We start from the raw sequence: 224,914 nt of genomic DNA, 5'->3' as shown, positions 1-224,914 counted from the left end.
CCATTAGCTTCACCAAACCCATCAAAGGGGTCCATAACACAAAAAAGGTCAAGAATTCCTGGACAAGACCATCTTTAATTTTACCAATCTAATGGGTATGAAGTACAACCTTAGAATTACTTTAATTTGCATTTCTCTGATTAGTGATTTAGCCATTTTTTTATTTGACTATAGATAGTTTAGATTTCTTCTCTGAACACTGTTTATTCAGGTCCTTTGAGCATTTATCAATTGGGGAATGGCTACAGAGCATTTTAAAAAAGCTCTCTGCTTACCACGGGTCTGTAAGGTAGGTACCATTTCTATTTTCCACATAAGGAAGTTGTGGCTCAGAGAGGACAAGTGACTTGTCCACGATCACCCAGCTTCTGTCAGGGGCAAGACTCAGGGGATTTAAACTCGGAACATCTTTGGCTCTAAGAAAAGTGCCATGTTAGAGCACCAGGAGCCCTCTCCAAGGCCTTGGGTTTGAATTCCAGTTGTGCCGATACTACCTCATGCCAACCATTAGCTTTCTAATTTGTATGTTTAGAAAAGTGCTAACATAAATGAGCTCTAAGCTTTCTCTTCCAGCTTTAAATCCTGTGGTTTTTTTCTACAATACCAAGAAAAAGATACAAGGGGGACAAAAGTCTCACCTATGATTTTAATACTGTCCCCAAGTGAAGGCTAACATCCCACAGACCCATGTAGGTGGTGAAATGAGGCACTTGCAGTTCAAGAGACAAAGTACCTAAAGTACTTTGTCAACCTTAAAATGCTGTGTAGATGTCAGCTGCTATTATTAACTGTGGGACAGATGGAAGGCATATATTCAAGGAGTACTGAGCCATAGCCTGAAGCAAGGCAGCTAATAGCTAGCATTTACATAGGCTTTAAGGTTCACAAGGCACTCCACAAATCTTAATATCCTTTGATTTTCATCACAACGCAGATGAGTAAACTGAGGCAGCTAAAGGTTTAAGTGACTTGCCCAGGGTCACACAGCTAACAAGTACATGAGGCCACATTCAAGTCTTCCTCATTCCAGGTCCCGTGTTCAGTCCACTGGGCTACCTAGATGTCTGGGTCAGGACATATAATGGAAAATGAGCCAGTTTGGAGTCAGGAAACTCTCCTGGCTCTGCTCTTTACTACCTGGGTGACCTTAGGCAAGTTGCTTTGCCAGTCCAGACCTTGGCCTTCTCTGCAAAATAAGGATGTTGGACGAGCTCAGTTTCTTACCCTGGGATCCGAGGGGTCTATAGATAAGATTGTAGGGCGGGGTTCATGAACTTGGATGGGAAAATAACTTCATTTTTACTGTCCTCTAAATGAAATGTAGCATTTCCTTCCTTCCTTGTGGTAGGGTCCATTAGCTTCATTAGACCCATCAAAGGGTTCCATAACACAAACGGTCAAGAACTGGACAAGACCATCTTTACATTCTTGATTTTAAGGTGGTGTTGTGTTGTTGTTGTGGTGTTTGACTTTGTTCCAGAAGAGAACCATGCCATCAAGATGATGACATGACTTGCAGTTGACTTAGATTTGAGTGAGGGAGGGCTGTGCAAGATCACCAACCTCACTCTCTTTTCCAGAGTCATCGGGGTCCAGTGGCCTGACATTCATGAGGACCACTGGAGATGGCCCAGGATGCCATAGGAGACCCTAGCCCTTTTGAGCTATGACCTTTCCGGGTTCTCACTTTGAGTTAGGTAACACCCATTCAGTGGAAAGGTCTCTTTAAGAAGTGAGTCAAGGAATGGCCCTAATTTAATATCTCCAGAAGTCTCTCTTTGTGAGAATGCACATTTGACTTTTGCGCTGTAAGGAAGGCCTTCGAGGAGCTCCTCACCAATTCCCATTAACACTCTGAGTTTGTCAAATTAGCTGATATCTTTGAAAGAAGAGAAACAGTCTGGCACATGAGGTGTGAGGAGAGGAAAAAGAAGAAGCTGGAGAGACGTGGAGTAGGCATCTGACTGAGAATACAAGTAAAGGAAGGGGATAAGCACTTATTAAGCACTTTACTTATGCCAGGCATTGAGCTAAGCACTTTGCAAACATCTCCTTTTATCCTCACATCAACCCTCAGGGTAGATGCTGTTATCCCCATTTTATACCCGAAGACATTGAGGCAGACAGGGGCTGTGTCGTTAGCTAGGAAGTGTCTGCAGCTTGATTTTGACTCAGGTTAGGCTTTTTATCCATGGCACCACCAAGCAGCCTCTACCTGACTGGACGTGTGTTCCAAGCTTTGCTTAATGAGAGCAATGACTAAGGTGTTGGAAGTTAAGGGCACAGAGAGGAGGGCAGAGCTCTATGCCCGAGGTTAGCCCCAGAGCATTTGCCCATTAAAGAACACAGCTAAAAACTCATTCTTTTATTCTGACTACAAAGTGTCTTAGGTGTGTATTTTAAAAACCACCTGAGGTTTATTCTTTCATTTACCAAACTGCATTAAGTCCCCGTGATGTCAGGCATTATGCCGGGCATGAGATAAAAAGACAAAGAAGAAACTGTCCCAGTCCCTAAGTTGGCTTTCTCTTGCATTTAGAAAATGAAATGTAAAGCACACACGCCATAGTTTCTGAAGGGAGGACACTGGCAAGTGAGGGGCTCAGGATAGCGTTCCTGTACTTGAGTTCAGAGGTGGCTGATGTGGGGCTCTCAGAGGCAGCCAAGAGGAGGAAATGCATTCCAGGCAAGGGGACAGCCAGTTCAAAAGGAGAGAGGAAGGAGAGTTTCTATCTTGTTTTAGGAACAAAAGGCAGGCCAGCTTAACTAGAATGTGGAAAATGAGAAGAGTAGTAAAGAAGAATAATCCTGGGAAGAGCTGGAGTCAGGCTGTGAAGGGCTTGAAAGATCACACAGAGGAGCTTGTAGTTTATTCTTGAGGTAAGAGCTGGGGTTATCCAACAGGGGAGTGACATGGGCTGAATGGAGTTTTCTCAATGTCCCTTTGGCAGCTGTGTTGGGGATAGGCTGGGTTGGAGATGTTCTTGAGGCAAAGATGAGGAGGCTGCTGTAATAGTCCAGGCAAGGGGTGGTGAGGGCTTGAGCAAGGAGTGTATATGAGTGGAGAGAAGGGGACAATTATGAAATGCCGAGAAGGATGCAATGGAAAGAAGATGGAGAGGACATATTCTGGAGGTAAAATTGACAGTTGATTGAATGTGAGGGTGGGAGAAAAGAGTGGAGGATGTCTGAGTTTGTGAACCTGAGTGATGGATGTAACAAATGGGGAATTCAAGAAATGGGGCAAAGAAAGTGACTTCTGTTTGGGACATCCTGAGCCTATGAGAAATCTAGTTCTAAAAGTCCAAAAGGCAATTGGAGATTAGGAACCAGAGCTCAGGAGACTCTGAGGCTGGATGTATAGATCTGGGAGTTATTTTCATAGAACCCATGAAAGTTGATGAGATCTTTAAAAGAGTGAGAATAAATAAAGAAGAAAGGATAGTTTAGGACGAAGCCCTGGGGTATACTCACATTTAGGATGATTCAATCAAGAAGACTTGAAGAGAGACCAGACAGCCAGGTACAGGGCCAGGAGAAAGCATTGTCATAAAAACCCAAGGAGGAGTGTCCAGCAAGACGTGAAGCTGTGTCACATGCTGTGGATGGTCATGAAAGATAAGGACTGAGAAAAGGTCAACGGATTTGGTAATTAACAGATCACTGGTAACTTTTATAGAGAACACTACTGGTTGAGCAACGAGGTCAGAATCTCTACACTAGTTTTTCCAGCTACACTGGTACATTCCATAATCATCACTAGCAGAAACATCATCATTTTAAAAAAATTGGTCATAAGGGAATTCATTTGTAATTACTGGAACCCCCACGTGCTGTTGAGAACTTTCAGTATGATCTCCTATTCAGAAACATCAAAAGACCAAAGATTACACATATTCATAGTTTTGAGAAAAATGTATAACTCCTTACATTTGTGTTGTGCTTTTAACACTTTTTTTTCATCAGTACCAAGTCACTTTATTGGGATGTAAATGGTGGTAGTTTTTTGGTACAGATTATGAAAAGGTCAGATAACCAAAATATGCATGCACTGAAAGACAGTAGGAGTCACGCCCACAGTTCCCAGGTGTGGGGGAAGCCAAGTGTGGCTTAGCTCTCGTTGTCACTGTCTCCAAGGGTGTGCTTGTCAAAAAGATATTCCGCCATGCCAGAATCCGGGGCCCCCATTTTGCGCAGGTTGGTTACGTGATCACCCAGTTGTTTGATGGACTTTACCTGTTCGTCCAGGTAGTGGGTTTCGATGAAATCACATAAATGGGGGTCATTCTTGTCAGTTGCCAGCTTGTGCAGTTCCAGTAACGACTGATTGACATTTTTTTCCAGGTGCAGAGCGCACTCCATTGCATTCAGCCCACTCTCCCAGTCATCTCGGTCGGGTTTCTTGATGTCCTGCAGGAAGATGCGGCTGCCGCGCTGGTTCTGGAGCTTCATCAGCTTCTCAGCGTGCTCCCTCTCCTCGTGGGACTGGAGGAGGAAGTACTTGGCGAAGTTCTTCAGCGCTACGTCATCTCGGTCAAAGTAGTGCGACATGGACAGGTAGACGTAGGAGGCGTAGAGCTCCAGGTTGATCTGGCGGTTGATGGCGGCCTCCGAGTCCTGGTGGTAGTTCTGCCGCACCTGAGAGGGGGACGAGGTGGTCATGGCGGCGGCGGAGGCTGGGCTGGGGCGGCTGCTGCGCGAACGGGAGGACGGACGAGGTGTTGGTTAGTGGAGGTGAAGGTGGACAGGTGGCTAAGGGCGGCTCCGGCCGGGAATCGAGCGGCGGGTTCCGTTCAAGCACTGTTGAAGCAGGAAACCGCAGCGAGTCCCCTTCCCTGCGCTTCTGGCCTGCTTTTAACATTTTCAAGGTGGTTTCCTAGCTCTTCTCTCATTTGATAACCATAACTCTAGGAGACATGGACAAGTATAATTATCTACATAATATAATTAGGAACTTAGATTTATACAACGCTTTAGGGCTCACAAAGAATGTGCTTATTTGAGCCACACAATAGTCCTGTTAGTATCTCTGTTTTCCATACAATGAAACTGACGCCCTGAGCGGAAAGTGACTTGTCTAAGATCACACACTCACTCCCAGGACAGTGCTCCTCAATAAGACAGTACACTGTCCGCTAGGACAGTGCTAACTTCCATTTCATTTTTATTGACTTGGCTTTTCTCTCCTTCCCTGCCTCCGCCCTTCTAGACTCATCCTTCCAGTGCTCCCCCTGGGTAGTAATAGATCCTGTTCAATGTCAGTTCTGTAATTAATCTATTTAACTTTTCAGGCTCAGGACAATGGATTCTTTTAGTGCAAAGTTCCCTATCTTTCTATTTCATTTATATCCCTTCAGTGTCATTTCCTCAATTCCAAAAGCACTCAAACAAGGATGCAATTCAATTAATCCCTTAAGAAAACCAGTGAATTAGAAGCAAAATGAGATATGTATGACTAAAACCCATTATACATAAATGGGTAATCCAGTTGTCTGGGAGTATGCCCAGACTACCCATGTCTTCATTCCTCTCCAGGATGCACTTGACTTTTCTCCCGGACCTTCTCTCTAAAATGCCCCAGAAACCTACCTCACCAGCTTGTGAGGATCAAATTAGATATTTATAAAGTGTTTAGCACAGTGCCTGGTACAGAGTAGGAACGTCACAAACACTTATTCCATCCCTGTACTCTGGAAACTCCCTCTGAGACCTCTAACTTCACCCACCTGAAGGACCCCCAACCTCTGCAGCCTCTCCCTCAGATCGGCTGGCTCCTCTCACAACCTCCCTTTGAAAGAGAAAGCCTAGGCCAGTCAAGTCTTCGTTCCTCTTCAAGCTGTGCTCCTGACACCTTCATCCCTTTCCTCCTCCTTCCCTTTCAGCTCCCTTTTATATGCTGCCTTTCTCTTGTAAGCTCCTCGAAGACAGGAAATATTTTTCTTTCTGCCTGTATTTGTATCCCCAGTATTTAGCACAGTGCCTGGCATACAGTAAGCTTACAGACTTGACTAGACCTTAAGTGGCCCTAAAGACAAGGTGCAAAAATAACTGTTGAACAACAGATACTTTGGCTCCTTTGCTCTGCTGACTTCTGTGGTCATTAACCTTAAACACAACAGTATTTTGTTTTATGTCTCTCTAATGAACTCACAGCATTAGGAGTACTTAAGTGGTACAGTGGAGAGAGTGCAAGATGACTCATCTTCCTGAGTTCAAACATGCCTTCTGGTACTTACTAGCTGTATGACTCCAGGTATGTCACTTGACCCAGTTTGCCTCAGTTTCCTCATCTGTAAATGAGCTGGAGAAGGAAATAACAAACCACTCCAGTATCTTTGCCAAGAAAACCCCAAATGGGGGCACAAAGAGCCAGCTACAACTGAACAGCAACAATGCGTTCACAATGCAATTTGGTGGATTAAAACTATATGCATTGATGCCTTGTCTCCCATTAGACCATAAGTTCCTGAGGGCTGGTAGTGTGGCAGAATGTATAGAGTGCCATTATTTTGTTTTTATTTGTCCTTCATTCTTCAAGAAGACCAACGACTTCACAGGGTGGTGCACTGACTCATTTTTGAATTGGATCTGAGGCAGAGTTGCACAAAGTCCTCAGTCTCACTCTCTCTTCCAGTCATCCAAGTCCAGAGGCAAGACAAAGGTCAGGATGAGTGGTGTTGGCCCAGGGTGCAGTGGATGACCTTGGAATCTTCCATATCTGACCAAGCTTTAAGTGTTCCACAGTGCCTGCTTCAGTTGCCTTGGTGGCTAAGGCCAATGGAACAAATTGTTCTCATCTGCCCATTCCACTGGGGGATGTCTTTACATGCTTGAGGTAGACACCCCCCTAACTCACCAACACATTTGTGGTCTGTCAGTTACTGTCAACCTGTTGTGCATGGGACAGCTTCTTGGAGCCACAGGAGAGGGTTGAGAGTCAGGTGGATAACAAAGGTGGATGAGCAGCACTGAAAAGGGTTCAGTAAAGTGCCAGTCCTCCTTGAACATCTCTACACCCTGATATTCTGCTGTACATTAAGGCAGAAAGCCCTGGGTTCAAATCCTATCTCCATCACTTAGTGACTGTGTGACCACAGTCTTCCTCCATAAAATGGGAATAATGGTATCTGTAGCAGTTACAGCCTCACAGGGTTGTTGTAGGCTCAAATGATATAATAAATGTAAAGGATTATAAACCTTAAAAAGCTATGTAAAACATTTATATTTTTCTAAACTTTGTACCTCACCCCAGTGCTCAGTACATAGGTTGTATTCAATAAATGTGTCGTATTAACAAAGGACACAAGAAAACATTTAAACTCCTTGTTCCACTCTCAAAGATCCTACAGTGATGTGTATTAATAATGTATTTAGAAATGTCATGTAGATTCCAAAACAAATGATGGCTCAGGTGTCCGGATGACTGAGCAAGCACCCATGGTACTACAACACCTACTCATGTTACCCCATACTTGCAACCCCAGTGTTACACTGACCATGGGGAAATGCTGAGGCTCTATAAGTACAATATTAAGTGCCATAGTTCAATGCTTTTTCATTCTTACAGGGTGATTTCATGGAAAGTCGACTGCTTCCTAAATGATTTTTAAACAGCATTTCTTTTCATCTCTTCATTTGATTAAAAGAGTTGTGAGGAATTCAGTCAAACCCCACCCCTTTCTCCCACATATTATTTACAGAGCATATTTCTGATTTCAGACTACACATAAACACTGATTAGAAGCCAAAAGAAACAGCACACATTTCTTACCAGTTCAGTCTTACTAAGCACTTAGAATTTTCAGAATATTGCTTAAAAGGCCTTTTTAAATGGTAGCAATATAGCCAGGTATCTTTGATTTATAACAGGGGATTCTTAACCTGTTTTGTGTCATGGACCCCTTGGGCAGGAAGTCTGGGGTAGCTTATGACCTCTGTATCATGTTTTTAAATGCATAAAATACAGTGAATTACAAAGGAAACTAATCATATTGAATATATTTTTATATATTCAATATATATAATATACATTCAATTCAATAATATGCAATAACATATTCAATTATAAATATATTCTATATATTTCTATAACATATATTAACTATATGTTATCAAATATATATATATATAATTTCATAGTTCGGGTTAAGAACTCTTGACTATAGTAAGCAGAAGTGCTTTCAAAATTTAAAGGTAGACTGAGATGATCAGGGTCCCCTGCTGAATCTTTAATACCCATATTTTTGTCATGTTTTATTATGTACAAATAAAAAAATATAAGTATTGCTGTGAAACTTTAGATACTAATTAATGACTTGCACAGGAGTGGTATAAAAAGCATCATTAAAGGCATGCATGTCTAAAAAAGGTGGTCAGAGAATATGAAAACAGGTGGATTGCTTGAAGGCTACATTTGCTCTTCTCAAGAAAATTAAACAGCCATACAGAGTAAGGCCTTCAGTGGATTAAGCAGTTTCTCTATAGAAAATCATGAAGGAGAGAGAATGACACAGAACAAGGTGGTAAGACTGTGATCTGAACAATGGAGTATTTAAACTGATGAGGACAACAGATTCTTCCAAGTAGCAGGTAGGATGTGGGAGAGGCTTCTCACAGGTCCTTGTTGAGCAAGCCAAAAGGCTAGGCAGTTATTTTGTCACTGTATGGAAGGTAATTCTGCATGGTCATCATAGGGTCCTTGGTTTGGGAGAGGGAGGAAAAAAGGGGGATGTATTCCTACAATTTGGATTGGATAATTTTGGCAATTAAAATCAATTGACAACATTCAGTTAGTGAGATAGCCAAATGGGGTGTCTTTTTTTTGAAGTGTGAAAAGAGGCAAAGGATGGATCCATGTGAAAAGGCCCTCTTTAATTTGAATTTTGCCGCTAGGTGGCACAGCATAGTGCTGCAAATAGTCAGGAAGACCCGAGTTCAAATCTAGCTTCAACCATTTCTAAGCTATGCCTCCTTGGGTAAATTACTTAATTTGTCTGCCTCAGTTTCATCATTTGTAAAATGTGGATTGTAATAGCACTTCTCAGGGTTATGATAAAACAAAATATTTGTAAAGCACTTTGCAAACCTTGTAATGCTATATAAATGCCAGCTATCATCATCATCATTACTGCTGCTATGACATGCTATTGTGTCTGAGTCTTAGAAACAGAAAATCTGGGTTCAAGTACTAACTTTGACATCTGTGGCTATGGGGAAATCAGTAAATAAGAATTTATTAGGAGCCGACTATGTGTCAAGTACTGGAGAAAAACCCTGGTTAAGTCCAATTGTCTGAGGCTGCTTCTGTCTCAGTAAAAAGAACACAGTGAAGACTGCATTACTTATTCTTATCAGGATGTTGTGAGGAAAGTGCTTTTTGTAAAGTAACACAGGAATGTGAACTATTATTTGGCGGCACTAGTGACCTTACTCAGGTTCTGGCTAGAAATTTTGTCAGAGGACCTGGATTCAAGTCTCATCTCTAACTCTTACCTTAGACAGGTCAAAAACACCCTGTGTCTGTTTTGGGGTTGGACTGTGTGGCTTCTAAGGTTGCTTCCTGACCAGAATCTTTGATCCTATGACATATTAGCAGAAGCTGATTTATCCCTTTTAGAAACTGGTCACCCCATAAATTATCTGACTGGCATATAATATCCTGTATCTCTACCCGAAGTACATGCAATTATTACAGTAATTTTTATCATTCTTCCAAAGTTGTGGTCTATTCTGAAAACAGCCCTCCCTCCCTCAAATTCAAGTCAGCTGCGAGTCATGTCATCCTTCCCTGATGTCATGGTCCTCTTCAAGAACAAAGGATAAACACAACCTATTCTCAAAAAAGACCAGGACAGTGTAAAACCAAGAGACTATTAGAACTGGAAGGAATCCGAGAAATCAGAGTTCAAAAGAAAGTGAGACACGTAGAAATAACACAATAAACACAACTGTTTGCCTCAGTTTTCTCAGCTATAAAATAGGACAAAAGTGGTTAACTCCCTACCAAGGCTGTCATGAGGATCAAATGAGGTAATATTTTCAAAGTGCTCAGCACAGTGTGTGGCTCATAATTGGCATTTAACAAATGCTCTTCTTCCTTCCTAAGATAGTGGTTTCCAAATTTGATTGAACAACACCTTTCCTTTGTAAAAAAAATCATACTGCTTTCCATTTTTCATGAAATAATCCATGTGATTTTTTAATTAGCTGGCATGCTGCAAAAAATAATTTACTACAATATCACCAACATAAACATCAAACACAATACTGTTAAAATAATGATAAATTCTTTTATAATTTTCATATTTATAAATGATACAAGTAGAAAGCATAATGATAACAGTTTTAATGTGTTGGTTGGACTGGTTTTTCAGCACCAAGTTTCTCAAAATCTGTTTTTTTTCAACCTTTAATCAAGATCGGTTTTATAACAGACAGAAGAAAACTGCTTCCCACAAATGGGGAACTATATGGTTATAAAATTTGTATTATTTGATAAACACAGTACTTTTTAATCATTCACAATGATATTCAGCTTCAAATACTTGTTTCAACGTACATAAAACAAATTTATGAACTGTTCACATTCTGATGAAATAAGGCCTGGGATACTGTCTATGGCAAATGTGTTCTTTATTCATTCATATTTTGAAATATTTTGATGTTTAAAGTAAGAATTGCTTCTGTGATTGGTCAGGTGACTAAATAATAAAGTTTTTACTTTAAGCTTTTTCATATGTAGGGCAGCTACTTTAAAAATTAGGAAATCCCTAAAATATTATTTTGCTATTCAAAGCTATAATTTTTCTTAAATGCAATTTTTCTTTCTTTATCAGACTATGAATGTGAGGTTCTATGATTTAGAGGACACAGTTTAAAAAAAGTCACCTCCCTAAATTCACAACTTTCAGGAGGAAATTTACTATACAATAAATTTGTTTCATCTTTATTATTAACGCTAAGAAAAATGTCAATTTATATTAGCTCAAACATTCTTTGAAGCACTTTGGTATAACAAAACCAGCACATTTCCAAATAACATAGAGATCTTTTGTGCTCTGTCTCAATGCTGTCACATCATTTTTTAAAGGTTTTTTTTTTAAGACTTTTTTTTAATGAAAATTGATTATTCTCACAAAACCTGACAAACTAAGTAGCTAAAAAAAATCTGTCAACTATATTGAACGCTTCTCTTAATGTGGCAGTTATCAACAGAACATCATTTGCAACATTTCACACTCATGTTATTAAATAAACATCTTTAACTCTATCTGTTACTTCATCTACTTGCAACGTAAAATAGGATCTTAGTTTCTCAATCAGCTGATTGCCAAGGTCTTCAGACAGAAGTAATTCTGTTCCCACCACATCACCTCCAAGTTCCATTTGAAGCTGTTTGGCACAGGAGTTGCTAAGTATTGTTTTGACCATATTAGTGGCTGTAGGTGAGTGATAAAGAATCTTCTGTTGTACAGGACTTGGTAATCCTGTAAGTGACCCTATGTGATGGGCACTTAAGCAGTGCAGTGGGTAGAGCACTGGGTATGGATCAGGAAGACCTAAGTTCAAATTTGGCCTCAGACACTTAATAGCAGCGTGAGCCTGGGAAAGTCATTTAACTGTTTGCTGCAGTTTCTTCATCTGTAAAATGAGCTGGAGAAGGTTGCCAAGAAAACCCCAAATGGGATCAGGAAGAGTTGGATATGACTGAACAACAAACTTTATATGACATAAACAAATTCTTTTTATGCTGAGAGCAAGGCTACTGAAAAACTATCTTGCTATTTATTAAAAAAATCAAATTTTCTCTGTAAAAATTAGTTTTTTGGGGGGCCATTCATCACATAAACTTTTAATATGTTAGTTCAATTGATTAGGTTTCATGTCATTAACAGCTAAAGCATGCATACAAAGTAAACAGGTTTTTTTCCTTCCACCAGTAACAGTCTTTGCAAATGCCAGTGATAAATATGGTGGATTATGTTCTAGATGTCTGCGTTTTACTTTGTGTTGATGTGTTTAAACTACTTATATTATCTTTTATTAGTTTTAGATTTCCTCTTCAAGTCAATTATATCCTTAGGTACCATGAAGACATGTGACTTCATTTAAAATAAGAGATAAGAATTTAAGACAAAGTTAAATGTAATTGTTGAGAATTTCAAACCATTACCTATAGCTCTTCTTGAAGCCACTTTTATCTCATACTTACTGACATGATATTTTAGATTACTTAACTCTGAGCTGACACAAGTCAAGTCCGAATGAATCAAGCAAGCGGTGACAGGATAAGTCTGATTGGATCAGTCTCAGTCAAATGAAGGTGTGGGTGTTGGCATGTGCCAGTATATAGCACAGATTCGATTTGGCATCATTTTCCCATAAATGTGTACACCTCTGTACAACATCCCACTCCAGTGTTAGCATTAGTCTCACTCCTGTTGTCTCGATTAGTATTTTATTTTCATTTAATGAGTCCCCAAACCTTGGACAGCACTTCCTACCCTTCCTTCTTCCTCACTGTGCCAGAACTGGTCATTTGGAAGCCTCTGCCCTAAGGTCCTAAAGCTAGCAGGGGAGTTGACTTTCTCATTTATTTGTGTTTTAGAATCTAGTTTCAAGTGTGGTCGGTCATTTTTAAGGGCACAGTCCTACATACTGGCATCACAACAGCCCATCAAAGGATCATAAATTGATAGCAGGAAGAAACCTTAGAAGCCATGAAATCCATCTCCTTCATTATACAGATGAGAAAACAGGCTTAGAGATTAAGTGACTGGCCCCAGGGCACTTCAGTAGTAAATGTCTGAGGCAAGATTTGAGCCCAGGTGTTCCTGACGACAAGCTTCCCACAGTGCTCTCCCAACAAAGTGCCAGTTGTGGAGGTAGGGCGGCCGAGAACTTTCTTTTCCAGATATTGTGAGTCAGGGGCTCCTCTGCTCGTGCCGGGAAGATGATGAATGGGGACAACAAAGGCTTCTTGCTGAACCCTGCTCTTGTTCTACAAAGCCACACACTTCTGAGGTGCTCAATAAATACTGAACACATTCTTAACTTTGCAAAAAATGACCTGCAAAGACTTAGGAGGGATCTTTAATCTACAGGGACTCTTCATAGCACTTCTGCGTGTGTACCTAATGAAGTTATGTATTTTACATAAAATCTCCCAGTAGACGATAAACCGTATGAAGGCAGGAACAGGGGCACATCTAAACTTTGTATTCCCTCATTATTTGAAAACATTGAGGTATTTAAAATATGTTGAATTATCTTTGCCTTCTCATTGCCTTGTACACAGTAGACACAACACTTATTGTTCAGCTGAATCGGTCTGCATGTTGACTTCTATTGTCTTGGTATACTTCACCTTTCCATTTGCTGATTATAGCTTATGGAACTTCAGTTTAATTAAAACGGATGTCAAAGAAAAAAAAATGAAGTGGAATTTTAAGTTGCAAGATAACATTTTAAACAAGAAAATCACTTAAGAGTAGATTGTGTAGGAGATGCCCATCAATTGGGGAATAGCTGAACAAGTCTGGCGTATATATGAATGTAATGGAAAACTATTGTGCTATAAGAAACAATGAGCAGGTGGACTTCAGAAAAACCTAGAAAGACTTATGTGAACTGATGCGAGGGAGGTGAGCAGAAGCAGAACATTATACAATTACAGCTACACTGTGTGATGACTGACTTTGATAGACTTGGCTCTTCTCAGCAATGCAGGTTCTAAGACAATTCCACAAGGCCCATGATGGAAAATGTCACCCACATCCAGAGAAATAATGGAGTCTAAATGCAGATTGAAGCATACTATTCGCTCTCTTTCTTGTTTTATTTCTTCTTTCTTGTGGCTCATTCCATTGATTATAATTCTTTGTAACATGACTAAAGTTAAAATATGTTTAATGTGAATCTAGAGCCTGTATCAGATTGCATGCTGTCTTTGGCAGGGGAGAAGGAAGGACGGGGGAGAAAATTTGGACCCCAAAAGCTTGTGGAACTGAATGTTGTAAACTAAAAACAATAAAAAAAAAAAAAGAGGAGACTATGGAGCTCTATATTCCCCATTCAACATTACTAAACGCTGTAGGTATCTCAAACTTAGCATTTCCAAAATGTCACTCATTGTTTTTTTCTAAACTTCCCTATTACTAATGAGGAGTCCATCATTTTCCTCGTCAGCTGGGCTCACAATACCATCACACCTGGATGCCTTACCCTCATACCCCACATATCCAATCAAATACAGGGTGTCCCCAAAGTCTGTGTAGTTTGAAACTTCAACAGTTGAAAAGCTATTGCTTTTAATATCTTAAAACATCCTGTATTGTTTCTATCACTACCACATCTCTCAAAAGCCCTTCCTTTCTATTCATACCTTTCCAGAGGCTCAGGTCCTCTCATACCTGGAATGATCTCCCTTTTCATCTCTGCTGACCAAAATTCCAGGCCTCTTTTAAGACACAGCTCAAGAGCCTGATCCTCCCAGCTGCTTGGGTACTTCCTCCAAAAACTATGCTGTATTCATTTTTAATACATTTCACATGTACTTGTGTATTCTCTTATTGGCCAGAAGAATGGTGGGAAGTATAGTTTCTGAGCTGGAAGCAAGGGCTGAAAGATCACTGGAGGCAGAAGCCTTAAAGGACAAGGGAAGACCAGGAACTTCTGTTTTATTTTCTTTGGAGAGGACAGAGGGATAAGGGAGTTGTGTACTAGGCATGAACTGATGACATGGAAGGATGCTTTTGTCCCAATCTGAATGTAAACATGAGGAGCTGGAGACTTATTAGTTCATGGACTCACTTGCTCTTCTTGGACTCGCTTGGACTCACTACTGCACAGTGGGCCATGATGATGCCATACCATCTCTGCCCTACCTGGTATGACTCCCAGCAGGAGTTTCCTACATGATCTGAACCCTAATTGTCTGGTGTGCACTTTTATAAGGAGTTTTGCCTCCAGATAAGCTGGTTTTTGTTGCATTCTCTTGCAAGGGAGAGAAGGTCAAAAGGGAATCTTGAGACCATTACCTTATACTTAGCCAAGCCTGTAATAAGCTTTTTTCTGACTGCACACAAAAGGGCCTCGCTTAAATATATTCATGTTGCTTCCCTGCTAGAATGTAAGCTTCTTGTGGGCAGAGAGCGTTTTGCTTTTATCTTTGTATTCATAGTGCTTAGCATAGTACAATGCTGGACAACTACTATGGTCATAATAAATGCTAATTTATGGAGCATTACACTATAGTGGATAACGATAAAGGAAGAAAGAAACTCTCCAGAGGAGGCAGAAGTTACATCTAATAACGGGCATCAGTAAAGTCTACATGGAGTAGGTACTATTTGTGTGGGCCTGTAAATAGTGGGTACAATTTTGACAGATAAAGCATAGATAAGGCATTACAGGTAAGAAAATAGCATGAACAGTAGTGTAGAGGCAGGAAAACACAGCATATGTTTTGAAGAAGAGAAAGTCATCCATTTTACTACAGGGAAGGAAATGCTTAAGGGAGTGGGATAAAATAAAGTTGGAAAGATAGGCTGAGGCTTTTGAGTGCCAGAATAATGCATCTGAACTTCATTCTATGGGCAATGGGGAAGAAATACTTGAGCAAGAGGGATGATTATGGCTTTGTCTTTTCTTTTAGAAGATACGTAGTGTGTGAATGACGGACTGGAAAAGAGATGAACTGGAAGTGGGAAGGTTAGGGAGCTACTGTGATTGTCCAGGGGAGTAGAAAAGGCAGACACAAACGAGGGGGTGACGCTGATGGGAATGGACAAGGAAGATACAAAGGGTTCAGAAATGGAAGAGAACATAAAAATCATCAAATCTTCAGCTCCCTCATTTTACATGAGTAAACTGGTTCAAAAGGGTGAAGAGCCTTGTCTCAGGTCACACAGGTGAGCAAACAGTGAAGGCTGGACACCAGCATAGGTTTTCAGACCACAAGTTCAGCACTCTTTTTACTACATCACATTTTTAGGTGGATGAGGACTGAGAAAGTATCACGGGACTAGACAGCCACTAGTGACTCTTGAGATAGTAATCTATGGTGAAGAAAGCAGCCACTTCAAGGGATTAAGGAGAAGCAAATGGAGAAGAAAGAGTGGTACAGACTAAATGATTCTTTTAAATTTGGAGGTAAAGAGAAGGAGAGAGGGAGGTTGCTTAATAAATCAGCTTGACTTTATCATACTCGTGTATACGGCTCTTGAAAAAAATCTAATAGAGACCAAATGGTTATAGCACCAACTTTTGAGACTTCATTAATACCCTTACCTAGCACTCTGTATCTCTCATGTACTTATTATTTTGTATGACAGTTATTAGTGTCTGTGTCCTATCCCATTACCGTACTTTGAGCTCTGTCTTATCTAATCTTAACACATCTTTGTTGAACCGAATCAGTGAGCACTGGTGGAAAGCCCACAAAAAGCAATTTGTTTTGTGGCTCTTGCCAATGTCTAGGTTTAGCTTCATCTCCATGGGGATAGCATGCTACTGTCTCAGAGGAGTCATTCTTCCAAATTTAGGTGTGATAGGAATTTGAGTAGAGCTGAAAAGAATCAGACACACAGATTTTTAGCATTCCCTCCCCAGAATATCCATGAAAAATCTATTTTATTGCATTATTAGGATTATATGAACAATTCTTTAACTATTTAGGACAGAATAAGCTGACCAGGTATTCTGAAATACAATGGCCCAGAATGAACATAGTCAAGCTACAGTTGTAACATTTACCAGGTTTTCCTATAACGCTCTGTTTTTTTACAATCAAAAAAGAACTATGTGCAAAAATTATTTACCTTCATTTTTTGTTTAGTAGAAAGGTGATTACAACTATGAATTACAATTTCACAAGAACCAATTTAATCCTAGTTTACACAAGGCCTAGTATAGGGACAGATGTCTGATATAGCATTTAGAAGTGGCAGGCATCTATCAGGGGTTACATGGTAAGCAGAAAATACAATAAGGGCTTTCTTACATACCAGTCACCTTTGGGCAGTGGTTTGATGGTTAAGAAAAAAACCCATCCTAACACTGAATCTTTCACAGGTAGAGGGTATGTATTTTTTCCTTCTGTTTCATTTTCCCTTTCAGACAGAGGCTTGTTCTGCATCCTTGTCCAACAAGATTTTGTAGGAGGTTTTTTGTGTGTAAATGTATGAAGACTTCCCTCCAAGTCTTAATTTCTTCTTCTCTGTACATTTCAAACTTCATGGTAAGAATTTTCACTAGTATCTAAAAAATTCACATTGGCCTGTTCTTTCATGCATGAGTTTTATATACAATACTATTTTAGAGTTATGCTATAAAAGACATGAATGAGAAAACCTTGGAAAAGGGATAACATCTTTGATATTGTCAACTCCCAAGATGCACTGTAGATACCGTTCAAATCCCATTCCAAAACCTCCATGTGGCACAGAACCAAACCGACGAAGATCCAAATACCTGTTTTTGAAACAACAGAGAATTATCATCTATAAATGCTTCATAACATCAGCTGTTATGATTTAGCACTTCATGTTTTGAAGAATTTGTTGTAATCATCTGTTATTCTTCATACTATTGTGGTAGAATAGGTTTTCTCCCCCCCAAACAGACAGATGGAGGAAACAGAGGCTGCCCAGACAAACACCAGCAGATCTTTCTGCCCACCATCCAAGCTTTTATGCTGGCCACTCTTTTTCATTCTAAGCTATTTACACACCAGAATTTTATGGCAGGAGATGCAAAGATTTTCAAATTACTTTTCTTTCAAATTAATTCCCTTATTAGACTTGGGAATACTAGTAATAATATTCTTTTCATCTCCAGGGTCACATAGTTCAATGCTGAAATGAGCACAAGAGTTTGGCTCATATACTGCATCAGGTTTATATTATATTTTAAAAAGGCAATGAATCCTGCAGGGCTGTGGAGAGATCACCTCTCAGTACCATCTCACAATTCTCTGCTCAAAAGTGTAATGTAAGCAAAGAATCACTTTTGGAAACTGGCAGGCAGTCTGTGAAACCGTTGGCTATGAAAGCAGAGAATACTTCTCCATAGGAGAATACCCAGTATAAAATGCAGCTCTGGCTTTGTCCTAGGGTCTGCTCCCAGCTACTCTATGGGATTCACTGAACATGTGAGTAGGGTAATGGTATAAAGTGCAGAGGGGAGACGTTCTTTTCTTATGAAAACCCTGAGAATCCAAAGCCTCACTAGATAGCTTACTCTCTAGTACACAAACCATAGAATAGGAATAATTAATCTGGTTTTTTAAAAAGAGAACTCCTCTAAAGTTCTAATCTGATGCATTACCATGAAGTAGAGGTAATCTTGGGTTTTCAAAGGCTATGCCAGTGGAGTTACAAGCTTTGCTAAGTCCTATCAAGCTTAAAGACCTGGTGATGAACTGATCATCTGCCTAAGGCCCAGCCTAGTCATAGCCATTCAAAAAGAGTCATTGTGAGAGGTGGCCACCAAGTGAAAATATTTTCTGGCCACAACTCATCAATCAAAGTAGAGTACTACAGTTTATAGCAGATGAAGTTTTTATCTGTGAAGGGAGTACCCAAACCAAAGCAATCATAGGTCCCTGAAGCACTGCAGTATGGTAGGGGCTAAGAAGACAACATGCACAATACAAAGAGGAAATTTTGACAAAAAATATAGGGTAAAATATTGAGTAACGCAACTTTTGGCACTAATAAGCAAAACCAAAGGTTATGCAGCTCATTTAGTCACAAGAGTTAGTAGTCATTAGTTCCTTCAGGGTGAGGACTAAGTCTTATTCTTCTTATTTCTTCTTGACAACTCTCATAGGAGTAACTAATAAAAATGAAAGTGATTGGTTAAAAATGATTTCAGTTAAAGCACACCTTCTCCTGTTCTGCTAACAAATGGTATAAGAGAAAAATGGAGAGTGCCACAGTAGTAGTATCAGTGATGCAATTAGGTAGTTTAGTTTAACTATCTTGGAGGTATAATTCATTGTGAAGCATTTATTGTGTCGAATGAAAATGAACCTTTAAAAAAGAAGGCATTTTGTCCTCATATTCAGTGTTAAGCTCAAGCTCAATTTTGGTTGAACATAAGGACAAACTTTCTCACAATCAGAGCTGTACCAAAATGGGATGTGCTACATTGTGCAGGAATGAGTTCTTCAAGCAGATGCACACATACGAGCATTTGTCAGAAAGACTATGGAAGGGATTCTTGTTCAAGTACAGGCTTCTGAGGTCCCTTAATGCTACAATTTTATGTAGCATTACAATTTTTATAACTAAGCAAGGACATTTTTGGGTGGGAATAAAATTTTTGAAATAGTAACAATGACTCACAAATGAAATGAGAAGCTAGTCTAGGTAATACCAGTAAAAATTGGATGTCCATTTACTAAGGTAAGATCTAAACAGTTCAGCCACCTCTCCCCTGCAACCTAATTTGTTCATTTAAAAATTCTTTCCTCATGTTGAGCCCAAGGGCAATGAGCTATGTGGTGATTGAACTGACGTCAAGCTCAATAAGCCAGGATGACAGAACATATTCTGGCTTAGTGAATTAAACGAAATGAATTACAAACAACATACATTAAGCACCCACTCACAAACAGTTGGCTAGAAGATGTGAGATGGCCATCTAAGATTTGAGCTTGGTAGAATGTAGAAGCAGCTTCTACTGTCTAATGCTCCCACCTTGCCTTAGCTTTACATGACTCCAACTGTCACCTTCCCAGGGGGCTAAAACATGCCAAACATTCTACACAAATGCCGATGTAGGAAGGAGATTTTGGTTTTCCTTGCCTCTGACAAATGGAAAATACATTTCTGAGACAAAACAAAAGCTGTTTTATGAATTTATAGCTGACTGCTAGTTGTCGCATTCTTTTCCAGGGTAGCCAGATTACAGAAGTGATGCTATGAAATTTGTGGAACTAATCACAAATTTCATTTGCATATGGCAGGCCTAAGAATGGGGAAGTGAGAAAATTCTTAGACACCTGGACTGGCTACTCCTGTTTTGGTGGAGCAACAGCTAAACTAAAATCTTGTCAGAAGACACTTAACAATCAAATAACAAATGCTGATACTTGGAAGTAACAGTGGCTTGGAATTTCAATTAAGAATGTAAAATCATCTAAATGATCAAAATAGCTTAGGAAAATGGTAAACTTACTCAACCAGTAATGCAAATTGTCTTATATTAGAACTTTATCTATGAATATTTAAGGTCTTTATAGATAATAAATACCATGACAAGAAGGAAACTAGCTTCCTTAAAGGGGAACAATATGCATGACAGAAGACAATGAACAGAATGAGTATTATGCAAGGTGGGGGTGGAGTAGTATGCTGGAAATAATGCTATATTTTAATTCAGGAGATTTAGATTCTACACTGGGGTCTGTTACTGACTACCTGTGAGACCCTGAGCAAGACACTTAAACCTTCCTCAGTTTCATTTTCCTAATTTGTAAAATGAGGTTAAAGGGGATAAACTAGATGATCAATCTCTAATGTCCTACAATTCCATGGCTACAGCGCAGAGGCGGTTAAAGTACAGTCACGATGCAGAATTCCACCCCAATTCAGGTTTACTCCCATCTCCAGAACTTTGCTCTTCCCTGGATAAAGGGTAGCAACATCATTTGTTCCTGTCCTTTCATGCACAGGGACATCTGGGGGATACAGGAGATTGTTGATGAAATACATCAACTTCTGAAAAAATTATATTATATAAGTTTACAAAGAACAGTTTGCACTTATCTACATTATTTTAAGGGGAAAACTGTTATACCAAATTCAGAACTAGGGAGAAGGAAATATTTTTCTGAGGTACCTGAGCGCTCTAGAATTAATTACTTCAAACCCAAACTTGGAAAAATTAACTCCTGATACCTATAATCAGTGAAAAATAACTTCCAAAGTTTTCATTCATTCAAAAAACAAGACTGAGCACTCCCAGCTGGGGCTGGGGGCAAGATACAAAGTTTAGATCAAACAAGGTCTCTGACCTCATGTAGCTTACAATCCAGCTAGACATTAACATAGATAATTATAATGAACAATATTACATAACAACATTTGAGAGATGTTGGGTCAGAACCTGCCTTTGACTGTGTGGGTATTTAGTACATGAACTCAAGACCTCCTCAACTTGAAGCTACCAGAAGATGGAGAAAAAGTCAAGGATTGTCCAGGCCACTGCTAACCTCATCCTTGGGCTTAGTTGGGCAAGCATTTAAAAAGTAAAGAGGAGGGAAGATAGTCTAGGCAAAGGTTATGTTTTGGAGGCAAGATGGCAGAGTAGAAAGATGCACATACACTAGCTCTTACCCCACAGCCCATAAAATATCTGTAAAGAAGAACTCTCAACAAATTCTAGAGCAGCAGAAACCACAGAACAACGGAGTGGAGGAGATTTCTAGCCCACAGTGACCTGAAAGACCGATGGGAAAGGTGTGTCAAGCACTGGACAGGGAGCAGAGCCCAGCCCCGCCTTGGCCACATGACACCAAAAGGAGCAGATCTGAGCAGGCTTCAGGGACAGAATCCCCAGCTGCAGCGCAGATCCCTCTACCCACAGGCACCAAAGGTCAGTGAGAGGGTCTTTTCAGCTGGCTGAGAAGGGAGCAGGGTGTCCCCATACCTCAGGCCTCCTCAGGTGGCAGCAGTAGAGGCAGCAGCAGACAGGGCTCCCAAAGCAGGCCATAGCCTGCAACCATTGTTGAAGGTCAAATTGTAAACCCCCTGAGGGAACTGAGCCCTGTGTGGTGGCCCTGCCCCCTCCTCAGCAGCTGATGTTAATCTCACACTGAATAGCAGCCCTGCCCCTGCCTAAAGCTCCTGAGGCTTTGGAGCAGCTCATCTGAATCTCAGCCCCCAGTGCTGGCTTGGTGGAACTGGAGGTCAGATGGTTGTGGAGAGGAAACTCAGAAGTCAAGTAACTGGCTGGGAAAATGCCCAAAAAAGGGAAAAAAAAATAAGACCACAGAAGGTTACTTTCTTGGTGAACAGGTGTCTCCTCCCATCCTTTCTGATGAGGAGGAACAAGGCATACTGTCAGAGGAAGTCAAGGCCCCTGCCTCCAAAGGGAACTTAAACTGGGCTCCGGTAATAGAAGAGCTTGGAAAGTGAGTTAGCAGCTTACTAAAGGAGAACCAAAAAATATGCTGAGGAAAATAACAGCTGTAAAAAGAGGCTAACTCAACTGGAAAAAGAGGTCCAAAAAGCCAATGAGGAGAAGGAGGCATTAAAAAGCAGAATTAGCCAAATGGAGGAGAAGGTTCAAAAACTCACTGAACAAAATAATTTGTTGAAAGAGAGAACTGAGTTCAGGGAAATGAATGACTATGAGTTAAAGCAAGCAGTTAGTAAACAAAACCAATAATCTGAAAAAATAGAAGATAATGTGAAATATCTCACTGGAAAAACAACTGACCTGGAAAACAGATCCAGGAGAAACAATTTAAAAATTATGGGACTACCTGAAAGCCATGATCAAAAAAAGAACCCAGACATTATCTTCCATGAAATTATCAAGGAAAACTGCCCTAATGTTCTAGAATCAGGGCAAAATGGAAAGAATTCACTGATCACCTCCTGAAAGAGATCCAAAAAGAGAAACTCCTAGGAATATTGTGGCCAAATTTCAGAGTTCCCAGATCAAGGAGAAAATACTGCAAGCAGCTAGAAAGAAACAATTTGAGTATTATGGAAATACAATCAGGATAACATAGGATCTGGCAGCTTCAACATTAAGGGATTGAAGGGCTTGGAATGGGATATTTCAGAGGTCAAAGGAACTGGAATTGAAACCAAGAATCACCTACTCAGCAAATCTGAGTATAATACTTCCAGGGAATAAATGGCCATTCAATGATATAGAGGACTTTGAATCATTCATATTGAGGAAAAGACCCAGATCTGTATAGAAAATCTGACTTCCTAAGACAAGAATGAAGAGAAGCATGAAAAGGTAAACAGGAAAGAAAAATCATAAAAGAATCTCTAAAGCTGAACTGTTTATATTACTACATGGAAAGAAAGTATTTATAACTCTTGAATCTTTTCTCAGTATTTGGGTAGATGGAGAGACTGTACATACACACACATACACATATATAGATAGAGGGTGTGTTGAATCAGAAGAGATGATATCCACACAAAAAAATAAAAATTAAGGGGTGAAGGAGGAAAATACTGGGAGGAGAAAGGGAGAAAAGGAATGGGGCAGGCTATAACTCATAAAAGAGATAAGAAAAATCTTTTTCAATGGAGGAGAAAAGGGAGAAGGGGAGAGGGGAAAAATGAAGCTACTCTTTCCACATGTGGCTGAAGGAGGGAATAACATGTTCACTAAATCTGATATGAAAATTTATATCACACCACAGGAAAGTAGGAGAGGAAGTGATAAGTGGGGTGAGGGGAATGTTAGAAAGGAGCGTAAATGGGAGAAGGGAGTCACTAGAAACACTTTCAAGAAGGTACAAGGTCAATTGTGGGGGAAAAAATAAGGAGGGCTAGAGTAGGACAGAGGGCAATATAATTAGTATTACACAACATGATTATTATGGAAGTCTTTTGCAAAACAACATATATTTAGTCTGTATTGAATTGCTTGCCTTCTCAGTGGGGCTGAGGAGAGAGAGGGGGAGGGAGAGAAATTGGAATTCAAAGTATTAGCAACGCATGTTGAGAATTTTTTTTGCATAAAATCGGGAAATAAGAAATACAGGGAATGGGGTATAGAAATTTATCTTGCCCTACAAGAAAAGAGAGATGGGGATAAGGGAAGGGTGGGGGTATGATAGAAGGGAGGGTACATTGAGGGAAGGAGTAATCAGAATGCAAGGTATTAGGAAACTGGGGGAGGGGAGTGATGGGGAGAAAAATTGGACATGTTACAAAGTGAGGTAAATGAGTATTTATTTAATTTAACCATTATTTATTTAGTTATTTATTGTTTAACTTTTAATTAATTAATATTTAACTAATAGTTAATTAGTATTAAAACAACTGACTGAATTAATCACTGAGAATAAATCAATGACATCTTTAGTGTGGCGAAAAGAATTTTAGTCTAAATTTCCTAGAGGAATGTAACCTCAGGTAAAATTTGGCATTGATGGAAAAGTTATGGTTTTAATGGTAAATTTGATTTTATGATTGCTATTTAATCAGGAACTAGAACATGAATAGAAAGACATGTAAGCCACTTAAGACTTGCCTCAAAAGATATTCCTTAGCCAAAATGAAATTATAATCATATCTGAAACCTGGTTATAGGAATTTGCCATTTTTAGATGATATGGGACTATTAAGTGACTGTTATTCTGAGTCTAACTCCAGGTATGGATAGCAAGAAAGGCAGTCTGAGCCTCCAATCCATGATGCCAGTAAGCCTGTGAGATGTTGGTATCAATTGCAAAAGGTGATTTTATAGGAAGGGTGGAAGAACGGCTGTTCAGCCTGGGCTGAGGTAGGATTCTCCTGACTCAGTTTCCCCACTGACACCTGGCCCACTTTCAGCCTGATTGAAAGCAAGTTGACAATCTACTCCTGCCTGGAATTGACAGGAAGTTGGGGAGATATTGTTTTCCTGCAATGTCCCTATTCTTAGCAGCAATTTCCTATAGTCAAAAGGTTTGTAAGCTTATTACCAGATCCATTAAATTATAGATTGTTGGTAGGGGAATATCTGAGGTTAAGTCTAAAATTAAGCTATTAGGCTTAGGACTTTAGACCAACAACAATAAGTTAGGGTCCTTTAATTCTTAGTAATACTGTAGAGACAATTAGGTCAAGGGTTTGTGAAGTTAGCAACATAAATATTATTTGTGTCTCAGTTGGTTAATGTTTAAAAAAAAAATTGTTTTGTGGTCCATATTGTAAATGCTTTAAAAAAGAAGTATCACCTGACCAAAAGTTTGAATTGTTTTATCTGTTATAAACTGTGTTAAAAATGAAAAATAAAATAAAAAAAAAGTTCTGTTTTGAACAAATGCAAGAAGGTGGGAAAACAGTGTTATGTTTGAAAAATAAAAAATAGCTCAGCTGGTTGAAGGAGAGTAGTGTATGGGAAAAGAGAAATATGAAGTAAAGCACGCAGGATGGGGTGGTGAATTACAGAAGCCCTGTATTTCAAGTAGGTAATCAGGAACCACTGAAAGCAGTCACATTCTTACCATTGGTAGGTATCTGTCAGTCCTAGTCTGTAAAAAAAAAAAAAAAAAAAAAAAAAGAAAATGATCAGTTCATTAACCAACTATTTATCAAGCTTTCTCTATACTCCATTGCAGTCCAATGGAGAATGTATAATGAAATGCTATCCTTAACAGAGTGCTGAGTGGAAGAGTGTTGGACCCAGGATTACAGGAAGCCAAGTTCCAAATACTGTACTCCAATCTTTAGGTAAGCAGGAGTGTGAATAGGTCATGTGATCCTGCTAGAGCCTTAGTTTTCCTCCTTTGTAGAATATGGATGATACCTGTGGCATGTAACTTCCCTGGGCCAAATGTACATCAAGTACTTTGTAGACCTTAAAATGAGCTATTATTATTATTAAATACTATGACCCTCAAAGGGCTTGCAATTTAGGTAGGGAGAAGCTTAACTAACTAACCACATGTGCCAGTGGTCCAAGGTGTTATTATAGGTCAGGAAATGTGGTAACATCCTCCAAGGATGGTGGGTACTTATCTAGGAAACAAGTAAGAAGGGCAATGCAATTTTTGGATGAGTGCACAGGGTCAGGGAAAAAAAGGAACAGACAAAAAAGACCAGCATTAAACACTCAACCCAACTTCCTGAACACTAAGTCCCTGTTGGCAACAGGCATAAGTCATTACAGCTGCTTTCAGAAGATGCAATGAACTATTACTTTCTGGATCTAAGAATGTCTGGTCAGGTTTGAAGTCCCGAATTATGCAGGGAAATGAAGAAAATCTCTTTTCAAAGTTGAATAGGCCTTATGTATCTGAACTGTTCAGGAACAGAAGCAATTTATTTATGTATATAGATAAATTGAAGACATATGCCTCAGGCAGAAGGGAGAGATATCATGCATCAGAAGTTGGTTCTCTCTAAATGCATAAAATCCCTTTTTCCTGATGGAGAGACTCCATTACACACCAGTGAGAAGGTCACTTTACCCTACAAAATGTCTGGTAAAAGATAACTTCTGAGGACTCTTCTATCTCTAAATTTATGACTTTATGATCCAGTGTTACTTTGCTGGGAATTATTGCTATCCTCATAAACACAAAACATCTAGTTCTGTGAATGAGGATCATTTCCATTTCACAGCATAATTTTCTGTGAAGTATGCATGCTTCATGTATACATGAGACCAATTTTACAACTGGCACAGAGAGCGTAAGGAATAGTGGATGGAGGATAGGCTGGTTTTTTTAGTTAAGAAGACCTGAGTGCAAATCCTGTTTCTGATATATATATTAGCTGTATGACCATGGTCAAATGACTTTAGCCTCTCACTTTCTCAGACAATTCTCTAAAGACTAAAATTTTTAAAGGCAGCTAGATAGGGCAATGAATAGAGTACAAGACTTGGAAGCAGAAAAACCTTAATTCAAATTCTGCTTCAGATACTCCCAAGCTATGTAACCTGGGCAAGTCACTTAACCTCTCTCAGCCTTAGATTTCTCATCTTTAAAATGAGGAAGGTAATAGCATTTACCCTACAATGGTGTTGTGAGGATCACAAGAGTTGACATATGTAAAACACATTGTAAACCTTAAAAACCTCTATAAATGCCAGAGGATTTTAACAAGTTACAGAACAGTTAGTTGTTTAGCTGTATGAGTAGGGGGAATTTCTACACAGGAAGTTCTTTACACTGATGAAATAACAAATCTAGGCAAAACAAAAAAATAAAGACGACCAGATGCTTTGAACCTAGCCACAGTAACACATAATAATTCTTGTAGGAATAATTATATGAATCTAAAATTTAAAATATTATGAGATCAACACTATATAAATAGCATCAAATAATGAGGTTTTTAAAAGTATCATCATTAGTAACTATTAGCATGATATACATCTATTGCATTTATATGATCATGATATAAATAAATCATATCCAACACTTTAATAAACAGATACAACAATGGAAAAGAAAAGTCATAACCGTATTAGGAAGGGATAGATACACAGAAAAACTTTACACTTTTATGATTTAACACATGGCACATATTCAATTTTAGGACACAAAACAGGAGAAATATAAAAATTCAACCTCATTATGAAAAGTAAGATGGGACATTATCAGATAATAGGTAAAAATGTATGCTTTCCTTCATCATATCATTAAGAAAGGTCTCCTGAAGGAGAGAGGTGATCAAAGAAAACAGACCAATTAATTTTTCAACAGATGAAGTTTCTTGCTGTGATAGTGAATATATATTTTAAGAGGTCATTCAGTTCTCAAACCCATTCATTATTTTACCTGTCCTATTCCTATAAAGAATCTAGTCTTCACATGTAATGGTTTATCTTATTACAAAATCAAAAAAAGTCAGATGAAGAAACCAAGGCCCTGGGATAATCAAGTTACTTGCTTAAGGTCATACACCTGCTAAGTGGCAGAGCCATCCACAACTTAAAATCATGTCTTCTTGACTCAAATTCTGGGGATTTTGCCACCAAGCTACAAAGTCCTTGTGAAATTTCCCCTAAGACTCTGTCACAATTACTGTCTTCAACTTATTTTGTATAAGGCCTCCATTAAAATCCTCCTTTGATCCCTCAGCTAAGGTGATCCTGCATTCTTGAAAGCTATTCCAAAGAAGTGCACACTGTACTGGGTCCTAAAAATCTGGAAAAGCTTACAGCATTAATCTGATGATGTACTGAATGTCTGCTTGTCTTGGCTAACTGCAGAGAGGTTCATCAATAGAATGCTGGCTATCAAGGGATGAATATTTTTGGCTCAAAAAGACTTACAGTGTCAGAAGGTCTGCCATCAGTATTGATGGAAAGAGTACTCAAACCACTGAAAGAAGAGATATTTGAAAATAGTGGAAGAACTTCAACTATGTGGATTATCAAAAAAGGGCTTCCTCTAAATCTATTTTTCTTCTTTCTATTTCCTAACCTAATAGACTAGTTAGAAGTCAATGGTATCACACAAGTAAAAGACAAATCACTGTTTTCTAATAAACCAACAATGGTCATTTCAAATATAGATTGAGATTTCATACTTTCATACTGACAAAGATGACCAAAAAAAAGGAAAATGAAGATTGTTGGAAGAGATATGAGAGGATGCTTTTGGTAGAGCTGTGAATTGGTCTAGCCATTCTGTCCACCAAAAAACCAGTAACAGCTCAACAGTGCTAAGCACTGTGCTAAGTGTTGAGGACAAAGAAAGACAAAGCAATCTCTGCCTTGAAGAAGCTATGTTCTATTGGAAGAGATAATATACAAATAAAATACTGTACACAGTATATAACACAAGATAGTTAAAAAAGAGATGGAAAGTGCTTTCATAGAGGAAGGCTCTAGCACCTGTAGAACTGAAGGGTGGTAGTGCCTCCTGAAGAAAGTGAGCTTTGAGATGAGTGTTTTAAAGGAATCTAGAGAAGCCATGAGGCAGGGCAGAGCCAAGATGGAGGACTAGAAAGACACACTTATGTAGGGTCCTCCCCACAGCCCATAAAATACCTGTAGAGAGGGACTCTCAACAAATTCTGGAGCAGCAGAAGTGAAGAACAACAGCGTGGAGATTTCCAGCCCATGGTGACCTGAAAGGCCCACGGAAACATCAGCTGCGCCAGTCGCAGAGCTGAGCACAGAGCCCAGCCCAGCCTTGGCCTCTGGGAGGAGGACACCTCGGGGGCGGAATCTCCAGTCGCAGTAGTGGGGCCTCAGATCCCTCGGCCCACACATGCCAAAGGTCAGTGATGGGGTTTAATCAGCAGGCCAGGAAGGGAGAAGGGCTTTCCCATAGCTCCAGCAGCAGGCAGCAGCCACAGAGCCTGCACGAAAGCTCCATTGTTGGAGCGTAAATACCCCTGGGGGCATTGAAGAGCTGAGTCTTGCCTCAGCTCTGGGTGGAGGCACTGGCCAAGCTGGTCTTTGTCTCACACTGAATGGCGGCCCTGCCCATCCAGCTAATCTGAAAATCAGCTGTCAGTGCTGACTTGGGAACTGGAGGCCAAGTGGCTGTGGAGAGGTATCTGCTAAGATTCTGGGCATAAAAATCCCTCTCTGCATCCAGACCAGTACACACTTGATTGTGCCACCTTGGAAGAACTGAGATCTCACAGATTCCCAGAGTATACCCTACTCTTGACAAAGGACCCAAAAGTCAAGTAACTGGCTGGGAAAATGCCCAAAAAAGGGAAAATAAATAAGACTACAGAAGGTTACTTTCTTGGTGAACAGATACCTCCTCCCATCCTTTCAGATGAAGAAGAACAATGCTTACCATCAGGGAGAGACATCAAAGTCAAGGCTTCTGTATTGCAAACATCCAAAATAAATATTCAATGGGCTCAGACCATGGAAGAGCTCAAAAAGGATTTTGAAAATTACGTTAGAGAGGTGGAGGAAAAACTGGGAAGAGAAATGAGAGAGTTGCAAGAAAAGCATGAAAAGCAGGTCAACACCTTGCTAAAGGAGACCCAAAAAAATGCTGAAGAAAATAACACCTTGAAAAATAGGCTAACTCAATTGGAAAAAGAGGTTCAAAAAGCCAATGAGGAGAAGAATGCTTTCAAAAGCAGAATTAGCCAAATGGAAAAGGAGATTCAAAAGCTCACTGAAGAAAATAGTTCTTTCAAAATTAGAATGGAACAGATGGAGGCTAATGACTTTTTGAGAAACCAAGAAATCACAAAACAAAACCAAAAGAATGAAAAAATGGAAGATAATGTGAAATATCTCATTGGAAAAACAACTGACCTGGAAAATAGATCCAGGAGAGACAATTTAAAAATTATGGGCCTACCTGAAAGCCATGATCAAAAAAAGAGCCTACACATCATCTTTCATGAAATTATCAAGGAAAACTGCCCTGATATTCTAGAACCAGAAGGCAAAATAAATATTGAAAGAATCCACCGATCACCACCTGGAAAAGATCCAAAAAGAGAAACTCCTAGGAATATTGTGGCCAAATTCCAGAATTCCCAGGTCAAGGAGAAAATACTGCAAGCAGCTAGAAAGAAACAATTCAAGTACTGTGGAAATACAATCAGTATAACACAAGATCTAGCAGCTTCTACATTAAGGGATCGAAGGGCATGGAATAGGATATTCCAGAAGTCAAAGGAATTAGGACTAAAACCAAGAATCACCTACCCAGCAAAACTGAGTATAATACTTCAGGGGAAAAATTGGTCTTTCAATGAGATAGAGGACTTTCAAGCATTCTTGATGAAAAGACCAGAGCTGAAAAGAAAATTTGACTTTCAAACACAAGAATGAAGAGAAGCATGAAAAGGTAAACAGCAAAGAGAAGTCATAAGGGACTTACTAAAGTTGAACTGTTTACATTCCTACATGGAAAGACAATATTAGTAACTCTTGAAACTATTCAGTATCTGGGTAGTTGGTGGGATTACACACACACACACACACACAGACAGAGAGCACAGAGTGAATTGAATAGGATGGGATCATATCTTTAAAAAAATGAAATTAAGCGGTGAGAGAGAAATATATGGGAGGAGAAAGGGAGAAATGAAATGGGGCAAATTATTTCTCATAAAAGAGGCAAGCAAAAGACTTTTCAGTGGAGGGAGAAGTCATGAGGCAGAAATGAGTAAAGGTGAGCTTCCAATCATGAGGGACAAGTCAGGACAAAGGTGGGTAAACAACAGATCAGGACAGTGTCAGGTGTGAGGAATACTAAGGCCAATGTTGTTATTTGTCTTTCTTTTGAAAAGGACCAGAGATATCATGGGATAATGTTTTGACTTGCACATGAACTGGATTTAAGTGAGGCAGAGTTGCAGAAAGTTATCAGCCTCATTCTCTTCCAGTCATCGAAGTCCAGTGACAAGACAAAAGTCAGGATATTTGCAGTGGATGACCTTGGTGTCTTTGATGTTTGACCAAACTCCAAGCACTCCACAGCACCTGGTTCAGCTGCCTTCACGGCCCTTGAAACAAATTGTTCTCATTTGTTCATCCTCTTAGTATTAGCATGCTTGGGCAAAATAACTCCTAATGATTGCTTTAGTTTCATCTTCATTGGTGGTACAGTAACTTTTTATTTTTTATACTGGTGATTTGGTTTTCTTCCTTTATTAAAAATCAAACTGACCAATAGCTATCTATTTTGATTTTTTTTCATAACACCAGCTTCTAATTTTATTTATTAGTTTAGTGGCTTTTTAAAAAACTTTCAATTTTATTAATCTGTTTTGATTTTCATGATTTCTACTTTTAGTGTTTAAGAGACTATTTTAAATTTTCTTTTTTTTTTTTGTTGCATATTCAATTCACCGATCCACACTTTCTCTCTTTTACTAACGTAAATATTTACAGATATAAATTTCCCCAAAATTACTGCTTTGGCTAAATCCCACAAATTTTTGTATGTTATCTCATTTCTGTTACTATCTTTAAAGAAATTACTGGTTGTTTCTATGCTTTGTCCTTTGATCCACTCATTCTTTAGGATTAGTTAATTTCCAATGAATTTTTAATCTTTGCTTCTAAGACCCTTTATTGAATGCAATTTTTATTACATTATGATCCAAAAAGGGTACATTTAATATTTCTGCTTTTCTCCATTTATTTGTGATGTTTTTATGCCCTAAGACATGGTCAATTTCTGTGAAAATGCTATGTACAGCTGAGAAAAAGGTAGTGAAAAGGCAAGTGTAGCAATCATTTCAGAAAAAGCAAAAGCAAAAATAAACCTAATTGAAAGAGATACTCATTCAGATAGATTGATAATTCAATTTTCTCCAGATGCCTGGCATATCTAACTTTTCTAAAATTCTATTTATCTTCTTAATTTATGGTTAGATTTATCAAATTCTGAGAGGGGTAAACTGAAGTCTCCCATTAGTACAGTTTTACTGTAATTCATTTAACTTTTCCTTTAAGAATCTGGACACTTTGCAATTTGGTATATTTATGTTCAGATGGCACAGTGGATAGAGTGCTGGGTCTGGAGTCAAGAAGACCTATGTTCAAATCTGGCCTCAGGCACTTACTAGCTGTGTGACCTTGGGCAAGTCATTTAATCCTGTTTGCTTCAGTTTCCTCATCTAAAAAATGAGGTGGAAAAGAAAATGGCAAACTACTCTTGTATCTTTGCCAAGAAAACCCCAAAGCGGAGTCATGAAAAGTCAGATACAACTAAACACAACAGCACTTATTTTACTGTAGCAAAAGATAGTTTATTTCATGACGTCTTTTAATTATTTGTTTTTGCTTTTGTTCTATTTGAGACTAAGATTGCTACCCTTGTCTTTTTCACTTTGGCTTCTGCTTCAGCCCCTTATTTTAATTCTATGTGTGTGTCTCTGTTTTAAGTCTGTTTCTTGCAAACAACATACTGTTGGAATCTGGTTTCCAATTCATTCTGCTATCTGCTTCTGTTTTATGGGCAAGTTAATTCCATTCACATTCAGTTATGGTTGCTAACTATATATTTCCCTCCATCCTACTGTCTTTTCTTTAACCTTTTCTCTCTCTGCTTTATCCTGTCCCCTCTTAAACGTCTATTCTGTTTCTGACCATTGCCTTACTTAATCTGTTCCACTTCTTATCACACCTTTCCCCTTTCTCTTAGACCCTTCCCCCACTCTTCAATGTTGAGTAAGATGGATTTCTATACCCAATAGTGCCTACATATTTATGTATACACATAACACACATGTAATATGTGTGCAAATATTTCTACATGTATGCCTATATACATGTACATAAGACACAAATGACACATACTTCCCTCTCTAAACTAGTTCAGAGGAGAGTGGGGTTCAAGTATTGCCCCACTTTCCCTATTTTCACCTCCACTGAAAAAGCTCTTCCTTTATGTGAGATAATTTCCTCCATTCTTCCTCTTTCTTACCCCTTTCACCAGTACATCTCCCTTTCATAGTCTTCCAATTTTTGTGTATGTATTTGTGTGATCATCCCAATATAATAGACCTATTGTCTCTGTCTGGATAGATTACTCTGAAGATGATAAAATTCTTGGGGATTACATGTAGTATCTTCCCAGCTGGTAATACGAACAGTGTAACCTTATTAAATTATTATTTTCTTCAGTGAAGTTTTCTACTTTTTTCCCATTTGGCCAATTCTGCTTTTGAAGGAGTTACATTCTTCAGCATTTTTTTGGGGGGGGGGCAGCTTTTTAACCAAGATGTAAATTCTCTTTTAGTATTTCTACTTCATTGCCCTCATTTCTTTTCCCAATACTGCCATTATTTGATTTTTTTCTTTAAAATTTTTTTTAATATTCCTATTTTTTTGTTTTAGTCCCTCCTTCAGTCATTAAGAAGGCAAGGATTATGATACTCATTAAATACGTGAAATCATGTAAAACATATTTCTATATTCGCCATGTTGTAAAACAACTCTCCCACCCAAAGTAAGAAAAATAAAGTGACCAAAAATATGCTTCAATCTGCATCCTGAGTTAATTAGCTTTCACTCTGCAAATGGATAGCTATTTGATTAAAAAAATGTTTTTAGCTGTTACAAAAAAATGTCTTAGGTATTTGAGAAACTCTTGCTGGGCCTGTGTCCAAATCAGCATTCTTCTTTGAGGATGTTCATGTCTTTGTCTTCTGACTATGTGGCTTGAGCTTCTGTCACTGCAGTAGTTTTTTATGGTCAAGTTCTTTTCTTTTCTTTCCTTTTTGCTCACTTTTCCAGCCTATTTCTTGACTTTGAACTTTATGTTAGAGTTGGGCTCTGCTCACTAAAGGTCCCAAGCTTCAAACTTTTTCAGTCCTCTATTTTCATAGCTACTTTTGAGGGGGGGGTCTGTAAATTTTCAGTATTTTCAAGGTTATATGATCCTGGGAGAAGGTATAGTCACTTTCTTAGTAGTCAGTACTCTGGTCCTTCCACAAGTGGAATCCTTGCTCTCTGGAGACCACAACTCCTCTCTTCACTGGAACTATGACCTATGCCCAGGTAGAGACCCTGTTTTCTTTTCAACCAACTGTAAGTTTTTCTCTCTACTCTGGAATGGAGACCCAGAACTAAGGGTCCTTTTAATAGTGTCTTCTAAATTCTGAGAGAAATTGACATAGTTTATAGTCCTCTCTCTCTCAAAACTGGGACATCTGCCTAATTTGAAATTTTTGTTTGTTCACTTTTGCAGTACTTTTCCCAATCACCAATGTTTCAATCATCAAGTAGCTTAGTAAACATATAAAGCAGTCTGTTTAGTATGATGGGATATAGTTTGTTTGGGTATGGTCACCTGACCTCAGGGAAATCTAAGCTTTTTCCTAACATATCCTGACTTATTCTGGGTTTCCACTCTTTTTAAATCATTATTATTCTATTTTTGCCATAGAGAAAAGAATAGAAAAATAAGGTTTTAGCCTTTTCATCATTGTCAATTATTACAATCCTTTTCACTCTGAATAATCTATCACTTCTTTAGTCTTTTTCTTGTCCTCAAAAAAGCTTAAAAAGCCCTATTTGTTGCCTTTAGTATATATTGCCAGTCTCAGTGCATTTTGGTATTGTTCTTAGAGAAATGAGCAACTTTTAAAAAAATCCATCTTTATTTCTATTTTCAAATATGTATTTTAAAAAATCTGAGTTTGTAGATGAGTTCTTTGTGCAACCAGCCATATGATTCCCAAGTGACTGGACTATAAAAACTATTGATTTTAGTACCTCTTTGACGGTTATTCTTTAAAATTAAAATTACAGTTAAAAATCATACAAATTATCATAAAAAAATCACACATTCCTTGAAAAGAATGGTTGATTTGGAGGCAGTAGGTTCCATTTCCTAGTTATTCTCTCTTTTCTGGGTTACTGTGACACTGAGTGCTTCTGGTTCTTTTCCTAAATGTCTGGTCATTGCTTTTCAACCTCCTTTGAAGGATCATCATTTTATGACCACTAACTATGGCTTTCTTCCATAAGAGGACTCCAGTTTTTAAATCAAAGCTTACCACTTTTTCTTCTAAAGTATTCATTCTATTTTTTTCCTCCACACCTTTTATTTCACTGTTTCCTTTCTACTAAGCAATTGCGGAGTGCTTGTGGAAAATCCATTTTTTCCTTTGAATCTGCTTACCAAAATCATGGAGTTATTTTCTCCTTTTCAGGAACCTCTAAGTTCGCAGTAGTTTTTGCAGGTGTTTTCTTTGATATGCTCACCTTTCCAGTTATGGCAGCACAGGTTTGTCCTTTGCTGTGCTTTTTTTTTGGTGAGGGGGCACGGGAGTGAAGGAAATCCGTCCTGCTTTGTCTCACCCTGATTCCCACATGTTCTTTTGCTGACCCTCTAGGGTTTGAGATCCACTGGGTCTTTGGGCTTTAGAATGATGGCTCTTTGACCTTGGAGCCTACAGGCTGAGGCTGATCTAGTTTGTCTTCGTCTGAGTATTACGGAACTGCAATGGGCAGCACATTGCTGGTCACTGTTTTGTTATCTTGTCTGTCTGTCTTGAAAAATCAACATGAGGTGGTAGGAAGAATAATGAACTTGAAATGCAAAGACCTTGGTTTGAGTCTCAGCTCTAACACCCACACGTGTGTATATGCATGAGTGTGTATACATATTTATACACACACACACATTGAAATGATGTCCTTCCTACAGTAAATAGTAATCTGTTTCCCTATTGCTCACAAAGAATGGTCCTAATTCCATACTTTATGGACAAGCAGAACAAGTTCAATCCTGTTATATAACAAACTTTAAATACCTGACAATAGCTCTCATATGCTCTTTCCCTCTATGCTGAATATGCTCAGTCTTTTAAACAGGCAGCAACACTAATGGAGAGTAGATCTCAAAGAGAATAAGAAAAGACTTACAGAATTTTACTTAGGATTAGAATTCATAGACTTAGAGTTGGAAAGAACCTTAAGATCATCTAGTTTGACTGTCTTATTTCTCAGAGGAGGAAATCGAGACCCAGAGAGAGACTTACTTATGGGTAAGGCCACAATGATACCAAGTGGTAAAGCCAAGACTCAAGGCCAGGTCCGGTGACTCGAAACGAGATTCTCTACCTTTTTTTGTCTCATGGACCCCATTACCAGTCTCCTGAAACTTATGGGCCACTTTTCAGAATTATGTAAGCATTAAATTTCTGTTAAAGGTTACTGAAAACAAAGATGCAAAATTTTTCCCTTTCAAGTTCAGAGACTCTTTGGGAGTCATGGACCCCAGGTTAAACTCCTGCTCTAAATCTAATGCTGTTTCTATTAACTACTTCATGTTCCAAGCTGTGACTCAGAAAAAGTTTTAGCAACACATGACATCACATCTCAATTCTTTCTTCATGTTGGTACAGTGTTGAAGTAATTATAATTAGTGGATAAAACAAGAAGGATATAAGGAAGAAAAAATTGCAGAAAGGAACAATGCAATATTTTTTAAAAATGGAAAAACTATTCAAGAATAGGGTACAGTCTCTTTAGGCATATAGGGAAAATATGCAAATTATATACAAATCACAGGCAAACACACTTGTATTAAGAACCAGATGTGGCCCTTGAGGAAAATCTTGATTAACACTACTTGATGGAATATGTGGTATAGCTAACACTAACTATCCTCTAAGCTAGATCCTGATTCTTGGGCTATATTTTTATTTTCTCCTATTTCTGACAAGTCAAGGTAAAAGGGTTTTCCATACCTTGCTAACCGTTGCTGTAGTAAATGGAAACGTTCCTCTCTCAGGCTTCCTCCAAAGAGTTCTCCAACTCCAGGCACTAAAAGATCAACAGCAGCAACCTGAGAAGGGGAAGAAAGCCACCAATGATATCAAACTATAATTATGAATTCTGGTTACTGTCAACCTGCAGGACTGTGAGTCTGCTTGATTACTTACTATGGACTTATTCACTCTAAGAACCTACAATCCTGAACAAGCAAGAAGTACTTCAGTTTCAAGGCATTTTAAAATTTGTTATAAGGATAGGAAGACATTCTAAAACTAACTTTAAAAACACTTTCAAAGTTAATGAATGATTATGTACAACAAAGAGTAAATCCAGAGTCCATAAAACAATGGTTTGGTACCATGTTTTTTTGTTTTCATAAAAGCTACAGAATGTCAGAGCTGGGGAAAATCTTAGAAATCAGATACACCAATGCTCTCATTTTACAGATAAAATGAAGCCTAAAGAGGTTAAGTAAGCAATTTGCCTAAGGTAAGGAAGCTAGTAACAGAACCAGGAAAAATTAGGGCAGTGAATAAAAAACGCACAAGATTATAGTGAGAGCTTGTAGAACTGAATCTCAATCTCATATTTGCTATCTGAAGAGGCTTGTGCAAGAGACAACTTCTCACTGTTTCAGTTTCCTTTTCTGTATGAGGACTTAGAGATGATATCTCCCTCCAGCTCTAAGTCTGTGACCCTATGATCTAAAGGCCATTGTTTTCTCCGCAGTGTTCATCCTCATCATTGACAGTCACTGTGGTTTGTAAACAACTATAAGGAAGAGAAGTGTTACAATAACAGAAATGAAATATCTTTTAGCTGTATAGACTGAAGACTGCAATTAAAAAACAACACATTCCTCTTGGCAAAGCAGTCATTCAGACAAAAGCTTCAAGTTTATTTAAGGGAGTTAAAAAACCCCCACTAGAAATGAAGAGGATAATGAAGAATTTTTACCGCCAGAGATGCTTGTTTTGATCACTTTAAAACTGAGTTCAATTGCCATGATGTTAAAATTACTGGAGAGGCAGCCAGTGCAGATGAGGACATGGCAGCTAAATATCCTTATGTTTTGAAGAAAAGAGCTGAAGAAGGTAGTTACACTGATCAACAAATTTTTAATGGAGATAGATCAGACTTACTCTGGAAGAGGATGCCTTTCAGAGCTTAAATTTGTCAGAAAGGAAAAAGGCACTTTCTGTGGAAGAGAAGATGTAGAAAAATGCACTCACTGAATGGGAAATGATTGAATAAACTGTGATGCATGAATGTAAAGGAGTATTATAGTAAGGTAATAAATGAAAAAATCAGCTGAACATGGGAAGAGTTACATGAACTGATATGGATGGAAAAAAGCAAAACGTAATACAAAACAGCTATAAAACGAAAATGAAATAGCACTAAAAGAAGGTCAAAGTAATTTTCATGACTACTCTTGTATCTAAAGCACACATTATAAAACATACCTCCTCTTGGAAGGGGGGTGTGTGGAGTGGGATGGGGAAGTCTTGTAGGGACAGAATGTTGTATACATTCTAAGACATGTTCACTGTACTGGTTGTCTTTGTTTATTTATTCATTACAAGAGTTCAGTACTTAGGAGGTTGGAGGAATATACTTGTACAGGACTGTGATGTCCTGTACATCACAAGCAAATTCAAAGCTTGAACAAATAACAACATACCAGATGATAGGAACAAAGCTTAGGAGCTTACTAATTCCATCACTGTACGAGTTCTCAAATGGATCCTTAAATAAACGAATAATAAATATTCCAAAACTTAAATGGATCTGTGATCTTTTCCATGTGATCAGTCCTTCCAATGATGCGAACTGCAACCCATTCATGCTTATCAATCCTGTCATGAACTTAAAGTTTGCCAAAAGGGTCCAAACAATTATTTGATAACATTTATTACAATTTAGTGTTTATGATGTTATTACATAAAGCCTATTCATATCCACTATGCACCTATCCAATGCCCTTTGGGTAGCCTTAAATTTTAATTTTTCAGAGATTTTAGTATTCCAAGATTCACAGTAACAATATATCACATAGAATAACACCAGAATACTGGAATTTTAAAGATGAGCCTTTCAGGAAAAAATTTAAATCATTAAAAGAAATCTGTAATTTCCCAAAGGCAATTCAGTATTCTCTTTTTCCTCCTGTTCAATTCTGGACTGAAGTTATTTTTCCACTTGCTGTATGCCCGAGAAATATATACTACTGAAGAGCTAAAAGTTGTCCATCTAACTTCAAAGATAATCTAGACAACAGGTATCTACTTCAGAGGTTAATAACTTCCATTTTTGGTCAAATCCTTTTGTACAAGCCTGCAAGCTAAGAACGTTTTTATATGTTTAAATAGAGTTTTATTGTATTTAAAATTGTAAAGGACACTCTTAGATAGTTGGCCGTAGAAGAGCAAATGGCTGGATTTGGTTGTATTTTTGCTGAACTCCTGATGTATTTGCCTTCTCCTGTATAGATAATTAGGTCGAGCTCCTTGGAATGATTATGGATCTCCCATTAAGGAGTCTTTGAAGTATTCTGAGACTCGATGAAATCAGCACATCAATCACATATAGAGGCACTTAGAGGATCCCACTATCTATCTGGAATCCCTCTTTGAGTTGTACTCAAGTGTTTGATGATCTTTAGAGAGTGGAGAGGTGAGCCTCTATTACCCTATTTACATCTCATCTGATATTAATAATTACTGACCAAGGTTCTCTCAGCTTTTATGTCTTTTAAAAGAATCTAGTATAATTTTGACATATTTGGGAGATGAGGCACCTGAAGCAGGCACTGCAGAATGCTTAAGAGCTTGGTTAGACATAGAAGATGCCAAGGTCATCCACTGTATACCAAGCCATCACCAGTCATCTTGACTTTGTCTTGCCACTGGACTACAATGACTCTGGAAGACAGAGTGAGACTGATGACTTAGCAGAACCCTGCCTCACTTAACTCCAATTTATGTGTGAATCAAGACATCACCCATACCATTTACCACTTCTACTGACTTCAAAGTCCTGTGGCAACAGGCAAGTGATGAAGTAGCAGATGCAGATAACTGGGAGCTACAGTCACAACCCTGCACACAGGCAGCCCAGGTTATAGGGTCATTTTCTCACTGAACTGAAGCAAGAGAGAGATTCACCAGGCCTTTGGATGTCTGACCAGCCTTTTGGCATGACCACAGTGCTCATCTCCTGGTGTAAAGCTAGAAAAGGTGCCCTGAAAACTGCTTCACTCAACCCTGGACTGCTTACAATGGCAGGTGGGGATCCCACCTTGCAGTCAAAACACACACACAAAAAATGTACAAAAACTTTTGCAGATGAATCCCCTCACCATTGGTATACGGAATGTGCACATGCTTATGGACAACAAGAAATGCAGTAGTCCAGAAAGACAAATAACCCTTGTTGCAAAAGAACTCAGCAGGTGTCCAAAAGCAGCCCTGAGTGAAACAAGGCTAACAAATGAAGACCAGCTTACTGAAGCTGGAGCTGGATATGTGTTTTTCTGGAGTGGCCTTAGTGAAGCTGGTGAAGTTTTTTCAATCAAAACTAAACTAGTTAGCATGTTTATATACCTCCCCAATGGAGTGAATGACAGGTTTAAGATGACATGATTGCTACTTGCAGGAAAATGCCACACCACCACCATCATCAGTGCCTATGCTCCCACCATGACAAACCCTGATGAGCCTGGAGACTCTCTCATCATCAATGTGCCGAAAAAGGACAAGCTTATAGTTCTGGGTGATTTTAATATAAGAGTAGGCACAGACTACCAGACATGGCAGTGAGTTCTTGGGAGGAATGGAGTTGGAAACAGCAATAGCAATGGTCACTTACTACGAAGACTTGTGCTCCTCATGACTTTCTCATCACCAACACTGTCTTCCATTTCCCTAAATGCAACAAAACTTCTTGGTTGCATCCTTACAGCAAACACCGGCATTTAACAAACTATGTCATTGTAAGGAGAAATGACAGGATGTGGGAGTGATGAAGGCAATGTATAATGCAGAGTACTGGACTGATCACAGACTTAACCTATTCAAGCTAAACATTTGCATTCAACAAAAGTGATGCCCCAGTGCAAGATGACAACCAGAAAACTTAATTTCAATAGATTAGAGCTCTTCTTGCAAGTGGGAACATTTCACCGATTATTTGGAGGAAAAGCTGAGCCAACACCTGGTTGGCAAAAGTGGAGCAGAAAAGGAGTAGGCTTTCAGAGATTTGGTGTATAGTACTGCATCATCTGAGCCAGAACACTTACAAATGTCAAAACTGGTTCGACAAATGATGGGGAAATTCAGAAGCTGCTAAAGGAAAAAAAGAGAAATCCACAGGGTTTACCAGTTGGATAGTTCATCTGTCTCTAAGAATGCAGCACTTAATTCCATCAAGAGTAAAGTGCAAGGGAAGTTTAGAGAGATGGCTCAGTAAGAAGGTACGTCAAATTCAGTTTCACACTGACTGTAACAATCCAAAGTGCTTTTATGATATCCTGAAGGCTGTTTATGGACCAAAGACATTCTGGACAGATAGACAGAATGCTTCCATAGCGTTCTCAACAGACTGTCATCAATCAATGCTGAAGCCACTGACCATATACCTCAGGCTGAAGTCAATTCCTCTCTAGCCAAACTTCCTCAACAAGAGATTTTGAATGCCATTAGACTCCTCTCATGTGGCAAAGAGTCTGGTACTGATTTTATTCCAGCTGAGATTTATAAGGCAGGGGGTCCACCACTCATACTAAAGCCGATGGAAATTTTCCAGGTTACATGGCAAGAGGAAGCTATCCCCAAGTAGTTCAAAGATGCCTCCGCTATCTTTCTCTATAAAGATAAATGAAATAGATCATCTTGTGAAAATTATGAGGAGGGGGGAGTGTCTCTTTCTTAAGTCATTGCTGGCAAGATTCATTCTAGAGTCCTCCTTAATAGGCTAATCCTTCACATGGAAGATGGTCATCTACTTGAGAGCCATCAGTATGACTTCAGAAAGGATTGAGGAATGTTTGACATGGTGTTTACTACCTGACAACTTCAAGAGAAATGCCAGGAACAGAACAGAGGTCTGTATCCTTTTTAGTTGATCTAAGGCCCTTGATACTGTCAGTTGTGAGGGTCTGTGGAAGACCATGGCAAAATCTGATTGCCCAGAGTTTATCAGTATTGTACATCAATTTCATGATGGCATGGTTGCCCAAGTTCTAGATGATGAACAATGCTCTTGAATTTTCCCAGTCACCAACAGAATAAAGCAAGGTTACGTATTTTCTCTCATGCTTTTTAGCGTGATGTTTTCAGCAATGTTGTCAGATGCCTTCAATGAGGATGAAAACTGCATCAAGGTCAGCTACCACACTGACAATAAATTATTTAACTTGAAAGGGTTACAAGCCAAGACTAAAGTAGAAGGAGAATTGATACACAATTTTTTTTTGCTCACAGATAATTGTGCACTCAATGCAGCCTCTGGGACTGAGAAGCAGCAAAGTCTGGATTGATTCTCTGCTGCTTGAGCTAATTTTGGCCTAACAACAAACACCAAGGAAACACAGGTTTTCTACTAGCCAGCAACGCACCATCCATATGTGGAACCACAGGTTACAAGTGAATTATGAAATTTTGAATGCTGTGAATAAGTTCACTTACCTTAGCAATATACTTTCCAGGAATGCACACATAGTTGATGAGATCGACGCATGCATTGCCAGAGCTACCTAAGTGTTTGAGAGGCTCCAAAGGAAAGTGGGAGAGAAGAGATATTAAACTGCCTCGCAAACTGAAGTCTCATTGTTGTATGCCTGTGAAACCTGGAAAATATATGGGTGCCATACCAGGAAACTGAATTGTTTCTGTTTAAGTTGTCTTATGAAGATTCTGAAGATCACCTGGCAAAATAAGTTGCCAGACATTGACCGAGGTCCTTTCTTGAGCTAAACTGCCAAGGATTCAAATTCTACTTCTGAGAGCACAATTCTGATGGGCTGGCCACATTGCTTGAACGCCAAATGCACATCTATCTAAAAGATTTTTATAGAGAACTCACACGAGGAAAGCACTCACATGGCAATCAGAAGAAGTGATACAAGGACACTCTCAAGGTGTCTCTGAAGAATTTTGGAAGCCATTGTGTGACATGGGAGACATTGGCAAAAGGACTGTCCAGAATGGCAAGCCTGCATCAAAGAAGACACTGTGCTTTTGTCAATTAATATCACTATTTAAAATGGCTCCCATTTTATGTAGTGCTGAAGGGCTGTCTAGGGTTCCTTAGCAAAACAAGGCTGTGATGTGTCTTAATGGAGAAAGTACATGTATTAGATAAACTTTGTTCATGCATGAGTTATAGTGTTGTTGGTCGTGAGTTCAATGTTAATTAACAATATGGTACATGAAGAAAAAGGAAGAGGAAATTTGCTGATCTGCTCATGAGGATCCTCCAAAAGTGTTATAATAAATGCTGTGACCAGAGACTCACAGGAACCTAACCCTGTATTTCCCCTAGGAACAATAATTCAGTATTCACTAATTCAGTGTTTGTGGTAACTTTATAAAACATAAATACTATCATGAATGATGAGAATCATTTGATAAGATAGCTTTTCCCCACTTGGGTTCTTTTCGTTATGGCAACTGATTCATGCCAGTACAAAGTAACCATAACTGGCTCAAAAAAAAAAAGATGAGAAAATGCTCCCATCCGACACCCTTGCAGAGTGTTGAACACTGCACATGTTTTCAAACTTCTTCAAAATTTTGAACAGTTATCTGACTTTTTTCTTTTGTTCTCTTTTGTCATTAAAAAACTACTACTTGTTATATGGGATGGCTCTCTGGGAGGGGAAGAGGAATGGAAACTGGGGGAAACTCTGATGATGTTTAGAAAAATTCAAAAGATCAGTAAAAACATTTTTAAAAGGTGATATAATACATGGGGGAGAGAGAAAAGTGAAAGCTAATACTAGGGTTTTAGCTGAAAAGGGGGGTGGAAGAAGAAAAGAAGATACCCACATGGAGCCATGGCAGGGAAACTCCAATGAATCAGGAGTGAAGCCTGAAGAATAATGACAACATAACTGGCCTGGGCATTTTGCTGAAAGTGAAGGTTCTGAAAGGAACTAGACAGAGTAAGAAGCCACAGGGGCAAAGGTGTTCTTAATGTAAGAAGTCCAAGACTGGAATGAACATCTAGGATGAGGAGGTACGGTAGAGAAAGTCCTAAGAGTCAGAAGTGGACGCTAGAAATGACTGAAAGTAGAGGAGTTTAAAGAGAAAAGGTCAAGGATAAAGCAGTATAGCAAGTTGGCTAATCGGTTAAAACCACTACTTAAGTACTGAAATTGTTCCTCTCAGAAACACTTTAGAATGATATATGCTCCTAGTTAAAGGTTTACTAAACCTGAGGGCCTTGAAAGTCATAACTATCAACTGCATTTCTATAAATCCTGTGAAGATTCAAGGTGAATGAGAGGGGTTGGGACAAGAAATAAATACTTCTATAATTCCACCGTGGTTTTTTCTCTCATACAACAGAATTCTTAGAGATGAGAGACACAGCAAGGGCTAGAGACCATATTACTACCAACATCCTGAAAAATATTTCATAAAAGAAAGCTTTGGTGTGGCTATGTGGGTCATATGTCCATACTGATGCATCTGTTTTCAGTTTAGGTACGTGACTTACTAACATTTGTCTTTGAATTCTCTTCCTGCTAGGACAGATTAATCATAATTGTAAGGAAGGAATACAGTTTAACTGTGACCCTTTCCTGATAATAGTGAACTTATAGCAGGAATAGACAATCCAGGTTGACTAGTGTAATTTTCTGGACAAGTCAGTAAATGATCAAATGAATCTAGACAAGCCCTTAAAAATAAACAACTTCCCAAAAAACAAATGCACTTGCTCAAATCTGACATAGGAAGAACTGGCTGGAGAAGTCCCCATGCTTGCATTCTGGCAAAAGGAGACAAGTGTTTGCTGGCACCTCTTCATTTACTTTTAAAATAACTGCTATCTTGGCTGAAGCCACAAAGCTACAAGGGCATGTTAACTAGAAATAGCTTGCTTTGGTATCCAAGCAGAGCAATGCCAGTCTCTATTTATGAGACCCTTCCCCATAACTCCTACTCACGAAGTTCTAGTCAACTGCCTGAAAATAAAGTGCAGGCCTCAAGTCATGGAAACACATAGAGTGCAAGTCAAGAGCAAAGCCTGAAGCATGTATCTTTTTCTGTGCTGGCGTCAAAGACAAAGGGAAAAAAAGGATTCCTGCCAAGCCTCTTGACCCCACACAGCTGCTTCAGTACTCTTGATTACAGATGAAAAAAAAAAAAACTTCTTACCCATCTTCCTCCCTGCAGGCTGTCAGCAGTTACATCACCCACTCTTAGTAAAAGAGAAAAAAGCTTTGCTTTCCACAAATCATAGTTAATAGACTGCTGTATGTACCAGACATGGGATAATGGGATTACAGATTAAGATGATGACAAGTGCGAACAAAAAAAAGGGATGAACCCAAAAACTATTTCAGAGAAGGAAAGAATCAACAGGAATGATGACAGATGTATTTAAGGAGATGAAAGAGAGAGAGGAATGGATGAATCTAGATTTCAAACTCAATGACAAGAAGAGTCATGGTGTCATTAGTAAAAAACAATTTCCTGTTTTAAACCTTTGATTTTTTTACTGTAACTGTAACTAGAACCAGGTGATGCCTTCTGGAGCTTCTTAATTAGAGATCTCTTGCATTAGAACCAACCAGTCACAGAGGAAGGGTGGGTTTGGGAGAAGACATGGGGTGATGGTAAAACAAACTCATCTTAGCAATTACAACCTTCTCAGAACCTATGCTTATTTTTATAGGGAGAAGGCAGTAACCCCAATGTCCTGGCAAGAATTCAATGCTATTAACTGGTCAATTTTCAGTTTAGCTTACTCTCAAATCTGGCTCACACCTACTTCCAGATGAATCTATATTAAATTATCACCTTCACGTATGTCACACTTCTTCCCTTTCTCCTCCTCTCAAGTTAATACATAAATGACAATTTTCTACCGTATCACATCTTTCCACAGTCTTAAAACTAGAATGGGAAACAGTGATCTCTGCCCAAGTCTGAATCCATAATTTTACAAATGTGGTTTAAAATGAACTCCTCAATCAATCAGCAAACATTTCTAAGAGCCCATATCAGATATTCTGCCAGGGAAGGTAATACAAAGAAAGTAATGAAACACCCCTTGCCCTCAAGGAGCTCACAGTTTATTTGAGGAGCCTAGGAGCATATAAAGAAGTTTATACAAAATGCAATTTAAGAGGAAGCATTAAGTTAGAAGGAGCAGGAAAAAGTAGCCCCTGAACTTAGTTTTGAAGGAAACCAAAGATTATAAGGGGCCGAGAGGAGGAGGGACTATGTTTCAGGCCAGAGGAGAGCTTGTGCAAAGATAAGCAAAAAGGTGGCGGAAAGTTGTATATGACCAAAAGAAGACCAGATTGTACAGACTAAAGAGTACCTGACAGGTAATAATTATGTTAAGGCTGAAAAAAGAGGATAGATCCAGGTTGTGGAGGATTTTAAATGACAAAAAGGACCTACAGAGAATCACTCGAGTTTACTGAGTCAGTGAGTGAAACTGTCATAAATGCTTTAAGAAAACTGCTTTGGCAGTTGTGTGGAGGATGGATTAGAAGAGGGAGAGAATTGAGTAAGAGAGACCAATTGGGAGGTTACTGAAATAGTCCAGGTCAGAGGTTCTGAACTAGGGTGGTTTCTCTGCTAGTAAAGATAAAGGGATGTATGACATACAGGTTGTGGAAGGAGAATCAACAACACATGACAACTGACTGGGATGAAGGGGAGTGAGGAGAACTGAGTAACTTGCAGAATAGTGGTGCTCTTGATAGAAAAAGGGAAGTTTGGAGGAAGAATAATTTTGGGGAAGACTAATAAGTTCTGTTTTGGATCTGCTGAGTTTGAGATGCCTTGGAATATCCAGTTGGACCTGTCCAAGCCAGCTGCCCATGGTAGCTGATGAGCTCATCCTGCATATAAGACACCCTGTAAACTGGCTATATTTTAACCATTCCACCTTTCTCCAACTGCATATCTTAAGAATATGCAGCACTTTGCTTTTGCCTAATTTTTGTATTAACCACTGAACTTACTACGTTCATTTTCATCTCTGTGACTCATGTTCCCCTACTTCTCCTAATTTCTTCATCCCAGTCCAAATTCCACCTCGATTTCAAGGTCCAGTTCCTATTCCATTTCTTCCATGACACCCTCCCTAACTACTAAGGCCCCAAATGATTTTTCTCTAGTCTAACTTTCTTATAGGAAATCATTTCACTCATTCATTCAACAAGCATTTATTAATGTAAACCAATTATGTGTCAGGCACTGTACCAATTCCTGTAGAATCTACGTACGTCTTGTTTCTCTGATGAAACTGTAAAAGTCGTGGGGGTAGGAGTGTTTCTTTTGGATATCCTTAGTTCCTGTGCTAAGCACACAGAAATTACTCAAAGAGTAAAGTACTAGGAACTTCCAAACTCCCTCTTTCAAAGCATTTTTCCTATATTCTCCCAATTTCAGTAGATCACAAAATTTGTAGCCAGAAGAAACTTTAGGGACTTGGTGTGGTACAGTGAAAAGAACACTGGATCTAGGAGTCAGAGAAGCTGGATTCTAATCCTAGTTCTTTCATTTTCTGTGTGACTTTGGGCAGAACACTTGCTCTGCTGGCTCCCAGTTTCCTCATCTGTAGACTGAAGGAGATGGACTACATATTTTTAAATTCTATAATTACATGATTATGTAGCACTGTCTAGTCCTTTTATAAACGTATGAGTGTGCATAGATATAAAAATGAACTGTGATATAAGGAATAATGTGTTTAAACCCAAAGAAAAGTCAAGTCAAAAGACTGAGAAATTTGAAGTTAAAGACCACTTTCATCTTAGCATGGAGATGAGTGAGTTACAGGTTTTATGGAGGAAGTGGTACCAGAGTTGGGAATTGGAGGAAGGGACTTCAAAAGAAAGTTGGGGGTTGATATGGGGAATCCATTTTAGGCATAGGGGATGGCATGAGCAATGAAAAAACTGGAAGGGGAGCAATATGTGATAATGCTTGAAAAAGAGGATAGCAAGAATGATTATTTTCCATGGTGGGATTCAAGAGCCACTTATGCTGTATTTGGTATTTCTCATGTTACTCTTGTTCCATAGACAACTGAGCAGCACCTTAAGACAGTGAAGGATGTTATCCTTAAGAGACAGCTCTATGACTATAAAAGCAGGCCAGATGCTATAATACATATTTTTAAAATCTGTAATCACATGTTCAGTGAGTAAAGATTATTCAGAATAAGTCAGATTGGACATTTATTAGGATGCTTCCCTTTTCCTTCCCTAGGGAGGCCACCTGTGAAATGCACCTGTTTTACTTTTTTTTCTACACTGAACCACACCCATTACAGAAACTTCTTCAGCCTCACCCATGAACCTGTCAAACATAGTCATGCAAATGGAAACAACGCACAATTTAGCCACGTGGCCCTAAGCCTACTCATTCAGTGCTGAAAAGCTCAAATGAGAGGCAGAGGATTCAGTAGCTTTCAACCAGCCACTTTACAGAAGTGGGACTTGAGGAACTACAGAATTCAATAAACCTTGGCAGCCAGTGGAGTGAGACTATAGTTCAGTACTAATGTAACTGGCTTAAACAAATTTAATTGGTATGATTCCAACTCTGAAATACTATGTGCTAAAGGGCCATATGAAATGAACAAGTACAAGTACCCTGAAATCCCACTAACATCTCTGGGGTTCATACCATGAGTCCAACTTCTCAGGGGATTCTAAGTGGTCTTCTTGTACTCTTATTGTCATTCAAGACTTCTAATGAATTTAATGTTATAGTGCGTCATGATATACTACAACTCTATTTATATGTACACATTTTATTAAACTTAACCATGTAAAAATTCCCTTTTTCATCTCTTCTAGACAATTTCTTTTCCTTATCAAGTATTTGAAAAGGATCAGAATTTTTCCTATTCAGAACTCTGCTAAGCTTAGTTATGGGAGACTATGTATATACATATATTTTTTTATATATGTAAAAATGCATACATACGTGAAACCTTCGCATATACCTGAGAGTATAGGACCAAATTCTACAAAGTTTGATATAGACTCAGAGTTGTAGAAATTCAGAGAGGAAGAAAGACCATTTGAGGCTAGGTTACTCAAGGAAAGCTTCAAAGAAAGGTGGAATTTAAGTAGAAGACTTGAAGGAAATAAGAGATCTGGCTTGACAGAAAGAAGAAGGAAATGTATCCAAGTAAGGGAATTTCAAAGTACTGTGCAAAAGAAACAGGATCAGGGATCACAAGCATACAGTTTAGCTAGGTGATGCAGAAGATAGAGCACTGGGCCTAGAGTCAGGAAGACCTGAGTGCAAACCCAGCCCCAGACACTTACTAGCTTTGTGATCCTGGGCAAGTCAATTAACCTCTATTTGCCTTAGTTTCCTTACCTACAAATTGAGGATAATAATAGTACCACCTGCCCCCCAGGGTCATTGTAAGTATTAAATGAGATAATATTTGTGAAGCATTTAGTACAATTCCTGGAACATAGTTAAGTCCTATATAAATGTCAGCTGCTATTATTATTATTATTATGGCTTATTAAAGCTCTCTAAACCAGTATATGACATGAAGCCAGATCTCAATTATTTAGGATTTTATCTGTCCTCAATAAGGACTCCTTCCAGCTGCCAATATCTGGTTATACTTCACTATTCATTAGCAAATCTACTACGGTGAAGATAAAGAGAGAAGGTGAAACAAATCTATTTTGTAGTTCATTAGCTCTGAATGAGATTCCATGAATGACAATGGGGCAGGGGTGGGAGGAGAGGAAGCAAAACTAAAAATGAAAATCAAAGTTGGAATTACTATAGTTTTCATTTATCCATGTTCCATTATTACAAGTTAAGAATAGTAGACTATATATAAACAGAGAGACAGAGAGATCAACTATATCTGAGAAAAAAAGAGACGGAAATAGTGAGTGAGAGTGTGCGTGCATGTGTGTGTGTCTGAAAAAGTGAGCAGAGAGAGAAACAGAGAGAATATGTATGTGTTGGGAGGGAGAAGGTTATTTATTTTGACTGAGGACTCTTCATGAACAGAAAAAAATTCAATCACTGTTGATATAAATAAAAAACAAATTATAACTGGATGTAGAAAGAACACTGGACTTATAGTCAGAAGACCTGAGTTCAAATGCTGGCTTTGCTACTGACTGTGTAAGTTTGGACAACTCATTTAACTTCCCTGGGCCTCAAGTGTCCATATTAGTAAAAAAAGGAAATGGAGTAGACAGGCTATCTCTAAGGTTCTTTTCAACTCTGAACTGTGTGATCCTAATTACCTTTATTGAAAAAAGATAAATACCGATTTTGCATTTGCATTCAGATTTTACTTTTTAAAAATTAATAACAAGCAAGATTTTTTATATGAACATATACATATATGCATACACATACTGTATTTCCATGTTGTGGACAGTCAAGTGGGGAAGCCAAAGGTACCAAAGAAAGTGGAAGAAAGAGAATAAGGGAAAATAATGGACCAAAAAGAGGGAGTAAGACTGAAAGAAAGAAGAGACAGTGGAGACAGAAAAGAGAGGGAAGAGAACAAGGAATAAGAAAGACAGGAAAACCAGTATCTCTCTTACTGCCCTCGGAAACCTCTTCTACTGAACGACCCACGCTAACTTCCTCTGAGTTGTTTGCTCCATTATGTAGCCTTCCATCTTCCTTCCCTGCAGCCAGTCAGTACCTCTGTTTTACCCAGTCTCCACTACCTTTATTTCCCTCACCTCCATCCCACTTCTTTACTGTCCATCCTTCTTTCTAGTCAGCCTAAATCTTTTAACTAGAACTTGGCATGCTGGAACACTGCTCCCCTTTCACCCATAATTACAATAGAATACGGAGCTCCATACCTCTGCCCCAGTTCTCTTTCCTTCCATCTTACTAATATAATCTACCTTGTATGCAAAATGCTCCCTCTCTTATCATAATCCCTTGTGTAGAAGAGCTGAGGCAAGGACATGCCTTTGTATTATAATTTGATCTGTATTTCATCTTCACAGAATTATTTAATTTCAGAATTGGAAAGAATCTCTGGACCAGGGTTTGGCAAACTATGACCCAAGGGTCAGATCACAAACTAAGAATGTTTTTTGCGTTTTTTATGTAATTGTATTTATAAATACTGATGGTGGGCAAGATTTGGCTTAATAGTGGTAGGTAGTTTGCTAACCTTTGATCTAGATCAGAGGTGTCAAAACTCATGGCTTGCAAAACTCACAACTATAGCCTAAATCAGATTAAAATATAATTGGGAAATATATTACAAATAAAAATATAAAAAAATATAATTTGAGCTAATAGTAAGTTTATGATTTTCTAAGTCAATATGCTGCTAGTATGGATACATTTCTATCTGAACACCAGTAGCCTAGTACAACCTACACCTAAAAAAAAAATCATCAATATGAGTTGGAAGTTTACTTTCTCATTATGTTTGGGAGAAATTTTATTCATGGATCTTCAATAAGAGGTGACCAACAATATTTAGTTGATTTGCTTTCCAAAGGCTAGATGAGATTAATTCAAAGACAAGAACCTAGTGAACCTCAACTTCCTCATTTAGAAAATGAAGGATGAATTAATTATCTCTTAGGTTCCTTCCAATTCTGACATTCCATATTCTAAGGTTTCTTCCTGGACTGACATATATGTTTCCATTAAAATCCTGAGTGATAGGGATGTGAAATGTTATCTATACTATGTTTTATCTCACCGTATGCTGAGGTTCATCTTCATTATCCCGCATGTAGAAAGGCTTGAGATCAAAAGGATAGTTAATGACAAAGACTGGAATATTGCCACAGTACTCCACCAAGTACTTTTCATGTTCAGTTTGCAGATCAACACCCCACTGTAATGAATGAGAAAAAAAGTCACAGTGAGAAAGGAGGGGTTCCTGAAAACAAAAGGTCAGAATGTACTTTTCTAAACACAAGCAATCTGAAAAGAAGTACCATGCTAGGATCAAAGTGTGTTTAAGAATGAATTCTCTAAAATAGTTGCCAGCCCATGTTTAGTGCTTACATACCAGGTCATACTTCTACTCCTCTTTGGAGGATCTTGCCTAATAATCAGAAAGACTGTCTTGATATAAAACTTATATCTTTAAATTTTATATCCTATTACTCTGGTGGTTCTATTTACTTCTTGATTCCCTTTATGTTTTAGTGCTTCCATACTTTTAAACCTGACAAATCCTATCATAACTTTTTATTCACTTTTATATCAAATTAGACAATTTTTTAAAATTCTACTACTTCACTGCTTTATTTTTCCATCTTAAAGCAAGGTATGGCTACCAATGAAAGCAAATCTACCTAATTTTTAAAAAAATGTCACTAAGAGAATGACTCCAAGTTCCTTAAGGGAAGGGACTGTCTGTCTTTTTATTAACTGTACCCCTGGAGCTTAGCACAGTGCCTGGCACACAGTAGGCACCTAATAAATGTTGACTGGATTGGCTTGTGAGTTAAAGAGGACAAAAGACTAATCAGTCAACAAGCATTTCCGAGGTCCCTACTATGTGCCAGGTACTGTGCTAAGTGCTGAGGACATAAAGAGCGGCAAAAGCAGCCCCTGCCCTTAAGGAGCTTCCAACAATACCTTCACGGAGCACAGGAGTGGGACTGGATGGAACAGGAAATGATGAGCTGCTGGCTGGGACAGACCTCCCTGGAGGAGCGCTCTGGTGCCTGCCTGATCCAAATAGAGTGAGAGGGGGGGCCCCAGGGGCAGGGGAGGTACTAGTTTCAGAACTGATGGCATTTTGTAGGATGATGAGTTCCTGGAGAAAATGAAGTCCAGGAGAACAGCATGATGAAATGGTAACCTTGGGAAGATTAAGGAGTACGATTAGCTTTTTATTAGCATGAAAAGAATTACTCACCTTGGGGGTGAAGGTGAAATTCTGGGATGCCTTCTTTAAGATTTCCATGGCTTCTGTATAGGAAATTCTGGGGGAAAAGAATGAAAGCTGAGAAATGCTAAGAAGATGTGCCTGTCATTATTAACTATTCTATCTTATATAAAAGGCTCATTTTTAGTTTTTCCATCATGGATTGGTTGGTCATAAATTGCTATTTAGTAGAAGCTCAGTGTTGGTGAAGACCATAGAAGCAATTTAATAAAACCTTCCAGCCTATACGTAAATCCCTCCGGCAACATCTTTCTGTTTCTACTTGTTTTATTTTAATTATGCAATCTTTATATTCAGATCATATACACATTATGAATAAAGGGTATGATCTAAACCTAATTTCTGTCTGCCAGCTTTCCAGTTTTCCAAGCAATTCTTTTCAGCAGGGGAGTTCTTCCCCCAAGTAATTTCTATTCTTGGTTTTATTAAACACTGAAATATTGAGGTCAGTTGTTTTTGATTCTTCCTTTTCTGTTGATCTACTTTTCTGCTTTGTAACCAATATCAAATAGTTGTAAAAATTGATCTCAAGTCTATCTACATGTGGGATAACGAAGATGATTTTGACCAAAGGAAAGTTTTACATTAGCTCAAATTGTGCTTAATTTAATTTGAATAATAATTGGATTCCATTGATTAGAGAATGACTAAACAAGATGTGAACCAGGAAAATAATGACAACAACCTTATAAATGAAAAGCACAACTCAAAACAATTGAAACTGTACTGAAATTACAATGACTAAGCTTGACCTCAAAGAGAAGATATATCTCTTTTTTCTTTTCAGAGGTGGAAAACTATATGTATGGAACACTGCAAATAATGCTAGACTTGTCTGATGTGGCTAGTTTTTCTGAACTCTTTTTTGAAATTTTTTGCTGTTCTCTGGAAAGGAGAAGAAGAAGGGCTACATTGGGAATGTAGATGAGACAAAACTAAATATATTAATACAAATTTCTTTAAACACATAAAAATAAAATTTAAAAATAATTGAGTACATTAGGTAACTTGCTATTAATATCATATTAATCAAAATTAACTGATGTTCAGGTAAGTCAAAGGTCCTTAAAGGCTATTAACAAAAATGAAAGCTCTGCCAAGTCTTACTAAGTGGGAAAGGCTCCAGGGTAATAGCTTGGTATCAGAATATTTTATCCAGGGACTAAGGATAGCCAAGTTCTGAGAGGTTTATCACCAGACAGCCATTAGGTAATAAATTTCTTTGAACACAGCAACTCATAAATTATCAACTAAGGCACAAAAGAGCTGCTATCTCCATTGGTGGAAAGAGTGCACACAACTGAGCAGATCTCTAAACTATTAAGTCATTTAGATAATAAATTTAAAACATTTCCACTTACATTAAAAACTTATTTTTCAGCATTTGTTCAAGCTTGTCCTTGTTAATAAAAAAGAAAAATATAATTTCTGTTAATATAAAGTTGCTTAGTAGGAACCAAGTTTTAAATTTTTCCAAATAATATTTAAATGTTAAATACTGACTACCTTTTGACCAGGAGCTACGAATTTATGCAACAGTTCAACATCCTCTGGACAATTTGAGAGAACAGTCTCTGTTGTAACCTTGAAGAGTGTCTCCATAACCTACAAAGAAACATCATAGAACTGTCAGAAAAAGACTGATTAAATCAAACTCAAACAGATGCACATTAATAATAATCACACTTCTAATTTCTACAGTAATTTAAGATGGGCAAAGCTCCCTTTATAACAATCTGGAGAGACAGGTAGCATAAGTATTACTTTTCTCCATTTTATAAAGAAAATGAGGTTGAAAAAAGTGGAATAATTTTGCTCAAGGCCACATAGCTAGAAGGGTTTGATCCAAACCCATGCTCCATAATTCCAACATCAATGTCTTTTCTAGTAGAGTGAGTCTTTTATGCTGAAATATAATTTTATATCCTAGATACCAGCACTCCCAACTCTTATACTAGCTACATATATAATAAGGATCTCTAGCTCTAAACGAATTAGAGCAAATTAGCATTGCCTTGGAAACAATAAAAGTAAAATTGGTTTCAAATCCAGCTAACTGCATTCTCATGTAGTTTATATCTATCCCTATTTTCCAGAAGAGTGGGAGAGCCTTTAATATATATCTTACTAAAACCTAGGTAACCTTTTCTATGGATAAATGATAAATCACATTAGATAAAAATGACATCCATTTTTAGTCACAAACATGCTATTAAGTAGACTTATTCAATTGTATTCTGGGAATGTACTTTGATGGGTTTAGGTTGTACGTAGGACTTTTGTTTTCAGTTGCTTTAGTCATGTCTGACACTTTGTGACCCCATTTGGGGTTTTCTTGGAAAAGACAATGAAGCAGTTTGCCATTTCCTTCTTCAGCTCACTTTACAGATGAGGAAACTGAGGTAAACAGGGTTAAGTGACTTGCCCAGGGTCACAAAGCTAGTAATTGTCTAAGGCAGATTTGAACTCACAAAAAGGAGTCTGCCTGACTCCAGGTCCAGCATCTACTGCATCTATATCACCTAGCTGCCTGGTATTTAGCACTACTGGTAAGTAAAAACAAAATATCTCAATTAAAGAAAGTTCTTAAAACTCTGCCAAAAATAAAATTAACAACAAATTAAAAAGAAATTAACAGCAACGGAGTCCTGGCATGAGATGATGTGTGCCTATACCAGAGTGGTGGCAGTGCCAGAGGACAGAAGGGGGCATACAGAAGGGACATCATGGAGGCAGAATTGACAGGACTTGGCAGAAGAATGGATATGGGAGTAGGAGGGTGAAAGAGAGTCAGGAGATGAAGACGACACCTAGGTAGTTAATCTGGGTAAGTGGGAAGATGGTACTACCTTTGACAATTGTTGTATACAAAATCCAAACTTCAAAGAAAAAAATCCCCTTAATAAAAGGATTTGTTCTACAAAACTTGGCCTCAATCAAAAGACTGCACCTGAAGACCTAGAAGCTCACATGAGGCCTCAATGTTGCAGGTTACCTGTCCCTACTATATAGGGTCTGGAAAGTGGTAGAGAAATTCATACTTGATGTGGCAGGCATTAAAGCTCTTTAGAAAAGGGATCACATGATGGTATATAAAAACCCAAGAAGTACACAAAACGATTAGGAATTTTGGTCACAGCCGGTTTATTTGGCAGCATCCATATGAATTTCCAAATATGCTGATAATTTTCTCATGCTGCAATTCTTAGAAAATCTGTTTCCTCTTAAGAGTTTAAGCCTCCTTTGAGTAAAATATAATGACATGTTGGTGATATTTCTTCCCTCCAAGTTCATTACCAATTAAATACATAAAAGTTCAAATTAAATGATTAATAAATATTCCTTTTAAAGAATCATAAAACAACTACATGTTAAGAAACATTTTTTGTTCTAGTGCAGGGGTTCTTAACCTAGGGCCCATAAACTAAAAAAAAAAAGATTGATAACTATAACCCAATATAATTGATTTTCTTTGTAATCTTATATCTTTTATTTTATTTATTTAAGGTATTATTCTAAGAAGGGGCCCATGAACCCCTGTTCTAATGAGATACCGCTTTTGGTGTTTACATTTACTGTGCGAATAGTGCCAGGTACCTAGCATGCTACTTTAAGTGCTGATATCACAGAAATGTAATATTACTACACATATCTAGACATATAAAATTATGTGGTGGGGCAAAGGTAGTGAGAAAAAAGTGACATCATCTAAGATAGCGGAAGAGGCCTGTAACTTAAAAACACAGAGCATTTTTAACAATTCTATGAACTAGCAGTAAGTATAGGCGTGGAGGAGTACAGCTGGGATCAATAAGGTGAGATAAGCTTTGGAGGCTCCACTTTCATCCGCATTGGGAAGAAGAGATAATTAAACTAGTTTTGTACAACATTCAACATAAGCGATCAGTTGTCAAACTGGTCATCTTTTGTGAGGTTCAAATTGTAGCTGAGTGTGCAGGAGGGAACTGCCAGGGAAATTTCTGGGAACTGCCTGGGTTTGGCAGTCCGATTGTGCTGCATGAGAATGTAGATAATGAGTACAGCAAAGACAGCATCTGAGTGCTGATGACATGTCCTGAGAACATCACCTAGTCTGATCCTCTACAAATGAATTCAATCTCCTTTTAGCTTGAAAGCATGCTCGGCAGTCTGTGTTCCATGGGACAAAAGCAATGTCATAAAGGGAACTGCAACTAAGAACGAATACGGTTCAGAGAGTTCTTAACTCATGTTGTCTGCCACAGGGATTCTGACTGCAGTCAGGGCCAACCCCAAGTTAGAGTATGTGGGAGAAATTTAGTTCAATGATTTGACAACATTTATTAATTAATGACATTATTTATTAAGTATAACACACTGGGCTAGGAGCTGAGAGAGATACAAAGATCCCTAAAACATGGTCACTTATGTCTAGTCTAAGTCTGTGTGTGTGTGAGGGGAAAGTACAAGACTCGCATGAGTAACTATATTACGTATAAAATGTAACAAGATAAGTAAATATGGGAAGTAAAAACAAACAAGGTTGATATAAAAGGAATAAATGGAACGAAAGGAAGAGAAACAAGATGGAGTAGGGAGAAATTAAAGATGGGGTGGGCAGGTAAGGGAGGAAGTAGTTGATGACCAAAAATATGTAAACATAGCCTTCAGAAAAGCAGTTTAAATCTGCTAAATCATCACAATTTTAATCCTAATCTTTAACAGAACTTTATCTTGTACATACTAGTATGACTATTACCTCTGGAGATAATTCTTCCATAAATCCCTTCCATCCTTGATTATCCTCTCCAGTACTAAATGTATCTTTTCTCACTTCAAGCCTTCCTGCTACTCACATCCCCAAAACACAAGGATGAAGGCAAGCTTTTTGCCATTCAGGGCTACTTTTAGGTCTTTCCCCTACCATGTTCCCTCAGTAGTCCTCTCCTCCTTCGAGGTTCACTTCCCCTAGACCCATCACCCTGTTAAGATGCTGTTGATAGCTGTTGGTTCTCACGCCATTTTCTCTTCTTTTCAACAAGCTCAGTACTTCACAGTTTTCCTGCACTGTAATACTAGGGACTTCATTTTTCATGTTCACGTACCCTCAAATAACCTTGCTTTCTAGTTCAACTCTTGTGATCTGTACCTTCACTCAATCTCAACCACATACAGGGATGCTCACAGTCTCTGATCATCACCCACAAGTGTTTCACCTTTGCAAACATGACTGAAATTTATCTGACCATAATCTAGTGAGATTCTAGCTCTTCCTCTTCTGTGTTTCACCATTCTCAAACCTAGTCTCCATCCTCACCTTAACTTCCAGTCAATCCACCACCACTTGTTTTCCCAAGCCATCATCCTTATGCTCTGACATCACTTTTTTCCTTTCAAAATCTTGATTCTTAGGTTAATCAGTTCAACTTTATCCTAGTCTGGACCCCTGAATCCCTCACCTCATTTTCCTATCATTGCTTGTCCCTTTCCATAACCCAATTTTGGATTACTTACATCATTTGTCTTTGCTCCTGCTTGTGTGCTGCTGAACGATGCCAGAAGAAACGTTCAACTATGCACCTAGGCGCAACGCTACCTGTTAATTAACGTTATCCAGTCTCGCAACACCGCTCCCCTTGCCCCCCACTCCCCTCGTCCTTACTATTGCACGCAAACCCTTTTTTATTCTTCCTGGATGGATATTCTACATTCTATTCACACTCCCTATAGAAAGTGTTTCACACCCCTTCATCCCCTCCACAGCTGAGAATTTCACATTATACTTTACTGACCTATCAAGAGCTACCTCTCTGAATGCACACTTCAAGTCATCTCTCTGTTTTTCTCTACTCACTCCTTTGTTTCAGTCTCAATGGGAGGGGTGACTCTCACCCCTTCAAATTCTCAACGCTCTATTAGATCCCTTGAGCTCATGCCCTTCTATCTCCCTTGGCAGATTGTGCCTTCAACCATCTTTTTTTCTCTCCCTAACTTTCAGTCTCTATCCACTGGCTTCTTTCCCTGCTATTGACACATGTCCAGATCTCCTTCATTCTTTTTATTTTTTTTTATTTCACTTTTAACATTCATTTTCACAGAATTTTTGGGCTCCGAATTTTCTCCCCCCTTGTCCCCTCCCCCCACCCCAAAACACCGAGCATTCTAATTGCCCCCATCTCCACTCCGCTCTCTTCTCCATCATTCCTCTCTGCCCTTGTCTCCATCCTCTCCTCTGTCCTGTTGGGCCAAATAACTTTCTATACCCCTTTACCTGTATTTCTTATTTCCTAGCAGCAAGAACAGTACTTGACAGTTATTCCTAAAACTTTGAGTTGCAACTTCTTTCCCTCCCTCCCTCCCCTCTCCCTCCCTTTGGAAGGCAAGCAATTCAATATTGGCCAAATCTGTGTAGTTTTGCAAATGACTTCCATAATAGTCGTGTTATATAAGACTAACTATATTTCCCTCCATCCTATCCTGCTTCCAATTACTTCTAATCTCTCTTTTGATCCTGTCCCTCCCTGTGAGTGTCGACCTCAAATTGTACCCTCCTCCCCATGCCCTCCCTTCCATCGTCCCCCCCCACCCTGTTTATCCCTTTGTCCCCCACCTTCCTGTATTGTAAGATAGGTTTTCATACCAAAATGAGTGTGCATTTTATTCCTTCCTTTAGTGCAATGTGATGAGAGTAAACTTCATGTTTTTCTCTCACCTCCCCTCTTTTTCCCCAAACTAAAAAAAATCTTTTGCTTGCCTCTTTTATGAGAGATAATTTGCCCCATTCCATTTCTCCCTTTCTCCTCCCATATATTTCTCTCTCACTGCTTGATTTCATTTTTTTTAAAGATATGATCCCATCCTATTCAATTCACTCTGTGCACTCTGTCTCTATGAGTGTGTGCGTGTGCATGTGTGTGTGTGTAATCCCACCAACTACCCAGATACTGAATAGTTTCAAGAGTTACTAATATTGTCTTTCCATGTAGGGATGTAAACAGTTCAACTTTTATAAGACCCTTATGACTTCTCTTTGCTGTTTACCTTTTCATGCTTCTCTTCATTCTTGTGTTTGAAAGTCAAATTTTCTTTTCAGCTCTGGTCTTTTCATCAAGAATGCTTGAAAGTCCTCTATCTCATTGAAAGACCAATTTTTCCCCTGAAGTATTATACTCAGTTTTGCTGGGTAGGTGATTCTTGGTTTTAGTCCTAGTTCCTTTGACTTCTGGAATATCCTATTCCATGCCCTTCGATCCCTTAATGTAGAAGCTGCTAGATCTTGTGTTATACTAATTGTATTTCCACAGTACTTGAATTGTTTCTTTCTAGCTGCTTGCAATATTTTCTCCTTGACCTGGGAATTCTGGAATTTGGCCACAATATTCCTAGGAGTTTCTCTTTTTGGATCTTTTCCAGGTGGTGATCGGTGGATTCTTTCAATATTTATTTTGCCTTCTGGTTCTAGAATATCAGGGCAGTTTTCCTTGATAATTTCATGAAAGATGATGTGTAGGCTCTTTTTTTGATCATGGCTTTCAGGTAGGCCCATAATTTTTAAATTGTCTCTCCTGGATCTATTTTCCAGGTCAGTTGTTTTTCCAATGAGATATTTCACATTATCTTCCATTTTTTCATTCTTTTGGTTTTGTTTTGTGATTTCTTGGTTTCTCAAAAAGTCATTAGCCTCCATCTGTTCCATTCTAATTTTGAAAGAACTATTTTCTTCAGTGAGCTTTTGAATCTCCTTTTCCATTTGGCTAATTCTGCTTTTGAAAGCATTCTTCTCCTCATTGGCTTCTTGAACCTCCTTTGCCAATTGAGTTAGCCTATTTTTCAGGGTGTTATTTTCTTCCGCATTTTTTCGGGTCTCCTTTAGCAGGGTACTGATTTGTTGTTCATACTTTGCTTGCAAGTCTTTTATTGCTCTTCCCAGCTTTTCCTCCACCTCTCTAACATGATTTTGAAAATTTTTTGGGCTCTTTATGACCTTTTCCCAGAACTGATCCCATTGAGTGGGCTGGGATGTAGAAGCACTGACTTCCGTGTCTTCCCCTAATGGTGAGCACCGCTCTTCCTCATCAGAAGGGAGGGGAGGAGAAACCTGCTCACCAAGAAAGTAACCCTCTATAGTCTTGGTTTTTTTCCCTTTTCTGGGCATATTCCCAGCCAGTGACTTGAGCTGTGAATATTCTCCTCACACCCACCTCGCCTCCGGATCCTCCCAGCCAGTGCTTGGGGTCTGAGATTCAAATGCTGCTTCCCAGTCTCAGGGCTTTGGGCGGGGGCAGGGCTGCTATTCAGTGTGAGATTATGTTCAAGTGCTCAGGTGGGGGCAGGGCCGCCTCACGGGCTCAGTTCCCTCAGGGGGTTTATGCAGAGACCTTCAACAATGGATCCGGGCTCCTGCCTGCTTGGGGAGCCCCGGTCTGCTTCTGCCTCTGCTGTTGCCTCCCGAGGGGGCCTGAGTATGGGGGCACCCCACTCCCCTCTCGACCCACCAAAGAGACCTTCTCACCGACCCCCATCACCTGTGGGTGGAGGGACCCGCGTGGCCGCTGGAGATCCCACCCCTGAAGTCCGCTTGGATCTGCTCCTCTCGGTGCCGTGGCCATGGCAGGGCTGGGCTGGGCTCCGCGTCTGCAGCATGACGGACCTTTTGCGAGAGGTTTGCAGGTCCCTCTGGAACAGAAATCTTATCCGCTCCACTGTTCTCTCTCCTGCTCCCGAATTTATGGGTGGCTCTTTACTACAGATATTTCATGGGCTGTGGGTTCAGAGCTTGCGTATTTGTGCGTTTCTACTCCGCCATCTTGGCTCTGCCCCGATCCCCTTCATTCTTAAAAATTCTTCACCTGCCATTGCCATCCCCTCAAGCCATTTCTCTTCTCCTACTCACAGCCCAGGAAAAGCTGCCTGCATGCCTTTCTTTCACTTTGCTCCTACTCACTTCTCAGTCCCTTTCTTGGCTTCTGACAATGCCTCTCGGACAAAACTGCTCCCTTGAAGGTCCTGACTGATGTCTTTATTGATAAATGCAATGGTCTTTTCTCAATCCTTTTTTTTTTTTTTTGACCCCTCCACTGTAGAACACGTCCTCCTTCTGGGTACTGACATCCCTTGATTCTCCTGACACTGCTCTGTGGGGATTCTTTCCTTACGCCTTCACAATGTGGTTTCAGGTAGCCTCCCAGCCTTATTGACATTTTTCTCCTCCATGTACTCTAGATTTCTGCCAAACTGGGCTGCTTAATGTTCCTTATACTCAACACTCCATCTTCTGTCTCCATCCTTTTCCACAGGCTGTCCCTTGCCCAGAATGCCCTCCTTCACTTTATCTAACTCAAAAACAGTCCCTAACTTCCTTCAAAGCTCAGCTCAAATGAAACCTCCTAGAGGATTTTGATTTGATTTTTGATCACTCCAAACGCTAGTACCTTCCCTCCAGGAGTACTCTGTGTGTGTATACACATATACAGATATGTGTATATTTATATGTGTGTATGTATATATAGAAAGATAGTATTTGATTTTCTAGAGACGTGTTGGTTCCCCCTCTGATAGAATGTTTCTTGAGGGTAGGCTGAGGCTAATTTTGGTCTCTCTATCCCCTGAACCTAATATAGAGCCTGGCACATATTAGTTATTTAATAAATGCTTATTAAATGAAATGCATGAATTAATAAATACTCATGATACTTAACTTGATTCAAAGGGAGCTATACTATTAGCCACACAAAAAAGCGTATTAAAGGAAAACTTCTGAAATCTAAAAGCTATTGCTTTTCTGGGGAGCTTTCCCAAACTTGAAGGTTTTGTTAGAAATATCTTTCTCAAAGACTATTCAAAAAATATCCCAGGCAGCAGCTGAAGAGATTAGGTAACATTGTTTATACGAGTTATTTTGTCTTTCTAATGTAAAAGTCAAGAGACTTTTCCTAAAATGTGTGTAATTAGGGAGAATAGAAATTTCAGCACATTGATTAAGTGGCTATGGTGTTCAAAGACCAGTAAAGCACAGGAATATAACAAAGAATAAAGATGATTCTGTCCACGCGAGGGGAAATTTTGAAGGTGGAGAAGCTTCTGGTAGGTAAAGGGAAGACAGACAAAAGGGAAGAGTAGAATTTAAGGTGCCCATCTTTGTTGTGATTTTTTAAAACCCAAACTGCATTTATTTTATTATCAGCTATTAATGAAATGGAAAACAACTGCTAGATGGCAACTGCCCTCCTTATCATTCACCAATTATTTATTTTTGGTGGCGTATGTCCAAAAAAAAATGCAAGGAAAATATATTTCTGCCTAAGCTTTTCTGGCAATAATAATTTTTTTTGTTTGGTAATTTATTTGAATTATTCTGGTTTTCTCAAATATACGTTTAGACTAATTCACAATTACAGACTGAATGTTTGAAGGAAGCTTAGCCAGTCTATCCTAATGCAGGGATACCCTCCCAATACATTCCTGGAAGGTCTATAGAGGCTCTATTTCAACACGTAACAGTGTCAAGAAACTGTTTTAAAAAAAAAGTCTCTATGTATTTTGATGGCACCATTAAAAAACTTCCTTACATTATGGTATTCCACGATGCAAGCCAAGTCCTTTGCATCTATTCTTTCCAGTATTATTGGGAATGATTTCTTTCCCTATATTCTATGCCAGTCAAACTGGCCTTCTTTCTATTGTTCACACACATTTCCCACCTCTGTGCCATTGCACTGGCCATCCTCTATGTCTGAAAGGCACTACCTCCTCTTCTCTGCATTATACAATTGGTCCCTTTCTTCAAGATGTACTTCAAATACCATTTCCTAAATTAAACTTCCTTACCAAACTACCCTGTATATACCTTTTTTTAGTTATCCTTTTAATGTCTATGTGCTTGTCTCACCCATTAGAATGTAAATTCTTTGGGAAAAGGGACTATTTCATTCTTTGTATCTGCAGCTCCCACATGACAGTATTTGGAATCATAGCAGGAACTTAAATGCATGTTGAATAACTGATAATGGTTTTTCAGCTATGATCAACCCCTAAGTTTTCTATTCATCAGAATAAACAATCTCAGTTCCTCCAACCACTCCTCATAAGACAAAGTTTCAAGATCTTGCATATAGTCCTGTTCCAGATCCATTCCAGTTTGTCAATATTCCTATTAAAATGTAGCACCTGGAAATGAACATGCAAAAAAAGATAGCATTTACAGAATGCTTTAAGGTTTACAATACCAATATTACCTCATTTTATCCTCACAACAACCCTGAGAAGTAAGGGCTATTATTATCCCTATCTTACAGATGAGGAAACTGAGGCAAACAAAAGTTGAGAGACTTGTCCAGGGTTACAGCTATTAAGTTTGAGGCTGAATTTGAGCCAATCAACTAGCAATCAATCAATGCATTTACAGGTCACCTGAGAAAAATTTACTTTGTTGGTCTTGCTTTTGTTGATTTTGATTTGAACTTTGTTTTTTCTCTCTCTCTTTCACGTGGGGGTGTGTGTGTGTGTGTGTGCATGTCTCTGTGTGTAAAATATAGACTTGCCAGTCACAGAGTTAATGTCTGAGACTAGATTTGAACTAAGGTTTTCTTGACTCTATCCACTGAGCCAACTACCTGCCTATGCAGTACAATATAATCCCACAAAATTCTTCAATCTACAAAAATATCAGCAATTACAGGTAATTACAGGTGAAATTTTCTACAATTACATTAAACTTGAATTATCTGGATTTTTAAAATGTCCCTAATTTTTTAAAGTCCTGATCAATATCTCTCTGGTTTCAAGAGAAACATCCATTGGAACAGTTGAAACTAATATAAGCAAAGATGTTTCTGAAATAGGTGACATAATTAGGTAGCTCAGTGGATAGAGTGGGGGGGCCTTGGGTCAGGAAGACTTGAGTCCCAATCTTGCCTCAGACACTTATTTACTACCTGTGGCACCCTGGATGGGTCCCTTAACCTCTTTTTAACTTCTATTTCCTCAACCGTAAAATGGGGATGGATTATAATTGTACCTTCCTTTTAGGGTTGCTGGGAGGATCAAATGAAATATTATTTGTAAAATGCTTTGTAAACTTTATGTAAATGTTAGTTATTATCAAAGTGATACAAATTTTAATGTCATGAACAACTTATTTGCTGTTATTAAAAACAAATTATCTTGTTAAGAGGTTGAAAAACAATTACAAGTAGCAATTTTATCAATAACATAATTTTTCCCCCAGAAACTTTGAAATGGAAGTCAAGTCTATTCATCATGTTAAAATACTATTTTTACAAGTTACAAATATGAAAATTACAAAGGGCTTTATTATTAAATGTTATATAATTATTATATGCTTAAGATTTGTTTGTATGTGATAAGAACTATAATAAATTCTTAATTTTATTTGTATAGATTGTTTATGACGTGTACGACAGCTTTTATTTGGAGGGGAAGGAGTTGGAGTATTGTTAAAAATTTGGAAACCGCAGTCCTAAGACTTGAAGGAGTTGCAATCTTTATCAGTGAAGGAAACACTTGGCATGATAAAATTACAAACCTTTTAAAGAAATTGATGAATTTAATTTATAATGACCTATTCTTACACTGTGCTCCTAATGACTTCTTCAGTGCCTAGAACACTGTGTTTAATAAATGTCTATGTTTTTTATTTTTTCCCTTTTACTTTTTTCTTTACTTATTTTTTCCCCTCTTACTTTTTCCCTTTATTTGTACTTACAATCAGACAGTAAACTAAATATGAGTGTATAAACTGTCTGTTCAACAAAGTCTTGGGTATACACAAATAAAATGTGCACATACTATACAGAGTTAGGTAAAATTCAGATATACTTCATTTAACTGGCATGAGTACAGTTCAAACTTCATAAGTGTACTTTTTCTCCTTCCTATTAGAGTGTTAGGTCCTTAAATTCAGGCACTAAATTTATTTTTGATTGTTTTTGTAACTCTAGTGCACAGTGTCTGGCATATAGTAAGCACTTAAATGAAAGAATGGCAAGAAACATTTATTATATGACATAAGCAGTAAATGAAGCGATCTAGATAAATGAATTTTACATATCAACAAATCCTCAAGACTCACAGAATGTTAGTATTGGATGGTCTACATGGAAATCATCTGGTTCAAATCCATCATTTTATAAATGAAGAAAGGGAGGTCCAGATATTAACTGACTTGCTTAAGGTTATATAGCTAGCTAATAAAAAGAACTAAAACTTGAACTCAGGTAATTTGTTTATAAGTCCAGGGTTATTTTTTTTGTATCACATAATCTTGGGATTCAACATTAGAGAAAGCGTGATTCAACAATCTGCAATATAGAATCTGGAAATCCAGGGCCTGGATTAAAACCTTCTCTGCTATTTATTTCCAGTGTGACCAATATCAAGCCATTTTATTTCTATGCAGCTTAGTTTCCTCATCTCTAAAATAAAGAGAGCTGAACTCCATGCTCTCTTTCTAGCTCAAAAACCTACAAACCACATCTCAGCCAACACTACGCTACAACAAAACTGAAACATCAACACAGAATTACAGAAGCCTAGTGCTGAGAAAAGTCTCTAAGGTTATTTAATTTAGCCCCTACTTGGAGCATAAATTCCTTTTTAAGCTGGAGTTTGCTTATTTTAGCCATTAGTGGTAGAACTCTCTCGAAAACTTATTACAACATACTTTCACTCCCTTAATAGTGTTTGCCTTTTCTGTCTCATTCAGGTCCATCATTTTAGGCATTAATTATTACAATGTAATGACACTCTTAGCACTCTGATTGTCCTCTCACTGAGGCCAGTTTGGTCTGGTGGTGGGTACAGTATTACTTCTCTCTCCTCTCTCTGGCTGGCCTCTGTTCTCTGATGGGGTTTCCTGCAGGCTTTGTTCTCCCTGTTTCCCCTCAACCCTACTCATGTGCTGCCTAAACCTTCTGTTTATAGTCCATCACTCTCTGAGGCACTTGTTGGCACAGTGTGATAGAACACTGAGCTTGGAACCAGGAAGACCTAAGTTCAAATCCAGCCTCAGGAACTTACTAGCTGTGTAAACCATGGCAAGTTACTTAACCCATCTATGCCTCAGTTTCCTCCACTCTAAAATGGGGGTAATAATAGCACCTACTTCCCAAGGTTGTTGTGAAGATAAAATGAGGTAATATTTGTAAAGAGCATACAATGCCTGGCACATATTAGGTGCTTACTATTTTCTTTCCTCTTTCTCTTCCTTCCTCCTTACTGGTTTTAACTTGAACTGGTTTTAACTTGAACATAATTCCAGGGAAAATGAGATGCTTAGTTTCAATATAGAAACTAAACTAAATAAACTCCTTACCTAAGGAATTATATTTAACTTCTTTTTAATAAAGTGCATGTGATTCGTGACAACTCTTTTTTCGACTTGAGAAATGGCTGATGATGTTTTGAGGTGAGGATTCAAGTTACTGATTTGTTCATATTCCCAGCTCACTTAGTTCTTCAAAAGCATAATGTCTGAGTTTTAATAATTTGTGGTCTATGACCATTATTATAACTTAAATTAGTGCCATGACTTGAGACCTGGAAAGGCTAATATTTGCTAATAATCATTAGATATTAGCAAAATGGGCTTTAGGATTGTTAGCTCACAGGCTATTTGGCCTTTCTTTGCATTCCCAGCATTTAGCAAACAATACTTGGCACACAGTAGACACTTAATGTTTATTGACTCAAAGATTTTATGTAGTATATCATGACAAAGGGTTTCATGTCTTCCCAGTAGAAAATAAAGTCAGTTTTTATTTTATACCACCAACGCCTTGTACCTATTAAGCATTTGATAAGTGTTTATTGAATTGAATTATAAACAAAAAATGCAAAAGAAAATATCTTTCACAAATGACCCCAAATAAAAAGTACAAGTAAACATTAAGTAGGAGGAAAAAAAGAACTATAAGCAGGCAAGAGCTGCATAAATTATGAAGTAATCAAAAGAAAATCTTTGACGTTGAGCCTATCACTCTGAATTTTAACATAACAGAAAAACATAATTGAGAAGCCAAATGATCTATGGGAGGTCACCAATACTTTGAGTGGACCTGAAACAATAAATAAGGTTAAAATATGCTAGGGGAAGAAAAAGGATAGCTTAGAAAGAAACAGGTAGCTTAGAAAGACCTGCTGGTGCCAATATATTTTGATAATTTTGACAATTTTATCAAAGCAGACAATCTTGATCCATGAAATTGTTATATTGGCATTTCATGAGGAACAAATACTCTTTTGAAGTCTAAAAGAAAATGAATGGCTTTCCTAACTGTGACTTTCAGATTATGATCTATAATCATAAACAGAAAGATAAATGAGGGGCTAGCACAGCCTTCAAGATGATTTTAAAACAGACGGCTCAACAGTATTAAGTAGAAATACTCAACTGAAAGAAAACTCAGTTAAAAGCACCCTTTAGTGCAACATTACTATTAAACATTTAGCATAAATAAATGTTCACTGTGAGCCCAGTGTGGTGCACAGACCAGTGCAGCGCAGCAGGGACAGGCCCTGGAACAGGCTTATGGGTGCCACTGACAGTGGCTTGCAGACTGCTCAACCCACAAATGCCACAGACAGCTTCAAAGGTCAGTGAGAGGGCTCTTTCACCTGGGAGAGGGCAGCATGATCTTGACCTCCAGCAGCAGGGACCCATCTGCAGCTGCCATTGTTGGAGTCCTCTGCCTAGAGCCCCTGGGGGAATTGAGCAGTTGATCTGAATCTCAGCCCTGAACTGCAGCCCTGGGTGACCTCCTGATAAAGCCCTGGGGGAATTGAGTCAATGATCTGATTTTCAGCCTTGAGCTCCACCCAGGGATGAGGAGGAGCTCTGGCACTAGAGCTGGAGGCAGACATGGTGAGGGAATTCCAACTGCAGATTCTGGGCAGAAAAGCTTATGGTTGCTCCCAGATCAGTGTGCTGGCCCGGAGAGGAGTAAAATCCTCTTCCTTCATTGTGCCACCTTGGAGAAACTGAGAATATATAGGTACCCAGAGTATACCCTCCTCTTGACAAAGGACTCAAAAGTCAGGTAACTGGCTGGGAAAATGCCCAAAAAAGGGAGAAAAAAATAAGACTATAGAAGGTTACTTTCTAGGTGAACAGGTATTTTCTCCTAAACTTTTGGATGAGGAAGAACAAAGCACAATATCAGAGCAAGTCAAGGGTTCCATGACCAAAACCTTCAAAATAAATATGTAATGGTCTCAGGCCATGGAAGAGCTCAAAAAGGATTTTGAAAATCAAGTAAGAGAAGTGGAGGAAAAACTGGGAAGAGAAATGAGAGAGATGCAAGAAAATCATGAAAAGTAAGTCAACAGCTTGCTAAAGGAGACCCCCAAAAAATGCTGAAGAAAATAACACCTTTAAAAATAGGCTAACCCAATTGGCAAAAGAGGTCCAGAAAGCCAATGAGGAGAAGAATGCTTTAAAAAGTAGAATTAGTCAAATGGAAAAGGAGGTTCAAATGTTCACTGAAGAAAACAATTCTTTAAAAATTAGAATGGAGCAGATGGAAGCTACTGACTTTATGAGAAACCAAGAAATTACAAAACAAAACCAAAAGAATGAAAAAACAGAAAATAATGTGAAATATCTCACTGGAAAAACAACTGACCTGGAAAATAAATCCAGGGGAGACAATTTAAAAATTATGGGACTACCTGAAAGTCATGATCAAAAAAAGAGCCTAGACATCATCTTTCATGAAATTATTAAGGAAAACAGCCCATATATTCTAGAACCAGAGGGCAAAATAAATACTGAAAGAATCCATCTGTGGATGGATCCATCATCTTCTGAAAGAGATCCAAAAAGAGAAACTCCTAGGAATACTGTAGACAAATTCCAGAGTTCCCAGATCAAGGAGAAAATATTGCAAGCAGCTAGAAAGAAGCAATTCGAGTAATGTGGAAATACAATCAGGATAACACAGGATCTAGCAGCATTAAGGGATTGAAGGGCTTGGAATGATATTCCAGAAGTCAAAGGAACTAGGATTAAAACCAAGAATCACCTACCCAGCAAAACTGAGTAAAATACTTCAGGGGAATAAACAGTCATTCAATGAAATAGAGGACTTTCAAGCATTCTTAATGAAAAGGCCAGAACTGAACAGAAAATTTGACTTTCAAAAACAAGAATCAAGAGAAGAATGAAAAGGTAAACAGGAAAGAAATATCATAAAGGACTTTCTAAAGTTGAACTGTTTACATTCCTACACGGAAAGATAATATTTGTAACTCTTGAGACTTTTCTCAATATTTGGGTAGTTGGAGAGATTACACACACACACACACACACACACACACACAGACACACACACACACACACACACACACACAAACATGCAGACAGAGAGCACAAGGTTGAGTTGAATAAGGGATGACACCTAAAAAAATAAATAAAACTGAGGGGTGAGAGAGGAATATATTGGGAGGAGAAAGGGAGAAATGGAATAGGGTAAATTTTCACTCATAAAGGAGGCAAGAAAAAGCTTTTTCAGTGGAGAAGAAAAGGGAGGAGGTGAGAAGGGAAAAAGGGGAGCTTACTCTCTTCACATCTGGCTTAAGGAGGGAATGACAGGCTCACTCAGTTTGGTATGAAAGTATATCTTGCATTACAGAAGGGTAGGGGAGAAGGGAATAAGTCGGATGAGGGGGATGATTGAAGGGAGGGTAAAACGAGAGAAGGGAGAAATCAGAAGTAAACACTTTTGGGGAGGGACACGGTTAATGGAGAGAATAGAATAAATGGGGGGCAGGATAGCATGGAGGGAAATAGAGTTAGTCATATACAACATGACTATTATGGAAGTCTTTTGCAAAACTACACATATACAGCTTATATTGAATTGCTTGCCTTCCCAGTGGAGAGGGGTGGGGAGAGAGGAAGGGAGAGAAGTAGAAATTCAAAGTATTAGGAATGAATGTTGAGAACTGTTTTTGCATACAACTGGGAAATAAGAAATACAGGTAATGGGGTATAGAAATCTATCTTGCTCTACAAAAAAAGAGAGAAGAGAAGGCATAAGGGAAGGGAGGGATGTGTTAGAAGGGAGGGCATATTGAGGGAAGGGGTAATCAGAATGCAAGGCATTATGGGGTCGGGGGAAGGGAGAGATGGGGAGAAAATTTGGAACTCAAAATTTTGTGGAAATGAATGTTGAAAACTAAAAATAAATAAACAAAAAAATAAATGTTCATTGTGACAGTGATTTTACATGAGGGGTATAAATGAGAGAGAACTAAGAGAAATTGGAGGTTACATTTTTGCAACATATTTTGTTGTCTTTTGTCTTTAGGAAATGAAAAAAATCATACCTAAGTGGAGCAAAACACCTAAAAACTTGAGTATGTGACATTAAAACTAAAGTATTCATGTTTTAAAAATTCCTTAAGAAGGGGTATGTTGTTTTTCATCTTTTATCTCTACTAATGCTAAGTATAGGAATTCGTAGATAGACAATGCTTAATAAACATTTATTAAATTACCAAGTGATGCTATATGATTGCAAATCATGAATGACCACCATCTCAGAAGAATCAAAATGGCAGGTGACCCAAAAGAGGTAAATAGTTGTAACATATACCACCACTGATGATGTGTGAGATATGGCTGGATATAAATGACTGAAAAAGGGAGGCTGGTCACATATATTTCACATATATTTGTGAATTTTTTTGAAACAGTGAGGTTATATTACATTACATACATGTTTATGTAGATGCTTCCACTTTCTCTTCTCTCACTCTGTTCTTAACCCATTCAGCTTCCAACCTTATCATTCAACTGAAACTGCTCTCTCCAAAGTTGCTAATTGCCAAATCCAAGAGTCTTTTGAGACTGTGTCCTCAGTATGTGTCATGATGCCCTGGGACACAGTAGGTGCTTAATAAAGGGTTGCTGAATGATTGATTTTCTGGCTGGCATATCATGAGCTTACAGTCTAGTAAAGCCTCTACAATTTTTTTCAGGAAAACTTTTATATATGCCTCCTCCACCTTGTATTTGCATGAATATTCTCCTGGTGATGCTAGATGGGTGGTAATCATGGAACACTATAATATCAGAATAATCAAAATTCAAAATAATCTAAATGATACATGGTTGGTAGAAGTAGACTGCAACACACAATGAAGCTTTTAAGTAAGAAGTGCTATGAAAAGAAATATCAAGGACAAGTATATCTATAAAATGAATTCGATCATACACGTATCAAGGATGAAGGATAACAGGATAGTTCAAACTATGCATCCATATTCACAAAATATGAAAAGATCCAAATGAAGGCCTTCAGTTCATTCAGTGACAAATATGGAAGATTTATGGAAGGGTATGTACAAGAATCACACAGGACAAGGGGGTGGACCATAATTTGTAATGATGGAGTAGGTGACCATTTCAGGGAGATCACACAGTCACTGAAACCTAAAATACTTAATTTATCACAATTCAAATCTCATGAAAATTCTATGATGACCCCATAACCACCTTCTTTCTCTGTAACCAGCAAAATTATATAGATGACATTGAATGGTTAGAGGTATCAAAGACTTACAATGCTTTGAAAATATATAAGACTCCAGTACCTTACCTGCATAAGGTCTTGAAGGCTCTCAACAAAAGACATTTCTGCTTCCACCATATAAAACTCTGCCAGATGTCTGCGGCTCTGAGAATTCTCAGCTCGGAACGTTGGGCCAAAGGTAAACACTTGAGAGAAAGCTCTGCAATTAAAGATGAAGAGTGCAGAAATAAAAACTATGAACTGTTAAGAACTTACAGCCACCTGAGCTCTGCAGGAAAATAGGTTTCTGTTATTGTTTTGAGCTAGAACCCAGAGGTTCTAGTGGGTGGCTATCTTGCTATGACAGCTGACAACAAGGGAATAATAAAAACACTATATTTATAGAAAACATTCTATCTGAAAGGAACTCCCAAATATTTTATAAACCTGGCTTGCCAAGAAGAGAAAGACAACCTACTTAATAGTGCTGGTTATAATCAACGTGATGAGTAGCAGGCAACTTAGTTTCATAGCAGTCAAAAAACAAAGAAAAGAGACCATGATCAACAGGAAATTTCACAAAGAATTTGGTTTGGAAAATTTGAACGACAATCTGGAAAAGTTATTCTGTGGCTGATGAAGAGAGGGAAAAAGGAAGAACAGATAGGGGAAGAGAAGTTCAAAAGGCTCTTCAAGGCCATCTAAAACTTTAGTATTGTGGAAATACAATCAGGAGTTTGCAGCTTTTACACTAAGGGATTGAAGGGCTTAGAATATGATATTCCAGAGGTCAAAGGAGATAGGATTAAAACCAAGAATCATCTACCTAGCAAAACTGATTATAATACTTCAGGGGAAAAAATGGAATTTCAACAGGAAAATAGAGGGGAAGGGGGATGTGAGAAGCGTGGGTAATAGAAGGGAGGACAGACTGGAGGAAGGAGTGGATGGGGTGCATGTTGTCCTGGGGTGAGGGGTGAGGAGAGATGGGGAGAAAATTTTGAATTCAAATTCTTGTGGAAGTGAATGTTAAGAACTGAAAATAAATAAACTATGTATTAAAAAAATAAAGTATAAAAAATTCTGAATTGATATTGATTGATACTGATCTGTAATTCTCCTTTTGTGCTTTATCCTTTCTTGGTATTAGGCCTATATCTCATAAAAGGAATCTGGTAAGGTGTTTTCTTTCTTAATTTTTGAGATAATTTGTGTAGTATAGGTCCCAATTGTTTGTTAAAAGTTTGACAGAATTCTTATGTGAATTCATGAGGACCAGGAGTTTCTTCTTATTGTACTTGCTATTTTTTACAATTTAGCAGTTCCTTTACAGCTAGCTGTAGTTTTTTTTCTGAGATTGAATTAAGAGCTATGTTTGTTATTTGGGGTATACATACATACATACATACATATATATGTATATATATACACACACATACATATATATCTTTGGGGTATTTTATATTTTGAAGTTATTACTCTTTTGTATTTTCAATTTTGCTAGCATGTAAGTATACAATGTAGATTCTGATAATTCTTTTTATTTCTGCTAATTTTGCTGTAAGTTTACCATGTTCATTTTTTTCTTGATTTGATTTTCTGCACTATTTTTAATCAGAGTAGCTAAAGATTTATCAAATTTATTAGTTGTTCTTTTTTTTGGTGTCCACTTTATCTACTTCTCTAACACTTAATATAATTTTTTATGTGCTTATTTCAGAGCTGTTGGCTTTGCAATAAAAAATATGAATATTTTCATCAATCTTCTTTTTCGATTTTGTCAACATATGTATGTAAGGATCTGATTATTCCCTCATTTCCCAGGACTACTTCTGCTGCATCTCAGAAATTTTGGTATGGCTATGCTTTTCTTTTACATAATTACACAATAAATACATAATCCTAAATTCTATCATTTGTTCTTTGATCTCATTATTTAGGATTTTAATGCTAAATTTCCACTTGAACTTGTGTCTTTTGTTTGTTTCCTGAATTAATAATTATTTTATTGCATTATGGTCTGTAAACTACATAATTAATAATTGCTATTTATGTTTGCAATACTTCAATTTTTGTACATCATGTCATTTATAATTTTATTTAGAACAATTCATGTCTTTTAGCTCTGATTTCTCTAGTAATTTACTCAGTTCTGTATTTTCCCTTTTGTTTATGTCCCTGTTACACTTGTTCAAAACTGAGATACTGAAACCTCCTGCCACTACCATGTAGTTATCTGTAACTTTTTGTAGTTAATTTAATTTTTCCTTTGTGAATTCAGATACTAAGGCATTTGGTGCATATAAATTTAACACTGGTGCTGGTTTATTGCCTATGATTGCCTTCAGCATAATGTAGTTTCCTTATTTTTTTATGTTATGAATGTCTGTTTTTGCTTTGTCTAACAGCATGATTTCAACTCCTGACTTTTTTGGATTCACGTGGTGCATAATAAATTTTATCCTGTTCTCTCATTTTTACTGTGTACATCTTTGATTTTTTTTAGCTGTGCTTTTTGCAAGCAACAGATTATAAAGTTTTTGTTTAGGTATATAATCTATAACTTTTTCATTTTATTGAACTGTTTAATTTATATTTAGAGTTATGAGAGTTAGTTTTACATTATCCTCCATTTATTTGTAATATTTTCTTTTAAAAAAAAGTAGGATATTTTCCCTTCTTTCTCTGTAAACACAAGTACTTTGTCTTTTCAGCTATCTTAGCTTAATCTACTTTAAGGCAACCTTATTCCCAATTGCTCTTTACTCATTGTCTAGTGTTCAACCCTCCCCATTTGTTACCCTTTTCCCTAGTTTTGGAGTTTTTCTTAACTTAAAAATTCATTTTTTTCCTCAATTAAGTAGTCAATAAAATCTTCCTTTCAACTTGTTTTACTCATTAGTTATTTAAAATTTCATTTTTGGGGCCTTCATTATTTATTTTTCCTTTCAATCTATTCTAGACTTTTATTTCTTGATTCATGACTTTTACTTACTTGGTCCTTCTTTAGCTTCCATATTCCTTATAGCATAAATTTCTAAAGTACCTATTGTGGGTTGTGTCTTTTAAATAGTTTCTAACTTATTATTGCCTTGCAAATCATTCCTTCTGCCCTCTTCCCCCTTTCTCTGTTGTGCTTCCCTTTTGCCCAAGGTAGGAGTTTTTTTACGTCTCTGATCATGCAGTTCATTAACCTTCTTTCTCTCCAGTCATTTTTCTCCCTAACGCATTTCCCATGAAATCGTGCTTTGTCTATATCCTCCTGCTCTTCTGAGTGCAAGTTGTACTCAAGAGCTCTGATTCTGCCTTTCCTGAGGAAAGATGAGTAGCCTAAGCACCAAATCCCTAAAGAGTATACACATTTTAAAGTCCTAATCTACCTTAATAGAATATCTCTCTTCTACCATGGGACCATTTATCAGTGGTATCTCTTACCACCACCAAAACAAATTTGCCCATTTCTCACCCCCAGTTTCAACTTCTTGCTTTGCCTGCCTCCTTACTCACACAGACTCTCTTCTTTCTGAGAGACTACAGGAATGGTTTACCTGTTTTGGATTTCTGTTGTCTGAGGTACTAAAAATGCAAAAAGTTTGTGTAATCTGTTTTCTTTCTAGTGTGGGGAAACAAAGGAATTCTGTTTCCACAGGATTAAAGCTCCTCCCAGCTTTCAGTGACAGCAGAATGTAAGTCACAGGTGACTGGCTCTAAACAGAGAACAGAACCAGGCTTCTGATCAGGTAGTCAGAAACTTGTATACATGCTTAATGAACTGTTTGATGGGGAACCTGTCAGTAAGGAGAACATGAAGTGGGTGGTTCAGGAGGTTGCATCTAGGTAGCAATGGAGAGCAAGGGGGGAAATTCAAATTGGGAATGGCATAAAAAGTGCTGCATTTGTCTGAGCAAGTGTGGTCTCCATTCTGGAGGGATCCATTCACTAGGAATGTAGAATAATTGGCTAAAATAAAATAAGAACTTTCCTGGCTTCACAATGAGTAATGTTCTTTGTTTAGAGTGAAGATGTTTTTTTCACAATTTGGGGGCTCATCTGGGATCTAGCATCAGAAAAAAGGAACCTCACTCTGGAGAACAGGAGGTGCCCAATTTTGCTAAAGTTTGTGTTTTAAGTGCATATAATGTCAAATAATAGTTCTCTTAGTGTATAAACTGTTAGGTATTTTACTTGTTTAAGTTTCCAAGGTAAAGGAAAGCTGGATGAAATTGGTGAGCATAATGTTTTTTTAAAAATTTATTTGAAATGTAAAGGGGGGGAGGTGGTCAGAGTAAGGATTAGAAAAGAGAGCACAGTAACAACCACAGTGTACGAGGAATTTTTCTAGTAGACTTAGCCCTTCACAGCAATGTAAGGACCTAAAACATTCCCAATGAACTCGAGGCAAAATGCCTTCCACATCCAGAGAAAGAACTATGAAACTGCATCGCAGAATGAAGCAGAATATTTTCTCTTGTGTTACGTTTTGTTTTTTCTCATGGTTTCTTCCATTCATTTTAATTCTTCTACATGACATGACTAATGTGAAAATGTGTTTAATAAGAATGTATGTGTAGAATCCATATAAGATTGCATGCCACCTAGGGGAGGAAATGGTGAGGGAGGGGGAGAAAATTGCAGACTTATGGAAGTGATTGCAGAAAACTGAAAACAAATAAATTAATAAAAAAATGAAAAGAGTGAAAATATCTGAAAGGTACAACAGAAAAAAGGAATGACTGAGATGGGGTGGAGCAGCAGTAAGCTCATGTTCCCTTAGACCCATGAGCTTAGTCACTCCCTCCCCCATCCTACTTTTGAAGTGAAAATTTGTATCCTGATTTGATGACCAACAAAGTTATGGAAAGTTAAGAGGGACTACTGCCTATCTGTCTTTCAGGATGGATTGATCCATGGGAAGGTTTTATTAAATTTAATATTGGTGTTGACTATGGTAAAGATACTGGTTCAATCAATTATTAAACTCTAAAGGTCTCTGCTTGGAAGGGAAGCCAGTCAACCCTTGTCAGCTTTGATTCAAATTCCTCAGTTGTTTTTGTCTGGGCTAAAACCTTTAAGCTAATCTGATTAAAGCCTTTTGCAAACAACTCAGAAGAATGGGAGTAAGAGGTTGAAATACCTAAAGTATTTTGGTTTGTTTTTTTTTAGTCTGAAGTCTCAGAAAGGAGATGGAACACCAGCCTTTTTTTTTTAAGTAAGCAGGAAAAAGATTATGCAGAGTTGGGAATATACAGCCCTGTCTTTTAAAAGGCCAGGAGCATTGGGCTATACATACATACATACATATGCATATACACACGTGTATGTGTGTGTATGTATATGTAATTAAAATGTTTCAACATTATTATCTCTCTAATTTAAGGTAATTGTTTCATACTGCATAACTCTGAAATGGGTTTTAAATACCAAAAGTAAGAAGATCAATAATTTCTGGAAATGCAACTGATATCATCTGAAGTTATTATTTGTGTTATTACTTTATTTTTCAAAAGTATTTCTCAAGTTCTCTTTGAGGTAGAAATTGAGTTAAAGCAATTTTAAAATCTGGATTTTGTTGTATACAAATGAGTTTTTTAAAAGGAATGTGATAAAAACTTGCTAATTAGAAATGGTTATATTTGGTTATAAACATAATGATAATGCCACTGATGTTTGCTATAATGGCAGATTTTTCCATTTGAAATCTTGGCTATTACGAAAATGAATAGAGTGGTTTAAAATTGTAATTTATTCTCTGTGTAAGGTTTGAAAGTGCATTTACCTAAATTGGTAATGGGTTGTTTAAAAAGTAATTTCTTGGAGATTTTCAATTTGTTCTTTTTCGAGCATTTTCAGCTGCATGCCCAATTTATTGATCTCCTCTTTCTCTATTTTATTCAGGTAGGCATTCAAAGACAAAGCTTTCCCTAAGAACTGCTTTTGCAGTATCTCATAAGATTTGGTAGGTTGTCTTATTATTGAATGAAGTCGTTGATTGTTTCTATTATTTGCTGTTTAACCCACTCCTTCTTTAGGATTAGATTATTTAGTTTCCAATTAATTTTTGGTCTATCTTTCCATGGTCTTTTATTACATATAATTTTTATTGCATTAAGATCTGAAAAGGATGCACTGACTATCTCTGCCTTTCTGCACTGGAATGTGAGGTATTTATGCCCTAGGACATGATCAATTTTTGTAATATGTGCCATGTACCGCTGAGAAAAAGGTATATTCTTATCACCATTCAATTTTCTCCACAGATCTATCATATTTACCTTATCCAGAGTTTTATTCAACTCCTTAACTTCTTTCTTGTTTATTTTAAGGTAAGATTTATCAAGTTCAGAGAAGAGGAGGTTGAGGTCCCCCACTAGTATAATTTTGCTGTCTATTTCTTCCTGTAACTCCCTTAACTTCTCCTCTAAGAATCTGGTTGCTATACTACTTGAAGTATATGTGTTTAGTAATGATATTGCTTTGTTGTCTATTAGAAATACTGAAAACCAAAGGAGAGATTAATAAAATTGAAATTAAGAAAACTATCAAACTAATAAATAAAACTAAGAGTTGGTTTTATGAAAAAACCAATAAAATTGATAAAATTTTGGTCAATTTGATTAAAAAAAAGAAGAAAACCAAATTACCAATATCAAAAATGAAAGGGGTTAACTCACCTCCAATAAGGAGGAAATTAAAACAATAATTAGAAGTGACTTTGCCCAACTTTATGCCCATAAATTCAACAATTTAAATGAGATGGATGATTATTTTAAAAAATATAAATTGCCCAGATTAGCAGAAGAGGAAGCTGAATACTTAAATAACTGCATCTCAGAAAAAGAAATTAGACAAGTCATCAATGAACTCCCTACAAAAAAATCCCCAGGGCCAGATGGATTTACAAGTGAATTCTATCAAACATTTAAAGAACAGTTAATTCCAATACTATATAGACTATTTGGGAAAATCAGTGGAGTCCTCCCAAATTCTTTTTATGATACAAATATGGTTTTGATACCTAAACCAGGAAGAGACAAAACAGAGAAAGAAAATTATAGACCAATTTCTCTAATGAATATAGATGCAAAAATTTTAAATAAGATTTTAGCAAAAAGAATACAGCAACTTATCACGAGAAGAATCCATTTTGATCAGGCAGGATTCATATCAGGAATGCAGGGCTAGTTCAATATTAGGAAAACTATTAGCATTACTGATCATATTAACAACAAACCTAACAGAAACTACATGATTATCTCAATAGATGCAGAAGAAGAAGTTTTTGACAAAATACAACACCCATTCCTATTAAAAACACTGGAGAGCATAGGAATAAATGGAACTTTCCATAAAATAATAAGCAGTATCTACCTAAAGCCTTCAGCAAGCATTATATGCAATGAAGATAAGCTAGATGCATTTCCAATAAGATCAGGAGTGAAAAAAGGATGTCCATTATTACCACTATTATTCAATTTGGTACTAGAAATGTTATCTGGAGCAATAAGAGAAGAAAAAGAAATAGAAGGTATTAGAATAGGCAAAGAAGAAACTAAGTTATCACTCTTTGCAGAGGATATGATGATATACTTAGAGAATCCCAGAGATTCAGGTAAAAAACTACTTGAAATAATAACTTTGGCAAAGTTGCAGGTTACAAAATAAACCCACACAAATCTTCTGCATTTCTATATATTAGTAACAAAGCCCAACAGCAAGAGATAGAAAGAGAAATCCCATTTAAAGCTTGGGTAGACACCATAAAATATTTGGGAGTCTACCTGCCAAAATAAATCCAGGGACTATATGAACACAACTACAAGATACTTTTCGCCCAAATAAAATCAGATCTAAGTAAATGGAAAAACATCAGTTGCTCGTGGGTAGGCTAAGCCAATATAATAAAAATGACAATTCTACCTAAATTAATTTATTTATTTAGTGCCACACTAATCAAACTGTCAGATAATTATTTTCTAGAGCTGGAAAAAATAATATCAAAATTCAGCTGGAAGAACAAAAGGCCCAGAATATCAAGGGAACTAATGAAAAGAAATGCTAGGGAAGGTGGCCTAGCTCTACCAGATCTCAAATTGTATTACAAAGCAGCAATTATCAAAACCACTTGGTACTGGCTAAGAAACAGAAGGGTAGACCAGTGGAACAGGTTAGGTACTCAAGGCACATTAGTCAATGAATATAGCAATCTACTGTTTGATAAATCCAAGGACCCCAGCTTTTGGGATAAGAACTCATTATCTGACAAAAATCTTTGGGAAAACTGGATAACATTGTGGTGAAAACTAGGCATAGCCTAATGCCTGACACTGTACACAAGAATAAAGTCCAAATGGGTACATGATCTAGGTATAAAGATTGATACTATTAACAAATTAGTGGAGCAAGGAATAGTATAATTATCAGATTTATGGAGAAGGGAAGAATTTTTGACAAAACAAGATAGAAAGCATTATGAAGTGCAAAACGGGTAATTTTGATTACATTAAATTGAAAAGTTTTTGCACAACCAAACCCAATGCAAGATTAGGAGGGAAGTAGAAAACTGAGAAAGAATTTTTGCAATTAGTGACTGTGATAAAGGCCCCATTTCTAAAATATATACAGAACTGACAAAAGTACAAGAACACAAGTCATTCCCCAATTGATAAATGGTCAAAGAATATGAACAGGCAGTTTCAGAGGAAGAAATTAAAGCTATCTACAGACATATGAAAAAAATGCTCTAAATCACTTGTTTAGAGAGATGTAAATCAAAACAGCTCTGAGATACCATATCACACCTATCAGATTGGCTAACATGACAAAAGAGGAAGATGATAAATGCTGGAGCTGTGGGAGAGCTGTAACGCTAATTCAGCAATTTGGAACTATTCCCAAAGGGCTACAAAAATGTGTATACCCTTTGACCCAGCAATATTGCTTCTAGGACTGTATCTCCAAGAGATCATAAAAATGGGAAAGGGTCCCACATGTACAAAAATATTTACAGCAGCACTCTGTGGTGGCCAAAAACTGGAAATCAAGGGGATGTCCATCAACTGAGGAATGGCTGAATAAATTATGGTATATGAATGTAAAGGAAAACTATTGTGTTGTAAGAAATGATGAACAAGAAGGCTTCAGAGAGGCCTGGAAAGATTTATATGATCTGATGCTGAGTGAAAGGAGCAGAACTAGGAGAACTTTGTACACAGCAACAACCACAGTGTGTGAGAATTTTTTCTGGCAGACTTAGAACTTCATTGCAATGCAAGGACCTAAAAAATTCCCAATGATCCTTTAAGGCAAAATACCTTCCACACGCAGAGAAAGAACCATGGAATTCAATTGCAGAATATAGCAGATCATTTTCTTTTGTATTATGTTTTGGTTTGTTATATAATTTCTTCCATTTATTTTAATTCTTCTATGCAACATGACTATGGTGGAAAATGTATTTAATAGGAACAGATGTGCAGAACCTAAATAAAACTGTATGCCATTTAAGGGAGGGAAGGAGGAGGGATGGGGTAAGAAGGGGAAGAAAGGGGGGAAAAAAATCCAAGTTATATTGTAGTGATTGTAGAAAACTAAATGTTGCTAAGAATTATACTGTCAGAGAAAAATGATGAATAGGTTAAGAAGCTGTTAAGTCATTCTATTTGACCATATGCTATAATTTAAGGAATCATAAACTTCCAAGTTTTGTCTTTATTTAAAAGGAAGTTTTAGTTAAAATTATTTTACTACCACTTATGACATTTGTAAGATTGTTAACTAAGACACTGTAAGATCTCCTCTTGTAATTTTTGTCAATTATGTACAAAAGTTTTGTGACCAGAAAATTTGTGAATTTTGTGGTATTTAGGAATTAATAATATCAGGATAAATTGTAAGCTGTTTTTAAGGAGGGGAAATTACTTTTTACAAAGAAATGTTTTGTGAAATTTTTTGTCTGATTTTTAGAAGGCCTACCAAATTTCTATTTGTAAGCTAATTTGCTGTAAAAACTTAACAGAAGTTTATATTCAAGTCTACCATGAAATATTCTGAGTTTTGAGGGTGAAACTCTGATATCTGGGGAGTTCAGTTGGAGTGCAAAAAGTCACAGGGTTTTTCGATTTATCTCAGATTGGATTAAAAGAGAGAGCTTTACCCATCCCCACCTGGCAAGAGGGAAGGGAGAAAGGGGCAACAGCTACAGGGAAGGCCCCATGGGTCTCACCCTGGGTCCCTAAGGCTGGAAGATTGGAAGTGTTACTGAGGTGGCAATGGGGTCAGAAATCGGCTAGCTTCCAAACCTGGTTCATAAAGCCAACAAAAATGATCTCTGGTCATTAGCGTTTAGGACAAATTTAGAATTTAAGATATGAATCCTAGTAAAGTTTTAATTAATGAGACTTGTCATCTGATGTAAAAGCTTCTGGGACTATTAACAAATTATGTTCTAAGCTCAAGAATCCACCATCTGGGGGAGATACCATTAGCTACTCAGAGAGAACAGGTGGAGATTTGTATCTGAGAAAAAGCTGAAACGACAATCCTAGCCTCAGTCTGGGATGAGATCCTACTGGCTCAGTTTCCCCATTGTGTTCCTTTGAAAAGGAATGTTTCCCACCTGACTATTCCTGAGTCTGGCTATAATGTGGATGTGATCCTTTCTATTGTAGTTTTCTGTAATCAAAGCAAGTAGCCTGAAAAATGTGAGCGTAATGCAAGCATGTGAAATCTTGCTGTTTTCAATCTGAATGAGTAGCCACAGTCATTTGAAAGAACAAAGTCCCTGGAACAGAACATTCTTTCTGAAAAATATGGAAGTAATTAGATAAAGGAAAAGAAATATCCCATAAACTAAGGCTGGGATACATTTAAAGTTAAGACTAAATTGGAGACATCTTCAGTTTGAGGAAAAGAATTTCAGTGCAATTTTCTTACAGGGAGGTAGTAACCTGTGGAATACTTGAACAAAGTTTGGTACTATTGTGAAGTTATAGTACCTAAAGACCTAGAAAGTTTTATGGGGAGAAATGGTAAATTTGATATTATGTTTGTTATTTAATCAGGAACCAGAACAAGTGTAGAAATGCATGCAAGGCTCACTTTAAAAATGTCCCTTAACCAATGTGAGATTATAGTCATATCTGAAGCTGATGACTGGAGCTTGCTATTTAAGATTTTATGGGATGGTTAACTGACTTTTTCTGAGTTTGACTCTAGCTATGGATATCAAGAAAGGCTGTCTGAGCCACTGATCCATGATGCCACCAACCCTGTGAGGTGCAGGTATGAAATGCAGAGGGTGATCTCATGGGAAGGTTGGGAGAAAGACTATTCTGCCTGAGCTGAGGTAGGATTCTCCTGACTCGATTTCCCGACAGACATGTGAAAGACTTTAAGCCTGGCTCAATGCAACTGGCAGCCTACATGACTTCTACTTGAAATTGACATGAAGTTAGGGAAAGGTTTTCTTGCTTTTAGTTATGTCCCTACTCTCTTAATTGCAAATTTTAAAAATCAATGTTCATAATTCTTAATTCTCTTTTAAAACATTCAGAAATATTCTGCTATGATTCCATGCTGTCTTGGTATTCCACAAGGTGCTCTGCCTCATCAGATGCTAATTCACATTCTTTTGTCTTACAATATTTATTCAGGGATGATTAGACTTGTTTAGCTGTTCTGGAGTGCCCCTACCCACATTTCCAGTTTTCTTATACATTACTCTCCTCTGTACCGTGTATAGTTCAGCCATAATAGTTTATTTGTTGCTCTTCACATGATACCCCATTTTCCTATGTCTGTGCGTATTTTGTACTGGCTCTCCCAAATTTTGTTACCTAATCTCAACTGTGCCCTTACTCAACAAGTCAATACCGATTCAATAGTTCAATTTCCAGAGCAGCTGTTCTAAAACTTCTCATCTTTTCTCAAGCCTCTCATGACACATATTCCCCTTGATCTTTTCTACCAAACACACTATCTCTTTTTATTCATGAAGAACTCCCTCTTCTTGCCTCCTTAATATACACTGTTCAAACATCTTCTAGCACCATTTCCTCCTTCACTCCTACTCCTCTCTTGATGAGGAAGTGTCCCTTCTCGTCTAGGACTGCCCCTTTACACACATCCTGGATCAATCTAGTTCCACAATACCAACTGCCTTATGGACAGAATGAACTAGATGTCCCAAAGATATCAGCATAACCAAAACAGAATTTATCATGTTTTCCCCCAATCTACCCTTCTTCCCAAGTTTCCTATTATAATTCAGGTTACAACTATTCAGTCAGTTATTCAGGCTTACAACCTCAGTGTCATCCTCAAATCCCCTCTGGCACTCACCCCACCCCACTCAATCCACTATGAAATCTTACATTTCCTTCTCTCCACTCATACAACCACAATTCTAACTCAGGCACTCATCATCTTTCATCAAGATTATAATAACCTTATAACCAGCATTTAGCACAGTGCCGGACACATAGTAGGTATTTAATAAATGACTGACTAGTTATAACTGGTTGCCTTGCATTAATCCATCTTTCCACTCAGCTGTCAAAGTGATTTTTTTCTAAAGTGTAGGTATGATCATGTCACACATATATACACCTCCCACAATCAATCAGTTCTAGTGGTTCTCTATTCCTTTGGGATTAAGAATAAAGTCCTCCGTAAATAAAAAAATAAAATGCTAGCTATTATTATGTTTATTATGGCATTTAAAACTTCACAATCTGGTTCTTTTTCACCTTTCTAGCCTTCTCACACTTGATTGCCCTTTACAAGCTTTAAAATCCAGCTACATTGGTATTCTTCATAGTGATACTTTATAAATAACTACATAAATAAACATCAAAATGCAAGAAGTAATAAGGAAAACTGCTCAGAACATGAGAACACATAGATAAAGTGCCAATGAAAGGAATTTGCTGATAGCTTCTAGTGAAACAAAAACCAAACCAAAACAAACTATGCTTCCTAACTCCAGATTTTTGCACTGGTTGTTCCCCATGCCAGGTGTGCTTTTTCTTTACCTCTGCCTCTTTGTTTCTCCAGTTTCCCGAGACTCAGCTCAAATTCCACCTTTTTCCTAATCCCCCCAGCTGCTAATGCTCTCCCCTACAAGATTACTTTCTATTAATTCAATATATATCTTAGGTCTACCTACATATTTTCATTTCTGAATTATCCATTAGAAAGTGAGCTCCTAGAAAACAGGGACATTTAGCTTTTTTTTGTTATTCCCTATTCTTACCATCATGCCTGATGTTATGTAAGCAAGGATTTATAAATGTTTGCCCATTGTCTTTCCATCTGTTCTGCCATCTTTGTGACTTCCCAAACATTAACTTTCTAACAATAACATCCAGTCCCCTATACATGCTTTCATAGGACAGCTTCCTATTATGTCACATAGTAGGCACGTAAAATGTTTGATGATTATTTAATATCATTTAACAATACTTATCATAGTAATTTGTGTATGGATAGGCAAATACAGCTACTAAATAAATGTTGGTTAAATGAACACATTAAGCTAGGATTATGCCTTTTAGCCATATTACTGAGATAAATGTCATATTTTTAATGAATTCCAAATAATAGAATGCGTTTGCCTTATTCATTACACTTTCAGTGTTCACAGAACTGAAACATGACAGCAGTTAATTAGGTACTGCATAATTGTTAATGGTAATAAATGAACAGGATGGATCGCAATCCAGTCAAACTGATTTTCTTGCTATTTCAGACTCATAATACTCCATCTTCTGTCTCTATGCCTTGGTATAATCTGTCTCTCAAACCTGGAATACGTTTCCTCTTCACATCTGCCTCTGACAATCCCAAGTTTTCTTTTTTGTTTTTGTCATTTTCAGTTTCGTTGCTGTATTCTACTTTTATATTACATACATTTACAGATTACTGGTACTTCATGAATGGACTCTTGCAACAAGGTAAAACAGCAAAGTAAAACCAGTAACACAGTGAAAATGCACCTGTGGTATATACGGACAAACATCCCTATTTTTTTTCAAATAAACAGAAATCTATTTTTTCTCTCTCCCACTCCTCACATCATTGGAGAAAAAAAAGAAAAACAAATCTCTTGCACGGTCAAGCAAAAACAAATTCCTCAATGTCTATAAACAAAATTATTTTGTTGTTGCCGAGTTGTTTCAGTCATGTCCAACTCCTTGTAACCCCATTTGAGGTTTTCCTGGCAAAGATAATAAAGTGGTTTGCCATTCTTCTCTACCTCATTTTATAGATGAGGAAACTGAGGCAAATAGGGTTAGTGACTTGGCCAGTGTTGGAGGCTAGATTTGAACTCAGGATTCCAGGCCTGGCTTACTATGCACCATGCCACATAGCTGCTCCAAATACAAAAGATTTATGGTCTTATTCTACACCTTAAATCCATTACCTCTCTGTCATGGATAGCATATTTCAACAGCGGTCCTCTAAAATCATGAATGACCACTATATTAATCATAGTTTCTACAGTTTTCAAAGCTGTTTTTACAGTACTGTCATAACATAAATGATTTTCCTGGTTCTGTTCACTTCTTTCTTCATCAGTTTATAAAAGTCTTCAAAATTTTTCATTTTTATAATATTGACCTTTTAGTTCAAAATGTTCTTCTGGTTCTGCTTATTTTACTCTGCATTATTTCATAAAAGTCTATGTCTTTTTGAAATCATCTATTTCCTCATTTCCTACAGCACAATAATACAATAATATAACAATAATTAATTACATTAATATTAATCACATTAATATACCACAACTTATTTAGTCAATCTTCAAAAGGTGACCATCCTTTTAGTTTATACTTTTTTACACCACAAAAAGAGTTGCTCTAAATACCTTTATACACAAAGGACCCTTTCCTCTTTCTTTCATCTCTTTAGGTACAGCCTAACAATGGTATAGCTCAGTCAAAAGATACATTGTTTACTAATTTTTTTCCCATATAATTCCCAATCGCTTTCCAAGATGGTTGTACTCATTCACAGGTTCACCCACACTGCATATATATGCTTGTTTTTGCATTGTCTCCACAAGACTCACCATTTTCCTTTATCATCTTATCCGCTCCTTCTATACAAAGCATTTTCTGACCTCTCTTGTCAGCTGGTGACTTTTCCATACCACTCCTCCATTAGGTTGTATTTATTCTGCATATACTTATATATGTACATGTTTTATTTCCATAGAAGAACACAAGGTTCTTAGAGGCAGGAATTATTTAATTTTTCTTTTTGTATTCCCAGAACCTACCACAATGGCATTCTACATATATGTACATTTACGTGTGTGTGTGTATGTGTATTTGAATGTCAGTTCAAACTTTGAGGATTTTTAACTTTCCTTCATGATGGTGGCCTGAATTTTTTGGCCTGTTTACCACAACATTAAACATATGTGTTTTGTCTAGAACAAGCCAAATTATGTAGGAAGTTCTGCAAATATAGACCTAAAAAACAAACTATTACACAGGAGCCTAATTATTTATTAATTTAAAAAGAAAAATAACTACAGAAATAAAATAATAAAGTGATTATAACAGCAAATAGCAGATTTATGATTTTCCTTTCAAAAGGCAACTGTAGTTAAGAGGAAGCCTATATGAGTAATAATAATGACAGGTGACATTTATGTAGTTTTTAAAAGTATTCTATTTCATTTGACAATAATAATAATAACTATTATTATAGCAGCCAGAACTGACAGAGTACTTAGTACATGCAGGTAGTATTCAGTGTTTAAGAAATACTATCTCATGTAATTCTCAAAACAACCCTGGAGGTAGATACTGTCATTATTCCCATTTTTACAGATGAGGGAAACTAAAGCAAACAGAGGTGAAATGTTTGCCTAGTCACATGGCTAATTAAGTGCCTGTGGCTGGATTTGAACTCAGGTCTTCCTGACTCCAGGCCTAGTGCTGTATTTACTATACTACCCATATGCCATTTGAGAGAGGCAGTATATAGGGGAGCCAAGACAGAATAAAGGCAGGGACTCGCCTGAACTTTTCCCCAAACCCCTCTAAATATCTTTACAAAATGACTCTAAACAAATTCTAGAGCAGCAGAACCCACAAAAAGAAAGAGTGAAACAAATCTCCAGCCCAAGACAACTTTGGTCAGCAGTAGAGGTCTATTACACCTGGGTGGGAATGGAGTGCAGTTCAATGCAGGCTGTGCCAGCACAGCCCTGGCCCCAGCAAACCAGGAGCAGGCTTTGGGAGTCACTGAATCAGCAGCAGTAGTGGTTACGTCAGGAGATCTCAGTCCACAGACAGTAAGGGGATTTAACAACTGGTCAGAAGGAGATTTTACAGGGGTCTTTTTGCTAGCACTGGGGCAAGACTCTATTGCTTTGCCCATACTTGGATCCAGATCCCAGTCCTGGGTGGCAGTTCCAGGGTAAAGAGGAGCACTAAGCACAGCAAAGCTTGCAGCCAGAGAGGAGGTGGGACCCTCCTCACAGTTCCAGGGCAGAAAAGAATGCTTGTGGTTGCTCACAGACCATAGCACAGGCCAGGAGAGTAGTAAGCACCTCTCCTTAGATCATATCACCTTGGAAGAATAGAAAACTTACAGAATCCTAGAAGTATCTTTGAAAACAGCTGCACAAAAACCCTGAAGTTTAGGATAGTGTGCTATCCACCCTGGAAGCAGAGCTCTACTTCAACAAAGACTTAAAAGTCAACTAATAAACTGGAAAAATGAGCAAATAATGAAAAAAACTATGACTATTGAAAGTTTCTGTGGTGACAAGGAAGATCAACACACTCAGAAGAAGATAACAAAGTCAAAGCTCCTCCATCCAAAGCCTCCAAGAAAAATATGATGATCTCAGACCATGGAAGAGTTCAAAAATCAAGTAAGAGTGGTAGAGGAAAAACTGGGAAGAGAAATGAGAGTGATGCAAAAAAAATCATGAAAAACAAGTCAACAGCTTGGTAAAGGAGACCCCCCAAAATACTGAAGAAAATAATACCTTAAAAAAACAGAGTAGGCCAAATGGTCAAAGAGGTCCAAAAAGCCAATGAGGAGAAGAATGCCTTGAGAAGCAGAGCTGGCCAAATGGAAAAGGAGATCCAAAAGTCACTGAAGAAAATAATTCCTTAAAAATGAGAATGGAACAAATAGAAGCTAATAACTTTATGAGCAATCAAGAAACAATAAACCAAAACCAAATGAATGAAAAAAAAAACCAGAAGACAATGTGAAATATCTTACTGGAAAAACAACTAACCTGTAATATAGATCCGGGAGAGAGAATTTAAAAATCATTGGACTACCTGAAAATCATGATCAAAAACAAGAGAGGCAGTGTATCCCTATTTTACAGTCATAAATTATTTTAAAAAGCCTTGTTGGTCTCCTTCAAGTCCTCCCATTACAGTCTATACCCTCCACTCAACAATCAAATTTATTTTCCTAAAGCATAGGTCTATGTCACTCCTTTATTCAAGAAATTCCAGTGGCTCCCTATTACCTTCAGATCAAATGTAAAATCCTCTGTTTGGCATCTAAAGTCCATTCCATTACCTGGCCCCTGCACCTCTAATTCTTCCAGTCCTCTTACATCTTACTCTTCACCACTTTCTCTTCAGTCCAGTGACACTCACTGCCTTGTTTCTCACACAAAATACTCCTTTTCCCTACTCTATGCATTTTCATTGACCACCTCATCTCCTATGCCTGAAATACTCCTTATCTCTGCCTCCAGGCTTCCCTCACTTCATTTAAGTTCCAATTGAAGTTATCACATATAAGAAGCCTTTCCTGATGCCTCCCCCAACTCCCCTTACAGTGAGCCTTCCCTTTGTTGATTATCTCCAATTTAACATAAGTTTCTTTCTCTTATACACACACACGAGTATAATTTATACATACTTATTTGCATGTTGTCTCTCCCTTTAGACTGTGAACCTCTTGAGATCAGGAACTATCTTTTGCCTTTCTTTGTGCCTCTAGTACTTCACACAATGCCTACAAATTGTTTGTCCTTCATTTTGAAGAGGACCAATGACATCACGGTGTGATGTCTTGACTTGTATATGAATTTAAGTGAGGCAGTGCTGCACAAAGTTGTCAGCTTCCAGAGTTGTTAAAGTCCAGGGGCAACCCAAAAGTCAAGACAACTGATGATGGTCCAGAATGCAGTGGATGACGTTGGTGTCTTTGATGTCTGACCAAACTCTAAGTGCTCCACAGCTCCTCCTTCAGCTGCCTTCATGGTCACTGGAACAAGTTGTTCTCTTCTATCCATCTCTCTAGTCTTTGCATGCTTGGGGAAGACATCCTCCTAACTCACTAACAGGTTTGAGGCCTGTCAGTTACCCTCAACCCGGGTTAGCCTGTTTGCCAAGATAGTTTTACCAGAGTGTGGCTGCTGTGAATGTTACAGTTTCTTGGAGTCACAGGTAAGAGTTGTGTGAAAGGTGAACACCAGAATTGGATGAGCAGCCCTGAAAAGAATTCAGCAAGCACTCACAGAGATGCTAGTCTACCTTGAGCACGCACCTCATACACTCCTAACAAATAGTAAACATGAAATAAATGCTTGTGACTGTGGACTAAGGAAAATGGAGCTCAGAAAGGTAATATGATTTGCTTACAGTTATATAACTAGTGACAGAAGTATTTCCACTGTACAATGCTGTTTAGGAGCTGATGAGATCATCAAGTGAAATAATATAGAAGGAAAAGAGAAGAGAGCCCAGGACAGAGTGTTTGGAGACACCTAATGTGAATGAAGAGTCTAGCAAAGAAGACTAAGAAAAGTTCAGAAGAGGAACCAAGAGAAGGTAGTGTTAAAAAACAAAAACAACTAGGGAGACAAAGAGATAAAGAACAAAAAAGGAAAAGGACCTATATGTATAAAAATATTTATAGCAGCTCTTCTAGTAGTGGCAAAGGATTAGGAAATTGAATGGATTTCCATCATTTGGGGAAAGACTGAACAAGCTGTGGTACATGATGTGATGGAATGCTATTGTGCTATAAGAAATGATAAGCAGGATGTGCTCAGAAAAACTTGGGAAGCCTTGCATGAACTGATGAAACATGAAATGAGCAGAACCAGGAACAGAACCAGATTTTACAACAATGCTATACAATCATCAACTGTGAATGATTTAGATATTCTTAGCAATACAATGATTCAAGACAGTTACTAAGGACTTATGATGAAAAGTGTTATTCATCTTCAGAGAAAGAACTGATGCAGTATGGATGCAGATCAAAGCATCCTTTTTTTTAACTTTCCTTTTCTTCTTTTCAGTCTGTGTTTTCCTTCACAACATGACCAGTACAGAAGTATGTTTTGCATGACTGCACATACATAACCTAAATCAAATTGCTTGCTTTCTCAATGAGGGGACTGGGGAAGAAGGAAGAGAATTTGGAACTCAAAATTTAAGAAATGTTAAAAATGGTTTTTATGTGTAATTGAGGAAAAAATAAAATATTAAATATATTTTCGTTAAAACTAGGGAGAAAAGAGTATCAAGGAGAAGAAAATCAACTGTGTTAAAGGTTGCAGGCAAAGAGATAAAAAAGAATGAGAACTGAAAAAAGACCATTAGATTTGGCAATTAAGAAATCATTAATAAATGTAGAGAAAGCAATTTCACTTGAATGATGAAGTCAGTATTTAGAATGCAAAGAGCTAAAAGACAGGAAAGGAAGGAACCTATTGTAGATGACTTTCTTAAGGAGTTTAGGTACAAAAGGAGAGCTACAGAATGACAGTCAGTGGGATGGGTAAATCAAATGGGGGTTTTTTGAGGACAGAAGAGACATGTTTGTAAGTAGCTAGGAAGCAGCCAATAGACAAGGAGTGACTGAAGATTAGTGTGAGATTAGGAATGATAGAGAGGGTAATTTTCTGGAGAAGACGGAATATAATGGGATCACGTGTGCATGAAGAGGAGTTAGCCTTGATAAGGAGAAAGGCCCCTCTTCACATAAAACAAGGGTGAAGGAGAAAACAGTGTCAGAAAGCATCTGAGTAGTGCGAGATGAATAACGGGAGAAAAGAGAGCTTTCACTGAATGGCCTCCACCCACCTCTTTGGCACTGAACCCTTCTCTGTAATGAAGAAAGTATGGTAGGTGATGTAGTAGATAAAACATCAGACCTTAAGTTAGGAAGACCTGAATTCAAATTTGACCTTCAAATCTCATCCTACCCTTACTTGCTGTGACCATGGACAAGTCACAACCTCTTTCAGCCTCAGCATCCTTAACTGTAAAATGATGATAATAACAGCACCAATCTCTCAGGGTTGCTGTGAGGATCAAATGGGATACCAACCATATAAAGCACTTTACAAATGTATAATTCTTCAGAGTTTGGCTTATTTTGGCATTTTTTGATTTGGTACAACTCTAAACCAGTTTGTACAAAACTTCCCAAGTTCTTTTGAATTCCTTTTCATAATTTCTTAATGCACAGCAATATTCCAATCCATAAAACATAGTTTGTTTAGCCATTTCCCAATCAATGGGCACCTACTTTGTTTTCAATTTTTTATTACAAAAATGTAATGAATATTTTGGCATATGTGGCAGTCTTTTTTTGGGTCTTTAATGTCCTTGGGGTGTTTGCCCAAATGTTCAGCTCTGTCATTAAAACACACATATGTATACATTCTCATATGTACAATATTCAGAGTTTAAATTTTATTGAAATATTTTATTTTTATGTCATCTTTATTTCCAGATATGTCCCTTCCTCTCCTTTACCCAGTGAATCCTCCTTTATAATAAGCAATAAAAATGAAAGAGAAAAAAAAAGATATTTCAACAAAGTTAGCCAACATATTAACCATGTTTGATGGTATATGCAACATTTCACAATCACAGTCTCTCACTTTTGCACAGGAGGTCTGTGCATTTTCCAGGGAATAGATTGACTATTATGATTACATAGAGTTAAGTTTCTATTTTTGTTCTTTTCATTTAAATTCTAGTAGTTCTCATATGTAGTTTTCCTGGTTCTGCTTTTGGTCTGATCAACACTAGGCCTTACCATCTGCCTTCCCTCCATGCCCTCTAGAACCCTGCCGTTATCATCTGACCTACTGGACCTTACTATTCACCCTGCTAAAGTATTCTTAAGACTTCTGATCTTTCCATCTGCCCTGAAGCTGAACTTTATTCTATGTATTGTCTCTTGGTGCAAAGATAATCCTGTGAAGTTTCTCTTCTTATACTGCAGTGATCACATTTTAAGTTAGTTTCTTCTCATTCAATCTTCTACATATTCAACATCGAGCCATAAAGCTTTAGATAAATCAATCTCTAGCAAAAGATCTGAGTATAAACCTTTTCTAAAATAAGATATCAATGAAAATGTGTGAAAAGCCAATATAGTTATGGGAAAAGACTGGTACTCAGCATTTGAGCCAAATTATGGGAAAGCCAGGTGTAGGTACCCAGAGTAGGAGTCAGTATTCAAGATAATCAGACATTAACATTACATAACAACCAAAATATCTCTGAGTACATTTTGCCAAATCACAAGTGAAATTATGAAGATGGTTCCAGACAACCATTGTAATTTTTTCTTGTTTTATGGAACAAATGAATTGCTATAAGATGGTTTGGTTATTGGTCACTGATGGCCTGGTCATTTATTATTATTTTTCCTGGTGCTGAAAGCTAAGATCAAAAGATTATACATTGTAGAGAGTAAGAATATTTTTACTGTTCTGAAAAAACTGAATAGTTACACTCCATAGCAGAGATACAGAGGTTAAGGTTGCTCAGCAAATTAAAGTCAACTTTGACAGGAGCTAGTTTAAATGGCAGAATATCTCAAAAACTCAGCCCATACTTCAGGGTTACCAAATGTCACCTATATCCATTTTTCTATGTCATTTATACTGAATTTCATATTCAATAGACACTGTTCATACTTCACTGTTGTATCCAGCACCTAGCATGGTGACTTACAAAAAGTAGATTTTCAGTAAATGTCTGGTGGACTGAACTGCATATTATATGGAGAGTATTATACTGTTGGCTAAGGAAAATACATGACAAATAAGACAGGTACTTGCCTTCAAACTTGTAAACTAGTGTGGGAGATGAGATGTACGAAAAAAATAATTTTTTTACAAAATATATCAGGCCTAGAGAGCTGCAAAGTTTCATGAAGTTTCACAAGAAGGAAATACCATTTTCAGCTGAGTAAAATCAGGTAAGGCTTTATAGAGGAGATGGCATTTGAGCTGGATCTTGAAGAACAGGTAGGATTTCAATGGGGAATGAAGCACCCACAACATGGGGAAAGTTACAGGCAACGAAAAGAACAAATACAAAGTACATGACAGAGTTCCTGTACCTCCTGTACAGAGGTACAGGAAGCAATGTATAAGAAGGTTATAAAAGAAGCCCAGACCCAGAGTGTTGTCAGAGGTTTAATGGAAAGACTGCTGAGTTTGGAATCAGGATTTAAGTCCAGGCTCCATCACTTATTAGGTATGACTTTGAGGCCTCAGTTTCTCACCTGTAAAATAAGGAGTATGGATTAAGTGACCTCTATGATTTTTCTAGCTCTAAATCTATGATCCATTAATGTATGTAAATATGTAATAATGTATGTAAATTATGTACATATATAAAATAATGTCTAATGTATGCAAAATAATAAAATCTAAAATAATTATTATTGTGAAAGGTCTAAAATCCTAGGCTATGGAATTGGACTTTACTTAGTAGTCAAAAAAGACTTTAGTATCTTAAGCAATGGAGTAATTAATCATGCTTTTACCTAAGGCATAAAATAAATAAATCTGAAAGGCATATAAAGGATGGAGGTAAGATTGAACGCAGGGAAACCAACTGGGGGTTATGGCAACACCCCATACAAAAGGTAACTGACTTGTTCAGAAATGGTAATAGTAGGAATGGAAAGGAATAACTGAATTAAAATGAGATTGTGCAGATAAAATTCACCATAGTTGGTAGCTAACTATTTTGACAAGTAAGAGAAAGGAGGAATAAAAGATGACATTGAGGTTTTAGGCTTCAGTGACTAGAAAAATGGTGTCCAGGAGACAATGACAGAAAAGAGACAACAGGAGGAGGAGCAACTTTTTTTGGAGGAAAAGCAATATGCTCAGTTTTTTTTAGACATGTTGAGTCTGAGACACTCATGGGATACTCTAGGAGAAATACCAAATAATCAACTAGAAAGAGAGAGATGAGCTTAGGAGAGAGTTAAAAGATGATGTAAATGTTATAGTCAGCCACACATAAAGGTGATAGTGGAAGTAACAAAGATAGATGAAATCACCACAAGATGAGGTTTATAGAGAGAAGGGGACTATGTCTCCCCTGTACTACATAAGGGTGTGGGAGGAAGGAAATGGGGGCTCTTGGGGCAGGTAAGTGGGTCCGTGGATACAGCACTGGTCTTCAGAGCCAGGAGGACTTGAGTTCAAATCCAACCTTAGAAACTTGACACTTATTAGTTTTGTGGCCCTGGGCAAGTCAGACAAAGAAGAAGAAGGAAGAAGAAAAGGAAGAAGACTCCAAGGAGCAAGGAAAGGATTGGTTAAAAAGGTAGAATAACAAGAAGAGACTGAAGAGTATCAAAAAGTGGACATTCAATATCAATTACCACACAGAGCCTAAAGAATCATAGAAAGTAAAGCCTGGAAGGCAGCTTAGAGATAATTTAGTACAACCCTGTAACCTGAACAGGAATTCCTTCCACAAACAGTGATAGAGAACTCTTGAAGCAGCCCACTCCATTTCTGGACAGCTCTAATTCACAGGAAGCTTTTCCTTATATAAAGAAGTCAAAACCTGCCTTGGCAACCTGTACCCCAGGTATTCTCAGTGATGTTTTCTGGGGTCAAGTAAAACAAACCTAGTATGTCCTCCACATGACAGTCCTTCAAATATGTGTCTATACAACCAGCCCTAGCTTCTCCTGAGGCTCAGGCCCACATCATGGAGTGTCTGCCATCCCATACTCATCTCAAACCCCCCATATTCCACAACATAATTATCTCTCTTTCAAAGCCTATCCTTTTTTCCAACTTCCTTATTACTGTCTAGGTCACCACCTTCCTTTCAGTCACCCAAGTATCCTCATTTACTCACTTTCATTCATCTCACAAGTCTTGCCATTTCTACCTCCATAGCACCTTTTGTATCCAACCCCTTCTCTCTAACTCACAAAATCCCCACCATAGTTCAGGTTCTCACTACTACTTGCCTAGACTACTATAATAGCTTTACCTGTGAACCTCCCTGCATTAAGTCTCCTTAGTCCAGTCAATCCCTTACATAGCAGCCATAATGACCATTACACACAGCCCTAGCATGCCTCCACCTTAATAAACCCCAGTTGCTCCTTATAGCCACAATCAAATAGAACCTCTTCTGTTAAATACAGTTCTTTACAGGCTGGCCCTTTGCTACCTTTCCAGTCTCCTTACATATTATACCTTTCCATGCTCACTACAGTTCTGCCACACTGGCCTGTTCTTGTTCCTCACATTTAATGCTCCATCTCCCTGTGCCTTTGTACTGACTGTCCTCCATACTTAGCACGTATTTCCTCCTCACCTACAAATCTTGGAATACCTGGTTTTCCTTAAGATTTAGGTCAAATGCCTCCTACTAAATGAGGCCTTTAATGCTCTTTCCTCTCCTAACTATCCCTATGTTACTTCCTTTCTCTTAAGGTTACACAGAATCTTCTTTGCAGAGATGTAAGGTATGTCTTTTTTGTGTATGAACAGACTGGTTACTTCAAGGATCAGAAAGAGAATATTTAAGTAAGGAAAAGTGATAAAATAACCTGTGAAGAAACATAGGCTCTCCAGGATAAAATGGTTTCAGAAGGAGATTGTTCTGAGGATCAGAGATAGAAAATGCCTTTAGATGAATAGACTAAAAGGACCTGTTTGAAGGCAGAGCAATGACTGGGGTGGTGATGGCTGCAGGGCACTGTGCTCCATTAGTTCATTTGCATGTGACCATTTTTTATGAATAAAATAACTGTTTTGAGGCTATAGCAAGATTATATGATGACTGGTGGGTTTCAGGCCTGACAGGAAGGTGGATTTCTTGGGTGTTACCTCCAAAGCTAAAGATAAATACTTGGCCACAAGGACACTGATTCAAGGCATTAAAAGCTATAAAGACAGAAAGTAAGCCAGGCACAGGAATCACAAGAAACTGGGGACAGAAAGCACAGAGGGCATCCAGTTAAGGTGACTCTTTTGCTGCTTTGCTGGGAGCTCAATGTTTGGAAAAGAACTTTGCTGAATGGCCAGAAAGAGACTGGAGTAGCTGCTGTAAGTTCACTAGAAGAGAGCTGAATCACGATATTGTGTGAGGGGAAACCTTTCAAGGGTTCCAGCTTCCCTTCTATGGTCCTCGCTGGTCTGAGAGAAAGAAAGGGAGAAAGAAGGGCTTTGCATGTTTTGTAATGAACTGTTTTGTTATAAGAAGAGACATGAAGTTGGCTGGACAAAACAGAACAGTCCCCTGCTATCTGCAGATTTTCTTGTTACTTCAAGAATACATCACTTTTTATCAGAGCCCAATAACAGTGGGTGTAGAGAAAAGAACTTGTCATTGCTTTATCAGCTTGAGTAGAAGTGAAGGAGAGGTGAAGGAGGAGAATGGTGAAGCCCAGAAGTAGAACAGCCACCAGAGTGGTTTTATATGTTTGAGGTTGCTACTGAAGGGACCAGACGTCAACATCTACAACCCAGAGTTGAGAGCTGCCCTGAGCACACTTGTGTGACTCCCTGATGAGTTTCTGTAAGTGTGGGCCCACTCTTCCTCACCAATACACTGCATGCATTGTAGCAGAGTATGACCCAGGTTCACAGGGGCCATGATGTCTTGCTTTCTATTAAATTAATGTTCAGATTTTTATTGCTTTGTCTTAAAATACAGTAAATGCTTTATGTTTGGGATTCAATGGTGTTGTAACTGACTTCATGTAAATGGGAAGCCCATTGATGGCAGCTCAGCAACCACAGCAGAGAGTAATAGGCGTGTTCTCCCACACACCAGGGTGGTGATGGTCCTCTCTGGGAACCCCATGGCTGCCAGCGTGAGTGCCAGCTCTAAGTGTGCAAAAGTGGAGATTCTTGTCACATAGAAACTAACATACATGTTATTTTCCCCATCGGAATGTAAGCTCTTTGAGGAGGGTTGTTTCACTTTTGACTGAGTAACCTCAACACATGATAAGCTTTAATAAATGTTTTTTGGTTGAATGGTTCATCATTTCCCCTACAAAGTCACTTCTCAAAGCTAAACAGTTCTTTCAAACAATCTTTGTATGTATAATTTTTTAGTCTCCCCAATTCCAGTAGCCCTCCTTTAACATGTTTCAGCTTGTCAATGTTCTTACTAAAATGTGGTACTCAAAGGTGAACTCAATACTTCAGATAATGTCTGACCAGGACAAAGTACAATGGATCTATAACCTCCATTATCCTAAATATAGTTCTTTGATTAACACAGGTGAAGATCACCATTGCTTCTTTGGCTGACTTGTAATACAGACAATTTATATAGATTTACAGCCTGATTAAAACCCCTAGGCTTTTTTCCATATGAATTGGTATCTAGCTATGATTCCTCCATCCTACACAATGAACACACATTGTTATGTACAAGTTGCCATTCAATCAGGTAACGAAATACAACTAAAATTACATAGTAAATGTTGTATTTTCAGCTTGACAATTGCAATATTCTTTTCTTTGAACATTAATGTTTCAAGTCATGTTCCTCTAGAATCTCAACTTTAGAGCCTATTCCCAGGTGAAATCTAAGGCATCTTATTAAACGTTATTATCCTGGGGACTCTTTTGGCAACGATTTATCTATTTTTGAAGGGAAATTCAATTTCAATGATGAAATGTCTAGTGCCTCTATTTTTAGATTTTACCTTTATTTGTTACTTTTTAAAAAACATGCACACCAGAAAACCCAGCTTTTTAAATGCCTGAAAGAAATGCTTACTAAGTAGTAACTATCCCAGACAAGGATTGTCAGTTGATAAGCAACAGTACTTACTATTTGCCAGACAGTGTGCTAAGCCTGGGAATACAAACAGAAGCAGAAAGACAGTTCCTGCTCTCAAGGAGCTTCTATTCTAATGGGGAAAGAAAACACTTAAAGGGGGTTAGGAGTGGGAAGAAGATGAGAAGCAGTCCCGGGGTGTGGAGGTTTCAATGGCATGGTGGAGAAAGTCATGCAGCGATGAGCAAGCAATACAGCCTGAAGAACGATGAAGACGTATCTGGCTTCGGAGGACTCAGGCAGTCAGAAGGTAAGGCCTCAGGTGGGGAGGGTACTTCAGTGTGAGAAGTGAAACTGTTTACTACGTAAAACACAAGAGTTCCAAATCTTGCTCTGTACTTGGAAGCTTTTTAGTAAATACATATATCAGACTGAACACATTCTAACAGAGAGAAGTACACAAAGAATGTTTCAGGATTACTGCTCAGAGCAGAGATTGCAATTGGAGCTCTATTCCCCTGAGAAGTCTCCTGGAAAGACATCAAAGGAAAAGGCAATATAGTGTTTACCTCCACTTTGTCAATCGAGCAGAGATGTTTCAGAACTCCCAAAGACAAATTGAAGAAAGAAGTGAGAAAGATATGGAAGTGAGAGAGAAGGAAGGAGAATTACAGAAAGAGGAGGAATCAAGAAACCAGCCTAGAGATGATGAAGCCTCAACCTCAGGCTCCATGTTGATCGTAGGTGCCACCATGACAGTTCTACCCAGAGAACAGCGAGAGTGAACAGACTGCTGATGAAGAATTCACTCTGCTTTCTTGGTGCCCTCAGTTTCTCCCAGGACGCTAAGAAGACCTGGAAGATGCCCTTATGGGTGCTGAGTTCTGACCTGTCTACCAGAGTGACAGCACTGATGTTAGTGATGGTGATAATTCTGATGAAAGCAATGAAAAAGCATGACGGCAGCAGTGATCCCAGTGACAATCACAGCCATGATGATCATGCCAATGATGTCTACAGCAAAGACCATGTCAAAGTTCAAGAACAAGGAATGCACACTGGTGAGTTTCACCTTCACAACATGCAAGCTGAGTTAGAAGACACATACACAAATGCTATAGAGAGAAGTGGAAAAGCTGTGGAAGTGAAAGAGGAAGAGGAAAAGGAGCACAAAGAGAGTGAAACAAGAAGTCAATGGAAAGATCAGGAAGCTCCACTGCCAGGCTCCTCTTCAGGTGATGGTGACACTATGTCTACTTCAATTGCCCCAGAGAGCAATGAAAGTGAAGGGAGTTTTGATGAAGAATTATCTGTGGCTCCTTTGCCCCCCTCATTTGTCCCAGGACAATTAGATGATTCTGAAGATGACCTTATGCATCCCAGAATCCTACCTGGCTACCTGAAAAGGAACAAAGGGGAGTCATTCTTTGGATGTTTGGGGCCAGGAAAGTGTCCCAGCTGCTTTTTCCCTTTTGATCTTTCCCTTTGTAGGTTGAGCTGAGGGACTCCAAGTGCCACTTTCTAGTGCCAGTAGGAAACCCCAGACAGCCAATGTGCATTCAGACTCAAGAGCCTACCAGTGACCAGAGATGCTGCAAGGGAGTGATGGGGCATTTCCTCATATTCTCTCCCTCTTTCTTTCTGGCTTTTCTTTTTCTCCGGTGGCTAACAGGACATAAGGAAGTGGAATAGGGGTTAGTTCATTATTATTAGGGGCCTTCAAAATAGAAACTAGATGATAAAATGTCAGGAATGCTCTAGAAGGGATTCTTTTTCAGATTGGACTAGAGATGGAGATGCAAAGAGAGGATATTCCAGGCCTGGAGAAAGGAGATGGAGTGCTTGTGAAAAAGCAAGAGAAAGAAAGGTAGTCTGGATGAACTAGAGTGCTGGAAGGCAATGTACTAAGGCTGAAAGAGGCAGGTTGTCAAGGGCTTTAAATACCAAACAGAGAAATTTATATTTAATACTAGAGGCAATAATAATAGCTAGCATGTATACAATGTTTTAAGGTTTGCTATGTACTTTATAAATATTATTTCATTTTATCCTGATAACAACCTTGGGAGGTGGGTGCTATTATTACCCCTATTTTACAAATGAGGAAAATGAGGCAAAGACAGGTTAAATGATCTGCCCAGGGTCACGTAGCCACTAAGTGTCTAAGGTAGGATTTGAACTCATGTCTTTCCACTGTACCACTTAGCTACATGTGAATGATATGGTCAGACCTATACTTTAGGAAAATCTGTTTAGCAGCTGTATGGAGGATGTATTAGAGAAAGGACATCTCATTATCTGAAAATAGCTTCCTATCTTTCCACCCCTCCCTATTCCTAACCACAAGACCTAACCATACCTCCTCCTATTCACATCTTCATGGTTCGATTTCTCTCATTCTCTACAGAGAAAATAGAGGTCATAAGCCACGAGCTTATTTTTCTCCTCCTTTTTTGTCCATTGTCCAACCCCTTGACATAATACCTGATTTTTCCTTTCTCTTACTGATAAAAAGGTGGCCTTCCTCTCCAAGACCAACCTTTCTACTTGTATCCTTGATGCTGTCTACTCCCATTTTTTTTCTCAGATTGCTACCAAAATCATTTCCCCTTGCCCTCACACTAATCTTTAGTCTCCCTAGCTACTGGTTCCTTCTTCATTACCTAAAAGTCATTCCTGTCTTAAAAAATCTTTCCTAGACCCTATCATCCCCTCCAGGTATGGCCCTATTTCTATTCTTCTTTCATCATTTGATTTTCTAAACACTGGGCTATTTACTTGCCATCGGAAAAAAATTTAAAATTAAAGTGATCTCATGTCACCATAATCAGTTTATCTGCATATTCCTGCCAGATTTGTATAATTCAACAGCACTGTCCAATGGTAGGGTTTTTTTGAAAGTCCTTGTTTCTGCATCTGTGATAACAAGAGCCAAGAAATCCCAAGAGAATAGGGGCCTTATCTTAGCTCAGTCTTGTATTTCCTTCAACATGTAGCACAAAGCCTTGTGCAAAACCCAGCATAAGAGGTACTTAGACCTAGTTAAGCTGGCTCAATATGCTTGGAATATTTTCTATAAGGCAAATAATAAGTTGGAGATGCTCTGGGCACTATGGCTTCAATAAAATACAACTGAATTTTTCAAAGTGAGGTCACGTGCCCAGGAAGAAGGGAAACCCTGACTGGGAAAGAAAAGTAAAGAGAAGGAAGAATGTAGCTGAATTGCTACAAAATACCTGGAATTAAGAAGGAAAATACAGAAGAAAAAGAGATAAGTCGGAAGAAAAATAAAAATTACAACAGTATATTGGAAGAGTGGTTTTAGATGTGTTATATATATAAAAGCTACATACACGTGAATGTGTACATCTAAATTTATACCTATCTATATCTACGGTTTTCTTCTTCCACTAAAATCCTCTTTTCAAGAGTTCTCAAAGACCATGCCATGGAAAGTCTTACCATACTACAAAATCTTTGAGTACAAATCTGGAGATGAACTATGCTAAGTTCGGTGAATTGTAAAATGATCAATTCAGCTAAATGTGCAGATGTTTTTCATCAGGAGGCTGACTATAAACTCGTGAATCTGTTTACTTAGCCACAGAGGGATTGTAATCTCCCAATAGAGAGTAACAAACACTAATAAAATGATAGCTCTTCTTTAATATCAGACAATTATATGACATGGTGAGGCAAATGTAACCAATTGACTTTTTCACAGTGTATAAATATATGGAGAATTAAAACTTAAATGCTAACACATAAAAGACACCAAACTGATTTGCTTGTTTTCTTGTGTCATTTCAGTCATGTTCAACTCTTCATGTCTCCATTTGGGGTTTTCTTGGCAAAGATACAGGTTTCCCATTTCCTCCTCCAGCCAATTTGACAGACAGGAAAGGAGTGACAAACTAAGTTTTCCCTTAGGAAACTGAGGCAGAGTTCAAGTGACTTTCCTAAGGTCACACAGCTAGTGAGTTTCTGAGACCAGTTTTGAACTCAGGTCTTACTGACTCTAGACCTCATGCTCTATCCTCTGTGCCACCTAGCTGCCCCACCAAACTGTTATATTTGTCTAAATATAGATCATAGGTGTTTTAACTGCAAGTCCTTTTAGGCAACTGTGGATTGGAAGGAGGAAAAAGGAAGACAACATTTAACTGGCACAAAGTCTACAACTGTGTCTGATAGTATATGTACCACTTCTTACCCACAGTTCCCATATTTTGCAACAAAAGGAAGGCAGTGCATTTTTTCATAATATATGGTATAAAAATGCAATTGCTAATAAGCAAATAAATAGCAAGAATAGGAGGAATTCCAAGGAACAGGAAGACCTGTATGAACCAATGAAGGTTGAACAAGTATTGCATATTAATATAATGTCTCTATAGACATATAAAACAGCATTTTATGTGTTTTAAAAACTTTTACTATGTGATATGTCAATTATTGTATACAATTTGGCACAGAGGTCACAAAATCTAATGGTCCCTTCACTGTAAAATTTAATAGCTTTTCTCAATCCCCATGTGCAATTTTGATCTCTCTGTAGCATTCGATCCTGATGTCTTCCTCCTGGATACTCTCTCCTTTATGGATTTTCATGACACAGTTCTTTTGTGATCCTCCTGCTACTAGTCTAATGATCTTCTAAGTCTCTTTTGCTGTTTCATAATCTATAACACACCCCCTAGTTTGGGGACACTTCTCAATTGCCTTGAGCTGACTCTTCTTCATCTCTGTTTTATGTCTTTCTTCACTCTGATTCATAATCCACCCTACTGCCTAAGTGATTTCCCTAAAGAAGTCTGACCACATCACTCCACCCAACTCAATAAACTCCAGTGGCTCTACCTCTTGGAAAAAATATCATAACAACAATAATGGGCAGCATTTATGTAGCATTTTAAAGTTTACAAAACACTTTACAAATATTATCTCATTTTATCCTCCAAACAACCCTGGGAAGTAGGTGCTATTATTAACCCCATTTTACAGATTTTAACAAATTTACAAAAAATTGAGGCAGAGGTTAAGCAAATTTCCCAGGGTCCTATAACGAGTAAATTTCTTAGGCTACAATGGAACTCATATCTTCTTGACTCTAGGTCCAGAGCTCTATCCATTGTAACACACAGCTGATATTTAAAAGTTCACAATCTAGTCCCTTCTTACCTTTCAAATCCACTAGGTATATTATGTCCCTTCAAATACTTTACTAAACAGCTATAGCCACCTACTTGCTGTTCTCACACTGGACACTCCATCCCATTTCTATGCTGTGCCCTAGCTGTCCCACTTGCTGGAATCCCTAGCCCCATCTAAGACTCAGTTCAAGTACCATCTTCTGTGCATCGCCTTTCCTAGTTCCTCTACCTTCTAAAGTTTTATCTTCCAAGGTTTACCATGCAGTGTATATTTCTTGTATATATCTATGTCTATACACACACACGTACACATGTACGTATGTACGTATGCATATACACACACACGTTGCCCTGCCAGCAGAAGGTAAGCAAATCCAGGTAGAAACAATTTTTTGTTTCTGTTTACCCAAGGTTTAGCACATTGACTGCCATATAGGTAAGCACTTAATAAATACAGTCAATTCTTAACTTTCATGTGGATAACATTCCCCGGGAAACAGTGCAAAAGTAAAAAATGCAAATGTTGATACACTGAACCTATGGGAAATACAGCATTAGATTTTCACAAACAGCAGAAGTTGTAATCTTTCACTAGAAATTGCTGAAAATACACCTTTCTTCATACATTTCTTTATAACACAACATTAACTCTAACAATATGCACTTTTCCCAACACAGTGACCAGGAAATAATTTATAAAATGCAGTACACAAAATAAAATTGGTAATATGCAAAATATTTTTCTCACTAATAATTTCCTAGAATTCTGTGGCCTTTTATGCTAACAAGTCAATTTAAAAAACCACTAACTTAAAATAAATTTCATTTAAAAAAAATTTATTTAATATTTTATTCTTTCCCCAGGTACATGTAAAAACAATTTTAACATTCCTTTTTAAAACTGTGAGTTCCAAATTCTCTTGTTTCCTCCCTACCCCACCCCCACATTGAGAAAGTAAGAAATTCAATATAGGTTATACATGTATAGTCATGCAAATACTTCCACAATGGTCATGTTGTGAAAGAATAACTGTATTTCCCTCTATCTTATCCCCCCAACCTACCCCTATTTATTCTATTCTCTTTCACTATCCCTCCTCAAAAGCATTTGGCTTCTAACCACCCCCTCCCCCAACTTACCCTCCTTCTCTTATCTCCTCGCCCTCCCACTTTTCTGTAGGGTAAGACAGACTTCTATATCCAATTGAGTATGTATGTTACTCTCTCTTTGAGTCCATTCTAATGAGAGTAAGGTTTACTCACTCTCTCTTCCTCCTCCCCCTATTCTCTTCCACTGTAAAGGCTTTTTCTTGTCTCTTTTATGAGATAATTTACCCTACTCTCTCCCTTTCTACTTCTCCTGGTGCATTCCTCTCTCACTCCTTAATTTTATTTTTTAAGATATCATCCCTTCATATTCAATTCATACCTGTGCCCTCTGTCTATATATGTACCTTCTAACTACTGTAATAATGAGAAAGGTCTTATGAGCTACAAATATCATCTTTCCATGGAGGAATGTAAACAGTTTAACTTTAAAGTCCCTAACAACTTTACTTTCCTGTTTACCTTTTCATGTTTCCCTTGAGTCTTATATTTGAAAGTCAAAATTTCTATTTAACTCTGTCTTTTCTCAAGAATGCACAACATTCCTCTATCTTACTGAATATCCATTCCCCCCCTCATGGATTATAATCAGTTTTACTTGGTAGGTGATTCTTGGTTGTAATGCTAGCTCCTTTGCCCTCTGGAATATATTCTAAGCCCTCTAATCCTTTAATGCAGAAGATGCTAAATCATGTGTTATACTGATTGTGGCTCCATGATACTTGAATTGTTTCTTTCTGGCTGCTTGCAATATTTTCTCCTTGACCTGTGAACTCTGGAATTTGGCTATACTATTCCTGGTAATTTTCATTTTGGGATCTCTTTCAGAAGGTGATCGTTGGATTCTTTCCATTTCCATTTTACCCTCTGATTCTAGAATATTAGGGCAGTTTTCCTTGATATTTTCTTGAAAGATGACGTTTAGGCTCTTTTTTTGATCATGGCTTTCAGCTAGTCCAATAATTTTTAAGTTATCTCTCTTGGATCTATTTTCCAGGTCAATGGCTTTTCCAATAAAATACTTCACATTGTCTTCTATTTTTTCATTCTTTTGGTTCAGTTTTATGTTTTCTTGATTTCTCATACAGTCATTAGCTTCTGTTTGCTCCATTCTAATTTTTAAGGAATTATTTTCTTCAGTGAGCTTTTGGACCTCCTTTTCCACTTGACCAGTTCTGCTTCTTATAGCATTCTTCTCCTCATTGGCTTTTTGGATCTCTTTGACCATTTGGCCTAGTCTGTTTTTTAAGGTGTTATTTTCTTCAGTATTTTTGGGGGTCTTCTTTACCAAGTTGATGACTTGTTTTTCTTGCATCACTCTCATTTCTTTTCCTAGTTTTTCCTCTACCACTCTTATTTGATTTTCAAAATTCTTTCTGAGCTCTTCCATGGCCTGAGATCAACTCACATTTTTCTTGGAGGCTTTAGATGTAGGAGCTTTGACTTTGTTTTCTTCTTCTGAGTGTGTGTTTTTATCTTCCTTGTCACCATAGTAACTTTTCAGTAGTCAGAGTTTTTTCCACTGTTTGCTCATTTTTCCAGCTTATTAGCTGACTTTTAAGTCTTTGTTAAAATAGAGCTCTGCTTCCAGGGTGGAGGGAGCACTGTTCCAAGCTTCAAGGGTTGTGTGCAGCTGTTTTCAGAGATACTTCTAGAAACCTGTAAGTTTTCAATTCTTCCAAGGTGGTATGATCTAAGAGGAGGTGTTTACTCCTCTCTTGGCCTGTGCTCTGGTCTGTGAGCAACCACAAGCACTCTTCTCTGCCCTGGAACTGTAAGGAAGGTTCCCTCTCCACTACTGCCACAACTTTGTTCTGCCAGCGTTCCTCCTTGCCTCAGAACTACTACCTAGGACTGCAACCCAGATCCAAGTATGGGCAAAACAACAGAGTCCTGCTTCAGTGCTAGCAAAGAGACCGTGTAATCTCCTTCTGACCAGCTGTTAGATCCCCTTACTGTCTGTGGACTGAGAGCTCCTGAAGTAACCACTGCCACTATGATTCAATCACTCTCAAGGCCTGCTCCTGGTTTGCTGTAGCCGGGGCTGTGATGGGGAGGCCTGCGCTGAACTGTGCTCTTCTTTCACCCAGGTTGGACAGACCTTTCCTGCTGACCTTCTAAACTGTTTTTGGTGTCTGTGGGCTAAGAAATCTGGAAACTGCCACTGCCGCCTGTGATACAGTCCCCTGAAGCCTGATCTGGGTTTGCTGAGGCCCAGTCTACATTGGTAAGGTCATGTTGGACTGCACTCCTCTCTCAACCTGGTGCAACGGACCTTTCTTGTTGACCTTCCAGGTTGTCTTGGGCTGGAAATTCATTTTACTCTATCTTTTTGAGGGTTCTGCTGCTCTAGAATCTGTTTAGAATTATTTTTAAAAGGTATTTGGAGGGGCTTGAAGGAGAGCTCAGGAGAGTCCCTGCTTTTATTTTGTCATCTTGGCTCTGCCCTTTCATTTCTCACAACACATGAAATCTACAGTATCATAAAATATTATGTAGCAAATATAATTCTTAAAAGCAAAACATTTTTAACCTGAATCTTACTTTCCCCTGTGTCAGATGGCACTATACTGTATACTATGTAACATTGTAAACAGTAAAATATACTGTATAATTATACAGTAATATGTTGTAAACCCCTTGCCTTGGCCACCTTCTGAAATCCAAGGGAAAGTTGCTGGGATTTTAGTCACTGCTGTCAGAAGACACTGAGACCGGCGAGGCCTCAACATCACATCACCTTGGAGCCCAAAGGACTTGCACTGCACTTTGGGGGCATAATTGTAACAAGAAAGCTGAATTTGAAAGGCGAGCAATGAAAATATTCAATGGATGCATGGGGAGCTTTTTACAATGGCAGAGTGCAAAGATCAGTACAGTGCCTCCTGGGATATTAGCTATTTCACAAACTTGTGCTCATTCTGCCTCTCATTTCTTTCTCTACAGCACAGAGCTGGAAATGTGTGTGTTTATCAATGCAAAAGTAAAAATGAAGCTACTAATAAAATCATGCAAATATTTGAAGTCACAAAAGTTGAACCTCCAAAGGGTGAGGATTGACTGCACTTGTTGATTAACTCATCCTAAAATCAAAGCCCTGTGGAAGAATACATTTAAAACAATTAACAAATAACGAGTGCTGATTTTAATGTAGACTTCTGGAACTGCAAAATGACCAAGAACAGATCTGAAAAGCATCTACACAAAATAACATACAAACACTAAAAACAGGGACCATTAGTCAGGTATTGAAAGATTAAGAGCTCCTCATCAAAGACAGGCATTCTTAGAGCATATGATAAATACTTTAGGAACAAGGAGATATCACCTCACTTAGCAATATTGAAGGATGGTAATAGGTATACGCTATTGGATTTATCAAATGAAACAAAAGTGGTTTTCTTTCATATGGGGCCTATGAAATGGTTACTATTCAAAAATTAAATCAAAAGACCTGCCATGGGCAGTACCCACATAAACTCAGCCCACAATGTTAACAGAGAAGCAATGAATAAATAAATGGCTGTGTCATGAGGATTTCTTTATGGAAATGGAGGGGTTTATGGAGGATCAGATCATCACCACCAACATTACAGAAGTATTACCCTGAAGGAGTCTGGAATTGTGATCAATCTAGATTATTCAAGGAGATATTACAAACTTTAACACAGCAATACAGGCTATAAAATTCTGATACACATTGAATACCTTATAAGATGTGACAAATGGCTAGAGATATACATCATAATATCTTTCATGGACTAACAGATGACAAATTCCTATATTAAAAATAGACAACAAAATATCATCGTAAATCATATAAACCATATTAAAACCAGACTATTATCAAAGGTCAAAGCATTCATTACAACTGTCCCAACATAACATCAATCCATAAACATTAGAAGAATTATTTTAATATATGTTGTAATATCAAATTGTCAAAGCTATAGGAAATTAAAACCTTTTGAAATACAACAACCTAACAGAGGAGATTAAAAATCATGTGGGAACAATTGTCTTTTTGCTACTAGAGTTACAGCAGGAATGTTTTTAGCTCAATGAAAATCTACAGAGGATGACCTTACAGCCTACTATTTTTATTCAACTACCAAATACATTTTATTCACCACAGCAGTTGGCAGAACATTAAGTATAAAAGAACAACAGCAGAACAGCAATGTGTCCTGGGACTGTTTTGTCCTAACATCACAGAAAAGGATGAGACAAGATTATATGATAACAAAAAACAAAGGGATTGATGATACTATATTCCTCACGCCCCTTCTAACATCAAATCTATAATCCTCTGGCCACATAAAGATGGATATGTTAATCAATAAGCACGTATTACGCAGCTACTACTTTCCAGACACTGTCAGAGATGTGCTTATGGTTTCTGAACTACCAGGGTAAACAACATTTTAAGAGTTTAACCCCAATTGTGCTAAATCTCAAATCAGTTTATTAGCTGAAATGGAAGAAAACAAACTTGAAATGGTCCACGCAGTTTCAGAGATGCCACTGTTAGCTTAGCTATCCCAGGGAAGCCAAAGACAGATCTCATACATATCGAAATATTCATAGCAGCTAGGCACACTAGTACTGCCCTTCTACATAAACTTTTCTGATCTCCTAGCATCCAGTCCAGCACCCAGCCACCAGACAACCTTATGTTTATTTTGTAGACACTCACATCTACATGTATTGTCTCTTCCTAGGGGATGAAATTACTCCTTTAGGACAGGAACTGTTTCATTTTTATATTTGTATCCTGGCACAGTACAGATACTTAATAAAATGCTTGTCAACTGACTGATGAATGTAATGGAATGATGAATATGAGAAACTTAGAGAGAAATGGAACAGGGGATTATAGATGGAAGGGATCACAAAGACTTATCTAGTTCAACCTTATTTTACAGATAAGGAAACTGAAGCCAAGTAAATTAAATGATCTATCAAAGTAAGTTGGATTCACAGTGAAGTAATTAGTAGGAAATTAACAAGAAGTAAAAGGTATTAGCAAAGATATTTAAAAGAATAAAGGAAATAAATCTAAACTTCCAATTCTAACAGGGCATGCAGCAAATTGTAGCTTATAAAAAGAATTCAGAGCAAAGCAGTCTTCTTCAATGACAAAAACTGTTTTCTGCAAAAACAGAAAAGTAATATTCATAATTACTATAACAATGTAGGCCAGGGATAGGGATTATACCTGCAACTGCATTAGTAAAGGGGGATCTTGGACAAAGAAACTCCCTTAACTTAACTAATGCCGGTTGGTACCTTTTCTGCAACTCACAGCCCTTGAGTCTCACACAGTGCTAGGAAGCTAATGGACTCGCCACACACATCTGGTATACGTCAGAGGCAGAGCCCAGGTCTTCTTGGCTTAAATGCTGGTTCTCTTGCAGCCATAAGGCCCCTCACAAAATAAACAGAATAAAGAAGAAACCAAACTGGATAGTGCCTGGAGAAGAAATGGGAAAATGCACCTTTCCTCATTTGTGAGAGAAGTGGAGACTAAAAGCTGTGCAGGCCTGCATAAGCCTGAGTCGGACAGCCAATGCCTTGGCTGGTGTGACTGATCCACTCTTTTTCTTTTCGGGGTCTTTTAAAAATCTGCCACCTGCTGCTTGCTGGAGGAGAGGGGCAGAAAAGATTCAGAAATTAACATGACATAAAGGGTGTTAAGTAAACTTAAAAAAAAATAAAGGAAATAAATCTAAACTTCCAGTTCTAATAGCGCAGGTAGCAAAATGCAGCCTCACCTATTACAAGAATTTAGAGCAAAGCAGTCTTCTTCAATGACAAAAATTGTTTTCTCTTTAGGAAAACATTCTGTACAAGTCTTTCTCTAACAGTGCCTTTCTATTGACCATATGGGAACAATTCACTACCATACTTAAAAACTACTGATTTGGCAACCAGGAGGATGCCTAATTCTTTCAGAAAGCACTTGTCATTTACCAATTTTTGTTTACAGCCTGAACACACTGAAACTTTTTTTTTCTACATGAAAAAACATATTCAGCTTTAAAACTGGAGTCATGAAGTCATGGAACTACCACACATCACTGTAGGTAAATATAGCTTTTCTAAATCTAACTGACATTTACTTCATTTAAAATGTCTATTAAAATAAAATTGAAGAAAAGCAGAGAAAAAAGCTTAACAACTTGTTCTTGGAGATTAGATCATACACGGATCTGAAACATGATGTACTGTACACTAATAATCTAGGGCTTTGCAAATTAAATTGGGAACATCTGACTGACATTACTAAAAAAAGACTTCACATCTCTTGAAAAAATAAAAATTCTGTAATCCACCAATTTAGTTTTATGTCAAAGTGTCTTTGCACATTGTGTTCTCTTCTGTAGCTTCACTAAATTTTACTAAGAATACATTTCATGTGGTAAGGAAAGCTACCACACATGTTCTACAACTTTCTAAGAATCTCAAATGTTCGCTGAAACATATACACAATCCTCACAATGCCTCTGAGGAAGTATTGTCTTTGACAATAAAGGTATGAATGAATACTCAGAGATAAAGGACATTTTCATGACACATTCTACTAGTATCAGGAATCAAATTGATAAGAAAAAAATAATATAGAAACTTGGGGAATATGAATGATGCAGAGTGAGAAAACTATAACAGGGAAAAAATTGAAGGGTCACTTAATCTCATGTCCTGTGGCCCAAGATGGAGCTTTAAATAGCACATACTATTATGTCTCTTCTTTCCTGCTAGGTCTGACTAGGCAAGTCTCCTGGGGTAAGTAAGTTCTTTGAGGGAAGGGGATGTTTCTTTTTTGATATGTATCGCTAATATTTGGCACAATGCCTGGTATGTATCAGGTACTTAATAAATATTGTTGAATTATCCTGCTGGACTCCCTATTTCCAGTCTTTTCTGCTATTCAAAGTCTTTTACATTTTGACTCAAACCTATCATTCTGGGCTGATCACAAATTACTTCTTTGATATATGCTAGGTTCCAGATAAACTAGAATTTTTGATACACACCACACAAACCATTCCAACTCTTAGCATCATGCCTTTGTATTGGCTGTCTATCCCCCATTCCTGGAAAGCTTTTCTCACTTTTATCTCCCTTCAAGGCTCACCTCAAGTGCTACCTTCTACAAAGGCCTTTTAAAATTTCTCTAGTTATTAGATACACCTCATTCCCTCCCAAAAAGAACCTGGAATTTATTCTGTAAATCTCTCTAAGCTTACTTTTTTTCACCTGTAAAAATGGGGATATTATTTGTACTTGCTACATTAGACTATTATGAGGAAAATGCTTTGTAAACTTTATAAAACATTATATTAAGGTCAACTATTATTATGCTTCTTCACCCCAGTAGATGATATGCTCCTTTTTAATGGGAATAAGTGTTGTTCATTTTTGTATCTCCCCCAGTAAGTCTAGCATTTAAACATTTATTAAATATTGAAGAGTTGATATAGCCTTCCTGACTGCTTAAAAATACTCCACAAAAGCAAAATTTTTCACTGTCTAGAGGGTACTTACATATTCATTAATAAGCATTATCCCCAAGACACTACCTTCTAAGATCATCAAGAAGCAGCAAACTGAAAAAGTTTCTTTTATTTGTTACCATAGTTCATATATTTTTAAATGTCCTTAATATTCTTAATATTCAGCATTTGAAGAGACTTTTAAGGTCATCTAACCCAACCTGATAACTACTCAAGTCATTGCACATTTATTAAGCCCCTAAAAAAATAATAACAAAACAATCCCTGCTCTGTATCCTTCTATCAGGATACATTATGTTCACAGATAAGTTAAATACAAGATAATCAGAGGAAGGAGAGAGCACCAAAATTAAGTGCATCAGGGATGCTGCAATAGCAGTTAATTTAATTGGGTCTTGGAGGAGGTCAGAAATTTCAATCAATCAGTCAACATGCATTTATGAAGTGCTTACTTACTATGTGCCACACAGTATGTTAGGTAGAAAGACAAAAGTGAAACAGTTAATTGAAGGGATAATACACATCACACGTAATTTTATAGCATTCCATCTTTTGCCTTAAGGTGATAATGATCGAAATTTCCTGGAGTAAGGTTAATATAAGCTCTAGTATCTTACATTCTATCAGAGAGACTTCATATATACACAAGAGGCTAGAATTCATATCTCCTGACTGCTAAGTCCAATTTTCAATCTGATTAAAAAATATTTATTTTGCAACTAATATATAGGAAGCATTTATACCACATGTCCTTTCAGAATAGTAATTTTGTTTCATTTCTTCATGTACTTTATCCTTTTCCACTTAGTATTTGTCTATCTCTCTCACTCATGGGTTTAGACCCATTGGTCTTGTTATGTTTAAAAGAATATTAAAATATAAATACCATAAAAAATACATAATTTCCTTTGTATCAATCCCTCATCTTTATAGATGAGGTTTTAAAAAAAGTAATCACAAACTGTCTCTAGAGTACTACAGCTAAAAACCTAGATATTCAATTACACAGCTGAAATTATGGGGATGTGTGGCAATACAACTCATGGAAATAATATCTGGGGTTTTAGTCAGCCTACAAGCTAAATGTGAGTAATTTGGCAGCTAAAAATGCTAATGTGATCTTGGCTACACTGAGGAATGTATAGCATCCAGAATGAAAGAGGTAACAGTCTGACTCTCCTCTATCTTTATCAGACTATATCCAAAGTGTTGTGTTTAATTCTGAGGGTTATACTCTGAGACAAACAATGACAAACTAGACAGTGTTCAGTAAGATGTGGGGCAGTGAGAGAGCTCAAAGCCTTATCACAGATAAAAAACTTGGCGATGTTTAACTCACAATAAAGTGGGTACGGTGGGGGGGGGGGGCAAGGTAAAGGAAAGAGAAATGGGGAATAAACGATCTGTGAATTGTTTTCAATAATCTGAATAAGCGTCACATGGAAGAAAGATTGGATTTGTTGTTTCAGAATAAACAGAGAGGAATGAATGGAAGTTGCAGAGATAACAATTTAGCCTAAATATAAGAAATCCTAAGAATTAGAGTTTGTTCAAAAGTGAATATACTATATCAGGACAGAGGGGGGTTTCCCCTCACTAGAGGTCTTTAAGTGGAACCTGAAGATCATGATTTAGGATGTTTATAAAGAACATTCTTGTTTATATACATGCTGTACTAGATGTGATCTGCGGCCCTGTTTTTAAATCTAAAATTATGTGATTCTTAAAGCTGCAAATCAAGGAAATGCTTAAATTAATATGTTTTAACAGAAAAAAATTAGAATTCTCAGCTGAAACACATGATGAAAATACATCCCAATTTTGAAATTTAAGAGAAAATTATAAACCCCCAAAGTCTGATTCTAATATTCAGGGATGCCTAGAGAGAAAAAACAATCTTATCGCTCCCATCTGCACCACAATCAATAGCCACTAAAAGCAAACAAACTACAGAAAGTTCTGTACCCTGACATCACTTCAAGATGAAGCTGTGCTGAGACAGTCAAGAAGGCAGGAACATCAAAGAAATTCTTCCTCGGTTCTTTCACTTTGCTTGATGGCTGAAATTCAAGAACACAGAATACAGAAAACCATTAAAAGACCTAATTTGATTTTTATTTTAAATCACTTATCCACTGACAAACATTTTAAGATCATACAAATTTTTATTGAAGATCACAATCACCAATCACAGAGAATCTGGGTTAGAATCTATACTCTACTATCTGTGTGACTTTCAGCAAATCACTCAACTTCTCTGGGCCTCATTTTGGTCCTAGACAACCTTGAAGTCAATGCATATGAAGAAAACTTATGGAAGACTAAAAATCAAAGGAACTTAGTGTCACAAAATGTTAGCTTTAGAGGGAACTAAGGGATCATTCAAGCTTACTGCCTCATTTTACAGAAGAAAAAATGGAGCATTTTATAATGCAGCAATTTATTATTAAGTACTATAGTATCTTAGAGAAAGCAATAGATTTGAAGCTTCAATTCTACCATTTCTTGCAGGACTTTGGCTACGTCATTTACTGCTCTGGGCCTCAGTTTCCTCAACTGCAAAATAAGAGGGTCTTTTTCTACTTTAGATTCTATCAAAGTTGTTCCTCTCAAAATAAACAGAGAGAACATGCCTGCATCACAAAATATGTTTCTCACTCCAAAAACTGACTGAGAACAATTATTACCAAATGCTACAAATGTATGTATCATTTCAAGGATCTGAGATTCCATTTGTCTGGACAAACATATTCATATCCCAGTGTACATTATAAGTCTTCTGACAGTTAGCTACACTGATCTATGGACAAGAGAGAACTCAATGCTGGCTGATATGTAGAGCTGTAAAGTGGCAGGGCTTGCATAAGCTTGCCCATTCATATAGACTTCAAGAACCTAGGGCTCCCTTCATGCTAGGATGAGACATTGCATAGACCTAGGACGGACAAAAATATAAAAATGTGGGATGTTAGGAATTTTTTTTTTAACATTTTAAAGGAAATGGAAATTTTCCATTGTAAAATTGTGATTATCTTCCATGTGCACACACCTACTACTTATCTCTACATGAAGATATTTTAACGATATGTAGACTCAAGTAGCATGGAGAGGGAAGAAGGGAAAAAAGAGTGAAACAATTCAAACCATCCAATTACCCAAGAAGGCAGAATTTTTCAGAGTTAACAGAGCTGTGTATACTATTTCAAGGAGAAAGACAATAGAGAGAAAAGAATGAGAAAAATTCTCACCAAGATTCCCTCTCTACAATGGAAGAACTATATTATATGGCCCTAAGAACAAAGGTTGGTAGGCAAATTAGAAAGATATAAAATAGAGAAGGAAAACTACAGAACAATATAACTAATGAATATTGATACAAATATCCCAATAAACACCAAAGTAGAAATTGTAAACATCAGTGAAAAGTTTAACAAAAGGAAAACAAAGAATCCCAATGAATTGGTAAATAAAATTAAAATCTAGTTGAGTGAAAAAAAAAAAAGATAAACCAGGAGTCAGTCTGAGTAAAAAAAGAGCCAATTTCCAGTATCAAAAAGGAAAAATCAAAACATATGAAGAAACAAAGAAAATTATTAGAAATTATTTTTCCTACTTGTATGTCAACAAAACTAACAATTTAAATTAAGTAAATCAAAACTTACACAAATATGAAATACTCAGCTTATCAGAATAAGAAACAGGAAATTTAAATAATATAATATGAGAACAGGAAATTAATCATAAAAGAACTCTCAAAAATCAAAACTGCAGGATAAATTACATTTACAAGAGAAATCTATAAAACATTTAAAGAATAATTAATTTAAATATTACTTAAGTTGTTTCCAAAAATAATTTTAAAAGGGGAGGAAGAACCCATAAAATTGCTCCTATGACAAAGTATGGTCTTGATGTCAAACCAGCAAAAGACAAAACAGAGAAAACTAAGACCAATATTTCTAATGAAAAATATTAGCAAAGAGACTCCAGCAACATGTCAAAAAGATTGGACACTATGATCAGGAAGGCTTTATATTAAGACTATAAAGTTGTTACAACATTAGAAGAGCTACAAAATAAAAGACAAGGTAAACATTAATTTAAAAAACCCAAATCACATGACTATATCAATGTTTCTGACAAAAAATACACCCCCCCATTAAAATACTAGAAAATCATAAGAACAAATGGATCTTCCCTTAAAACAATAAATAGTATCTAAAACCAAGAACCAGGATTAGAAAGATCTAATGAGGATTAAACCAGAATCTTTCTGATAAAGCAAGACTAAAGCAAGGATATGCATGATTACCATTATAATTTAACATAGTACTAGAAATGCTAGCTATAGTAGTAAGACAAGAAAAAGAAATTGAGGGAATAAATAAAGGTGAAAAGGAAATAATATTATTGCTTTTTACAGATGACACAACAGTATACACAGATAAACCTAGAACATCAACTAACTGAAATAGTAACTTGAGATAAGTAGCAAGTTCTAAAATAAAACTAAGGAAATCATCTATTTTTTAATATATTACCAACAAATTCATCAAAAGTGGACAGAAAGAGACATTCCATTCAAAATAACTACAGGACATATAAAATAATTAGGAGTCTACTTACCAAAGCACACACAAGACCCATAAAAATTTGTTCAGTCATTTCAGTCATGTTTAATTCTTCCCCTACCCACTAGGGTGCTCTTGGCAAAAATACCAGAGAAGTTTGACATTTCCTTTTTCTAGCTCATTTTACAGATGAAGAACTGAGACAAACAGGGTTAAATGATTTGCCCAGAGTCATACAGGTAGTTGAGTGTCTGAGGCCAGATTTGAACTCAGAAAGATGAGTTTTTCTGACTTCAGACCTGGTTCTCTATCCCCTAGGCCACCTAGCTACTCTACAAAATGCAATTTTACAAAAATAAAGGCAAATCTAAAAAGGTGGAAATATTAAATGCTCATGGTTGGACTGTGACAATACAATAAAAACTGAAAAAGATACTACTGCCTAAATTAATGTACTCATTCAGTGCCATACCAATCAAACTACTAAAGGATTTCTTTAGAGAGCTAGAAAAAATACCAAAATTCATTTGGGGAAAGAAAAAGTCAAGATTCTCAAGGACATTATTTTTTTAATAATTAAATAAGGTAGAAAGAGGACTAGGAAGCATTAGATTTCAAACAATATTACAAACTAGCAGCTAGAAGGTGCAATGGATAGAGTCCAGGGCCTAGAACTTGTGTTCAAATCCAGCCTCAGACGCTTACTAGCTGCATGACCCTGGGCAAGTCACTTTGAACTTTGTCTCAGTTTCCTCATCTGTAAAATGGGGATTAATGGCACCTTCCTCCCAAGGTCACTGTAAGGATCAGATGAGATAATAATAGAAAAGCACTTAGCATTATGCCTGGCATACAGTAAGTGTTGTATAAAGGTTAGCTATCAAATGTACAAATGTTAGCTATCAAAATTAATTGTTACAAGTAAAAAATAGGAAGTCATTAGTGGAAGAGATTAGGTACACAACATACAGAAGCAAAAATGAATACAGTAACAGCGTTTCATAAGCCCAAAGACCATCACTGCTAGAGTAAGGAATTAAATTAAATAAAAACTGCTAGGAGGATTGGAAAGCCATCCAGCAGAAATTAAGTTTAGATTAAGATCTTACACCATATACTACAAAAAGCTCCAAATAGAAATATGTCCTTGATATAAAAGTTCATACCATAAGCAAATTAGACGAACAAGGGGGAAATGCCTTTCATAACTAGATAAACAAACAGTTCATAACATAACAAGGGATAGACAAGATCCCAGAAAATAAAATGGGCAGTTTAGATTACATAAAACTGAAATATTTTTGTACAAATGAAGTCAATGCGGTTAAATTAGAAGGAAAGTAGGTAAGTGGGGAAAAAAAATCTTGGTACCAGGTTTCATTTGTAAAATCTGGATTGATTTTTAAAAAAACATTCTAAAACCTTTCCCAGTGTTCCATTCACTTCCTCTCCCAAAGAGCTACCTCAAAAGACAAAGTAGTTAGTAAAGACAAAAAAGAGAAAAAAGTCAGCAAAACTGATACATTGCAGAAGTCTAAAAATAGGTGTAATGTGCCACTCCCATGGATCTCCCTTCATACAAAGAGGTGGAATAAGGGTGTTTTCGCATTTCTCTTCTTTGGAACCATTTTCAATTATTTGTAACTTTGCATTATTCACTTTGTTTTATTGATGCTCTTTCCACTTACAAGCTCTAGTTCAATTTAATTCAATTCAGTAAACTTCTATTAAGCATTTACCATGTGCCAGGCACTATGCTAAGCACTAGGGACACAAAAAGATACAAAAGACAGTCCTTGACCTCAAGGAACTTACAATCTAATGTAGCCATTATTTATATTACTTTCTTGGCTATGCTTACTTCCCTCTGTATTAGTTAATGAAGATCTTTCCATGTTTCTTTGTATTCATCATTTGTCATTTCTTATAGCACAATAATATTCTATTCCATTCAAGAACCACAATTTGTTTAGCTTTCCCCAGTCTACAGGCATCTACTTTCCTTCTAAGTCTCTGCTATCACAAAAAGTGTTCCTATGAATATTTTGGTGTCAATGATGGCTTTTGGTCTACTTGGGGCATAAGTCTAGTAATGGAATCTCTGGGTCGAAGAGTATGGACATTTCAGTCGTTTTATTTGCATAATGTCAAACTGACTTCCAAAACAGTTGTACTGATTTGTAGCTCCATCAATGATGAATCAGCATACCTATCTTCCATAAACTTCTCTAACACCGATTATTCTCATCATTTCTGTCATTTTTGCTAGTTTGCAAGGTGTGAAGTAAAACCTTAAGTTCTTTTGAATTTCAGTTCTCTTATTATTTGTGATATGAAGACTCTTTATTTTGCCTGTTAGTAGCCTGTAATTCTTTTGAGAATTGTTTGTTCGTATCTTTATTGATGAATTGACTTTAGCAAGTTTCTTTGACAAAAGTTTGATATCCAACATATATACGGAACTGATTCAAATATATCAAGAACAACAGTCATTCCCTAAGAGATGAATAGTCAAAGATTATGAATCGTTTTTCATTGTTCATTTTCCTTTTTTTTGTCATTTTTATTCTGTTTGCATGATCCAGCCATGGGCACTGTATATTCCATGGCAACTCTTTTTTTTTTTTTTTGGCAAGGAAAAACATTTTTTAATATTCATTTTTAAAGCTTTGAGTTCCATATTCTCTCCCTTCTCCCCTCCCCACACACCTTCATTGAGAAAGGAAGCAATTCGATATAGGTTATACATGTGTAGTCATGCAATTCATCCTTCATTTTCGAAGAAGACCAGTTACATCCACAATGTGTGTTTGGCTGTGGCTAATCAGTCCAATATAAGTTCAAAAGGTTTTTCCACAGGTTGGGCACAAGTAGTTCATTAAAACATTTGGGATGGAGAGATGTCTCTGGATTTGCACAGCTCATGTTTCCTTTGTGCTATTGTGATTCTGCTTTGCTCACAAAGTACAGTGCTTTCTTTGATGTGGGCATGATGCTGGACAGTGCTGTGCCAGTCTTTCATATCTAAGAAGTTCCTCATAGAGAACTTGAGAATGTCCTTTTAATTCTTTCTTCTGACCAAGTGAGAACTTGCCTTGTGCAAGTTCTCTGTAAAATAGTTTTTTAGGTAATTGTACATTTGGCATTCAGGTTAGGGTGGCTGGTCCATCAGGGGTCGTGCACTTGGCAGTGGAGTTTGAATGCTTGGAAGTTCAGCTTGAGAGGACCTCAGTGTCCAACACCTTCCTTTTCTTGCTAAATAATCTTCAAAATCTTCCTAAGACAATTCAAGTGGAAGTGATTCAGTTTCCTGGCATGGCAGTGATAGATTGTCCAAGTGTCATAGGCATTCAACACTAAGTCAGCACAATGAGTCTGTAGACCTTGAGGCTGATAAGCAGTGTAATATCTCTTCTCTCCTATGTTTTCTTTTGGAGCTTCCCAAACTCTTAGCTAGCTCTGGCAATGCATATATCAATCTCATCACCTATGCGAACATTTCTGGAAAGTAAACTGCCAAGATTAGTGAAATTTATCCACAGCATTTAGCTTCTCCATTTACTATGAACAACGGTTCTACATATGGATGGTGCAATGCTGGCTGGTGGAGGATCTCTGTTTTCCTGCTGTTGACAGTACTGAATGTCAGGCCAACATTAGCAAAAGTGGCAGAGAATCAATCCATATTCTGTAGTATCTCAGCCTCAGAGGCTACACTGAGTGCACAATCATCTATATCACAACGACAATCTGCAAACAAAAGGTTATGTGCCCCACCTCTACTTCCATTTTGGTCTTGGCCTGTAGCATGTTCAAGTTAAAGACTTTACCATCAATGTGATAGCTGACCTTGATACCTTTTTTTGTCCATGTGAAAGGCATCTGACTACACTGTAGAAAACATCATGCTAAAAATGCATAGTTAGTTTTCAAAAGAAGAAATGTAAACTATCTACAGCTATATGAAGAAATAGTCCAAATCACTGGTAACTGGAAAAATCCTTATCAAAATAACTGAAGTTCCAGTTCACACCCATCAATACCTATTAGCAGAGATGAAAAAAAAGGGAAGTGATATTTGTTAGAAAGGCTACTAGAAGACAGGAACACTAAATAACTGCTGATGGAGATATGAATTCATCAAGCCATCCTGGAAAGAAATTTGAAACTATGCTCAAAAAGTCACTAAACTCTGTATAATCTTTAACTCAATGGTATCACTTGTTAGAACCAAGAGTTGCAATAGGTAGGAAATTTTATACATATCACACACTCACACACACACACACATACACAAAACAGAGATCAAAAGAGTAAAAATATGTGGAAAAATATACAAACACATTTTTTTTCCTATCTATTGTAACTCTCTTGGTTCTAACATGGAAATAGAAACTCTGAGAGTATTCATATGTTAGGAAATATCTGAACAAATTGTGGTTTATGAATATAATGGAATATTAATTAATATGCTATAAGAAGTGAAAAAAGGTTTCAGAGAAAATAAGAATTGTATGAACTGATGAACAGTGAACAGAAAGAGAAGAATTTATTAAGTTATATTATAAAAAACAACAATTTTAAAAGACTTAAGAACTCTGATCAATGAAATGACCAGTCACAATTCAATAAATTTCCCTCACTCAGCAGAAGTTCCAGTCCTGAATCACCAACTGCCTGCAGGACAATTCAAACGGGATATCCTATAGACATCTCAAACTCAACATGTTCAAAACAGAACTCATTTCTTCCCTGAAAACCTAACACTCTTCTCAACTAGCCCATTCCTGTTCAAGTTAAGAATTTCAATGTGATCCTGAACTCCCTGATCTCTCTCACTCTACTTATTCGATCTGGTGACCAGTCTAGGCCATCTCCTCCCACTTCCTGTATAGGCTATCCCCCCTTTCTTTTTACTGACACTTTTTAGAATCATTATTATCCCTTCAAGGTTCAGCTCAAATGCCACCTTCTATATGAAGCTTCTCCTGAACACCTGGCTATTTGTGCCTAATCTCTAAGTTATCTTGCATTTATTTCATACTTACTTAAATATGTACATATTGTCTTCCCTGATTACACTGTAAACTCCTTTCCAGCAGCACTTTTTAGTTTTGTGTCTGTATACCCAATACCTAGTACAGTGCCTAGAACTTCAAAGGTAAATAATAAATCTTTGTTGACTGACTGAAAAACTCCCACTTAAAGATTAAAGGAAGCTACTTGCTCAATTTTGATGTATATGCAACATCATAAGAAGAATGAGTAAAGATCTAAAGAAGATGAGTAAAGAATGAGTAAAGTGGTATCACAAAACATTCAATTTCAAGTTTCTGTTTATGAATATTTTTTCACAATGAATGCAAGTTGATTCTTCTCAATTTATAGTTCTTTAAATGTATAAAGAAATCTTTAAAGGTTCCTATTAAATTGTTCTTATACATTATTTCTCATGCCAAAATAAATATATTTATGGAACAAAAGAAATCTGTTAAGGATTTAAATTAGAGGAGAGAGATTCTATGCCACTAAAAATAAGAAAACAAAAACCACGCATTCAGCTTGGAAATTTGTTACAATTTAATAATAATTCATATTTATATAGCATCTTCTTACCTATGAAGCAGAAAGTATTACTACTGCCCTATTACAGATGAAGAAATTATAAGAGAAATTCAATAACTTACAACACTATTAGTAACTCAATGAGCTGGGATTCAAACCTAGATCCTCTGACTCCAAAATCCACTGACCTTTCCATCTATCCTAGGTTGCTTCTCAAGCTATTAACATAATATTAAAAGATTGTTGCGTTCTTCATGACAAGTCAACCCCATGGCACAACACTCAACACCACTGCTTCTTCGTTTCCCCAGTCCTGTTGCCAAAGGCACTTCTTCAAAATATTCTGGACACTGACACTCTAAGCATTCACATTTCATCACAAAAAGAACACCTTAAGGACTACTTTATATTAATACAAATTCAACATATATTTACTAAGCCACTAATATGTCTAGTTGAGAGGGGATAGAAAAAGACAAAGTCAACATCAAAGTCAAATATATGACGGTCTCTGCCTTCAACTTTTATTAAGGTCCTACTTTGTGCAGAACACATAGGCTAGGCAGTGGAGGAGACATAAATTTTAGACAAGATGTGGCCCTTGCCTTCAAGAAACTTACAAATCTTAGGGAGATAATGAACCAACACCAAGAGAAAATAAATGTAAAAAAAATGTAAAAACAAAATAGTACAAAATAGCCTGTGAAGTCTGAAATGGAAGATCTGCAAATTGTTACTGAATGAGGATTGTGTTTGTTCTTCGTTTTCGAAGAGGAGCATGACGTCACAGAAATGATGACATGATTTACACTTGACTTTGTTTTAAGTGAGGGAGGGCTGTGCAGGTCACCAGCCTCACTCTCCTCCTGAGCCATCTGGATCCAGTGACCAGATATTCATCAGGATGACTGGAGATGACCCAGGATGCAATGGGAGACTTAGGCCTTTTCAGGTACTCAAAGTGAGGTAACGCTTATTCAGTGAATAGGCCTCTTTAAAAAGTAGTCAGGGGGACGGCCTCTTTAATACAAAAAAATAAATAGATAAATCATGCTGAGAGGGGCAGAAGCCTCAGGGTTGTTGTTTTAAAGAGAAACTGCTACTGACTTTTACTCTAAGCCAGGAGGGTCCAAAAATAGCCACTGAGTGGAGGTTGGGCAGGGACCCTTCCTTGTTCAATCCATGGGCTTCGGAGTGCATAAGACGTAAGGTGTTAGGAGAGACAAAAAGGAAAGGAAAGGAAACTGAATGAGGGTATGACAGAAGGCAATATGAAGAAGAGATATTTTAGCTGTCTTCAAAAGATAGACTGGAGTTCAAAGAGAAAATCACAAAACAGGGTATCAGATGTGAGGAATATCTAAGTATAAGCTTCAGGAGAGTCAAAGATAACTTCAAGTCTTTGGACATGGAAACATTGGCAGAAAAGTAAAGTCAGAAGACAGAGCAGGTTTAAAGGGAAAGTAATAAACTTAATTTTACACATATTGGGGGTGGAGGGGTGGTGAGACATCTGTATGAAGGACAATGCAGATGGAAGTCATTTAGCTGTTCAACAAGCATTTATTAAGTGCTAGCCATTCTAGTTGGTGTTTCTTATGTTCAAAATAAAAATAAAAATTCATTTTTTTTTTTTAAAAGTAGAGATTAAGAGCATGGCTCTGGAGCCCATGTTGCAACATAATGAAAGGTTTAAAGCTGAAAGGGACCTAAATATCATCAAGTTCAACTCTCTCATTTTTTAGAAAAGAAAATTGAAAGGCTAAGAGATTTGCCCATGGTCATGTAGCTCGTACCTATTAAAGGAAGCATCAGGTCATCCTGACTTCAAGGTTAGCTCTCCATCCACAACCAAATTTCCTTCCTCTCAAGTCTGTAGCCAGTAGGAAAGTACAGGTATGTGGAGTTCCTCAAATAGCCTTCTATATTTTATGCTTTCTGGGTCTGGCAATTTGGTCAACAGAATGATTTGTTACTTGAGCTATGGAAACTGAATTTAATAGCTGTTGATAGAACTATACCTGTATTTTTAAGTTTATCTCTTTTCCACTAACTAGGGTAGAATCAATTTTTTTCTGGCCTAGTGGCTAAAGACCCCCTCTTACTATCTTGCTAATTTTACCTTTGCCTAAAAAGTTGTCTGGTTTATAATGGAAAAACTTCTTCCAGTAAAATAAGCTTCCTTGAAATAAGGAAGGAGTGTTTTGTTTTTGTGTTACATCCACCAGGGTCTTCCACATAGCAGGTACTTAATAAACATCTGTTGAATTGAACTGCATCAAGATGAAATAATCTTGATTTATAGTAGAAAACTATACATTTCCTTTAAACAACCATTCTAGCTATTGTACTTAAAACTGAATCTGAAAAATCAGCATTAGAAGCAAGAAAAAGGTTTAAATCCTCATAAAAATATTTTTGGCTTTTATTACAATTATTGCTTGACTTAGCTATGATAATCCAATTAAGTCTGTAACAATCACACTATCCTGGCTTTATGTAACAATTTTGCAGTTCATTACTTGATTGTAAGAACAAATAACTATCATTGATTATGCCTAAAGATGATGGGCTTTTTTCCTTAGACTTTTTTCTTCTTGGCTTTTATTATGGAAGGAAATCTGCTTACTAGCCACTTGAAATAAATGCTTGCTGAACAAATTTACTAAGTGGTATTTTAATGGTCTGAAACACATTGCTTCCATTTCCCAAAGTATCTTAAAACCTGGGAGAATGTGCCTTCTTACCTTTAAAAAAAAGTAACTAAAAATTGTCTGTTACATTGGCTTGTCAGGGTCCATGTTCTCTCTAGGAAAAGGACTTACAAACCTTACTAATCTTCTGTTTTAAGAGGGAAAAAAGACCATCTAAAGCATGCCTCTTTGGCTATAGGAAGATATATTTGTGTGTGTATATTGACATGTCTATGTATACAGTCTTTTATTTACTTACACAAGAACTAATTCTATTCCTACCCCTAAGAAGCAGCATGGTGTGGCTGAGAGAAAAACAGCCTTAGATAATTTCTACTATTTACTACCTGTATTAACTTAGATAAGTTACGTCCCCTCTCAGCCTCCATTTCCTCATTTTGAAAATGCAGTGTTTAACTGGCAATCTTTAAGATCTTTTCAATTCTAAACTGTATAACCCTATTATCATCAGAGAAGTGAGAGGGAGATGGCATTCCTTCAGGCACTGCCCTATCCCCACCAAAATGTTGGATAGTCATATACCCGTATCTGTGTGTGGTACACTCTATTCTTTGTTCTTTTTCTTTGCTCTAAAGACAAGTCCATGGCACATGAAAGCTATTTATTTTACAGCTCATCATGTGTGCCCAGGGGCTTAAAAAATGTCAACTTATAACAGCTTATAAAATAACATAAAAACTTATAAGAAACATTTTTGAGTTCATAGTCACATCGCTATCTAAAAATATTTACTGAAGAACTACTATGGTGGCATTCTACTAGAGACAGGGTATATGTTGGTACTTGAAACAGAAAAGCTCAATTATCAAGCTTATTAAAAGAAAAGTCAGGTTCTTCCCTCCTTTGTAAAATGAGATACTATGAATATCACTATCAGATCTGGTACATGTGTTCCTTAATTTTATTGAAGTGTTTTCGTTTTGTTTTTTAATTATTTTTGTTACATATGTTTGGGCCAAACAAGAGGATGGGAGTTAGTGAACACCAAAGAAGCTACCAGGAGAACAACAGTCTAACCACCCCAGAAGCTCTTGAGAGTTTGTAGCATTTGCAACAAGATGACATGAGCAAACCCTGACAGCCTAGAGTAGTGCTGTGCTCTGTACCCAGAGGATCCAAGTGATCTGGGACCCACAAATACTTTGTGTACAGCACACACCTGTGGAGGGATATGGTACTGGCAGGACCTCAAGCAATATAAATTAGAACCAAAAAGGAGCCCATGACCCCGCTGAAATGTGCAGAAGGAGTTAAGAGTTCACGCCTGACAAAAAAAAAAAGTCCCCATTCAGGAAGTAAAGCTGTAAATAAGAAAAAAACAGAACAAGATACTGATAATAAAGAAATGTTAAGCCTCAAGGATCATTCCAGACACAAGCCTGGGAAAAGATAGCTCCAAAACCACTACTGTTAGAACCTCAGATAAAAGTATGGTCTGACTACAAAGTCTATTAGAAGCCCTAGAAGAGATAAAATGAGATAAAAAGGATATTATAAATGAAATGACAGTTCTAGTAGGACTGAAAGAAGAATAAATAGCTTGGTCTAAGGACAAAATTTTATCCAAGAAAACAATTCCCTGAAAATCAGAACGGACCAAACAACAATCAACTACTCTATGAGACAACAAGAAATACAAGAACAAAATCAAGTCTTGAAAAAAAAAAACAGAACAAAATGTACAGTCTATCTCCAATGAAGAACAAATGAGGGTAGAGCTAAAGTGACAGAGTGAAAAGAACTCATTTTTGCCTGGCTCACCCAGGACACCATCTCCACAACAATCTAAAATGTACCAGGATCAAATTCTGATCAGAAAAGCCAAGAAAAAGTCACAGTGAGCAATTTTTCCATCCCAGGGAAGCTAAGGAAGCAGACAGAGAGGTTTACAGAGACTGGCGATAGGGCGCTGGCCAGGAGTGCGGTGGAGCAGCAATGGAGGTGAGGTGCATTTCAACACCCAGGATGGATGAAGGAGCAAAACAGAACACCCTGGAGCAGGGGTGGGGAACCTGTGGCTTCAAGGACACATGTGACCTTGTAGGTCCTTGAGAGTAGCCTTCTAAGTACAAGTTTTACAGAACAAATTCTTTTATTAAGGGAATTTGTTCTGTGCAGTGGATTCAAAAGGTTGCACTTGAGGACCTAGAGGGCCTCACATGTGTCCTTGAGACTGTAGGCTCCCCATTCCTTCTATGGAGGAAGAGAAGAACCTAAGGGACCCCAGAACTGGCACTGGGTGTAGAAATAGGTGCTATTGGGCAGTCCCCATCACCCATTTCCCAGTTCTGCATCAAGGATCCAGGACACAGAGGAGTGGTCATGAGAGTGCATGTGCCTGTTTTAGCTGTTTACTGAGCAAGAAAAAATATCTGGAAAGATAATTGTATGGCTCCAACTGCACGGGCAGAACAACAGGGACTCCATTCAAGACTTTAACCCAGCATAAAAACCTATAGTGGAATAACCAGGGCAGGAGCCCCAACCAAATGGGGGTCAACAGTCCAGTCACTGTGAACCTGCAGGCCCTTCTAGCAGGGAAACAGCAGCTGAGTACCCTAGCAGTTTATGAAACTCAACCACACACAAGCTAAGACACCTGAACTTTGGTCAGGAATTTAAAGAGCTCAGACCCTAATGCCATGAATAGATCTTTCCCTGGTTCACACTCATTTGGGAGCACTGAAAACTTACCGATTCAGAGTGAGCTATGAAAGCAGCCCCAAAAAGGTAAATGGACACAAACTGGAGCCCAGAAGTGTGCTAATATTAAGTTCAAAATTTAAAAGTAGGCTGGAAGAAAAATCTGCCCATAAAGAGATGCTATGCTGACAGGAAAGCTCAGGATGTAAACACAAGATAACAATGAGTAAGGAGTTGAGCATGACACCTAAGTTGTGAGCCTGAGTGAGGGGGAGGATTCCAAAGTAACTGAGAAGTCAGGGAAAAGGGAGGGTTAGGGAAATAGACAAAGAGTTTGGTTTTGGACGTGTTGAGTTTAAGATGCATATGGTATGCCCAGTCTGATGTGTCTAATAGGCAATTACTCCAAAATCTGTCATTTTGCTTTCATGTCATCTTTGCTGAACTGATAGTTGTAAGGTGGAACTTCAGAGTTACTCTAATTTTGCACTTCTATATAATTATTAGTAATTTAAAGCATTTTTATATGGTTGCTGATATCTCAGGCTTCTTCCTTTGAAAATTTATCTTTCATTAAAAAACTAAGAGATCTAAAAAAAAATTCATCTGGAAGAACTAATGGTGAAGAATAATAAAGTAACTAATGGCTAAACAAATGATGATATATGACTACAATGGAATACTATTGTGCTATTAGCGATTACAAAAGGGAGAGTTTCAGAGCTATCAATTCACTCTCCTCTGCATCTGCTGCCCTGTCTGGTTTCAGCTCTGCAGAACAAGATGCTCCTTTTGGGATAAGCTCATCACTTCTAAACCATGCTGCTGACTCAAATCCTGACTGCCACCCCCTCTTTCAGCCTCCTCTCCCCTGCCTGGAAGGCTGGAGGATGAAGGACCACACTTCTCCCACTGCCCTTCTTTAGAAAGGGCTCACTTCACCCCCCACCTGATACTATTCGCAATTGCTCAGCGCTACTCTTCTTGATCCCATTTGGAGTTTCCTTGGCAAAGACACTACTGGAGAGGTTTGCCATTTCCTTCTCCAGTTCACTTTACTGATGAGGAACTGAGGCAAACAGGGTTAAACAACTTGTCTAGGTTCCCACTGCTATTGAGTGTCTGAGGCCAGATCTGAACTCAGGAAGAAGAGCTCTATCTAGTGTGCCAACTAACTGCTCCCATCTGCTCCTCTGGCTGTTTTCAACTCCACACAACAAGGTGCTCCTGACTGGGCACTCCCTGATACTGCCCCTCCACTTTCCTGTCTCCCCCTTTGGACTGTAAGCTCTTGGAAGGCAGGGGTTGTTTTTGTTTTTATTAATTATATCCCCAGTACTCAAGTACGGTGCCTGGCACATAGTAGGCACTTAATAAAGGTTAATCAAATTGGTTTTTCACCTGGAAAGATCTGTATGAAGTAAGCAGATTCTGAAAGACCATGATTCCAGAGGACTGATGATGAAAACTCCCCACCTCCTGACAGAGAACTTCCGACTCAATACACAGGATGAGACTACATTGTTGGCCATGGCCAACATGGGACATCATTTTGCTTGACTATGCATGTTTGTGTTCCAATAAGGTGAGGGGGGAAGTGAAAACAAATATTTGTTCATGTAAAAAAAATAATTAAAAAACAAAAGAAAGGGTACTAGCCAATCTTAAACTACAACACAAAGTAGCAATCATCAAAATTGTTTGATACTAGTCTGGTTACAAAATAGAAAAGTTGATTAGTAGAAAAGATTAGATACATAACACAGAAGCAAACAAACACAGTAAGATACAGTGTTTGATAAACTCAAAGACCTCAACTCCTGGAGTGAGGGCTGACAAAAAAGGAAGGGAAAACTGGAAAGCATTTGGGCAGAAATCAGACTGAGACCAAGAATACACCCTATAACAAGATAAACTCCAAATATATATATGATATAGATATAAAAACTAACATTATAAACAAATTAGAGGAACAGGGAAATACCTTTTTTCAATTATTTGTTGGGAAGAATTAATGGACTAGACAAAACGTAGAGAAGATCACAGAAGATAAAATGGACAATTCTGATTATATAAAACTGAAGAAGTTTTATACAAAAAAGTGAAGTTAAAAGTAGAAAGGAAACAGCTAATAGGGAAAAAAATCTTTGTAGCAATTTTCTCTGATAAATATCTGATATCTAAGATATAACCATATAAGACTGTCTAAAAGATAAATGACTAAAAGCTATGATTAGGCATTTTTTAGGGAGAAATTAAAATGATCAAGTCATATAAAAAATTCTAATCACCAATAATTTCAAAAATTCACCAAAAATTTTCCTAATAACCAATAATTTGGAAATAAAATAATTCTTAGGTTCCACCTCAACTCCATAATATTGGAAAAGATAGCAAAAAAAGAAAATGAAAATACTGGAGGGGCTTCAAAAAGACAGGCAAAGTAATATGCTGTTAATAGAGCTATGAATTGGTCAAGTCTTTCTAGAAAGCAATTTGGAACTATACCCTGAAAACAAACACTAAAATGGTCACATTTTTAACACAACAGCAGCACTCCCAAGCCATTATACCAAGAGATCAAAGAAGGAAAAATCCTACCCCTCCACATACAAAAATGTTTTATAACAGCTCTATCTGTTGTTGTAAGGAACTAGAAACTAAAGGGGTATTCATCATTTGGAGAATGGCTGAACATTTGCACCTTACTCTTTGTACTTCAAACTTGAGTCCATTCTTTCTAGGGCCATTGTTGCATGCAAGAGGAGAGTATGCCCCTGTTCGGGGGATGTTTTTCTTTTCTTTTTTTGCCATTCCTCCCCTCCTCCCCCCTTTCTTCAGAGACAAATAGGTTTATGTGACTTGCCTAGGGTCACAAAGCTAGTTAGCATCTGAGGCCAAATTTGAATCTGGAATCTGCTGACTCCAGGGCCAGTGCGCTATCTACTGCACCACCTAGCCATGCCTGGGAGATGTTTTTCTAATACCTGTTTTTGCTATCCCTACTTGCTAACTATCCCTTTGTTAAAGCCAACTGATGTCATCACCTAGTTGATTGATATTGGGGAGAATATACCAGATGGGAGTTTATAAATGACAGTATCAGAAATCAAATCCATAATGAGTTGCCACCTGTCAACTACACCACAGACAGCTAGTTGGGGCAGTGAATATCGTGCCAGGTGTGAAGTCAGGACAAGCTGAGTTCAAATTCAGCTTCAGACACTTTTTTAGCTGTGAGACCCTGGGCAATTCACTTAACCCTGTTTGCCTCAGTTTCCTCATCTGTAAAATGAGCTGGAGCAGTAAATGGTAAACTACTCCATTGTCTGTACAGAGAAAACCCCAAATTGGGTCATTAAGAGTTGGACATGATTGAAATAAATGAATAAATAAACATTATTTATATCAAATAAATAAATAAAAGAAATGAAACTCAACAACAAGTAATTCCTAGAACCTTGCAGAGAACAGCTGTCAGTCGCCTTCAAGGGTATCCAAACCGGCAGTAGGAATCAGAGATGAGAAAGTGAATCCAAAGAAGATTGTTGCTGTTTAGTTGCTTTAGACATGTCTGACTCTTCATGACCCCATGTGGGGTTTTCTTAGCAAAGATACTGGAGCGGTTTGCCTTTTTTGTTTCCAGATCATTTCCAGATAAGGAAACTGAGGCAAACAGGTTAAGTGACTTGCCCAGAGTCACACGGCTAGTAAGTGTCTGAGGCTGGAGCTGAACTCAGGAATGGGAGTCTTCTTGACTTCAGGACCAGCATTCTATCCACTGTGCCACCTAATGGACTAAAGAAAATCTTCAAAAATCAATACCATCTTATGAGCTGTTCTCAGCTTATGTTTCTTTTCCTACCCCAATCTGACATTTTCTGCATCCCTAGATGTCTTATGTTCTTTATTCTCAATATGCCTTTACATTTTGAAAACTGATCTGCTCACTCCTATAAAAGCTATTTCAAAATGTGCAGAAGAAAGCTTTAAAAACTGGCTTTATTGTTAAATGTTATAACAAAAGAGAAATGAGTGGGGGAGATTTTAAATGTCTGTTATTTCTTTTTAAACTTCTGACCACTTCTGTAGGAATTCTCCACCTCAAAAGTGAATATGAACAATCTTTTTGAAGGAGACATTTTTCTTCCCCCCTCAAACCACCCACCTCTCATTATTCTTATGCTCATGACTGTTTTCTTCTAAAAATAAGTTTTACTGATGCCTTGTTATTATACTAGTCATTTCCAGATATTCTCCAGAATCACTCTCCCTTGTAAATAATAATAGTAATAATAATTATCATAATAGGTGGCATGTATACAGCACTTTACAGTCTTCAATGTTAACTCATTTCATTATCACTACAACTCTGTGAAGTAGGTGCTATATAGGGAAGAAACTGAGACTGAGAGAGATAAGTGACTTGCTCAGGGTCACACAGCTAACTAGTAAACTTCCAAGAAAGGATTCAAACTTAGGTCTTCCTGACTCCAAATGCTGTCCTCTACCCACTGTGCCACATAAACAAAGTAACCAGAACAGACAATTTCTCGATGCTATTGAGGGCACCTTTATTCTCCTAGTCATCCAGTCACTAGGCTCACAAACTAGTTATTATGCTTGACTCCTCTCATCCCTAGGGCAAGGGGAAAGATGAAATGACTGAGGAAACAAAAAGTTCAAGCTCCAGGCATACTGATTTATTATTTTTTTTAATATATTCATTTTTTATTTTTAATGCTCTGCAATCACTATCATAAAACTTAGATTTTTTCCCCCTACCTACCCTCCACCACCTCTCTCCCTCCCCAAGACGGCATACAAATCTATATAGGATCTACATGTACGTTCCTATTGAATACATTTTCATTATAATCAAGCACATTGATTTATTAAGGAATACATGCAATTACCCAACAAATCGGGACCAGTGGCCTTCCTCAGCTTTGAGAATGGACCCCAAACACAGGGGTTGACAGACTTTTATACATTAAAAACAATCAGATAAGACCAAATAATTAAAAGAAAATGGGTAATCTAATTTCTAATGGGATTAGAAAATGGGATTAGATTAGGGATTTTCCAAATTGAGAGGTGGAGAAAGAACTGGCACAATTCCCTAAAATAAGGAAAAGAGGTGTTTCACTCCCCCCAAAATTGTCTGTAAACAATCAAAGGAACATGCAAATATCCCCAGGACCAAAGTACCTTGAGGACAGAGATTGTTTGCTTTTATATTTGTATCCCCAGCACTTAGCACAGTGCTCAAATAAAAAAAATGCTTAATAAATTTTAAAAATACATTCATTAATTCATTCAAGTAGAAGGATAAAGGGATTATTTATAAGAGAGTTGAGGGACCCCTTCTCCCATAACTTCCATTTAAGAAGGACAGCAGGCCAGCCAACTCTTCATTTCCCACCCAGCTACCCTCCTTTGGACTTTTCTGTCAACCCTCCTCTCCATGCCTCTTTTTCCTTTTCCAGGTTTTCCTTTTCAGCTTCCTTTTGGGTGCTTTCTTTCCCTATTAAATTGTAAGTTTTTGAGGGCAGGAACTGTCTCCACCTTTCCCCCACCCACGTACTGGTACCCAGGACTTAGTACAGTTCCCAGCACCAAGTAGATGATTAATAAATGTTTATTAACTATTACGGATGGCAGCCTTGTTCTTAAAACCTTATTACAGTAAGATACTTATTGATATGTTAAGAACTATTATTACTACCTTCATTCAATATTTACTCTATGTTGACTGTCATACTTCCTTAATTCGAAAGGATAATCAAACGAGCACTGAAAAAGCCTACGAAAGGAGAGGTTAGGCAAAGTAAAAATGTATAAAGCGAAACTACTACCAAGCAAAAGAGAAAAAAGAAAGGCCTTTGTTGAGAATGGTAGGTTAAGAAGTACGTTTTATTGAAACTAAAAGCTAAATAAAAGCAAATAATGTGCTAGGAATAGCCAGGTAAACTGGATTTCAACTTAGATTGAGGCATTCAAGGACAATCAAAATACATACCTAAGTCATGCTACAACATATATAGTCACTGAATTACATGATTTTATATTGTAATATGGTGCCACAAATTACTTGAATCTTACATCTTTCCTTGGGCTGACAATGCCTCATGAAGTCAATGACTCTATGAACTATAGAAAATTTGACAGCACAAGAAGCCTGATGGCAGCCATAAAGATTTATCTACAAAATTTAGCAAATTTTTCTTCTTCAAAATGACTAAATAGCTTTGGGTCTTCAGAGTATAACCAAGGAGTTTGGAAGAATCTGCCTTTTACTAGCTTGTCTTGTATTCATAAAGCTGACACAAATTTTACATTTTTTGTGCAGCTTAATTTAATTCTGCCCTTAAAATAGCAGCTTGAAAGCAAAATAATAGGAACATTCATTTTCTACTTCAGTTAGCAATGGAAATAATTATTTGTGGGAAAAATTATCTCCACATTAAAAATCTCATAGAACCTTCTAATAAGGCTAAATTAACCCACTGAGCTTTTGAGAAAATGCCTGACAGTGGGATATGGGAATAAAACTAAAGGGATAAGCAGTAGCAAAATGTAAAAGGGATTAGACTTGTTCTACTTGATCTTAGAGGACAGGGCTAGGACCAATACAGAAATTGCAGAAAGGTTGATTTTGGCTTGGAATGAGTACCATTTTCCTTACAAATTAAGTCAACCCAATATGACTACCTTGAGAAGTTTTTAGACTCTGGTTATAGAGGTCTTCAAGTAGACACTGATGAAAAATCCTAAACTTTCTTGGAGATGTTGTTAAAAGGTTTTACATATCAGCAGTAGGATGTACCACATGACAGCCAATATTTTTTTTAACTCTTAATAAGATGTAATAAGTAAATGGCTCACTTTCTAGTCACATTTCCAATCTGTATCCCTTACCAGTCTGCAAAGAACTGAAAAGTAACATCACACACAGGGCAACTACAAGTATGAACAGGCTGCAACATATGATCAATGATCACAGAAGAAAAAGAATAAATCATGCTATGAGAAATATGATAGGAAAAGACAGATGGTCAAAGCAAGAGATGACTAGTCAAGAGCCCAAGTATTCTCCTGGAATTCCTGAAATATGGAGAGACAGCAAATAGGATTTTGAGTATGTTGGATGAATGCCTTATGACAATTTACGGAAAAATTTGGACAAGAAAATGGAAGCAAAGGTAGATAACAGAGGATAAATATGAGTGTGGCAATGAATCCTGTTAAAAATAGTATCAAGTACCAAAGTTAAAAATAAGTTGAGACTTGGCTGAAGATGGTTTATTTGGTGGCTGTTTTTAAATTTAGAGGAAAGGTAAATTTTTTTTTTATATATTAGAGGAAAGAGGAGGATCAAAGAAGTAATACAACTCACAACAGAGGGAAGGCAGAGCCACCAGATTCTTACCTTGCTTGAGATTTTTTCTGCCAAAGACAACCTTTGCACTAGAACTGACAACGTGATTCCCCTACTCTCCAACTCCCCTATTCTACTAGGTAGCTAATATACACATAAAATAATGAGATAGTAAAAAAGCACCTACCTGCCTTAGATGAATTTGAGTCACCTGGCCCTGAAGAGCTATATCCTCAGGTACTAAAAGAATTAATAGAGATGTAAATGTTGGGGTACTATGAGTGACTCTGAAAGAATAAAGGAGAAGAAATACAGAATTAAGGGAGAGAAAAAGTCCCTTTTATTTAAGAAAGGATGAAATAAAGGCATCTGGAAACCATGGGCTTGGGGGACAGTCATTGTAAAGGTATGAAGCTGGGAGCTAGAACACCACATGGGAGGAACAGTTAAGAAGGCCAATTTGGTTGGATCAAAGATTGCCCTCTTAAGAGTTTCAATTCCTTTTACCAACTGCCTTCTGGAGGTTTCAGACTGGCTATTCCAGAGACATCTTAAACTGGACTTGTTTTCTTAATCCCTCACTTCTCTATTTCTACCAGAGGTACCACCTTCCTCCAAGTATCTCAGGTTGATAAACTCAACATCATCCTCACCTCCTTATTCTCCCTCACCCACATACCCAAAGACTTGACAAATCTTGCAGTTTCTACCTTCACAACATCCTTCAAAGCCAAAACAAACCCTTCTCTACACTCACCTAGTTATCACCTTAGCTTGGGCCCTTATCCCCTCTTGCCTAGATTACTGCAACAGTCTCCTAACTGGTCCTTCTCAAGTCTCTCCATTCCAGTCTAATCTATACACTACTATCAAAGACATTTCATTGAATGCAAGGAGCTAGATGGCAGTGGATGAAGCACTGGATTTCTACAGTCAGAAAGACCCTATATACTCACTAGCTGAACAACCCCAGGGAAGTAATTTATCTTCTCTCAGTCAGTTTCCTCACATGTAAACTGGGATCATAATACCACCATCTTCATAAAATGAGGGTGAAGATCAGTTGAGGTTAACACATATAAAGCACTATAGAAAAGCTATTATCATTATCATCACCATCATATGAGGATGTGACTCCCCTAGTCTGCTAACTCCAGGCACTTCCTTCTACCTTCTACCTCAAGAATAAAATATAAACTCTTCTATTTAGCTTTTAAAGTTCTGCAGAACCTAGCTCCAATATGCCTCTCCAGCCTCTACTGTCACTAGACAATACTCTCCCTCCTGGAGATCCAGTCAAACAGGTCTTCCCTGCTCCTCACTCATGTCTCTGTGCCTTTGCACTCCCCATGCTACCTCCCTCTGCCTCAGTATCCCTTTCTTCTTTTAACATGCAGCTCAGGCACTATGTTCTGCATGAATCCCTTCCTAATTCTCTAAATGCTAGCACCCTCCTTTCCATAAAATCTTGCATGTGACTACTCTGCAATTTTACACATATGTGTGTATACTTATTAACTTTGTTTGTATGCTGTATATATTTTTATATGTACTTGTCTTCCGCCCATTAGAACATAAGCTCATTGTGAATAGAGATCCTTTCATTCTTTCCAGCCCCTAGCACTGTGCCTGGTACAAAATAGGTGCTTAGTAAATATCTGATTGATTAAAGAAAATGGAGAGATATCTCTAAGAGAAAGTTCAGTGGGGCATAATAGCTGTCTAAAAGTACTTAAATTTATGTGGAAGAGGGATTAAACTTGATCCGTTTGGTCCTAGATGGCAGAACTAAAAGCAATGGGTACATATTCTAAAGACATAAATTTAGGCTTGATGAAAGAAAACTCTTCCTAACAATCATTAGTGGAATGAACTGTCTCAGGATACAATGGGCTCCTCCCCAAGTGAAGGTCATCAAGTAAATGCTAGGTGACTATTTATCAGATGTGTTGTGGGAAGTATCTGGGAATATGGTTTGAACTAGATGACCACTGAGGTTCTCTCCAGTGATTCTGTGATTCTACAATAATGAATCTTTACACTAATGATTAGCTCTTTATGATCAAATGATATTAGAGATGCAAGGAACCTTAGTTATATCTGAAATAACCCCTACTCACAATGAGCTTACACTCTAATGGAGGAGACAGTAAGTATATGTAAAAATACATACAGTACACAAATATAAAATAGCTATACAGAGATATATAAAATCATAAACCAGTTACATAAAAGATGTCATTATTGTTGCTGTTTTTCTTTCATTTTTGAAGAGGACCAATGACATCGTGGGGTGATGTCTTGGCTTGTGTGTGAACTGGATTTAAGTGAGGCAGAGTTGTAACAAAGTCATCAGCCTTACTCTCTCTTCCAGTCACTGAAGACCAGGGACAAGACAAGTCAGGACTACTAGCGATGGCCCGGGATGCAGGGGATGACCCTGGCATCTTTGATGACTGACCAAGCTCTAAGCACTCCACAGCCTTGCCTTAGCCATCTTCATGTCCACTGGAATAAATTCTTCTCACTCACTCATTCTGCTGGGGGAAGTCTTCACATGCTTGGGATAGACATACCCTTAACTGATGGGTTTGAGGCCTGTCAGTTACCTTCAACTTGGTTTAGCCAGTCTGCTGAGTGGCCACTGTACCTGCTACAGCTTCTAACAGCCACAGGTGAGAGTTCGGGGCCAGGTAGACACCAAAGGTGGATGAGAAGCCCTGAAATAGATCCAGCAAGCCCTCACACCAGAGGTGCTAGCTCTCCTTGAACACCCCATCCACTCCTGATGTTGGGAGAGAAGGTATTAGATAGCATTTAGAGAATCAAGAAAGGCTTCATGCAGAAGATGATACCTGAGCAACATATTAAAGCAAAAGAGTGACTCTATGAGGTGGAGATAAAGAGGGATTTAGTTATGGCCAATATACACAGTAGCTATAAATTACAGGGTTCACTGTTCAAAGGTCATCTAGTCCAACACCCTCATTTTAGCGATGAGCAAAGTGAGGGCCCACGAGAGGCTGTCCAGTGTGACATGGGTAATGTGGGTAGCAGAGAAAACCAAAGCAACTCCATTCTGTCTGCAATTCCTCTGTCTTGCCCTTGACGCTGTTTGTATCCCAACACCTATTCTGTCTGCAACCTTCCTTACTGCTGAAATAACAAGGACAGTCCTATCTATTAGGGTCTATTAAGAGAAAGCCAATCTGAAGAAGAGTCTTTCCTGCTACTAGCTCTAGCAACAAATGCTGTCCAATTAAGGGATAACACATCCCCTATTGCTATCCTGCAAGACCCCAGCAACAAGTCCAGTCCAATCTTGAGGTAGGCCATACCCAAATCGCCTCCTGCCTAAATTAAACCTACATAAGCTTTGTCCTTTTTGTTCCCTCTGGGAATCTTCACTCCCTTGCTGGTTAACTCAGTAAATCCTCACTGGCTCCTAAATTTCTAGTTTGGGTTTCATTTCCATTCTGGTTTATTTTAGCACTGACAATTTTACCCACAGAAGTAAAGAGCAAAGTGGAGGTATGAACCCAGGTCCTCTGACTCTAAATTGAGTACTTTTTATGCTGTACCATGATGCCTCTCTAGTCTCTCTCATTTTAAAAGGAACCATCTACGGCAGAGAAGCAAAGTGACTTACTTAAGATCAGACAGCTAATTATTGTCACCACTGGGACCAGAACCTGGGACTCCCAACTTCCAGGCCAGGGGGCTTTCCCTTACACCATGATATCTTTTTAATTTAAGCTACCTATAAGTTTCCATTTGAAAGCTAACACACTCTTTAAAAATATTCCAACGAAAAACAAATCAAAGGACTATCATGAAGATTATATGATGCAATTTTTTCTCTTTTCACCTCTCTCTCTTCTATCTAACCAGGCACAAAACAGATGTTTTAGAGTTGCTTTGCATGAGTTGTTTCTTGAACATTTTCAAGGTCTAAAACCTCAGGGTTTTGAGGCAATGGAAAAAGAATACATAGACATATACTGAAGGTGAAGTAACTTCAAGAAAATGAATTTAAAAAAAAGAAGAACTTTCCTTCTTCCTTTCAACTTACCAACCTTATGGAAAAGTCCTCAATTTATCTTACGCATGAGGAATCATGGTATAATAGAGAGAACACTGAACCTTGGTCCACAGGTCAAGGTTTTAAATACTCCCTCAGACATTTTTTAGCTGTGGATCTAAGGCAGGTCACTTTACCTTTCCTAGTCTGTTTCCTCAGCTATAGACTAGGAATAATAATACCTGCACCACCTATCTCAGAGAGTTGTTCTGTAGACAGCATTTGGCAAACTTTAATATTACCTAAACCTTAATATCAAATGTAAGTTACTGTTACTGTCATTTGTCTTTCTATACCACACTGCCTAATACAGGAGCCCTGTCCATTACAGATTCTTAATAAACGTTAATGAATGCTTGAAGGGCCATTTCTTCCCACTAAGCTGTTTTGATGATGTCCAAGTTAAAAAATAAACCAAGGATTTTAAGTAGTGATAGAAGCAGAAAGAGGGCAAAAGACTGCTGGGATGGAACTCATATTTTCTTTTCCCCCACTCACCAATGCTGTTCCTGAGCAGAGAGGGGAGAGACTTGTACTTATCTTTAAGCATTTACTGATTGTCTTTGGGGTAAAAGACTCAATGTTGACAATGACAGAAAATGCAGGTTGAACCCTCAAGAAAAATAAGAGACTAAACATGGAGGCCTCAGTAAAAGCCGTGAATTCTTGTTACCTGAATAAGGAGGTAGGTGATTAAACTTCAGTACTCTCTAATTCAAGGGCTTTTTTAAAAAAAATGAGCCATCAAAAGTGTAATCTCTGCTTATCTCTCTGGAAGAAAACTCAGGGGAAATTACCATTTCAACCCTTTTGAGGAAGAGGGCTACCACGGCCAGGGTGGCCAGGAATGTAAACTCTTCCAAAAAGGAAGCAGTAGTGAGCAGCAATTCTTAGGAGTGATTTCTGAAAACAGTAGAGGGATGCAAATGCTGATTATTTTGTAAATCTTGACAGTAACTCCAAGGTCAAAGAATCCAAGAGCCTTGGGCTATGTTACTTAGAAGTATAGCATTTCTCTAATTATGTATGACTAACTACACAAAAAATTACTGAACTCTATAGTTTTAAATATTATGAATTCAACATTCTTTTCATTCATTAAACTCAGAAACTTTATTTTCCTTCCTATTTATTCACATTCATCTGATAACTCAGATTTGGTACTTGTAACTAAATTGTAAAGTTTTTTTTATTTTGCTTTAAGCCAGAAATATGCAAATTACTATTATTCAGATCTGTTATTATTCACACATTACTGAATTAGTTTGAGATTTAAAAAAAATTAGTCTTGCTTATACTCTGCATTTAATTAGTACAATTAGGGCTCTTATAACAAATAGCCTGTTTTTCAGATGTTTTATGTGAATCCTGTTATCACGATGGTATTCATTTTTTAAAATTCCTATTGTAAATCATAACTTTTCTTGTCATTTAACTTTTTTCTACTTTGGGGTTAATGGGAATTTAAAATGTATCCTACTGGTCAAAATATATGTCATATTTTCCTAAAAATCTAGCTTGTATAAAACCTGAGTGTGAATTTTCAATAGTGAACATCACACATGCACATGCATATACACCCTACCTTTTTTTTCTGAGTTTGAATCCCAGTTCACTTCACCTTTCTTTTAAAAAAATTATTTATTTTTAGTTTTCAACATTTGCTTTTAAAAGATTTTGAGTTCTAACCCCCCCCGCCCCACGATGGCATGCAATCTGATATAGGCCATACATGTATGATCATAGTAAACATATTTTCACATTAGTCATGCTTCACATGTACCCTTCTACAGAGATATTATTTAAGAAGGATAGTTTATATTAAGGATGAATGCAGTAGTTACAGTAAGTAATTCTTTAATAATATAAAGAAAAAGAGAAAGTAAGGACCCAGCTATAAATACTGCTAGTAGATCATACAATATCCATTACTGTTTCATTACTACTATGAAAAAACATCTAGGTTTTTAAATCTGAATGGTTTGTTGTGTATTCTTCAAGGATTATTTTAGTAAAGGGCTAATTTCCAGGTCTTCACTAAAGTCTTATTTTAATAATTCCATCATGGCACGTGGGTTATGACCTTGGGTTCTCAAAGGCTATACAAGCAGAGCGACAACTTAATGGGTACTATCAAGCTGGAAAGTCTTAAGGGTGTGAGATCAGTGATGGAAAGTACACTGAGGAACAATGTGGCTAATAATAATGCACACCGATATAGTCCCCTTCTCACAACAACCAGATGAAGTCATTGGCACAAATTATAATGCCTTAAGTCTCTCCCTTTGTTATTTTAGCTTTGGGAAATTTCCTGCTGACTCCCCATCATATATGCAAAACAACCAAATATAGGAAGTATTTTTTTAAAAAAGGCTAACTTGCTCCCTGTGCATACAGCGTACTGTAATGCAGGAATTCATCACCATCTTTTTATGTCATGAACCCTTCTGGCAGTGTGATGTAGCACACGGAATCCTCAGAACTGTTTTCAAATGCAAAAAATTAAAATACATAGGATTTCAAGAGAAAGCAAAGATTAAAGAGCAAAAGATATAATTTTTTTCCTCAACCAAGTTCAATAACCCCAGATAAAGAATCATGGTATAGTTTTAAGACTGGCACAAGAGAAGTGAGAGTTAAATCTGAAATTTAAGCCATGAACAAATTTTGACACCTTTGCTCTCTATATGAGCTCTGATCACCTGTGCAAGGACAAGTTTCTTAGAAATTCTGCCAAGAACATGAAGAGTGGGTTCCATAAGAATAGGCCCATGATAAAAATCATAGGAAAAAATCTGGCAGAAACTAGGTTTGGTCAAACATCTTGCATCATACAAAGAATAACTCTAAATGAGTACATCATGACTTACACATAAAGGCTGATATCATAAGCAAATTAGAGAAGCAAAGAAGAAACTACTTTTCTCATCCATAGGTAGAAGAGTTCATGAACAAATAAGGGAAGGAAGGATCAAAGAAGATAAAACTAACAATTTTGATTACATAAATTTAAGACCTTTTAGCACAAACAAAACCAATGCAGCTGTAACCAGAGGGGAAGCAGGTAACTGGGGAAAAAATTCTTTGCAGCAAACTAATAAAGGTCTCATCTCTAAGATATATAGGGAACTGATTCAAATGTCTAGGGATAAAAGTCATTCCTCAATTGGTAAATGGTTAAAGGAGATGAACAGATAGTTTTCGTAGAAAGAAATACAAGCTACCAAGAGCCATACTTTGAAAATATGTTCTGAATCCCTAATAAGAAAAATACAAATTAAAGCAACTCTGAGGTTCTACCTCATACCCATCAAACTGACAAAGATGACAATAAAAAAAGAGGAAAAAATAATAAATGTTGGAAAAGTCACTGGAAAACAGGCACATTAATCCACTCTCAGCAGAACTGTGAATTTTAATAAGGCTATTCTAAAAAGTAATTTGGAACTGTGCCCAAGATGTCAGGAAATTCCTTATACCCTTTGATCCTGCAATACCACTAATATTAGTGGTATGCTCTCAAAGAAAAAGGAAAAGGACCCATGTGAACAAAAATATTTATAGCAACCCTTTTTCTAATAGCAGAGAACTGAAAACTCAGGGTATGCCTGTCTAGTGGGAAATGGTTAAACAAGTCATGGTGTATGAATGACACAGATAACTGTTGTGCTGTAAAAAATGACAAAAGGGACAATTTCAAAGAAACCTGAGAAGACTTAAATGAACTGATGTGCAGAGCCTGGAGGTGCCATGTAGGTGCTTAATAAAGGCTTATTCCCCTTAAGTGAACAGAACCAGGAGAATGATTTATATGATAACAAGAGCACTATAAAAACAATTAACTTGGAAAGATTTAAGAACAATGATTAATGAAATGACCAGCCATGATTCCAGAGGAGCAATGATGAAACATACAGTCTAATGTCTGACAGGGAGAGGACCCAGGATACAGAATGAGATATTTTTTTTCAGTATGGGCAATGTGGAAATCAATTTTGCTTGACTATGTATATTTATTATTAGGGTTCTATTTTTCTTTTTTCTTTTTTACTGAGGGTGGAGGGTGTTTTCTGGTCATTAAAAAAAATAAATAATTAAAAAAGAATATAAGCTGCTTAAGTACAGAAACTGTTTTATTTGCCTGTATTTATATCCCCAGTACTTAGCACAGTGCCTGCACATAGTAAATAATTACTTAATAAAGGCTTTTTTTTAATTTAAAAAAAAAAAAAGATCTAAATTCATCCATGGGATGAATTAGATTCACTCCCTACTTCCTTTTCCCCCTTTGCTCTGTTAACTAAACATAATGCTCAAAAATTCCAAAGCTTAGGTCTGCCATAGGCAGGAATAGTTAATACCTTGCTTTCCTACTATTTATCAATTCTGTAAACCCTTAAAATCGATGAAGCATGTCTAACACATGTAAGAGACAGATTTTTGGCATAAAAAAGGGAAAAGCTGAGATATACCATATCATCACCCCAATATATAATGTAATGGAAAAGCATTTACTAAGCAATTCTTGTGTGTCAAACACTGTGCTAGGTATACAAGTATAAAAGGAAGAGAGTTAATGAACTCATATTCTAATTAGGGAAAACAACACTTATATTGGAGAGGGTTCAGCTACAGGGCAGATACAAGGGTCCAGCAGTCCTCAGAGCATAGTGGTAGAGTGCATGACAAAGACAGGGAGTCCTGAGGGTATAACAACAGGTCAGACAGCAACGACTGGGGGGAATGGAGGGCACAGTGGCAAGGAAGATGCTAAGTTCCAAGGGACCTTAGTGAGGAATGAATATCAGGGCAGATGGTAAGCACAGTGGTCTACATGCTCTCTTACTGGAAGGACTGCAAATGCAATCTAAGCAGTGCGAGTGGTCATATCCCCAAGCCACTGTCTGCACAAAGCTGGAGGAATGGAGCACCCCTTCTGTCTCGAGCCCTTCTGAGGCCTCACTCAGATGTACGAAATATCACTTAAAAAAATCTCTTCTGGACACATAATATTTACATGTGGATTTTCTCCATTTTCCTTTCAAGTGCAAATGCTGAATTACTACATGTAATGAAATGGGTAGGACTATCTATCCGATCAAACCTTCTCACTTCTAACTTCTAGAACTCACACAAATAGCTTTCATTCAAATTGCTGTAGTGACTGGCTGTAATCAGTCCTCTTCCCAATATATTCTAATGCACAGGTATGACCATATCACTCCCATAATCGATCAACTCTACTGGCTTCCTACTGACTCTAAGAGCAAATATAAACTATTCTATTTAGCATTTAAAGCCCCTCACAAACTGGCTCCAACCAACTTTTCAAGCCTTGTTATATATTACTCTCCCCTTCATGTAACAAGCTAGCTTCCTTGCTTTTCCTCACACATGACATTGTCTCTCCCATCTCTGTGCCTTTCTGCTGACTGTCCCCCATGCCTGGAATACATTCCTTTCTCAATTCCACCTCTTAAAATCTGTGGTTTCCTTCCCAGCTCAACTCAAATACCACTTTCTTCATTATTTTTTTGTTCTTTATCTCCCCAGATATTAACTTGTATTAATTTTGAATATACTTACATATGTATACGTTGTTTCCGCAGATGGAATATAAGCTTCTTAAGAGCATAGACTATTTCATTTTTGTCTCTGTACCCTGAGGGCCTAGAAAAGTACTTGATGCTACAGATAATTAGGAAAGGCCTCAAAGTTCATGTCTCAGCTCTGACTGGGTTGGTTTTTAGCAAATCAAGACTATCTCTTTAAGCTTTAGTTCTTCTTATTTCTAAAATGGGGATAATACTTTAACTCACAGGGTTATCATAAACATTAAATGAGAACTTGGGTAAAGTGTTTTGAAAAACAAAAGAGCAATGTATTAAGCATAAACTATTACTATAATAGTCCTCACCTCAAAGAACTTATATCACTTTTAAAACAAACTCTGAAGGTTGAAAATTATAAACATCAGTATGGTTTCCACATTCTGAAGCACAACTTACTTCAACTTGAAAGAGTTCCCCAGCTCCTTCACAGTCATTTGATGTGATCACTGGAGTGTGGATATGTAGATAGCCATTAGCCTGGAACAGAAAAAAAAATTCTTTTCTAGTAGATGTTTGTTAAAACACAATTATAAGAACCTCAGGTATTAGTAACATAAAAGCCACAAGGCAAGAATGTTAAACCACACTCAAATTAAATGGAGAGCCTCCTCCAATAAGGAAAATACCAACAAGTGACCATTAATCATTTATCAGCCTGAGTGCCTACTATGCACAACACAACATTACAAAAAAATGTAGAAATGGGAAAGGAATCTAGATAATCATATAGGCCAGAGGTGTCAAACAAACCAGTAAAACTAGATAAAAATGCAACTGGGAAATATTTAACAAAATAAATAGAAATACAATAAGACATAAGTAATATTAGAATTTAAAACTAAGTTAAAATGTATCCCTAAGGATCCTTTAATGATTTAGTGGCCCACATTTCTATTTTAGTTTGACCCCACTGATCTATCTAAACCACACTGTAGTTTCAGAGGTGAGAAAGGCTGAAGCTTAGAGAGGGAAAGTGATTTGCCCAAGGTGCCCAAGCTAAACTTGGATGCAGGTCTTCTATCTCCGGGATCAATGTTTTTTATTTAAATTCATGGATATATATTCTTTTTACACAACCAACACTTACCAAAAATACCAAACAAATAACCTTACAACATATTTCCCAGAATACAGTTTATAAATTGCTAACAAAAGTAGGAATGTGCTCTTTAATTCTGCAAAACAGTATTAATAGTAACTATAAATATATATATATAATTAACAGATAATTATATTTGATGATCTTTGCAATCACTCTAAGCTAGCAACAGCGGATAGAGTGCTAGGCCTGGAGTCAGGAAGATTATCTTCCTGAGTTCAAATCTGGCTTCAGACACTGACCAGCTGCATAACCCAGGGCAAGTCACTTATCCCTGTTTGCCAGAGTTTCCTCATTTGTAAGATGAGTTGGAGAAATGTCAAACCACTCCAATAGCTTTGCCAAGAAAACCCTAAATGGGGTCATGATGAGATAGACACAACTAAAAGGACTGAACAACAACAGCCATCACTACATGCTGACTTTATTTACACTGGTGCAATCACTGGATATTATTTCCTTAGTTCTGCTTACTTCACTCTGCATCAATTTATGTAAGTCTTCCCACCTTTCTCTGAATGCTTCCTATTTGTCCTTCTCTATAGTGGCATCATAGTCCATTCCACCATAAATCATCATCGGTTTGTCGTTACTGTTGTCGTTCAGTCATGTCTGACTCTTTGTGACCCTGTCTGGGGTTTTCTTGGCAAAGAAGCTGGAGTGGTTTACCATTTCCTTCTTCAGTGAATTAAAGCAAACAGAGGTCAAGTGAATTGCCTAGGGTCACATAGCTAGGTAAATATCTAAAATCATATCTGAACTCAGATCTTCCTGACTTCAGGTCCAGCACTCTATCCATCTAGCTGCCTCCATAAGTGACTGTTCAGTCTTTCTCTAATAACTGGGCACATATTTAGTCTCTATTTGTAAATTTTGAACACTTTTCAGGTTGTTATTGATAGTTTGTATTTCTACTTTTGCAAACGGTTGCTATCTTTTTTCCCTGACTCTTGAAGAATGGGGGAAGGGAGGTGTGAACAGGGATGGTTTCCTTTCTTTCATACTGGTTACTACTTCGTTTGCCAGGGTCTAAGGGTGATTTACAAGAAGTTTACAGCCATAGTCTATATTTTTGAGCAGTATGGTCCAAAAGAAAAAGCACTAGACTTAGCGTCAGAAGATCTGGATCTAATCGTCACTTAACACTTGCTCTGTAAACCTGATAGTCACACTCCTTGAACCTTGGTGCCCTTACTTGTATATAGGAATTATAGGACATGCCTCACCTACCTCACAGGGTTGTTATGAAGAAAGCATTTTGTAAACCTTAAGGAAGGTTTATAACAACAGTGCAGAAATGTTGTTATAATAGAGCTGGGAAAAAATCAGTTATGTATACATTAAATCAGTAAAAATAAAGGCAGGTGCATGATAAAGTTGTACATGTCACTGAGGGAATGCAAAATGATCAATGTGTGCCATGCTACTGAGAAAACTGTATGCTCCATGGATATGAACCATCAAAAGGTAGGAAAATTAGCAGAGTAAAGAAACAAACATGCGATGAAAAAGTCAGACATGATTTATGAGAAGCCACTAGCATTAAACTTTTAGTAATGCATTTCACATACAGAGACTTCCTTTTGCCTGAAGGAAGAGCCTGAGTATCAGTGCTTAGATGCATCCATTACAGAGGCGTCCAACAAAACTCTGCAGATCCAAAGTCTGACAATATTTCCATTAGTAAACCACAAAAGCTACACTAAGGTAATGCTAGTGGGACTGAAATAACGCAGCAACCCCAAGGTTATGCTCTTCTTATTCTGACTAGGGATGTAGATAGGTCACAGACTATTCAGGAGTATACAAACAAATGCATCAGCATAAAGCAAAGGATGAATTCATACTACAAAAGAGCCACAATGTAACTTCAGCCTGTAACATTAGCCTTGAACAAATACATAAAATGACACAAATTTCTAGCTACAGAACTGGTGGAAATAATGATGTCTCAGTATTTACTAGTTATTACTATTCTTAGAGGAAACCTTTGAGAATAGGGATCTCTCAATTTGTCTCCTTCCAAAACAAAGTAAATTCAAGTATTTGAGGTACAGGCAAAAAGGATTCAGTCAACTACTTTCCCCATGATATAAGAGTATATATTTAGAGAAGAAGTTTGAGCCGCAGGAAAGTATTTAAATAGTACTAAATATGAGTGCAATACGCCCAGAAGTGCTACAACAAGTACATTTTTAAGAACCAATGAGACATAATCAATAACATTACTGCATAAAATTTTTATCTCTTGAGAGGCAAGAATCATGGACATGAATCATTTATTCCATATAAAATGAAATCACCTGTAAGCTCAAATATAGTAAACAAAGTAAAGAATCCAGAGGAAAGAAGAGAAAGGGAAAATATTAAAGCAAAATATAATTTCCAATTCACAAATGCTCAAAGACATAAGAAAAAATATTGCAAATTTTGTCAAAAGCTTCACTTAGGTTCTTCACAAATTCACAAGTAATAGGAATCACTCCGTATACCCAGGTTCTCCTCAGGTATAAAAAACTGCATGTTCCCTTTAGCTACACCAGCAGAACACAAGCTCTGGTACATCCTACTGACCAAATTATGGATACTTTAGGTCAAAAGTGGGCTTCGCAGATTTAATCATCACATAACATGTATTTGTCTAGCAAAGGTAAAAAAATTAGGACCTGAGGGCACTGGAAAAGACAAAAAGCACCGAGATGCAAACCACAAGTACCAGCAGGAAAAAGGCTTAAAAAAAATCAGGAAAAACACAACCTAAGAGAGGAAAACAGGGCATAAGTGTTCATGCCTAGCAGGGTAAGACCTTAAACAATGTTTGGTTGACTATCAAGAACGCAGCTAAGAATCATAGGAGCAAAAAAAGGTGTCTGAGCAGCCAAAATCATTATAACGTTCACATGCTTTACTTGAAGGAGAGCTTATCAAAACTTTACTCAGAGGTTATTTATTCATATTTTAGACAAAATTCTTTCCAGTCTGCTTATTTGGGTTCCAAGCTGGCTGTAAAGGCATTTTAGAAACAATCAACAAATTCAACTAAACAATCATTTATTAGTTTCCTACTATAAACAAGAATCTGTACTAAGGAAACAGTTGTTGCTATCAAGAAATTTGATTTCTCTTAGGACAAATATGATCTGCACACAAATAAGTATGATAAAAAGTAGAATGTAACAGAGCAAAAACAGATCCAAAGAAAGTACCCTAGGAAAATCTGAGAAAAAGAAATTATGTTCAGTTAGAAGGAAATCAAAGTAAACTTCATACAGAAGATGGCACCTGAGTTTGGCCTTCAAGGAAGAAAAAGATTTCAAACAGTGAAGATAAGGTAGTACATTTAAAAGTTTTTGTTCTGAGAAAATAAACATATACAATCTATATACCTTGTGTGTATTTCCACATATATATATGTATGTATCTGTAGTATTCAGAAAGTATGTACTTTTAAATCTATAGTCTTCTTTACTAAAAGTCTTAAAACTCAATTCTTCAAGAACTGTTTTAAGACTGCAGGTACCACCACCTAGTGGCTAAAGAACTGCATGCATGTTTCTAAACAGCAGGTGTATTTTATCAGTGGTTGGTGCCATATGGGAAGAAATATTATTTTTAGACCTTAATCAAATTTTTTGTGTGCATGTGCTTCAAGAAATTACCACAAATCCATATGGGAGGTAAGAGAGACAGAGTGAATGCATGTTAGAAGATTTTCTAAAACTAAAATGAAGTGACAGTGCCTCATGTGAATTTCTCTTCTGACTGCTTATAGTATCACACCTCTAGAAACTGGTTCTGACACAACTTATTAAAGAAAGAGTCCTACATTAACCTTAAGAGAGCTAAGACTAGGCTGAGATTGTATTAATTTTCACATGTATGATGAAGGTTGTAGGGTAGGATTGGGGAACCTGTGGCTTCAAGACCACATGTGGCCCTTTAGGTCCTCAAGTGAGACTCTGACCAAATCCAAATCAATTTGTCCTGTGAAGTTTGGACTTAGAACGCCACACTTGAGGACCTAGATCACAGGTTCCCCACCTCTGTATAGGGGAAAGGCATGTTAAATTGGTTAACACTTGCAGATCACATATATATTTAAACCTAGAATCACAACTCAGAAAATCCAAAAGAAAATATAGATTTTTTTCCTTTGAGCTAAATAATATGATTCTCTAAGTTTTCTATTGAGTCAGCCCTGACAAAGGGAGTCCCCCATTCATGGGGGTATGGGTGGGGAGGGGGGGAAGTCTGACCAATCTCTAATCCTAATCCCAGCTGTCTCTCTCTCTCCATCATTCCCATGGGTTCTTACCCTAGCTTTCTACCCGAGGAAGCCTACATTTTCTTCCACTGCAATTCTCACAGAAACTGTCTGGAAAGCAAAACTGTCCATGATGAAAGTATCTGAAGTCTAGCTTACTTCAGCAGGACTATGGTGTTAAGAGGAAAGACTGTAATTTCCATGTTTTTTCCAAAGTTTCTGCAGTTGCCCAATAAAGAGCTGTGCACATTAATAAGTATTCAATAAAACCATGTGGCAGTGATACTTGGGCACATTCATGTGCATACACGCACATTTTGTTTAGGCCTAAGAATAATAATATATGCCAACACAGTGACAGTGTAGTGCAAGAGAAAACTGCCAAATATACTCACCAAACTAAATAGAGACTGCACAATGTAGAAGGAATGCTGCTAAGATCAGAAACTCACAGGAGGCAAAATCCAATAAAGTAGTCAGTTGTAAACTCCAGAGCTTGCATCAGTTAGGCATAAATGCCCGAAATTTTAGCAAAAAGAGAAATTATAGGGCCTAACACAAGGGGGCAAATTTGACCTCATGGTTTAAATGAAATTTGTTGGTGTGAGCCCTATGGGCTGTAATATTGCCCTGGTGGATATACTTTATTTGGAAGAAACAAGACACTTGGGGCAGAGAGCAGCAGAGGGAGATTTTATTATGTAAGTAATATTAGGACATATACTCATTTGAAAGAAGCAATATTAAGAAGGTATTCTCACATAAGGAAACTGAAGAGAAAGAAGGGAGAGGAAACAAAACATGGCGGAAAGCATTTGAATTAAGATCAATGAGGAAATACATGAAAGAGATTTTTTTTTTCAACACATTCTATTACTACCTAGGAAAGAAGAAAAGGAAGAAAAGTTGAGGAAACAACCACAAGCTGAAATAGAGGCACAAAAGCAAAAGAGAACTTTAATTATCAAGATGATTGTTGGTGCGCGCTCTCTGAAAATAAAATGGAGCAATGAACAGCTTCTTGACTTGCTTTAATAATAATTTCATCCTTTAAAAGGTGAAGGAACTGGGGGCAGAGTCAAGATGGTGGAGTAGGACAGATATGTAAAAGTTCTCCCACAGCCCATAAAATACCTGTAAAAAATGACTCCAAACAAATTCTAGAGCAGCTGAAGCCACAAAACGATGGTGAAAGAGATTTCCAGTCCAAGGCAGCCTGGAAAACTGACAGGAAAGGTCTATCGCACCAGTCTCAGAGAGGAGCACCGTCCACAGAACCCAGCCAAGCCTTGTACACCAGGCACTGGCAGGGACAGGACCAGAGCAGGCCTTGGGGTGAAATCCCTAGCAGCTGCTGTGATTCCCAGATCCCTCAATCAACAAAATCTAGAGACAGCTTCAAAGGTCAGTGAGAAAGCTCTTTCACCTACGTGAGAAAGGAACGTGGTCTAGTCCCATTCCCAGGAGGGGGCAGCATCCATTTTTGTAGCCCTCTGACTAAAGACTCTGGGGGAATTGAGTGGCTGATCAGGATCTAAGCCCTGAGTGGCAGCCCTAAGGTGAGGAGGAGCACAGGCTGGCCTGGTGGAGGCTCTGGAGAGGGAATCCTACTCCCAGATCCTGGGCAGAAGAGTGCTTATGGTTGCTCCCAGACCAAAGTGCTAGCCAGGAGAGGGGTAAACTCCTCTTCCTTGATTGTGCCACCCTGGAGGAACTAAGAACTTACAGGTCCTTAGAGTATACTCTCCTCTTGACAAAAGACTCAAAAGTCAAGTAACTGGCTAGGAAAATGCCCAAAAAAGGGAAAAAAAAAATAAGACTATCAAAGGTTACTTCCTTGGTGAACACGTATTTTCCTCCATCCTTTTGGATAAGGAAGAACAATGCATACCATCAGAGGAAGACATAAAAGTCAAGGCTTCTGCATCCAAAACCTCCAAAATAAATATGCAATGATCTCAGGTCATGGAAGAGCTCAAAAAAGATTTTGAAAATCAAGTAAGAGAGGTGGAGGAAAAATTGGGAAGAAAAATGAGAGTGATGCAAGAAAATCATGAAAAGTGAGTCAACAGCTTGCCAAAGGAGACCCAAAAAAATGATGAAGAAAATAACACCTTTAAAAATAGACTAATTCAAATGGCAAAAGAGGTCCAAAAAGCCAATGAGGAGAAGAATGCTTTAAAAAGCAGAATCAGTCAAATGGAAAAGGAGGTTCAAAAGCTCACTGAAGAAAATAGTTCTTTAAAAATTAGAACAGAACAGATAGAAGCTAATGATTTTATGAGAAACCAAGAAATTACAAAACAAAACCAAAAGAATGAAAAAATGGAAGAGAATGTGAAATATCTCACCAGAAAAACAACTGACCTGGAAAATAGATCCAGGAGAGACAATTTAAAAATTATGGGACTACCTGAAAGCCATGATCAAAAAAGGAGCCTAAACATCATCTTTCATGAAATTATCAAGGAAAACTGCCCTGATATTCTAGAACCAGAGGGCAAAATAAATACTGAAAGAATCCATCTGTGGATGGATCCATCACCTTCTGAAAGAGATCCAAATAGAGAAACTCCTAGGAATACTGTAGACAAATTCCAGAGTTCCCAGATTAAGGAGAAAAAAAGCAATTCAAGTACTGTGGAAATACAATCAGGATAACACAAGATCTAGCAGCTTCTACATTAAGGGATCGATGGGCTTGGAATATAATATTCCAGAAGTCAAAGAAACTAGTATTAAAACCAAGAATCACCTACTCAGCAAAACTGAGTATAATACTTCAGGGGAAAAAATGATCATTCAATGAAATAGAGGACTTTCAAGCATTCTTGATGAAAAGACCAGAGCTGAATAGAAAATATGACTTTCAAACACAAGACTCAAGAGAAGGATGAAAAGGTAAACGAGAAAGAGAAATCATAAGGGACTTACTAAAGTTGAACTGTTTACATTCCTACATGGAAAGATAATATTTGTAATTCTTGAAACTTTTCTCAGTATTTGGGGAGTTGGAGGGATTATACATATACATATACATATATATATATATATATATATATATAGAGAGAGAGAGAGAGAGAGAGAGAGAGAGAGGACACAGGGTGAGTTGAATAGGAAAGGATGATATCTAAAAAAATAAAATTAAGGGGTGAGAGGAATATATTGGGAGGAGAAAGGGAGACGTAATGGGGCAAATTATCTCTCATAAAAAAGGCAAGAAAAAGCTATTTCAATGGAGGGGAAGAGGGGAGAGCTGAGAGGGAAAAAGTGAAGCTTACTCTCATCACATTTGGCTTAAGGAGGGAATAACATGCACACTCAATTTGGTATGAAAATCTATCTTACACTACAGGAAAGTAGGGGAGAAGGGGATAAGTGGAGTGTGGGAAGGATGACAGAATGGAGGGCAAATGGGAGGAGGGAGTAATTAAAAGCAAACGCTTTTGGGATCAAAAGAGAGAACAGAATAAATGGGGGGCAGGATAGGATGGAGGGAAAAATAGTTAGTCTATCACAATATGACTATTATGGAAGTCTTTTGCAAAACTATACATATATAGCCTATATTGAATTGCTTGTCTTCTCAGTGGGGATGGATGGGGAGGGAGGAAGGAAGAGAAGTTGGAACTCAAAGTTTTAGGAACGAATGTTGAGAATTGTTTTTGCATGCAACTGGGAAATAAGAAATACAGGTAATGGGGTAAAGAGATCTGTCTTGCCCTACAAGAAAAGAGAGAAGGGGAAGGGAAGAGTGTGATAGAAGGGAGGGCAGATTTGGGGAAGGGGTAAACAGAATGCTCAGTGTTTTGGGGTGGGGAGAGGGGAGGGGAGAGATGGGAAGAAAATTTGGAACTCAAAATCTTGTGGAAATGAATGTTGAAAACTACAAATAAAACAAATAAATTAAAATTTTTAAAAAATTTAAAAGGTGAAGGAACCAACAGGGCTAAGTTCTATTATGAATCTGAATTCTCATCACCAAGAGATGTTGATTGCTAGGGTGAGAATGATGGGAAACTAATGCAAAAGAGGCTACTCTCTCCTAAAGTTTGTGACAGAGAAGAAAGACAGAGTCCAGTGTGCACCCTAGATTTTAGGAAAACAGAATTCAAAAATTTCTGGGAAATAGTAGGAGGATCCTACAGACAAAAACTCTACAAGTCAAGGAGGGACAGGAAACATTCGAAAAAGAATATTGAAGACACAAAGGAAAAACAAGTCCAAGGAGGAAAAAAAAATGGGAGTATTCAAAAAAACAATATGGATACACAGAGAATGCAACAATCAACTTTATCTTTAAAACATATGTATAATATATGTAAGCAAAAGAAAGTAATAGCAGATGAATACAAAAGTTTGGCACAGTCCTGTAAAAAGAAAAAAAGAACACAAGGAATGTGACAATTCAGAATGAGGAAAGCCTGGTGAGGTAAGCTAAGAATTTAAGTCACACTGGAGAAAAAGACAAGGCTCAGAGAAAGGACAGGACCATGGCTCACGAGGTAGATGAAACAATGATAACTGACAACACAGAGATAACAGAGCCGCTGATTTTGCTTCTGTTTCTCTGTCAGGGTAAATGATCTTTGGACTGTAAAGAAAACAAAAATAATCGATAGGGAATTGATATCCATGAAAGAGCACTTAGTTGCCTTTGATAGATTCAAGTCATCTTCCCCAGATGAACCACATCATCAGACACTGAAAAAAAAAATTATGTGATTTCTGAACCACTATCAGTGATATATGAAAGAATGTAAAGTACAAGAGAGGTGCCAGAAAGATAGAGAAAGCAAATGTCCCAATTAAAAAAAAAAAAGAGCAATATTATCTCAAAAAACCAAAAAACCAACCTCCACCCCAAAAAAACAAAACAAAAATTACTCAGCTCCTGGAGCTCCTATGGAATCTATAAGTGAAATACTCCTGATGTGTCTCTTCCTCCCTCAATCAAGCAAAGTCTTGGGAAGGATGACAGCTGGCAGTCAAAAGCTTTTTCACAAATCTGTGTCCCAACAATATGAAAGGCAAGTTCAGACTGCAGCTGGCCAGAAGAAAGATGTTCTTTTTTATGTTTCCTGGAATCTTCTACATACTATGTGACTATATATTTCTTCATTTTCAAGGCATGAAAAACATTTAGTAAGATGTCTTCTTTCCTTTCCTCCTTCCCCTGTCTGCACATTCTCTTTCAAATTCCCAAAAGTCATGCATCTGAGTAAAGAATCTAAGTCTCTACTGCTAGAGAAGAAAAAAAAGTTATATCCTTTTTTTTTTATTTTTTTTATTTTTTATTTTTTTTTTTTATTTTGTAATGTTTAACAATCACTGCCTTACAATTGTGATTTTATCCCCCCCACCTACCCCCCACTCCCCCCCCTCCCTCCCCACGACTGCATACAATTCTGTATAGATTCTATATATACTTTCCTATTGAGTATATTTTCACTATAGTCATGCTATGTAGTCAGACTAAGATAAATGAAAGAAATCGTATAACAAATCAGAACATGATACACAAACACATACACATACATAAACATGATCTGCTATAATATGTGAATGACTTCCATATTTTTCTCTCTGAGTGTGGCAGGCATTTTGCCTTGAGATCCTCCATTGGGATTTTTTTTTTTAAAAAAGTTATATTCTTGAGTGCCTTTTCTATCCTCCTTTTTCTCCATCCAAAATAAGGAGAAATGTTTATTTCAATACTGCTATTATTTCATGGTTGTAGGTAATCCCTTCACTTCTGAAGAATTACACCTCAAGACAAGATTCTTAGTCCAACATCCTTCGAACTAGGTTTATTTATTTATTTTTTTAAATATTTTGTTAACTACAGGCACAGGAAACATTTTTCTGACAAGGAGCCCATGGGCTATGCCAGACTGCCAAACAGGTCACAAATTACACAAAGATTAAGAAGCACTGTTTTAGGAGATAGCTTAAAGAATCAGTCTGACCAAAAAATTTAGCCTGTTGGGGCCAACATTCTGGTGAGAAGCCTCTCTGAATTTAGCTAGTCATTAGAGATGTTTAATGAAACATTTTGAAAAAGAAGTAGTAATCACAAAAAAATTCAGCATGACATCATCAAGAACAGGTTTTACTAGAGTAACCTTATTTCCTTTTTTGATAGTATGGCTGAAGTACATTAACATACATACATACACACACACACGTCCATATAGCTATGGCTATAGCTATAGTTTACCTAGATTTTAGTGAAGCTTCTGATAAAGCACTTCATACTATTCTAAGTCTGCAAATAATAAGCATATGAAGTACTATGCATTATTCAAAGAACTGAGGATATAAAAGAAAGGCAAAAACAGAGTTGTTGCTCTCAAGGCAAAGTCTCAAGTAAAAGATGGAAAGTTATGATCTAGACAACAGTAAAATTAGATTATGAACAGGTTAAATGGCTAGACCCAACTAGCAGTGATTAATGTTTCAATCAAAAAACATCAATTAATGCTTTATTATTAATTATAACACCTACTATGTGCCCAGAACTGAGGATCCAAAAACAAAAATTAAACAGTCCCTGCACTAAGAAACACACATTCTACCAGGGGAGACAACATATACATACATAAGCACATCAATGGGAGGAGGTATCCAGTTGCACAGTCCCCGATATCTGTGCTTGGCTCTATGTTATTTAACATTACTTTTACTTTTTTAAACAGTGATAAGGATTAAAGACAAACACAGAAACCTTATTAAATTTGCAGTTGACTCAAAGGCAGGATGGATATCTAACAAACTAGATGACAGAATGAGCATACCCCAGAATCATGATACGCTAGAAAATTGGGCTGAATTTCATGAGGCACAATTAAATGTGGACAAACATTCAAAATCTTTTGTAAGTGTAAGAAGATGAAGGAATGGTGAGATAGCATCCTTTCTGAAAAATACCTGTGGGTTTTAGCGAACTTCAAGCTCAATAAGAGTTTTAACAGGGTGACATGAAAATTATAAAAGCTAACGCCTCCTTGAGTGGCATTAAGTAAGACAGAGCTTTCAAGAAAAAGGAGGTGAAGGTCCTTTTGTACTCTGCTCTGATCAAAACAGATCTAGGGTACTGTGATCTGTTTAGGGCATCACATTTTAGAAAAGCCAATGATAACCTGGAGAGTGTCTGGAGGAAGGCAAACAGGGTGGTGAAGAGGAAGAGTATTCCAGGAATGGAAGACAGAAAGTGAAAAGGCATAGAGATGCAATTAGGGTAATGAGCAAGCAAGGGTAAGATGATGCCACGTACAAGCAAAAGTGAAAGCCAGTGTTACTAGATTACATGACAAGGATAAAGTGTAAGAAGAATGGAAAGGTAGGAAGGAGGTTGGATAGGGCTTTAAAAGCCAAAAAATGGATTTTATATTTGATGTGTAGACTTTATGGATTAGTTCAGTAAAATATTTTTAACCTATCTCATAGAAATGAAAGGAAGATCAACCAAAATGAAGTAAAAAACATACCTTGAAGAAAGAGTGTATAGCATCTGTAGCTTCACTGCGAACCCTCAGTATAGAGGCCAGGGCATTAGTCCTACATCGAAGGTGAGGGTGCTGTCGAATATATTCCAGAGGATGTCTCTCCTTGTATTTAAAAGGGAATGTCTGTCAAAGAACAATAAAAACAAATGAGACACTGGAGAAGGGACTATTCTCATTAAATCAGCTCTCAGGACATTCCAAAAGTGATGGCACTTCTGTTGTTCCAAACTAAAAGACTGCCTTCTTCCCTTCTTAAAAAATGATTGATTACAATCCCAATTCCTTGTGTTTTTTTCCTATGGTGTCCTACACATTCAGATATTCAATATCATGATGATCACCTAACATATTCCTGAAAACCCACCATCAATTCATACTTGTGGTGTTCAAATGAACACTATCTTCTATCTGGCAATTTTAAAAAACTACTGCATGAAACAGTGTATACTACTGAAGACTTGCAAAGATTGTTCTTAAAATTCTGTCCCTGAAAAAATTTTTTCTGCCCAAATATAACCACCAAACCTTTAAAATTTCTCTGATATTTATTAAACAAAATACAAACTCTCTTGCCTGGCATACAAGGCTCTATAGCCTGACCCCAACTTACTTTCTGATTTTATCCCACAATACCCCTTTTCATAAACTATAAGCTCCAGCTAAAATAGACTCATTGTTCCTGGTTCTATCTTACTATCTCCTCCACCTTTTTATTTAGATATACTGTTCCCTTTGTGTGAAAGATACTCACTTCCTTTCTAGTCTCCATAAACTAACATCCTCCCCTCCTTCAAAACACAAATAAGGCGCCACCAAGTTTTGGAGTTGCCAACTAACAATTTATTTTCTGATTTCTCTAGCTATAGGTGATTCCTCCAACCTAAAAATGCCATAGTGACTTTTCTTATGTACATTATTATTTTGTTTTGTAAGAACAGTTTACTAATATCTTTTAACAAAGAATGTTTCTAAATAAAAAGAGAAAGAAAAAAAATAATTCAGCAAAATAATTCAGCAAAACCAATTAACACACTGAAAAAATTTGAGATTTTATGTGAATCCCAACCTCTGCAAAGAAGTAGGAGAAGGTGTCTTCTCACATTTCTTTGGGGTCACACTAGGTCTTTATACTTTTTCAACATTCAGTTTCATTTGTTCTGTGGTTCTCCCCCACCTTTATATTATTTTAGGTCTTTTCTTTGCACTGCTTTACTTCTTTTTTCCATCAGTTTATGTTAAATCTTCCTATGCTTCTCTGTGTCATGTTTATTATTTCTCATAGCTCAGTAATATACCATTACGTTCACGTACCACAATTTGTTCAGCCATTTCTCAATCGATGGGCATCTACTTTATTTTCAGTTCTTGGTAAAAAGTACGAAAAGTGCTGCCATAAATACTCTGTTGTCTATGGAACTTTCTTTTGTTTAAATCTGCCTACCTGTGAAATGTCTGAGTTAAAGGATTTGGACAGTTAGTCTTTCTTTAGCTGATTCCAAACTTCTTTCCAGAATGGTTATGCTAATAGAGTTCCACAGTGTATCCAGGTGCTTTTCTTTCTTCACACCCTCCAACAGTGACTTCCCATCTTTTGTTAGTTTACTGGGTGTGAGGTAAAACCTTAAGGTTGTTTGGATTTGCATTTCTCTTATTATTAGGGAGAATGGTCAATAAGGGCCCAATACCTGGATAACATGCAATATGCTCTGTCTAATACCAACCCACATAAAAGTGTTCCGAATTTACTTCAGAAAATGTGTGATATGACAGAGGGGGTCCTCCTCCTTTCTACTTCAGAGCATGTACAGGTGCAGACCCTTTTAATTAGCTACGTCCACTTTTCCCAGGAACCAAGGTGGTCAAGGGGCATGGGGTCCTGGTTTCAAAGTACTCCACTGGTACTTATGATATTTTTATTGTATCTTTTCAGTGAATATCCCTTTGTAAAAGCTAATGTTAATTGATATCAAGAAAGATCACTGGGCAAAATGCTATTAGATTTTTTGATGGCAAAGAACTGGAAATTAAGGGGGTGGCTATAAAGGAGAAGAGCTGCACAAATTACAGTATATGAATATGATGAAATTACAATTTGCCATAAGAAATGATACTTCAGAGAAACCTTGGAAAGACTTACATGAGGAGTTCATGCAGAGTGAAGTGAACAGCACCAGAAAAACAATGTGCATGCAATAAATAACTTTGAAAGATTTAAGGACTCTGATCAACACAATGAAAAACCACCATTCCACAAGATCAATGATGATGCATGCTGCCCATCTTCTGGCAGAGAGGTAATGGATTCAGGGTACAGACAGAGACATACTTTTTTTGGAAATGGCTAATGTGGGAATTTGTTTTGTTTGATTATGGCTATTTGTTATGCACAGCCAAGTTTTGTTTTGATTTTATTTTTCTTTTCTCCAAATGGAGAGGGTGCAGAAGGCTGAGAAAAAATATTTTTGTTCACTGAAAATAAATAATTTAAAAAATTATATTCAAACAGTAATTACTGGCAGTCAACACTCAGGGGAACACAGTAGATAAGGACTTTAAAGAAACTGTATTAGACTACCCTTAGAATTCTATATGGTGGAGCACCAGCCCTGCTGTGAGGACCCAACAGGCAAGTGCTAGGTGCCTGTAGGTTACATCCTACATCAGTGATCTGGATCATTCTTTCATATGGTTGTTCACAATATCATTTTTTAACTTATACTGAAGTTATCTGTGCATGTAAATCAATCTCTCTTCTCCAATTTATCTCCCTGTGAAGACAGATACTTATATATCAGTTTTTACCTGTTTCCCTCATACCTAACAAGAATATACAATATAAATAAATGCTTGTTAACTGAAAAAGAAACTCTTCCTGCATTCATATCACTGGACGAAAGAAATACATGAATATGCTTTCTGTCAAAAAAATATGCAAAAATGTATGTATACTTCATTATTTTAAGGATCTCTAATTTCATTAGTTGTTCAACCAATGTGGATGGATCACTGCCTCTGAGTAGAAAAGTATTATTAAAAAGTGTTAAAAAATCTTAGTAGACAGTGTTCTTGAGTTACAGTGATTACAATTTCTATCACCCCCAAATCAAATTTCTGGTGATAAGCCTTTCCTGAGACTGGTCAACAGATAAGAGGCAGTCATTTAATAGGACTAGACCTGAAATCTTCTCAGCTTGGTAGGGCTTGTCAAAACCTGTCCTAAATTAGCACAGCCCTCCACAAACACAGTATCATAATGAGTCACTATGGTATTTAATTTTACATTAAAGTAAAAATTTCCATGAAAACAACACAAAGATAACAAAAAGAAACTTAGTAAAATTATTATACCCATGAACTGTTTCCTTTTGGCTTATCTTTTTTTTCCCAAGCCCTGGACACAGACTTATTTCCATGGTTACATTAATGGCATGCATGTGCACACATACTTGCACACATACATGCATACACACATGCATACAATGCTTTTAAAGCAATACCAAATTAAACCCTTAGAAATGTGACTACATAAAATGAAAACTGGGATTAACCATCCAGCCTATTTTCAAGGGACACAACAGAGAAAGGAAAGAACCATTAGGTATCCACACCAACATTAGCAAGAAGAAAACTACTCAAGCCCTGAAAAATAAATGGCAAGAATCAAAAAAGTCATCAAATGATGACAGAATGACAATTCAAAGAGGGAAGAAAAAGTTACTGATCATTATCCAATTTTCTGCGTGCTCCATATGTTTTTTCCTGGCAGTCTATTTTCCAGATGTCTCAGTTCCCAATTTTATATAATCTGAGCAGAATTTCTTGCCATATGATGCAGCCATTATATACAAAGCTATGTGGCTGATGCTAGGAAAAAACAAAAAATTTAGATCTGATCTAAAATGAAGATGTTAACTAAAATGGCTTAAGAAATTTTCTACCTCACTCCTTTTAACTTGTCTTCTTTATATCAACTAAACTCTGACTTGAACTAATTAGATATTCCTCCTCCTTCCCTTGTTTTTTATCCTTAAAATATTAGATGATAATCTTTCCAGCACTTTACAAAACAGACACACAACTTAAATGACTCTAACCTTCGCTATGCAAAAACAAAAATAAACATTTACTAAGTTTCCACTTCAGCAGAATTTCTTGTTAGAGCAACTCCAGCTGAACTAGAACTTCATATTTAGAAAGAAAAGCCAAGGATCAGTTCCTTGCATAAGCATTCTACCTATCACACCTTGGGCATTTATGTTCACAAGAACCTGGAAGAACTGGTCCAGCCCTTGCTGTTTCTGTTACTCAAGTTAAGCTGGCACATCTGTCAAAGTGCCCAGTTTCAACAGTGACAAACACTACAGAAACTCACAAGTAAAGCCAATTATTTTTCCCACATTAATCTAAGGCTTTAATACCTACTTTTGCTGCTGTCTCTGCATTCCTCAGGTTGCCAAGTGTCTTGTAGATGAGTGCATTAAAAGAACGGACACTGGAAGGCAGCCTGCAAATATTTTCAACACGGTCTCTCAAACTGACTATATGATAAGCTAGAGTCAAACAGCATACCTTAGGATCACATTGTCCAATGACTTCAATTTTGTCTGCCTTCAGTTCCACGTTTTGCTTTTTGTAAGGACTTTTTACCAGCACCCCTTGGACTTCCACTGAACTCCCAAAAGTCAGATCACTAAAACATCAACAACAAAGGAATATTTTACAATATGTAACACATCAGTTGGTGTTCGTTGAAAGTCTGCAATCAGAGCACTAATATTTTCTTAATGCTTGCTGGAAGCTTTTGAAGATTTCTTTAAACTGAGTTTTCACCATAACCAAGATTTTCTATGGTTAGGGAGTAGATTCCCAATAATTAAATCATGGGTTGTAGTCCAGGGCTTCCTCCTCTTACCTCCATCTAAATAAGGCCAAGAGTACAGATAATAATTAAAACTCTAAAATAAAAATCAGAAACCAAAGCAAAATGAGTGTGTATCAAACAGTATTTCAAAGATGATATTTGGATTATTAATAACTCTCTATTCCACTACTAGGGTATATAATCAGAAGGTAGTTCCAAGGACTAAAATGTATATTCAGAGATTCCTTAGGTTGTTTATGAAGCTAACTTCACAAATAATATTTGGGTAATTTCAGACACACATCCCTACCATTTCTAATGGTAGCTAATTCATAGATATTAATTTCTAATAATGGCTAATGTTGCTGTCTTTCAGTCATGTCCTATTCTTTATAACTCCATGGACCATAGCACACCAGGCCTTTCTATCCTCAACTATCTCTCAAAGTCTGTCCAAGTTCATGGGCATGTTTCCATGACACCATCAATCCATCTCATCCTCCTGCTGTCCCCTTGACCTTTTGTCTTCAATCTGTCCTGACATCAGGGTCTTTTCCAGTGAGCTCCATCTTTCCATTATGTGGCTAAAATATTTAAGCTTCAGTATCCGACCTTCCAGTGAACAGCTTGTATTAATTTCTTTACATATAGAATGATTTGATCTCTTTACTGTCTAAGGGACTCTCAAAGGTTTTCTCTAGCACTACAATCCAAAAGTGTCAATTCTGGGTGTTCAGTTTTCCTTTTAGTCCAACTCTCACTGCTGTACACTGCAAATGGAAAAACCATAGCTTTGACTATACAGATCTTTGTTGACAAGGTGATGTTTCTGCTCTTCAGTATTCTGTCTAGATATGCCATAGCTTTCCATCAAAGGAGCAAGTGTCTTTTAATTTCAAGGCTGCGGTTGCTGTCTGCAGAGATCTTGAGCCCAAGAATATAAAACATGACATTGCTTCCATTTCTTCTCCCTGTATTTGCCAAGAAGTGATGGGAACAGTTGCCAAGATCTTAGCTTTAAGCCAGCTTTTATACCCTCCTCTTTCATCCTCATCAAGAAGTTTCTTAATTCCTCTTTACTTTCTACCATCTGAGTGGCATCATCTGCATATCTGAGATAGCTGCTATTTTTCCTGGCAGCCTTAACTCCAGCTTTTTATTCATCCATCCTGGTACTTCATATGATGTACTCTGCAATAAGTTAAATAAATAAGGTGACAATATATAGCCTTCTTTTCCAATCTTAAGCCAGTTGTTCCATGCTCAGTTCTAACTGTTGCTTTCTAGCCTGCATACAAGTTCCTCAGAAGACAAGTAGGATGATCTGTACTCCCATCTCTTTGAGAATTTGCCACATTTTGTTGTGACCCACTCAGTCAAAAGCTCCAGTGTAGTCAAGGAAGTAGGAGTTTTTCTTGAACTTCCTTGCTTTCTCCATAATCTAGTGAATGTTGGCAATCTGGTATCTGGTTCCTCTGCCTCTTTGACCCCCTGACTTTGGGGGATGCAGTGATATATGCTATGTGCCATATGACATACTGAGTGATACATCTATGTATTAGATAACATGTTTTGCTTAAGGATGTTGCTATGAATGTTATGCTTTACTTTATTGAACAATGTTTAGTTTATTGCTAAATAGAGTTCATTATACTATGCCATTAGACCCTTAAAATCATTCACTGCAGCAATCCTCAGGGGTGCTGCTGTGAGTGATTGGCTTTACATCCCCCTGGGCCAGTAATATTTACTGGTGACATTAGCATTTGCAGTTCATATCGTATGGTAATTGTCTTTAGAAATAGAGGTCTCCTGAAAAGCTTTCTTCTTCTCCTCATCTATGAAAAGAAACTAGCTATTTACATTTATCCCAGTAGTAAAGAGTGCCACTTCTAGGAAATAATTAATCTTTTGAAGACGTCTTCTTAGTGACCTGGAGGAAGACTGAAAGTGTCTTAGGAAGAAAGGAAGTAATCATCTGTTCCCTCCCCAAATACGCCTTTTTCTTTGAAGTCCATGTTCTCTTTAGGTCTTCAGTTTCTTTCTCACAATGTCATATTTTAGTAAATACTTTCTAAGTTCCTACTGAAAGTATCATTAGTCAGTAGCAGCCATTCAATTTGACAAATCTTGGAAGGTCCTCTTGTCACCTACTGGACACCATCCTGGAGCCAGGAGGAGAACAGAGAGCTACTGTCTTTATCAGGTCCGCAAACAGCTCCCTCAGTATTCCTCAGCAGGGAGCCTACCACCATTACTCCTCTCTTCATGATCATTACTAGAAAGCATGAATAGATGTGCATCTTCATTCCTTGGAGGGCAGACAATTTGTTTAATCTCCAAAGGATCCAGTTTACTTCTCTTTTGAAAGAATCTGACCCTTAAATGGTCAATGATACTTCTTTTTCTCTTATCATCCTCTACTTTCTAACCTCGGGAGACCAATCAAGACATCCTCTCTCTTTTCAGATTCTTTTGATTCTTTGTTTTACAAGACAGCTTTTCATCTTTTTTTTTTGGGGGGGGGGGGAATACTTCATTATAGTCAATTAGGGACACAGAGTGAATAGCAGTATCAAATTTTTCCTGTTTCTAGTTTTTTTAAATAATTATTTAAAATTATAATTTCCAAGAACAATCTATTACTTTACTCCCTAATCTTACATGAAATAGTCATAGAATCATAGACTGTGAGAGTTGGGACCTCAGAGGCCATCTAATAACACCCATATGCAAAAGGAATCCTCATATGAAAGAAGTTAAGCAGTCATCCAGAAGACCTCTGAGGAAGAAGAAACTGAGCACTGCTGATCCATGTAAACTGAAGATAACATCTGATCTTTTACCAACTTCACTAGCTATGTTTTGGCAATCTATGAACAAAATTGTAAGCACCCTAAAAAAACTGTCCTTTGGAGTTCATGTTGTAGGACAACTTTATTTATGAATTTGTACTTTTGTAATTAACTAACTCTGCCTTAAATTAGTAAAAGTAAGAATTCAAATCGACAGTGAATATTATTACAGATAAGTTCTAGCATATTACTGAGTCAGTCAGTATTTTTTAATCACTTATATGCCAGACCCTGTGCTAAGCATTGAGGATGAAAAGTAAAAACTGTCCCTTCCCTTAAGTCATAGTCTAATGGGGAAGGCAATATGCAGACAACTACGTACATAGAAGAAAAAAAAATCTGTATTTTATGGGGAAAAAAAACAGTACTTTATAAAATAAAGTATAAATAAAAAAATTAAGTTCTCAAGTTCTACTGAAACTTAAGGAAAATTAATCAGAATCATAAACATGAGACACAGAAGAAAACTTAGAATCATCCAGTCCAGGCCCCTGTTCTTACAAAAAAAGGCATCTGCAGCTCAGACAGGTTAGTGACTTATTACATAATTTAGTAAGTCAAAGACCCCAAATGCAAATTCAGGTCCTTTTACTTCAAGTATAATATATGCAGTCTTCCTACTGCACTACACTGCCTCTCTCATATAGTCTAACACCTTTGAGGATAACTTGGATTTTTTTCTACTTTTAAAACATGCTGCCTATAATATACAAAGTAAACTGTAAAACTGAACAATGTACAAATGAACAAAAGTTCATTTTGACAATTAAAAGTCTTTTCTTCAGTCAATCAACAAGTATTTATTAAGAATTTAACCAGGTACCAAGTACTAGAATACACTCTGGGATACAAAAAAGGGTGAAAACAGTCTCTGCATCCAATACTCAAGGAGCATGCATTTTAATGAGAGAAGATAATATGCAAATAACTATGGATATACTGAACATAAAAATGAAAGAGATCACACTGCATTGTAGTAGTATATTTTCAAAGTAAAGCTCCAAATATAAGCTTAAGTCATTCTTCAATTATTTTTAACAGACTATTGTTGTTGTTTTTTTTCTAAGTATTTTCCAAAAACACTTGCATTCACTTAGGAAGCTGCCTTCCCATTCATCAGGAATGCTGCTAAACAACATGAGGTTATGTTTATGTTAAGAGGTAAATTGTGTCAAACTGAAAAATCTGTTCAGCTGAATTTGCAATGTGAAATGATGTGATATAATAAAAAGAGAACTGGTTTGGGAGTCAGAAGACCTGAGTTTAAATAAGCTGCTATTTATAATCAGTATTTACTACCTACCTGGAATACTATCCCTCTTCATCTCCATCTCATGGCTTTCTCCTGAGACTGACCAAGTTGTAGTTAGAATCTTCTGCAAGAAGCCTTTCTTGATCCTCCTTAGTGCTAGATTGATTACCTCCAATTTACTGTGCATATATTTTGCATGTGTATAGTTGTCTGTATGCTGTCTTCCCTGTTAGACTGTGAACCCTTTCAGGGAAGGGACTGTTTTTGCTTTTCTTTTCATCCTTAGAGCGTTGCACAGGGTCTGGCAAATAATAAGTGGTTAATGTATGCTTACAGAATGACTGTGTTAAGCTACTTCAGTATTCTGACCTTCAGCTGACCTTTAATGTACCTTTCCAGCTCTAACAGCTATGATCTTAGACAGCTGTTTATTCTATTCACCAGAGCTGCACTTACTGTCCTTCGTCCTCTTAAACCAGGGTTGGCTGTCGTCGGCATACAAAAATGAGTATGCTTTATTCTCTTCCCTTAGAACTTACAATCTAGTAGAGGAGAAATGGTAAGTACTGAAGTCAGGAGACACTGAGGTTTAAACTCTAACATATTACCTATGGGAACATGGGCAATTCATTTAAGCATCAGTTTCTTCATTTGTAATATGATGTTAATATCACCTGCAGTATGGACCTCACAAAATAGTCACAAGGCTCAAGAGAATATATGTAAATTGCTTTTCAATCCTTAAAGCATGATATAAATTTCCATTATTATTACAAGTAACTACATTATGAAAGTATAACATGTAAAATTAGAGCAGTCCAAAATGTAATGAGTGCTTCATCTCTGTAAATTATGAAATCTGCTGTTAGGTTGATATTAGTATGACTGCCAGTGAATTTGACCAAATTAATTTTTCAGTATCAGTTCAATTCTTCAAATAGCCCCAGGCACATGACTCCAACACAATATGCAGTCTACTTCCAGTCTTGATAGTAGGTGAAGACATAACACCATTACAAATTGTCATATAGCACAGCTCTTCAGTCCTCACAGCACAATAAAAAAGGAATTCATCTTCAAATATCATGAAAAAGGTCATATAAATGTCTTTAGACAAAGTTCAAAGCACCGAAACATTTTTTACTCACCAACTGTCTAAACTTGGGTCTGCTACAATCTGCAAATGTTCCAAAGATGACCCATCATTTACATGGAGGAACAAAACTTCCTTCTGGGATCGAACTGAACGAACCCATCCCTGAGGGAGGAGTAAAAGATGGTTCTTAATAGGAGCTCAAATTTAAACATAACATGCACTTTAAAAAAAGACATTTTAAACTAAAATCAGCACCACTGAAATTCAATAACTCCACAAGCATTTTTAGAGCAACTGCTATGTATCAGGCATTTGATGGAGATTTAAAGATTAAAGCACAGAGTCACTGCTACCAAAGAGCTTACATTTTGCCAGAGAAAGACCTTTCCCATAGAAGCAAACTCAAGACAATACAAGTGAGGTGAGAACACTAAGAACCAGGAGGTTCAGGAAAGACTTTCTGGAGAAGGGACTACTTGTTGAGTCTTGAAAGAAGTAAAAGATTCTAAGAGGTAAAGGTGAGAAGGAAGTGTATTCTAGGCTGTGCAAAGACAGATAAAATGCCAAGTAACCCTTTCCACTCATATGCTACACAGCGGGCTCTAATTTGACTAAACAGATCAGGAGAGCAAAAAAGCTCTTACAGCATTCGCTGCAAAACTGAGTGGTTTTATAAATCCCAAATGAATACGGATTAACAGGAATAGCCAAACTTCACTAGATGTCACGGCAAACCCACAAACAACTCTGAGTACGTTTTTAAAAATGTCAATCCTTGAAGAAATATGAAACCTATGGGAACACAAGGTAGAAATGGTGAGTCGTTTCTTGATGCAGGGAGACCATTCAAGAATGACTGCCAATGGAACTGACGTCTTTAAACAATAACACATCTGCTGAAAATCAGACTGCCTGGGGTAAGAGAATTTCTGAGAGTTCATCGGTTCCTTTTCCTTCCTTCCAGGGAGAAAATACTAGAAAAACCTAGTTTGAAATTCAACTTAAAACAGTAGCTTAGGTTCTGTTTTATAAACAATCTGAAAACATCAATTATAATGGGGAGAAACAGGGACAGGTGGCGTAGGGGTGCACAATGAGGTATAAACTCTCTGACATGACCAACGTATTGACTTATTTTGCTCAACTCTGCTTGTTATAAAGGGACATTGGGGGAGGTGGGGAAATTGGTCATCGGGAAGCGACCCTGGCTTTTTAAAAAGGAGTATTCATACGGAATTTGGAAAGACGTGAGGAGGCGGCAATAAGATCCATAGCTATATTTTTATGACTCAAACGTAAATTATCGTGTTTTCCTGACAATGATGTGTTTCGGCTTGCTCGCCTCCATTCACCGAACACAGGCTTGTGAACGCTAAAGGGCCCCGTGATTCGTGCGTGGCCTCGGTGCACCTGGAGGGGCTGCGCAGGCCTAGCGGAGCGGGAAGGAAGGCGCTCACCCACCTGCACTGTGACATTCTGCCCACGTGGGCTGCGGCTCGCGAGGGCATCGCGGACGCTCACTTTGGGGGGCGGCCTGGGCCTGGGGCAAGGGGCGGAGGTGCAGTAGGCGCGCAGGGCCCTGGACAGCGCTCGGGCCGCCCACATCGTGGGGACGCCGCTCGCTGCTCAGAGGCTGCTCGGGGCTCCTCCCATGCCCGCCGCCCCCGCCTCCGCTCCGGGCCTCGCTCACCCCCACACCCCTCACAGTGCCCGGGCACGCGGGCTGGACGCACGAACCGCACCCCACTCCGCCCCAGCTCCGACCGCGACCCCGAGACAAAGGGAAGACAAAAGGGGGGCCCTGACAAGCTGCCAAGAACTAGTCTTCTCACGCCCTCTGCGCGCCGCCGCTGACTGACGTAACGTCGTGACGCCGACGTCCATCGTGACCTTACGACGCAGCCGCGAGGCGGAGCTTCCACCCAAGGAGGACGGGCGAGAAGGGGGCGGGGCCTACCCAGACCCCGCCTGGAACCGCCTTGTCGATCAGTGAATCTGGCAAAGAGATTGGACAACTCGTAAAGACCCAGAGAAAGAAAGAACCCTTGGTGGGAGGGGATGGTCTCAAAGACCACGCCTTCCCTTAGAGGAGCTCCCGGTGGAGATGCCAAGGCTTTTTCCTCTTAATGAGAGGGTTTATCGAATATTTTAAAGTGATTTTCTTTTTTTTAGTTGCATCTTTTAAAATTTATTTCCATTTAACGAAATCCCTTTTCTCCCTCCCAGTCTCCCATTAAAAAAATAAAGTGATAATGATACTAAATAGCTTTCATTCTTAGCAGGTGCTGTGTGCCAGGCAGTGTGCTGGGCACTCAGACTGTTATATCACTGGGTCGTCCATCCAGAGTGCTTCAATAAGCAACCCGGGGAGGGAGGTTCTCATACCCCCTTCTCCAGCTTCAGCCACTTACCCAGATCCACGTAGCTGCTGGGAGCGCTCTACCTGCTCTGCCAATAATAATAAACCGTATTAATCATCATAGTCATAGCTACCATTTACACAGTGCTTGCTAGATAACTTACCAGCTGCTTTACAGTCATCATCCCCTTTGATTCTCACAATAACCTGGCAGGTAGGGGGTGTTATTCCCATTTTGCACCTGAGGAAATAGAGACAAGCAGAAGTGAAGTGACTTGCCCAGGTGACTGTCTGAAGTGGTATTGGAACTCAGGTCTTCATGTGTCCAAGACCCAAGCTCTAGCCACTGCACCACTTAATCGCCCAAATCCCCACAAGAGTCATGACCAAAAAGTAGATGTCTTGTTCTGTATCTCATATTCATAATCTCCATTAAGAGTTGCATGCGCTGTCCTTGGTCCTCTTAAACCAGGGTGGTTGCTGCCCTTTTCAGAGAGCTCTTAGGACTTTCAACGTTGTCTTTACAATAATGTTGTTTTATACTGCAACAGTTCATAAAAGTCTTCCCAGATTTCCATCCCCTTCATCATTTCTTTAAACACAGTAGTATTCCATTATATTCATATGAATCATAATTCATTCAGCTATAGAAAAAGAACTGCTATTAACGTTTTTGCACATACAGGCCCTTTTCTTCTTTCCTTGAACTCTTTGGGGAATGATATCTCTGGGTCAAAGGATATGCACAGTTTAGTGGCATTTGGGGAATGGTTCCAAATTGTTTACCAGAATGTCTGTACCAGTCAACAGTTCTACCAACAGTGCGTTAACAGGCTTGCTTTCCCACCACTCCTCCAACACTTGTCATTTTCCTTTTTTTGTCATTTTTGCCAATCTGATGGTGTAACGCCAACGTGTATGATACCCACAGCAACCACTATGGATATGCATGCATATTTCCAGGGTAAAATTTGCAAAATATAAACTCTCTTCCTCAAAGACAAAACCAAGATATTTAGTCAGATACCAGAAAGCGAAATCCATCATGGCAACAAAGAAATCTGTACTCATTATCAATGTAGAGAGCATGGCCATCCCCAAGCCTTCTCTCCTTCATGTCTCCCCACAAACAAGCTTCCCTGGGCAAAATCACTCCCTCTCTCACTCAGGCTAGCTGTTCTGCTCTGCCAGCTCTCTCTCTGGCTCCAACTCACTCTTTCTTTCTGCTGTACTCTTCCTGCTCCACCTGTTAGGCAAACTCCTCCCACCATGGATTTCTTGTGACTCAAGCTATGGGCTGGGCCAAAGCTCAAAGCAGGTCATATGGGTGGGCCTATTAAGGGGCAGGGAAGATCTTCAAATTCCCTTACCATTACAGATGGGAATGATGTAGAACCTCAGTGATAAAATATTCAGAACCGAAAGGTAAGACAACAAGGATTTATTATATGTTTACCATGTGCCAAGCAATAAGGATACAAAAGAAAGATAGTTTCTACATTTAAGAAACTTATATTTTAGTGTAGGAAGACAATAGACCAAAGGGGGCCACACAGAATGAGCTCAACTTTCCAATTTTGCCCAAGTCACAAAAATGCTTTGTCTTGGTGCTGCACCTCAGCAGTTACCAGCTCTGTGAGCTTGAGCATAAATGAATCTCAATTTCCTCATCTGAAAAATGGAGATAATAAAGCCAGCTCTGTCTCACTGAATTTTGCAAGGATCAAATAAGATCATGTGCTTAAAAGTTGTTTTGTAAATTCTCCAAACTTTTAGTATAAATTGTAAGGAAAATAAACAAAGATTTATTAAGTAGCTACTATGGGTCACTCTGCTAAGCACCTTACAAACGTTCTCATTTAATTCTTACAAGAACCTTGGAGGTTGATACCATTACTATCTCCATTTCACATCTGAGAAAACAAGCAAACAGAAGTTAGATGATTTACCCCCGATCAAATAACTAGTAAGTGTCTGAAGTTGAATCTGAACTCAGGTCCTGCTGACTTCAGACCTAGCACTACCCACTGGGTTACCTAGCTGTCTGTGTTGTTGTTCAGTTGTTTCACTTGTGTCTGACTTTCCGTGACCCCATTTCAGATTTTCTCAGCAGAGATACTGGAGTGGTTTGCCATTTCCTTCTCTTGCCCATTTTATAGATGAGGAAATTGAGGGAAACAGGGTGAAGTGACTTGTGACTTGTCCAGGTTCACACAGCTCAGTAAGTATCTGAGGCTGGATTTAAACTCATGAAAATGAGCCTTGCTGATTCCAAGCCCAGTGCTCTGTCTACTACTGTATGTAGCTGCCCTATAAAATCATAAACATTCCTCCAGACCCCTTCCCTCATTCATTAGAATGCAAGCTCCCTGGAATCAGGGATTGTTTTGGTGTATGTGTGTGTGTGTGTGTGTGTGTGTGTGTGTATGTGTGTGTGTGTGTGTGTGTACATACATATATTTTTTTTAATTTTTTTTTTTGAGAAACAACTATAGGGTACAACACCAGTTGCAGTGTAGGTGCTTAATGAATGCCTGATGATTGTCTGATCTCAAAGGACTTTGTACTCCTCTCTGCTTCTTCACATTCTAATTTGTACTCTTATTGTTGTACTCTTTCACACCCTTTTCAGCTCCTGTATATTCCTGGTCTGGCACACAGTGGGAGCCTGATAAATGTTAATTAACTAACTCCTATTAGATTATAAGCTTCTATTTATTTTTTGTCTATTTCCTTTCATCCTAGCATGGCTAGCATTTAGCAAACTTAGTAACGTTTGTTAAATAAGTGGATGATGATGATGATGGTGATTATAGGGCAAATAGTTTCAGAAAATGTGGTTCAGTGTACAGACAGCAAAAAGAACAGGAGGCTTCATTTTCGATCTGTCCTTATTCACCAGTTCTTCTCTTGAGCTACAAAATATGGCTAGCTCTTCCCTATCTTAAAAATAAATCTCTCCCAACCTGACACACACATCCCAACCCACTGTCCTATCTGAAATTTCACCAAATGCTATAATTTTAAGATCATGTGATTTACAGTCAAAAAGGTTCCCTAGAGACCATTTGGTCCAACACTATCATCCTGAAGATCAGGAAACTGAGACCTAGAGAGGAGAATTGTTTCATCCAAGATCACACAGGTAGTTAAGTAGCAGGAATGGCATGAAAACTCATCTTCTGACTCCAAATTCAGGTTTTGTTTTATAGTAGCCATAGTTCAGTCTTCTCAGAAAAGCAGTTAATTTCCTCACCCTGTTTTCCCTCCCTAGTCCATTATCAATCAACTTCTGATACCACTATTCAAATCAAATTCTCCTTCCAGGCTTGCCAATAATCTATCTAATTGCCAAAGTAGGCAAATTAGGCAGCTAAGTGAGGCAGGGTATAGAGTGCTGGGTCTGGAGTTAAGTAGACTCATCTTCCTGAGTTCAGTTCTGTCCTCAGACACTCACTAGCTGTGTGACTCTGGCAAGTCACTTAACCCTGTTTGTCTCAGTTTCCTTATCTATAAAATGAGCTGGAGAGAGAAATGGCAAACCACTCTAGTATCATTGCCAAGACAAACCCCAAATGGAGTCACAAAGAGTTGAATGTTCCTGGACAATAATAACAATTGCTAAATGCAATGAACTCTTCTTATGTGTCATCTTTGACCTCTTTGGAGCATTTGATACAGATGACTACTCTAATCCTTGCTGAATCTCTCTCCTCCCTTGTCTTCCTTAGCAATTCATTCTCCTGATCCTTCTCTGAGCTCTTTAGTCACTCCTTAGAGAGTCTTAGAATTAGACATTCCTTGCTTAATAGAAGAATCCTTCCACAACATCTCTGAAAGGTAGTCATCAGCCTCACACAATGGTTGATAAATAGATCAAATTTATCACCTCACCCCCAAAGGTAGGACAGACTAAAAATATGCATAGAATCAAGAAGGGAGAAAATAAATCTGTGAGTCTCTTCTTGGCCTATTGAATAAAGGACCCAGGAATCCTTCAGTGTGCTTCTGAGAAAGTCACTTAACCTCTCAGTGCCTCCAGCGCTTCTTAAATTGTGCATCCCAACCCCATATGAGATCACAACCTACAGTTTAAGAAGCACTGAAGGGGTCATGAGCGAGAAAAGTTTAAGAAGCCCTGCCCTAGCAACCCTCTAAGACTTTAGGATACAGAGAAGGTGCTGACCTACATTGGTAAAGAGGATTTCCTCATCTGATAGTTCTCTATATTAGTGAAATCACAAATCCGGTTCCTATTCTTTTAGGGTCCTCCAAAATGGGCCGTGAAAGGAATGCAGGGATATTGGAAGTAGGACAATAGATTTATAGCTGAAAAAGACTAGTCTGAAATCAACAAGCCCATCATTTCTCATAGCACAGTAGCGTTCCATCATGACCATATACCATATCTTGTTCAGTCGTTCCCCAGTTGATGAGCAACACTGCAATTTCCAGTTCTATGCCACCACAGAGAACTGCTATAAACATTTTAGAACATACCCAAAATAACTACAAAGGATATATAAAGGAAGACACTATCTGCATCTAGAGAAAGAACTGATAAATAAATGTATAAAATGGTTTTACATGTATATTATATATATGTATATGTGTATATATAGGTCTATATACACAATATTAGGTATATACAGAGAGAGACACACAAATAGGTATGTGTGTACATATACATATATAAATAAATGTACATTTATTTATATATGTATATGTACACACATACCTATTTGTATATATACACATACCTAATGACAGTTATCTCTAGGGTGGGGGTGGGGAGGGGAACACAAAGAAAAAAGCTATATGATGACTTTATTACATATTTAGAAGGAAGAGCAGATTGTATATGATAGATTTGCAGTTCCATGTGCAATCACCTTTTTTTATTGTACTATGTAATGGAAATGCTTGTTTTATTTCATAAATTAAAGAAAAAGAAACTTTTTTAAAAGGGAAAAAAAGACTAGTCTCGCTCCCTCATTTTTCAGGTAAGGAAATAGAGGCTCAAAGAGTTTAACTAACTTGCTTAAGGTCGAGAGTTAGCAGATCCCTTGCCATTTGTGCCCCAGAGGGCAGCCATGCCTTTAAGCACAGTGTCCCTTGTTGGCAGAGAGAGAGGACTAGGTGGGCCTTTGGTTCAGCATTTCTTATCTCAGAGATTCTTAAGTTAATGTGAAGAGAATCCTGTAGGCATCCGGGTGAGTCTTGGACTCCTGGACATCCCTGGGAAGATAAGGTTTTCTGTTAAACATTTTAAAGATATTTTAGGGATACTGAACACAATCCTCCTCCTTTCATGGCAGATGAAGAAAACGCTTGCAAAGTGTTATGCTGCCTCAGGAGATGTAGAAGATTATCCATATGCAGAGATATAACTAACTGAGCAGATGCATTTGGGAACCTGGGAAACTCCTGGACCAGCACTCTTCTGTCCTCCGAACACCAGGAGTGTGGAGATGGGCACACAGAAGAGTATGCTATGGTTACTACTGGATATATGCTGTTTGATGCATCTCATTGGAATGCAGACCCCAAATGTGAATGGCATCTGAGTCTGTGTTAGTTTCTCTGGATTATATTCCTCAAGACAGAATAATCAGCAGCCCTCTGACCTGGAGCAGTCTGGCCTTTCATATTTTCCAATATATTTCCCCTAGAAATTAATTATTCTGTGAATCAGTAATAACTCTCCAAAACTTGTATCTAAATAAGAACAGGAAAAGAGAACTACTATTACACTGAAAGAAAAAGCTAGGGGGTGTTACAGTACACAGAGCATTGGGTCTGGAGTCAGGAAGACCTGAGTTCAACTCCCACCTCAGATGCTTACTAGCTATGTGACCCTGGGCAAGTCACTTAACCCTGTTTGTCTTAATCTACTAGAGAAGGAAATGGCAAACCACTCTTGTATGTTTGCCAAGAAAACCCTACAGACAGTATAAGGTCACAAAAAATCTGACACAACTGAACGGCAGCAACTATACCAAAAACATTCTGGATCCCCCTTAGTCTGTTTAGTCATTTCAGTCATGCCCAATTCTTTGCAAACCCATTTGGGGTTTTCTTGGCAAAGACACTGGAATAGTTTGCCATTTCCTTTTCCAGCTCACTTTACAGATGAGGAAACTGAGACAAACAGGGTGCAGTGATTTGCACACGGTCACACAGAAGTAAGTGTCTGAATGTAGAAAGATGAGTCTTCTTGTCTCCAGGCCCAGTGATCTGTGCACTATGGTACTCCCTAACTGCTCCACAATCATGTGCTTCTAAAAATTACACCCAAGTCAAGGCAAGTTTTAGGTCAGGATCTATCCAAATCCTTTGCCCAATGCTTCTTTTTATCAGGCCAAATCAGAAGTAGAGTTAATTCAAAATTAAAGGCTTTTTCCACTCTACATCTCCATTCTCCATCTGCAGCTGTGCTTGGTTTTAACTCCAGGGAACATGAAGCCCCTTCCAGGATAAACTAATCACCTGAAATCTCCTTACTATGTATTCGTTTTTGTTACTCTTCCTTGTTTTGTTTTGTTTTGTTTTTTTCCCTGAAGAGGACCAAAGATATCACAATGTTGGAATCAGGCTGAGGCTGATCAGTTCAATAGTTTGACTTCAGAAGGCTCTGCCACAAGTCAACCCCTTCCTCACTCTCTCAACCTCCTCTTCTCTTTGGTTAGAGGGCTGGAGAGTAGAGCCTTCAACTCTTCCCAAAGCTATCTTTTACACAGGGCAGATCTAGCCTCTACAGCTGACTCCACTTTCCATCTGCATTTCCAAGGAACACGATGCCCCTGTGACAGTACCCTTACCCCCTCTCCTCTCCCCGCCAAACTTCTCAGCTTCCTTTTACATGCTATCTTCCCCCATCAGAGGGCAAACTCCATGAAGGCAGTGATGGTTTTTCTTTTCCTTATTTGTATCTCAGTGCTTGACTTGGTGCCTGGCACACAGTAGGTGCTTCATAAATGTTTATGAATTGAATTGAAAATAGATCTATGATCTTTTGATAGGACCCTATGTAGCCAGGTGGTTCAGTGGATATAGTGCTGAGCCTGGAGTCATGAAGACCTGAGTTCAAATCCAGCCTCAGATACTCATTAGCTTTGTGACCCTGGGTAAGTCACTTAACCTCTGTTTGCCTTCATCCACTGGAGAAGAAAATAGCAAACCACTACAATAGCTTTGCCCAGAAAACCCCATGGAGGTCACAAAGAGTTGGACTTGAATGAGTGACTAAACAACAATGTTAATTAGAAGGTATTTAAATAGGATCTCAAAGTTATAAGAGACTTAGATGTCATCTAGTACAACTTTCTCATTTTACGAAAGGAAAACCTGAGTCCCAGGGAGATTAAATGATTTACCAATTTTCTACAGACATTAAACATCAGAGGCGGGACTTGAACTTAGGTCTTCTGACTCCATATCCAGTGTTCTTTCAACAGACTAGAAAGTTACTAAGAAAGAAAACCTCTTCTTACACACAAGGGTATCATAGCTTTCCCATAGATTCCCATGTCTGGGTGGGAAGGGGAGCTTGGGGAGCTCAGTTAACTCTCTCCCCTATATCTATAACCAAGATGGAACACTTCCTTACTTCTGAAGCTGCCACTGACTCTTTGTCTTCAGAGCTGATGATTTCATTGGCTTGTTTGACAGTATCATCGACTGGGCTATTTTTTCCCTGGGATGTTATTTGCTCGTTTGCTGTTCAATTTCAGCTTCTATGTGGTTTCTGTGTGGTTTCACCACAGCAGAAAGCTGACCACTTTTTATGAGTAGACTATAGTATCAGAGCTATTACAATTCTTTTATGAGTCAGATCCACAAATACACCTAGTCAATCCAAAAAAACCACTCTTATCTGTCTTATGAACTTTTCTGCTTAACCTCAAACTCTCTCAAATACCATTTGATATTTGAATTGGGGTAATTTTTAATTGTTATCCCATCCTTGATGCTTAACACTAGGGCCATGTAAATTTAAATGGAAATAAAATAGGAATAACAGTGTCCCTCTGCTTCCTGTCCTGTATTCAAAGCCATCAATGAGAAGATTTCCTTGTGGAGATGCAGCTGACCATTTTTGCTCTCACCACTACCAGTCACTGACTAAGTGTCACTGATGGGCAGAAAAGCCCAAGTGTCTCAGGAAAGCAACATCTCTCCCCACAGATTACTGACCTTGTTACCAGACTGGTAGCATCTTCCAGAGGTGATTTCTAATGCTAAAACCTGACAAAGTGCTCTTCAGATTCTATAGCTACTGAAGACCTAGAAAAGAAAGTTCTTACCACCAACTGGTACTGTCAAACGGTTGAGCATTAGAAATGAATAAGTTTTTATCAGTAGAAACATCATTAAAGAAATTGCATTACCATTTTCTTTGCAGCTGCACCCTAAAGACTTAAGCCCTTTGGTAAAATGAGATGACTTCTTCATCTTATTTTTGTTTTTCTACGCTTAGCACCTACAACAGGGCCTTGTATATGAAGCAAGAATTAAGTCTATACTCCCATTTGATAACCTGTCAGCCTCCATGCCTCAGGCCAGTTCTCTCTATGAGATTTCTGCAGTTGGGTGCATCCAACAAGCTCTGAGCAGCCCAAGAGATAAAAAGAACTGAAGTACTTAGAACTGACACAAGATTTGTACCAGTGTCAGTCTTCAGTAAATAGTGAAAGGGTATAAACAGGCAATTTTAAAAGAAATCAAAGCTATCAGTAATCATACAAAAATGTTTTAAATCACTTATAATTAGAGAAAAGCAAATTAAAGCAACTTTGAAGTATTACCTCACCAAAATGGCAAAGGAAAATGACAAATATTGGAAGAGCTCTGGAAAAACAGGCACAATTGTGTGTTGTCTGTGGAGCTGTGAAATGGTCTAACTATTCTGGAAAACAAATGGAACTATGCTGAGAAAGTTCCTAAATTGTGCATACTCTTTAAGCCAGTTATACCACAACAAGGCCCACACCCTGAAGAAATCAAGCGTTAACATTTACAAATTAATTTCTTCAGAGTGTGGGCCTTGTCGTGGCACAGCTGGGTTAAAGAGTACGCACAATTTGGGATCTTTCCGAGAATAGTTCCAAATTATTTTCCAGCAATTCTTTTCATGGCCGTTAAAAATTGGAAACTAAAGGTATATTCCCCTATTAGGGAATGGCTAAACAAATTGTAATATATAAATGTAGTGGTATACTATTGTGCCATAGGAAAATATAAAATGAAAATGAGTAGAACTAGGAGAACTTTTTTTTTTTTTAATTATTATAACACTTTAGAGAAGAATAACTTGAAGGACTTTAGAATTCTGGTCAACACAATGATAATCCATGAGTCCAAGAAAATGAAGATGAGACATGACACTTACTTCCTGACAAAGAGATGAAGAATTTGAAAAGCAGAGACATATATTTTTAGACTAATGGGACTATTTTTGTTAAATTAAGTAGCTATGAACTGAATTTTTTTCTCCTTTTTTTATCTTTTTTAATTTAGTCACTTGGGGAGGAAGCAGTTTGAGGGACATACTGATTTAAAAAAAAACTTATTACTTGAAAGAATGAAAAATAATAAACAATTAAAAATATAAGTCAGTGTGGATAATGATTCAAAGACAGGGGAAGGAATAATGACCTTATCCTTCTTTGTACATTTTATTTTTTTGATGAATGATTGGTTCATAACTTTTCATGTTCTGGTTTATATTAAAGCTCTCTATGTATTAGTCACATCAATTAATAAATCAGTCAACGAACATTTATTAAGCACATACCATGTATCAAGCACTGCAGTTACAAAGACAGAAAAGAAACCATCTCTGCCCTTAAGAAGCTAATGTTTTTATTGAGAAAGAAGATACATAATTCATAAATGTATATGAAATATGTAACATGTTATATCACTAGACTAGATATGAGGGCTGGGACTATAATTTTTAGTCTTTATCCATCCCCTCCATTTCCCCATTCCCCATCCTACACTTAGCTTAGCTTTCCTCCCATAACATGAGTTTAAGAATTTTCTGTTGCATTATATTTTTCATGCTTTAAAGTTGTGAAGAAAATCCTTTGTAAACTTAGAAGCTACAATTATTGGGCTGAGTTTGATGTCAGGTAGGCAACAAGTATGTATTAAGTCCTTGTAGTGTTCCAGGCCCTGTGCTAAGCATTAAGTGCTTTTACAGTGAAAAGAGCCCTATACCAAAAGTCAAAAAACTTGGAAAATTCTGGGCTCCATTCCTAGCAAGACTATTTTTAGTGGTGTGACTTGGAAAGTCATTTATCCCTTCTGGGTCTCAGTTGCTTCACCTTACTTTGGCTAGATAATCTCTAACATCCCTTCCAAGTCTAATACTCTGTTTCTCTAGTATTTTGCAAAGCTACAGAAATCCTTCCACCTTAGGATATAATAAGGATGTAACAAAAATCTACCGCATTTGTCTATTTCCATTTGAATTCAAAATCAACCAATGAATCAACAAACATTTATTAAATGTCTAACAGTTGCTGGGAATACAAAGACAAAAATGGAAGTTTACCCTCAGGGAGTTTGCATTCTGTTAGAGGAAATAATATGTACATCTAATTGTCAATAACATACATACAAATTAAATGCAAATTTATTTTGGGGGAGGGGGAGGCACTAGCCTCTGCAGAGATCAGGAAGGGCCTTACATAGGAGGTGGCCCTTGTGCCAAGTTTTGAAGGAAACTAGAGTTTCTAAGAGGTGAAGAGACTCCCTTCATATATGCAGACCAAGGTGAAGAGGGAGTGGTACTGAGCAGAGCACCCTGGGATCACTTCAGATTTTTGTTGCTGTGAATTTCAAAGAAAGGAAGGTAGAGGTCCATGATTCTTAACTTATCCTTTTGGAAGATCTCTGGTAGTGGATAGGCTAGCTCTCAGCATCACTGATCACTGGCTGGCTTAGGGGGAAGGTTTTAATCAGACTGCACTTGGCAGGCTTCTGCTTAACTTGCAAAGCCGCAGGAATCCAGGGTGAGGGCCATTATGTGGGGACCCCTGTGGCTAACCTCTAACTCAATCTGGTTTCCATTCTGCTTGACTAACCCTGGGACTCCAGTGTTCATCAACTGTAAACAATCCTGAGAACAGGTTTCAATGTCACCAAGTCCAGAGTACAAAGGGAAATGGTACTTGATGCAGAAATTAATGGGAGGTGGACAAGATGGGCAGTGAAAGGACATTTTTCAGGATCCTGGTTGGTTAGAAGATACTGAGGAGTAACAAATGAAAAATGTAACATTGACCACTGTGAAGTCAAGATGTATTTGGTGGAAAGAGAAAGCAGCAACCTCGATTATAATAGACGTTTAGGAAAAGTATCCTTGGGATTTGAATTGGAGCCGTCAGGAGGCTTCTGGCTGCTGTGGCTGTTGAAACGTGGAGTCCACTTGTTAGAGGAAAAAGCAGCTGCCCAACAGGGGCCTCAATTATAATGAGCTCTAACAAAAGCAGGGGAGATTTTTCTCTCTTCCTCCTCTCCTCATGGGATTGAGAGTTAAAATGGACTTTGGAGCATCTTTAGTCCAACCTCTTTGTTTTCACAGAGCAAGACAAGAAGGCCTAGAAAGAATCAATGAGTTTCAAAGGTCATACATTCAGGAAGCCGGTGAGCCAAGCTTCCAACCCAATTCCTCTGACTCCAAATCTAGTGACTTTCTTTCAGTGAGTAAGTGCCTATGATCAGACTGTATTTTATTTTATTTTGTGGCTGAAATGAGCAGGTCTCAAGCCGGTCCCTTACCAGTCCTCATTAAAGTTTTTCTGTACCACACAGCTGTGACCTTTAGCACTTTTCTGTATTTCTAGTCCCAAGTCCATCTGGAGCAGAGAAGGCTAATCAGACAGTCATTTCTCCAAGAAGGTCAACTGGGAGCTTAGTTAAGTTGAGCCAATATATTTTCATTTGAAGAGGACCCAGGTTTTTAGAGGTGAAGGGACAGTGAACTTATCATCTGATTCCTCTGAGCCCAGTTGGTGGGTGTACTAAAAGACTTTAAAAATAAACAAAAGTTAAAAACATGACTGGAGAAATTGTTGGGTCAAAAGATCAGCCCATCTCAGTCCAGAAAGAAATGAATTATTCTAAGGAGGGGAAAGGAAAGGGGAATATCTCTACCAAGAGCAAACTGTGAAATTTCTGGTTGTCTCCAGCAATGAAATCTCTGGAAAGGCAAATTGGGATTTTCTTCAAAATAAGTCAGCTCCAAATTTGAACTGCATTGAACATGCTGATCTGTGTTTTAGCCAGCAGCAGCCTGAAAGCTTGACAGCTGGTAATAGGTGGGAGGTGAGGGAGGGGTGTCTAATTCCAGCTAGGCTGATGGCAGTTGAGGAAACAGGCAGAAAGTGAGGAATAGACTTGTCTGAGATCACAGAGTCAAGGTTATGGCATGCATAAGTCCTGCTCCTGACTCAGTAGTACAGGTGAAGTCCTGGGTAGTGGACTAGCAGATGTGTTGCTTTGTTTACAAAGCAGGAAGACTGTTCTGAGACACCCAAGAATCAAGGTAGTTTTATAGTAGGAGTCAAAGAGCCATGCACCACTTAACAGCAATCAGAAATACCTACAAGTGGGGAGTTGCTGGTCCTTCAGCTCTCTTCACACAATACACACACACTCATATATACACATGTATTATTATATATTATATGATATATACGTTATATGTATATATAGATAGATATATAGATATTACCACATACTATGTGCAATGTCCCTATGCGAGGTGTCAAAGGACACATTTACTTCACAACTTTAGTCGAGCTAGGATGTCATGGTCATAGGCACTCCTTTAGCCATTTCAGATAAGAATGTTTCCAAGCCCCATCCTGTGTGATCATTGTCTATGTCTTCTCTAAATAGAGAATCTAACTCGTGTGCTGAGGCGTTTGAGTCAAAGAGCATTTATTAAATGCCTACTATGTGCCAGGTGCTGCATGCAAAGTTCTAGAAATACAAAGAAAAGCAAAAGACAATCCCAACCTTTGTCCGTTGTCCTGATGATTCCAAAGTGCTCCGCGACGGACCACTTCCTCGGATAAGATATGGTTCCTGCTCTCAAGGAGCTCCCAATCTTCTTCCTTTGTATGTTGAAATTTTTGTGTTCGTTGATGATTGCTAAAGTTTACAATGAGAAATAAAATTTAAGAAAGTAACCAGGCATATACGTAAGTAACTATGCAAAGTGCTCTCCCATACAGACATTGGTATGGTGTCTCATGTGTCCATGGGAATATATATGGCTACTCAATGTGCTATCTCTGGGTGAGCCAACAGCTAGTGAGAGCTTTAAGCTCATGCTGCTACAATTCTTGAATAGATCCTAGCAGTCACCAGCCCTGATGTCCTACCTCTCAGTAACTTTGCACATGTCTAGATAGCAAGAGCCACTATTCCTAGTTACATCTATCCTTGGGTTTCTGTCCAAAGAATAGGGGTAAGTATAGTTCTATTAGTATTCCATTATGCTTTTGCCCTGCACTGGAACCTACCAATCTCTTACTTTCCTTTGTCAGGGCTCCTTTGGCTGCCCCTCATGCCCCATATACCAATTACTTATATTTAGATTAAATAGAATTTTTACTATGGTGAAGAAGAAAGTAACAAGGATGCTTCCTCCAGATGTGGCTGGAAGTCCAAGGGGGTCGATCACTCAATTTGTACTTCCATGAACTGGCCATGGAAAGAGGACTTACTTGTTGCATCCATACCCCTTAAAGGCCTAGCTAAACTGAAAGAATGGACACCTAAAGAGTGTGTGCTGCAAGTTCAAACCCCAGAAGGGCCAGAGATGCAAAGGACTGCTCCTGCCTTTCAAAAAGTGCCCCCAGAGTACACAACAGTGGGACCTCTGACAGCTTCCTTTACAATAATTCCAAACCTTCTCCACTCCACACTTCTGTCTTTCTTTGGTGCCTAAAGATCAAGAAAGCTGAAGAAGATAAGCTCTCTCACCGAACAGAGGGAAGCTATAGCAGCAAGTGTTACAACTCTAACACAAATCTGTAAAGATAAAAGGGAAGCACAGACATAGTGCAACTATCTAAAAAGTGCCTGCTTGAGGAAGGTTGGTTCTCTCTAATGCACTTATCTTGTTTAGTCATATGCTGCTGGTATCTGTGTGGCACCTGGGAGCACCCCCAAATCACAGAGTGGCTCCCTCACACAAGGTTATGCCGGGTAGCCTTGCGGTACCCTGTGAATCTGCATATCTATCTATGTTTATCTATGTATCTATATAGATATAGTATACATGTATGATGTATAGGTAGCAAGTTCTGGAAATCAGGAAGTCTCATCTTCCTCCATTCAAATTCAGTCTCAGACACTGAGTAGCTGTGTGACCCCGGGCAAGTTATTTAACCCTGTTTGCCTCAGTTTCTTCACTTGTAAAATGAGCTGGAGAAGGAAATGACAAACCACTTCAGTATCTTTCCTAAGAAAACCCCAAATGAGGTCACAAACAGTTGGACATGACTGAAATGACTGAAATTTCTCCTGCTTCTTTTCCTATCTGTCTCCTTTACTGGATCTTCATTCACATCGTGCCCACTCCCCGCTGATATTCCTTAGAGTTCTGTCCTGGACCCTTTTCTCTTCTTCTTTATTGTTTGCTTGGTGATCTTTTCAAGTTTCATGAAGTAAATTGTCATCTCTATGTGGATGATTCTAACTTCTCTCCCTACTTTCAGGCTCTCATCTCCAATTGATTATTAAGTGACATACAATTTGTAAAAAGTGCTTAGCCCTGTGCCTGGCACATGGTAGGTACTATATCAGTGTTTATTCCCTTTCTTATTGCACATTTAAAACTATATATTCCATAGACATCCAGTAAAATGGGAACAATAATCCTTGCTGTTCCTAATTCTCAGGGTTAATGTGTGGGAAGTACATTAAATATTAATGAGTCACTAAGTCCCAGCTAGAATCTCACCTTCTCCAGTAAGCCTTTCCCTCTCCCCCTTAATTCTAGTGCTTTGCTTTTACTGATTATCTCCAGTTTATTCTGTAGAGAGCTTGTTTGTACCTAGCCATTTGCCTGTTGTTCCTCATTAGACTGTGATCTCCTTCAGGGCAGGGACTGTACTTTCCCTTTCTTTGTATCCCCAGCCCTTGACACAGTGCTTGGCACATAGTTGGTGCTTAATAAACTTTAAATATTGTTTAAATATTTAAGTATTAAATAAATAAATTAGTTATTAATATTGATTTATTCGTATTTTAATTAAATAAATTATTAATTTATTGATACATGTGCTTATTAATACATCGTGTAAATTATTAATTTGTTAAAAATTGATTTATTAGTTAAATAAACTTATTTATTTAAATACTAAATAAACTAAATAATAAATATGGATTGGCTGACATTTATATAGCACTTTAAGGTTTGCATGTTGTACATGCGTTATCCTATTTGATTCTCACAACTTTGTGAAATAGATGTTATTGTTGTTGTTCAGTAGTTTTTCAGTCATATCTGACTCTTTGTGACCCCATCTGGAGTTTCCTTGACAAAGATATTGGAGTGGTTTGCCATTTCCTTCTCCAGCTCATTTTTCAGATGAGGAAACTGAGGCAAACAGGGTTAAACGACTTGCCAAGGGTCCGATAGATAGTGAGTGTCTTTGCCCAGATTTGAACTCAGGAAGATGATCCTTTCTGACTCTGGGTCTGGCACTGTGCCACCTTGCTATTCTCATTTTGCATATGAGGAAATCTAGCCTAAGAAAGGTTAAGTGACTCCAGAGGGTGGTAGCTAGTATGTGTCTGAAGCAGGATTTGAACCCAGGTGTTGGTCTTTCTATCTTGAAGTCCATTACTCTATTCAATATGCAACACTTCCTCTTGGTATTACTATGGCACACTAATCAGATAAAGTCACCATCTCCATTCCCTTGTGTAGATTTTTATGATTTCTGAAAGGCCCCATGGGAGGAAAATAAATGGGGAGGAAAAAAGGGGAGAAAATGATGGATGAGATGTATCAGGAAGGTGGGAGCCTAAGGTCCTGCACTTAGCTTCAGGAAGAGCCAAGTTCAAATCCAACTTCAGATATTTAATGGTTGTGTGACTGTGGACAAATTATTCAATCTCTCTCAGCCTCAGTTTCCTCATGTATACAATGAGGAGTGGTCAGTAAGGTTCCTTTCAGCTCTAAATCTATGATTCTATAAAATACATTAAGTTAAATGAGAAGAAAGTTTATGAGGTCAAGTAGCATATAATAATCTGGAGGTTTGCTTATATTTTTTTCATGGCCAGAAGCAAATATTAACTTTTCAGAGAGGCTTTGTTGAGAGCAAGACTCCAGCTTGTAAATCGGACTGTCTCCGTGGCTATAAATGTTTCAGTAGAAATGGTTCACCAAAGGTCCTGCCCACTTGAACTTGCACTGTTGTAACATCTTGGACATGACTTTTGGGTTGTTACATCTCCCTGACTGAGGAGCAGTGGCTGCCTCACGCTCTCTCATAAATTCTTCTTTATGTTGTTGCAGGGATTTTTTCTCTTCCTTCCTGCCTTAAAACACACAGCCACACTAAGCAGATTGGAATATGACAGAACCCTCAACACCAGAGAGAATGCCTTATTTCTTCTTGTTGATTATTTTCCTTCTTGAAAATATAAAAGAAGTGCTAGGCTTCAGCATTTTGGAAGGGAGTATTTACTCCTTCATGGTGGTAGATCCTCCTCCTCCTCAGTCTTCCTCTGATTTGTTTTCAAGGTCCAGAGATGACCCTAGGCTCTAAATGCAATGTCAGGCAGCAAATCATTAGCTCTGACTGGTCCTGAAAGAGTCTTCAAACTTGGACCTGTGGGTGAGTCATCTGAACACCAGCCTAGGTAAAGCACAGAATGGCTCATTTCTAAAAGATCTGCTACCAGGAGGCATTTAAAATTCTTCTTTTTGTTTTTTTGTCTAACCAATTCATAGATACAGCAACTAAAGTATGGAGAAATAAGGAGCTGCATGGACTATGGGGAAGGACCCCCTAAGGTGATCACAAATATCTGAAGTATTGCCAGAGATGAATAGAATGCCTCCAAAAACCTGTGTTTCACATATAACACACGGGAGGCTCTGGAGGTTTCAGTTTCCAGCCTCTAACAGGTTCACTCTTGATCTGGTCAGACAGGCACACAACTTTGGAAGGGTTAATAATCAGCTTTAATCTAGTTTAGTCTTCTCAAAGTGTAATGGGAGAGCCAGCTTCTACAAAATTCCCTAATCACTCTTCTCACAGGGACCAGAGAGAACCATACCTCTATGTCTCGATGGGGTCAATTGAGACAGGCACACTTGTGCACTCCCCTAAATCCCCTCAACCCTCATTGGGGGTCAGTTGAGGCACACACAGATTCCCTATGGTTTTCTCCCTATGAGTGGTTTTTCCCCACTCACTGACTAATGCCCACTTGTTTTTATAGGGCAACAGACAAAGAAGGCATTAAGATCACAGGTTAACCTTAGCAATATCATCATTCTGCGCAAGTGTAGTAAATACCACACTATGTCACCTCTTATCTCATGACACAGCCTCAGTAGGACTCTCTGTCACTATGATTCTGGGAATTATTATCTAGAATCCTTGCAGCTATTCTAGGAGTTATCTAACACCTGGGAACTAGATATTGCCATGGCCATGGAACCTGAGAAATTAAACTCTAAAAGAATATCAAAATCCTCCTTACATACAACCTGAAATAAGAGAAATATGACTAAAGCTAGAGTTGGAGCTAAGACAAGCCTGGGCCTGAATCTCACATCAAGCACTTGCTAGCAGCATTACCCTGGGAAAATCACTGACTTTTTCTAAGCCTTAGTTTCCTGAACTGTTGTTTTTGTTTAATCATTTCTTATTCTTCCTAACCCATTTGGGGTTTTCTTGGCAAAGATATTGAAGTGGTTTGTCATTTCCTTCTCCAGATCATTTTACAGATGAGGAAACTGAGGTAAACAGGGTGAAGTGACTTGCACAGGGTCACATAGCTAGTAAGTGTCTAAAGCCAGATTTGAACTCAGGTCTTCCTGATTCCAGAGGTGGTCCTCTATCTACCGGGCCACTTAGCTGCCCTTTCTGAACTGTAAAATGGGGGTAATAACATCAGTAGCATTTGCCTCAGTTTCCTTTGTGGGATTATTATCCATATCCAACCTCTTGTGCATTGGTATACACTAGGGTTCTGTCCTAGGCCTTCCCTCTCCTCTTTTATACTTTCTGTCTTAAATTCATCTATCTTATCTATGCCCATGCAACTCCTATATCTCCACATCCAGCCTTCAGCTCTCTCCTAAACTTTCCTCCTGCATACCTAATTACCTGTTGTACATTTCCACCTCAATGTCATATAGATATCGCAAACCAAAATTATTATCTTTCCCATAAGCTCCTCTCTCTGCTTAACTTTCTCATATCTGGCTTGAAAATAGAACAAACTTTCTAGCAATAACATCAGTCCAAACGTAGAATTACCACTTTTGGAGGGGGGGAGGGGACTCCCTTTCACTAGGGAGCCTTAAGCAAAGCCTGGATGGCACTTGTTGCACATATTGTAGATAAGAGAGGGAATGAATAGTCACTAAGGTCCTTTCCAACTTAAGATGCTATGACTAATCATTATTAATGCTCCCTTTTGATTTTTCTTATTTTGTTCAAAGCTGATTAGGCAAAAACCTCCAACAGCTTGTAAAATGGCAAAGATTTAGGGATTAAGCCATAACTTTTCTCAAAAGTCTTTTTTTCTTTAGCTGTGCTCTTCCAAATTCTGTCTTGGTCATGCAGAGCACTTAATGATCATTTCCTTCTCCAAAAGGGGAAGAAGCCTCAATGAGAGCTGCAGTTTTGGACTTAATTCTGACCAATTTGCAGGAACTGATCATTGGTGTAGAAGGAATGAGAACCTCAGGTCAAGTGATTACTCCATTTTAGGATTTGTGGAGCGAAGTCAGGCATCGTCTGATACTTAGGTTCTTCTAGATTCTTCTTTCAGGTATTGAAGAGGAAAAGAAAAGTAGTCTTGTGTTTTAGATACAAATCTAAAAGAAAATTTTTTAAATCAATTTAATATTTTTCTAAATCTAAGCATTTCTAGCTTAATGAGAAAAGTGACATAGTATTCTCCCTCCTCCCCCATGCTCTTGGACATCTCTCTAATGCAAGACAATTTGAAGTATCACTTGTAAGAATTTTGAAGAAGAAAAAAGTCACATATTAAAATGTTAAAGTCTAGTTTGGGGTTAACCTTCTATTCCATCCAGTAGAACAGTAGTCATTTACCCTTCTTCCTAGGGATGTCCTAATCTCTTCAGAATGGGGAAAGAGGATACTTCCCTTTTGTGTCCAACTTTGTCCAACATTCCTTGACCCTATTTGGGGTTTTCTAGGCAAAGACACTGGAGGGGTTTGCCATTTTCTTCTCCAATACATTTTACAGATGAAGAAACTGAGGCAAACAAGGTTAAGTGAGTTGCCCAGGGTCACACAGTTAGTAAGTGTCTGAGAACAGATTTGAACTCAGGAAGAGTCTTCCTGACTCCAGACCCAGTGCTCTAATACACTGCACCACCTAGTTGAACCTAAGGTAGGTCCTAATTCTCATCCCTTCAGGGAATGGAGAAAACAAGGATCCTACTACCAAGAATCCATTTTTGTTTTAAGTTTGGTTATCTTAATCCATTTTCCTGGGACCTTAGCATTTGCTCTCGACCTTTATACACTTCCCCAAAGGGAAAAGTCTGAAAGGACTTTAGGCTAAAGAAATATTTATTTCTTAATATTTTCAGTTGAACTAAAAAAGAGGTTTTAAAATATGCTTCCACGCAGAGAACAAGTTTAATCTCTGCCTTCAAATACTTGAAGAAAGCTAGCCACCATATTTATCACTGCCCCCACCCTCACCCCACCCCTGTCTTTTTTTTTAAACATCCCTATTTCCTTCCACTGATGCTGCTAAGGCATGAACTGGAGGGCATTCACAATCCTAATCATCCCCTTCTGATAATTCTCTGGTTTACCAGCTAAGTGGTGCCCTGGATAGAACAGTAGGCCCAAAGTCAGTAAGACTCAAGTTCAAATCTGGTCTCAGACACTTACTAGCTGTGTGACCCTGGTCAAGTCACTTAACTATGTCTCAGTTTCCTCCACTGTCACATGAGCTGGAGAAGGAAATGGCAAACTATCCCATTATCTTTGCCAAGAAAACCCTAAATGGGGTCATGCAGAATTGGACACAACTGAACAGTGACAAAAGATGTTATGCCCAGAATTTCACATAATACTCTCCATGTAGTCAGACTACATAAAACTTACAGTTGTTTTGTTATACACCAATTACTTATGGAGCACTTTTTTGGTGCTGTCTTATTTTTATATGCCAATGCACTGACAATATTCATGCATAATTGGCATACATGCATCTAATAACAGCTGCTTGTAATTTTGACATTTAGATATAGAAGTCATTCTGTAAAGTGATACTTTGTAGCATGCTAAATTTGCTCTATACAATATTAATATGGATTTCATATAAACAGTACTGCGGGATAATTACCTGCAACACTGGGATTTACCCTGGACATATTGAATTCTTAGCATGATGCTTATGGAGTAGCTAATGATGTACATAAGTTTTGTTGGGGGATAAAGTGTAACACAATGAATTAGTGAAAGAGTAATGTTTAGCAAAGATACTTCCATCCCTGAAGTATCACTCGCTTAAACTAAGAAATTTTTCAGAAGAAGATCCATATTCTCTTTGGAAAGAAGGAAGGAAACAAGCATTTATTAAGTGCTTATTATGTACCAGAAAATGTGCTACATGATTAGAGCCATTTGAATCTTAGTGATATGACTGAAGTAATGTGAAAATGTAGAAAGAATGTAGAAAGAAGCTGATGTAGAAAAAAGGGCTAAGTTACTGGAATACAAAGTAGCAGTGGATAGGGAGTCAGGAAGATCAATCTTCCTGAGTTCAAATCTGACTGTGTGACCTTGGGAAAGTCACTTAACCCTGTTTGCCTCAGTTTCTTCATCTGTAAAATGAGCTAGAGAAGGAAATGGCAAACATTCCAGTATCTTTGCCAAGAAAACCCCAAATGGGATCATGGAGAGTCAGATGCAAGGGAACAACAACAACTAGATTACAAGAAAGGATCAACTTTTGGACAGAACATGAAGGCAGGAATACTTGTAAGGTTAGGAGCTCCATGAAACAGTGGACAAACAGTCCAACAAGGTTTCTTACTAAGTTTCTTACTGCTATGCTTTAAAGGGAAGAAACATTTTGACTTTCTGATGTGTGTGAACAACCTAATAGAGAGCATGATGATGACTGGCATAGCAAAACCCAAAGAAGCAGAGGAAAAAAGTGTCATTTGTGGGCAAGTAAGTGCTCTACCACAGGGAGTGAAGAATATGTGTAACTGGTGTTTAAGGACAAAAGAAGTGGCCGTGTGGATGCTATATTTCTCGAATCTGGACATTTGCACATAACAAAGCCCCAGAAAAGGGAAGAAATTAATCCTAGGAAGTAGTTTATTCGAAAGGAATAAGTTCCTTCTTGCACAATGGGATACTAGCTACCATGCAGGCAGTTCTATAGGTGGAGTAAGTTGCTTGCTACAGTGTTTGTAAAAGACACGATGAAGCTTTAATTAATAATTTACATACCACTATAAACTCCAAATGTATACATGATCTCAACATGAAAAGTGATCTCATAATCAAATTTGAGGTGCCAGAAAGGAAATCCCAACTATGGATAGGGGAAGAGTCCATGACCAGACAAAGGATGGAAGGGATCATGGATGATAAAATGGATGATTTTGATTATATGAAATAGAAGTTTTTCATAAGCAAAATCAATGTTAAAATCAGAAGGGAAATGGCTAACTGGGGAAAATTTTTTTTTCAAGTTTCTTTAATAAAGATCTGATACCCAAGGTAAAATAAGAAACTAATTCAAATATAGAAGAATGACTATTATTCTTTAAGAGGTAAATGGGAAAAACAGGCAGTTTTCAAAGGAAGAAACCTAAGCTATTAACAGCCATATGAAAAAGAAATGTTCTAAGTTACCAAGAATTAAAAAAATGCAAATTAAAACAGCTCTGAAAATCCATGTGACACTTGTCAGATTGACAAAAAAAGGAAAATGATAATTGTTGGAGGTACTGCGAGTAGACAGGGACACTAATTAACTGAGGAGCTGCAAATTTTTTTTAGTTATTCTGGAAAGCAATTTGGAGCTGGCTTCCCCCAAATAACTAAACTGAAAACCCAATGATCCAGTGATGCCATTACTGGGTCTATGCCCTAAAAAGATCAAAGAAATAGGGAAAAGATTCAAATATATAAAGATATTTATAGTAACTTTGTTTTTGTTGTGGTACAGAACCGGAAACTAAGGTGATGCCTACCATTTGGGAGGAATTCACTGAACTAATTATATATGTGATAAAAAATGGGATATTATTGCACCATAAGAAATTCTGAAAAGGGGCAGTTTCAGAGATATCCAAGAAGACTTATATGAACTGATACAGAATGAAGAGAGCAGAACCAGGGGAACAATTTATGCAGTAACACAACATTGTGAAAAAAAAAAAAAAGAATTAGAGATTGAAGATTTAAGAAACTCCACTTCTTAACGTTAAGATTTAAAGACTCAGATCAATGCAATGGCTAACCATGGCCTTAGAGAACCAATGATGAAACATGTTACTCACTCCCTGACAGAAAGATAATAGACTCAAAGTTCAGAATAAGACCTTTGTTTTTGGACATAGCAAATTTGTGAATGTTTTGTTTGACAAGGCTTATCTATTAGAAGGATTATGTCTATCATTTTTTTTTATTTGGGGGAAAGAGAAATTTAAAATTCATTAATTAGAAATTTTAAAAATAGATTGTTGAGGCAGATCTGAATATGGATTCTATCCTGGTTGGATATTTATATAACTCACAGAAAGACAGAATCTCACAAAAGCAGAGGATGGATTTTTCTGAAGAAAAATGACATTTCCAACCTTTAAAGGGGTAAGTCCTCACCTAGTTGACTTTAGACTGAACTGTTATGCTTTTTGATTACTATAAAGGCAAATTGATCTGGAACCAAACTTTATCTAGTATTAAAAGAAACTATTCTCAGAAAAGCTATTGAAGGTCAGTCTCTATTCACCACATCTAAACTTGACATAACCCAATTTACAGTAGGTTCCTGCAGATATTCTCCTCCCCTCATTCTGGTCAGTCTGGTTCTTAAAGAAAGTACTTAAGTAAGTTAAAATGATCTTTTGTGAAATTATCTTTGTAGGGAAGAAACAAATGTCTGTAAGTCCAGACAGACAAATAGAAGAAGATATGTTAGATGGAGGAACATTTTGAAAAACATTGCTTCCATAAGAAAATGGGAAATGCCAATGATATCTTTGTATTCTTGTTTGAAAAATATATTTAGCACATGTAGTCTCTAGAGTTAATTCTCAAGCCTTCATTCTCAATAGCAGTCTGTGTCCCTTCTTCCCAGAGCTCAGTTACAACATATCCTCATGGCTCTGGGGGTAATCCTGAGCAGCTAAGGGATGGTTTTCTAATGATATAGCTCAGAAGCCCCCACTAGTGGACTTCCCACCGTGATTATCAGTTGATGTCAATTAATACAAGCTAGAGTTCATTAATTTTTAAGGTAGTTTAGTGAGAACAGTTGGCATATAAAGTCCTTCCCTCCAAAGTCTGTGACACACTTTTTCACATAATCCAAGGGAAAGTGGGCTGAAGATTAGAAAGCATATGTGTCAAAAGGATAACTCCTGAAAATTCTTTTCCTGACATCTTCAAGACGATCTCTTTAGATATGATAGAGCTTTGCTGTTTGGTTGCTTTTTCTTGCTGGATTCTTTGTACACCCTTGAATCTGCGTTCAGTCTGTTCTTGGCTCCTAATGCAGATACTGCTGTCAGCTGTCATACAGTGATGGGGTGTGGATGGGAAGATGGGAAGGAAGTAAAAAATCCTTTAGATCTTTCAAAGTTCACAAATTCCTTCTTTTTTTAAAAAAATTAATTAATTTGTTTTTAGTTTTCAACATTCAGTTCCATAAGCTTTTGAGTTTTAAATTTTTCTCCCTCTCTTTCTCCTTCTCCTCCCCAAGATGGCATGCAACCTGCTATAGGCTCTGCAGATACATTCATATTGAACATATTTTCACATTAGTCATGTTGTAAAGAAGAATTAGAACCGATGGGATGAATCACACACAAAAAAGAAGAAACAAAACAAACAAAAAGAGAGATAGAAAGTGCAAATAGTATGAGCTGATCTGCATTCAGATGGTAGTTCTTTCTCTGGATGTGGATATAGCATTTTCCATCATGAATACAAGGTCCTTCTTTATCCAAGGAGGAGTGAGAGGAAGGCTGAGGCCAAGGCTAAAGTCCAAGCATTCTCCTCTTCCTCCCCCTTTATTATGTGGTTTCTCCTAAGGAGTTTGTTTAGCTTGCTCTCTGCTGGTTCCTTGCTCACCAGAATCCCCCATTCCAACTAACTCTGTAGTTCTATACAAATATTTTATACCACCAACAGAAGGCATGATGAAGTCCTTTAGCCAATCTGAGCCAGCTTCCTATTGCACCAGGGCTTGTACCCACCTAGTGAACATTCAAGAGAAGTTCTCACCTGATAAATGAAATCAGAGCTAAGAGGGGGAGAGTAATTTTGACCTGACCTTTATATACATATATTTAAAAAACTGTAGGCAAGTTTCTTTCCTTCCTTCTTTTTTACTATTTCACTTGCTGCTACTTCTTTTTTTTTTTTTTAAGAAGAGTAATATTATCTGTTTCTGCTTGTTCTTTTCTCGCTTTCTAATTTGGAGAAGACCTCAGAGGACGTGTCCCCTTCCTTTCTTTCCTTTTTTCTCTTTTCTCTCTTACTAGGAATTAGAGGGTTGGAATCCAACAATGCCCTCTCCTATAGGCCTTCCCCTGAAAACATGAATGCTCTTGTTTTATATGTCTAACCAGGAGCTCTGATGTACTTCAGCGATAAAAGTTCAATAGCACCCTGGGAAAGAATCTTTATGGCTCTGTCCTATCTTTCTGGAGGAGCATTCACGGCAAGTTGCAGCTGTCTTTTTTCTACCCAATATTTTCTCTGTGTGTGTGTGTATGTAAGTATGTGTGTGTGTGTGTGTATGTGTGTGTTCCCTTTCATAACCTTAGCTCCATTCATCTCCCTTCTGTGTAGATATCTTTTCTGCCTGCTTGCCTGTGGTATGTGGTGTTATTTAATATTAGAAGGTGTTAAAGCTAAGTTTCTAAGGCAAAGTGGTCACTTTAATGAGATAATTCCTAATTTGGTGATCCATAATTTGCATACTTGAAAAATTTCCCCCCAACATGATTAATTTATTTTTCATTTTACATGCTTAATAAATTTATACTCCTGTTTTCAAGCGAACCTGTGAGTGGTAGCATACAATCTGCCAAGATAAGCTCTTGCCAAAGCTGAAAGATCCCAGGTTTACAAGACTCATGCAATATGTGGAGATGGAACCTTGAGTGACAGAAGTCTTACTCATAGCAGGCTTGTGCCATGGATGGTTCTGTGAGAGTAACAGACTAGGATGGTGATGATAGCGTTACAGATTTTCTTCCTCTTTTTGCCTAGGGTATCAGAAAAACTCAGCCCGAATTCGTTAGTTTTCCTGACATGGTATAACTTTTACTAACTTTACTGGGTCTATGATCTGACATCAGTGGGTACTTCTCCCCAGTATAGGTCACAATTTATCTAGGCCCTCTCATCCCATGAGGACTTTAGTTAATATCCTTCCATAAATCCACCAAGGATCCACCACCCCATATGGTGGCAACTTCCTTTTGGATCCCTTGTCATTATGTGCCAATGTGAACGGGATTTATCGGGGCCGTTTGCCCCGAGCCGACAGGTTTATCTGACCAGCAGGGCCTGTCGACCCTGAAGGAGCTCGCTGTGAGTAACGATGAGGCTGGAGGCAAAGATGTAAGGCAACTCCGTTTATTCAAACTAGCTCAGGCACTTATATAATATCATGTACGCCTTAGTTACGTAAGCAGCACAAGCAAGATTAAACTAGTTTAAGCAGGTTTTACTACTGCTTTCCAGCCACGTTTCAGGAAGTATCTGGTGGTGAACAGGGGAGGAACCCTTCCTCCCAGCGCCATCTTGTTCATGCCTTACCAATCTCCCCTCAGATTACCTGAGCCGTGATTGGTGTACGCCATCCAAGAGAGCTGAGGGTTGGCAATTCCCTTACACCAATGGGTACCAGAGAAGCACAAAAAGTGTTCAGCTGATTGTTATGTCTCGTTCTTCCTGCATCACTAATTCATTTTCTTTTCCAGTACCACATTTACAGCGCAGTGGAAGAACGATGAATTTGGAGTCAACAGGACATCTCATTTGATTACAATTGATTTGTGAGGTGGGTAGGTGGTTTGAGTATTATTATCCCCATTTTACAAGTGAGGCAACTGAGACTGAGAGGCTAAGCAAGGACAAGCAGTCTGGTGTTAACAGAAAGAGCCCTGGGTTTGTAGTTTGAGGATTGAGGTTTGAATCTGATTTATGTTTGTAATGAACCTTATGACCTTATACAAGTCATTTTCCTCTGTTCCTTCCTCGGTAAAATGAGAATCTTGGAGAAAGTCCAACAATCAATCAGTAAACGTTGATCAAATGCCTTCTATGTGCCACATACTATGCTAATCACTGGATGATTTCTGAAGTTGCTTTCCAATTTTAAATTCTATGATTTTCACAAGTTCACACAGCCTGTGAATAGCAGTTGGGACATGAACTTAGATCTTTTGAATTTCCAAATTTCAGCTAAGAGGAGCCTAGGAGACCACCTTGTCCAATTTATACCTGAACAAGTATCCCTTCTAGAACAGGGTCTAACTATATTACTTTGGTGCTCAAGAAGCTTGGCGTCCCAGAATAACCACCATCTCAAAGGATTGAATCTTCCTGGTTTATACATCTCATCAATGCCCTCTGCCCCTCTGATTGGCCCCTCTGACTGGAGGGCAGGGCCATGAGCTCCAAAGCTTCTATTTAAAGAGTGGGCTCAGCATAGACACTACCCCCCAATTTACCTTCAGATCCACTGCTCTTGGACTCATCCAACATGTTTTCATACCCCAGGAAACTCATCATTGGGAAATCTTGTTATCCTGCTAGATTGAATCAGAGTTGGTACTACCATCTCATCAGTGACCTCTGCCCCTCTGACTGGAGTCTATGACTGGAGGGCAGAGTCATGAGCTCCAATTTCTATTTAAGGAGGGGCCCACGATACTGTTCTCTCCATTTCCCACAAGCTGCACTGCACTTTTGGACTTCTCTGGACTTCTTCATCATGCCCTCCATGCCAAGTACCTTCTCCCCCTCTTCCCTTGCCCTTCCCTCCCCCAGATTTCCAACTTCCTTTTATGTGCTATCTTCTCTCATTCTATTTTAAGCTCCATGAAGGTAGGAATTTTCTTTGTATTTGTATCCCCAGTGCTTAGTCCATGGGGCTTGGCACATAGTAGGCATTTAATAAATGTTTATTGATTTTTGTAGCTCTCTATTATCTCTTGGATGAAATGCAAACTCTTTTGCATAGTACTTAAAATGCTTGCTAACCCATTTCCAACTAATCTGGTGCAGTAGACAGAGCATATTTGGATTCAGAGATCACCTCAGAATTCTGGACCTGCCACTCACAACTTATACTAGTGAATCTCTGGGTTTCAGCTTCTCATTTATAAAATAAGGGGGTTCTGCTAGGTGATTTCTAAGATCCTTTCTATCTTTAATTCTATGACCCTCTGGCTCTCTCTTTTCACATAATTCTACCTCACAAACTTCATGTTCCAGCCAAACCAGTCAACTTGCTATTCCATATGCATGACCTGCCATTTCCCACCTCCATGCCTTTATTCAGGTCATCTCCCAAGTCTGGAATGTTCTGTCTTCTTTACCTCTGCCTCTTGGGATTCCTAATTTCCTTCAGTGTTCAGCTCAAGTGTCACCTCTTAACATAGAGGTCTTTCCTGATCTCCCTGGTTATTAGTGCTCTTGTTACATTCCTTCTCTCCCTAATTACTTTGTATATATTTTCCATTGATTTATCTGTATATATGTTCTTTCTCTTCAGTAGTATGAGAGCTGACATTTATAGAGTGCTTTCCACCTATTATCTCATTTGATATTGAAAACAATCCGATTCAGGCAGGTGCTAGCATCATTATTCCCATTTTGTGGACGAGGAAATTAAGACAGAGAGAAGTGATTTGTCTGTGGTCATATACCTAGGAAATGCCTAAGGGAGGATTTTTATCTGTCTTCCTTACTCTCAGTCCAGCAAGCTATCAATTTTGTCATGCTAAGGGCAGGGAAGCTTCAGTTTTATCTCCAGTTTCTAGTTTGGCATACTGCCTCATATACAATAGGCACTTAACAATTGATTGTTAAGGCAGCTAGGTGATGTAGTGGATAGAGCACCAGTGCAGGAGTCAGGAGGACCTGAGTTCAAATATCACCTCAGACACTTGACACGCACTAGCTGTGTGACCTTGGGCAAATCACTTAACCCCAATTGCCTCATCCTGGGTCATCTGTGACCTTGGGCAAATCACTTAACCCCAATTGCCTCATCCTGGGTCATCTCCAGTCATCCTGATGAATATCTGGTCACTGGATTCAGATGGCTCTGGAGGAGAAGTGAGGTTCGTGACCTGCGCAGCCCTCCCTTACTCAAAACAAAGTCAAATGCAAGTCATGTCATCATTTCTCTGATTGCAAGGTCTTCTTTAGCGATGAAGGTCGAACCCACAACAACTGATTGTTGAATTGACTCGAATTGAATTGCACATGGGCCCAAAGTGGTCATATAGCTTTGTTCTTTCTCTCTACCAAACTATATAGTACATAAAGGGCTTTAGGCTGAGGTGTGGTCCTCTGCTGTAGCTGCATTTCTATTAGCATCCCAAGGGCCTAGCTGTATTAAACTCCACCCCTTGGCTTCTTTGCAGTTCCTCTTACGAGATATCTCCCAACTCCAAGCCTTTTAATTGTCTGTTGCCTGTGACTGGAATACTTTTCCTCCTCTTCTGTACCTCCTGGCTTTTCTGATTTCCTTCAGTGTTAGCTCAGATTTCACTCTCAGCAAGAAGCCTTTCCTGCTTCTCTCTCCCTCTCCGTCCCTCCTACCCCAGTGTCTTCCCTCTGAGATGATCTCTCATTTACACTGTATATATCTACTATGTCCCTAGTCATTCACATGTTTTCTCTTCCATTAGAGTGTGAGATCCTTGAGGTCAAGACAGAATTTTGCTTTTCTCTGTATCTTCAATGCTAAGTACTTGTTGACTTGACTAAAATACTGTTGACTTGGCCCGTGGTTTCCGCTGTTCCTGGATAGTTACACCGACAAGCCTCATGAAATCCTCTAGGCCTGGCTGTGACATGCCTGTCGGCATCCTCTGAATTATTCCAACCCTATCCCTGACCAGACTGAGCCTCATCATTCCCAGGTTGCCCTCAAACAGGGAGAAAGCTGTACGTGCCATCACCCATCCAAGGCAACATCAACATTCACTCCATCACCATTAGAGCATCGCTGGGGTTTAATAAACCCTCATAAATCATTGTTGGGGGAAGAAAACACCTTCTGCCATGAGGGCAAATGATCCTGCTCACAGACCCGGACAGCTTCTTGGAAGCAAGTATACTGGAAATAGCTTCTCCCTTGCCAATGTGCTTCTCATTCATTAGTCTTTTAAAAACAATCACAGGTTTAGAACTGAATACAGTAATTGGCATTCCAGGCCACTGACTCAACCATCAGTAGGAGAAATATCAGCCAAGGGAGTGGGCAGTGAGTTCATAAAAGGGGCAGGAGGATTTTAATGAATTCAAGACAGCTAATAGATCTACCCTTGAGCTATGGGCATGCAACAACTGTACTCAGGTTGGTGAGTTCCCTGGGCACTACTTCCTGCTGCCAACCTTTTTTCTCTCTGGGGATGTAGTCGATGATCTCGAGCATTTTCACCATCTGGATTCAAAGTGCAGTGGCCACTCATGGACCCAACCTTACTGTCAATCTACTCTGTTTCTGACCAGGATCAGTTCGTCCCTCTGTTGGCAGTCTGGTGGCCCCCATAACCAGGGGACTCACCATATTGGTGCTAAACAGTGCAGACACCCAGTTGATTTTAGTCCTACTGTGGCTCAGCACTCCAAAGATCAAACAGTCTACCAGCGTCAGTCTCCCCAGTAGGAGGAATTATAGGTATAAAACTCCATATCTGGACAAATTGATATTCTTTTGAAAAATTATTTTTTTCAAATGAATATCCATCTCACCTCACCTTACCCAATTGAGAAAGCCAGAAAGCCGAACACCGATATTCCTAAAACACAGTTCTGATCGCCCCCCACCCCAACACATACTCAAAAATCTTTAGTGACTCCTTATTTCTGCTAGCAGCTAAGTACAACAGTGGTTAGAAAGCTGAACCTAGAGTCAGGAAGATATGCATGAGTTCAAATCCTATCTCTGGCATTCACCAGCTGTGTAATCTGGGTCAAATAATTTAACTTCATTTAGACTCTGCTTCTTCATCTCCATAATAATAGCATCTATCTCCTAGGGTTGTTGTGAGTAGCCAATGCAGCAATATATGTAAAGTGCTTTGTAAATCTTAAAGCTCAGTGTTGAGGAGAGAGATGGAAGTTGGTTCAAAATGTAGATGAATTCACTTAGACCTTCTCTGCAGCCATTGGGAGCTTTATTAACGCAAAAGCAACAGGTCAGAGATTTAGCAAGGAGCTAAACAAAGGCAGTGATATAGAAAAAGGGTGAAACTTAGATAGGATGATTTTAGGGTTTCCTTGTAGGGGTTGGAGATCTAGGATAAGTCTTGCAAGATAAAGGCACAGTGAGGATTATGAATGACCCAAGGAAATCCCATTCCCCAGGATGAGGGGTGGGGACAAGGACTTATATGGTTCAGGATAAGGGGAACTTTTGTGGTAAGGGGAGACTTCTAGGGCACCAAGGGCTTCACAAAGTCAATTAATATTATTTTAACTCTTAGGGCACTGTTTCTATCCACATCATCAGAATTGGCATTTTTGGCCCTCTAGGAGAAGGGAGGGAAATAATCCTTTATATAGTAACTACTAGGTACCTGTACTAGGCTAGGTTTCGCAGTGGATAGAACACAGAGCCTGGAGTCAGGAAGACTTGAGTTCTAACCTGGCCTATGGTATTAATTGTGTGACCCTGGGCCAGTCACTTCACCCTGTTTGCCTCAGTTTCCTGATCTGTAAAATGAGCTGGAGAAGGAAATGGCAAACTACCACAGTATCTTTGCCTGGAAAACCCCAAATGGGTTCATGGAGAGTCAGACATGACTGAAAATGACAAACCAATAACATCTACCATGTGCCAGGCACTGTGCTAATATTTTCTCATTTGAGCCACATGGCAATCTTGGATGGTAGGGGCTGTTCTTATTCCCATTTTACATCTGAGGAAACCCCAAATTAAAAACACAACGAAAGAGCCATAAATCATGGGTATGGCACAAAAGTCTGGTACTTAATTAACAAAAAATAACCACAGATAGGGAAACCAGCTCAATTCAGTTTCATCTAGTTAAACTCAGATATTGTGAGTCAGCCTAGCATCAGTAGAAGCACATGTGCATGATTTTGTAGCCACCAAATGAAAACACATCAAAACTCCCTTTACTCCCAAGTAGCTCCCACATCCTTTCTCTGTATGCACATCATAGCCCTTGCCCCCTTCCTGCCCTGCTGAATACAAGTTCATTGAGAGCAAGGGGCTGTTTCATTTTTATCCTTTCATTACCTCTAATGCCTAGCACAGTGCATTACACATAGTAGAGGCTTAATAAAAATTTATTGATTGACTTGAAATTAAATTACATACATTTAAAAACTGCCCAGAGATCAAACTTGGAAAAGAAAATAGAATTGGTGTGCCTAATGTAAAAGTAGAAAAATGGCAGCATGTTAAAACTGGCAGGGCCATTAAAGGCCATCTAGTCTAACCTACTGATCTTACAGGAGAGGAAACTGAGACCCTGAGCTGTAGCATGACTTGTCCAAGGTCACACAGGCAGCTATTTTAAGAACAAGGACCTGAACATAGGTCTCCTGATTCCTACAAGTCAATGTCCCTTCTTCCATTGTGTCATGTGAAGATGACTTATTTTTCTGAAGCAGAATTAATGAGTAGTTCAGGTATATCCTTTCCATGGCACCAGTCATTTGCTGGTGTAAATAGTAGTAGTAGTAGTAGTAGTGACAATTAGTAGTGGTAGTAATAATAATAACTAACACTTATATATCACTTTAAGATTTGCAAAGCACTTTACATTTGATCCTCACAACAACCCTATGAGGTAGGTGCTATTATTGTGCTTGTTTTATAGATGAGGAAACTAAGGCTGAAAGAGGATCAGGACAATACAGTAAGTGTCTGAGACAGAATTTGAACTCAAGTCTCCCTGATTCCAAGTCTAGTGCTCTATCTATTGCACCCCATCTAGATTTCATCTCAGGATAAACACCTTTAATTTTAGGAGGGAGTAGAATTATTCAAACAATTATCTTCAAATTATACACTAAGTAAGTGATTAATGGGATTTTTTAAATCATGGGGTTTATGAAAAAATTATTAGCAAAAGAGAAGGCAAGCATAATTTTTAAAAGATTATAATTTCTTCTGCTCCATGTTTTGTAAGCCATATAAAAGCCACCCTTAAGTCCATAGGTGAGGTTGATTTTTCACATAGTAAATGGAACTACCCACTTATATCACGTTGCTTTTAGGTGTCAAGGAGGAGTGCTCAGTTTCTAAATTCACCACTGCTGTGTGAAGTTACCTTGGGAAAGATGATGAGAACCTTAGATCTCAGAACATTAGAGCTAGAAGGGAGCCCAGAGTTCATATAGTATAATTATATTATCTCTCTCTCTCTTTCTCTCTCTCTTTTTCTCTATCCATCCATTTATCTATCTGCCTATCCATTCATTCATCTGTCCATCCATCCATCCATCCATCCACCCATCCATCCATCCATCCATTCATCTCTCCATCTGTCTATCTGCCTACTCATCCATTCTTTTGTCCACCTATTTATCTATCCAGTCAGCCAGCCATATCTGTCCATCCACCTAGACAACTAACCTTTATCAAGCACCTACCAGAAATGATGCAAAGAAAGACCCTGGATCTGAACTTCCATGTTGTGCTGAATTTTCTCTCTAGGTCTTGCTCCCTATACCACAAGAGTAGCACATCAGTGTTTCTCTTTATATATATTTTAAACAGTAGCAGGATGAGACTTTGAAAAGAGATCAGTGTGATTACTACAATAGAACCACAGAATTTTTGGTGCTGAAAGGGACTTTAGAGATCATTTAATTCAATTCTTGGGGGTATGGGGGGATTATGGAGATGCATTCTGAAATGTAGTTTCTCAAATTACCACCACCACCATCACCATCATCATAGCTAGCACTTATGTAGCTCTTTCAAATTTACAAAGTACTTTATAATTATCGTCTCATTTGATCCTCACAACAACCCTGTGAGGCAGGTGCTATTATCACCCTCATTTTATAGATGAGGAAACTTGTCAGGTTTATTAGCCTTGCCCCAATTTCTGGGCTAGATTTTGTCTCTCACAGGGGCAGAATATAGTGATTTTTAGGCCAACAACTAACCAGTTTAGCATCAAGGAAGCTTTGTTGCTAAACCCACGCTGATCCTTCCAATCTTCAGATCCTTTCCCCTGTCAGACATTTGTTCCCTGTCTCAGTGTCCTAGCTGCCTTGTCTTTTCTCACTTGATCTCTCATGGGTCAGAAGTTAAGTGACTTGCCTGTGGTCACAAACTGAATAAGTGGCTAAGGCAGGATTTGAACTTAGCTCTTTCAGACTCCAAGTCCAGCACTCCATCCACCGTGCCACCTAGTTGCCTTTTATTTAAAGCCACATAGATCCAGCTCTGTCTAACCCCTTCATTTTACAAATGAGATCACTAAAGCCTAGGAAAGGGTGAATGACTTGCCTAAAGTCACACTTTACTGTAGCAGAGCAGTGAAAAGTCATAACTCCTGTTTTTAAGTAGAGGGTGGGAAGATGTGCAATTAGTCAATAGGTATTTATTAAGCACCTACTGTATGCCAGATACTGTGCACTAGGGATCCAATGGAAGGTACACAAAAATGTAATATATATTAGAATATAAAAGGGCAGAAAGATTATAAAATGCTATGAGTTAAGATGAGGAAGAGATCATTCTCTGGTGGGGAAATCAGGGGAGGCTGGTTTATAAGAATGATTGTTAGGCCAACAAGATCATCACAGAAGCCCTGTGACTAAACCCACACTGATCCTTCCAGTCTTCAGATCCTTTCCCCCATCATGCTTGAGTCCCTTGCCTCAGTTTCCTGGATGTCTTGTCTTCTCTCACTTCTAATCCTCCCAAGGACTGCAGTCTTCTCCCTGACTCCAAGTTTTCATCATTTACACTCCTTGACACTTTGTCCACCTGCTGGACCTTAGCTTGGCCTCCAGAATACACCTGCCTCATCCCCTGGCCTTACTCTCTGCACCTGGACCATCAACAATCACCATAAAATGCTGCTCCATCTAGCTCAACCTGCCACAATTTTGGACTCAGTTATTATAACTCTAATCTAGAAGGGACTTTCTTTTATGGTGAAAGAAACTAAGAACATGACATGCCTAGGATCAGTAGCAGATGACAGAACCAGGACTCACAGCTGTAGTTTCTTAGTATAAACTGGTTGCTTATCTCTTCTCAGCAGAATTATTTTTCTCTTGCCTCCTCTTCTGAGCTGGACATTATTAACTAATATAACACTTAATAAACTGAGGATGTATCACTGATTGTAAAGGTTTCTGGAAATGTCTGTTTTTGTTCAGTTGTTTCAGTTATGTCTAACTCTTTGTGACCCTATTTGGGGTTTTCTTGGCAAAGATACCAGAGTGGTGTGCCATTTTCTTCTCCAGCTTGTTTTACAGATGAGGAAATTGAGGCAATCAAGGTAAGTGACTTGTCCAGAGTCTCACAGCTCATCAGTAGTTCATCAGTACTGTACATCCAATTTCATGAGGGCATGTTTGCCTGGGTTCTAGATAATGAATGATGCTCTCATGCTTTCCTAGTCACCAATGGAGTGAAGCAAGGATGTGTGCCTGCTCCCGTGTATGATGTTTTCAACAATGTTGTCAGATGCTTTCGCTGAGGACAAACATAGCATCAAAGTCAGCTACCACACTGACAGTGGATTATTTAACTTGAAAAGGCTACAAGCCAAGACCAAAGTGAAGGGGGAGATGGGGAATGATTTTTTTGTTCACAAATGATTGTGCACTCAATGAAGCCTCTGAAGCTAAGATGCAACAAAGCGTGGAACAATTCTCTGCTGCTTGTGCTGACTTTGGCTTAACAACACCAAGAAAACACAGGTTCTCAACCAACCAGCACCACACCATCCATATGTGGAACCACTGGTTACAGCAAGTGTGTGTGTGTGTGTGTGTGTGTGTGTGTGTGCATGTGTCCTTCATTGTCGAAGAAGACCACTCCATCAGAGAAATCATGACATGACTTGCACTTGACTTTGTTTTGAGTGAGGGAGGGCTGTGCAGGTCACCAGCCTCACTTCTCCTCCAGAGTCATCTGGATCCAGTGACCAGATATTCCTCAGGATGACAGGATGAGGCAATTGGGGTTAAGTGACTTGCTCAAGGTCACATCTAGTGAGTGTCAACTGTCTGAGGTGAGATTTGAACTCAGCTCCTCCTGACTCCTGCACTGGTGCTCTATCCACTGCACCACCTAGCTGCCCCTTTACAGTAAGTGGAGAAGTTTTCAATACTGGATAAGTTCACTTCCCTTGGTAGTGCCCTTTCTAGAGATGTACACATAGATGATGAGGCTGACACATGCCCAATGCTAGCTCAGTTTTTGGAAGACTCCAAAGGAAACTGTGGGACAGAAGAGGTATTAGACTACCAAACTGAAGGTCTACAGAGCCATTGTGCTGGCCTCATTGTTGTATGCCTGTGAAACCTGGACAGTCTACCAGCGCCATGCCAGGAAACTGAATCACTTCCATCTGAATTGTCTTAAGAAGATTCTGAAGATCACCTGGCAGGATAAGATACCAGACACTGAAGTTCTTTGCCAAGCTAAACTGCCAAGCATTCACACTTTACTGCAGAGAGTGCAACTCCAATGGGTTGGTTTTATTGTTCAAATGTGAAACGTACTTTTGCCTAAAAGACTGTTTTATGGAGGCCTCTCACAAGGAAGGAGCTCACATAGTGGTTAGAAGGACATTCTCAAAGTCTCTCTTTGAAGAACTTTGGAATCCATTGCATGACATAGGAGGCACTGGCAAAGGACCATCTGCATGGTGTCTCCTCATTAAAGAGGGCATTATGCTCTAGGAGTGAAGCAGAGTTGCAGTAGCTCAAAAGAAACACCTGATGCACAAATTTAGAGACATCTCCACTGCAAAAGTTCATATGGATTATTTGTCCTCAGTCTGTGGTAAGAGCCTTCCAAGCTTGTATTGTTCTGATCAGCCACAGGTGGACACATACATTGACTCCAACATAGTAATTTCATTTTGGTCACTTTCCAGAGCAAAGGACAACAACCAACCAGTTTGAGGTCTGACTTGAGCTCAAGAAGATGGAACTTCTTGATTCCAGGTCCTGCACTCTATCCACTGTGCTACCTGAAAATGTCCAAGTTCTTTCTAATTGGGCTCCTTTTACTTGTGAGAGTCATTGGATACTGATTTATTTGGACTTTTTTTTTTAACTTATAAGTAATATAGGTGTTCTGAGGACAAGAACCATTACTTTGAAGTTTGATGTACATTCTCAATGAGGCAAAAGGTTTGGGAGGTAAGCACCCAGATGAAGTACTTCTGGTCTTTCTCTTATTGGGTATCTTATTAACTGGACCACATTGTTTGGCCCCAGATGACAGAACTAAGAACAATGGACAAGTTGACTTGTCCCAAAGTGAAGTGGGTCATTTGGAAGATAACAAGTTTGCCATTATTGCCGGTTGGAGGTTGGTCTGAAGAGGCTGGTTGAGTCCTTATTAAGAATATTATGGAATGATGTAGTTTTCATGTTCCATTACTCTTACAGCATAGCAATATTCCATTATATTCATATAACCCAGATTGTTTAGTTATTCCCTATTTGCTGGGCAAATGCCACAAAAAGTGCTGATGTAAATATTTTGGTTTATATGGAACCTTTCAAGTGAGATAATGTATGTAAAGGGCTTTGTAAACCTTAACACACTATATACATGCTAGCTCTTGCTTTTATTAGTTCTTTTTGACATTGGCCTTCTTAATTCAAGAGTATGGACGTTTTAGTCACTTTATTTGCATAATTCCAAATTGATTTCTGGAATGGTTGTACAATTCACAGCTCTACCAACAATGCAGCTCTCCCATAGAGTTCAGAAATGTTTGGCTTTGAGCCAAATTTAATAAGATAAAATTGAACAGGGAAAATTCTCATACTTAGGTTTTAAAGACAACTTCAGTATGAGAGGGGGATGAAATTGGCAAACAGCAGTTCATCTGAGGAAAAATCTGAGGGTTTCAGCGGACTGCAAGGTCAATATATATCAACATTGTGATTTGGCAGCCAGAATAACCCCAGCAAACTTGAAGGCTATATTAAGGTACTATAATGATCTGTGCCAGACTTCAGGAAGAATATTGATAAATTGGGGAGAATCCTAGATGAAGGTAACTACGATAAGGGAAGGGTTTTGAGACCATGGCTTCTGAGAAAGGAATCAGGATTATTTAGTATGGAGAAGAGGAGACAATGGAATAAACTGGATAGTTCTCTTTCAGCTTTTGGAAAGCTGTGGGTGAAAAAGGGATTAGACTTATTCTGCTTGGCTCGAGTGGTAAGAATTAGGAAGAATGGTGAAAACAGGCAGCTTTAGGCTTGAAGTCAGGAAAACTTCCTAACAAGGAAAGCTATCCAAAAGTGGAATAGGCTGCTCCTGGAGGTAGTGAGTTGCCCCTCAGTGGAAGAATTCCAGCAAAAGCTGGATCACCGCTTCTCAAGGATGTTGTAGAAATTCCCATTTGGCTATGGCTTGGACCAGATTGGCCTCTCTGTGATTCTGATAAGCCTGTGAGGTAGGTGGCTGGTAATATTATTATCCTCATTTTACAAGTGAGGAAACTATGGCAGTGACTGAGTGACTTGTCTGTAGTCTGATGGCTGGTGAGTACTGGAGTTAGGATCCAGGGTCTAAAATGGCAGAGTGGAAAGAATGCTGTATACGGTAATAGCAATGTTGTTTCAAGAATGACTTTGAGATACTAAGACATTTTGACTTTTATAAATACACAAACCAAAAACTAAAAGACATGAGGAAAGATGCTCTCTGTATCCAGAGAAAGAACTGATCAATAGAAGGATGTCTAGAATAATTTTACGTATATGTACATATAACGACATATGTGTATAAAAACATATACATATACACACATACATACTTTTTTGTGTCTAATCACAGCCATCTCTAGGTGGAGGGAGGGAGGGAAAAAAAAAGGAAAAAGTGTACATGATGACTTTGTTGTATGGTTGGAAGGAATAGCATGGTGGATTTGCAGTTTCATGTGTGATCATCTTTTTTATTGTACTGGGTTATGGAAATGCTTGTTGAGCAGGCTGAGCAGGTTCCGAGAGATAGGTCAAGGGTGGTGTGAGCCCTGTCAGAAAGAACCAGAAAGAACCAGATAAAAACAAAGATATATAAAAATAAAGAAACATAAAGAAAAAATGGCATAAAAGCTATGTAGGATGGATGGGAACCTAGTGAGGGAGGGAGCTGGGATGGGGAGGAGTTGGGAGAAGTAGGGTTAGGATTCTTAAATATAGGGACACATTTGGTGTCTTTCCTTTTGAGGAAAAGGAAAAAAAAATCAGTAGACTTTGATTTAGCACCTACTGGGTCCAGGATACTATGCCAGGGAGTAGGGGTATATGATAAAATTTGTAAGTCTCCATTCTCAGGGAATTCACACTCTGCTAGGGGGATTAGTCACAAACCCAGACAACCAGCATAGGACAGGGTCAGGGATGGACCTGTGATTTTACTGGTATAGGAATTCTCGGGTGAAGAAATTCCCTGCAATAATGCAATTCTGCAACTTATAATCCTACAGAGTTCCTTAGGACCCTGAAAAGTTGAGTGAGTTGCTCAAGGTCACACCACCGGTATGGGTCAAAGATAGTACTTGAACTTAGGTCTTCCTGATTCCAAAGCTAACTGTCTATTCATTATGCAACAGTGCTTTTCATATATGGGCATATACTAACTATAGCTAACATTTATATATAATTTTAAGGTTTGTAAAATGCTTTGAAATGTTATCTCAGTTTATCCTCACAAACCTGTAGAAGCTGGTGCTATTATTATCCTCATTGTATATATAAGGATACTGAGGCAGACTGAGGCCAAATGAATTGCTAAGGGTCACATAGCTAAGTAAATGTCTGATGCCAGATTTGAATTTGATGTCTTCTTGACTCCAAAGCTTGTGCTCTATCCACTATGTCTAGGGGCACAGATCTGGAATCAGGATGATTCTAATAATACTTATTATACAATAATTATGATATTATTATAATATAATAATACGATATTAAATAATAAACAAATTTGAAAAGGGCATAGAGATGACTTGAACTGGGGTTGGAGATTGGGGCAGATCATGGAGGAAGGTTTCCTTTCTTGAAAGAGTTGGCCTTTGTGTTGGACTGTGTAAGGGACAGATGGGAATTCCACAAGGGAGTAAATGAGGAGGTTGTTTTTAGTAATGTTACAGTAGGGAGTCTAAAAGGAAAGAGAAACGGGGATAATTCACTATTATCTGACCACCTGGCATAGTTCTTGTCACTTCTAGCCGGGAGACTGAGAAAATTGACAGATGTGAGGAAATTTGTAGGAGAGAGCAAGCTCAAAGTTGGTGTTGAAGAACGTCTGTGGGAGGGTTGTGTGGTGTGTTCTTACTCCAAGTAAAATAGGTGAATAAAATTAATCTGGCACATGCACACAGAGAAATAAAGGAGGGAATGGCAGGAAACCTGGCATGAAGGAATGATTTCTAACGTCATCTTGGGCTTGTTTGAAGAAGCTGCTCAAATGATTATCTTTTCATAAAGTACTTAAAGTTTTCTTAAGTTTGCCTATTTAAACTAGAGAGAGAGAAGGAGAGGGAGAGAGAGAGAGAGAGAGAGAGAGAGAGAGAGAGAGAGAGAGAGAGAGAGAGAGAGAGAGAGAGAGAGAGAGAGAGAGAGAGAAGAGCGCTCTTCTTGTTTTAAAATAATATCTATAAATCTGGGACTTGAGTATTGAGCTAGCTGAGTCTTAGGATTGAGATAGTAGAGTACTATCGCCACCTAATGACAGTGTGCCTAAATTGCAGGAATAAGGTCTTTTGTTTGTTTTTAAGGAGTTGGCTCTGCAAAACCCAAGTCAACCTTGTCACAGAGGTCTATAAGCAAGTAGTTTTACCTTGCAGATTTTCCAGGGACATATGGGTTGCTTGTGACCTAATGGAAAAGGAGTAACAGAGAATACTGACTTTTAATCAAATTTCTCTTCATAAGAAAGAAATCTAAATGGGTTCTTTTACTATCAGAAATCAGTAGACAACTGCAGAAAGTGGGTTTGTTTTAGGTTTATCCTATCCATATTAGAGAGAGAACAAGCCTGCAGGAGATGACTTTTCATCCAACCAGGGATCTGATGTCAACATGCAATCAAGAACATCTTTGATTTAGAAACTTAAAGTCTCTCTCTCTCTCTCTCTTTCCATTCTTCCCTTCCTCTCTCTCTGTTTCCCTCTTCATGTAATGAGAATCTGGGGACAAGAGACCTTCTAATGAGATCCACAGGCTTTGAAAGATTTTCTGGATAGCCTCTAATAAGAAAACCAAAGGTCTCTACAAACTCCCATTTCCAAATACCATCTTGTTATCAGCTGTGCAGGTGTACAGTTCGGGAGGTTAATGAAGCCAGCCCAGGAAGGGATTAACCATGCCGTGCACACAACTCAGTATTTAAAGGGCTTATGATTTATCCTTTTCTGGCTTTCCTTCCCCTTCCTAAGCAAATAGCTGTTGGTTTTGATTAGTGAATGGATTCATATAGATAAGCCCCAGACAGCTGTTTCCAGGCTGATGGCCACCTTGCTGCATCCTCCAATATTCTGACCTGAACTGGTTGCTTTTCTGGGCAAGTGGCCCACAATTTCAAAGGCAGTCACAATGTCCACACAAAAAAGAGAGGGCTCTTTTCCAATGCTAAGGCAGCACTTTCTGTACAGATCAATTACTAAATGGAGGCACAAAGGAAAGTTACTACCAAGTTGTGTCTGCACCTTTGGCAAAAGGATGATGGGAGTGGTGTGGGGGAAACACAAAGGAAGATCAGGGCTTTGCTGAGAAGGAAAATCAAAGATCTTTCTCCCTTGTGAGAGCAATTGGATGCCAGATTCATAAACTGGTGGTCAGCATGATGAGAGCTCTGGAGGTCACATAGTGTGCATCAAAAGTGATGTATAAAGTCTGATAGTATAAAAATAATGATACTTGATTCTAAGGAAAGATAGGCAGCAAGTGGCAGATTCAGGACTTCCTCCTTTGTCATCATCATCATCATCATCATCATCATCGTCATCATCATCGTCGTCGTCATCATTATAATATGAGGATTAATTGAAGGAATTTGGCACATTTTGCCTTGATAAGAAAAAAAATTTTGGAGGGGAGACACGATAGCTGTCTTCAAGCATGTCATGGGGAAGATGGATTAGACTTGTTCTGCTTGGCTCCTAAAGGTAGACTAGCAGGGACAGTGAGTGGTTATTGCAAAGAGGTAATCCATGTAAAGGGAAAACTTCAATAATTAGAACTATTGCTGTTGCTGTTAAATCTTTTTTCAGTGGTGTCCGACTCTCCATGACCCCATTTGGGGCTTTCTTGGCAGAGATTCTGGAGTGGTTTACCATTTCCTTCTCCAGCTCATTTTACAGGTAAGGAAACTGAGGCATACAGGGTTAAGTGATTTGCCCATGGTCACACAGCTAGTAAGTGTTTGAGGGTGGATTTGAACCATGAAGACGAGTCTCTCACCTAGCTGCCCTAATTAATGAGAAAGGGAAATGAGTTGCTTCAGGAGGTAGTGGGTTTCCTCTCCCTTGAGGTGTTCAAGAAGATGTTAAATATGAAAAATATAACTAAAACATAGGAATATTAATTATAATAACTGTAATAGTAGTAGCTAGCATTTACATGGTACTTTAAAATTTGCAAAATGCTGTACATGCATTATCTCATTTGATTCTCACTACATTCCTGCTGTAGGTAGGTGCTATTATTAATCCCATTTTATAGATATGAAAACTGAGGCGGATGGAGGTAAATGAGTCAAGCAGTCAGTTCATAAGCATTTATTAAGCACTTCCTATGTTCCAGGCAGAGTGATAAGCAATGGGAATATAAATAAATACAAGCAGAAAGAAAGGTTAAGTGACTTGCTCAGGAACATCTAGTAAAGCCAGTAAGAGTCTGAGGCTGGATTTGAACTCAGGTTTTCCTTACTCCAGAACTCTCACCTCCTGCACCACCTAGCTGCTTTACACTTATAAGAGTTGATGTACAATCACAGGATTATAGATTTAAATCATCTGGTCCAACCTCCTTATTAGACAGATGAGGAACCAGGCCTACGAAGGGGCCATGAAGGTCACATAGGTGGTAAGTGACTGAGACAGCTTTAAAAATTAGGTCTGTCTCTAAAGGCTGACTTCTTTTGTCTCCTAAAATGAAGTAAGCAGAATCAGGAGACCAGAGTACATGGTATGGACAACAATGTAAGTGGCAAGTATGATAATAATGTCCTGAACACTGGGTAATTATAGTGATAGCTTGGCTCAAAGAAATGAGAAAACGTCCTCCGCAGAAGTGGGGTGAACTATGGGAAGATTACATAGATTATTATTAGACTTGGTGCACTGGTTAGTTTTGCTATGCTGCTTTTCTTTTCTTTTTCCTCCTTTGTTCTAGGTGATGGCTCTCTGGGTTGGGATGATGGGGGGAGAGAGATTTATTTGGAAATCAAGGTGACATAAATGTAAGAGGGGTGTTTCATCTCCCCATCTCACCCCAATTAATGTAACTAACAAGATGCTATCTACCCAAGCCCACCTAGGCATTCAGGTGAGAATACCTTTATAATTGAGTTATAGAATCAATCCATCAAAGGAATAAAATAGGTGTGAACAAAGCCTAAACACCTCTACTGAGCCAATCAGTCAATCAAAGACATCAACTAGGTGAGGAAAAAGTCCTGGAAAGGATAAAATGCTTTGAGCCATTGGATAAAGGGAGATTCTAAATTGTTTGTCCTTCATTGTGAAGAGGACCAGTGACTTCAGCGGTGATGTCTTGATTGTGCATGAATTGGATTTAGGTGAAGCAGAGCTATAGAAAGCCATCAGCCTCACTCTCTCTTCTAGAGTCATCAAAGTCCAGGGGCAAGATAAAAGACAGGATGAATGGAATGGCTTGGGATGCAGTGGAGGACCAAGTTCTAAGTGTTCCACAGTCCCTGCTTTTGCCTCCTTTATGGCCTTTGGAAAAATTTTTCTTATCTGCTCATTCCCCCGGGGGAAGTCTTTGCACTCTTGGGTAGACATCCCCCTAACTCAATGCTTCTTAAACTGTGGGGTGTGACCCTATGTGGTGTTTCAAAAAATGTGGCAACAGTAAAAGCTTTCTGAACATGCATGACCAAAATTAAAGATCAAACCCATAATGAATCTGAGGTGCTTCTGGCAGTGCTTGCCCATGTTCAACTTCACTGCAGCCTTGATTCTGAACACAAAGCATGGGCACTTTACAGTGTGCATCAGGCCATTCAACACCAACAAATGCTAACAAAATGCAAAAGGGGTTGAGAGCAGAAAAAGTTTAAGAAGTCCTGGACTGATAGGTTTGGGGCCTTACAGTTACCCTCAACCTAGTTCATCCTGTCTGCTGAGATGGTTTTATCCGTGTGTAGTTCCTGTCTCTGCTATAGCTTCTTGGGGCCACAGGTAAGAGACAGGTGAAGGTGGACAAGAAAGATAGATGAGCAGCCCTGAAAAGGGTTCAGCAAGCCCTCACACCAGAGGTCCTAGTCCCCTAAAGAAAATTAGTCATGCCCTTAGGGGCTTTGACAAAAGCATGATGTTTTAGACTCTGGTATTCCAAAAGAGGATATATATATACATACATACTATATTATACTATATACTATATAATTATACTATTTACTAAGAAGATGTATATATGTCATATATACATATACTTCTTAGTAAATATCCTTTTATAAAAATTGACTGATGTTAATTAGTTAAATAATTTTGGAGAAATATTATCTGGTTAAATGATATTGAGGCACACCAGATGGGAGCCTGTGAGCATAGTATAAGAATCCCACCAATCCTTCAGGGTTACCCTTAGTACCTAGAGGAGAGGAGTAGCCAACCACACTCTGGGTGATTGACCTCACAGTAAGTGGTGATAGGGAGAATCAGCCCAGAGGTGGCTATTAATACTTTTAAAATAACCCCCATCATATTGCTTTATAAACATACCTGAAATGAGATCTGGTACATTATATGTAATCAGCCAGGGAATGTATGTAGATTTCTTCCTTACATTTCTTTAAGTTTTATTATTTATATTATTTTACCCAAAATTTATATTATGTTTATATAAAATGTTTATAATTAATATTATTTTCAGGCATACTGGGATTATGTCTGACAGCATCTACTGGGTTTATGAACAGCAGTTTGCTATACATTGTGAGATGTGTGTGTACCTGTTGGGATGAGTAGGTGGAGTGTTTGTGTATATCTGTGACCTAAATAGCTTCCCAATTTCAAAGTGTTCTGCATTTTAGCATCCAGGCTACATGAAGAATATATAAATATTAAATGGCATAATGTGGTCTCAAGAGCACATGCTTCACAGGGAGGGAGGACAAATATTCAAAAGGTGTTGGTACAGGAAACAGAAGAAGCATGTGTGGGAAAAGTGAAGTTGGACTTGGAAATGCTTCACTGCAGACGAACATTTTGAGGGGTGCCAGTTGGAGGGTGGAAGGTCGCAAAGTGTCTGCCATTGCAAAGGTCATTTGGAGGGGGTAAATTCTGAGCCTCAGGAAATCATGTGGCGACCTGAGCTTGTGCAGCCCCCTCAAAGCACCCGGATTCCTCCTGCTGTACCTAGTTCTAGCCCGCAAGTTTTTTAAATTCTTAAAAAAACTCAACTTGTATAGATGGAGGGAGGTTAAAAAGATTGTTGGGTCCCAAATGGGGCTTGTGTGGGCTTTAGCTTTAGTCTCCATACTATAGCCTTATACTTAGCATGTCCCAAAATTACTCGTCATTACTTCCTCCCAAACTCAGATTTCTCTGTCTCCATTTTATTCAAGTCAATTCAATAAACATTTATAAAATGTCTACTGTACACAAAGTTCCATTCTGGTTATTGGGGATACATTATAAAAAAAACCAACGTTTTTTCTCTACAGTCTACTTACCAAGAGATAGAGGACAAGGACACATGTATGTTGTCTCAAAGTCTGGGAACATGGTTGCTCAATATCCCACAGAAGCTGTTCCACATCTTATCTTCTCTCCTTAATCCTCTCACACCCCCTTCTCCCTCATCTCTTTCAACTGAGGGCTGTCTTTTTCTTTTTCTGTGAAAAGCAAGGCCATTAACAATGAGCTTACTCTTTCCCCCATTCTTTTCTCTTCAAAGCCCCTTGCAATCACCCCTCTCTTTTCTTTTCCTCCAGTCTCTGACAAGGAGGTGAACCTTCCCTTTTCCAAGGCCAGCCCTTCTTTTGTGGGCCCTTGATCCCATCCCCTCCCATCTTCTCTAAGAAAATTGTCCCCCTTTAATTATCTCCCTCCTCTAATTTTAAAACTCTTTCTATTTTATTTTCCTACTTCAATCATACCCAAATCTCACCTTTCCTAAAACAAACAAAACCCCTTTTTAGATCCTACTAGCTATTTGTTGTCCAAGCTTTTCTTGCTTTCTACTCATAAAAAAAATTGTATATTCTGGCTGCTTCCATTGCCTCTCCTCTCACTCCTCATTTCTCTGCAATTTGACTTCCGACCTCATAGTTCAAGTGAGCCTGTCCTCTCCAAAGTTACTGATGATTTCTGTCCTCACTGTTGACCATCTTCCCTTCCTACATACTCTCTCTTCTCTGGATTTTCATGATGTTATTCTCTCCTGGTTCTCCTCCAACTTGTCCAAGCCCTCTTCCTCAGTCTTCTTCGTTGGATCATACCCTATTTCACACCCATCTAACTGTGTATACCCCAAGAACAACAACAAAGTATTATGATGGGTGTTATTGGAAAACAATCAATAGCAACCTCTGAACAACAACAAAAGGCTCCAGTAGACGGCCCATCTAGTAGTGGAGCAGTTTCAGCCAACCCCTTGAGAGGGACCTTGACCTCATGCAGTCATCCTGATCTATATCTGGCCACTGGACCCAGCTATGGCTCTGGAGGAGAAAGTGAGGCTGGCCACTTTGCACCACCCTTCCTCACTTACATCCAATTCACTTGCAAGTCATGGCATCATCTTCCTAATGTTCTCTCCAAGAACAAAGGCCAAACCACATACACACAACTTTGACCTCAAGAGATCAGAAGATTTGGACTTCCTACTGGCAATAGAATTACAGTGACTGAGGGCAGTGAGGGCTGAAAATAAACCAGACACCCAGAGGAAAGTGTCTACCAGAGTCCAGACCCTCAGAGCTCAGAAAAGGGCTATACCAGCAGGAACTTCATGAGGACTCCATGAAAGGAGAAAGAACAAAACCAACAACTCCTATCATCCTCATTAGCTAGCATTTGTATATTGCTTTAAGGTTTGCAAAGTGCTTTGCAAATATTATTTCATTTTATCTTCACAACAACCCTGGAAGATGTTATTATCCCCATTTTATAGATGAGGAAACCAAGGCAGAAAGCAACAAAGAGATTAGCCCAGGGTCACATAGCAAGTGTTTGAGCTCAAATTTGAACTCAGGTCTTCCTGACTCAAGGTCTTACACACCATACAATGTGTCATCATGTTCTCTAATAAGTTTGAGTTCATTCTACCCTTGTGGGAGACCTGGCTCTTGACTTTTTTGAAGAGACATACTTTAGCCCTTGGTAGACACACACACATACACAAACACGTGTGTACATATAATGTATATATGTATGTACTTTCTTAGTAAGTATACCTTTATAAAAGCTAATTGATGTTAATTAGTTAATTGATTTTGGTGAAATGTCATCTGGTTAAATGACATTGGGGCACACCAGAGGGAGTCTTTAGGGTTACTCTTAGAATTTAGAAGAGAATAGTAGCCAACCACACTCTGGGAACTTGTCTTCCCCATGAAATATAAACTTCTTGAGAACAGAGATTGTTTCATTTTTGTATTTGCATCTTTAGAGATTCTCTTAGTGCCTGGTATTTAATAAATGTTTGTTGATTGACTGATTGAATGAATGCCAGGCAATATTTGCATGTGAAGAGTAGGAGTTTAAAATGAAGGATTTGAGACCCTGGAGCCTGAACCTAGCCTTTCCCTTCCCATTTCTTACTCTTCTTTCATTTTCTGGTTAGACTAGGGCTTGGGGGAAGCTGCACTAGAAGCACAGAGCCCTTGGTAATTTATTGGAATGCAACCCCGTGAAATGGTTTGAGGTGAGGATATAAATTGACAATTTGGAAATGACTAGTATTGAGGGAACTTGCTAATCCTACATTAGTAGATGCTGAGAATGGAGATTTTGATCCTGCTAATAAGAAGTACACAGAATAAGCGCCTATGGGTTTTAATTACCCAGTGGAATGGCCTGTATTCCAAATGAGTTTAGACCCCGGTGTTAAGGTTCTAGAAGGGCCGATAGGCCACTCTTCCCATGGAGACAAAGCTCCAAGACAGCTGAGGCTTTTTCCTAGTCTGTCAACTGCCTCTATAATGGCTTTGCTTTCCCAGTAAAAGAGCTGAAGCTTAGCATCTGGGCTATAAGCTAAAAAACAGATGGCAGAAACTCTGAGGTTTTACCTCACACCCATCAGATTTGCAAAGATGACAAAAAAAGGAAAATGACAAATGAAGGAGGGACTGTGGGAAAAGAGGCGCATTAATGCACTGTTGGTAGAGCTGTAAATTGGTCTGGTCATTCTGGAAGCAATTTGGAACTATGCCCAAAAAGCACCTAAATTGTACATACCCTTTGTCCCAGGGATAATACTACTAGGTCTGTAACCTAAAGAGACAAAGAAAAGAGGAAAAGGACCTATTTGTACAAAAATATTTATATCCACTCTCTTCAGGGGCAAAGAACTGGAAATTGAGAGAAAGCCCATCCCATTGGAGAATGGCTGAGCAAGTTATGGTATGTGGATGTGATGGAATACTATCGTGCTGCAAGAAATGATGGAGGGGATGGCTTCAGAAAAAGCCGAGAAGACAATGAACTGATACAAAGCGTGCGTGTGTGTGTTTGTTCTTCATTGCCGAAGAAGACCAAATGTGAATGGAATGAGGAAAATATTTATAAACCACAACATAACAGTATCATAAAGACTTAGGAACTCTTAGCAACATGATGACCAACTGGAATTCCAGAAGATGCATAATGAAACATGTTATCTGCTTCCTGACAGACAGGGGATAGACTCAGAGTACAGACTGAGCCTTTTTTGAGACAGGGGTTGGCTGGGTAGAGTGGGAGTAGACATGGCTAACATAGGAATTTGATTTGCTTGACTATACACGTTCATAACAGTAGTTTTGTTTTTCTTATCTTTTGGGGTGTGAGGGAAGGAGGAGAGGTGTGTGAGAGGGAAGGTGGATCTTTGTGAAAATAAAATAAATTTAATTTAAAAAAAAGATGGCAGAACCAACTCCTTTTATTATAGGTAAGAGATAATTCCTCAGCTGAAGACTATAGCTGGTCTCCTAGGTGGCAGCAGGGAGAGCAACCAGTGGAGTGAGAAGAAAATGGTACAGAGCAATAATAATGTTGCCACTAACTCATAGTACGAATCTGGGCCTCAGTTTCCCTATCTTTAAAGCCCTCCTTGTTTTTCCCCTCTTATGAATTTCTACGCCTGTTACCACAAGGTAGGGTAGGGGTAAAGTGAGTCACATGGAAGGTGCTCCAGGCATGGGCAAAACCTTGAAGGAATGCAGATGCAAGAAATGCAGAATGGAGTTCTTTTAGGTAAGGTTGTCTAGAATCTGTGAAGCAGGCAGATAAGAAACAATGCTGGAAAGGCAGGTAAGCTTCATTTCATTCAAATGTAAAATAGGCACAATAAAAGGGGCAGCACCTGCCTTTCAGGGTAGTTTGAGGTGTGTGCTTTGGAGTAATGATTCGAATTTTGTTTTCAGTAATAGGCTGGCTGGGTTTTCTGAGGGGTGTCTATTTGGGTGCAAAGCTTTCATAGTGATCAGCAGATGGCAGTACAGACCAGCTTTTCAAGTGTCTCCTTCGCTAACCAATCTACCCAATCCTCTCAAGGAGACTTGGAAGGATTTGTTCTGCGGCTAGCTATGGATTTGATTTCTGTCTCTTTGTTTCTAAAAGGTGATCCCCCTCTGACCTTGTCCCCCTCAGCAGAATTTCTGCATTTCTATTAACCAAAAACAACGCTACTGTTCTTCAAAATGATGCTTGGAGTCCCACCATCAGAAGCAAGCAGTCTTACTTTTTGACTTAATTAGGATGCGGATTAACTAAAAATGATGCCAACCCAAGTGCTAGCTTCTATCATTCAGCGGAAAGCAAATCTACTTCAAGAGGGTCTCTGGGAATAACCTCTGGCCTCTTCTGTATTAGATTGGTAGGATACAGAAGTGGAAAGGACCTTAGAACCAATTTAGTCCAATACATCTCATTTTACATAAAAGGAAACTGAGACCTAGAGAGATTATATGATTTATCTAAGGCCATACAAGTGGTAAACTGCAGAACTGAAATCCAAACCCAGGTCTCCTGACCCAAGTTCCAGTGCAGTTCCCATTCCACCAAGCTGCCCCTTATATGAAGCCTCAGTCACTGACCTTCCTCGATGAATGACATCAACTTTGGGTTACGCTGTTACTTATTAAGGACTAATAAAATATTGACTCTTATAGAGTAGGAGTTGTTTCTTTGTACAAGAACAGTGCTGGGCACATAGTAGGTGCTTAATAAATAACTGTGGATTGAGTGTATTGGAGAAGAAAAATTGGGAAACTTGGATTAAAACCTTGGTTCTACCACCATGACCTTGCTGTATGACAGTAGATAAGTCATTTCCCTTCTCTATTACTGTTTTATCCTCTGTAAAATGCAAAAGACGGGACTTATAAAGACCGTTTTGCAAAGGGATGAAGAAAATGCTTTCTAAACCTTACAGTGCTTTAGAAATATGAGTTATGAAATATAAGGGTCACATGAGATCATGTATGGAAAGGTGACACAACAGTGGGAAGTCACTGGGTGAGAGCCAGCTGAACCTGGGGACAGAGGACCAGCGTTCTTAGCTCTGCTTTTCACTTCCTAGCTGTAGCCTTGGCAAAGTTGTCTCTCTCCTGGGCCCAAGTTTCTTCTTCTGTATAATGATAAATATTTCCTACCTGAAAGTTGTTAGGAGACCAAATGAGATAAGGTAATTCCTTCTAAGTCTCCAAATGTAAATAAACGTAAATTATTATCAAATATAAATGTAACTTATCAAATGCTTTATAAACGTTAATTATCACTACATATAAACAAAAGGGTCAGAGCCATAAGTCTTGTCTTTGTTTAGTCATGTCCAGCTCTTTGTGATCATGTGGGGTTTTCTTGGTAAAAGTACTAGAGGGGTTTGCCATTTCTTACTCCACTGGATTAAGAAAACAGAGTTTAAGTGACTTGCACAGGGCCACACAGCTACTGAGGGTCTGAGATAAAATTTGAACTCTGGTCTTTCTGACAATAACTGGGGAGGGGCAAATGGGGCTTTGCCATAGTTTACTGAAATTTAGAGGGTGCTGACAGCATTCATATTCCTTAAGAAAGTAGAAATAGCTGAACTTAATGCTGAGTTAACAAGAATCATTAGCTTAAAGAGGAAACACCAAATAATAGACTCCTCATCACTCTACCAGTTGTGGTAATATGGGTAAATTTCTCTTGGGTCTTGGTCTGCCCCAGCAGCAGCCTCCTGGTACCCTGGGCTCTCTCAGGGAGTCCCTCCCCTCCCCCAGGGGCAATGTTCTGGGGGGTATTTCCTTTCATGGGGTCTGGTGACTGAAGGTCTGAGGTCTTCCCAACTGCTTGCCCAGCGCTCCAGAAGTTCTGGTCATGGCTAAGTGTCTTTTTCTCCCAGATTGATTTTTGTGTGTGTGTGTGCATGTGTGTGCGTGTATGTGCTTGTGTGTTAAGGCAAACTAGACCATTTTTTGGTTCAGTTCGTCTTACCTAGCCTTTAAGTACTGAATGAACATTGTGTTAGACAAACTGAGACTTGGAAAAGACCTTAGCTTAAAAAGGCCAAGATTTCCCACTGCCTCCAAGGTCATTGCCAGGTGTTTTGACCTGTGTCTTGCCACTGGGCTCCAATGACTCTGGAGGAGAGAGTAAGACTGATGATTCTGCACAGCTCTGCCTCACTTAAATCTAATTTACTTGCAAGTCAAGACATTACCCTCCCGATGTCATTGTGTCTTTGAGAAGAATGATGAAGCACATCGAACTAACTTTAGAGCACTGACAAACAGGAGCACTCTGGGAAGGTAACCAGTATGGTGAAAGGCCATAAGAACACAGAAAGACCCAGGGATATTTAATAGAAGCGAAGTCAGGTGAGGGATAGGATTGTTACCTTCAGGCATCTGACTGCCCTATGGAAGAGAGATTAGACCTGCTCTGTTTGGCCCCAGAAGGTAGAAATAGGTGGATGTTACAAGGAGAAAGATTTTCATCCCACGTAGAAAAATGCTTCCTAAAACTTAGAGCTATCCCCATGAGGAAAGGATTGCCTTGGAAGGTCATGTCACTCTGAGGTTCTTTCCAACTCAGAAATTCCTTGATTCAGTAGTTGGTACCTCCTGCCATCTGTTGGAGTCAATATTGTTCAAAGAAGTTAATCAATCAACAAATATTTATTTAGCATCTTCTATGTACCAGGTCCTATGCTGAGGCTGCTGAGAAAGCCACAATGAATAAACTTTCACTCTGTGGAGGGGTTGTGTTTGGGATTGTGATCTGCTTGCTGGTATACTCACGTCCCTGATAACATGCTTCACGTTTAGTTAGGAAGCATTTGATATTCATGTCTTCATTCAGTTGTCAGCAGAACAGCATGAACGTGATAATACAAGTATTAGAAATCCCCATTTTACAGATGGTGAAACTGAGGTTCAGAAAGACATACTCACCCACCCCACTATTTTAGCAACTGCACTACCACACAGGGTGGGCTGCTAGCACAGGTTCTTTGATCTACTTTTCTAAAGAAAAACAGCTTCAAAGGGGTTAACAATTTTATTTTAACAATGCAGAAAGATCAGAAAGATATTTAAGTACCCAAGAAGGATTCAAATGACAGAGCTCCAAAAACTGTCTAAACAGAATAATAGGTACAAAATCATCAGATCAGGTAGCACCAACATTTGGGTTCGCAAAGCCAGGGGAACTCCTTAACTACAACTACCCAGAGTCTTATCTGGCCAAATCATGAAGTCCTCAGGTGAATATTCTTTCCATGAGTGAGCCCCAAAGCAAAATCTCACCTAACAATATATATGTACTTTTGACTAATAGGCTTAGAACCAGAAGGCATCACAACTCACTTGACTCAGTGCCTAATTGGCTCAGTACCAAAAGGTGTGAAAGCCTTCCTGCAGGCAAGCCTCCCCTAAACAAGCTTCCCCTTAGGTGAGTTCACCCCCCAAAGCAATATAAATCTCCCTGAATATGTAGCTTTCACCTATTGGGTTCTATGTGACTCAATATGGAATGTATCACAACTATGAAATGTACTGGAGTTCAAAGCAGCAAGACATCTGTGACTGAAATACCTGTGTACCTTTAGACCTGGGAACACAACCCATGTTCCAAGGGAGAAAGGGGGCACATGTGATCACATAGGCCTATTAATGGACAGGGAAGATCTTATATTCCATTAATCCTACATGCACACAGCTTTCAAGGGAAGAGGTTAAAACTCCAACCCCAATTTTTTTTACACTAATTTGGGTGCTCTATCCAATACAGGGCATTGTCGCTTGTGAAAAAAATGAACTCCAGTTATATCAGAGTATCATAGTGTGTGTGTTTGTCCTCTGTTGCCAAAGACCATGCCATCAGAGACTTGCACTTTACTTTGTTTTGTGTGAGGGAGGGCTGTGCAGGTCACCAGCCTCACTTCTCTTCCAGAGTCATCTGAATC

The 224,914-nt window shown here is 38.2% G+C and overlaps 2 protein-coding genes across 7 annotated transcripts; both read right to left on the bottom strand.

Annotated features, from left to right (window-relative positions):
• Positions 1–3,952: 3,952 nt before the first annotated feature.
• Positions 3,953–4,845, bottom strand: LOC140505100 (ferritin heavy chain-like). Its single transcript, XM_072610730.1, has one exon. It carries the CDS (start codon positions 4,660–4,662, stop codon positions 4,111–4,113), a length of 552 nt encoding a protein of 183 aa, XP_072466831.1. The 5' UTR covers positions 4,663–4,845; the 3' UTR covers positions 3,953–4,110.
• Positions 4,846–16,615: 11,770 nt separating this feature from the next.
• On the bottom strand, positions 16,616–170,709 carry NARS2 (asparaginyl-tRNA synthetase 2, mitochondrial). 6 transcript variants are annotated; one of them, XM_072610725.1, is made up of 14 exons: positions 170,279–170,709; positions 168,870–168,979; positions 163,323–163,443; positions 158,736–158,876; positions 146,279–146,359; positions 115,281–115,375; positions 72,597–72,729; positions 54,505–54,603; positions 54,360–54,397; positions 52,969–53,035; positions 51,796–51,933; positions 36,843–36,940; positions 25,196–25,222; positions 16,616–17,472 (listed from the first exon to the last, which is right to left on the bottom strand). In XM_072610725.1, the coding sequence occupies exons 1-14, from the start codon at positions 170,420–170,422 to the stop codon at positions 17,328–17,330; spliced, it is 1,437 nt and encodes a 478-aa protein (XP_072466826.1). In that variant the 5' UTR covers positions 170,423–170,709; the 3' UTR covers positions 16,616–17,327. The 6 variants fall into 6 exon arrangements, with proteins under 6 accessions (XP_072466826.1, XP_072466825.1, XP_072466827.1 ...); XM_072610724.1 differs by having other exon boundaries at positions 54,502–54,603; positions 170,279–170,638; XM_072610726.1 differs by lacking the exon at positions 25,196–25,222 and having other exon boundaries at positions 54,502–54,603; positions 170,279–170,638.
• Between the last annotated feature and the right edge of the window lie 54,205 nt (positions 170,710–224,914).

This window comes from Notamacropus eugenii, chromosome 5 (genome assembly GCF_028372415.1).
Source record: "Notamacropus eugenii isolate mMacEug1 chromosome 5, mMacEug1.pri_v2, whole genome shotgun sequence".
Classification (NCBI taxonomy): domain Eukaryota; kingdom Metazoa; phylum Chordata; class Mammalia; order Diprotodontia; family Macropodidae; genus Notamacropus; species Notamacropus eugenii.
Note: the sequence above shows the minus strand (reverse complement) of the source record. Positions and strands in the feature narration are given on the sequence as shown.

Excerpts from the sequence above, each read along its gene's own strand:
- LOC140505100 (XM_072610730.1), bottom strand. The coding sequence starts at position 4,662 with ATGACCACCTCGTCCCCCTCTCAGGTGCGGCAGAACTACCACCAGGAC.
- NARS2 (XM_072610724.1), bottom strand. The coding sequence starts at position 170,422 with ATGTGGGCGGCCCGAGCGCTGTCCAGGGCCCTGCGCGCCTACTGCACC. Across the intron at positions 53,036-54,359 it reads CTGAAAAATAAGTTTTTAAT|AATTTCCTATACAGAAGCCA; the intron begins GTAAGTGGAAAT and ends CTTTTCCCCCAG. Across the intron at positions 25,223-36,842 it reads CTACAGCAACGGTTAGCAAG|ACTAGGACTGACAGATACCT; the intron begins GTATGGAAAACC and ends TTTTTTTTACAG.